The sequence below is a fragment of the Microcebus murinus genome, chromosome 12 (assembly GCF_040939455.1).
Source record: "Microcebus murinus isolate Inina chromosome 12, M.murinus_Inina_mat1.0, whole genome shotgun sequence".
Classification (NCBI taxonomy): Eukaryota; Metazoa; Chordata; class Mammalia; order Primates; family Cheirogaleidae; genus Microcebus; species Microcebus murinus.
Genome location: NC_134115.1, coordinates 60,642,471 through 60,929,196, shown reverse-complemented (window position 1 = coordinate 60,929,196; position 286,726 = coordinate 60,642,471). Strand labels below are relative to the sequence as shown.

The window sequence follows — 286,726 nt, the reverse complement described above, 5'->3', positions numbered from 1 at the left end:
TTATTGGGACCATGTTGCATCTACATATTAATTTGGGAAGAACTGAAAATACTGATTCTTCCGACTTTTTTTAGGCATTCTTTAATTTCTCTCAGCAATATATTATAGTTTCGGGGTAAGGGTCTTTCATAACTTTTCAATTCTATCCGTAAGTATTTTATACCTGTTGATGCTACCATGATTTTTTTTCATTTCAGTTTCCAATTCTTTGCTACTAGTATGTAGAATACATTGGATTTTTGCAGAGTGATCTTGTGTCCTGCAATTTTGCAAATCTTACTAGTTTTAGTAGCTTTTTTGTAGATTTTATTAGATTTTTTTAACATAGATGATCATACTGTGTGTAAACAACATTTACTTTCTACTTTCTAGTCTGGGTACCTCATTTCTTGCCCGATTCCACTGGCTAAGGCCTCCAGTATAATGCCAGACAGAAGTGACAAGAATAAGTATCCTCTGTCTTGTCCCTGATCTTAGTAGGAAAGCATTTGGTTTTTCAAAATTTAGTATGGTGCTAGCTGTAGAGATTTTGTGGATGTTCTTAATCAGATTAAGGAAGTCCTTCCCTTACTAGAATAGCTTTCTGAAAGTTTTTATCAGGAATGGATGTTGGATTTTGTTAATTTTTTTTTTTTTTTTGTATTTATTGAGGTGATCATATGTTTTCTCTTTTTTCAGTTTGTCAATATGGTGAATCACATTAACTGATTTTTGAACATTAAACCAACCCTGAATTTCTGGGGAAAACCCTACTTGATCATATGTATTATCCTTTCAATTTGTTCCTGGATTCAGTCCATGTTCATAAGGGATCATTGGACTACGTTCTCCTTTCTTGTGATGTCTTTGTCTGCTTTTGTTATCAGGGTGACACTGGCTTCATAGAATCAACTGGGAAGTATTCCCTCCCCATCCTTAAAACTTTTGGAAAACTTTGTGTTGAATTGGTTTTATGTATTTCTTAAATGTTTTGTAGAATTCATTTGTGTGAGAAGGTTTTTATAACTTGCAAATTCAATTTATTTAATAAAGGGTTATTCAGGTTAACAATTTCTCCTAGAGTAAGCTTCAGTAATTTGTGTCCTTCCAGGAATGTGTCAAATTTATCTAAGTTGTTGAATTGATTGGCATAAAGCTGTTGGTAATATGCCCTTATTATCCTTTTATTATCTGGAGGATTTGCAGTGATGTCACCTCTGTTATTCCTGATAGTGGAAATTTGTGTCTTCTCTCTCTGCTTCCTGACCAGTCTGACTAGAGGTTGATCATTCCTTCTGATCTTCTTAAAGAATCAGCTTTTGATTTCATTGATTCTCTGTTTTTCTCTATTCTGTTTTGTTGATTTTCATTTTGCTCTTTATTGTTTCCTTTCTCAGCATATTTGGGTTTCATTTGCTCTCCCCTTTCCAGTGTCTTAAGGTAGGGGCTGAGGTCACTGATTTGAGACCTTTGATTTTTTTTCTAAAATAGTCATTTAGTGCTCTAAGTTTCCCCTAAGTCCAGTGTTAGCAGCATCCCACAAATTCTAATGTATTTTTGTTTGATTTTGTTCAAAATGTCTTCTAGTTCCATTTTTCTTTATTTCTTTCTTTTTGATCCAGGGGTTACTTAGAAGTGTGTTATTTAGTTCTCACACACTTGAGGATTTTACAAAGATCTTTCTGTTATTGATTTATAACTTAATTCCTTTGCGATTTGAGAAGATATTTCATCTGAAATGAATTGTTTTAAATTTGCTGATATGTGTTTCATGGCTCAGAATATGGTCTATCTTGGTAAATGTGCCATGTACACTTGAAAAAATACATGTTTTGCTGTTGTTGGGAGGAGCAAAAGTTGGGTCAAGTTGCTTGATATTATTGTTCAAGTACTGTGCCTTCTCTCTGATTTTCTATCTTCCTATTGAGTTTTGAGACAGCGTTATTGAAATCTCCACAAACAATTGTGGATTTTTCTATTTCTCTTCTTAGTTTTTCAAAGTGCTTACTTTGTGTATTTTCAAGCTTTATTATTAGGTACATAAACATTTAGGATTATGTCATGTTGATTAATTGACCTCTTTATCATCATGAAATGGTCTTCTATATCTTTGATAATATTCTTTGCTCTCGAATATACTTTGTTGATATTAATATAACCACTCTGGCTTCCTTTGGACTAGTAGTTATCATGATACATTTTTTCCCATCCATTGACTTTTTAACCTATTTGTGTCTTTATAGTTAAAGTGTGTTTCTTAAATACAGCATACAGTGGGGACTGCAATCTGGAAATTCCTGCCTTTTAATTGGGCATTTAGAATCTTACATTTAATGTGTTTGATATGGTTAGGTTTAAATCCATCATCTATTTGTTTTCTATTTCATCCAGCTGTTGTTTGTTCTCCTTTTCCTTTTGGTGCCTTTTGATTAAATATTTTACGATTCCATTTATTAACTTTGTTGACTTATTAGCTACAATTTTTTGCTTTATTGTTTTGGTAGTTGATTTTGAGTTTCATTTCTCACACTCTACCTTCAAGTGATATCATACAACTTCATCACTGCATGTGTATGATAAGAACATTGTAATAGTATGCTTCCATTTCCCACTCATAACACTTACGCTATTATTATACATTTACTTATATATGTATTATAAATCCCACATTACATTGTAATTATTTTCATGTTAAAAGTAAATTATCAGGCCGGGCGCGGTGGCTCACGCCTGTAATCCTAGCTCTCTGGGAGGCCGAGGCGGGCGGATTGCTCGAGGTCAGGAGTTCAAAACCATCCTGAGCAAGAGCGAGACCCCGTCTCCACTATAAATAGAAAGAAATTAATTGGCCAACTAATATATATATACAAAAAATTAGCCGGGCATGGTGGCGAATGCCTGTAGTCCCAGCTACTTGGGAGGCTGAGGCAGGAGGATTGCTTGAGCCAGGAGTTTGAGGTTGCTGTGAGCTAGGCTGATGCCACGGCACTCACTCTAGCCTGGGCAACAAAGCGAGACTCTGTCTCAAAAAAAAAAAAAAAAAAAAGTAAATTATCTTTAAGATAATTTTAATTAATATGAAAAAACCTTATTTACCATGCAGTTACCATTTCTAGTGCTTTTTATTACTTTCTGTGGATTCATAATTCCATCTGATATCATTTTTCTTCTGTCTGATCATCAACTTCCTTTAGCATTGCTTTTAGTGTGGTGTGCCAATGACGAATTTCCTCAGTTGTTATGTTTATGAAAAAGTGTTTTGCCCTTGTTTTTGAGGGATATTTTTGCAGAAATATAAATCCTAGGTTGAGAGGCTTCTCTTTTAGAACTTTAGAGGTGTTATTCCACTGTCTTCTCACTTGTACTGTTTCTGATGAGAAATCTGCTGTTATCCTCATCTTTGTTCCTTTGTACATAATATTTCCCCCTTCTGCTGTTTTTTTAAGGTTTTCTTTATCAATAGTTTTGAGCACTGAGATTATGATATACCTTGATATCATTTTCTTCATGCTTCTTGTCCTTGGCACTTATTGAGCTTCTTAAATCTGTAGCTTTATATTCATCATTATATGTAGAACATACTATATAAGTTTTCAGTCTTTTAAAATGTATTGACACTTGTTTTATGGTCCAGAATATTGTCTATCCTGTTGAACATCCCATGGGCATTTGGAAAAAATAAGTGTTCTACACTTGTTGGTATCAAAATGCTTGATAATATTTCCAGATCTTTAATACCATACTATTTTTGTTCTAATAAATCTATCGATTGCCAAGCTCATAAAAACTCTGATTTTTTAGACTTATCTATTTCTCCATTTAGTCAGTTTTTGCTTCATGTATTTTGAAACTCTGTTATTACACATATTCACATTTATTGTTCTATGTAATAAAACAATTTCTCATTATTTTGTCATCCAGATAAATTGGACCTACTTTTTGTTATGAAGTGTGTTTCTTTCTGATAATGATATAGCCACTCCAGCTTTCTTATGATTAGTGCTTTTGCATAATATAGCTCTATCTTTTTACTTTCAACCTGTGTCCTTGTGTTTAAAGTATTCCTTAAAGACAGCAGGTAATTAGCTTTTGTTCTCTTTTTTTTTTTTTTTTTTTTTGAGACAGAGTCTCGCTTTGTTGCCCAGGCTACAGTGAGTGCCATGGCATCAGCCTAGCTCACAGCAACCTCAAACTCCAGGGCTCAGGCAATCCTCCTGCCTCAGCCTCCCAAGTAGCTGGGACTACAGGCATGCGCCACCATGCCTGGCTAATTTTTTCTATATATATTAGTTGGCCAATTAATTTCTTTCTATTTATATAGTAGAGACGGGATCTCGCTCTTGCTCAGGCTGGTTTCAAACTCCTGACCTTGAGCAATCCGCCCGCCTCGGCCTCCCAGAGTGCTAGGATTAAGCTTTTGTTCTCTTAATCAATCTGAGAATATCTGCCTTTTAACTAAATGTTTAGTTTATTTACATTGAATATTATTTTAATACGGCTGCCTTTAGGATGGTCATTTTTAATTTGCTTTCTATTTTTCTGTTTCCTTTTTCTCTGTTTCTCTCTTTGTCTTCTTGGGGGTTAATCTTTTTTTTTTAAGTATTCCATTTTAATTACTTTATTGGGTATTTCCTCTTTTTAACATTTTATTTTAAAAATTTTCAAACATACTAAGAAGCTGAAAAAGTTTTACAGTGAACCCCCATATACCCACCATTAGCATTTTCTATAGCTCCAGAAAAGGAAAGACCTCAGTTGGTCAACTTGTCTTCTTTATTGGGTGTCTCATCTCTGGATTTAAATAGGGCAGAGGCAAATGCATTAGAAGAGTTGCATTAATAGAAATGTACTTCCCAGAACATGGAAGTGCAAGACTCCTCTTTACATACTTATCAGGCCTTACTGTGAGAGGGAACAGGACCATCTGGACTGTGTCCAGAGGGAGTGACCAGGATGATGCTGTGTCCTTCTGAGCAAGGAACTAGCTGTGCTGTACCCAGCGAAGAACAGAGGAGGTTAGAAAGAGGCACTTCCAAGTCATAGCCTTACAGCCTCCTGGTAGCAGAGTGGTGGGTGGGGCAAGCTGTCTGTGGGATAGTCCAGGAGCTGGTGCTAAATGGATGCTCTAGGGAAACAAATGCAGCTTTAATAAAAGGAAGAACTAGGCTGGGCACGGTGGCTCACGCCTGTAATCCTAGCTCTCTGGGAGGCCAAGACGGGCGGATTGCTTGAGGTCAGGAGTTCGAAACCAGGCTGAGCAAGAGTGAGACCCTGTCTCTACTATAAATAGAAACAAATTAATTGGCCAACTAATATATATAGAAAAAATTAGCCAGGCATGGTGGCGCATGCCTGTAGTCCCAGCTACTTGGGAGGCTGAGGCAGGAGGATCGGTTGAGCCCAGGAGATTGAGGTTGCTGTGAGCTAGGCTGATGCCACGGCACTCACTCTAGCCTGGACAACAAAGTGAGACTCTGTCTCAGAAAAAAAAAAAAGGAAGAACTAACAGGAAAAGTTGCCCCACATGAGCAAGGCTTCCTCAGTAGATAGTGAACTTCCTATCACTAGAGGTATGCAAGCATCCATTCATTAACAAATATTTACTGAGCCTTTAAGGGCCAGACACTGGGCTAGGCACCGCAGATAGAGCAGTGAACAAAACAGATGGGGGTTCTCATCTTCATGGGAGAGGTTAATATTAAATAGTACCACAGGCAAATATGTAACTGTCCATTGTGATTTATGCAGAAGATTTTCTCTGGCGGGAACTGGAGAACAGAATTAGACATCTTCTAACTCTGAGACTAAACAATACAGAATCACAGGATGCTCTATATAAGTGATGGCTTTTATCATTATATTAATATTATTATTAACCTTATTATTATTTGTTCTATTATCCATTCATTTCACATTTCCTGGACACCAACCTTGGGCTGTGTAAGGAGACAAAGCTGCGTGAGATAGGACCTTTGTCCTTGGAGTAGAAGTGCCATCCAGTGAACAGACTATTCAGTGCAGTGTGGGAAGTGCTGTAATTAACAGGGAGCCGGGGAGGCACTGTCTGCCTAGGAAACTGTATGGGAAGTTCCGGGGGGTGGGGTCGGGGACAGAGACAGTGGGAGTGATGGGAAGCAGAAAAACTGTTAGTGTCTATTCCCCTCACACTGGCCTTCAGATCTCCAGGAAACTTGACAAATATGAGGCATCCCCTCCTTGCTCCAACCCCTTCCCCCTCTCCCTGCCCCACTGCTCCCCACTTGGAGAGGGTTCAGCTCAGCTGGGCCCCTTAGCCAATTAACACTCTTTGCATCTGAAAAGCTCAAATCAGCTCCTCAGAGGTGTTAGAGATCAGAGTAATTAAGGTCTCTTTCTAATGCAAATCCAAACCAGAAATTGGATGTTTGTCTCCTTGGGAAATTAGGGGTCCCCAGTTCTACTGGGAGCTAGGGAATCAGCATGGGGAGGCGATGGCTTCAGGAACTAGAAGCCAATTTGTTTGGATGCTCTCCAAAAATATTTGATTCAATTAAATCAAAATTGACTGCACATGGCAGCGGAAGTGATCTTCTTGAAAGGCACAGCAGACCTCAACTCTCTCTGGTCTGTCATGCGCTCAACATCCAGTCCAAACCCCTCACCCCGGTCTCAAGACCCGACCTACTCTGGCTCCTGCCTTTTCCCCAGCCGCATCCCAGGCCCCTTTATTAAGTGCTTGTCACACTTTGTGATTATTTTATTTACTGGCTGCCCTTGCCCACATCATTAAGTAAATACATCCCTGTTGCTGTTCACCCTGGAGCACAATATATAAAGTTGTCCAAGTGAAATACAGCTCACTTGCACACCAGCACTTGCAATTTGAGCCCTTCAGGATAGGGCTCCTGTTCAAAACTAACACCATCTTTCCCCTCCCTGCCCGGGTGTCCAGGGCTGGCACCACCGTCTCAGCCGCCACTGACCTCTAGTCGTTCCCAGGGTTCGCTCCTCTGGATCTCAACTGCTTGCCTCTTTGAGATGCTGCTTAGCTTTCTGAGTACTATTCCCAGATGGCTAATTTTTAAGTTCAGAATTAAACCATACCCTCTCAATGCAAAGAAAATTCCTCCAGACATGGAAACAAACAGACAGAGATGACATTTTATTTAACTAAGTTGTTTACTCTTCTTTCTCCTGTCTCCTTGGTGGGAATGCGTGCTTTTGCAAGGCAGAGACTTGTGTCTGTCTCGGTCACCACCCTATCTGAAACACCCTTAGCAATGTCCAACACTTGAAGGATGTTCTAGAAATTCATTTTGAATAGTGGATTTTCTGAAGCTGCCCATGCATAGGCATGGTGCTGGCACTACAGAGGAGGGCAAGCCCAGATCCAGCCTTCAAGTAGCTCGTAAGCTAGTGCCCTGAGAATTAGGCAGCACAACGCTTGTCCTCCCAGTGCTCCTGAAGAGGAAACTGAGGCCCAGAGAAAGGAGGGCCTGTTCAAGGTCTTCCCTAAATCCAAGTTTCACAGGCCAAGGACAGTGCCTTACCATTGCACCAGACTGCCCCACTAAGCTCCTAGCTCACCCCAACATCATTCCGATACTGGTCCAGTCTTTCTGGGCAACAATGCTAACAAAATGTTGCAAGAGTTTTTTTTTTTTTTATAATGTTTGTATGTTTTAATCCCCTTCTGGAAGGCTAGCCTAAGAAAATCATTTGAAAATCAGCAAAACCTGATGCAAAAGTATGCTTCCCCATCTGGATACTTATTCTGGGAGAATCGTGAATAATTGGACACAACATAGTCAACAATAGAGTACCTCCCCACGGAGGGAAATCAAGCAGCCACCAAAAATGGTATTTGTGAACAACTTTCATGACATGGCATGAAATATTATTAAGAAGTAAAGCTTCATTTGAAAGTAGAGAATACATATATATATATATAGAAAAAATGTGGAAGGATATCGCTGAAATACTAGCAGTTGTCCCTATAGTTGTCGAGGTAGGGGGTGAGTAGGTGAGTGTATCTTTTCTGAACTCTTCGCAAAGGTGTTTATGCAACAGTCACCTGTTAAGCGCCTCCCCAGTGCCCAGCCAGCACCCAGACTAGTGCCCAGCCCTGGGCATCCCCTGGTGAATTGCTGAGACAAATGCTCTGCCCAGGAAAGTAACTAGGCAATCGTAGACTCCAGGGACAAAAGCCAGGAAGTGGCCAGTACAGGGCAACATGGGGCCATGTAGCAAAACACTTACTGGTTTTGTAATTGAGGAGACTTAATGTGTAAAAGGCCAAGCCACCATAATGCAGATGTTCAAATATTTTTAAAGAGGCAGATGGTGAGGGAGACGCCCACACAGGGAGAGAGAGACCCTGGCAAACCTCTTCCCTCCTCTGTGCAGTGGGGACCAAAAAGGGAGGACGTGGCATCTGTGCTTCCGTCTCCCACTAGTATTTTTGCAAGTGTTCCTCGAGGGACAGGTTTCATCAGCCAGAAAGCAGTGGGATTTGCCTCCTAGGAGGGGCCAAGCTACACCAGGCAGCATCTGGGCTCACTTTCTACCACCCAAGAGTACAGAGACACCACGGAGACATGCCTCCAGTTAACCCCTCAGCTGCTGGACTGCTCAATACCTGTAACACTCTGAAAAGAGTGGGCCAGTGACAAGATGCCTGGGAGAGGCAGACACACCCAGCCGCAGGGCTCTGAGGGACCAGGAGGCCTTCGTCCCACCCGATCACATCATCAGCCAGCCAGCCACAGATCACCTGGCTTTGGGGTGTCACATTGCCTTGCATCTCTTCCTGGTGGGCAAGTCTTCTGGAAAGATAACATTCATTTTACATTTGTTTGCGGAGTTTTTATTCCATATAACTATAGCTCTTGCTATTCTCTCTCAAAAAGTTAGGCCAAATGAAACAATGTCACTCCTGTTTTATAGCCCCTGTACCTTTATTCATGTCGTACACTCGCTCTGGAGCCCCTTTCCCCATCTGTGTGTGCCCAAACCCTACCTTTTGGTCAAGGCCCAATTCAGATATCCCCTCTTTCCAGATACTTGAGCCAGGGGGATCTTGATACTCATTTAATCAACCAATGTTGGAACCAGGCACTGGGATAGGCACTTAAAATACACTAAATTAAAGCTATCCTTGTCCTAAAGTGAATCAGTCTAATAGATGGCAAATGAGCAAAAACAAAATAAAAAGAGCCCACATCATAACACCATGTCATATATGGTTACAATATGCATTTACACATATCTCATGGGACTCTCATGGGACTGATTTACTTCCCACTTTAATGACTTACTTTACTCAGGGAGTAGAGAGTACAGTGAGACAATGCCTGAGCATTGTTTTGACATACGTGTAAGGGTTTTCTAGGCAAAGGGAGAGGAGAATGGCGTTCCAGGCAGAGGGGACAGGGACAGCAGGTGCAAAGGCATAGAAATGTGAACCAGCATTTTGCACTACAAGTCACTTGGGGTCACTGCTAAGGTATAAAGTGAAAAGGGAGGTGTGGAGGCTCAAGAGAATAGTAACAGGGCCCAGGTGCCAGGAGGACTTTATGCCTCAAGCTACAGGAGCCCAGCGCTGGGGTTCGAGCAGAAGAATGAGGAATCAGCTTTTGCCATGTAAAAAGCCACTCCAGTCTCAGTGGCTTAAAACAACCATCAGCATTTATGGTTTACACATCCAGGGTTGGCTGGGGGTTGGCTGATTGGGGCTGTGCTGTGCTGCGGTGACTCGTCCTCGTGTGTCTCTTATCTTCCCCCAGACCACGGGCCAGCCTGGGCGTGTCTTGCTCATGGCAATGGCAGAGGCACAGGAGTGCAAAGGGAAATACGCAAGGTGTGTTGAGCCTGGGCTCAGAACTGGCATGTTGGCACTTCCAGCTCATTCTGTCCACCAAAGGAAGTCACGTGGCCTACTCCAGATTCTAGGACAGGGGGACTAACCAGGGCACCTGTGGAGTCACATGACAAAGGGCATGGCTAGAAGAAGGACTGGAGGGTTAGTTCCATCCACCCACTCCACCACAAGCAATGCAATTGAGTCTCTGCGTCAGGTCACTCAGTAGCAATGTGGACTGTGGATCAGAGGGGAGAAGGCAGCTTCAGAGGTTCAGGCACAGGAGCTACACGCGTGCCCCAGGCTTGCACAACCCGCTCTTTCCCTCTATTCCACTTACCGGGATTTAGCTAGATCAGGCGAAAGGAAGGCTTATCTTTAGCCCTTTGTTCAATTCTAAGAGCTCAGCCTGAGCACTTGGTGCTTGCAGCAGTGAATAAGGAGCCTTTGAAATAAGCAGATAAAGGCTAATATTCAATAAACTAGTGAACAAGAGTTTTCTTTAACTGTCTTGGAAAAGACATCTCTGAGACAAAAACAGACCTGAGCTGCAATATTGGATAAGCCCCAGTGATCACAAGAAAACCTAACATAGATAATTGACTATTGGCAAATGCAACAGACCCAAATAAAGCAAGTAATTAACAATTATTGTGTTTGAAGGTAATGGAACTACAAATCCAGGCTGCCTAGGCATTTGTCCTAGGCATTGATAAGAACAAAGTATTCGTTAGTAGGTGAGTAATCCAGGTGTAAAATTCATTTTATTAGACTAGATCTAAAAATAGGCTTGAACAAGAGAGTGAAGAGAACAGAATTCATCCCCACTTGCTCACTGGGGCACTCAGGGAATAAACTCGAGGTACTGTTTTTTGTTTACAAAGGGGGAAGTGTGGTAGACTGTTTGCAAAAATGACCATAGTTATTTCCTTCCTTATATCTATGCTGCTTTTCAGATGTGACTTTGCAGCTCTTCCTATCAAAAGTGAAGTCTATCTCCTCAGCTCTTGAGTCTTTGACTAGCTTTGGCCAGCAGAATGTGGCAGAGGTGACTCTATCCTAATTCCAAGCCCAAGCCTCCAGAGGCCTTGCACCCTGCCACTTGCTCTCTTGGGGCCCTTGTCTCTAACATATGAACAAGCCCAGGCTAAGCTGCCGGAGGATGAGAATTAATGAGTCAGCCCAGGTGTCTCTGCTGAGACCTTAAACATGGGCTAGAGCTCAGCCAGAATCAGCAAAACCATACTGCAGCTGACCCACCACTCACCACAAAAGCAAGAAGAATCCCAGCAGAGTCCAGAAAACCTGCCAGCTGAGCCCAACCTACAGAACACTGAATCTTGAAGTAAATAAATGGTTGTTCTTCTAAGCCACTACATTTTAGAGTGGTTTGTTACACATTAATAGTTAACTGACATAGCAGTATTCTGGGTCAAAACTTCCAGAAATACACCGGAACTTGGAAAAATAATAACTGCTACAAATTACTAGGCACCTACTATACACTGGGAACCTTGTGAATCTGAAATTTTGTTAGGGACTTCACATACATCACCTTATGTCATCTTTGAAACTCTGCAAAGTAGAGGTATTTTCACCATTTTACAGATGAGCAGATAAGGAAACAGAGGCTGGGGAGACAGTTTAACAACTTGCCCAAGGTCACATAGCTACTGCATAGGATTAGATACAAACATACTTGCAGGCAAATGGGGCCTCTCAGAGGCTGAGAAAAGCCTGGGGCACTTTCAATTTTTGAGGTGCCTGGTATACTACCAGTAAATAAAGATACTACAATAAATAAAGATATAAAGAAATAATTACCAAAATTGTGATATACGGGCACACATTGCTTAATGACAGGGAGTACTAATTCCACGTGCTTCTTGCAGTGGCTCATCCACCGTTCTCTCTGTAAAAGGCTTCAGCAGCCCCCCGTCTGCTAGCTCTTCCACAAGCTACTGCAGGCCAGGTGTCCCTGGAAACCTAAACCCTGCATTTCTCCATGAATCTGTGTCACTTACAAATCGACCTGGATACCTCCTTGCTTCTAGACAACTCTGAGGTTTGATATCTATTTAGAACAGAAAATGTAATGAGGTTTTAAAGTAAAAAAGTCACAGCTTTCCTCACAATTGTATAGGCTCAGGAGTAAAGAAGGACCAAGGAGGATGGTTTGAAGGTAGAGAATGACTGAGGTGACACAGAATCATGTCTTGCCACTTAGAGCCACCAGGGTTCTCTGAGACCACTTGGTCCAGGGATGGCCACTGACCTCCCGTCTGGTGCCCAGGGCAGACATTGCTAATCGATTGCCACATACTCTTCAGCTGAGCCTCTACCAGCTCAGGCAGAGTCAGCCCATAAGTGAAAGTCAGGTGGTCATCCCTGGTGATTCCCTTTACTCCCTTTTCACAGATGAGGAAATGGAGGCACAGACAGGTTAAGGGGCTTGCTCGAGCAGAGCTTTCCTGGAGAGCCTCGCCGTCATTTCCACAAGGCTTGTGTAGGACAAACACCTTAATTCCTCAACTGTAATCGGGGAATGGCTCTAGCACGTGGGACAGGGTTGTACAAGCAAAGCCATTTTCTTCCATTTCCAGTTCAGGTTGTTATCTGACCATGCTTTAAAAAGTATGTGTGTGTGTATATATATATAAATATATATATATATATATATATAATCATAAAAAGAACACATAAATGGTTAGTAAGTTATGCCCGCACACTTAATAAAACCCCAAGGAATTTGTTAATGCACCCGAGGGCCAGGCAGGGTGCTGGGCATTGAGTTAATGAGGAGGAGCCCAAGGACGTCTCAGGGACCCAGGGGGCCAAAATGCCCGACTCTGGTACCCTGCTTAGCTAGGGGAGGTGAGGGCTGGTCACATGGGCAGGCTCAGTTCGGCTTCCCCTTCCCAGGGCTGGCAGGGACCCAGAGGCTCCACACATGCCACCCCTCACCCCATCCTCTGCGCAATCCTCTCTAGAACCCCCAACAGGCTGCTGTCCACACACCTCCAGTGACGGGGAGATCACCACCTCCCAAGGCTGCCAACTGCATCTTCAGCTGGTTGTGCCCGCTACAAAGTCTTCCTTTTGCTGAAAGGGAATGAGCTTCCCCATGACATCCCCCAAACTGTCCTGCCTTTGTCCTGTGCAGAACGAGCTTTCTGGGAACCCAGCAGGGAACACTGGAGGGGAGGAGTGTCTGGGAGAGACAGACAAAGACGGGGGAAGGGAAGGCACTAAAACCATCCTTCCCGATTTATGGTGAGGCCAGACCATTTCCTATCCCTGCTCATAACTCTCACTCATGTCGTGGGGAACATCACCTGCCCTGGCCTACGCTGAGATCCTTGTAAATCCCAGCTCCTTCAGGAGACCCAAAATGCATCTTCTATGGGATCCTGTGCCAGACAGCTGGTTGCTATGGTAACAATTGGATGTAAATTTCCCAGAGCCCCCAACCAAACTATTAATCAGAAAGATGAGGGCCAGGGTGGTAAATAAAGCAGGTAAGAAGTCAGCTCCTGCGGTGAGGACGGAGTAGGCCACACGCGTGCGCACACACATGCGCACACACTCTGTGAGGCACCCGTTTATCCCTCCCTTGATCTTTGATACGGATGGAGGGGCAGCTGGAGCCGGAGGGGGACATCACCTCCGCCCTGTCTCCAACACCTTTGCTCCTGCTGCTTGTGGAGTCAGAGAGGCCGGCCAGTGGAACCAGCACCTGGCATCCCATCAGTGGGGAGTAAGAAGGCCCCCGGTTAGCAGGAACATCAAAGGTAAAAATGTTGGAGCCTGTAAAAAACTGGCTGGCTTGAAAGAAGCATTCTACTGAAGAGTGGTGATAAGAGCTGGATTAGATTCAATGCTGAGGGATAACAGAAGGATTAGAGTGGCAGGGGCCCAACTTTTAACAAGAAAGTTTGCAGGTTTGTTTGGGTTTCTTTCCAAGAACTTTATCTTCCTTGCTTTCATGTTTGTGTATGTCTGTCTTAATAGGGAGTGGCATGGAAAAGCCTGTTATACCTCTTCCAAAGGAACTAGACCCACCAGGAACCTGGCAGGTCTCACCCTGCAGCCCTCTGCTGCCGTGGGGGCTGGGGATGGCAGCTCGCTCTAATGACAGGGAGCACTCCTGGGAGGAAACACTTCCTGTGCACACAGGATCCAAGAACAAAGCGCATGCCTAAGGACTCCAGGGGGCTCATTCCAGTGGGGCGTGGTGGGCTTCACTGCAGCTGTGTCCCTGCTGGCCAGGCCGTGGGGAGGCAGGAGGCTCCTGGCTTGGGCAGGTGGGCTAAGATGAGGCGAGAGGGCAGAGGAGCAAGCTCACTGGAGAAGAGCTGCCCTGGCTTCACTGCAAACTCACCACAAGATCTTGGGCACAGCCCTTCCTGTGTCTGGGCCTCGGTCTCCCAAACTGTACAAGGAAGAGCCCGGGTCAACTGAGGTCAAAGTCACCATGTAACTGGGAGTGGTGGGCCTCCACGCAAAGTCTAGCATGGGACCCTCTGCCCCACCCCCTGTTTCTCCTTCTAGGGGCAAGGGGACTTAATCAAAGCTGGCATCCTTGGGCAAGGGAAGTGGAAAGCAAGGGAGAGGGACCCCCACTGGGAAAGCAACCCTGGGGGAGATCACACTGAAGAAGAACAGGGAGGGAGCAACAGAGGACAGCTCAGAAGGCCCCTTTGTACTCTCTGGCTCTAAAATCTAAGTTTCTCAAGTGGGAAAAGAGGAGAGGATAGAAGGGGGCTTCTCACCCTGCAGGCAGGAGGCAGAGGTGGAGAGGTTGAATTAAAGCCACAAAGAGAATGCAGGGCAGCACCCACCTCTCTCCCCAACCACGCACACAAAGAGCGCTGCTCGTGGGGCAAGTGCTTGTGAAAAGCCACCTTGCTTACTATCTCTTGTTAAGGAAGCATCCTCAGAGAACTGTTTTCAGTTGCCAGAGTGGGGAGAGCCTTGAAGGGTCCCAGAGGTGGGAATGGACTGACCCCACATCTCACATCGAGCATGTGGGTAAAGAAGGACTCACACACACCCGGGTCTCCTGCCCCCAGACCCCTGGAGTTTCCACTGCCCCATGGCCCAGTAGCCTTGCACTGTCTTCCTCGGCCCTTTCCTACAATCCCTGCGCATGCTGCAGTGAGAATGGCAGAGGGGGATCCTGCAGGGATTGGTAATTTTTCACCATGGGTGGCTCTGAAGCTTCCCTGCTCCCTGGAGGAGGGAAATGAAGAGTTGATTAAGTGCTCGCAACATCCCTGCCTGTGGGCCGTTTAATAAGCGTCTAGTCCATCTCTCAGGTATTAGAGCAGACGTTTGGTTTGCTAATCCAATTTGGCAAGGCTGTCCCAGGCTATGGCCGCTAACTGCTGGGCGCCATTTCGTTTGATGTGTTAGGAATCAATAGGAGCTCCCCGCACTTCCGCTCACTGCTGCTGCATGAATTACTAACGAGAGAGCTCTCCCTGGCTGACATTCCAGCACCACAGCTCCCCCTCCCCCCACCCCCCATGGTCCAAGCAGCTTTGAGGACCTGATAATGACCCTGTCATTCCCCTGATTCTCTTAAGGTAATTCCTGGATCTGAATAAATCAGCAAAAGCAGGTGTGGGACTGCAAAATCTTTGCTCCCAGAACTGTGATCCATGCTATGCTCCGCTTAGCAGGAGGAAGTCTATAAGAAGGAGGAGCCACGGGAAAACATTCCAGCATCTTTCATCGAAACAAACAACAATGACATCATCATTTTGTTATGTGAGGTTCCTTATTTGGGTACAGAATTAGTGCTCGATGCATCTGTTTCTTTCAACCAATAAGAGCTCTGTGAATTATTGGGTTTCCCTTTGCCTTGGCCACCAGGAAGCTCAGATCTAAATGCAGGCCCATGAAGCGGGATGAAGGATTGAGTAAACAAATGGTCCTTGTATTAGTTTCTTATTGTCGCTGTAATACATTACCACAGAGTAACTCAAAACAACATAAACTTTCTATCTTACAGCCCTGGTCATGATACGGAAAATGTCAGGCGCTGGGATGCGGCCGCTTGCCGCCTCCCGCTTGCTGCCTCCCAGTGGCTCCACATCTCTGGGGCAAGCGCTGCGCGTGGCCAGTTGGAGGGCGCCCTAATGGGGTGCCCCAGCGGCAGAGAGCTGCCTGGGGCCCCGCTTGCCAGAATGCCCCCAGGCCCGCATGCCTCTGCGTGTTTCCGGCCATGCTGCTTACGTGGTCCTGATTGGGTAATTTTTGAATCCCACTGTTTTTGATTGGATGTTAAAGCTTGTAGTTGATTGGATGCTTTTTGAGCCCTACCAAGGGTATAAAAGCAGGAGGAGAACAAGGAAGGGGGGCAGACAGGGTCAGAAGATTGGAAGACGTGAAGAGAGCTGTAACACTAGGTGTGTTGAGCCTGCTGTGGAAGAATAAAGGCTGTTCTACGACTCTTCGTGTGCCGCTCGCTCGGTTCTTTCCCGGGTCAAGAGCTGTAACACTAGCTGTACACATTACCAGAACAGTCAGACATCCAAAGTGGATCTCACTGGGCTAAAATCAAGGTGTCAGTAGGGCTGAGTCTTTTTCTGGAGCCTGTAGGGGAAAATTCATTTTCATGCCTTATCCGGCTTATAGAGGCTGCCCATACTCCTTGGCTCATGGTTCCCTTCCATCTTCAAAGCCAGCAATGGCCTGGTGAGTCTTTCTCGTGTGGCATCACCCTGACACTCCTCTGTTACTTACAAGGACCCTGGTGATGGCCCCGGGCCCACCCAGGTAATCCAGGGTACTCTCCCCATCTCAAGGCCAGCTGATTAGCAACCTTCATTCTCCTTTGTCATGTGCCATAGCATATTCACAGGTTCCGGGGATAGGATGTGGGGAGCCATTATTCTGCTTCTCACAGTCCTTAATCATTGGGGACTTGGAACATCTGAGAAAAATCAGGGCTTCAGTTCTAGAAAAATACACATGCAAAATTTTGGCACATAATCTCAGGGAATTCCCAGGCATCCACGCAAGGACCCCAGTTACAAATTCTTGAACTAAAAGGATAATGTGGGTCCTCTACCCTTTATGACAGTTGACATAGATGTATTGCTTGTGCACACCCACGTGCACATGCTTGTACTCATGTGCCCATAAACACACACATGTGTACACATGCATGCACACTTACATGGGTACACACACACATAGACATACACATGCCACACAATTTTCATACAGAAAAAGCAAGACTTTCTTTGGCTTCTCTGTGTGAGAAGCAGCCAGGAAGGCACGTGAAAAGGAGAGTCTTCCCTTCTTCTGCCTCTCCACCCAGCCTGTTTCTCCCATACCCTGGCCCCTGGAGTCTGTGGCCACTCTGGGCTTGTCACCCTGCCTGACTGTTCTGCACCAGTGGCCCCTGGTGGATCTGACCTTGGAGAGTGAGGACAGCCCCCGGCTGGCACATACCCTGTTGCTTGTTTCTCTGCAGCATGTTCAGCTTGCAAAGCAGCTTGGGCTGCTACTCTGCACTTTCATTTTCTGAGTGGTATCCTTTCAGGGCCCCTGGCTCTCACGTCTGTGAGCCAGAGACGCAGCCTACAGAGGCTGGTCGCAAGAAGATAAGCAGGTCAGCTGCATCATGCACCCAGACGTACAAGAACACTCACTCTTGGGTATGCCATGAGCACACGTTTACGCACACATTTACACACACACAGATCTATGTCTGACAAACCTGCCTATCAAGACACCCAAGGAACCCACCCCCCTACCCCCCAACACACACACATGCGTCTCTAGAATGGTGGGTCCCAAAACAGAGGAAGTCACAAAGGGAAATAGTGTGTATTTTCCTTTCTTGGCAAGAAACATACACACCATGGCCCCAGCCAACCTCCCGCACATTCTCCCCCTCACCCCCACGGTTCCAGGCCACCCTGAGCCCCACTTCTTCCCCCAGAGCCCCGGCCTCCAGATAGGCTGTCAGTCACCATTCACTTTGATCGAGTCCCACTGCTTGATAGGGCGGTGGATACGCCAAGTCCCAAAGGTAGAGAGGAACAGGATGAGACCACTGTGTCGTAGCTTCAGGTGAAGTATCCAAAAATCTGTTGTGCTTCTGAGCCTACAAAAGGCAAGTTCTTACTGACATATCTCTAATAGCTGATTATGTAAGGAGAGTATTTCTCTCCTTCCCAGCTTTGGGTCCTGTGGCAAAAAAAAATCTCCTTCTCTCTATTATAGTAACTTGGAGGCCAGGCACAGTAGCTCATACCTGTAATCCCAGCAGTTGGGAGGCCAAGGTGGGAGGATGGCTTGAGGCCAGGAGTTCAAGACTAGCCTGGGCAACATAACAAGACCCTGTCTCCACGAAAGAAAAAAGAAAAACAGAGAAAGTGGCAGGGGGAGGGGAGCCCCCAGAGCTAGATCCACGTGGTTAGTGCAGGTTCTGGTGGGGCTTCACCTTCCCAGAGAAAAACGGCGCTCTCTGATCAATGAGGAATGCACCAAATCCTCCTGGCAGCTCTTCAGAGGACAATGGTCTATAACCAGTTGGCGCCAAGGCCCCTCCACACCTAGGCAGAGAAGTAGCAGGGAGGCAGGTGGCACCTGGCCTTCCTCCCGTCGGCACTGCACTGCTCGTGCCAGTTAGCCGTGACAACCATCGGGCCGAGCATGAGGACATGCTCCTGGCGGCGTGGCTTGGGGAGCATTGAGGAGCAGCCCAGGACTTCCCACTTTCAGTCTCTTCGTCCAGGGCACAGCACCTCTGGCTGGGGGTGACAGAGAGGGCAACGGAGGTTGTCAGCTCAAGGAGGAGGAGGCATGGCAGGGAGGACCTGGATGTGGGGGAAGGGCGAGGAGGCTGAGAGAAGGTCAAGGACAGAGCCAGAGAGTGGGAGGCAAGGGGCAGCGTGGCAGAGACTACTCATAGCCAACTGGATCATTATTGCCCTGCTTCCTGGTTCTCTAGGAGTCAACAGTGTGCCCAGGCTCCACTGCAGCCAGCAGCAGCCCGGGACACAGTCAGGGCCAATGAGATGTGAGCAGAAGTCACTTGAGGGGGTTTCCAGAAAGTCTTTGTAGTATTGTCTATCCTTAGACTCTGCTCTGGGCTTCCTGCTTTAGAGGGCCTCAAATATCACACACACACACACACACACACACACACACACACACACATGCACACACACACACTGCTATGGTCTCAACATGTCCCCCAAAGTTCATGTGCTGGAAACTTAATCCCCAGTGTAACAGTGTTGAGAGGTTGGATGTTTAAGAGGAGATTCAGTCCCATGGGCTCTGCCTTCCTGAATGGACACGTGCTGTCATGGTGGGAGCCGGTTAGTTACTGAGGGAGTGAGTTCCTGATAAGAGGCTGAGTTGGCCCCCTTCCCTGCCTTGCTCACACTCTCGCCATGTGCCTTCCACCACGTTACCAGATGCGCCCCCTCCATCTTGGATTTACCAGCCTCCAAAACTGTAAGAAATAAATTCCTTTCGTTTATAAATTAACTAGTCTCAAGTACTTTGTTATAACAGCACACAATGGAACTAAGACACACACACACACACACACACACAAATATCCCATAACAACACAAAGGTGGTCTCTGCCGTTGGGGATCAGGTCCTCACCACCGACGCAGTGCAATCCTACCCTCAACACCCGTGCTTCTTACTAACGCCTTTCGGGCCCCAGGAATATCCACTTCCACGGTTCTTGCCCTTTCCTGTGTCCTTGAAATGCACCGAGTCTAGACATTTTGGGTCCTTGCCCCTGATGACGTTGGAGATGAATGCTGCTCAGAGAGGAGAAAAGATTAGAGTGGCGCAAGAGCTTAGGGAATAGAAAAACATAAGCCGCCTTGTTATTTCCTTCCCGGCAGATACCACGAGTCCGGTATTCCTACACAACAAAGCAGCCTTTCCCAGTAGTGCCAAACCCATGTTCTTGCTTCTCTTCAAGTTCCAACTCAATATTCTGGAAGTCTTCACCGACACCAGGGCATTCACGGCATCGCACATGGCGCCGAAGAACACATGGCCGTATTCGACAATTCATATTCCCCTCAGAACGTGCACAGAGCATGATGTGACACCTTTACATTGGCAATGACATAGATGTTGACTCGTAGAATGTCAAGTTTTATTTTCATAGAAATGTTTACCAAGATTTAACTAAATTTTTACAAATTAAATAAAACGTAGCTTTATTTAACTAATGTTGATATACACGAATATAATTAGTATTTTTCTTTTTAATTTGTTAAATAATTATGACTTTCTAGGAGAAAACTAACTTCTCTAGGAAATGTATATGGGTAATAATTTTAATTATTTGATTCTATGTTCGCTTTAACTTATCGTTTTTGATGAAAATATTAAATATATTCAAATTCTGTATATTTTGGCCACCATTACATTTGGGTTTGAATCCTTTAGGTTGGGGGTTGGCAACTTTTTCTTAAAGGGCTGGAGAGTAAATGTTTTAGGCTTGTTGGCCATATAGTCTCTGTCACAACTACTCAACTCTGCAACTATAATAGGAAAACACCCAAGGAGATTATGTAAAAGAATGAGCATGGCTGTGTCCCAATAAAACTTTATTTACAAAAACAAGTGGCTGGACTGCATGCTATACGTTGCCAATCCCTGCTCTAGAGCGTTACTGTCAATAGAAGACAAATTATGAAAATCTTAATAATAACATAATTATTAAATTTTGCTGAGATGATAGAGAGAAAAATAAATTGTATGGAATAAATATATAATGACTTACGAATTATGTATACCTTGGTTTTATTACTCATTCAGACATTGCCAGCTCATCAACAGAATACCCAGATATATTCAGTCATAATTACATTCAATTGTCTTTGGTGCTTTGTTGATTTTCAATCATATAAAAATTATAGCTTGACGTGCATTTTTGCCTTTGTCATCTTGCGGGTGTATTTGACAAGGCAGAAAGATAAACATATGTTATTTAATAGTCTGTTGGTTTGAATCATAACTTTTAAATACATAAACATATGGTGGCTGGGCCTCCCTTTGTTCCTTTATCCCAGGCTCTGCAAATGCCAGGGGCAGCCCGAGCCCTTTCGGAGACACAGGCTTGGCCGACTGCCCCTTTCACCTTTTTGACTTTCCTGCTTCCTCCTTCCTCCTCCCTGGAACATGGATGTGACAGTCAGAGTTTGGCTACCATCCTGTGACCAGGAGGAAGGGCCATGTGGATGCCAGAAACTTAGGCCTGACCTACCCTACTCCCCGCACCAATCTACCAAACCCAATTGAGAAACCACCCACCCCCAGCCCCTCACCATGTGAGGATCATGAATCAATATTTGGTTAAGTTACCATTATTTGGATTTTCTGTTACCAGCAGTGCTGATGAACACAAATTCCTAGGCATGGATTCCAACAGGGCAGTGGGGGTGCAGCTCTCAGGCCACAGCTTTTCTGATGCATCCGTCCCAGCTCCCATCACACTCCTGCGTCCGCTTGTTTATTCATTCACTCATCCAATAAACACTCACAAGTGCCTATTCTGTTCCAGGGCTCAGGGTAGTGCTGGGCCTGCCGTGAGGGACCAGAGAGAACATGGGGAGGGATTGTCATAAGGACACAGCCTCGTGACGGAGACAAATACGGGAACAATGACGGTGGGTCCTTGCCTCACCTACAGTATTAGTCAGCCACAAGTCCAGACGCATCAAAGGAAACCCAGACCACCGGTGGCCTAAACAAAAGAGAGGTTAATGCTTCCCACGTGGGAAAGGCTCGGCTGCTATGGTGGTTCTGGCTGTGAAGTTGTCAGGGCCCAGTCTTCTTTCTTGTAGCTCTGCCACACCGGGCTTCCTTTGCCCACCTGGTCTAAGACGCCTCACCACGCGTCCACATTCCAGCCAGCGGGAAGAGGCAGAGGAGAACACGACCCTTCCCTTTGGGGGCACGACCTCCAGCTGCATGCATCTCATCCCCACATTCCATCGGGCAGACCTTAACTGTGCAACCACAAGCAGCTCCAGAGACATGTGGGAAATGTAGTCTGTCCCTTGGGCAGTCATGTGCTCAGAAGAATACTCAAGCTTCCATGACTACAGAAGAAAGAAATCCAACCATGTCTACCACCCTTTCTAAAATATTCCTGAGTCACCAAAGCCATGAACCCAGATGTGTGGGTTCCCGACTTCTGGAATCACATTCCTAACAAGACACTGGCATTTCCTGCACTCGCCCCCACCCCCATACAAGATAACTGAGGATTTCATTAAAGTTTGATCTCTGTTTATTACACACATGTGCACATACACATGAAAGAAACAAAAATAAAGATTTATCACTCAGTAGAGTCATCCCTAGGGGGTGTGAATTGAGATTAACAAACTTGGGTGGGAATTGGATGCTGGGCAGTCTGCTAGGTTCACTCACTAGTTCCGAATCTTGGTTCAGCAAGCTGAACTCACAGCTCAGGATTCCAATCCATGGCCTTTAGGGTCTTCAGAAGGAGCTAAAAGTGTGTTTATAATGCCTGGAAGCACCACAGATCCTTTGAACTGGGGTGAGGGTTATGACGGCGTCTGAGTGAAGCAGACCATTTCGATGTGGCCATTTTCATTCAAAGGACATGTCAACGTGGTACTTTTCACCCGGGTCACTTTGGGCTGTATCAAAATGTAAAAACTGTTTTCTGTGCAAGCCACCCTGAATCCAACCCTGCTTCTCAGCCTCAATCCACCGCGTGCTCTAGTCTCTCCTCACGTTGCCATTCAACCGCAAAATTTACAGCCGTAGTAAATTGCCTGCAATAAACGGGTCCTGGTAAAATATCCGTAAATCCACTGTTCTTCTCCCAAGAGAGATTTAATAAAAATGAACTCAGATAAAAACACTCATTAAGAATTGAAACAAAGATTGATAGGCAATGTTTAATTTATAATTAATACATGTGGAAGTTATGGTCTCTTTCTCTAGGATATTTGAAAATATTTTAGTCTCATAATTTTTGACCAGTATCAAAATTGTTCCACCAATTCTTACATTTTAATAATGCATGTGGTGGCTCTTTTCTTTGAACAAAGAGATCACATTTGAGGTTTCTTTTGGGTTGATCCCTGCGCAGGCAAATTTCCAAAGGGCTTTGACTGGGTTGAAATTCTTAGTGATTACCTTTCATTTTCCTTTCACTAACTGACCCAACATGGGTGGAAATAATGAGGCTTGGTGGGCTTTATTTTTGACAACTTTGGTGGCTTTAAATAAGTGTCTTTGACCCAATTTTAAAATGGTTGCAGATTCTAAGGTATATTATCTACTAAAGCATCAAATGTAAACTCTGGGTCATCAGTTGCCACAAAAAGAATCATCTGAGCTGCAAGGAAACAATTCAAACCACTTTTATAGTTTTTTTTTTCTTCATTAAATGGATAAATGGTTTAATACTCAAGAAGACTGAAGAGTTGGCATCTAATGTGTCCTGCTCCAAATCCATCAACACAGGTGGCTCAGTTTCCTCATCTGTAAAAGGGAATAATAATGGCCCCTAACTCACAGGGCTTCAGGTTTCAGCTAAGATATGTACAGTGCTTAGCATGTACCTGGCACATAATAAACACTCATTAAATGATGGCTACTGTTATGTTGTTGTTATTCTATAGGGCAAAGTTAAATCATAAATGTTTTACTCCGTCAAAAAGGCACCAATAAATATTGCCATGGTCTCAGAGCATGTCCTTACATGTGACCAAGGGGAAAATGGTGACTATACAGTAGAGAACGTTGGCGGACAACAACTCAACCAGGTGAATAAAATAAATCAACAGCAGTGTGACAGGCTGACATCGTGCCCTTCCTGATACAGTGCATGGAAAGGGCCTGGCATCATTTTTGTGCAATTCCTGCCAAGAAAGCATGGCTTGAGTCTGGACATGAGGAAACATCCAAAAGACCCAGATTGAGGAGCCTGCCCCAGAAAGAAAAGCCTATCCCCTTTAACACTGCAAAGGACATGAAAGAGCAGGAAAGCCTGGGGAACTGCTCCAAATTGAAGGAGACTAGAGACATGCTTAGTAATGCAATGCATCATCCTGGACAGAATCCCGGACCAGACAGAAAACAGAGACCTTGCTGGGACACCTGGCAACAGCAGGAACTCTTTGTACTGCTGGTCTTGTAACTTTTCACTAAATTTGAGATTATTTCAAAATGCATTATTATTAGAAGATGTCTGTATATTTCTCCATGCCTTGAGGGAGGCAAGGTATTCCAAACTGGAGCCACAATCATTCCATTTTAGCTGAAACTGTATACCTGCCTTAAGAGGGTGGACAGCAGCCTGAAAGTACCTAAGTGCTTTCGTCTGGGGCCCCAGGTAGCATGAGGTCATCAGGCAAATAGCAAAACATGAGTGAGAGCACTTCCACTCCTGCCCAGGAAGGATTAACTGCTGAAGAAAGTGCCCTCCCAACACAAACAACTGCAAACCAAACCAAATGTGTAAAACAATCTCTTACAGATGTTGGACACAGGAGATATACAGGTCTGAGATTCCAGGAAAAAAACACAAGAGAGGGCTACAGCTGTCCCAGCTGGCTGTCTGGAGGGAGTCTCCAGGCCACAGCACAGAGAGGAGAACCCAAACGGAGCCCAGCCGACCTACGGAGTTGAGGGCCAGGTCAGAGTTCAGGAAGGGGGGGCAGCTAGAATTTGCAGGGTAGAGTGCCGGGGATGGAGACATGCACAGAGCTCCAGAGACCCACAGAAGGCACAGCTGGAAAGCAGACCAGTGGCTGCCCATGACAGAGGCTGTGCGAAGGGGATTGGCTATAAATAGATACAAGGAAATTTTGGGGAGGGATGGAAAAGTGTTATATCTTGATTTTGGTGGTGATTACAGAACTGAAAACATATGTCAAAACCAATTGAATTGTATACTTAAAATCTTCGCCTTTTGTTATGTATAAATTATATCTTAATAGGACTGTTTTTAAAAAATAGAGACTGGGCACAGTGGCTCACACCATTAACCCCAGCACTTTGGGATGCTGAGGCAGGAGGATCACTTGAGCCCAAGAGTTCAAGACCAGCCTGGGCAACACAGTGAGACTCTGTCTCTACAAAAACATTTTCTTAAAATGAGCCAGGTGTGGTGGTGCATATCTGTAATCCTGGCTACTCAGGAGGATCGCTTGAGCCTGGGATTTGGAGGTTGCAGTGAGCTGTGGTGATGCCACTGCACTCTAGTCTGGGTGACAAAGTGAGACCCTGTCTTATACACACACACATACACACACTCACACAACATATATATATATATATATATATATATATATATGGCCAAGTGTGGCCTTATATATGTTGTGTGTGTGTGTGTGTGTGTGTGTGTGTGTGTGTGTGTGTGTGTATGTGACCAAGACCCTTCTCAAAGAATCAAGCAACAAAATCACCTGTGGTCTTGAGAGGTTTAGAAGCCACACCCATGTTTGCCCTGATGCCCTGTGACTCTCTGGCTTGGCCTTCACTGGACTACAACTTTTGACGCTCCAGTGTTCAGCAGTCTTCTTTTCCCCTTTCCTGGTCTTTGAAGCCCCTTGATAAGCCCCACTGGGAGTTACAGATGGAGCCCAAAGAGGTTCAAATATGAGTCTTGTCCATTGAACTTCGGACTCTCTTGCCACACTCGAGAAATCGTTCACCCATGGCTGAACTTCCTCTGCTGCCACAGAATGACGCAGTGTGGCTTGTTAGTCACATGAAGCATTTTTGTCACCACCCCAAAATCAAATGACTTTTTTAAGGATCAGTCTATAGATAGCCATCCCAAACAAACATGCCCTTTGTCCTATTGGTTTCTGTGCGGCACCTGTGCTAGGGGAACAAAAATGTCTTGTGTGAACAGGTTCCCAAACTACCACTGAACCTTTCCTTTTGACCTGTTGCTGCGATAAATTACATTAATGCACTTACTCATACTGAGCCAGCTTTACATTCCTGGAATGAGGCTGACTTGGTCATAATGTATTATTCTTTTAACATACCGCTGGATTGAATGCTATTTCATTTGAGATTTCTGCCTCTATGTTCGTAAATGTGTAACCAGTTTATTGAATAGCCTGAAGTCAGCAGAACGTAAATATAAAAAGGTCTGGGGGGTTTTTTGGTCCAATCATTTACTTTCAAATTCTGTAGGATCTCTCCTTCCTGCCCCATAATGACATTTGAACAGATCACATGGATTTCTGGGCACTTTCAATTATTAAAAAGTTCACGCCAACCTGTTACCGGTTTAAAACTTCAGTTACGGCATTGGCGTCAGTGTCCAAGTCCCAGCATGTCAAAAACACTTCCCTACCCAAAACTGCCAAGAAAAGTTTAGAGCTTAGACAGAGCCCCCGTGGAAGAGCTTCAGAAATGGGCAGACACCTATACGAGCCTTCAAATCCTCTCCATGGCCCACACGAGTTACAGCTGAAGGAAAAACACGATGACCGTGTCCTTGAGCAGAAGCATGTCTGTCGGGGGTGCGGAGACAATGTGCACCAGGCTGGCAAGCGCTTAAGGGGAGAAGTTGGTCTCTAGTTCACCAAGCACCTAAGGAAGAAGCGAATGAAATTCTCTGAAATGAACCATGTAACCGCTGGACACAAAGCAACCTTCATTATGAACCTGGACTTCGGGGTGTCTGGAGATACTCCCCTACTCTGGGGAGCCACACTTGGCCTGCTCACACCCTTAAGAGAAGCGTGGAAGGAAGGAACTACTGATACACGCTACAACACGGATGATCCTTGAACACACTATGCAAAGTAGAAGAAGCCAGTTACAAAAGACCACACATACGTGATTCCATCCACGTGGAAGTCCAGGATGGGGAAATCTATAGCACAGAAAGTAGATTACTGGTTACCTAGGGCTGGGGTCGGGGATGGAGGATAGGGGAGTGATAGCTAAAGGGTACAAGGTGTCTTTTTTTTTTGAGGTGATAAAAACGTTCTAAAATTAACTATGGTGATCGTTGCATATATCTGCGAATATACTAAAAATTGTTGAACTGTACATACTTCTAAATGGGTGAGGTATTCGGTATGCAAATCATAGCTCAATAAAGCTATTTTTTAAGAGAGAGAGAGAGGGAAAGAGACGTGGAGACTCTGCCAACCAATTCCAGAGTGTGCAAGAAAGGCAAAGCTTGAAGGCGTGGCAGGCCGGTGTCCTGCAGCTCGCTATTCCCGAGACGTCTGAACTCAAAAGGACCATCGGACACAGGCAGCCGGCGCGGTCGGCAAGGCTTGAATCAATGGGAGACGAGGCAGAAAGCCCACGCACATCCTCAGAAGGGAGAGGAAGGGAATGGTGAATGCTGGGGCACTGGGGCCTGAGGGCACCCCCAACTTAGGCCACAGGACTCCTCTGCCTGCCCTCCCTTCTCTGGGAAGCACGTATGTATTTGCTTCTGGTCTAGGGACAAGGAAAGGAGACAGAAAAGGACTGCCTGTTTCTACAAAAAATGCAAAACCTGGCCTGCAGTTTGCTGTGGGTAGCAAAGGGGGCTTTACTTAGAAAAGGACTCTTTGAAGTTGTTCTTTCCTCTGGATTTTTAATATTCAGAGCTGCTCTCCAGCTCTGGCTGCTGCTACAGGCTCCTAGACCCGAGCAGCTTCCCAGCCCCGGGCTTGAGGACCAGAAACCACCGGAGCTGAGATTTCTTTCTTTTCTCTGCCCCTGGTTGGAATGGGGACTTGCCGGGGGACAGGAGCTCCCTGGCCACCCTCGCCCTTGCCCCCTCCCACCCCAACTGGCAGAGACCTGAGTGCTGGTTGGGCATTAGCCTGAGGACGGTGACGGAAGAGAGGAGACTTTAGCCCAGGCCGGAGGGAGCCACTGCTGGCTGCAGTGTGAGGCCGGTTCGTGACATCTGAATAGCCAACGGGGATCTGGGAGGTTTAGGCCTCCCCTTGGGGGTGACTCAAAGGGAGGTTTTTGCCTAAATTGCTCCATACATACGGTAGACAGGGGTGAGAAAAAAGATCCTATGATGCAAGTCACATTCAGCAAAGGGATAGCCACAGCTGACCCCTGGGGGGAGGCCAGGCTGGCATTCAGGATGGGGGACCCCCAGGGCAGGCGCAGTACCCTGGGGTCTCCCACCAGCCCCTTGCTCTGCTTCTCCCCACCAGGTCCCCAGGAAGGACAGGTCCCCCAGGTCTCTCAGATGGGGCTACCGGGTCAAGCGCCTGCTTTATCCAGGGAGGAAATGCCAGAGGGGAGCTCGGTCACCGTCTCCGTCTCAACGTCTGTGTCTACAGGGTTACACCCTCTCACCCTTGAGTTGGCAGGGGTGGCATCCCTAAAAATTAGGCAGTGCCAGCGCTACCTGGCCAGGATGAGGAAGGGAGAGGCAGCCAAGGGAGGGAGGGAGGCTTTGCCAACTTGAGCCGTGACGGCGAAGGGGAAGCAGACGGGTTATGCATGAATAACCAGGTCAAAGACCCTGCAACAGCAGGATCAGCCGTCCTTCCTCAGAAACCGAGAATTCTGTTCAAGCGGCTCCACGCTGGACCTGCCCAAGATGACCACGTGCCCTCGGACCCCTGTGAGGATTGAGGCCAGATTTCATTATCTAGAAACCTCTATTACACTGTGAGCAGTGAAGTCTCTCTCTCTCTCTCTCTCTCTCTCTCTCTCACACACACACACACACACACACACTCACACACCCCTGCTGGTCCCCTACGCTGCCAAGACTTAGAGCACTTGGTTGGTTTGGTTAGGCCCCATCTTGTCCAGAACTAAGTTAAGGAGTTCCGGATATTGGGAGCTACATGGATGGGGCAAGGCTGGGAGCCGTCCTTGTGCTGCGCTGTGCTGTCACACAGGGCTGAGTTGGGAGCCCAGTCCCGGCACGCGGCCGGGGTGGAGACGCTGGCCCCGCGGAGCCCTGAGCTCCCCTCTTTGTAGAGTGGTTATAGGAATGGGACACCATGGAAAGCACCTGGCAATGAGCAGGAGGCATTTTTGTTTTAAGGAAATGCTTGAGCCACATTTCCCAATGGGAAGTCCTCCCACCTTGCCACTCCCCAGCTCACGTCCCTTGGCCTTTGGAGCAGTGAGGGGGGAGGCTTTTTCTGCCCCTGAGAAAATCCCCTCCTTGTCCCCCTTCATTTCCAAGGCTCAAACCCCTAGTTCCAACATCACTTTACACACCCGACACTTCTTGGGAGTGAGGGGCCCAGCTCTCGCTTTGGCTCCGTCCGGTTCTGTCTGCAGCTCATGGCTCCACCGATTGGCATCTGCAGTGAGTCCAAGGTACTGGTTTCCTTGGCACAGTGGTGATTGGTGTCCACCCCCAGCCTCCTCTGTCCCAAGACCCCTGTCAGGGGAAGGCCATTCATCCCCCCCAAGCTGAGTGGGGCACCGGCTTTCCTGGCCTGACCACCTGGGCATCTCCAGCGGCAGCCCTCCTGCTCTCCACCTATTCCTCCACAGACATGGAGGAGGCCTTCTGCACACCCCAGGGCCGAGGGGACCTGGGCGGGCAGCCCTCTACCCGCGTCTTCCAGACACACCCCTTCAGCACGGCAACTGGGCCATCTCCGGCCTTCAGGACCCCGCGGATAAAGCAGGAGCTGTTCTTTCGGTTCACAACCGCCGTGGGCTGCATTGTGTCCCCCCCAAATTCATATGTTGCAGTCCTGACCCCTAGCGCCTCTGAAAGTGACTGTGAGCTCATTGGAGTGGATCTAATCCCGTCTGACTGGCGTCCTCGTAAGAAGAGGAGGTCAGGACATGGAGCAGCAAAGTTCAGACCACGTGAACGCAGAGACAGCAGGTGGCCACCGACAAGCCAGGGAGAGAGGGCTCAGAAGAAACCAATCCCATCGTGACCTTCATCTCCGACTTCTAACCTTCGGAACTGTGAGAAAATAAGATTTTGTTGTTTAAGCCACCTTGTCTGTGGCACTGCATTATGGCAGCCCCAGGAAACTAACAGGACAACCATCCCACATCCCGCCGCAAACTCCTGGGGACACCTGCCAGGCTGTCCAAGGACTCTCCCACCACACTGCCATTGTCTCTGACCCCCTCTTCTTGGGGCCAGGTTCCAGATTTCACAGCTCAGCCAATATCCAACCAGGAAGGGGATCTAATCCTTCGTCCCGAAGCTCCCCAAGTCTCCAGGAAGGATTGGCCTGGGGGTAGCACACCCTGTCCTAAGTCCCTGATCAGAATTCTGCCAAGTACCTTCTGCCTCCCAGGCCTCTGGCTGGGAGTAGGGGACTGCTAGAATGAGCAGGAATGGGAGTTGTCTGTGCAGCCAGCTCTTTATAAATCCAGAAGCAGCTGCCTGGGCCTCTAATTATTTTTTGCTTCCTTTTCAGGGTGGCTGTGATGGTTAATTTTATGTATCAAATTGGCTGGGCTACAGTGCCTAGATATTTAGCCAAACATTATTCTGGATGTTTCTGTGAAGGTGTTTTTGGGATGAAATTAACATTTAACTCAATGGACAAGTAAAAGTAAATTACTCTCCATAATGTGCGTAGGCCTCATCCAATCCATTGAAGACCAGAATAGAATAAAGACTGACCTCCCTGGGCAAGATGGAATTTCGCCAGCAGACGGCCTTTGGACTTGACCTGCGACTCTTCCCTGAGTGTCGGCCTGCCAGCCTCACCTTGCATTTTGGATTTGCAAGCCTTCACAATCCCATGAGCCAATTCCTTAAAATAACTCTCTCTCTGTATATGTGGGTGTATATGTATACACCCACACATACACAAACATCCTGTCAGTTCTGCTTCTCTGGAGAACACTGACTGATCTAGTGGCTTTCTTTAGATCTACTCCTTTGGGTCCCAATTACTCACTCTGAGGCAATTGGAAAAGTCCCGCTCACTTCCTGTCACAAGTGAAATTGGATTATAGTTTTCTGGGATGTCAATCTCATTTTTGGTGTCTTTACACTTATGCTACTTTCAAAAAATACATTCATAAGCATTTCCCAGAAATTTATCTATTTCCTAAAGATTTAAAATAACCCACCCATAAAACCTAATTCCTTTTCTGAATGCAATTCTTTAATAACTTCCTTGGTTTCTTCAGATCTACAATGTTTGGTGTACATTTTACCAATTTATATTTCCTTATATTATTCATTTTAACCATCTTTTCTATTTTTAATGTATTCTTTTCTCATTAAAAAAATGTATGTGTCTTTATGCTCATTTCCCCTTTTGTATTCCCTATGTTGAATTTTTTATTTCTCTCTCTTTTTGTGATTAAACTTGTCAGAGCTCTTCCTCTTCCTCTTCCTCTTCCCTTCTTTCCTCCAATGCCATTAGCTGTGGCCAAGCAAGGTCAGTGTCTGTAGGCTGGGGGAGAGCCTTGGCAGCCCAGAGCAGGATGTTGGGGGCAGGTAGAGTACAAAGGGCATCATCCATGCAGGGGTGTTGCCAGGCATGGGGCCAGAGCCTGAGTGGGGTGAAGAGTATTGGTGCAGGGGTGGATCATGCAACCAGTGTGGGGCATCAGAGAATAAGAGGAGGTCATTCAGGGAGGGATGTCCAAGGTTGGGTGTTAGAATCACCCAGGATGAGGCAGGCATCCAGGGAACAGGGGCAGACTGGTGCACAGTGTCAAAGCTCAGGTGCGGTGATGAAGGCATCTGCACAAGGAAGCAGGTGTGGTTGGAGGTTGGTTAGGTAAAGAGGATTGATCAAATAAGCAAATATACAGCCGGCCCTCTGTATCTACAGGTTCTGCATCCATGAATTCAACCAGCTGAGGATAGAAAAATATTTGGGAAAAATTTAAATGACAGTACAATAAAAAATAATACAGATCTTAAAACAATACAGTATAATAACTATTTACATAGCATTTACACTGTATTAGGAAGTATAAGTAATCTAGAGATGATTTAAAGCTGCAGTCCCCAACTCCCAGGCTGCGGACAGGTACTGGTCCATGGCCTGTTAGGAATCAGGCTGCCCAGTAGGAAGTGAGCGGCGAGCAAGCAAGCAAAGCTTCATCTGTATTTACAGCCACTCTCCGTCACTCGCATCATCACCTGAGCTCCGCCATCTGTCAGATCAATGGCGGCATTAGATTCTCATAGGAGCGTGAACCCTACTGTAAACTGCACATGCGAGGGGTCTAGGTCGTGCACTCCTTATGAGAATCTAATGCCTGATGATCTGAGGTGGAGCTGAGGCAGTGATATTAGCACTGAGGAGCAGCTGCAAATACAGATGATCATTAGCAGAAGGTTTGACTGCACAGAGACCATAATAAATCAATTACTTGCAGGCTCATATCAAAACTCTATCAGTGGGTGACAAGTGACAATGTAATAATAATAGAAATAAAGTGCACAATAAATGTAATACTCTTGAATCATCCTGAAACCATCTTCCCCCAAACCCCATCCATGGAAAAATTGTCTTCCCTGGTGCCAATATGTTTGGGGATCACTGATTTAAAGTATATAAGAGGATGTACATAGATTACATGCAAATGCTACACTGTTTTATACAAGTGACTTGCACATCCTTAAGGGGTTCTAGAACCAACCCCCATAGAAACTGAGGGACAACTGTATTAAGGATAATGGAGACCATGTTTCTCACTTACAGGGAAGAGAGATACAGATATGGAAAATAAGAAAACTATAATGAATCCAGTGGTATTGGGCTAAAATTGGGGCTATTGGTATGAATGCATTGATTTCAAAATAGAGAAATAGATATAGAAATATAGTTCTACATGTACATATATATTAGTGAATATATATATATTAGGGAATATATGTATACGTGTGTCTATGTGTGTTCACTGAAAGAACCCGGGAGCAGTAATATCCCAATAGCAATAAGCATGTCTAGTGCCCAGATCTGGGCTTCTAAATACCATTCTCCACTCAAAGGACAAGAGCTCCTTGGAGAAATGGCTGACTTCAGCCTGGGCTATACTGTCATGCTAGAAAGCAAGGTAAGTTCAAAGAATGATGTAGATGTGTCAAAAGAAACCTGCTTAAAAAGCCTACCAAACATCAAATTGGATACAATTTAGGCACCAAAATCAATAGTGATGGTAATAAACCATAACTCATTGAATAAAACAGGAAACCATGAGACTATCTGGGATAAATTAATAAACTGAAAGTTTAATGAGGAATAGGACATTTGTATAGTTTCAAAATATCTCCCTACAAAATATTAACTAAAAAAAGGAAAAGAGTAAAACTACAATGTCGAAGTCTGACAAGCACCACCTTAATCAAGTTATCAACACGAACATTATGAATAACAGGACAAATCAGTGTCTCGACTGCCACGAGACAGTCACAGACGCATCACTTCTGCAATAGTCCTGCCTAAGATGCATAACCTGTATCCGATTGCATGGAAACATCAGACACGCCCACGTGAGACTTCAAACACTATATGTACCTTGGTTGCGTGTCAAATTATTGGAGCACAATCTTTTTCTCTATTCTGAAAACTCTGTAGGTGCTCTTCATCAGAATTGAGGGCAACAGGAGTGTGAAGCCAGTCGGATTTCTCTTCCTTTGTAGATTTCCTCTTTATTCTGCATATATTCTTGCAGGATTTAAGAAATCCTGATTCTTCAGACATTTTTTGTGAGGTGTCTAGGTATGGGTCCATTGTCAGCGACGTTGGCCCGGCACACGTCGATCTCCTGTGAGCTGCACACGCCGGACGTGTGTGGTCCTGTCTCACCTCTTGGGTGACTGCTTCTGTCTGGTCTCACCCCTCAGACACGCCGAGGGTCTGCTCGGTGCATCTTTGTTCTCTAGTCTCCGTGTCTACAGCTTTCCTCCTTCCTTTTTAATTTCTTTATCTTTTCCTCTGCATTTTTTATGAGATTTCTCAACCTTGACCTCTACAGCACTGATTTAATATTTTACAGCACCAATTCTGTTCTTTAATCTTACCAAGGGATTAGTGGTGGGTTTTATTTCTGTGATTACATTTTTAGTTCCTCTTACAGTGTTGCCTTTTCTTATCAATTCTCTATTCATATAATCTTTTTTTAAAAAATATCATTCTGTGCCTTTTTAAAGAATGCCTGTCCTTCTTCTCCTATGGCTTTCAGCCTTTATTTCATAGGGGCCGTGTCTTCTGACATATGGAACAGGATGCGGAGTAGGATTTTCCCTGCGGACCCAGAGTTCATGCAAAGACCCAAAATGAGCACAGAGGGTTAGGTGCTCAAGTTCTAGTTCAAGGGGTGCAGCCCACACAGACCCCATGGCTTGACCCTGTGAAGCCAACTCCTTGGGTGCCTTAGGCCACTCTTGGGGCTCCTGAGCAGGTAGCGGGGCCTGCGTTTCTGAGAATGCTCCCACAGAGGGATGGCAAGGCACCGATTCCCAGCTTTCTCCCTTCCCTTGAAGCCGGCAAGGGCAGGCTTTCCACAGCCCAGAAGGCTTCTTTCACAGCAAAAAACCTCTAGGGCTTAACCTAGTCAACATTGTCCCTTGAGGGGAACCGAACCTTTTCACCAGCTTCAAACTACAGCCAAGGCTTCCTTCAGTTTCCTCCCCAGACTTCCTCCTTGCTGCCTCAGCCTGGGAACAAAGACTTTGAACAAATCCACAGGATCATGCTAATTGGCAAATAACTCAGGCTCTGCTGCCCTGAGGGGGTTAGAGGCCTGTCGGGCACTGCCAAGGGAAGAGGGAAAATGAACACCTTTGCAACAGCAACTGCTCCGCACTGTAATGTATTCAAATATGTCCCCTCAAGGAGTTTGCAGGCCCTCGGGGGTACAGGAAGGTCTGAGCTGAAACAATTTCTCCTAATTGCTGAACCAGACACCCAAATAGAACCCTGGGTTTAAGATTCCCATATGGAGATGGGCTCATTCTAGTTATAGGGTCAGCTAAGACCCCACCCTACATCAAGGTCTCGCTATGTGGCTTGCTCAAAACACTATTTGCATAAAATGTTAATAGGTATTTCCAAAAATAGGATTTCAGTTAAAATAAATGTAAGATATGCACAGTAGACAGAGTGGCAGCTTTCTTTCCTGCAGGACTTCTTGGCATCTTGCATACTCCTTGCCTATTATTCAGTCAATCACTCTGCATACACTGAGCATCTATTGGGTGCCAAGCATTGTGGAAACAGGAGAGATTTCCACATGGACTATGTCTGCAAGAAGCTCACAGTCGAGTTTTCTAACACCTTAGTTCTCAGTAGCTGCAATGTCAATTGAACAGTGGCTGCAACTGAAAACCTGTTAGCAGTGGAGACGTTCCAGCCCTGCCTCCAGACCTACTGAATCAGAATCTGCATTTTAACACACTCCAAACATGATTTAGTGTGTACTAAAAGCCCTGGAAGGCTGGGTGTGGTGGCTCACACCTGTAATCCTAGAACTCTAGGAGGCTGAGGTGGGAGAATTACTTGAACTCAGGAGTTCAAGACCAGCCTGAATAAGAGCAAGACCCCATCTCTACTAAAAATAGAAAAATCAGCCAGGTATTGTGGCGTGCACCTGTAGTCCCAGCTACTTGGAAGTCTGAGGCAGGAGGATCACTTGAGCCCAGGAGTGCAGTGGTTGCAGTGAGCTATGATGATGCCACTGCACTCTAGCCCTGGCAACAGAGATAGACTCTGTCTCAAAAAAAACCAAAGGCCTGGAACAGAGATTTTAAAAAAATAAGTGAACAAATGACAAGTGGCAAAATGAATATTAATGAGAAACAGAATAAAATTGCAAGTTCAACTACTTTTCCATGAACACGTGGTTGTCACTGCATTTTGCACACAGAGAATAGAGACATTTTTCCTGTATGTAAAGCATGATGGACTTAGAGCTGTTGAGATTTCCTGGTGAACTACAAAGGGTACAGTGATGTCCAGACACTCTGTCCCTAAATGCAGTGGAGGTCCACTGCCCTAGGAAAAGGCCAAAGGCAGGCCCTGAAACTTGGGAGGCTGAATCAAATGACCCCACCGCCCTCCATGGCCCCAGCCAGAAACCTGGGCTCATGTCAGAGTTGCCCTGCGCCTTATCCCTCAGAGTAGCAAGCTCTGCTCAGGCCTCCCAAACCCTTCCCTCCCTCTTCACCGATTGCACTTTGAGAGAAAAGCATATGGTTAAGGGTGTGGACTCTGGATCTGTACTGCCTGGTACAAATCTCATCCTGACTTCGTAGCTGTGTGACCTCAGTCAAGTCCCCTAACTGCTCTTTGCCTCAGTTTCCCCATCCCTAAAATGGCAATGATAATAATAGCACTTATTGCAGAGGCCTGTGAGTCAATGGACCTGAAGCATATGAGCCATATGAGTGTCAGCTCCTGTTACTGTCACCACAGTTACCGCCACTAGTGTTCTCCTCAGGGCCATGTCACAAACTGTCAGCTAGCAAGTGCCCAAAGTCCTAAACCCTCCACTCACCCATCCAGAAACGTCCAGTGAGTCCTTGTGAGCTACAGAGCTGGGTAGAAACTTCAAATCATCCCATTCAATGTTCTTCATGATATGGAGTTCAACAGATGTTTAAGGAGGGAAGAAGGAAGAGGATAGAATGAAAGAATGCCGGAAAGGAAGGAAAAGATTAACCAGGGAGTTTCATCATTGTTTCTGCTCATTGGCCACTGTCCTAAATAAGTGGTCTAGTTGTAAACCATGGTTTGGTGACACTGGTCATCAGGAGAATCTGTTCCTATGCATTTCAAAACCTAGACTATCATTTGGGTTAATGTCAAAAGTAAGTTACCACTCTAAAGTAGGCATTTGGGGATTGTGTCTGTAACTGGCCAGGAGGACACAGCTCTGTCGATCCCCCAGGTGTTCAAGGCCCCAGACTGGTCACACCATGGCTGAACAAGGTCCATCTACTAGGGCCTGGGGAAGACTGAGACATCCACAGAATTCACCTGCAGTTGCTCTTCTAGGCAAATCAGAGGCACACAAAGCAAAGGGGACCAGCTGCCCAGTTTGCTCAGGACCGTCCCCAGAGCTTGTGGGAAGCCAGCTACTCCTGCTCCACTAGGACCTTCAGGGTTGACTGACGCTGGGGCGAGTGTGTTCAGTCTGGAGCAAGTTCTCAGCCCTGGCTGTTCATTATAATCACCTGGGCAGCTTCGGCCTCCACCCACTGCACTGTCCCCACCCCTGCCCAGGCCTCTCCCCAGACCACTTACAGCAGGATCGCATGGGAGGCCCCAGAAACAATGTTATAAAATCTCACCAGGTGATTCCAATGCACAGCCAAGTTTGAGAGCCAGTGATCTAGAGCAAGAGTCAGCAAATTTTCTCTGTAAAGGGCCAAAGAATGAATATTTTTGGCTTCGTGAGCCATGTGGTCTCTGTCCCAACCACCCCAAATCTGCCGTCATGTAGCAAAGGCAGCCACAGACAGTACACAGACACATGGCCATGGCTGTGTCCCAGTCAGGGCCAGCCTCACAGGTGTTCCACCTGCACAGTTGCACGGGGCCCACTCTTCAAAGGGCTCCTGTGCTTAGCTTCATGCTCTGCCATTGCCATCCTAACATTCTTGAAGTTCTTAATTTTTGCCCAAAGGGTCCCATATTTCCCTGCTTCACTGGGCTCTACAAATTCTGTAGCCGGTCTTGGTCCCGATAAAACTCTGTTTACAAAAACACACTGGTTCAGATTTGCCCTGTAGGCCATAGCTTGCCAACCAACTGCTCAGCTAGAGTCTAGCTCCCAAAGCGCAGCCTGCTCGGAGTCGGTGTGGAAGCCAGCATCGATAGCATTGCCTGGGGGCTTGTTAGAAATACAAGATGCCAGGTCTCCCCCCCACCTGCTGAATCAGAGTCTGCAGTTTAGTAAGATCCCCAGGTGATTCCTATGCACGTTAAAGTTTGAGAAGCACTGTCCAAGGAAAGAGGATTAAAAATGGGGTTGACCACAGGAATGGGGTGGGATGCGTCAGGCAGCCATATTTATTAAAGCTGTCGCTTTGAAGCTGTGTGTGTGTGTGTGTGTATGAGTGTGTGTGCATGCGTCTGCACACACCTCTGCACAGATACATGGACATAAACAAAGACACCCCAAGTGTTAGTTTGCTTGAAACAGAGCCAAGCTAAACAAAAATGCTTTGTCCTCAACATATATATATATATATTCACTTTCACATTCATTCATTCATTTACACGCCACATACGTTCTCACACGCATGCAGTGCATACATTCTCATGCAGGCACACGTTCACAGGCACGCGTGCTCACTCACCTGCATGTACACACTCATGCACCCTCACAAATGGATGCACACCTGTTCAACACACACGTCTATCCAGGCCTGAGGGCAGCCACCCTGGGATCCCACGTGCAGTCTCCTCCTCCCCTGGATGACAGCGATGGCACCATGTCAACAGCACTCAGATATGGAGGGGTTCCAGGTGTTGCTACCCTGGCCAGGACCTGATAGTCTCCAGATCCTTCCATCCAGATGGCTGGGATTGTGGGGAACCTCACCCCCCTCTGCGGCAGTGCACTACCACAGGCTCCAGAGGGGTAAGTCACCGCAGCACTTGCCACCCAGGCACACAGTGGTTCTTGACTCTACCCCGTCTCCCAGGAAGTGAGTCACAGGACCTTCTTTTTTAGTTGGAAGGTGTCTCAGATCATGTTTTCCAACCTCCCCAGTGTACAGAAGGAGAAACTGATACCCAGAGAGAGACGAGGATTTGCCCCAGGCCACTCAACGAGTCAGAGGCACAGCTGAACTTGAACCCTAACTCTAGGGCCAGGGGTCCTTCTGGCCCCCAAAAGAATCCCCCTTCCCCACTGGAACCCTAATCCTACCACCTTCCTGGCAAAGCTAGTGTAGGGACTGCACATTACAGTGGCTTCCAGGGGCCATGAGTCCCCACTGACACGGTGGCAGTAAAGAGGGGCCAGGGTGCTGCTGTCCAGCCTGGGAGACGCCCACACATCCCAGCTCCCCCCACTGCCCCAGTTCCCCAAGGCAGGCACCTACTTCCCAGAGCTCTGCTCACGGAAGGCCCCTCAGAGGAGTGAGCACTCCCAGGTGCCCTGGAGCTCGGGCAGATGGGAGGAGGCAGCAGAGGGGCAGACAGGGAGGGAGTCCGAGCAGTAGCACCTCCTTTTTTGTAAAAATAAAATGTGGCTCAGTCATTCCACAAATCATCTCCGTAGCTCCCCGTCCCTGCTCTGCCTCCTGCCAGGCCAGCCGCTCTCTTAGCCTGGCACCCAGATCTGCGACAGGCACAAAGGTGCCAAGCAGAACCAGAGCTGGGTTACCACCCACAACCCCCGCAAAGCCCACCATTGCTGCCAGATGCGGGAAGGGTAGACGGAACTTGGTGAGGGGTGGCAGGGCCAGCCCTGTAGATCGGGGAGACGCGCCCCAGGAGGGAGCACAGGCACACAGGCCTGGAGTGGCGAGCGCTCTGATCAGTCATTTAGCATGGGGGGGGGGCAGAAATGCAGGGGCAGGGGGAGGGGAGGGTGCAGTCAGAAGAAGAGGCCCAAGAGACCATTGAGGCTAAAGGAGGGCAGAGCCCAGCAAGACAGCTCGGGGCACCAATAGCACGCAGGTGTCCTCAGGGCTGAACTTGGCCCCAAGGCAGCCATTTCACAGGCTGTCAGAAACTAACAGTCTAAGGAACAGCAAGGTCTGGCCTCTCTTAAGATCAAAGGGGAAACTGAGGCCCAGGGAGAAGCAAACACTCTCCACGGTCACGTTGCTGGCAGACCCCTAACTAAAGAGCTGGTTATCAGGTCGAGTCCTGCCTCATTGCCTGCAAGTTGTCCCATCCTATCTGGGGTATCAAAACAGTCCCCTGGTGACAAATGTTAAGGACACTGGGAGGGGGGCTGTTCTCTGCAGAAAATAGTCTGCTGAGAGCAGAGATGGAGTGCTGGAGGGACCCCTGTCTGTAGCTCCAGTAGGACGCCCCTCTAGCCTGCTTCCCTTTGCACACTGAGGGAGCAACAGAGAAATGACACTGACCCTCCAGTCCCTGCAGTCCCTCTGCCCACGGAAGACTCTGGAACAAGCAGTTTTGATCCCGTCTGTTGCTGAATGTGTATTTGGTCAGGAGAGATAGCTCCGGAGAGAGGAAGCAATTATATTTAGTATTTACTGCTCCATACATGATTCAGTTGAGTAAGAATGTCACCTGTGCTGCAAAAATCAATTTTAATAAGGGAAATGCTTCCATATTATACTTAACAAAATTCTCAGCCTCAGGACACAGGAGCATAATTAATAATGCTACTCTGTGTTTTCCACCACCCCACCCCCAATTCAACAGGAGGCCGCAGGGTCAAAGCATCGCCATGCTGGCAGGGACATGCCCTTGGGGAGGGAGCCCAGTACTCTGAAAACAGACACCTCCTAACCTTCTGGGTCGCACTGGCCAAGGCACAGACCTGCTGGGAGCAGGTTATTGCAAAACGCAGGTAGAGGGGACTGCGCCAACAGCTAGCCAAAGTCCTCAGCTGCCTGGTTCAGCACAGGTGTCAGCAAAGGGACCCAGCATGTAGCTTCCGCCCTTGGGAACACAGTGTCGTCACCTGCGTGGTAATGAGGGAGTTGGCCCTTCCAGCTGTGATGTTCAGTGACTCCAGAGTCTAGACCAGGGATGGAAAACTGTAGCCTACAGACCAAATTAGACCCTTAACTGCTTTTGCATGGCTCCTTAACTAAGAATTGCTTTTATATTTTTAAAAGGCTGTTAAAAAAAAAAAAAAAAAGGAAAGAAAAAAAAAAGAAAACCACCAGGAAGGCTATGTGACAGTCTGCATGTGGCCTGCAAGGCCTAAAATACTACCTAGCCCCTCATAGAAAAAGTTTGCCAGCTTCTGCTCTAGACAGTGTTGGATTTGTGCTCCTGCCCCATTAGAGTTCATAGAACGCTCTGGAACTATTGGAGATAAGTAGGATTTCTTGGTAGCTTTGAGGTAGTTGATGAATTCTCCCGCCTCAGCTGTCCTGTAAGCTAACCAGTACCCTCCTAGACCCTAGCAAGCAATAGCTCTATTTGCGGAACAAATGAATGAAGGAAGTCGGTGCTCCTTGCATCCTTGTAGCCTGCGTGCAGCACCGCCCAGGCTGGACACTCACTTCTGCATCACACAGACTGTAACCATGTGCTTATTTTAGCCAATTAACCATCACTGAGCACTTTACTAGAACAAGGCTCCATGCTAGGCTGGTGCCCAGGCGTCACTCTGCCCACCAGGAGCTCACAGTTCAATAAAAAAGATCAGACACTGACACAAATAACCACAATACAAGATAGGCCACTATCCATGCCCCATAAGGAAGGTAGAGAAAGTGCACCACACACACAAAGGAAGGGGCAATTACATCTGAATAGGATTAACAGTCCACTAAATAAATGGGCAACGCCAAGAAAAGACAGTTCACAAAAGGGAATGTGCTCTAATAAAGCAAATATATGGGCAAGTCTTCAGCCTTACTAGTAACCAGGAAAATGCTAATAAAAATTATGAGATATCTTTTTACGATTATTAAAATAGTAAAAAAGTCTATTTCAAGCCATAATGCCCAGTGCGCTCAATGGTGCGATGAAGTGGGGCTCTCACACGCTGCTGTTGGGTTGGAGGGAGGTTGAATAACTCTTTGAAATCAATTTGGCAATAACATCAAGCATCACAAAAATGTACAAACTTTATGATCCAGTCACCCTGCTTCTAAGAATTGGTCCAAAGAAAATAACTCAAGGTTTATATGCTAATACATGGGACTGCTACAGCAGCAGCTATTTTGAAGCAATATAAAATCTTACTGTGGAACTTTCTGTACGAGCTACCTGGGTCTTTAAAGATCACCTGTTAGTAAAATCTGACCCTGCCCTCAAGCTCCACAAGAGGAGCCTGCTCCTGAGAAAGAGGGCCAGTATCTGTTGGGGTGGCTGTATTGTCACATGTAAAGCCTGGCGCGGTCAGTGGGTGTTTTCTGCCACATGGGCAGGAGAAGCAGAGGAAGCCAGTCTGCCAGGGGAGAGAGGAAAGAATGAGGCCAACTCAGGCGCAGGGCCACCCACCTCACCCATCAGTTGCAGGCCCGAGGCCCACTCCACAGCTCGTGGGGTGCAAGGACCATCATGTGCTTTCTGCAATAAAGCCAGTTTGCCCACCCCCGTCCGTGGTCCACAAGCAATCCCTCCAGCTCCCTCAGATGGTACAGACCCCCAGGCTTGCACAGCACAGCCCTCAGGGCCACCGACCCTTGTGGTCATGGCTGCCCATGCTTCTTGCTCAGGCTCCTGGGGGCCACCCAAAGGCGGGTCACTCTACTCCTCCTACAGCAAGCAAGACCATGGGGGTCCCTCCTGGGGCCCCTGGGCCCCCTCCTATAGATCCTCCACCCGTGTAGGAACCTGCCATGCTACCACCTTCCTGGGGTAGAGGGTGGGGAAGGGGAACAGGACGGGCAATTGTACCCCGAGGGTGGGCACTCCCTCCTTCAAGCCCAGAGCACAGAGCCTCTGTCGGCCCCTCACACCACCCAGTGTAATCTCCTCTGCTCAAAACGCCTCCACCTGGGGTGATCTCAGCTCGCCTCTAACTGGCAAATCCTCCACTCCCGCCCTAAGACAGCAGAAAGCCCTCTTCCTTTCCCCAGTGAAGGTTAAAAACAGAATTAAAAATCCAGCCTTTAGAAACACAGGCAGGTTCCTCCCTGAGAAGGGAGATCCGCAGGCTACAGTGAAGCCTGCAGAGAAAGCGCTGCTGTTCTTCCTGGAGATCCCACAAGAGTCCGTAAAACAGAACACCAATTAATTTCTCGGTATTTCTGTTGGTTACAGATCCAGTGTTAGTCAGAATGCAGCCTAGCCTGCTTTAAAAGAATAGTTCTTATCTACCCTGTCCCACAAAATACAGGCTAGAGAGAAGGCTGTATACAGCAGGCAGGTAATGATCTTCAGAGTGACAGAAAAGCGTCTGTCTCGTCAGCGAAAAAGCCTTTGAAATGTATCAGCTTTCCCTTTGACCCCGCGGCCCACTGAAGAATGACCGCAAATATATCTGCGCCCTAATCCTGGAACCCGGAACGTCGCCTTGTAGGGTAAAAGGGTCTCGGAAGACGTGATTAAATTAAGGGTCTTGAGATGCAGGGAGACTGCGCTGCGTTATCTGGGTTGTCCCTGAAAGTAATCACAGGTGTCACTGTAGGAGGAGGCCGAGGGAGACTCGGCGCAGGAGAGGAAGGCCGCGTGACTGCGGAAGCTGAGGCAGGAGCCACGCAGCCACCGCGCTGGAGGAGGCGGGCAGTGGATTCTCCTCTGGAGCATCCCCGGGGAATGTGATCCCGCCTTGTGAGCCTCGGTTTGGATTTCTGGCTTCCCAAACTGTGAGAGAATAAGAAGTTTCTGCTGCCTCGAGCCACTACATGTGAGGTGCTTTGTCAGAGCAGCCGCAAGAAACAAACATGAGCCCCGACTGAGGCACCGGCCACGTCAACGCGGCGCCTTCCTGGCCTGGGCAGTGTGGCTACTTGGGCTCCTGCTGCTTCATGTGCTGGGTGTGGCTCGTGTCTAGGGAGACGGAGGGAAGGGACCCAACAGGTACAGTGAGGCCGGACCATGAAAGACCTTAGACGACAAACTAAGGACTTTGGCCCTTACCCTGCAGATCTGGGAAGCCATCGAAGGACTGAGGAGGGAAAGGGCACGACCAGATTTCTTTCTGACATATGCCAGCTCCATAGAGAAAGAACGGGAGGTGGCTCGAAAACCGTACTCCAGGACCCAGGGAAGGGGCCCTCGCAATGATGCAGGAAGGAACGAGGACGGTGGGAACTGCCGGGCAGGTGAAGGGACACCCACAGAGGCCTCTAGGTGCCGGCAGAGAACAGAGGAGCATGGCTTTTGCAAGAAGGGAATGGAAGCAGAGAAGGTGATTTTCAAAAACTGTAATTCAGGTTCCTTTCGGTTTGGGTGAATTCTGTCATAAGAAAAGGAAGGCATCTTGATCATGCCTCCCTGGACATATTTTCAAATGGCAAAAGCCAACCAAATTATTCACTTAAAAAAAGAAACTCTTCTCGAATTTCCAAGAAGGTGAGCACAACTCTGGCTAGTACAATGATGGCTGTAAGTCAGCTCGCACACGGCCTTTGGGTCATATTTTGCAAAGCATCCGGCTGCATTTCACGTGGGGCTTTGTGTGATTAATTCAAGTGGCACACAGACATGGGAGGTGTACAAGGGAGGTGGCCTGGTAAAGAGAAAGGTGCTTTAGGCTGGAAGGCAAGAGCTACTGGGTTCATTCCCTGTTTGCCCCTGGCTGCGTGGCCTCAGACAAGCACTTGTCCCTCTCTGGACCTCAATCTGACCCTAGATCAGTGTTCAAATACGTGACAGAGCTCTTGTATTCTGAAGAGGTGCCCAAGGTCCATACTGGCGCCGGTGTGGGAGGGATCCCTCTCCTGCTTCCTGCAGGAGGCCTGTTCAAATGTCAAAGTTGTTAGTTTTCTTCCTTTAGCTGACATTTATTGATTACTCACTCTCTGCCAAGCACTATTCAAAGATCCCTGCTTATATAATATTACCTGTTTTACAAATGAGAAAACTGAGGCACAAAGAGACGAAATGGTTTGTTCGAGGTTGCATAGCTAATAAATGACAGGGATGGGACTGAAACACACACAACCTGGCTCTAGGGCCTGCAGTTTCAGAAGCTAGCTTCATGTCCCCATTTATTCCCTCCCTCCTCTGTGTTCCACAGCCCCCCAGTGTGTCCCCTGTTGCACCTGTAGCATGCTGCTATGAATGTTTGTGTCTCCCCCACACTCGTGTGTTGGAATCCTAACCCCCAAAGTGATGGTATTACGAGATGGGGCCTTTAGGAGGTAATTAGGTCATGGGGGTAGAGCCCTCATGAATGGGATTACTGAACTTATAAAAGAGACCCCACCAAGATGAGCTTGAGAAAAGTGAGACCCCATCTCTACAAAATACAGAAAAATTATCCAGGCACAGTGATGTCCACCTGTAGTCCCAGCTACCTCCGTGGCTAAGGCAGGAGGATCACTTGAGCCCAGGAGTTTGAGGGTTGCCATGAGCTGGGATTGTGCCACTGCACTCTAGCTGGGGCAACGGAGCAAGACCCTGTCAAAAAAAAAAAAAAAATAGAGACCACAGAGAGGTCCTTTGTGCTTTCCACCATGTTAGGACACAGTAAGACGGTGCCATCCATGAACCAGGAAACAAGTCTGCCCCAGATGGAATCTCCCAGCACCTTGATCTTGGACTTCCCAGCCCCCAGAATTGTAAGAAATAAAGTTCTGTTGTTTATAAGTCACACAGTATGGTATTTTTATTATAGCAGCTCAAACAGACTAAGACACACACCAGCCACTATAACTCTAGGTTGACCTGCCAGACTCTGCCAGGCTACACTGGGAGCACCTAGAGGATTGGGACTGAGTCAGTTTTATCTCTGTCCCTCCACGGCAAGCCTGGCACCAGTCACTTTGGCTCTCAGTGACCATCACTAAGGGATGGTCTGAAGGGAGGCTTAAAGGGGGGATGGAGTGAAGCCCAGCCGTGAAGTGCCTCCTCTGCCCACTAACTGGACACCAACTCTGTGCCAGACCCTGCACTGGGCACCACGGACACAGAGAGGAATCCAACTGGGCCCCTGACCTCTGGAAGCCCAGCCTGGCCAAGCAGATCTGATCCGGAAGCTGATAACAGAAGGCCAGTATGCCGTTGTCTAGCATCACCCAGGCAGGCCCCACTTCACACTGCGGGATAATAAAGTGAACACAGGAAACCCTGACAGCGAGCTCCCCCTCCCAGACTCGGAGCCTGGTGGGTCCTGGGGGAGGGCAGGCAAATGGTGACCCTGGCTACCCATCCTCCACCCACAGGGCTCTTCATTCTGGCATCCAGTCAGACGCTCGCTGAGCAGCACCGGGGCTGGCTCTGGAGGGCACAGATGAGATGAATTAGATATGGCCCCTGCCCTCGGGGCATCACAGACCGGTGGGCAGGGTGAGCCACAGACACGCAGCTGTCCCCATAACATGCAGGACTCTCTGAGACACAGGCAGAGCACCACCAGGTGTCAGGTGAGGGGAGACGGATTCGCAGATTATAGCTTCTAGACATGCCTTGCACCAAATCTTGACTTTACAGGTACAGAAACTGACCGCCAAGGTGGGAGAGATCCCGCCCACGGTCACACAGCAGTCGGTGGCAGAACCAGGAGAGGAGCCCAGGCATCCTCCCTCTCTCTCCATACCCCACCCTTCACCCCAGTTTGGAAGGTAGAAACATTATAGACTTAAATTGTCCCTGCTCTCCCTGGCAGCTGCTGAGATTTTGGTAACAACAGACAAAAGAACTGGATGTTCCCATTCCTGAGGCCCACGGGGCCACAGTCCTGATGCAGCCCCTCTCTCACACCCAGCGCAGCTGCAGGCCTGCTAGATTCCACACAGAGACACAGGGGCTGGATCTCTCAGCCCCAGCCCACACCATCGGCCAGACTGGGCAGGTCAGAGTCATGGCTGCCCCCAGACGGAGCCAGCATCCCCCAGAGCCCGTGTGCAGCCCCTTCACTGTGCAGGCGGGTGCTGTGATGTGCAGGCAGAGGGCTGGGCACACGGGAGGGTCCAAACCAGTGACAGAAGAGCCCTCTACATCCCCTGCCCAGTAGAAATCCTGAGTCTTGCCAGCATTGGGGCTCCCAGAGGCAGGTGGGCCGGGAGCAGGAGCACAGGACTGGAGCCCTACCTAGGTGAGGTGCTCAGCACCCCCGAGCCCCAGTTTCCTCATCTGTAAAATGGGGATATAGAGAGAAGCCTTGACTGGCTGTAAGGACTGGGTGGGATAGTGCATGTAAAGCCCTAAGCATGGTGCCAGCATGCAGGCAGAGCCCAGGGGATGGCAGCAGCTGGGAGCAGGAACAGCAGCACAAGTTGTATAGACAGTGTTATCAGAGCTGCAGGGTCACTAGAATGGGCAGAAGCCACAGGTTTCAAACTGGCCCTGCAGGGCCTTGCGGCTCTGAGGAGCGACTTCTGGGCTCAGGGGCCACAGGCAGGGTGGAATCACACAGGGCTGGCCCTGGGAGAGAGCAGAGCCCAGGGAGTTTCAACTAAGGCAGAGGTCACCCTCCCAAGTATAGATACCATGAATGTCACTCGGACAAAGTCAGTGCTGGATGGTGTCAACCTTAGTGTTCTGACAGCAGCACCCCCACCTCCCCAAGCAGAGGGCCTTGGGTTCCTGGGCTTGGGGAGGTGCCAGATATTCCTGCTCATACTCTATCCCAGTGCCTAGCACAGAGCTGGCCACATGGTAGACCCCCAGTAATTTTTGTCGGATGGAAGTACAGTCAGGCAAGATTCCTACCCCAGTCCAAGGAGCTCCTCTCATTTCTGTTTTACATAATGAGCTTCTCTATAGATTTTCCTTTGGACTGAAAGTATTTTCAAAAAATAAAATTGAAACCAAATGACCATGCTCTTCCTTTTACAAAAGGGGAAACTGAGGCATGGAAAGGCAGAAGCCCTTGCCCAAAGCCATAGAGCCTGGCAATTCCAGTCAGGCTTTCTCCCCTACCCTGCCAAGACATCTTCTAGGAGTGGAGGCTGCGGGGCCAAGAGCAGGGCTGGCCACTGCTGGATCTGCGGCCGCGGGTGCCTGGTGCCGGAAGGGCAGGAGGGTGCAAATTCTTTGACAGCCCGCCACACAGTGGAAACACCATCAGAGGTGGCACCCAAGATTTATGCACCAGGACACTTATCATCGTGTTATTTATAATATCGAAAAACTGGAAATGACCTAGAAACAAGTTAATAAATCATGCCACTACTTTCTAGTGAAATACAAAGCATCTACCTAAATTCATCTTTTTGGAGACTGTTAACCAGTAAGTTAGAATCAAGGCAAATTAAGACCGACACCAATTAAAAAAAAATACATGTACGCAAAAAATGTTAAGAATAGTTATTTCCAGGCTGGTCACAGTGACTCATGTCTGTAATCCTAGCACTCTGGGAGGCTGAGGTGGGAGGATCTCTTGAGGTCAGGAGTTTGAGACCAGCCTGAGCAAGAGCAAGGCCTGTCTCTACTAAATATAGAAAAAATTAGCTGAGCATGCTAGTGCACGCTTACAGTCCCAGCTACTTGGGAGGCTGAGGCAGGAGGATTGCTTGAGCCCAGGAGTTTGAGATTACAGTGAACTACGGTGATGCCACTGCACTCCAACCCGGACAACAGAGCAAGACCCTGTCTCAAAAAAAAAAAAAAATTAAAAACTAAAATTAAATTAAATTAAAAAATTAAAAAAATAAGAATAGTTATTTCTAGGAAGATTGGAGGGAGTGGTTAATGAATTTTTTTATTCTACATATTTATCTTTTTTCCAGTTTTCTACAATAAATATGTATTGCCTTTAGAATCAGAAAAGAAAAAAAAATTAACATTCCCTGACCAGAGCCAGGTAGGCCCCTCTGACTCTCTGAGAGAGCCTCACTCATCCTGTGGTTCAGCAAACATCCACTCAACACCTTGTTTCAGGCCCCTGCATTACCAGACGCTGAAAATGTCTCAGTCACATGGATGCCATTTTTAATCCATTTCATGAGTCAGTCACCCTCTTAATTGCTGAACCAACCACTAAAGATTCTGAAAGTGTCATAATACATATTTTGCTTTTAGTAAAGCATGTTTTTATTTCAGACAGAGTAAGACTCTGTCCCCCAGCCTAGAGTGCAGTAGCATCATCATCACTCACAGCAACCTCCAACTCCTGGGCTCAAGTGATCCTCCTGCCTCAGCCTACCAGGTAGCTGAGACTACAGGTGCACACCATGTTGCCTGGCTAATCTTTGCATTAGTGAGACAGGGTCTCACTCTTGCTCAGGCTGGTCTCAATCTCCTGGTCTCAAGCGATCCTCCCACCTTGGCTTCCTAAAATGCTAGGATTACAGACACTAGAAAAGCAATTTAAATATTCAAGCTTTAAAACCCCAAAAGATACTATTTGTGTCTTTTGTGCCCTGTAGATTGCCCTTCCCATTCTAAAAAGGAATCACACCAGTTCTCCCTGCGTAGACTTTAGCAGTTACTTTTTTTTTTCCAGCTGAACTTATCACTGGTGCTAATGGTCCCTGGTATACTGTGTGACTTTGAACAAGTCACTTGACCTCTCTGGGCTTCAGCTTCTCCCTCTGTAAGGGCCTTTCCAGCTTGAGGTCCTCAGCGTCCCTCAGTTCCTTCATGGTAGCCTCAAGATGGACAGTTTTCGGCCTCTGGCCCCCTTGGCTGGGCCCTTATGTTGTGTCCCTCAAAGGGGTCGGTTGATTTCTGCATCCAGACTTCTGATCGTTTCAGAGAAGAAGTGGCATCCTTCAGGGGCGGTGCTAAGATAGATTTGGCCTCCTAAATGGGCAAATCATTCCAATCTAAATCTTTATGGGCTCCCAGAGCCTCATTAAACATCCAAGCCCCTAAGGCTCTGAATCACAGCTCCTCTTCCCTTGCAGCCCTCCGGGAGGAGCTCTGATTACCCCATAAATTACGTGTTGTCGGAGGGTATCTGCAGGCCCTTCATCTTGCAATCCAGCCGCCAATGTTTTTATGGGATATGGATCCTGCCAGGCTCCCACTCCTCCATCCCCATGGTCACCACGGAGGGCCCAGCAGAATGTCCTCCTTGGAGCACTAGCTCAGTCTCTGCTGATGTTCCTCCCTTCCCAGGAATGCATTAAATCCTCCCGAATGGAGAAGAGTTTGTTCTCAGCTCTCTCAGTGCACACCTTAGACTGAAAATCTCCGTCTTTCAGCTCACAGGTGCCTGCCTTCAGTTGTGGGCCTGGAACACCTCCACCTCACCCCTTGGCCATTTAGGTCCATTGTCTACACTCTTGGTTTGGGTCCCCCAGATGTTCACCCTAAGACAAGGATTCAGGTATAAGTGTCTATTTGGGAGGTGACCCCAGGAAAGGCCTGTTGGAGAGAGGGATGTGAGGTGGGGACGGAAAGGCAGCCAGTGAAGGGTACGATGTCCAGCTTCAACCCTCTGGGGAACTCTGCAGGCCAGAGTCAGGTATGTGCCTCCAAGTGCTCCTGCCCCCACCTCCCGGGGACAAGGAGCTGGGCTAGGTACACACCAACCTGGGCCAGCCACTGGTTGGAGATTTCTGGGAGGACACTTTCAGTTCTCCAGGACTCGTGGCCTGCCATAGGCAAAGTCCCTGGGCAAAGAGATGCAAATGCTGACACTTGGAAGTCAGGCATTCATCACAAGGATGCGGGTGAAGGATGTCTGCTACACCTATTTGGACACTTGGCAGGCAGCTTACGCCCTTTGGGAAGCTGTTCTGGCTGCAACATCCTGTGCAGAGTTAGACCTGCTTTATCTTCCTCCCTTTTAGAGGAGGCAGGAAATGTGTGGACACTGGGACCCAGGGCCGGGAAGTGAGCTGCCCATGCAGCTGGTGGTTGCAGAGACCACTGATGATGCTCTCACCAGGTCTGCACCGTGATGCCCCTCCATCCCCAGTGCTCAGGCGATGCACTTGCTCCACGGGGGAGGCTTGGACACCCCTGCAGCGCATGTTCTGCGCGGGTTCCCAGGGCTCCCCAGTGAGAGCAAACGCCAGTCACCCACGATGGTCACTTGCTTGGTAGCAATCCCTTTACTGGCTACCTTCCCTGCCCAGCCTCACTTCCTCACTCTCCTGCATGTGTTTCCTGGGATCCCCTTGCAGATAGACTACTTGCACTCAAACCTTTGTCTGAGGTCTACCTCTGAGGAACCCAACTATGATAGTGTGCAACAAGCAGAAATAGAGAGGTGACATGGAGACATTTTTTGGGAGAAATTTAGATAGCAAGACTGAATAATACAAAAATGTCAGTTCATCCCAGATTAACTTCTCTGCTTAATACAATTCCAATCAAAACCCAGGTGGAACAACATTTAGAACTTTGTTTTTTAAAAGAATTTTTAAGTCAGTGTGTTAGTTCCCTATTGATACTAAAACAAATTACCAGAAACTTAGTGGCTTAAAACAACATAAATTTATTCTCCTACAGTTCTGGGGGCTCAGAAGTCTGAGATGAGTCTTAAGGAGCTAACATCATAGTGTTGATAGGGATGATTTCTTCTGGAGGCTCCAGGTGATAATTTGTTCTTTGCCTCTTCTGACTTCCAGAGACTGCCTGTATTCCTTGGCTTGTGGCACCATTACTCCAGTCTCTGTTTCTATTGCTTCCCCTCTCTGTTACTCCTGCTTCTGTCTTACAAGAACACTTGCAATTACATAGGGCCCCCCAGATAATTCAGGATAATCTTCCCATCTCAAGATTCTTAAATTAATCACATCTGCAAAGTCCCTTTTGCCATGTAAGGTCACATGTTCATAGGTTCCAGAGATTAGGACTTGGACATGTTTGAGGGATCACTATTCAGCCTACCAAAATTAGATTAGACAAAGAGAAGAGAAGAGAAGAGAAGAGAAGAGAAGAGAAGAGAATTGCTAAAAATTTTTGAAGAAATAAAGAGTAATGAAGGTAGACTTGCTTGCTTGATAAACTACAAAACTCTGATAATTGAAACCATACACTATTGATAAAAAAAAATCAATGATAACAGCTGCATAGAAATAAATCCAATTATATGGTAAAAGTTGGTTTGAAATCAATGTGGTAGATCAAATAGGCGAGGAAAAGAAGTAATTAGGTTAACTTTATGAGGACAATTGAAAACAAAATATAGATAAAGAGTGTAATGTTAAAGAGTTTAACCAATAAAGTACTAGAAGGAAATATATAAGTAAACGTATTTACTAGTTTTTTATATTAAGGAGGATTTCTCAGTATAGAAGCAATAGAATTTGTAACAGAAAAGATTAATAATTAATTAATTAATTCAACTACATAAAATTTTAAATCTCTATGTCAAATATACGATAATATTATGGTATATTTGGCCAGTAGGCACATGAAAAAGTGTTAGATATTCCAAGTCATCAGGGAAATGAAAGTTATTATTACAATGAGATAGCACTACAGCTCACTAGATTGATTAAAATTTTAAAAATTTACAGCACCATATGCTGATAAGATATGGGGAAACTGGAACCTCAAACACTGCTGGTGGGAGTATAAAACAGTATGATCGCTTTAGGAAACAGTATGGCAATTCCAAAAAAAGTTAAACATACAGTTGCCATATAATCCAGCAATCTTATTCTTAGATATTTATTCAAGAAAAATAAAAACATATGTCCACAAAAAGACTTGTACAAGAGCATTCACTGGAGTATTATCCATAATGGCTAAATACTAGAAACAACTCAATGTCAGTCGACAGGAAAATGAATGAACAAACTCTGCCATGCTCATACAATGGAATATCACTAACCAATAAAAAGGAACAGTATCAACAGTAACAACATGGGGAAATCTCAAACACATTATGCTGAGTGAAACAAACCAGACACAGAAAAGTCTAAATGATGCAGAAAATGTTGGGCGCCAGGACGTGGCGGAGTGCCACCTCCCCATAGCTCCACATCTCCAGGGGCCAGTGGTGCACGTGGCCAGTTAGAGGCACACTGCTGGGGCCGGGCCAGGGCACACAGCCGCCCTGGACACCCGCATGCCGCTGGGACCCCACGGTGCCTCCGGGACCCAGCGTGCTGGAATGCCCCAGGCCCACGTGCCACTGCTTGTTTCCAGCCACACTGTTTGTGTGATCCTGATTGGGTAATTTTTGAATCCCACTGTTTTTGATTGGATGTTAAAGCTTGTTGCTGATTGGACACTTCTTGAGCCCTACCAAGAGTATAAAAGCAGGGGCAGAGAGGGCAGGAAGGGAGAGAAGATCGGAAGACACAAAGAGAACTGTAACACTAGGTGTGTTGAGCCTGCTATAGAAGAATAAAGGCTGTTCTCCGACTATTCGTGTGCCACTCGGCTCTTTCCCCTGTCAAATGAATAAGAGCTGTAACAAGGGCTGTAACGCTAGCTGTACACACTGCCACAACATATACTTTATAATTCCACTTGCATGAAATGCTAGAACCAGCAAGACTGATCTATGGTGGGAGAAATCAGAGCAGTGGTTGCCTCTGGCAGAGCAAGGGACACAGGGAACCTTTCTAAGGTAATAGAAATATTTTAAATTTTGATAGAAATGTGGGTTACATAGGTATATGCACTTTTGAAAACTCATCAAACTTACTCTTAAGCTCTATGCATTTCAATAACAAAAAGTGGAAAAATAAAAATAAAGGTAAATGACAAATCAGAAATAATGTTTGTGAAAAATATAAGTCATAACTTTAATATATAAAGAGTCTTTAGAAATCAATAAAAAAACAGCAATCAAAAGAGAAAAGTGAATATGAATAGTCAATTCCCTCCAGAATAGGTGAATACACACACACATCCTCAGGCATCAAAAGTAATAATAAAATAGTATGATATATACTTATACATGTATACATACATATGCCAATATATAAAGTAATCAAAGAAATCTATATATGAAAATTAAAATAAATACAAATTAAAACACCTATAAATCTAGCTATCAAATCAATTAACAGAAATTGCTTAACAACAATGACACTAAATGACTATCTGGATAAAGAAGGAGACAGTGCTCAATAACTGGTTACGTAGGGCTAGACAAAAAATCCTCCCTCACCCCAACCTTTTTCCAGCTCTGCAGCACTGGCCTCTGAAGAAGGCCTCACCTTGCAGAAATGACAACACTCAGATCAGTATTCTGAAATACAGCCCTGGTCACACTGGCCACCAGAGTTCCATTTGGAAGCTCAGAGATGGAGGACTCTTGAGCACAGCATGTTTCCTATGCTGCCCATGAATTTTCATCCCGACTCGTAAATTCTCTCCCGCTCCCTCCCACCTCTCTCATCTCTGTTACCTACCATCATTACCTAGAGTCTTATTCATTCAGCCCTCCCATCTGTCTTCACTCCATAACACCTAAGTCTTTTCAGTCACTCTCTCCCTCCCCCGTGTTCTCATGCAAGAGATTGACTTTGATAATCTGATATCTGTCAATAATTTCCCAGCAGGTCACAGGGCCTTAGGAAATAGAAGTTTCCCCGATAAGATATCATCCTGTTTCTTTTGTGTAAGAATGTGCTATCAGTTAAACAAGCAAAAAAATTAACAGGCCATTGAGAGGGACAAAAACACAGTTAATAAACAAACATTAAAATATTCAATATCATTAATAATTTTTAAAAAATATAAATGAAACTAAGGCCGCATCTTTACCTATAAAATTGGCAAAAAAATTAATTTTTATTAACAATACCTGAAGCTGATAAGAGAATAATAAAATTGGGGGTACTGTATATTATACTGTCCCTTGAGAAAGCAATTTGACAACATGTATTGAGTCATAAAAATGTCCACACTGTTGACCCAGCAATTCATCTTCTGGAATGGTCCATTAAAAAAAAAAATCTAAAAGGAGAATAGAAAAAAAGCTTCACATACAAAGACTTTCACAGTTGTTCAGAAACCATGGGAATAACCCACAAGAAGATAGTTAAGTAAATTAAGGCACATGTATAAAGTGAAATATTCTGTAGGCATTAAAGAAGTACGACTTTTTAGAAATGTAAAAAGCAATTTACTGAAAAAAGGATCAGCTACCCTCATAATTAAATGCAATTAAAGCAATAAGGATATACCATTTTCCACCTTTCAGGTGAATAAAAATTAAAAATTTTGTTAATGTCCTGTTGCCAAAACGGGGACATGCTTATTTACTACTTATAGGAGTGCAAATATTGTGACTTCTTATTCATGTGGGTGAACTATCCCAACATACAAAAAAATGGGCAATATAATAAACAACTATGTATCTCCTACCCAAGTTCCGCAATATTAACATTTATGTGACTTCTTTGAAGAGCAATTTGGCATTATCCATCACACTTTGAAATATATATACTCTTTAACTCCAATAATTCCTAAGAATTTAATGTACGAAAATAGTCCTACTGATGCACAAAAATAAATGTATTAAAAGGTACATAGAAGTATTACTTTTAATGGCAATAGATTGGAAACAACAGAAAATCCAGGTAGTAGAGAATGGGTTGAAGAAGCCCTGCTCCATCCCCACAATAGAACAGCATCCTAAGCCAGGCATGGTGGCGCATGCCTGTAGTCCCAGCTACTTGGGAGGCTGAGGCAGAAGGATTGCTTGAGGCCAGGAGTTTGAGGTTGCTGTGAGCAAGGCTGACGCCATGGCACTCACTCTAGCCTGGGTGACAAAGTGAAACTCTGTCTCAAAAAAAAAAAAAAAAAAAAGAACAGCATCCTGCTCTTGGAAGGGTATGAGCTCTCTCTATATGCTAATCAGGAAGCATCTCCAGGATACAGCATTGAGTGGAAACAGCAAGGTACAGAGCAGTATGCACAGTAGGATCCCACTTGTCTATTTTAAAATATAGGCACATATACGCTTGTATATGCATTAAAAATTTTGGGAAGAATTCCCAAGAAAACGATGAAAACCGTTCCCTCCAGGAAGGCAGGCTGGGGGAAGATGGAGAAGACTTTCACTTTTCATCTTTTATTCCTTTCTGAATTGTTTGCATTTTATATTACCATATGTGTGTGTTACTTTTGTGATTTAAAAACTAATTTTAAAAGTATGAATACTACATTGCAAATGGGAAGCAAATATGCTATAAATGACCAAAACAAAAAGCCAAGGCGGACTGTGCACCCTGCATGCCATGGAGCTGTGTGCAGCAGGGCCTCCTGGAGCCAAAGGTAATCCTGCTGCCTCTGTCCTTAACTCCAGCCCTGCCATCTGCTCCAGAATCTCCTCCCACTCCCCAAACGCCAACCTCTCCCTTAAGCATTAACTCATCAGGTGTCTCCTCATTAAGGCAAAAGCAAAAACAAAAGCTCAGCAACCTTTCTGGCTCCTACGCTCTGCTCTCTGCTCTCTCGCTCTCTCTTTCCTTTCATAGCCCCTCCAAGCTGGCTTCCATCCACCCCTCCCTGGCTTTTGTCAAGCTCTCCAACGACTTAATTGCTAAACCACGGGCTCTGTTCCATTGCCATATCACCGGAGCTCTCTGCAGCACATCACACCCTCATCGTCTCCCTGACTCTCCCAGCTCCTGGAAGACTTTCTGGCCGGTTCTATGCCTGTAGCCCTGCCCTGAACTTGGGTCCTAGCCCTCTTCTCTCATCTCTCTATACTATTTCCCTAGGTGATCTCATCTACTCCTCAAGTTGCAGAATCCACATGTGTGCAGGGAAGACACCCTGACGTGGCCTGTGGACACTGTACGGTTTCTTGACCCAGCATGCATTCCCAGGAATGACACCCCACTTCTCTGGGGAGCTGCTCTTTCCCTATTACACAGGGTCACAGGGAAACTGCCAGTCACAATGGCCACCCTCCCTGGCCTCAGGGCTAGGGTCTTATTAATTCCCATTCCAAGCCAATTAGATCTTACTGCTGGCAGAAATTAGCCTCTTTCCCCTGTCTGGTGGATGGAGAGAGCCTATATGCAGAATGAAGCCAGAGACCAGGAGAACTGAGATATAGAGAGACAGGCAAACAGACTCTCTCTGACATCGCTGAACATCCTGGAACCCCCAGATCCAGCCATGCCTAATGTCAGGACCAACCAACCCTTGGACTTTCCCCTCACATGAGCCGATAAATTGTCTTTTTGACTAGAGCCAGTTACAGTTGGGATTATGTCCCTTACAGCTAGAAGAACACTGGACAATATACTCCTCCATCTGACACTTCAAATGTATAAACACAACAGTCCTCTTGATATCTCCCCTTTGTAAGCCACCATGAACCTCAGCCTCGGCACGCCCAGAACTGAACCCTGTGTCTTCCCCTCGCCCAGACGGCCTGCTCCTCCATCTCTGTCTTTGGCAGCCTCCCCACCCGCACACACACAGGCTAAAACGGAGCCAACGGGAAGCTTGAAATAATAGCTTCTTTTACTTTGTTTGAGATTTTCCGATTGAATTTTTAAAACATCAAATACTGTGTTCAGTTGTACGAGCCCCAGGAAACTGGGTTAAAATGGCATCTTGAGAAAGATAGAGCATCCGCTAAGCAGGAGCTGTGCATCAATGCCTCAAGCAACGGCTTTCCGAAAGGTTAGACTTCCTCCCCCTTCTCCAGCCCAGAAATCATTGCTGATGAGTCCACGCAGATCGGATTTCACTTTGTCCAAACCTAATACTTTTAGCTAATGGCAGTCCAACACTGCCATTAGAAAAGACTTGCCTATCACTGCACATCTCCAATCCCCATCACTCAAGAATTTTCTGTGGCTCCCCATCACCCAAAAGCTCCATATGCCATTCCCTGGATATACTGCACACATTCCTGCCCCTGGGACTCCACTCACTCTCTTCTCTAGCCATTCTCTTTTCACCTCATCTCTGCTTCCATCCTGCCAAGGCATGGATCAAACTGTTCTATCCAGGAAGTCTTGGTGCCACCTGCATTCCCAAGCAGGAGAAAATGCCTTCTTCTTCCAATACCTAAAGCACTTGCTTGTATCTCTGATGCCACTGAGAATGTATTGCCTTTGGGTTGTTTCTGTGTGTGGCTTCACAGAGCTCGTCTGTCCAACTAGGTTGTCATGTCTACTTGAAGCCTCGCCTTGGAGCTGGATTGATGTCTTCCTCCTCTGAGCTCCCATAGCAACGGGGTGCATCCCCCACGCTGCCTTCCACAGTGACTATACCTGCCTCTTCCCAAATCTGGCTCTGCTCTTTTCGTGCAGGGGCCAGGCACACTCACCTCTGTCTCCACCACAAGACCAGGTACAAGAAGAACCCCTGACCCCTTTGCCTGATGCCATCAAGTACTGTCCCCTTAACCGGATGCCAGGGTGCCTTTGGGAGCTTGAATCAATTCAGCTCAACCAGAAAGGAGCAGTTGCCACTTTATCTAGGGCAAGGGACGTGAGATGGCAGAGTGGGACTTCTCTAGGGGCGCCAGTAATTGAGGCTGCATTTGCAGGGCTTGTCAGCCCTTCAGCTGCTGACAGCTCCTTCCCTGGGATCCTGGTAGCAGATTTGCACAAGGACAGCACATGCAGAAAGCTGCCAAGGCCTCTCCCTTGGACACACTTCAGGAGCTGGAAGAAGAATGGGAGAAGACAAGGGGGAGCAGCCTGAGAAGAGGAGAAAAATCAAAAGAGGCAGGTGTCAAGGAAGCATGAGAAGTATTTCAAGGAAAAGGGAGTGATCTGTAGGGCTGGAGAAGGAGCCAGAAGACACTGGCTTCCCTGGCCTAGAGGAAGGCTCAACTTGGCTGGCGGGAGTAGGGAGGGCGGGGGTAAGCGCTGAGCCCTCTGGAATCCCTCGCACCTGCTGAGTGGCTAACAGGGGAAAATAATCCTCCCCTCTAGAAATAGCTCATTCAAGCAAACCTCCCCACCTCCTGGCCTTTGCTCAGGGATAGCCTTCTTCTCTTCTAAGGCCATTTCCTTCCACCTGCAAAGTCCTGGATACCTTCACTGCCCAGCTTGAAATCACCCCCTCCATGAAGCTGCTTTCTGGATGCCCCTGGTGGGAGGGATGCCTCCTCCTCTGAGCTTAAGGCTCTGACTCTTGGTAAAAGGGATTTCATTCTGCTGCATGTCACCATCTGTGGCCTATCCTGCCCTGGAGACTGTGAGAGCAAGATAGAAGGAAGCAGAGGACAAGGAGGAGGAGGAGGAGGAAGAGAGACTCCTGCAGACCTGCTGTGTGCTGCGCCAGGCTTGGATGCTCTCCCCTTCTTCTCTCAAAGCCCTGACGCTCTGAGGATGAGGTTCAAACCAGCCATCAGAGCTGAGATGTTTCTTTTTCTTTTAACAGTGTATACTCAAAAATAAATTTTTTAAAGACGTATACCCAGGCTGGGTGCAGTGGCTCATGCCTGTAATCTTAGCATTTTTGAGAGGCCGAAGTGGGAAGATCATTTGAGGTACGAGCTTGAGAACAACACAGTGAGACCCCGTCTCTACAGAAAATTAAAAAATTAGCCAGGCATGGTGGCACGAGCCTGTAGTCCCAGGGTCTCAGGAAGTTGAGGCAGGAGGATCACTTGAGCCCAGAAGTTAGAGATTACAGTGAGCTATGATGATGCCACAGTACCCCAGCCTAGGCGACAGAGTGAGACTTTGTCTCAAAAAAAAGATGTATACCCAAAACCTCACGCCCATTAGAATGAAACAAACAAACAAAACAAAACATAAAAACAGAAAATGAGAAGTGTTGGTAGGGATGTGGAGAAATTGGAACCCTTGTGCACTATTGAGGGGAATGTAAAATGGTATAGCCACTAGGGAAAACAGTCCAGCAGTTCCTCAAAAAATTAAACATAGAATTACTACATGATCCAGCAATTCAACCTCTGGGTATATATATCCTCCAAAGAATTGAAAGCTGGGTCTCAAAGAGGTATTTGTACACCCATGTTCCTAGCAGCACTATTCACAAGAGCCAAAAGGAGAAAGAACTCAGGTGTTCATTGAAGGATGAATGCATTAGCAAAATGTGGTTTGTACATACAATGGAAAATTATTCTGACTTAAAAAGGCAGGAAATCCTGACCCATGCTACAGTGTGGATGAATCTTGAGGACATTATGCTAAATGAAATAAGCCAGCCCAGAAAAGACAAGTATTGTATGATTCCACTTATATGAGGCACCCAAAGTAGTAAAACTCACAGAGACAGACTATAGAATGGTGGTTGCCAAGGGCTGGGTTAGGGGAAACGACCCATTGTTCAGCGGGCACAGAGAGTCAGTTTTGCAAGATACAAAGAGTTCTGGAGGTGGATGGTAGTGACATTTGCACAACAACATGAATATACTCAGAACTACTCGACTGTATACTTAAAAATGGTTAAGATGGTAAGTTTGATGTTATGTATATTTTACTATAATTTTTTAAATGTATGCAACCCTTGGATTCTACTCCATAATATATCCATCTGATTTTAATATAAAAATGACACATGATTTTTTTTTCTTCCAAAATCTTTGATGACAACTGATGCTCCAGGAAGATGCCCTATGTTTATCTTACCGCAGGGAGAGAAGCCCAACACCCAGGGCCCCTGTGAGGGAGGCCAAGGCTGGCACTTCTTGCCCTGCTCCCCCAGGGCCTCCAGTACTCTCCTGCCAGCCAGAGCTTCCCCCTCACCTCCGTGGCCGGCCAGAGCATCAAAGGCAGAACCTAGTCTGCATGTTTCGGTGGGGCTGATGGTGGGAACAGCCTGCCCTGGAGGACTGGGAACATTTGAAGACCAGGGCAAAGGAGGAAAGCAAAGTGCTCAATTATAATAATGTTATAACTAAGCCAGTAGCAATTTCTTGAGAGGATGAATTCAGCAATCCTTTTGCCCCTTCCTTGGAGTAGTGGCTGTCTCCTGGCTCCACAACAGCACAAAACAAAGGAGCTCAACAATGCTAACAATAGCTCTCACATAATTGTGCATTGGCGTGCTGAGGCTGCCCAAGGATAAGCCTGTGGCTTCATCTCCACACACTCCCCTGCCTCCAGTCTCAGCCCCCCTCTGCACGCATCACTGAAACGGAGTTCCTGCAACAGGCCGCTTAGCAACCCTATGCCAGACGCAGCGCAGGGCTCTATGGGGCGGAAGTGGACGAGTCTGACCCCATCACCTCCCTGCCTTCTGTGCATCCCCGTTGCCTCCAGGTCAACTCCAAATCTCTGAGCCTGCCCAACTCACTAGAAGTTCACAGTTTCATCCAAGCTTTTGCACATCCTGCTCTCTCCACCTGATTCTGAACCCACTTTCATCCCAGGGTGCCATATCTGTCTCCCTTTGAGGGCAGAAGAACTTCCTGCCTTGTGTCTTCTCCTTGGAGGCTGCTCACAGCCCAGCCCTGACTGGGCATGGCATGCAGGGGATGTGAACAAGCACTCAGAAAAAACCACCGAGAGCAGGCCCCTGGAAGGAAGTCCCTGGCTCACTGGGAGTTTCTGTTCTCTGGAGACACTTCCCAACACCCCATGGTTCAGGCTATGGGAGGGCAGCTGACCCAACCCAAGCCAGCTCAAGCCCTTCCAGGGATTTCCCCAAACAGACCCAAGAAAAAAGGAACCATCTGTGTCTCCGTGCAAAGCTCTGAGCTGTGGGACACTGGAGAATGGCTGGCGTTCTGTCCCTTAAGGTGGAAGAAACCGTTAGAGCTGAAGTTGCCACAAGGATAAGCAGAGATGGAAGATGGAAGCAGGGTCTTGGCTGCATTTGGACACAGGGACATGATTATTTGTTGACATGGGAAAGGCCTTTCCATGATTTAGTGACATGGGGAAGCCCAGTGTCTTTCCAATAACTCCCCTCACTCCTTGGCCTAAGCTTGTTCAAGTTGGGTTTCTGTGACAACAAAAAGCATGCTAACCATAAACAAATGAGTAAACCAAGTGTGCTCTGAGTTTTGCCTCTGCTGTAGAATTATAGGGTCAAGCTTGGTAGACTCCCTGTAGGAAGAGGCCCAAACATGCCCTCTCATCCACCTGGGGCAACAAGAGCACTCATTTATTACCTCTGCTCCTTCCTCCCTGGCTCCAATCTCAGGTGCTTGCCCCTGCCCCCTGCCTTCTATTCTAGAGAACCCCATGAAATCCCAAAGGACCTGTCCTGACAGGCAGCTGCCTGTCCGTCCTTGGTTCCAGCAGCCCAAGCCCAGCAGCGCTTCCTCCCCACACAGACAGGAGTGTGCTCACTATGACTCAGGTCTCCCCACAGACAGCTGGGCCAGCAAGGAGAGGTGACTGGGATGGAGACCTGGGAAGGTGTCCGCTCCTGGGCTCGTGTAAGGGGCGGGAGCAGGGAAGGTGTCATTTCTCAGATGACACGCTGTGCAGCCGAGATGTTCCAAGTCGATGTGAAGATCCCATCTCAGGGCTCTCTCTCTAGCCCTCATCCTTAATGAGCGGAGGCGAGATGAGACAAGATAAGCACACGGGCAGGAGACAGCCAGCAGTGCCAGAGAGCCCCCGGGTGGCAGAAGCCTCAGGCTTAGTCCCAGCTCTGCCCTGACTGGCCCAGCCATGCACAAGCCCCGTCTCCTCTCTGGGCCTCTCTCTCCAGCTGCAAAGTGATGGGGCTGGAGGCTCTGAGGGCCCTGCCAGCTCTGATCGAGGACTTCCCTGTTCCGTGGAAAGGGAGAGGGGACGGGGAGGGGGAGAGAGTGCAGCACACCCCAGGGAGAGGCAGTGGGAGCCTGGGACCCCACTCCAGTCCCGCGCACAGCCAGAGACCAGTGCTTGCCCCCTGCCCAGGTCTTTCATTTCAGACATGGGGGCCATCCCCAGGGACAAGGACCTCACGGCTAAGGTCTCCGGCTCCAGCCCCCAGAATGGAGGTCCCTGCAGCCTAAGATGGCACCTCTCTCTTGGCATCCATCCCACCAACCCTCTCCTCCCTCCCATCTTGGCCCCCTTGAGGGTAGGGGAAGGGCAGCAAGGACTCAGGGGACAAGCCCAAAGAACAAGCAGGCTTCAGGAGTTGGGGGACCCATGGCTGGGAGGCAGGAGACCATGGTTCAGGGCTCAGCTCTGCCACTGTCCTTCCTGTACCCCCAGGGCCTGGGCCCAGGTCTGTCCTCTGCACAGTAGGGGCTGGGGCCATCCTACCACTGAGGACCCTCCATCTCCGACATTCTGCCTTCTGGGAGCCACTGTCCTGGGAATGATTTTAGAGCCTCTTTCTCCGAGGGCTGGGGCAGCGCAATAATCTCATAGTCTCATTTACCCGAGCATTTGGTGGTTTCCTGAGAGGGGAAAGACAGTCCTGTTCACACAAATTACAATCTTCAGCTGCCATGGGCAGTCAGACACCCTCACAGGTGAGAGCTATGCCACCTCCCAGTGCCAGGCCTGCCACCATTGCCCTCCTCAGGGGATAGGCCACATCCTTCAAGTGGCCTGGAAAAGCAGGGTGAGAGGGCTTTGGGCTGCAATGCCCCCATGCTGTGCGCTGCTTCAGGCCAGGCCCAGGAAGGGGGAGTAGGTGGGGCCAGGACGGGGCCACCAACAAGGGGAAGGAGAACCCCCACTTCGCTGCACCCGGGGGCCTCGGAGCCACCTGGCCGATCCCCTGTGAATTCCCTGGGTAAGCACTCCCACATTTAAACATGGGCCCCAACGTGGCCCGGGGAAAGGCAGAAGTGACTTGTGGATTATTTCATGTGCACCTTCACTGTGCACAGATAGAGGAAGACTTGGCTCCGTCCCCACTAGACCACGTCCTCTAAGGCCAACACTCTGTCCTGCGAACTTCCTGCAAACTGCTGAGATTTTAGGACTGTTGGTCATGCAGTTAGTCACCCTGTCTAATGCACTATCCAAAGTAAATACCTGGGGGTTGTTTTTCCCTAACCACTGGGTGCCTCAGTTTCTCCCTGGTAGTTTGCAGACCTGCAGGAAGCACTCCCATTCCCCCGGGAGCCTCTTTCACCCGGCTCTGTAAGTCCACCCAGCTCAATCCTCCTCACCCCCAGCACCGCATGGTCATCCCTAGGCCTCCGCCCGCCCCACAACTCTGCACCCCACCTGCCCCCGTGGACCTTCATTTCCCTAAGAACCATTAACCACAGCCACACACAGCACTGAAGGTCGGAGGTTAACAGCAGGGGATCACTTTACAGAATCAGAACAGCATTTAAAATGAAACATCAGGCATCTCTCTTGCTTACAGCTCATCCACCAAACTTACCACGGGGAGTCTCTTATTGCTGTGTCTTCTGATGAGACTCAGCCACTTTATGCTTATTTATTCATTCAACAATTATTGATTGTGCACCTGCTGTGCTCCAGGCACCCCTTGTAAGCACTGAGATATTGCAGCTGACAAAGCCAGGTCCCTGTGATCATGAAGCTTACTTTCTATTAGGGACAAAAGATAATAAACAAACAAACATGTAATACCGTGTCAGAGTTAAGAAAAATTATTCAAAACATGAATATGAGGCCCTTTCCATGACAGCATTGTCTAACAAGCTGCCTAATTGTCATGTAACATTCTAAGGCTGGGCTATCCAATATGGTATAGTCACTAGCCAGACTGGCCATTTAAATTTAATTTATTAATTTTATATAAATTAAATGAATTAAATATATTTAATATAATCAATTATGTATTTCATATAATTATATGTATATAATATTAGATTATTTATATTACTATAGTAAATTACATGTTATATTAATATGTAAATTAATATAATAGCTATTGATACAGAATTAAATTTATTTTATTCCCTTTTTATTTGTAGGAATTTGTGGGGTGCATATCCATTTGTTACATGCATAGGTTGCACAGTGGTCAAGTTAGGGCTTTTAGGGTATCCATTACCCAAATAATGTACATTGTGCCCATTAACCAATTTCTCATCATCCTCTCCCCAACCCCTTCACCCTTCCGAGTCTCCATTTTCTATCATTCCATGCTCTACATTCACGTGAACACATTTTTAGCACCCATTTATGAGTGAGACCGTGTGATATTTGTCTTTCTGTGCCTGGCTTTTTTCACTTAGGATAACGAGCTCCAGTTCCATTCATGTTGCTGCAAAAGACATGATTTCACTCTGAATGGTATTCCATTATGTATGTGTACCACATTTTCTTTATCCATTTCTCCTCTGATGGACACTTAGGTTGTTCCACATCTTTGCTATTGTGAATAGTGCTATGATTAATATATGCATGCAGGCATTTTTTGATATATTATTTTCCTTTGCTCACTTTTTTATGGGATTATTTGGGGGGTTTTGTTGAGTTGTTTGAGTTCCTTGTACATTCTGGATATTAATCCCCTATTGGGTAAATAGTTTGTGAATATTTTCTCCCATTCAATATTGTCTCTTCACTCTGATGATTATTTCTTTTGCTATACAGAAGCTTTTTAGTTCAATTAAGTCCCATTTGTCTATTTTTATTTTTTAATTTGTTTATTAAATTTTAATTTAAATAATTAAAATAATGTTAAATAATTAAAACTCTGTTTCACAGTCACACCAACACATCAAAAGCTGAACAGCCACTGGGAGCTAGGGGATATCATATTGGATGGCACAGATATAGAAAGGTTCCCTCATCAGAGAAAGTCCTTTTGGATAGCACTGTTCTAGGATGGTAACTTTTGTTTGACTTACTATTTACTATTGATTAGGGCCCATACTCTAAGAAGTTAAATGTTACCTTAAAGAAGATTAATAAGCTGCATATGACTTTTGTCCATCAGAGATGCAAATGGTTTCTATCTGGAAGAAAAGATAACCCCAAAGGTTACAGTTTTATTGTCCTATAGGACATTAACCAATTTAGTATCTAACTTTGCAATCTTATTCCAGCACTCTCTTTCCATTGATTACATATAGCAAGTTCTCATAACCTCTTTTGAACGAGCTCTGTCATCTTGCTGATTCCCTCACTAATGAGTTAAATAAATCATTGACACATCCCCCTAGATGCTTATATGAAAGTCATGTTTTTGACTCTTTGGAAATTATACTTTGACATCAGGTAATGATCAGTGCTATGAAGAAAATTTAAGCACAGTGAGGAGACAGCGAGTGACTGTGTGCAATTTCAGCCAGATAGGTCAGGGTGGCCTTTCTGGGGAGGTGACCTTTGAGCAGAGACTGAATGAAATGAAGGAGCAGGCCCTTTGGGTGTCCAGGGGGTGCGTGTCCTAGCAGGAGAGGTGCAGGAGCAGGCAGGGTATTAATGCTGGATTGTGTATTAAGGCAGGGTATTAAGCCTGGTGTTTGAGGAGAGCTAGGAATCAGTGTGATCTTGGTAGGCGAAGATGTGTGGGACAGGCAAGGGACGGATTGCATAGGGCCTTGTATTCCAAAGTAAGGACACTGGCGTGCATTTCCCAGGCACATGAAGTCTCTAAGGGAGGAGCATAACTACTCCCTCTCAGACCCCAGGGGGAGCACTGTGAAACATCCCTGTGATCAGCCCTGATGAGGTTCTCATTGGCGGCCAGGGGATGGGAGGGAGGGACACCCTTCACAACACGCTGAGCACAGAGGCTGTGTTCACACAGGGTGTGGATGAGGCCCCCAGAGGTGTGGTGCCTGGGAGTAGCCTCCCCTGACTACCTTCTTCTCTCCTGCCATCCTATCCAGAGCTATCCTGGCCCCAGCCCACACCATGTGCCTCCCCTAAAGGCTCTCAAAGGAGCTTCTCTAAACAGAAGGAGCTATTTTCTACAGAAGACGACTTTTGCAGACCTTCCAGAAGGTTCCAAAGCAGCCAGCTTTCAAATGAGCAGTTTTGCTTCTCATTCCAGATAGGTGAACAGAGGGTTTCCAAGACGCGGTAGCAGCTCTGGGGCTTCAGGGAGCTGCTGAGGTTAGAAGCACGAGTCTAAGGATTGGGGCTGGTAATGATAGGAGGGCTGAGGGACTGGGCGAAAATGGGGGAAAGGTACAAGAAGGACTAGAAGTCTCTACGTCTAGTGCAGAGGGACACTGTGGCCAGGGAGTGGGCTGTGGCAGCTGAAGTTTCGGGGATGGGGAAGCTCCAGGAGGTGTGGTTCTGCCACAATGGTGCCTGCGCCAAATCCCAGCTCTGCTACTCCAGACCTGCACGACCTTGGGCAAATCACAGACCCACTCCGGATGCAGCTTCCCCTGTGTGGGGTGGGTGGAATGACACTGCTCACCCCACAGCTGTGGGGAGCATCAAGCGAGATGACACGTGTGGGGAACTTAGAACAGTGCCCGGCACGGGACAGCACTCCATCCATGTTAGCTGCTACAACCGGGCCAAAAGGCAATCCTGGGACTGCAGGACTGAAGTGGAACATAAATCCAGGGGACACTGAGGCCACCTAGGACAGCCATGGGATGGGGGTAGAGAGGAAGTCAAATTGAATGCTGCCTGCCAGTTGTCAGAATGACAAGCTGCCTGCCTGGGCACCTCCCAGGGCCATCTTCCAGGCTCCACCCCGGCCCTTCCGCTCAAACAGAGCCCAGGGTGAACCCCAAGCCGCTAGGAAGCCCTCACTGCCTCCCAGCATTGTGCAGTCCCAAGAGTTTTGCGTGTATCATCCCCTTTGGTCCTCCTAACAGCCCTGAACGACAAGCATTGCCATCCTATTTTATGCCTGGTCCAAGGCCCAGTGGTGAGTTGACCAGCCAGGTGCCAGGTGCCAGGTGCTTCTTCCTTTACTTCGCTCAGAGCCGTCTCCTTTTTATGGGTGTCCATACCGGACTATCACTGAAAATGTTGCTTGAAGGATGTCACAGCTTTAAGGATAAACAAGGAAAGAAAGACTAAAAAGACCTAGGCTCAACCACCTTAAGGGGCCCTTAAATTTTCTTGGCCCCCAAACTGCATAGAAAACTTCCAGGTATCCTTTGGTGTCAGTGGGACCCAAAGAAGTCTTTCCCTCACAAGGTCATTTGTCAAGGACGCCCATTAGTCTCACACGGATCCACAAACAGGCAGCAATGCCAGGATTCTAGGAAGGCCCAGCTCGGAGGCAGAGGCAGGGTGGGGTGGCACCAGAGGGAGAAGAAAGAAAGAACATGATCTTGTCCCTGTCCAGGTCCCTCTTGCTCATTGAGATTCCACAGCAGTGTGCACCGATACACTTGGATGCTCTCCCGGAGTGACAAACAGAACACAATGAGCCTCAAAGCCTATCTGCTCACCCAGGCAGGTCACCAGACACAGGGCGGGTGGGGGGTGGCGCTCTGCCCACCCCACTTCACCTGTGCTCTGGGAACACCTCTGGGAGCAGGGTGTCACTTTCACCAACCACGTGCATGCCACTGTCCTTCTTCACAGCACAGGGAACAGCCTCCACCCTGGGAACCCCAATCTCTGCTTCCAAGTGCAGAAATGACCTCCGTCCCCCAACTTTATGTTGGTTCATTTAAAATTTTTCTTCTTCATGCTTTTCTGTGTTGCTTGACTCTGTTTGGCAAGTATTAAAAATATCAAGCGACAAAGCTATTAATTTTATGGAGATTTCTCTTTTTGTTTAGTGTGTGTGTGTGTGTGTGTGTGTGTGTGTGTGTGTGTGTGTGTGTGTGGCTACCTATCCTTCAGGTTCCAGAAAGAGCTTCCTAAGCACCTGCCAGCAAGGACGGCTACCTCTTCCACACCCTCAGAGCTTTTCTTTTCTTTTTTTTTTTTTTATTTCCCCAGAGCTTCTCATTTTCCCTCTTCCATGTCCTGAGCACCATGTGTCTGCACACAGGGGTGCTATGTCCGGGTTATTCCCACTTCCTGACCAGACTGTGAGTGCTTTGAGGACCAAACTAGGTGATTTGTCTCCACTGCCCAACTCCCTGCCTCCAGTACGCCCATCACCACCACCCTCCTTCCCCCTTCAACTGCACTACAACTGTCACCACCCGTCAGCACCCACCGACATCAGTGCCACCACCTCTGCCCCCAGCCCCACAACCAGTACACTCGCCACCACCTACAGCACAACCACCCAGTCACCACCACCGTTACCCCTACGGTGGGCCCCCAAAGATGTCCACACCCTCATCCCTGGAACCTGCAGACACGTTACCTTACTTGGCAAAACGGACTTTATAGATGCGATTAAGGATACAGACCTTGAGATAGGGAGATTATTTTGGGTTATATGGGTGGGTCCAATCTAACCCCAGGAGTCTGTAAAAGCAGAAAGCCTTTCCAGGCTGCAGTCGGAGAGCGACAGTGACAGTGGGAGAAGGGTCCAAGGGATGCGGCATCGCTGGCTTTGAGAATGGAAGGAGGAGGCCAGGAGCCCAGGAAGGTGCGTGGCCTCTAAAAGCTGGAAGAGGAAAAGAAACAGATTCTTCCTTAGAGTCTCTGGAGGGGAACGAAGCCTGCTGACACCTTGGTTTTAGCCCAGTGGGCCCTCTTTCAGATTTCTTGCCTACAAAACTGTCAGATAGATTTGCAACACCTTGTTGCAGCAGCAACAGAACACTAATATGACCTCCATCAACAATACACCACAACCACTTACCCCTCCAAAACAACGATCACCACTCTGGCTATTTCCACTTTGATCACCACCACTACTGTCCACATCAGCATGACCACTGTTACTCCCAACAACACCACAATTGCCACTACCCATCAATACCACCCAACAGCAAAAACACCCGCCTACCACCACCGCCCATCATCATCAATACCACCACCTACTTCACCCACATCAGTATCACCAACCCCCATCCAGTACCACCCGCTACCAAGGACAGTACCCCACCATCAACACCAACACAACACTCCTACCACTACCATCGCCACCACCAACACACCCACCTCCACCTCCACCATCACCACCCCTGACACGTGCACCATGAATGATCGGTTGGCTGCTTGGCTGCCCCAGGAAATCTGATTGACCCCACCACTTTTCCCGAAGTCTCACTTCATACTCACAGAGCTGCTGCAGCCCCCACACTGCCTGCAAAGCTGAAGCCCCAGGCCCCAGTAAGGAAGTCTTGGGGCAATGGGCTCTGGGGCATGTCATTCTAAGGGCCTCAGAAAACCCGAAGAGGGAGCAGCTGCACTCACCTCTGAAGGGTTTCCCAGTGGCCTGGTGGAGGAAGGAGGCAGGCAGTTGTGACAAGGCTGTTAATGTAGTCTTCCTCCATCTCTGTTTCCTGTCTCTCGCGCACACTGTTTGTCTCTGTCTGATTTTCTCTTGGTCTCTTTGCCTGTTGGGCTTTAATCACTTTTCATCCGTAATTCTTTCTGTTCTTCTGTCTCTGTCTCATTCTGTCTTTGTTTCTCTCTGTCTCCATCTTCTTTTCTTTTTCCCCTCCCTCTCTTCCTCCTCCTCTCGCTCCCCTTCCCCCTCCCTTTCTTTCCATCAGTGATTTTGCTCTTGGAATTTCAAGGATAAGTGCCAATTTCAAGGTCGTATTAATTCAGCCCTGGGAAAACCCCTACTCATGAAATAAAACATCCAGGAATGACAACAATTGAGCAGATGGAAGAGCACAGGCCTGAGAGTGAGAGCTCTGGGTTTCTTGCCCTCTCCTGCCCTGATTTGCTGAGTGATCACGGAAAGTCTTCTTGGACCTTCAGCTTCTGCATCTATAAAATGAGGGGGTTGGGACACATTGATCCTGTGCACCTGCTCCAGCTCTCTAGGATTGGAAGGATCCAGATGCTCTGGTTTCCCAGCTCAACCAGCAAGAATCCTACCTGTGCACACCACAGACCATTTGCCTTTGTGAGCACTCACTGGGAATTTCACCAAAGCTCCCTGTGCCAGCAGGTGTCTGTGTGCTTAATGATTAGGATCTTGCACTAATATTTGCTTCTTCCTGCTCCTTTGTTTAAATGTGGAACATACGTTGGGCTTGGCCACAGATGAACCCAGCTGCCGTTCAGGAAGACCTACCTACAGTGGGTAGATTAGAAGAGGCCTCTCAAAGTAGCTCTGTTTGGGAGGGAGGCAGAAGCCAGGAACACAAAGAGAAATCGTTCCCCTAGTCAACAAATGCTTACTCTTCTTCCCTGCTGAATGAAGAACATTCTGTGGAATGCAGGAGCAACAACATTTTTCTCTGAAGGAGGAGATCAAGGAAAGCTTCCCAAGAAAGTAATAGTTGATCTGAGGCCCTGTGGGCCAGTAGAATTTCACTGCACAGGGAAGTGAGGGGAAAGGGACAGAAGAAACTAAACAAGAGAGGATCTGTCCCTCCAGGAGCAGCTGAGCAGGGCACTTGGGTTGAGACCAGACCGCGGAGGGGTTTGGGGTCCTTGAAAAGGAGGCTAAGGAGACCACTTTATCTTGGGGCCCTGGAGAGCCATTGGAGGTTTTTCAGCAGGGGAATGACAAGCTCAGATTTGTGTTTAGAAAGATCCCCCTGTTGTCAGTGTAGGGCTGGGGTGGCACAGGAGAAACAGACCAAGCCTCTCTGCAAAGACCAAGAGAACACAGAGCAGAGGCTATGCCAACGATCAGAGTACACGTGTAGGTCAACGCACACAGCCTGGGCTACAGGGTAAGGGAAGAAGCCAAGCAAGTGAGTCAGAGACAGGAAATGAGATCTGGGTAGGACTTGGCAAAGGAGGAACTCACCTTACAAGACAAGTCTGTCAAGGTAGGGAGAGCGGGAAGGAAGAACAGAAGCCCCATGAATGAGCTTTGCGTTTGGAAGAGACCATGAGTGATAAATCATCATATATCAGAGCCAGCAGGGGCCTTCAAGACGGTTAAATTCTTCATCCCCTGCATGCATGGGGAGCTCAACATCCAACGAGCATGAAGGGCTTGCCTGGGTCCCCTGGCAAGCCCAAGGCAGGGACTAGTCTAGAATCAAGAGCTCCGGCCTCCCGATCCCACAGTGTACTCCCTGCCCCGCATTTTGCCAGGTTGGTGTGTGGCTCTGCCTTGCCAGGGAAAAACCTAGAGCCACAGGGACCACGGGAAGATGCCTGGACTCCTGGACCCCATGAGCTCCAAGTCTGAAGGCCAGGGATCAGAGGTGGGCAGGCTGCCGTGGTACCAAGGGCTGTCCTTCCACTCACAGCCCAGTGAGTGCAGAGCTAAGACAGGGGCCGTGAAGTGGAAAGTAAAGGGGAGAAAGGGAAATTTTGAAAGAAAAGTTGGCAGAATTAGTGAATGATGCTCTAAGATGCAAGAATCTGGGCATGAGAAAGCTCTGGAGATATTGGACCTACGTGGGATTGTCACTAGTGAACAAGGCCTGGTTGGAAGTGACCCCCAAAGTAAGGGCACTGGGGGAGGCTAATGGTGGCAGAAGACAGAAAGACCTGGTTCGGAGTGAGATTACGAACGTGGCTTGGGCAGGTTGAGTTTGAAATGATGGCAGGACCCCAGCAGCTAATATTTTTGAGCACTTCCTGTACCATAGGCACAGGGTATCTGTGGTATCTCACTTACTCTCACAAGAACTCCTTGGGAAGACACTGCTATTATCCTTATTGGACAGATGAGAAAACTGAGGAACAGAGCTATAAATTTCTCCAAGTTCCTCCAGCCTATAAATGTCCAAGCAGGGCTGGGCACAGTGGCTCATGCCTGTAATCCTAGCACTTTGGGAGGCCAAGACAGGAGGATCACTTGAGGCAAGGAGTTCAAGGCCAGCCCAAGCAAGAGCGAGACCCAATCTATTTTCTATTTTTTTAAAAATAGAAAAATTAGCCAGGCAAAGTGGCGCACACCTGTAGTCTCTCAGATATTCAGGAGGCTGAGGCAGAGGATCGCTTGAGCCCAGGAGTTTGAGATTACAGTAAACTATGTTGACACCACTGCACTCTAGCCTAGGTGACATAGTGAGACTTTGTCTCCTCCACAAAAAAGTCCAAGCCAGATTTGAAACCCAGGTTTGCCTCACTCCAAAGTCCACTCTTGCATTCCATTGCTAAGGAGCCAAAGACAGGAGATAGTTGAAGAAATAAAAGCAGGGGAACATTGAAAGCAGAGAGGAGAGAGAGAAAAGTGAGAGGACAGAAAACCCTGAGCAAAATGATGTGCCCAGTAAGGAGTCAGAGAGGAGCAACAGAGGCAGTGGGAGAACAAATAGTCTTTGTCACAGAAGCCAAAGTTGGAGAAAGTTTCAAGCCAATGTCAAGGAGAGTTCTTGAAGTCAATCCAAAGTGTCTTGTGTAGTGAAGATGTACTGATCACAACAAACACAGATGAACCTTGGGTAACAAGAAATCCCAGTGTTTGCAGGTGCCCAGGCTGCCCGGAAGGCTTAGAAGGGACAGAGTGTAGATGAGAGCTCTGGTTGGGGTGGGACTAGAACAATCGAGCCGAAGAAGGCATCAGGAAATATGCCCTGACACAAAAGAAAAGTAGACAAATTGGGCTTCATCAAACTTAAAAATGTTTGTGCTTCAAAGGACACTATCAAGAAGGTAAAAAGACAAGCCATGGAATGGGACAATATTTTTGCAAATCTTATACAAGTCTATTGTTCAGAATATTTAAGCAACTTTTAAAACTCTGCAATAAAAATGCAAATATCCCAGTTACAAAGTGGGTAAAGGATTTGAAGAAAAGGATATTTCTTCAAAGAAGATATATGAATTGCCAATAAGTACATGAACAGCTATTCAACCTTATTCGTCACTAGAGAAATGCAAACCAAAACCACAATGAAATATTACCTCACACCCACTAGGATGGTTATAATCAAAAAGAAAGACAATAATAAGTGTTGAGGATGTGGAGAAAGTGGAACTCTTATACACTGCTGGTAGGAATGTAAAATGGTGTGGCTACTTTGGAATACGGTTTTGCAATTTGCCAAAAAGTTAAATAAAGAGTTACCATATGACCCAGATAGTTCACTCCTAGGTATATACCCAAGAAAATGCAATGCAAATGCTCAAATAAAACCTTTTACACGAATGTTCATAGCAACAGTATTCATAGTAGCCGTGAAGTAGAAACAATCCAAATGGCCATCAATTGACACATGGATAAACAAAGTGCAGTATGTCTATACAATGCAATATTATTTGGCCATAAAAAGGACTGAAGTGCTGGCACATGCTGCAACACAGGTGAACCTGGAAAACATTATGCCAAATGACAGAAGCCAGACACAGAAGGCATAGTATTATGTGATTCCATTTATGTGAAATGTCCAAAAGAGGCAAATCCGTATAGACAGAAACTAAACTAGCAGATGCCAGGGGCTGGGGGGAAAACAAAACAGGGAGTGACTGCTCTGAAAGTATGGGCTTTCCTTTGGGGGTGATGGAATGTTCTGGAATTAGATAATGGTGATAGTTGCATAACCTTGTAAGTATACTAAAAACCACTGAATTGCTCACTTTAAATGCTGAATTTTATGGTATGCCAATTATATCTCAATAAAACAGAGAAAGAGAACAGGTAAAACTTTTCTCAGCAAATACTGAGAAATCTGTTTAATCCCTCAGGGAACGTCAGAAAGCCCACTTAGGTGATCTAAAAGGAAAAAAAAACAGATTTTACTCAACTGTTAAATTCTTTTGAACTTATTACTCTGAGGGCTAGCTTATGTTGCATTTTTTACTGCCTTCTTATAAAGTTATCTATTAATGATAGCTGGATTTATAGAGAAATGTCTGAAAGGTGGTTATCTGAAATGTTAACAGTGGCTGCCTCCGGGAGATAGTATCTTGTGTGATTTTAAATTTATTCTTTATGCTTTTATGTATCGCTTACATTTTCCTTAGGCATATTTATCAACTTTATCATCAGTAAAATCCATAAAGCTCTTTTGTTTTGGGAAAACATATATCTAATTAGATATGTTGAGAAAATGTTGATAGATAATTTTTTTTAATTCTTTCTACTTACATGAAACCAATGTCATTTTGCTAGTTGCTCCCAAAGGGGGAAAAACTGTCCAATTAGACGAGTGATCACAATTCAGTTATTTTCTGAACACAGAACAAGGCCCTGCGTGAGCCGGGCTGTGCGAGAGAGAAGGACGTTTAGGGCATGGTTCCTGCATTCAAGGGGCTTTTGATGTAGCAAAGGATCTCAGATGTGTAAATAAATAACTGAAAGCAAGGCAGAACATGAAAGTCCAGAGTAAGAGGCACCTGTAAGACGCCGTAGAATCCCCGAGGAAGTTGTGACTCACCACTGACGGATTCAAAAGGACAGGACAGCTTTAGAGCTTGGCCTTGGGGCTGAGTGGGATTTCATTATGCGAAGGGCAGGAGAGCAGGGCCAGAGCCCCAGCAAGCCCTGCCCACCCTCCCCGCCCTCTCTGTGCACAGACCTGCAGCCTCACACCTTCGTGCTGCTGCTCACCTGAAATGCCTGTCCCTGCCTCCTCACCTAACTCACTCCTGCTATTCCCTCCAAGACGTGGATTCTTGTCACTCTTCCAGGAACAGGTTGAGTAAAGGCCTCCCGCCTGGGCTCTGACAGCATGCCGAGCCCGTCTCCATTGTCGTACTCTACCCCCTGCATTGGAATGATCTGTCTGGGTATTTGTTTCCCCCACCAGATTGCAAGCTCAGTTGAAGAAAGGCTGGGAGCCTGGCACAGAGTTGGTGCTCAGTAAGTGCTTAACTGAGTGGAACAGACGCTGTGGCCAGGATGCGCAGAGCAGGGAGGGCAGCCGCGGCTCCGTCTGCCCGGCACGCTCCCCTCCTCCCTTCTTCTAAGAGCCTGCCCTGCCCTCCTGACCGCAGAGCTGGGCCAGTGATGCCGGCTGGGTCAGTTATAGCTCCCCATCCTGCAGTCATGGCCATTGGTCTAGGGCTGCATGTGACCAAAGCCAGGCCTGTCACTGTCCTTCCCTAGTGCAGTGGGGGAGGAAGCACACTCTCCCCCATGAGGAGTCAAGCTAACAATGGCCACATGCCTCACCAAATAGAGAAAACCTGTCCGTAGCAGAGAATGAAGCATCATACAAGACAAGCAGAAATGGCATGATGGCAGCTGCTAAAGGTTTTGGAGACCCAAGACCCAGCCTTTGAGATCACCAGAGCTGAGCTTACTCAGGCAGGCCTTTCTTCAATTCTATGTCCTATGCGGGCACCTGTCAGTAAATATCTCCGTGGGTGTAAGCTAGTTAGCTTGGGTTTCCATCACATATAACAAGAATATCCCTGTCCAGTGCTGGAGTCCTCAGTAGGTCACACGTCTGGAAAGCAGCTGGGCAGACTGGTGAGGATTCTAAGTGCCATAGTAGGGGGGTAGACCCTGTATTGGAGGTGCAGTGACGGGTTATCAGAGCCTCATGAGAGAGTCCCAGCAACATGGAAGTTTTGAATTAGAGGGAGAGGCCAGACTGGAAGCCAGTTGGAAATGCAAAATAAAACCACCTCCATATATCACAGAGGTCAAGGAGAAAGAAGATTGAATAAAACCCTGATGTTGTTATGTAGGAAAGAGCAGCGAGGCTTGTGATGAATGGAGAGTAAAGGAGAAAGGTGGTCATGTCGAATAAATAGTCATTTCTGAAGCGCAGCAAGCAGCTCTGTGTGCAAACATTAGTCACTGATACAAATGGGATCTCAGGGGTTTTATAAACAAGCAAGCTGTTGCCAACACCCACATCTGGCAGATGATACATCCATCATGTGTAAATACTTCACGTAGCATCGATTACCCTGATCAATTTTAGGCATCTATCATTTTCCAGGCTTGCAACCCCGCACAGGGAAATTACAAAGAAATAGAATGTTCTGATCGTTCCATGGCCACGGCTCATAGGAAAACAGTGAATAAATCTATGGCAAAACTCAGGTGGTTTTCAAGGCATAAAGAAAAAAATTACTGTTTTGTTTTTCCTTAGAATCATTCCTTAACTAGATCAAGATATTATTCTTTTCAAAATTCACTATGAAAACCAGCCTCATCTTGGGAGGCAGAAGGATCGATAATGATACACAAGAAATATGGACAAGAGATGCCTGACGCTGGGAGCTGCAGTCATCGGGGCTGCTGCCGCAGCGTGACATCTGCTTAAGGGACAAGGAGGTAAGCCCGGGACGACGGTGGAAGGCGGGAAGGAATTTAGGTTTTATCTTGTAGGTGAAGGGGAGTCACAAGAGGCTTTTTAAGCAGGAAACTGACACGGTGACAATAGGATTCAGAAAGAGCATTTCTAGGCTGGTGTGGAAGACAGTATTGGTCTCTGCATGCGCAGAGAAAGTCAGCCGGCTTGTCGCTCAGTCAAGACCGCTGATGGGGATTTGGAGTGGGAGGTGAGTGAGGAGGACCGAGGTGGGGGCCGAGGCAGGAGAGGCAGAGGGAACCCAAGATGACTGAGCCCTAATACGGGGGACAGGCGCCACCCTGAGCGCTTTCCACACTTGATCTCATTTGGTCCCTCAAAACAATCCTGTTGGGTATGTGGGTATTCCCATATTTACAAACGACAGAAAAGAGGCTCAGAGAAGTTAGGTAGCTTGCCTGAGGCCACACAGGTCTTTTGGACACAAAAGCCTGCGTCCTTTTCAATGTGAGACATTACTCCTTTCAACTTCACCAGGTAGCAGCTGAGGCTCAGGGAGTTTTAAAAGCCCCAACACTTCCCCAGCTGGTGAGAGCCCAAGTCTAGAGGTGAACCCAGGCCTGAATGGCTCTCATTCCCGCCTCGCCTCCCGAACCAGCTGATTCTGCTAAATGAACCCTTGCTCCATCACGGTACAGCTCCCGTCAGATTCATTGTTAAGCTGGGTAGTCTTATCGGGTACATTTCAAAAGGGACCCTAGGACAGGCCTGGGGGAGGAAGTGGGGGGGGGGCATGGCTATTCAGAGCCCAGACTATGTTCTCCCTCTGGTCCAGGGGGAGCCTCAGCACCTTTGAAAATAATTCCTCCGAAGTCTCCTAAACCTCAATTTTCTATCCAGCAGCCCCAGCCTGTCGCAGTAATTTCCAAAGCCACTGCCTTGAAGGCTCACAAATCCTCCGTTCATGCTCAGACATATAAATTGCATTAGCAGAGAGAAGAACTATGCATCTGATGGCGTGATCTCTGAAGAAGAGAAGGCGCTGAGCTCAAGTGCACACACGCGGGCACACACGAGCCCACACGGGGCTTGGCCCCTCTCCAGGAGAGCCCAGATGGAAAGGATGGGCCTCTCCAGGCCTCTCCGGGCTGGGATGAAAGCAGCCTGTTTCCCTATTAAGGGTGTCCTAGGTGCGGGGGAGGTGGATCTCTTAACGAGCAGGCACACGCAGGCACATCCCAGGTCACTGTCGCTGGAATTAAGTTCACTCAAGAGGCTTGGCCTAGAGGGCCTGCCAGAGTATATGGGGCAAATATTTTTAGTATGTTTTCCTACAGACTGCCCAAAGACTCTTGGCTTCATTTCCTTTGGTGCTTCCGGCTAGTAGCTTATTAGTATTCCAATAAACAAAATATTTTTCAATCCATCCATATTTATCTTGAATCCCTGCTTTGTTTTGGGTCCTGAGCTAGGTTCTGACACTTCTAATTCCAGGCATGAGCTAGAAATAGTCCCTGATCTCAAGTTCTCAGATGAGAGGGGAAGGCAGGTGGTGAACAGGATCAAGGGCTTAAGCACAGGGATCTGGGCAGGTTAGGAGGCAGATGGACCCGGGTTCGAATCTTGGTCCCATGTTTGCTAGTTTTGTGGCCTTGGGCAAGTCATTTGAATAAATGAGCCTCTATTTCTTCAACTGTAAGTTAAAAATCTATCCGGCAGAGTTGGCGTATGGGGGCAGGGAGGGAGGCAGAGAGAAAGAGAGAGAGAGAGAGAGCTTCCTAATGGGATAAATGGGCAGGTTTGACATATAAAAGCCAGGAAAAGTCATTGCAAGGGAGGATTTGGGGAGGGGTTGGGGGAAGGGATAAATAGGTAGAGCACAGGGGATTTTTTAGGGCACTGAAAGTACTCTGTATGATATAGCAGTGGTGGAATGGCAGATACATGTCATTACACATTTGTCAAAACCTACAGAATATTTAGCACAAACAGTGAGCCTTAATGCAAACTATGGACTTAATAATAATGTGCTGGCTGGGTGCCGTGGATCACGCCTGTAATCCTAGCACTCTGGGAGGCCAAGGCGGGAGGATCACTTGAGGTCAGGAGTTCAAGACCATCCTAAACAAGAGGGAGACCCTGTCTCTACTAAAAATAGAAAAATTAGCCTGGAACAACTAAAAATAGAAAAAATTAGCTGGATGTGGTGGTATTCACTGGTAGTCCCAGCTACTTTGGAGGCTGAGGCAGGAGAATGGCTTGAGCCCAGGAGTTTGAGGTTGTGGTGAGCTAGGCTGATGCCACGACATTCTATCCTGGGTGGCAGAACAAGACTGCTTGTCTCAAATAATAATAATAATGTGTATACAATCAAGGTGTCAGCTGGGAATAGTAAATAAAAATAAATAAATAAATAAATAAATAATGTGCCGACATTGGTTCATAGTTGTAACAAACATAAGACATTAGTTAATACAAGATGCATATAATAAGAAAACTGGGGTATGGGGGACATACATGGGAACTCTCTCTACTTTCCAATCAATTTTTCTGTAAATTTAAAACTTCTCTAAAAAAAAAAAAAACCAAGCCAAGAAAGAGAACTTTAGAGAGAAAGACCAGCAAAAACCAAGGCAGGGCAGTAGTGACGTGGCTGGAGCCTGGAGCACCCAGAGAATAGTGAGCTCAGGTTGAGCATCATGTTAAGGTGTCTACGCTTGATCCTGAGACTATGGAAACATGGCAAATAATTCAACAAGGGCTCACAAAGTCACGTGCATTTCAATCACTACTGGACAGACCTCAAGCTATAACAGAGGCCAGGAGAAGCAATGATGAAGATCTGAGTAAAGACAGTAGCAATGGATGTAGAAAAGGGGCCAGATGCCAGAGACACCCTGAGGTTGTCTTGGATGGGACCTGGTGATTGATGATTGATCCATTGCCGTGGGTGGGAGAGCGGGAAGAGTCTAGGAGAATGCCCACATTTCTGGCTTCCCAGGTCGGTGGGTGGCTGAGCCATTCTTTTAGAGATCTGGAATGAAGGAGGGGCAGATCTGAGACACAATGACCTGGCCAGCTCCAACATGTTTTTGAAAGAACAACATTGTGGGTGTTATGCAAACCACTTTCTGGAATTCTCCCAACCTGGCCCTTTAGGACTGACTGGGGGGAATCACTACCTGCAGACATGGGCCCAAGGTTGCATGCTTGGACACTAAGCCTGTCATAGAGGTCTTTTCTTTTCTTTTTTCTTTTCTTTTCTTTTCTTTTCTTTTCTTTTCTTTTCTTTTCTTTTCTTTCAGGGATGGGGGAAATGGGCAGAGGTCATTGAGCTTGGAGCTATTTGTCTGTAGCTTCCCCCACTTGACCTGACCCTGCCCTGGAGGGCCTCATACACCTGCATTCTCAGCCCCAGGACAACCCTTTAGAGATCTGCAGATGGTGCCTATGTCCCATGAGTCTGTCATCCTTCAGCTGGACAGCCCAGCCCTTCCCTTGTTCTAACACAATACAGTTTCCAGGCTGCCCTCCCCACCCACACATACTCCAGGACACAAAACCTTGTGAGTGTCTGGTGCAGCACAGAGTGAGTGGAACACTCACCTTCCTCCTTCTACTCTTATGCCATCTGAGATCATCTTAGTCCCCAAGGGTGGCCCTTCATACTTCCTCCCTACCTCCTTCAGTTCAGCCACCTGAGCCCTACTCTTATTTACTTTTTCTGTTGAGCCAGAATTCGCTAATTGGCTCTTTAGCTCCAAGAGTAGGATCTGACATTGATCCTAGATAAACTCCATCCTGTTGTCAGTCAGTTCTACAGGACAAACCAGATAGAGATTGGAACATAAGGAGCTCCTGCCAAGGCTCTGCAAGAACTTAGAGGTAGGTGAGGGAGAGCTGAAATAGTCTCAGCAACTCCATCTTCCGTGGAGCATGAAAAACATCTGCTTTCTGCCAACCCAGGAAAAGTCAATGGTCATACCCCATCCCCTACGAGCAACAGACTGAGGGGGCAGTTTATATATCCCCTGCCCCTGAATAACACCATTGCCAATCTATTGGAACAGAGAATCCCACAGGGGCTGTGACGAGCAACAGTACACACCAGCCAGTTCCCCATCACAGGAGCACCCAGCACAGAGCACCCTGTTGGCTGCTGGAGCCCCGTGGCCATGATGCATTACAAAGCTGGGGATTGGAGGCCAGGAAGAAGGTCTCGCTGCCAGTCAGGGCTCCAAGCCAGCCTCCTCCCACCAGCCCAGGGCTCTTAACACCTCACAATCCCACTCCAGCAGCTTGCCCTGTGTGGACCCTGCCATCTCTCCAAGAAACACAATCACACGGCTCCGTACAATGAAGCCCTGTCCAGAGGCTGATTAAAGTCTGGTTTGCTTAGTTGGCCCCTATTTCACCCAGTATTTGGCCTATTGAAAGAGTTGGGAAGCATTTATTAAAGAAAGCACATGTCCATTAAAAAATGCATAAATGAATGTTCATAATAGCCCAAAAGTGGAAACAACTCAAACAACTGATGAAAGGATAAATAAAATGTGGCAAATCCATCCACAGGAATATTATTCAGCCATAAAAACTAATGAAGTACCGACACATGCTACAAGGGTGAATCTTGCAAAAATGCTACGTAAAAAAAGTCACACACAAAAGATCACATATAGTATGACTTCATTTGTATAAAATATCTAAAATAGGCAAATCCATAGGGACAAAAATGCATTAGTGGTTGCTAGGGGCTGCGGGAAGGGGAAATAGAGAGTGATGCAAATGGGTATAAAGTTTCTTTTTTGGGTGATGAAAACGTTCTGGACATAGATAATGGTGATGACTGCATGACCTTGTGAATGTCATAAAAAATGACTGAATTGTACACTTTAAAAGGGTGAATCTTATGGCATATTAATTATATCTCATTTTTAAAAAACACCCAGTAAACTAAAATTACAAACAAAACTAAAACTAAAAAGTAACAACAGCAAAAAACATAGACCATCTATGTTCCTCTCCTGTTGGAAACTCTTCAGTAATCCCCAGTTGCTCTTAGAATGAATAAGACACTTCGTGACCTAGTTCCTGCCCACCTCTCCCCCTTGGTCTACGGCTGCCTCCCTGTTATGCCCTGAAGCTACACTGGGCCCTGTCCTGTCCCAGTACTTGCTCCCTGTGCCTCAGGCGCCCTGCCCTGCACACCTGGTTCATTCTCAGACATCGGGTCTCAGCTCACAGTCCCCACCACCACGGAGGGACCTTCCCCAACCTCCCTTCCCAGTGCGCCTCCCTCAGTCCCTCTGCCTCGCCAGCCTGTTCCTCCGCACCACAGCACTCCATGCCCACCATTTAGTATTTGCTTCCTTGTTTGTTACCTTTCTTCCCACCCTAGAAGATACACTCCATGAAGACAAGGACTTGCCTGTCTTGCTCACCATTAGCACAGGATTAGCACTCAATACATGCTTTTTGAATAATGAGTAAGTGCAATGTCCTCTCAAAGCTTCTCGTCATTTGGAATTTAATATTTTCTAATATTTTTTTCTATTCTTTGCAATATGTCGATTTCTGAGGGAGACATTTACTCTGATTGGCCCTCTGATTAGGAATTTTTGAATCACATAAAAGATATACGATGATGTTTTTCTGTGTATGCATCATTAGAGGTTGTGAGCAGCATACTTGCCTGATAATGGGATAGTCTGACCCCCTACTGGAATGTTTCTAGCCAAGATGGAATAACTACTGTCCTCTTGGCCGCAGTAGCAGCTGGAGGAGCACCAGGAGAGACTGGGGCCTCACCCTCCTGCCCGAACAACTCATTTTAGCTATTTGTGAATGCAGATTGAAGTGGGCTGCTGTCCGTGTGCCCGCCTGCGGTAGGCTCAAGCCATGCTTTGCTTTGCAAGCTGTCGATGCCAAATGCGGGCTGGGAGGAAGGGCTCCGCTTGGATGTCAGGCAGGGGATCCTTCTGGATATTTTCCAGACAGCTTTTTCTTAGCTGCCATTGGCCCTTTCCTCAATCCAGACTTCCACCCAATTTCTCACGCAGATGTCTCCATTTCTCAGGCACACAGACGTTACTCACTGAGATTATTTCCATTTTTTTCACTAACACCAATAATACTTCCTTCATACACTTCCCTGCGCACACAGGTGGCGTGAGCCACCTCGCCCGGCCTAAAAGTAAAATTATTGAGTTAAAGAGTATTCACATTTTACAGTTGGGGACATATTACCACGCTGCCTCCAAAAAGGGTGGATTTATGCACCAATTTATGCTCTCTTCAGTAGTATATAAAGACCTGTTTTTGAAGGCATTTTCCAAAAAGGTTTTTGCATTCTTATCTGTTTATTTCCTTGAATACATTCTTAAAAGTAAAATTATTATTATTATTATTTTGAGACAAAATCTCGCTTTGTTGCCCAGGCTAGAGTGAGTGCCATGGCGTCAGCCTAGCTCACAGCAACCTCAAACTCCTGGGCTCAAGCAATCCTACTGCCTCAGCCTCCCAAGTGTCTGGGACTACAGGCATGCACCACCATGCCCAGCTAATTTTTCCTATATATATTAGTTGACCAATTAATTTCTTTCTATTTATAGTAGAGACAGGGTCTCGCTCTCGCTCAGGCTAGTTTCGAACTCCTGACCTAAAGCAATCCTCCCGCCTCAGCCTCCCAAAGTGCTAGGATTACAGGCGTGAGCCACCTCGCCCGGCCTAAAAGTAAAATTATTGAGTTAAAGAGTATTCACATTTTACAGTTGGGGACATATTACCACGCTGCCTCCAAAAAGGGTGGATTTATGCACCAATTTATGCTCTCTTCAGTAGTATATAAAGACCTGTTTTTGAAGGCATTTTCCAAAAAGGTTTTATTCCCAATCCCACTTCACTATATTTCACTTTTCACAGAGATGAGGAATGTAGACTTCCTCTGTCACTGGAGAAATTTGGCTGAGTGAGGATCCATCCTTTAGGACAACAGTCCTGGTGGTGACTGAGAAGGGTCCTTGCCTCCCGAGTTCACGCTGGGACAAACAGAGCCGGGAATCAGGCAGCTGCTGTCCTTCCAGATGGAAGTGTCCTGAGCCGGCCGCTCCCAGCGCCCAAGACAGCAGAGGAGACATTACCGGTGACTTGAGGCAGCCTGTGTGCTATTCCCTAAACATTCCAGAAACTTCCACAGAGCTGCCTGGGGAAGGACTGCACTAGCCTTTCCTCAGACTGTTCTCTCTGTGCCCTTCCCCACCTCCCCATTCCCTCACCTCCGCTGGTTACATTCAGACTCATCGTCAGTCAACGAAAGGCTTGCTTAGGCGGCAAGACGGCATGTTCTCCTCAGTCAAAATGGAGAAGATTTTAAAAAGAAAACAGTGTTGGCAAGTGTACGGTGAGAAAGAAGAGCTCCTACGCTGCTAGTAGGCATGTGATCAGCCAACACATACCCAAAGCCATAGAAATGTTCACACCATTTGACCCAGCAATTCCACTCCTTAGAATCCGCCCTAAGGGAACACGCAGCCGCCATCACAGGTTTTGTGTGCAAAGATGCTCATGCCAGCATTATTCATAGTAGCGACCAATTTGGAAACTACCAAAATATCCAATGATAGTGAAGTAGTCACACAAATCCAAAGAACAGAATGTTGAACAGCAATTAAATATCCTATTTTTAAAGACCATTTAATGACACGGGAAAAGACTTTTGACTTGTGAAATGAAAGATGAGAGTGGCGCCAAACTGTACATATACAACGATTTCAATGTTGTTCAACAAGAAGCCTGCAGGCTACACACTAAAATGTGTACGGTGGTTTCTCCAGAGTAACTGTAGTTGTAATTATCTCCTTTTTCCTTTTATGTCTTTCTCAAATTTTCTTTTAGGGATATAAATTATTTTTAACTTGGAAAAAAACACATTAAAATAAAAAAACTCCTATCACTTCTCAAGACTCAGCTTAAACTATACTTTTCCCTGGAAAGCCTCCTACGTGGGTATGACAAGCATTACAAAGATGTGGCCATCAGCGTGACAAGTTCCTCCAACTGTCGGACGGTCATTGAGCCTTGGCCCTTGCGCTTCCTTTGTGGCTAAGAATCTCAGCCTGTCTTGCTTGAGTTCCTTAATAAAGTGTCTGCTCCACCCGCTGCCTTCTCACCAGCCTGTCCTCCAGACAAGGAACAAAGGGGCAGGGACAATGTCTTTTTTTGCCTCCTTGTTTTCTTGGTCTAACTACAGTGAATGTATATGGAATTTGGTCTCCAGAAATTAAGAAATTCTAATTATATGCTGAAGATCTAGGTTAGTCGGCTGGGCACCCTGGCTCACGCCTGTAATCCTAGCACTCCGGGAGGCCGAGGTGGGCAGATTGTTTGAGCTCAGGAGTTCGAGACCAGCCTGAGCAAGAGTGAGACCCCATCTCTACCAAAAATAGTAAGAAGTCAATTGGACAGCTAAAAATATATAGAAAAAATTAGCCGGGCATGGTGGTGCATGCCTGTAGTCCCAGCTACTCAGGAGGCTGAGGCAGCAGGTAATCACTTGAGCCCAAGAGTTTGAGGTTGCTGTGAGCTAGGCTGATGCCACGGCACTCACTCTAGCCTGGGCAACAAAGCAAGACTTTGTCTCAAAAAAAAAAAAAAAAGATCTAGGTTAGTGGAGCTCACATTCTAAGATAAAAGGGTGCCAAGATTAAGATCAAGACATCTGCTCTGACCACAGCCTACAGGTGGCCTCAGCCAGCGCTTGGCACCAGTGCCAGCAACAGTTCATCCTTGCTCACACCCCATGCACACACTTGCTTTCTCACTTGGTCTCTGGGTCATGCCAATCTCCTTCCAGCCGTAGGGCCTTCACACCTGTTCCTTTAGCATGGAAGCTTTGTCCCCTTCTAGTTGGGCATCTCCCGATTATCCATTGCGTTCCAACTCCATAATGGGCCAGTAAAGTCTCTCCTCATAGCTCTTTATTCTTTTCCTTTACCTGTCACCACAACTGTCATTCTGCATTTGTGTGAACATCTGTTTTATGCCTGTCTTTCCTGCCTTGCTGTAGTTCCCAGAAAGCCAGGCCTGCCTTGTTTATGGATGGTCCCTAGCACCTGGCACGGAGCTTGGCACGATCATGGGCTGGATGAACGAAATGATCAATGACATGGAAAGGACCTGATACTCAGTAGGCATTTTCCCCCTCTTCCCTCCTGCCCCAGATGTCAGAGCTGATCCAGCTCCTGCATTCAAGCAGATGATGTGGCATCAGAATTTTAGCACTGGCCAGTGCCCAGAGAGGCTAAATGGTGGCAAGTAGCTCAGCCTCCTTTGCCGGGGCTGTTTATGGAGGGAGAGCACAGGATCTCTTTTGCCTTTAAGTAGAGTCAGGATGGGAGCAAAAGGGCTAGGAAAGGAACATTGAGCCAAGAGGTCCAGACCCCGTGCCATGGGGTGATGGAACAGGGCCTGCCCACACCAGAAGTCCTGGGCGTCCACACCAACAGTCAGGCTTGCTTGCTGCAACCCAGCTGGGGCACACAGCTTGTTGCAGTAGAGCAGGGCCCACAGCCCAGGCTCCTGCCTCCTGGCCTGGTGTTCAGGAGAGCCAACACATGCTGCTGGAAGCCACCCCAGACTGGGCTCTGTTTTCCCACTGCCCAGATCCCTTCCAGGGAACAAGTCTTGATACAGCAGAAGGGAGCAGATAAGGTTTTGCATGCTACCCTTTATCACCAGGGCAGGGGACACAGAGCTACTGCCTGCTTGGCTCCAGCTCAGCACAGCGACAATAATTCCTTGCATCTTTTCACTGCTTTGTCGTTTCCAAAGCACTTTCACTTTTGTTCTCTTTTTTTAGCCTCACAGAAATCCTAGGAGGATAGACAAGCAGCTGCTTAACCCCACATCACGCATGAGAAAACAGAGGCCTGGAGGGGTGTCCGCTCGCCCCTGCATTCACAGCTGGTGGAGGAGCCAAGCCTGGACGACTGCCCGTCTGGAGCCCTTGCAGTATTTCTGCCATACAGCCATGACACTCAAATCTGCCTTGTTTCTCATAGCACTTCTTAGTCGGTGGTGTCTCAGCATTGTTAGGCATTCAACAAATGGCAGCAGAGGAACCTGTGGGTAATGACTGTGTAGCCCCCCCATGGCTTTGGCCATGGCCAGGCCCAGGTATCTGTCACCCTAGTCATGTGGTCTAGACCACCTGGCTCAGCTGTCCTTTTCTAGACCCTCCTGTCTGACCCTGACTCTGATTCAAGGCGGAGCAGATACTGTGCTCGCCCCAGCAAAGAAGGTGAGAGAGGGATGAGGGAGCCTAGGGAGCATTTCTTTTTTTTAAGTTATAGTTAATTTTCTTTTTTTAATATTTTGAAACAGAGTCTCACTCTGTCACCCGGGTAGAGTGCAGTGACGTCACCATAGCTCACTGCAACCTCAAACTCCTGGGCTCATGCGACCCTTCTGCCTCAGCCTCCTGAGTAGCTGGGACTACAGGCGCACACCATGGTGCCCAACTAATTTTTCTATTTTTAATAGAGACAGGGTTTCACACTTGCTCAGGCTGGTCTCGAACTCCTGAGCTCAAGCAATCCTCCTGCCCTGGCCTCCCAGAGTGCTAGGATTACAGGTGTGAGCCACTGCACCCAGTCCACCTAAATGAAATTCAATGATAACTGAAGCTTTTGCTTGGCCAAAATGTTTAAAACTATAATTATTTCAGATATAAATGAATAACTGTAATCATTTTGAATGTAAACTTTTATAAAACACACTATAAAATTTCTTGCGTCTTTAAACAATGTCTATTAATTATATTTTGCCTTCTCTCCTGACTCAGGCTCAACAGGAATGGTGGCCCATGAGAGCAGGGTTCTGTCTGATGCACTGCTGCATGTCCAGGGGGCAGAAGAGGGCCTGGCGAGAAGTGAGTGCTCTGTACATTTTTGCTTAGGGAATGAAGGAATGGTCACAGGCATTAATCTCTGCGGAGCTTTATAGTGACAATGCTCTTGGAGGTTCACAAAGGACATTGAGCACTTGTCTCTTCACTGAAGGACCCAGATATTAGTGCCTGACTTTTAAAGTTTCCTCAACTCCGTCCTTACTCTCCAGTTACCACTCATCACTGTGCTTGTCCTCCGAGATCCTGCTTTTGAAACTCTCGACCTGACTAGAGCAAGTCCCTTGGGGACCACCAAGACACCCTGGGGTGCTGTGGTGCATGTGCACAGAAGCCAGTTCATCATGACAGCTGCCCTTATTGACTGCTTATCCTGTCACACACATTGTCACTTCGAACTTGCACGCAAACACGTGAGATTGGAATTTTACACATTAAAACGAAAAAAAAAGCAAAATCACAGCTTAATGTGGTTAAGTAACTTGCATGCCACCAGTAAGTAGAAAAGCTTAATACTAAAATCAGGGCTGGAATAGCATGTTCAAAACCTGGTCACCAATTGAAGTGGCCAGGTATGGGGACAAAATGCTGGGCAATGGCAGGATAGATAAAAATTGAGAAAATGAAAGATAAGGAGTCCCAGGAGAAGGCCCAGAGCAATTCCAGAGACAGGGCGTGGGCACAAATAGCACTCTGTATGGGATAGCCTATGGGGGCTGAGTTGGGATCATTTGAAGGGGCTGGAATGAAAGACTTGCCTCTAAAAGGTTCTGTCTCCCTTCTGATCCACAGCTGTCTAGTGAACTGGCAGCCAGATGTGTTAGGATTGTATGTAAACAAAGATTAACAGGCTAGGCAGAGTCTATTTTTTAAGTGCAGTGCCTGTACTCTGACACCACTTTGAAAGGCTCACAGAACTTCCTGATTTAATTCTTGGTCCTCAACTTTGTTTTGTTAGGAGAGTTTATATAAGTAGACAGTTGTTTTTATTTTTTAAAAGTGCATGACGGCAATACATAATTACCTGTTGCTTTGATGAAAGCAATTCAGGCTCTCCAGTACCCAGTGAGCTAAGGATTTTGAACACAGAGAGACGCAGATCGTGGGATTACATGTGAATGTATTCAGTCCATGAAGGGCGATCACGGAGTGAAGGGATTGGACATGTTCTCTGTGTCGAAGAGAGCACAGCTGAGATTATCAGAGACGACTACAGGAAGGGTTTTTTTTCTCAATAAAGAACTTCCAAAAAACTGCCGGGGCGAGATGGGTCATGCCTATAATCCTAGCACTTTCGGAGGCTGAGGCAGGAAGGTCGCCTGAGACCAGGAGTTCAAGACCAACCTGAGCAACTTAGTGAGATCCTACCTCTACAAAAATAGAAAAATTACCTGGGCATTGTGGTGCATGCCTATAGTTCCAGCTACTCGGGAGGCTGATGTAGGAGGATTGCCTGAGCCCAGGAGTTTGAGGCTGCAGTGAGCTTGATGATGCCACTGCACTTCAGCCCAGGCTCTGTCTCAAAAAAAGAAAAATTTAAAAAAAATTGAGCAGCCTAAGACCAAAGGGTTTGTCTTGAGCAGAAATAAATGAGCTCCCTGTCAAAGAAGGCAAGCAAGTGGAGATCTGATGAGCATTTGGCAGGGAGGTTTAACAGAGGGGCTGAGGCTTGGGGTTGGATGTAGTGACCTATAAGCTGAGTTCTCTCCCATCCTCAAGGGTCCTGTCTGCTCTTAAGGAACATGACAGAGGAAATACTTCCATAGATCCACAGAAAATGGAGGGTTTATGCCTTCTCGGGCTTTAGAGTCAGACAGACAATCCTGGTCAAAATGCTTAGTTAAGTGACCTAATTTTTCTAGCAAATTTGGTTTTTTTCTTACATGCTTAGCATGGTGTCTAATATACAGTAGGAGCTTAATAAATATTAGTTGGCTCTTCCTCCTCCTTGAGCCTTCCCCATATTGCATGCTCTGACACACACACACACACACACACACACACACACACACACGGCCCTGGAATGTGACCGTTCCCCCCACACCACACTGCCAAGAGACGACCCAGACGCCCACTCCCTCCACTGCCCCCGATGACAGCAATTGTGTGAACAGTTACTGAGCACTCCCCCTGTGCCACGGGCTGCGCTAATAAACGCCTTTCTTGCATCATTCTCCCAGCCCAGGAGCCAGGTCAGGCCATTCCCAGGGGTCCCAGCCAGGCCCGTGCTATAAAGGCGAGAACTTCTAGTCCCAAAGCTAGCCCTGAAGATTTCTAAGCACGGTTTCCCGAGTCCCGACATTCCTGAAAGGGCGCCTTTGCCTCCAGTGCTCTCCCACATGCCACCTTTTCTAAATCTTCACATTATCATTTCAATTTTTTTTTCCTGAACTAATACAGCAATGATCTTTAAAAAAAAAAAAAAATTAAATGACATTTACCAAAGTCAATCTTTTGTTACGTTTTTTGCTGCTCTATCAACTTTGCTTTTCAGTTGGGATTTACTGATTTTGACAAATTGGAGCTACAATAATAGCTTTCTAGTCCTTTCATAAATATATAGATCCCCAACTCTGAAACTTGAAAGGAAAGGAAATTATCCATTTAAATAGACTTCAGTTACTCTGCCCAGCAACTCTTTCCTTTCCTTCCTCTCTCCCTATGCAGATTAACATAACTTCATGAGACGTCTCCAAGCAGCCTTCCCACTGTAATTAATTGCTTTCACTCAAAGTGACATATCTAAGAAGCGAACTTGCACAGAGAAAGATATATTTAAGAAATTGAGAGCTCAGTTAACTTTGTTAATGATTGCTGTGAAAATGAATAGCTCTTCTTTAGAAAAATAGGAACTCTATTAAAGATGAAAGAAGTTTGCCTTACTTAGGAAAAAAAAGGACTACAAGAAACACAGTAAAATGTCATCAGTGGTTGCCTCTGGGTGATCGAATGGGGGAAAGATATTTCCTTGCTTCTAATGCTTTTCTGGGCTTTCTAATTTTTAGAAAATAGGCATGAGTTATTTTTATAGCAAAAAAAAAAAAGTAGGGTGGTGGCTGCTGAGATTAAGACCCGTATCTAACAAGTTATCTCCCGTTTCTCACTTCCTCTTTTTTCCTGGCAGAAACATCAGGGCACAGGAGGGAGGAGGTTGTGTTATCAAGAAGGTCTTGTCCTTCTCAAGTGAGCAGATGGGAACTCAGAGATTGCACAACTTGCCCAGAGTCACAAAGTCATTGGCAAAATGATGATCGCTCTCTGTGGCTCTGGGTTATCTGCCCACAGAACGCTGCTATACTTTCCCCAGGGCTCCGTTCTGACAGACAATTAAAAATCACTCTAAGCCAGTTCAAACATACAACCTCCTAATAAAGAATAGTTCCAAGGCACCCTCACCTCCATTAGGATGGCTATTATCAAAAAAAGAGAAAATAGTAAGTGTTGGTGAAGATGTGGAGAAGTTGGAGGGAATGTATTATACAAAATGGGATAGCCACTTTGGAAAACAGTATGGTAGCTCCTCAAAAAATTAAAACTAGAACTACCATAGGATCCAGCAATCTATCTTCAGGATATATTTCTAAAAGAAATGAAAGCCGGGTCTCAAGAGATATTTGCACACTCATGTTCATAGTAGCATTATTCATAAGCCAAAAGGTAGAAACAACTCAAATGTCCATCAACAAAGGGATGAATAAAGACAATGTGATATATACATACAATGGAATATTGTTCAGGCTTAAACAGGAATGAAATTCTGACACTTGCTACAGTGTCCGAACTTTGAGGACATTATGCTAAGAGAAATAAGCCAGTTACACAAATACCAGTACCGCATGACTCCACTTGAGCGAGGTATCTAAAGTAGTCAAATTCATAAAAGCAGAATGTAGAGTGGTGGTTACCAGGGGCTGGAGGGAGGAGGGGAGAGGATTTATGGTTTAATGGGTATAGAGTTTCAATTTTGCAAGATAAAAAATTCTGGAGTACTGTTTCACAACAATGTGAATACATTTAACACTCCTAAACTGTGCACTTAAAAATGGTTAGGATGGTAAATTTTATGTTATGTGGTTTTCTACCACAATTTTAAAAAAAGAATAGGTTGGCTCGGCCTCCCAGAGTGCTAGGATGACAGGCGTGAGCCACCGCTCCCGGCCGATAAACAGGCTTTATCTCGTATGCCAGCTCTGGGAACAGCTGTTTGCAGTGCTGTGTCGAGGAGGGTTCTGAAGCTCCGTCCAGGCGTGCTATGTGGGAAAGATCACTACTTCCTGCCAGGGGCCCAGGGTTAAGCTGAGAAGAGGAATGGAGGCACCTAGACTGTATGTTCCCACGTGCCGGGCCGACGCGATCTATCTTGCAGTATTGCTCACCACTGTCATCTGGTTCACGAATTAAAGTGGAAAAGAGGCCGGGCGCGGTGGCTCACGTCTGTCATCCCAGCACTCTGGGAGGCCGAGGTGGGAGGATCGCTCCAGGTCAGGAGTTCGAAACCAGTCTGAGCAAGAGCTAGACCCCCGTCTCTACTAAAAATAGAAAGAAATTAATTGGCCAACTAATACATATAGAAAAAAATGAGCCGGGCATGGTGGTGCATGCCTGTAGTCCCAGCTACTTGGGAGGAGGCTGAGGCAGGAGGATCTCTTGAGCCCAGGAGTTGGAGGTTGCTGTGAGTGAGGCTGATGCCACGGAACTCACTCTAGCCCGGGCAACAAAGCGAGACTCTGTCTCAAAAAAATAAAATAAGATAAAAAAAAAAAAAAAAAAAGAATAAGTTGAAGGCCTGAGCAGGCCACTGCCTGTTTCCATAGGCTTGCAGAGAAAGGGGTTATTAAGTTTCTATAATAATCTTTTTGGTGCTCTGGTTGGCAGGCAGTCCATGGTCACCTTCCCCGGATCACATCAGTTCTTTCACGTCACACCCACGGCAAGAACCAGGCAGAGGTCCGCTAGACAGGGAGGGCCCGGGAGCCAAGCTGACTTGTGTGGAGGCCCTTTGACTCCTAGCTGAGCTCCCCCAGGGAAAGGCTGGGTTGGCCTCAGAGCTCAGCAGGTCTGAGCCTCTTAAGAGAAGGCAGTGTGGAGTGAGCTCTGGGGAGAGGAGGGCGGAGGGGAAGAAAGCCAGGAAGAGTTAGAGTCAGGCTGCTGCAGAGATGCAGGTGAGTTGGGACCCAGGGACTGGTTTCCAAAGCAGAAAGAGGAACAAGAGATGCGCTGCTTCCTGCTGCTGGGCTACCTTTCACGTTCAAGTCCCCTGCTTCTCCCAGGGGCATCCCTCAGCTTGTCCTCTTGGTGTCTCCCTGACGCCTCCTGCCTGTCATCTCCTGTTACCCTCCTCGGCTCCCATTGCTTGTGTCTTCCAGATCTTAAGACCATCTGCCACCTCTGCTCATGCATTTCTTCGTCTATTCTTCCGCTCCCTCTTCTGTTCACTGATTCATTCATTGACTCTATCACAGAGGTTAAGAGCACAGACCCTGGAGCCACAGTGCCTGGGCTCAAATCCTTGGGCAAGTTATTAGTTTCTCTGTGCCTCCATTTCTCCATCTCTAAAATGGAAATTTGGAAGACCCTTACCTCAAAGGGTTACTAAAACATTCAAGGACCTAAATCCATGGAGAGTACTTAGAACCATGCTTGGCATGTAGTCAGCACTCAGTGTGTCAGCTTTGATTATTCATTTATTCAATCAACAAACATCCACAAAGTACCTACTATACCTCAGGCACAGATGAGGATAGCCTGGGGGCGATGGAGGAAAAGAATTTAGATAAAGCCCTCGCCCTTGAGTTGCTTTCAGTGTAGCAGGGAAAAACAGACTTAGAAGCAACTAATCGTAAACCAACATAGAAAAAATAAGCAAGTGGGGCAAGAAGGAAGAGAGGAGAGAAGAACTGATTTATGGGGGAAACATTGTCACAACAATGCGGCCTTTAAGACAGTGTAGGATTCAAGAAGCTGAGATTGGAAGGAGCCTCTTCCTGGTGGAGCTTGAGCTGGGAGAAGTGCTGCAGCCCTGGGTTAGGGTTGCCAGAGAAAATACAGGCTGCCCAGTTAAGTTTGAATTTCACATAAACGACAAATAAACTGGTAGTACAAATAGGTCCCAAATATACTAAAAAATTATTCATTGCTTACCTGAACCTCAACTGTATCTGGGCATCCTACATTTTTATTTGCTTACTCTGGCAACCCTGCCCTGCGGTGAGAATAAACCTGTTTTGAAACCTGTGACTTGGGTGGCAGTTCTGGGTCCCTCACCCCCCACCCCCACCCCAGTTTCTGGTTCGCCACTTTCATGCATCATTTGGCATTCTTGACTCTGGGCTTTACAGGGACCCTGATGAACTGTCAGCAAATCATTTGGTGTCACTTTGTTATTAACAATGACCCTTCCCATCTCCCAGGCAGAGACGAATGGAAAAATCTCACATCTTGTTGAAGGTTATCGTGTCTCCCGTTTTTACGTTGGCTTCTTTATTTTTCTGAAATCGCATCTCTTTTTTGTATTCCTTTGAGATTCATTAACACCATGATAGGAAGGAATTCATTCCCTTCATAGCTGTAATGGAGTGGGGGGCGGGGGCCGGGGGACACCAGCACAATGAAGTGCCTGCAGACAGCAGCACGGGCTGTGACACTCGCTGTGACACGCGCTGAGGGGACCCAGAGCTGCTGCAGGCTGGCGGTGCTTTGTGTCAATTTTCTGGACACCTCTACCTTCCACCCAGGCTGGTGGAAGCTTCAAAGCTTCAGGTTAGCAGCAGTGCGCAAAGTGGCTGCCAAATCTTCACCTACAGAAAAAGGAACCTGGGCAGTCTGCAGGCAAGTCACAGGCTGGGGAAATAAAAGGCGGTCCTTGGGCCCCTCCCCTCATCCATAAAACATGCCATGCAAAGTCATTTCACGCCCCAACATCTGCCCACTCTTCCAGAAAGGTACACCTATTCATCGCTCTCAAAAATGTTTATGGAGAGAAATTATCAGCAGGAGAAAACAAATTCTCAGGCGAGATTAGTGCCTTTTGTGGGCTATCTTATTTCTGTGAATACCCACCATGGAGACAGTGTCTGGTTTGAATACAGCATGCCTGAGAGCCGTGGGGAGAGAGAAGTCTTCAGAAAAATCCCAGCGCGGGGAGACTCTGCCACCTTGATGCCTGCCTATATGACGGCTCAGCTGGAAGACAGGTGATGGAGCGAAGCTTCTGAGATTAAAGGGAAGTGGGAAGGTGTTCTTTCCTGTTGATGTGCTCAAAGCTTGCTAAGGCTCTCAGGCCAGGAAACCTGAGACAAAACGTAATAACTGGAAAAAAAAATGGCTGGGCACAGTGGCTCATGCCTGTAATCCTAGCACTCTTGGGAGGCTGAGGTGGGAGGATCACTTGAGGTCAGGAGTTTGAGACCAGCCTCAGCAAGAGCAAGACCTCGGCTCTACAAAAAAATTAAAATTGAGCCCAGGAGTCTGAGGTTACAGTGTGCTAGGCTGACACCACAGCACTCTAGCCTGGGCAACAGAGTAAGACTCTGTCTCAAAAAAAAAAAAAAAAAAAAGATGAGACTCCAAGACTCTGGCCACCCAAACTTTGCCCTGGCCACCATACTATGCCTGGACTTCCTGCTTCCTTCGCCAGGGCACTGAAATATCCCCACATCCCTCACAGAATAAACACATCTCTTAAAGTTTACCTATTGCTTTGATTTGGGAGAGTTAAGCTTCTATTCTTACATGCCTGTCGATGTTCATCATGCATCTGTTCATCCTTTGGCTTCCCCAACCTTGGTCCAGGCACCCTGCATCCTAGGCCTTCTGTTTGGAGCCCCACCTTACCCTGTGCAAGTCACCTGGACAAAGATCTCCTTTCAACCAGGGCTCAACTCGCTGACCAGCCAGTCGGCCGATCCAGTGGCCACAACATTTTGGCACCTGGACCATGCCCTCTGCCGCCCCCTTGTGGCCCCTGGGAGAAGTGCCTGGCCCGGGACTTCGGGTCCATCCATGTGTGCCAAGTGCGTTTGAGCCAGCTTGATTGTTCTTTCTGGAAAGGCTTCCTTATTCCTAGATGACTGTTAATGGATAGCATTCCTCTCCTCCATGCCTACTCTTCCATTTAATTGCCCACGGCAACTTCAGCCTCCCCATTGAGCTGTCGGTCCACCAACTTCCAAATATGAGTTGAGCACCAAGCAACAATGATAAACCTGGGATGAGGACACAGGGAAGATGTAGTCCACGGCAAGATGTTCACAGCCAACAGGGGGAGTCCAAGCACTCACAAAAATGTTTCAAATAATTTGAGGTTCAAGTGTTCTGTGCCAAGATCTGTAAGTATTAAGAAATGGGGTGAAGACATTGGGGAGGCCCCTGGTAAGAGCAGATTTGAACTGGTCTTTGGAAGACAGGAAGAATTTTGAAAACCAGAAGGAAAGGAAGAAGAGCATTCTAGAAGTGAACAAAGGCCATGAGAAGTAATTGAGACAAATATGATCACGTAACATTTCCAAAATAAAAGATAAAATGGAGCTAAACTCCTTTCTCGTCTTCTCCTCTGGGTGCTCAGACCCCTTGGTTAGTCCTCTTTGCAGAGCACGTGCCACACTCGGACTCTGTAATGTTTACTTGGTCTCCCTTCTCCTATTTGTTGGGACCCATTTGGCTGCAAGTAACAGAAATCCAACTTAAATTATCTAGGGCAAAAAGGAATTTATGAATTGCTCATTCTTTCCTACCACAGCAGGGCTTCCTCGAAGAGTCAGGGAAGACGACCCCCAAGGTAGCCAGCTTCATGCCCTTCCAAGCTGTGACCCCAGAAGCAACAGCAAGTCTCGCCCACTAGTCCCATCAGTAGAGTCCCAAGGAAAGCCTTTCATTGGCCCAGCCTCCCTTCCGTGCTCTCCCCTGGATCTCAGGGGCTGGAAGCCTGGGAACTGCATGTCCCAGACTCCCATTCTACAGAGTCCCACATTAGAAAACATCAACGAGAAGCACTTACCAAGATTGGAAGAAAATCAGAAACCAGATATTTGCTCCTCTGGCCAAAGTGTCAAACTTTGGGCTTAAGCAACTATGACATTTTTTAGTGGCTTCTAGGTACTTTCCTGAAACGGCTTCAGAATTGGAGGCAGCTGCAATCATTCTGAGTGGTTTTCGGAATTCTTTCAAACTCATGTCTATGAAAGTTAATGACAAAACCAGTGACCGTCCATGACCTTTGCTTCTCCAGACTTTCCCTTGACCTTTGTTTGTCCAGATTTTGCAAGTACCTAATTACTCTCATTAAATCCCTTCCCATTTGAAATACCTGGAGTGGTTTCTGTTTGTACCATACCCTAACTCTGTGGTCCCCAACCTCCAGGCCATGGACTGGTACCAGTCCATGGCCTGTTAGGAACCGGGCCGCACAGCAGGAGGTGAGCAATGTATTTACAGCCGCTCCCCATTACTTGCATCACCGCCTGAGCTCTGCCTCCTGTCAGATCAGTCACTGTCTCCCATCACCCCCAGATGGGACCATCTAGATGCAGGAAAACAAGCTCAGAGCTCCCACTGATTCTGCATAATGGTGAGTTGTATGATTATTCCATTATATATTACAATGTAGCAATAATAAAAATAAAGTGCACAATAAATGTAATACACTTGAATCATCCCAATACCATCCCCGTAGCCCCTGATCCATGGAAAAACTGCCTTCCATGAAACTGGTCCCTGGTGTCAGATAGGTTGGGGATGGCTGCCCTAACTGACACATGCATACACCACTGCCGGGGTTGGGGAAGAGGGTCTGTCACTCTAATGAGAGAAGTGGAGAAGAACATGCTGGAAGCCAAATCAAGAGCAACCGCTCTTCCCCACGGGAAACAGTGGGAGGTATGTTCAGGCAGGTGGGATGAGGTGAGAGGTAGGAGGGCTCTGAGTGCCAGGCAGTCATACTTGATGTGCTGGGGAAGAAGGAAGCCAGGTGAACATGATGCCGAGGGCCACATTTAGGGCAACCCGTGGTGGTGTGTATGGGGACAGAGTGGGATGTGGGCAACAGAAGGGAGGCAGTGGCAACAGAAGTGCCCTAGAAAGGGAGAAATCTGAAAGCACAGACCAGGGTGCATCTGTGAGATGTGTTAGGAGAAGAAAGAGGATATGTTGGTACATCGTATTTAAGGACTTAATAATGGCTGCCATTTGTGACATTATGATTAATTATACATTAGGTGACCTGCTAGGTTCTTTATTCATATCAGTTATAATCTGCAAGGCCAAAATCATCTACATTTACAAAGGAGAAGACAGGTTTTAGGAATGTTAATTGACATGCTCAAGGTCAATCAGCCAGAGACCAGAGCCAAGACTTGAACTCTCTTCTGTTGCCCTTGACAGCTTCATTCATCCCACCAAGCTGTGCTGCTTTCCTTCCCACCCCTGGTCCATTTAATAGTATAAAGGGTCAAACTTGATCTCAACTTGGTAAGAGGCAGTGGCATCAGACAAATAAATCCAAATTGGGGGATGTTCTGCAAAACAACTGGCCCAGCCTCTTTAAAAAAATGTCAAAGTTATTTTTAAAAAAAGAAAGAGAGAGAGAGAAACACTAGAATACTCTTCAAGATGAAAAGAGACTTGACAAGTAAATGCACTAAGTGATCCTGGATTGGATCCTAAATAAAAAAAATAAAAACACTATAAAGGACATTTTGTAAATAATGGGGAAAATTAACCAGATATCAGTCAAATAGTAATGTATTAATGTTAAACTTCCCAAGTGGAAGAATGCCCTTGTTCTTTGGAGATAAGCTAAAATATTTACAAGTAAATCAACACAATGTTTCCAAGTAATTCTCAAATAGATTAGCAAAAGTAGGTAGGTGGGTAAGGTAGGTAGAGAAAGAGTGTACGTGTGGCAAGACACTAACAATTAAAGAGTCAGTGGGGTTCACTGTACTATTCTTACAATTATTCTGTAGTTTGACATTTTTCAAAATAAACATTTCACTCTGGGAGGCCGAGGCAGGAGGATCGTTTGAGCTCAGGAGTTCAAGACCAGCCTGAGCAAAAGCGAGACCCCGTCTCTACTAAAAAATAGAAAGAAATTAGCTAGACAACTAAAAAAAATTATATATATATATATATATATAAGTTAGCTGGGCGTGGTAGTGCATGCCTGTAGTCCCAGCTACTTGGGAGGCCGAGGCAGGAGGATCGCTCAAGGTCAGGAGTTCGAAACCAGCCTGAGCAAGAATGGAGACCCTATCTCTACTAAAAATAGAAACAAATTAATTGGCCAACTAAAAATATATAGAAAAAATTAGCCAGGCATGGTGGCACATGACTGTAGTCCCAGCTACTCGGGAGGCTGAGACAGGAGGATCGCTTGAGCCCAGGAGTTTGAGGTTGCTGTGAACTAGGCTGATACCACAACACTCTAGCCTGGGCAACAGAGTGAGACTCTGTCTCAAAAAAAGAGAAATATTTGAGGGAAAAAAATTGAAATGCCTCCATTCCCTCTCCCCCCAAAAAGGAAAGAAAAGAGGAAGGCCTTTAAATTGAACATATCTAAGTCTACCAAAAATGGCCTACCACTTCCTGGCCACGTGACCCTGAGCTTTCCTTTCCTCAGCTGGAAGAGGCACCTTAGCACCTCTGCATGAGCGTCTCAGTGGGCTGATGTTGGAGACCGACCGTGTGAAGCCTACAGCTCAGCGCTGGGCAGGGCGTCCTCAGCATTCACGTTCGTTCTCTTTCCTTTCTCCTTCCGAACCCCACTGCATCTGCAGACTCCATTAAACTGGGCACTGAGGGAGATTAGCTCAGGACAAATAAGAGCAGTGATGGACACCGTGGGGCACACCGCTGAGGTGACAGGACGCCCTGCGGGGACCCTTGCTGCAGCCGGCCTGCCTACCTGTGATGCAGGCCCGCCCACCCTCTCAACACAGGACCATGGAGATGTCGCCCAGAGGTCAGCAATGCCTCTATCCCAGATTCCATCTCCCATGACCTGCCGGCTCATGCCATGGGTCAGAGCTCAGATACTAACTAACCAGTTCTCAAAGTGGGGTTCTTGGCCTATCTGCAGCAGAATCCGCTATGGTTCGTGCAGAAATGTAGATTCCTGAGTCCCCCCCCCCCAGCTCTGTTGAGTCAGCTTCTCCGGAGTGGTCTTGGGAGTGCACACCCTAGCACCGTTCTCTAGGCGACCCTGAGGCACACTCAAGTTCCAGTGCCCTTGACCTATACCGTGGCTGGTGTAGATGTGCTGTTTTATAGCAAAATTGGTCCATCAGAGAATGAATTCCTGTGGTTGGCGCCTAATGATAACATAAAAAGGCTATACACACCGCAAAAATGTCCACGAATGGGAGCAAACGGAAAATATGAATCAAGTTGTACATAAAAATAAAACAGAACACTTAGGAAGAAAACAGTGCTTCTCTCCGGGCTGTGCTGGCTCTAGACTTGAAGCGAGTGAATAAAACGCCACCCCAGCCTTGGCAGTGAGGAGGCCCCTAGCCTGGAGCCCCCAGATCCATCACTGCCTGCACCTTAGGACAAAGGGATCTGAGTGGGCTCTACGGCCTGCAGAAGGAGCCCCTCCACCCACTATGACTCTGGAAAGCTGCAAAAACCAACAGACAGTTCTGTCCTCTGGGCATCTGCAACACGCAGTGATTCTACAGCATCTTGGAAACTCCAAGAGCACCAGAAAATTCTAATGATGGAGATGCATACTTAGATTCTGCTCTGCATCTGCTAGTGCCTCTGAGGCCTATGCCAACAGCCTTACGGGACTCTCTTTGGGGATGGGTGCTCTGTCAGATGCTGCCTGGGTGAAGGAAGATGACAGGCACTCACCTGGTTTCCCTGTAGACCCTGCAAGGGATCGTTACTGAAACTTTGGTTTAGAAGGTTGCTGAGTTCTTCTCTCTTGCAGCTCACAAGATCAGACCAGTTGGCCAGAAAAGTTCCCTTCTAATCCCGGGAATCCTCTAGTCCAAACCAGCTCCTCCTTGAGGCAGGCCCCTACTCACAGAGTCTGAGTTATTTTAGGAGACTTGACATCCTGCACTCAGCCCTAGGGAGGGGAGGGGAAGGACACACAATTGGGGTGTCTCCACTCCACCCCCAAACTGAAACAGACAACAGAGCACCGTTTGCAACTTTAACTCTTTCTTGGCTCTGGCAAAAACCAATGACCCCATTTAGTGAAGCCTCAGATGGAAGCATGGTAACCATTTTAAGTCAACAACAACAACAACAACAAAAAACTCAAAACAAAGTATAGTGAGAGAAAATTATTCATGGAAAGTGACTTTTAAAAATTGTCTTTAAATATTACAACCAAAGTGAGAGGATGGGAATTGCATCAGAAGAACATTTTCTAGTGTGGTTTAACATTGAAGAAATAAATCACTTTCCCACCTGTAGGGCTTTGAGGAGTACGTCACCTTTTCAGGAACACCAAAGTTTATTTTGGAAATAAGGCGAATTAGATTAAATTACAGATTTAAGGCATTTTCCTAGCACCCTAGCACATGAAGTTATTCACAAGTAAACCCAGGTAGGTTTAATGTCAGTGTTGGATGCCTCCTTCCTGTTTTCTATTTCAATTGTTCCCAACAGCATGTGAGGCCTGTGGCCGGGGGAGTCTAACATCTGGACCACTCTGCACAGAGAGGATGCTCAGCAGGACGTGGGAGACAGCAAGGAGGAGGAGAGTCTGCAATGATTCCACACAGAGGAAAGTGCCCTTTTCCATGTGGAATGTCTGTGGCTTCTCAGTGGTGTGGTTTATGGAGGCCGGAGGTGATAACTCAGATTTAGGAAGTGCGACTTGGTGGCTCTCTACTGGATTCGTTCCCACACAGTCACTGGGGGCTGAGCAGTTGGCAGGCACTGAGCAAATCCTGACGTGGACAGAAATGAACAATGCTGGGCCCTGCTGCCTGCCCTCCAGACAGTCTCTCAAGGACAGGAGGATCACACGTCCTGGGCACCTGGTATTATCTCCAAAACTAATCAATCTGTGACTGCAAGACTCCCACAGAGGAAAACCCAATGGTGCCGGTGGGCTCATATTTAACTCGTTCTCGACTGCAGAAAAATGCTATGTTCTCGATCACTTTCCTCTTAATGCAAAACAAAGCCTTCCCTCTGCACTAGGACACCCGCCTCCTCCTGCTGGCCTCACTTCTGGCCCGGCCTGAAGCAGACCTCCTCAAAGAAGCAATGCCCGAGCCTGCCCAACCAGCCCTGGAGATGTCCCTGAGGCCCTGACTCTCTCTGGTGCCACCTCCTCAGAACCTGGGTTGACCCGCTGTGCCTCTGACTGGGACCGGTTCCTTTCTTCCACACTTCACTTCTTCCTTGCCCTCCGGCTCTATAGCCCTTTCTGCTGGGCCTTCAGGCTTCCTGACCCAGACTTCTGTGCCCCTAGATCCCTCTGGCATACTTCTGGTTCTTCCTGGCCTAACAATAAGCTCCAGGTGCCAACTGTGGCCTTCAAGACTGCCAACAGACTGACGGTTTGGACTAAAAAAGCCACTGCACTCAGTGGATTTAAATACGACCTCCATAATTTATGCTACACTTGCCAGATGGCAGGCAGTTTGACCATTAAAGTGCATCGCTGCAAAGCAATTCAACTCATTTGCTTTCCCCGCACCAACCTGTAGATCAGCCCTAAGTACACAGTGCCATTGTCATCAAAGGAACCTTCAAACTATTTCAGTACACTGGCTGTCAAACTTTAGCTTCATCAGAATCACCTGGAGGGCCACAGCCCTCAATTTCTGAGTCTGAGGATCTGAAAGTCTAATGGAGAATTTGCATTTCTAACAGGGTCTCAGGTGAGGCCCACGCTTTGGTCTACATGACTCTCCTTGAGAACCACTACTCTAATATCTACTGAGGTTCAAACTTAGCTGCACATAGGACTCACCTGGGGAGTTTTAAAAAACACGTGAACCTACCCATGGAAATTGTGATTGAATCAGCCTGGGATATACTGGGCATTTTATAAGCTCTGCAGGTGATTCTGATGTTCAGCCAGGCTGAGAACCTCCGCTCTTGTCCATTTCATCAGCAGAGGCTGGGCCGGGGGTGGGCAGCCTGGCTGAACATTACTGTCATCTTTATCACCCATAAAGACCCTTGAGTAGGGTACCAGGGAAAACATAGAACACCCAGTTTAATGTGAATTTCAGAGAAACAACAAATATTTAACTGTAAGTATGCCCCCAACTATTGCACAGACGTCCTATTGTTGTTGTTTTGTCTTTTCTAAACATGGCAGTCCTATCCTGAGACACCTCTATAACCCTGAATGAAAAGCAATAATCTGTCAGCTCCCATTTTACAAATAGGGCAACTGAGGCCCCAGAGGTCACAGAGAAAGTCAGGGTAAGAGCCAGGATAAGATCTCAGGAGTCACAGTCTGGATCTCTCTGCTTCCATTACAGGAGCTGTGATAAAGGCACAACCTCGTCTTGCCAGAGGGCTACTGTCAGTTGCCTGGAGGTGACTTTAAAGGGGTCAGTACGATTTATGACGTCTCTGCTCCACCTCAGTCTTTACCTCCTCCTCCCTCCCTTCTATTGCTGCAGGTATCACAGAGGCTACCCTGGGTTACAGCCATTCTCAGGAAGGAAGTGGGCTGGAAGTGGCCAGAGACAGCTGTGTGTGAGAGCCCGTAATTGGGTAACAGGAGGACAAGTGGGATTTGGAATAGGCAAACAACAGGCAAAGCATGTTGGGAGAGGCCCACTTAATTCAGAGAGACACTTGGAATTAGCTGTAAATTCTCTGGGAAGAGATCAAGGCAGCGGCATAACAGCTCAATTAAATTGTCGGCTCAATGCTCAATGCAAGATAATGGTCAAAACACAGTCTTTAATCTAGATATAGAGGATTATTTTTCGACCCATAATGAGATTCCTAAGATTAGTTGCACCTAATGTGGAGAGAACAACAGCTGGCTTGGCAACGCTGGGGACAGGCTTGCATGTCAGCATGACTGGGACTCCTGTGGAAGGGGCTACCTGAATGCCACAACGTTCCTTGAGGCCCCTCCGGGTGCTTGGAAGACAGGGATGAATCATGTTCTGCTTCCTCCATTTAAGAGACAGAGTCTGGGAACAGAACCCCAGAACATATCCACTTCAAAAGTACAAGTCAAAACAGTATGGTACTGGCATAAAGACAGACACATAGATCAATGGAATGGAACAGAGAGCCCAGAAATAAACCCAAGCATATATACAGTCCACCAATTTTCAGCAAAGGCACCAAGAACACACAATGGGGAAAGGACAATCTCTTCAATAAATAGCATTGGAAAAACTGGATTTCCACATGGAAAGGAATGAAATTGGACCCTTATCTTACACGTACACAAAAATCAACTCAAAATGAATTAAAGACCTAAATGTAAGACCTGAAACCGGAAAACTCCTAGAAGAAAACATAGAAGAAAAGCTCCTTGATATTGGCATTGCCAATGATTTTTTGGCTATCACACCAAAAGCAAAAATAAACAAATGGAACTACATCACACTAAAAAGCTTCTACACAGCCAAGGAAACAATTAACAAAATGAAAGAGCAGCCTACAGATAGGGAGAAAATATTTTCTAACCACGTATCTGATAAGGTGTTAATACTCTAAATATATAAGGAACTCACACAATTCAATAGCCAAAATTTCTTTAAAATTTTTAAATAACCTGATTTTTAAAAAATGGGCCAAGGACCTATATAGACTTTCTCCAAGAAAGATATAAAAATGGCCAACACTATAGAAAAAGGTGCTCAACATCACTTATCAACAGAGAAATGCAAATTAACCACAATGAGATATCACCTCACACCGGTTAGGAGGGCTCTTATCAAAGAGACAAGAGATAACAAGTGTTGCTGAGGGTGTGGAGAAAAGGGGACCCCTATACATTGTTGATGGGAATGGAAATTAGTGCAGCCATTATGGAAAACAGTATGGAAGTTCCTAAAAAAAACAAAATTAAAAATAGAACTATCATATGACCTAGTAACCCCTCTTCTGGGTATATACCCAAAGGAAATGAAATCAGCACCTCAGAGAGATATTTGAACTTCCACATTCATTGCAGCATTATTCATAATAGCCAAGATATGGAAACAAACTAAGAATCTGTAGATGAATGGATGGATAGAAAAACTGTGGTATCCCTTGGAGTAAAATTGTGGTAAAACAATGGGATATGTTTCACCTTTTAAAAAGGAGATCTGAGGCCGGGCGCTGTGGCTCACGCCTGTAATCCTAGCTCTTGGGAGGCCGAGGCGGGCGGATTGCTCAAGGTCAGGAGTTCAAAACCAGCCTGAGTAAGAGTGAGACCCCCGTCTCTACTATAAATAGAAAGAAATTAATTGGCCAACTGATATATATATAAAAAATTAGCCGGGCATGGTGGCGCATGCCTGTAGTCCCAGCTACTCGGGAGGCTGAGGCAGAAGGATCACTCGAGCCCAGGAGTTTGAGGTTGCTGTGAGCTAGGCTGACGCCATGGCACTCACTCTAGCCTGGACAACAAAGCGAGACTCTGTCTCTCTGTCTCAAAAAAAAAAAAAAAAAAAAAAGGAGATCTGAGGCCAGGCGTGGTGGCTCACGCACTCTGGGAGGCCGAGGCGGGTGGATCGCTCAAAGTCAGGAGTTCAAAACCAGCCTGAGCAAGAGCGAGACCCTGTCTCTACTATAAATAGAAAGACATTAATTGGCCAACTAACATATATAGAAAAAAATTAGCCGGGCATGGTGGCTCATGCCTGTAGTCCCAGCTACTCAGGAAGCTGAGGCAGGAGGATCGCTCGAGCCCAGGAGTTTGAGGCTGCTGTGAGCTAAGCTGACGCCATGGCACTCACTCTAGCCTGAGCAACAAAGTAAGACTCTGTCTCAAAAAAAAAATAAAATAAAAGGAGATCCTACACTATTTTGGTCATGGGCACACCCATAGCCATGACTCCAGTATTACAAAAGTGATCCATGTAACCAAAAACATTTGTACCCCCTTAATATTTTGAAATAAAAGAAATATAAAAAGGAGATCCTGCCATTTTCGACAACATGGATTAACCTGGAGGATGTTATACTAAGTGAAATAAGTCATATATAGAAAAATACTGTATGATCTCACTTATATGTGGAATCTAAAAAAAAAAAAAGTCAAATACATAGAAATAGAGAATAGAATGGTGGTTACCAGGGACAGTGGAGTTGGGGAGGATGGGGTGGGAAGTAGGGAGATGTAGCTCAAAGGGTAGTTATTTAGGATGAATAAGTCTATAGAGATCTAATGTATAGTGTGAGGACTATAGTCAATAACATTGTATTGCATACTAGAAATTTGCTAAGAAAGTAGATTTTAGGTGCTCTTACCACCAAAAAAGGTAACTGTGTGATATGATATGTTAATTTGCTTGACTTGACTGTAGAAATTGTTTTACTTTGTATATGTATATCCAAACATCATGTCGTACACCTGAAATATATGTTAAAAACATACAGTTATGTTAAAAACATACAAGTCTCCCACCTTCAGGCAAGGATAATAGCCACTGGCATCAGGCCTGAGCAGACAGCTGTAGCCCTCTGCTCTTCCACTCTCCTGGGTCTCAACCACTCCCATCCACTCACTCACCCCACAAATACTAGGCACGTAGTGCGTGCTGTGTGCCCGGCACTGTTCCGGACCCTGGAGATAGGCAGTGAACAAAAAGCGCAAAGATTCTTTCCCACTGCGGGAAAAGAGAAGAATAAACATGAAAAATAAGTAAAATACACAGTGGATGAAATGAGTAACATTCAGAAAAATAAAACAGGGAAGAAGGGTGGCAAGTGTTGGGTAGGGACTGCAATTCTAAATACTGTGACCGGGAGGCCTCACCGAGCATGTGACATTTAAATAAAGAGCTGAAGGAAGTGCAGGGGGAGCCATGGCATTGCTGGGGGAAAACATTCCAGGCAGAGGAGACTGCAGTGCAGAGGCCCCAAGGCAAGAGTGTGCCTGGAGGGTTAAAGGAACAGCAAAGACGAAGCAGGCTGGCTGCAGCAGGAGAGAGGGGACAGTCTCAGTAAGGGCAGGAATGTAAGGGAACTGGGTCTTATAAGGCCCATGGGCCACCGGAAGGATTTTGGCCTTGACTGTTAAGGAAATGAGGGTTCCATGGGGAATTTGAGCACAGAAGGACATAATCATGCTCATTTTAATAGGATCACTGGCTGCTGTGTTGAGGTGGAAGCAGAAAGAATGGGTAAGAAAGTCTGCAACAATCCAGGCAAGAGATGGAGGAGTCTTGTTGCAGGTGGCAGCAGTGGAGCGGGTGAGAAGTGATCAGATTCTGCACATACTTTGCTGATGGACAGGACAAAGTCGGAATGAAAGGAGGGGGTCAAGGATAACTGAAGGATTTGCTTCAGATCCTCACTGAGCTCTAATGACTCTCAAATCTTTGCCTCCAGCCCTGTCTGCTGCCCTGAACTTCACAACTATTAATAAAAGTGGCCAATGCCAGGTCAACAATCTTCTCCCCCAAGTAACCCTCTCTCTTTCCCCCAATATTACCTTTCACTGGGAAGTGGCCAGTCACCATTCACTGAGTGGCCCAAAGCCAGAGATCTGGGAGTCATACAGAGTTCCTCCTCTAAAATGACTCATCACTCTTCCACTACTTCAACATTATTTATTCATTCAACAAATAGGTATTGAGTACCTTCTGTGCACGAGGTACTATTGTAGACACCATTTTCTGGTCCTGTAACATTCTCATAACTGCTCTGCCTCCTTTCTATTTCTCTCCATGAAATGCATCTTCCATACTGCTTCCCAAATGATCTTTATAATACACAGAAAAAATTAGGTAATTTCCTTGCTCAAAGACCTTCAATGGCTCTTGTTGCCTATAAGATGAAGTTCCCTTTTCCTTGGTTTGATATTCAAAACTCTTCCTGATGGGGCACATCCTATCTTTCTACCTTTCCCCACCATTTCCTGCACTCACAGACTCTCAGCTATTCCTACTGCACTCAAACCAGACCACTTACTATGGCTTAAGTGGTTTCCCACATGTTCCTGCTTCTATGCCTTTCCTTATGTTGTTCCCTCTGCATGGAATTGCCTTGTCTACTTTTCCTGTTTTCCAATACTACTCATTCTTCACGGCCCAGCCCAAGTATCACCTTTACTAAGAACTCTCCATGATCTACCCCCTGTCATAATTAAACTCCCATCCCCATGGTCCCATAGTTCTTTGTCCCTTGTTCTGTCCTGCACTTCTCTTGCCTTGCCTTGTACAATTATGGGTGAGAAACAATATTGCTGTCTGAATTACCTCTGCATACCAGGGGCCTGGCACAGAGACATTAACATTCAATGACTAAACTGAATGATGTTACCTAAAAGAAGTAGATGAGTCTGTTGGGTTGGTGGCCCCATTTTTCTGGGCCTGTACAAATGGCATAGCCTTTCTCCAGAGAACAGAAAGAGGTGCGAAGGAAGGAGATGCCATATCCCTGCCTTTGGAGAGCTAGCTCTTGTTCTAAAGTGAAAAGTTGAGAGAGAATAGAAAAAGAATCAGGGCCAGACTCAACCCTATCAATAGTACAAGTGGAGTGGGGAGGGAATAGGACATGAGAAGCAGAAATGCCAAGAATGGTGGGCATGTTTATAGCATCCTGTAGTGTTGGGTTTGTGATGTCAAGAGACTGGGTACCAATTCTAGCTATGCCTCTTGAGTCAATCTCTTCCCTTCACTGGTCACAGTGTTCCCTCTGTAAAATGGAGTGGCTGGATCTCTGAAAAGAGTCTCTTTAGCTCATACCCCCTATAGTGCTCTGATCCCAGTCCCTGTCTTCCCCAACCATTTGACACAATTGCTTCCCCAACATCTTCCTTAGGAAGCCTTTTCTATTTCCTTTCAGAATATTTTTTTCTGACTATGAATCTTGGAGGGTATGTCTCCACAAGTTCCCAAAGGAAAACACTCATGTGGGTTTTTGCTTGCTTGAGGTAAATACCACCTTAGGCCAGCTACCCCATCTATAAACTGGGCATGACACCAGATTGCAGGGATGTTGAGGAAGGTTAATTACATACAGAGTGTTTAAGGGTTGAGCAAATACACAAGTGCTCTGGAAGTTCTTGGCGTAATACTATAGCATTACAATAATTCTGGCTTGCAAATTATACGCCAGCAAAGGCATCACATGGAAGAGCAGGTCTGACCTTATGGCCTGCTGAAATGAAGTAGAAAAAATAAGTTGTGAAATATAATTTCTCTTCCCTAAACCTTTGAAAAAGGCAGAGATAACTCTTCCATGTGCAAGCCACATGCAGGGAGTAAGCTTCCAGATTCTGGAAAGGACTTTCTTGTCCCATGTGGCTTGGCCTATTGCCAGGATCTGGCCTCCTTCCTAAGCCTAGAAGAAATGGAAGGAAGGGAGCTGGAAAGGATTTGTGGTTGGGTGAAAGGTGGGACTCAGGACAAGGATGTCCTTGCCTTTCAGGTTTTCTACTGGGGCCTCCCTATATGCAAGATAATTAAGTGCTCATGCAGCAGAGGAGCAATTTAAAGGGTAATGTGAGAAAGTTTAGGGACAAACATCTTAGCCAGGTCAAGCTCTGGGTCCCTTCCCCATACCCTAGACTCATCAAACACACACACTCTCTTTCTCTCCCTCTCTCTCTCTCCTTAGATTCTTTCCCATGAGATGCTAAATAAATAGATCTCAGGCAATGAACGGGCTGTGTAGTTGGTGACAGAATATCTGTAACTGGGGGGGGGGGGCGGCAGTCACATAGTGGGCTTGGAAAATTCAGCTGGTCATAGAGGATGACCGTCCTGTTTTGACTGAAGAAGGAAAGGGCAAATAGCTTGGTCCTGAAGGAACCATTTGCAGTCAACAACCTGCAACACTGTGTGTGGCTGAGCAGACAGAGCTGAGGCTTCACAGTAAGACCCAAGTTGGAGTCCTGCTTCTGCCACTTTGGCACTGTGGCCTCAGGCGTGAGTCTGGGTGGGTTACAGAGGAAGCAGTACCAGCCCTCCGGCTCTACCTTTCCCAGAGGCTCAGACTGAGAGTTTGACCTCTACCTCCAGCGTGGTCTGGACCATGACCTGACCAAAAGAGCACCTGGCCTTGCTGCCTTCCCTAACAGGGTTCACTATTCCTACAGGCTACAGAAAAATAGATTCCCCCCAAACCTATCCACAGTATACAGACAGCAAATGGGGGTCGTTGATTTGGGTTATTGTTTTAGTAAATTAACAATCTTAGAGAATTTCTCAGCTCTCAGCCACACTTTATGGTTAAGCCATATTCTGGGGCTTGCCCAGCTGAATTCAAAGCAGCAACAGGCCCTGGGGGCAGCTGCTTCATTTTCAGGCAGCATTTCGGGGAGTATGCCACCTCCCCTGGGTGCAGACCCCAGGAAAAGCAACACTGAGCAAACTGTGCCCCTCCTTCGGCCTCCGTTTCCTCATTTTTGGCTATTAATCAAGGGATGATTTGAAGTTGCAGAGACCAATGGAAATGACATCACTATGGCGCCACCAGACTTGGGGACTGGTGTCCAAGCCCACCTGTGTGACCTCAGTTTCTCCATCCGTAAAATGAGGTCCTGGATTGAATGGAGCCTTGTCAGCTCCTACAACCTTAGGCATGAAACCTTCCCACAGCTACCTGTCAGGTTGGCAGTGAACAAGGTTAAAGCCTCGATTTCCTCAGAGGCCAAAAGGTAGCAAACATTCCGACCTCCCCTAGGCTTGCTCTTGATTGGTGCCCTGCCAGTCCCCATCGCCCATCCCGTTCGCACCCGCCATCTAGATTGCTAATATTCTAATTAGCATAAAGATTTCACCGAAGACCCGGCGCATGGGGACTGAACCGGAGTCTCTGTCCCTTTAAGGAGAAGGGGGACAGTCACTGTGTCCCTAGGGCACTAGGCACTGCATTTCCTCCGCACACGCCACGATGTAGACTAGTTCTGAGTTAATCTACTCCCGCCCAACCCCGACGGCGACGACCCTTGGGGTGCACAACAGCGGGTCGCGGGGGACTGCGGACGCGTTTGGCCTCTGCGCGTCGCAGGCTCAGCCAGGCAACTTCTCGCCCGAGGCGGCAGCGGCCTGCCAGTGAGGCGAGGCGGAGCCGGCCGCCCCGCGGGACCTCGGCGCCCTGGGGCACGACCCTGGGGCTGGCGCCGAGGCGGCCGCGGGAGGTGGCGCGTGCAGAAGGGGATTGGGACGCCCGCCGAGGACCCGGGCGCGAAGAGGGCGGGGCTTGGGCCGAGGCCCGGCGGGCAGGCGCGCGGGGTGGGCGGGGCCGGCTGCGGGGGCGGGCTGGGGGCGGGGCGCGCGCAGGCCGAGGGGGGCGGGGCCGCGGCGCGGGGCGGGCTCTGGCGGCCTGAGTGTCACACACGCGGCGGCGCGGGAGGCGGCGGCAGCAGCGGCAGCGGCAGGCGCCGCCGGGACGGGCACGGGCGCGCGGGCGCCGGCTGCCTCCGTCCGTCGCTCGCTGGCTGTCTCGCCCTCTCGTGCGCATTCTCTCCAGCTGCGGGGTCTGACTCGCCCCAGCGCTCTCCGGAAGGGAGAGGAGAAGCAGAGGACGCCGACAAGTTCCCGCAGCAGCCGCGATCCCGGCCGAGGCGGAGGCTGCGGTTCCGACGGGGCAGGCGAGTGCTCCACGGCGGGGCGCACGGCTAGGGCGTCCGCGCCGAGGGTCGCTCGGACCTCCGGCTCTCCGCGGGGCCGTGGGCCAGGACCCCATGAGACGCGCCCACGAGGGCCCCGAGATCCGAAGCCCGGGCGGCGCGCAGCGGAGGCGGAGGGCGGTGCTGCAGCTGCAGGATCCGGAGAGCGGCCGGCAGGAGGCGGCGGCGAGAACTTGAACTTGGCGTCTGGAGCAGGCGCCCCGGACGCCCCCGCCGGGGCCGGGGCGCCGAGGGACCTGGGTGGCAGCTCTGCCCCCCGAATGGCCGCGGCGGCGGACCGGGATCCCGCGCCGCGGCCCTAGGCGGCCTCTCGCAATGGCCAAGTGGCTGAACAAGTACTTCAGTTTGGGCAACAGCAAGACCAAGAGCCCCCCGCAGCCGCCGCGGCCCGACTACCGCGAGCAGCGGCGCCGAGGCGAGCGGCCCTCGCAACCCCCGCAGGCCGTGCCGCAGGCCGCTTCTGCAGCCTCGGCGTCCTGCGGTCCAGCCGCCGCCTCCTGCTTCTCGGGCTCTTCGGGCTCGCTGCCCGACGACAGTGGCAGCACAAGCGACCTCATCCGCGCCTACCGCGCGCAGAAGGAGCGCGACTTCGAGGACCCCTACAACGGCCCGGGCTCGTCGCTGCGCAAACTGCGCGCCATGTGCCGCCTGGACTACTGCGGCGGCGGCGGGGAGCCGGGCGGGGGCCAGCGCGCCTTCTCGGCCTCGTCCGCGTCGGGCGCCGCCGGCTGCTGCTGTGCCTCCTCGGGCGCGGGCGCCGCTGCGTCCTCGTCCTCGTCCTCTGGCTCCCCGCACCTCTACCGCAGCAGCAGCGAGCGGCGGCCCGCCACGCCGGCCGAGGTGCGCTACATCTCCCCCAAGCATCGCCTTATCAAAGTGGAGAGCGCCGTTGGCGGCGGTGCTGGGGACCCCCAGGGGGGCGCCTGCTCCGGCGGCCGCACCTGGAGCCCCACGGCCTGCGGAGGCAAGAAACTGCTCAACAAGTGCTCAACCTCGGCCGCAGAGGAGAGCGGTGCTAGCAAAAAGGACAAGGTAAGCTGCTCCTTGGCCTTACCCGGAGTTTAGAGAGCCACTGCGCGCACGGGGAAACCGAGGCAGCGCTCTGGTTTTGGGTCCCTACATCTACTTGGCCTAGGACCCTGGGGTCAGGCCTCGCCGGCTCCATCCCTGTTCTGCTTCCTCCCACGCGCTTTCCCCTGGAGTTCAGGGCGGTCGGCCTCTTGACACCATCTCTTTCGCTGCTGCTCCCAGAATGTGTCCCCTCAGCCCACAGCCCAGGCGAGAGCTGCCCGCCCAGCCTTGCCCAAGGAAGACAGACCCAGCCAGCCCTTCCGGCTCCCGAGGAGTAAAGTCGGAGTCAGAGCTGTCAAGGACTTAAAAGAGTTTTTACGCTTGTTTTCCCCTACCCCACCTTCCACACTCCAGACACACTCTAGTTGGGAAACTGAGGTCCAAAGCTGGGAAGGGACTTGCCCGAGATTACACAGCATTCCTGGTGGCAGATCCGGACGGGCTGTTTCTAAACGTGTGTATGTAAATCCCTCCCGGCCGCCGGGCCCGGCCCTGCCTCGCTCCACCCCCCGCGCCAGGTTTCCAAATCCGGGCTGTCTTTTGTACTGGAGCTGCTCCGGGAACCCCCACGCGCGCCTTTCCGGTTGAAATGCGCTGCTCCACGCCGAGCCGGACAGTTCTCCCGCCGCGCGCCGGAGGGGTCCGCCTGTCGGGCCAGGCTGGAAGGGGACACACCTCTCCGATCCTCACCTTCCTTCCTGACCCCACCCCCACCCCATACCGTCTCAGGGACTTGGGGGAACGTTGTGACAACCTCCTTCCTAACATACCAGGTCATTTTGATCCCCCCTCCGTTTTGAAGCAGGCGAGTTAATTACAGCCAGACTCGGCCCCCTTCTCTTCCTTCACACTCGTGATGCCCTCCCTTCCCCCATACATAATACTTGTTCTGTCTACTTCTGGTGGAAGGCGGTGTTTTGATTAAATCTGAGGCCCGGTGGGAGAGCTAGTTCCTTCTCAGTGCCCTTCGTGGCGGCTCTTCTCCCCACCTTCTCCCAAAGGTAAACTTTTACCCAGGCCTAGACTGGAGGAGACTGATAAAGAGTCTGAATTCCTTTTAGGAGTGGATGTCCAGACAGGAGGGAGACAGGCTCCTACCTGCCAGCTGGTGCTTGGAGAGGGATCTATTTTGTTTTCCATGAGGGAGGAGGGAGGGAATATCCCTCCTTTAATTTTTCTGCCTAGCCTTCTCTCCCTGAGGCCCGGGCATGCCCCCTCCCCTGCTTGGGCTGCCGAGAGCAGCATGGGCAGTCTATAGAGGATCCCACCTCTCCCTGGAGCCAGTTCGGGGACACACCTCAGAAGCTTGGACTTGGGCTTCCTAAGCACCCAGGGTGCCACACCTAAATGACAGGGAGCTGGGAGCCAGGTGGCCACCCAGGAGCTGCCTTGGTGGCGGGGGCAGATTTCTTGGGCTTGTGGTTGATCAGTGAGGGGAACACCAAAGAGGCTTCCTGCAGTCTCATGTCCGCCCAAGCTTGGCTTGCTGGGGAGACTGGGAAAACCTGTAGTTCTCTGAAGGCCTGAGAAAGGTTCACAGCCAACTGTGCTGGACTCCGAATGTATCCGTCGTTACGCTCCATCCATGCCCCAGGTGGGCAGATCTTTCTCTCCCACTGCCCCTGGTTCAAACTTTAATAAGCATTTTCCCCCAATTACAATTAAGACTGTTTCAAACACTGAGGAATGATTTGTTTTATGGGCAGAATGTCAGGCTAAGACTTGGCTTCATTCTGTCACCAGATATTTCTTAGGTGTCTTCTGTGTGCCCCACCTTGCTGGGTGCTGGTGCAGGGCCCCTCTGCAGTGAATGCGATGACAGGCCACAGTGGTGTGGTGAGTGCTACGGTGAGGCCTTGTTTACAGGAGGGGGCTCCAGGCACCTGGAGGCAGGGAGGCAGGGCTCTTATGTGGGGGAGGGGTGGTGGCCATAGTGGCTGGAAGAGAGCCTGATTCTTTAGGGAACTGCAGGTGAAGTCCCTTGTGGCTGGAATTGAGAGGTCAGAGTTGGGTAGAGCCCTGGTCAGGGAGGACCTTGTAAGCTAAGCCCAGTAGGGGACAGTGAAGGGGGTTAGCTGCTAAAAGTGTTGTGATCAGGTATGGGTTTTTAGAAAAGATCTCTCTGGACTGCTTTTCACCTACTAGGTTGTGACTTTGAGCCCTTTGATCTTTTGAGAAGTTGTCCAGATGTTCTGTCAGAGGAGAAAGGGAGGCAGGCCAGGGAGGGTCAGCAGGACGTTCTAGCACAGTGGTCCTCAAACTTTAGTGCTCCTGGAGGGCTGGTTAAAATGGATTGCTGGGACCCATCCTGCAGTGTCTGATTCGACGAGCTGGGAATGTTTACATTCGTATAATTTCCCAGGTGATCTTTGGCTGCTGATCCTGGGACCACATGTTGAGAACCACTAATGCAACAATGGCTGCTGCTTCACCCTCCCTCTGAATCTTCTGGTCAGTGCAGCTTTGGGATGCAGAGACTCTGGATGACCTCACCTCTTCCCCTCGTGTGTGGCCACCTCCTGATTCTGGGCGAACAGCCCCCTACTCCACCCCCAGCCCGTTAGGCAGTTGGGAGACAGTCTGGTTTTCACATTATTTCCAGCCAGACAGCTTTTGGAAGGCCAGGCATACCGCAGATCCAGTCTTCCTTCTGCCTTTCACTTGTGGATCCAGGAAAACCCACTTCTAGCACCCCATTTAGTCTTTATCAGTTGTTAGGGAATAGGATGAGACTCTTAAGTCCGTTGGATGCCCTTGTGTTTGTTCTTAACATCAGGCCTTAGTCAAGAGTTACCATGGTGTGGAGCAAGAGCTGTTAGTCAACAGACCCTTCTTCCAATGCTGCCCCCACCATGATGTGTATTTGGGGGCCCATATCCTGCCTCCCTCTGTCACACACTTAGGCACCCATGTGTTCTCTCAGGTGAGTCCTGGAGCACACACACCTGGCCACATCCCCGTAGCCCCAATGTCAGCATCCAGTCTTGTGCATTTTCCCTTTTAGAATCATTTGGAAGAGAGACTAGGCTTACTCTGCCAGTTTCTCTCCTAACATAACTTAGCCAGCTGTTACCAGCACTGTGTCCTCAGAGATGTCTTAGTACAAGTGTGAGCAAGGAGGGAAGGGAATGAACGATGCAGAAGACTTGTCAGTAATCTCTCTGGCCTGAGCCCCTGGAGGAGCTTGACACGTATTTCATCATTTTTTGTGTTTTTGTTTTGGAGAATTTGAGGCGGTCTTTATCTAATAGGTAGCTTTGAGCTGCATCTGGAGCTGGAAATGGAATTTCAGTATAGGGGAGGAGGTGACTGAAGGCTGCAGGAGTGCTTATGTGTCAGGCTAAGAGTATGTATGAGAATGTATGTAAGGATATTCACATATGTGTGCAAACATATATTTAAAACCTCAGTGTGTGATGTGTTCTTGGAAATCAACCCTTTCATGCAGCAAGCCTTGCCCAGGGAATGAGAGATGACAGCGTGAGAGAGGTGAATATTGTTGAGCCAGGGAAGGGGGGTGTACTCTGAGCCACGGTGGAGGAGCATCCCAGGCTATAAATAGCTGCCAAAATCTGGGGACAATGAGGTTGGAGTTAGGGGACAATGCGGTATGGTTCAGGTGAGAGACTGAGGGCCTGAGCTCCTGGAAAAAGAAAACGAAACTGCAGTAGGTAGAAATATTATTCCTTCAGTTGCACTTTATAAAAAAATAATGACAAAAGAGGCCAGTTACTTTGGTAGGTCTCCTTTTGTGCAGCCAAACAGGTCTCATCCAATTATGTTTTCTGCTGAAGTCTTGTTTCTTTCATCATAATTAAGTAAATGTTTCCACAACTGAGAAAGTCAAGATGCATCATGACATCAGTTTTTCTGGGTTTTAAATACATGCTAATGTGTACCAACGCTTTATATTTTGTCAGCATCCACAGAGTTGAGTTAAATAACATGTTTTCCATAGTTACGGAATAAATAATATCATGTTTAACTTTTTTTTTTTTTTTTTAAACAAGCAAACAGTTTCTGAGCTGCCTGCTGGGCAGGGGAAATTCAAACAGAAATAAGTAGTGGCCAACTTTCCAAGAAGGAAGCTTCTTCAAGAATACCAGCTTCTCCAAGAATACTAGCTGGGGAGACAGATAAAACCAAAAAGACTGTCACAACCTGAAGAATGCCAAAGCCAAAGTGTGTGTAGAGGTCTGGGAAGTCAAAAGAAGGCTTTCAGGAGAAGGTGACATTTGAACTGACAGAGTTGGGAAGGATGAGTGGGTGGTTTCCCGGCAGGGAGGTGGGGGAAAGGGCTCTCTATGCAGCAGGATAGAGCAGCTTGTGCCCAGAGAGAATGGTTGGTGGCTCAGCAGGGCAGGTGTGGCAGGAGATTGCAGAGGCAGGTTGCAGCCCTCAAAGGGAAGAAAGTGTTTCTCCTGCCTTGCTGAGGAGCGGTGAGTTGTCTGTTGGTCCTTTTCACATAAAATCAGCGATATAGGGCTTGATTGAAGCCAGAGTGTCAGTCATTCCCATTTGATTAGTGGCCACGTTTCCTAGTTCTTAAAATGTCATGGATGGAAAAGGTAAGGGCTAAACTTGGGAGCTGTGGTTTGGGTTGGGATGCTTTCTCCTTTGAAGTCCCATCCCTTGAAAGTAGTGTGAGAGAACTCTGCACATCAAATCCAGTTTCTCCCATTGATTCCCCAGAAAGGAAATATAGTCTCCAGGCTTCATACTAACAACCTCATTGGTCATTTAATCCTCACAGTCACACTGGAAAGGGTTTAGGTACTGTATCAGCTGTTGCTGCAGAACAAGTCACCCCAAACTCAGTGGTTTTAAACCAGGGGTCAGCAGGCTTTTCTTCAAGAGCCAGATAGTAAATATTCTTAGGCTTACGGGCCATGCGGTGTCCATCACAACTCTTCAGCTCTGCCATGGTAGCTTGAAAGCAGCCATAGAAATATATAAATTAATGAGGATAGCTGTGTTCCAATAAAACTTTATTTATAAAAGCAGGAACTGGTCTGTGGGCTGTAGTTTCTAACCTCTGCTTTATTTTATTTTATTTTTTTTAATAATATATCTTTAATTCTGTGGTGCACAACAAGTCAGTTTCTTTTTCTTTTTTTTTATTTTAATGTATTATAGGGGTACAAGTGTTAAGGTTACATATATTACCCATGCTCCCTTTCCCCCTCGAGTAAGAGCTTCAAGCCTGTCCATCCCCCAAATGTTGCACATCTAATTGTGGTTATATATACTCATCCCCTCCTCCCCCCAACCTCTGCTTTAAATGATGAGCTTTTATTATAGCCATGAGCCTGCACATCTGAGTAGTTTGGTCCCAGCTGGGCACATTCATGCCTCTGCAGTCAGTGTGGGTGGGTGTGCAGCCTGCTGATCTTGGCTGGGCTTTCTTATGTGTTTGGTGGGCTGGTTTAGGGGTGGCCTTAGGCTGCAACAATTCAGCTTTTTTCCTTGTGGTCTCTCATCTTCCAGCACATGTTCATATGATGGTGGCAGGGTTCCAGGAAAGAGCAGAAGTCCATGAGGTTTCTTGAGGTTGGAAACTGGCGCACACTGTTGCTTCTGCTGCATTCCGTGGATCAAAGCATGTCACAAGGCTGGTCAGGATTCAGGGAGAGAGAAGGAGCTGCAGAATCCCGTGGCAAAGGGCAGGGTATAGGCAAGCCATTAATTAGAGCCTTCAACACCATCCATCTACCTCAGGTAGTATGACCCCTATTTTACAGATAAACTTGAGGTTTAGAGAGGTTAATGACTTGCCAGATGTCACATAGCTAGCAAGTGATGGAGCAAGGATCATACCAGTGCCGTCTTGAGTTCAAAATCTATGTGCTTTTTACTGATTTGCTCCACTGTTTTCCATGGTTTAAATGGAGATATAGTAGGAAGGCTCTGATAGTTACAGAAAGGTGTGTTACATGTCTCCTTCTCCCTTTCGCCTAATGTTCTTCTTGCATCCCTCTGCCATCATTTCCACCTTTTAGCCTGGGCTTTGGCATTCCTAGAAGCAGCTCCAGAGCTGGCTTTTCTGTCTCTCTCTCCGCTGTCTGCCTCAGAGTTCCATAAATGAGGTGTTAATGCAGCACTTGAGTTATTTTATAGAGAAATTCTGCACACGGAGTTGGCACATCCCAAGGGACAGCTGCACAAAATGTGAGTCTTGTAACTGTCAAGTCTTTTCATTTTAACACCAAGCGTTCCTTCCTTCCAAGGACTGGCGAGGCAGTATGTGCTCTGTTTGAAGAAAAAAGAAAACTGGTGGTACCTTGGACTTTATCAACAAGGAACTTAAGTTTCCTTAAAGGAGATCGGGTGACTGTCCCTGCTAATCTGACAATCTCAGAACATGACTGATCACCCAAGGGCTTAACCCCTATGACTTGACCCTGACTTCTCCCTGCCCTTAAAACATTTCTGACCTTATAAAATTGGCTTTAAAAGGCAAATGTGAAACAGGTGTGTCTTCCTCTGGTTCAACAAAGCCGAACTTGCCTGTGGCCAAGCTGTCCCCTGTTTAGCTTGTGCTAGGGGAGCAAAGAGGCAGTCCTCTATGGGGAGGGGATCAGTCGGGCTTGGCCCTAGAAAATAAACCAGGACTTGTGGCTTTGCTGCAGAGGGCTGGGATGCTGGCTGGCTGATGGCAGCACACCCTGCTGACTTTCTGAGGTTGGGTGATGGTGGTGGTGGTGCATTTTCTTTAGCAGAACAGAGGCAGCGATGGTCTCTGACTTCGAGACTTTTGTTTGGCCTGTGCTGACTGAGAAATTGCTGTATGCACCCCACTGTCAGGAGCTGTGTGGGTACAGGGATGAGCCTGCTGGGTAGTGCCTGCCCATAAGGACCTTATCTTCTGGTTGAGGACACAGGAGCCAAGGTTGGAACACAGATCTGTATGGCAGAATTTACCTATAGACAGAATGGGTGTGGGTGCGCTGAAAGCCAACCTGGCACACAGGCTATTCTTGGCAGGGCCTTGATTCCGTGGAGCCAAAGGAGAAGCAGGGAGAGCAGGACACATTTGTGTAAAGAAAGTACAGTTATAATACTTGAATTAAGGGAGCTTTCCACAATAGTAATATTAGCTAATGCTTTTATTGCATGCGTTCTGAGCCAGGTGCTGTTCTATATACTTCACGTGTAACTCTTTTACTCCTCACCATGGTCCTTTGAGGTAGGTGCTACTAATCTCATTTTTACATATGAGAAAACTAAGGCACAGAGAGGTTAAGTAACTTGTCTGAGGTCACACAGCTAGTAAGTAGTAGAGATGAGATTTGAAGCCAGATCCAGCACCTGTAGGGTTTTTTTGTTTGTTTTTGTTTTTGAGACTGAGTCTCGCTTTGTTGCCCAGGCTAGAGTGAGTGCCGTGGCATCAGCCTAGTTCACAGCAGCCTCAAACTCCTGGGCTCAAGCAATCCTTCTGCCTCAGCCTCCCGAGTAGCTGGAACTACAGGCATGCGCCACCATGCCCGGCTAATTTTTTCTCTATATATTAGTTGGCCAATTAATTTCTTTCTATTTATAGTAGAGACGGGGTCTCAAATCTTGCTCAGGCTGGTTTTGAACTCCTGACCTCGAGCAGTCCACCTGCCTCGGCCTCCCAGAGTGCTAGCAGCATCTGTGTTTTTAACCACTGTGCTAACCACCTCAAGCTGCACAGTCTTGGGCCTGAGTTTTCTCTGCCTTATTCGTGGCTAGACTTACTCTTTATAAAAAAATCATCTATTTTGGCTTTGAGGAGTGACGGAGCCCAACATTTATGTAATATGTAAGTGTTCTATAGCTTCCCATTCCCAGTATTCCCATTTTGCAGACGGAGAAACTTAAGTTCCCGGAGGAGCGGAGTCTGCCCTGCCAGCAGGTCCTGGCAGAAGGCAGCCAGGCTGTGGACCCTGTGTTGAGTACAGTGTCCTTTGTGCCGGGGTGGCGTAGAGGGGCTGGCCAAAGCTGGAGTCTGCAGGAAGGGTGACAACCTGATTGATTTCCGTTTCTTTCCGTGTTTTGATTCTGAAACACTTTGCTGAGACCATTAAGGAGCCATGGACAGAGGACCTTGCTTCCACAATGGAATTTTCCTCCTCTTCCTGTTTGGTATTTTCCAGTAATATTTCTATTAATGTTTCACTTTCAGAGGCATTAACTTCCTGAGAGTTTGGGCTTCCTCAACTGCTGAAGCAGGAAGAACTCGCTTTTCCTCTAAATCATTCAGTTCCTTTCCATTTTCTCCAAGGGGAGCTCTCCCTGGATTTCCCATTACACTGCAAAGGAAGGACCTTGGAGGTGGGTCCAGGGATGGAGAGAGAGTTAGTCAGGGCCCTGGGGAATGACTCAGGCCCAGTGTTTTCCAAGCAGCACTTAACAGTAACCGTCAGAACGGGGCTCCCCAAGGCCGAGGAGCGGGGAAGGGACTTGACAGGTGGGTGGGTTTGGGGGATACAGATCCCTCTGGGCCTTGACATACAGGCTGGACCCAGAGCTCTCAGCTGGGCCATGAGAGCCCGAGCCAAGTCCTTTCTCCTCATTCATTCATTTATTTATTCAATGTGTATTTTTTTTTTTTTTTTTTTTTTGAGATAGAGTCTCACTTTGTTGCCCAGGCTAGAGTGAGTGCCGTGGCGTCAGCCTGGCTCACAGCAACCTCAATCTCCTGGGCTCAGCGATCCTCCTGCCTCAGCCTCCCGAGTAGCTGGGACTACAGGCATGCGCCACCATGCCTGGCTAATTTTTTGTATATATGTATTTTATTTGGTCAATTAATTTCTTTCTATTTTTGGTAGAGACGGGGTCTTACTCAGGCTGGTTTTGAATTCCTGACCTTGAGCAATCCACCGCCTCAGCCTCCCAGAGTGCTAGGATTACAGGCGTGAGCCACCGCGCCCGGCTCAATGTGTATTGTTGAGAGCCTGCTATGTGCTGGGGATTGTTCCATTTGGGCGCTGGGAATAGAGCAGTGAACAAAACAGATAAGAAACCGTGCTGTCCTGAGCGCACTCTCTCACGAGGAGTTGAGCAAATACTGTGTGTCGGGTAGGGACTGTGGGAAGACAATGAGGTAGGATGAAGAGGCCAGGCGGGCCTGAGTTTGGAGTGGGGTGTTGTCTTGTGAGGGACGTGATGGCTCTCCAAGAGAAGGGAGCACTGGGAGCACGCCTGGGTGGCTCTCGGACAACATGGGGGTCCCAGTGACTGAGCAGAGTAGGTGAGGAGGAGGTGGGGCGGATGAGGGCCGAGCAGTGGGGGGCAGAGTATGTGGGGCCCTGTAGGCATTGGAAAGGCCTTCCACGTTAACTCCCACTGAGAATGGGAAGCCATGTGATCTGGCTCAGGCTTTAAGAGGATCCCTTGGAGATTGTGCCTAGTGGAGAGGACCAGTGGGGACCGGCGTTAGCATCGGGTGAGAAGAGGTCGGGTTTGGGCATGTGGTGAAGGCAGGGTTGCAGGACTTCCTGACAGATGAGATGTGAGAGAAGAGGAGCCAGCGTGAGAGCAAGATTTTGGGCCCAGCAATCACAAGGCTGGGTGGCCATGAGCTCTGATGGGGAAGGCTCCTAGGGGCAGTCTCAATTCAGTTGACAGGATTAATTAAGCACCTGAGTCCTAGGGACACAAAGCAGTGGATGCACTCCTCAGGGCCGTGAGGTTCCCAAGGTCCCAGGGAAGACTGATGGCCTCTGGGTTTGGGGGAGGAAATCGGGAAAACCACCAGGAAGAGGAGGCCACATAGGAGGTGGGTCTGGAGGAAGGATGTCTAGGACAGAGAGGATCCCATCCACAGCGACTGAGATCAGGAGGGGAGCCCTGCTGTGTGCACTCCTGGTGCCTGCCCTGGCGTGACTGCAGGGCATAGAGGAAGGCTGCAGGGGGAGGGGCCTGCCTGCCCCTGGCCTGGAATTGCCCCAATGCAAAAGAGGCCACCCGCTGTGCTGCAGGGCTGAGCGGGGCACCATGGGAGAGTGGAGACAGTGCCCTGGTTCAGTCTTGGGGGCAGGGCTGGAGGAAGTAGGGCTGGAGTCGCTGCTGTTTTGCTAAGCAGAGCATTTCATCGCTGACCACTTCATATTGCTGTGAAGTTCTCCCTTGTATGGGGTCCACAGGTACCTGCTACGGGGAGGAGGAAAACAGAACTAGGAGGAATGGAACTTTGCAAGCCATGGCTAAATTCTGAAAATGAAAATGACCAGGAAGTTCTTGAAATGAAACTTTACCGTTTTGTTGGATGTGCACTCCCAAAAAGCCAGACAGCCCTGTAATCCCTCTGGTGCATTCCAAAGCTGCACATGTGATTTCCCGGAATGGTGCAGCCCCTACCTGCCCCTTATGGGGCCCTTGGGAGGTGGCTGTGCTCTGAGCCAGTTCCTCAGGAAGGGGCTAGCTTGAGGTTTATTTACATGTTTATCTCTGAGGTAACTTTTCCCCCCTTTATAACAAAATTAAGACAAATTTGGTACAGAAAATATAGATAAGCAAAACTAAAATAGAACCAACCCTAATTCTGTAATTCCAAGAAACTATTAACATTTTACTGTTATCCATTTAACCATTTTTCAATGCATATGTATCCATTTTTCCCTCCACAAAAATAAGTGATATTGTGTATATTGTTTTCTTTTTGCTTAAAGACACAGAAAGGTGTCTACATTATCCTTTTTTTTTTTTTTTTTGAGACAGAGTCTCACTGTGTTGCCCGGACTAGAGTGCCGTGGCATCAGCAACCTCAAACTCCTGGGCTCATGTGATCCTCAGCCTCCCAAGTAGCTGGGACTACAAGTATGTGCCACCATGCCTGGCTGATTTTTCTTTTTTTGGTAGAGATGGGGTCTCACTCTTGCTAAGACTGGTCTCGAACTCCTGAGCTCAAGCAGTCCTCCTGTCTTGGCCTCCCCAGAGTGCTAGGATTACAGGCGTGAGCCACCATGCCTGGCCAGTGTCTACATTGTCTTAAACATTCACGGACTGTAACTTAATGACTGCATTGTATTCTGTTTGTATATTTAGGCTCTCCCTGGTTTTCACTATTTAACAGTGCTGTATGAACACCTTTTAGCTTAATTCTTTGCACAGGTCTGTGATTATTTCCTTGGGGTTGATTCTGAGAAGAATTGTTGGGTGAGACAGTTAAGAAGTTTGATGTGTGCTTTCAAATTGCGTTCTAGACGTCACAAGTTTAGGCCTGTTTTACTTTTCTCTCATGATGCTGGGAATGCTAATGCAATTTTGTTGAATTTGCAACTTGTTGGATTCCTGGTGCATATGGGCCTTGACAATTTGTGTTGCTTTTCTGCAATTGCTTACTTACATCTTCTCCCATTCATGTACTAACTGGGCCCAACCCTGCTTAGCTTCCGAGATCAGATGAGATCAGGCGCATTGAGGGTGGTATGGCTATAGACTACTTACTTATGTCTTCTGACCATCCTTTTCTACTGCAGGGTTTATCTTTTTATTCATTTGTAAGAGCTCTTTGTGGATTGAGGATGGCAGCCCCTTGCCTGCCATTTGGGTTGCAGGATATCTTTTAAAATTTGTGACTTGTCTTTTGGTTCTGTGTCTGGTGACTGTTGTTGCTTACGATGAATTGTTTTCTGCGAAGTCAGTCTTGATGTTTCTCATGACCTCTAGAGTATGCTGCTTGGAAAAGTCTTCCCTACTCCAGTGTTTCCTCGTGTTTTCTTCTAATACTTTGATGGTTTCTTTCTTTTTGCATTGCCATTTTAATCTGTTTGGAGTTTGATCTCATGGTATGAGGTAGGGTTGTAATTTTATTTTTCTGAGTGGCTAGTATGTTTCTGGACATCCTCTCCTCTTTGATTGCGCATGGTGTGTCTGTTTCTTCAGGTGCCTTTTAGACTTAAATATTTTGACTCTGTCTCGCCTTGACTGTGTCTAGATCTCATCGGTGATTATGATAATGGTGATGAAGGCTTGTCTTTATCTAAAATGACACCTTTCTTCTGCAGATATCCACGTGCTTATTACACATTCAACTCCTGACATCTAAGGGAAGTAACTAGGTATTAGCGCTCGTCTTTGGATGCCAGGCCTGCTGTGGTGGGTGGGACGTCGCCAGGAAAGCTCTGCCCTACCTCTGGTGGCGTCGGTGTCCCCCTCCAGGACCGTGGGCCTGGGCTGTCTGCGTGTATTTGGGGTGATCACCTATTGTGGTCTTCCCTGCCCGTGTGCCTTGAACTGAGTGAGTGTTTCAGCTTTCACAGTGACTTCTCTGGAAGAGGGTGTAGCATTCAGATACTGACCATGTTCTAGCACTGGGCTGAGTCCGGCAGGATGGTCAGATGAGTCAGCCTGGGTGTTCCAACTCGGAGCCCAGGAGTGGGTATTGGAGAGCAGCTCTAAAGCGAGGCAGAGGGAGTTCAGTCCCAGCCTAGACAGGCAGGTAGATGACTCTCCAAGTACCGAAGGGAAGCAGTTGAGCCGGGGTGGGTGTGGCCAGTAGGAGAGTTCAAACTTGAAGGATGGGTAGGACTTGAAGGTCTGGCATGTGGGGACCACATGATTTTGCTTGCCTACATTTTTTTTTAACACCCACACAAAGTACAATTCAAGTGCTAATAATTCACCCCGTTCTTCCCCCCCCCAGCCTTTTCTGCCCCCTCCCCCCCCCCAACCGAGGTGTCTTCCATCTTTAGTCGGTGAGAGAGCCTTTCCAGACTGCTCTTGCCTGTTTCTCTTTCTCGGGCCAGTGTCAGGATAATCCATCCTGCAGTGTTTGCTGTGGGGTTTATGACATTAACAAATTGGCAGTAGGGAGCACGTTAAGTCCAGGAGTGTTCACGGGGCATAAATCCAGGGGAAAAAATGCAGATTTTTGAACACCGGTGAACATCTCTGTGGTTCTGAGAGGCCAAGGGTATCTACCTAACTTGCTACACTAAGTGTTTACATCATGTCACCAAACCTGAGACCAGCGCCGGCAGCACGTTTGAATCACCCAGAGAGCATTTTTTAAAATTTCAGTTCCCTGGGCTCTCATCCCAGATTTATTAAGCCGTGATTTCTGGGGGTGAGCCAGGCCGCCAGTATTTTTCAAAGCTCCCCAGATGATTGTGGTCTGGAGCCAAGGTTGAAAGCCACTGTCCTGGACCTTTGGGGTTGCAGAGAGCCAGGGTTCACACCATCCAGCCCTCTTCCATCCATGTAGGAAAACTTCCGGTAATAAAGACATTTGTCACCTCTCAGGGCAGCCACCTTTGCACAGCTGGGGTTGAAGGTATTTTTCTGATGTTCAGTCCAATTTGTTGAGTGCCTAGTGTTCACAGGAGCTGTTGGCTGAACTCTCTTTCTTTGTAGATTCTACTACTGTCTTGGTTTGACTCTTTGAGGCCAAGTAGAACCAGTCTAACCTTACTTCTCTCACATGACGACCCCTCAGTTGTGTGATTGTATTTTCAAAGGCAGAGAGAAGCTGCAGGCCGCAACATCGCCCTGCAGAGCTGGATTCCCAGCCAAGACAACAGCTGCTAAGGACAGGGACCCTTTACTATCACAAGTGTGGGGGCCTGAGTGGAACCCAAGTCCAGGAGCTTCCTGTGGGCAGGAAGTGACGGACGGGAGCGGGTTCCGAGCGGATGGGCTAAGGTTGGCACTGAGGAGTTAGCTGTTCAGGCGGGTGACTACACAGGGAGCAAGGTCGGATGTCGTGGTGGATTTGGGGAGTCTCAGCAAAGGAGTATCTGAGCAGTAAGGAGTAGATTGCAGAGGAACAGGCAGGATCTTGCCATTCAGGACCTCGGCCCTGTGTAGGTAGCAAGTGGAGCAGAGGTTGCCTGGCTGAGGGTGTAGGTGGCATGGTGTCAGGAGCCGGGCGTTTTCTGTCCTGGATTTTTGCCCCTTGTGGGGGCAAGCAGGGCCACATGCCACAGGTGCCCAGAGCTGGTGATGCAGACACAGTAGGACCCATTGGTATTCCACTGTGGTGGCATAACACAAACGCCAGCTTTAGGGTCAGAAGTCTGGAGCTCGAATCCTAGCCCTGGTACTTGGAAGCTTAGTCACTTGGGACAGGTGATTAACTTCTCTGGGCCTGGAATACCCCATCTGTTATGTGGGTATAACAATACTAGATGGTGTCTCTTGGCAACTTGCTCTGTGTGCCTTGCGCCATATGCAACACTTTGCACGCTTGGTCCTCATGGTGCGTCTTGGAGGTGGTGCTTTGAAAGTCCCCATTTTGCAGATGGAAAAACGTGGGAGATGAGATGTTCACGGGAAGTACATTGGGTCATTGTGAGGATTAAATAAAATCATTTGTTTAAATGGCTGAGCACAATGCCTGGCTTGTGGGAAGAGCTTCATGAATGGTTTTATATTATTTTGGCCACAATCTGTCCTGGGCCTCAGTCCAGCTTGAAGATCTGGGCTTTCGATAGCCACAGTAAAGCCAGTGGGGTCACCCTTTCTGGGCCAATGATGTCATCCTCAAAAAGTAACCCTCTCCTTATCGTGATGGGTCAGTTTGTGGTTGATGCACACTTCTGCACAGCTGAAGGGCAGAAGTAAAAGCTCTACCTGGGATGACCACCCTGTTCTAAGAGATTTCTGTGTATTCACCCGCTGATCCCCTCAGCTCTCCTTGGGAGGCAGGTTCTATTCAGAGTCCCATTTTACAGATGGAGAAACTGAGGCAAATAGGTTTGTACTTTGTCATAGGTGACACAGCAAGTAATGGGCAGAGCTAGGGGGCTGGCCCAGGCAGTCATTCTGGCTCCTGTGTGTGCCCTTAATCACTGTGCCACACAGATGCAGAAGACAGTGTCAGTTCTGTGTCACCTGGTGGTCCCTGAAGCATGAGGCCAGAGCCATGTGGAAACCATAGCTCTCTACTGTTGAAAAGTATGCAGTTTGGGGCAGGTTCTCTCCACATGCGTTTTCAGGATAATGCTGTCAAAGGGACATCAGGGCAGACTTCATGGAAGAGATGACGTGGGAGCTGGGCCTTCATGGGTAGGTAGGATTTGAATATTTAAGGATTGGTGGATTTGAGAAGGACATCCTGGGAGGGGTCCCTGTGAGTGGTCCCCAGTGGCTGAAGGAGGTGCTAGAATGGAGATGAAGCCAGGTGTGGGAAGGCCTTGGGGCTGGGCAACGGAGTTTGGTCTTTATTCTGTGGGTAACGAAAGGTGCAGGGAGTGGCAGCTTCAGATCAGTGCTTTAGAATGTGTAATGTCTGCCACTTAAGAGGATGGGTTAGAGAGGGTGGGGACCCCAGTTAGGGGGACATCAGGTGCTTTGGGCAGAGGCAGCAAGGGCCTGACCCCAGTCTGCATCGTTAAGCCGTGAAATACTGCAAGTGACGGCTCAGGCAGCTCTCAGATGACGCTGGTCAGTTGAGGGAAATTGACCGATGGCTTGTCAAGAGAATGGATTTTTCTGGGTGGTTGTCAATAGCTGAGATGCTTTTGGTGGGAGTCTGTAAGTTACTCAGTCCACCAGAGCATTCGTCTGCGTTCTGTCGGAGCCAGACAGAACATGCGCCGGGGTCACGGAGTCTGGGCTGGGAATGGCAGTGTGTCAGCACCTCGAGGTCCTGCTGGCTGCAGAGTGGGGTCGAGCAGGCCTTGTGCAGATCGGACTGCTTGCTTCTGCAGGAACACGCAGCAGGCACGGGCACGGCCGTGAACAGCCCACGGTGAGGGAAGACGTGGGGGGCTAAGGAGACAGGGCAGTGGGCCATGTGTGTTTTGGGGGTTGACAGCCAGTCACCTGACCTTGAGACGGAGGCTCTGCTCTCCTGTCTCCTGGTTACATTTCAGGAGTTAGAGGCATTCTGGGCTGTGCGGACAAATGATGGCAGTTAGAGGGAATCTGTGGTAAAGCTGCCAGCGTCATAGTTGCAGTCTTCAGCAGAGGGGAGAGGGAGAACCAGGGCCCTGAGCCAGTGCAGACGCTGACCGTCCTCCCAGGGGAGGAGCTGTTTGAGAGATAGTAAGTGCTCCGTATCCTTCGGGTTCCAGAAGGAAAGAAACATTAGCCTTGATGAGGATGTTTGCTGGGCTCAATCGAAGAGCCCCCTGAGGATCCCTGGCCAGTTCCTTCAGCATTCGCTGCTCAATCAGAGGGCCACTCTGGCCGGCAGAGCTTGCTCTACAAGTCCAGAAGAAATGCTTTGTGATGATAGTGTTGCTGTCAGTCAGCTCTCTGGATCTGTCTGAAAGCCATCTGTGGTGTGACTGTGAAGTGACGAGGCGGGGGGAGTCAGTGTCATCACTTCCTAGTCACCCACAGGACAGCTGAGAACACTGTCACAGCCTGGATTACACCCCCAGGCCTGGGGCCTGAAGGCTGTCAAGGTGCAGGCGCCAAACCCAGGCGTGCCCTGGGGTCTTGCCTGCCTCTCCCTTGTTCTGCCACCTTGAATTCCGTGTGCACCCCTCATCCAGAGGCTTGAGCACCTGCAGACGAGGGTAGAAGGAGGCCTAGTGTTGCCTGGTTTCTTCATCCAGGCAAACTGTTGGTTTTTGAGGAGTCCTTAGCATATTAGACAGGAAGCCTCCAGTGGAAGCAGAGGTTGTGACAGCTCACAGAGGGATGCTGATTGTGCAGTTTGGTAGTGAGTTGTAGTCAGTGAACGGGGGTGAAGCCACATTCTGTTGTACTGTTTCTCACTCTCACTCACTCTTTCTCAGTTAGAAGTGTCTCTCTTCTTTTTTTTTTTTTTTTTTTGTGCTTGCCTAGCCCTTTGGGAAGTAGTTATCCCAGAAAATACCTTCTTACCGCTTTACATTAGATGGTTTCACCTGTTTTTCTACCAACTAGCAAACACTTAAGAGTATTGGATCCCTAAAAGTTCAGCAGCTTGTAGTTCCATATGTACTCAAGTATTTCTTACACCGAAAGTCAATTTCAGTTGTGTACATTCACTCATTTAGAGAGCCATTTTATACTTGGGCATTTCTGATGGCCACCTTAATAGTTACGGGAAAGGGACTTTAGATTTATGAAGGGTACGGAAACAAAACATACAGTTTGTGCGTCTATTCTTGTGACTTCATGGACCGACTTTTCTTTAACAATCCAAAACAGGGAAATCTGGGCTTTACTTGTGGGAGGAGGCCTGGCTTCCTTAGAAGATTCGTATATTTGAATTTCAAAGGCTTGCTTCAATGTGAAATGGAAGGTAACCTTGCAGTCACAGTCTAAAAATATGAGATAAATGGGTTAGATTATCATTGTTAAATCTATTCCTTAGACTTAACTGGGTGTGGCATTTTCTGCTCCTTAGTTGTTTAGTGGTAAAGGGAACCTTCCCCATTGCTGAGTAAAAGACCATTTGAGCCCTTTTGCTGAAGGACTGGGACATTTCCCTGCATTGGTTCTGGGGTTGGATGGCCCAGACTTTGGCATTGGCGGATGGACCCAAAATCACAGGGTGAGACTTGGAGATTGGAGCAAGCTGTGTGTATTGCAGGTCGTCAGCCACTCGATTTTAAAGTGCCCCCCACGGTACCTGCTCCGTCCTGGCCTGGGCTCCTGCGAGGGAGGCAGTGTGGCCAGTGGAGGAGCTCTGCTCAGGGTTAGTCTGGGTTCAAGGTGAGTGTCCATGACCTTGGCAAGTCATTGCATCTCTGTGAGACTGCTTTCCCATCTTTAAGGCTGTTCATCCCTATCTTGAAGTCGGCCAATAAGGCAGCTGTCGAGGGACTTAATAAATCCAAGTTGCTCTAAAAATGTTGTGGGCTTGGTTTCAGGTCAGAAAGAGTGACCGGAAATGAGGAACAACGTGCACGGAGAAGCTTAGAAGTTGCTACTCTGGGACCTAGCGGTTCCCTCCTAGGCGTTTATCCTAAGGAGAGAGTCCTAATGATTTAGTTGGTTATATTTTTTTATTTATTTATTTATTTATTTTTTTTGAGACAGAGTCTCGCTTTGTTGCCTAGGCTAGAGTGAGTGCCGTGGCGTCAGCCTAGCTCACAGCAACCTCAAACTCCTGGGCTCAAGCGATCCTTCTGTCTCAGCCTCCCATGTAGCTGGGACTACAGGCATGAGCCACCATGCCCGGCTAATTTTTTCTATATATATTAGTTGGCCAATTAGTTTCTTTCTATTTATAGTAGAGACGGGGTCTCGCTCTTGCTCAGGCTGGTTTCGAACTCCCGACCTCGAGCAATCCGCCCGCCTCGGCCTCCCAGAGAGCTAGGATTACAGGCGTGAGCCACCTCGCCCGGCCGATTTAGTTGGTTATAAATCACCTAAAGCATTTGGAAAAACAACAAGCTGGAAAATACCTAAATATCCAGGCATGGGGACTGGCTAATGCATGGCCTATATATAGTGAGAAGGAACGTAGCCAACAGAAGTGGAGTTCGTGACTCCACTGCAGAATCGTCAAGAGAGAAAAGGCCCATGTGTAAATTCTTTTAAAAAGAGGATATAAAAAACTATGAATATTCGTATTCATTTCCACCTCCCTCATTCCCAGCTACATAAGTAGAAAAAAGGCTGGAAGGAACTAGACCAAAATGCAAACAGTGCTTATCACCACAAGGTTGGAATATTTTGCTGTTTTAAACAACAAATGTGAATTATTCATTTGCCAATATAAATTTAAAAAAAATGGATATCGCAAAAGCGCAACGTTGGGGGCATGAGAAGGTAAGGCAAGGAAGTGCAGGCTCTCCACCTCCCAGCTGAGTGTTTTTGCTGGGGCCATCTGAATGGGTTGTTGAACTTCAAAGCCAGGCTGAGAGTGTCTCATTGTGTTGGAATGCTGGCGATGAGGATCACAGGAAGTGGTGACAAGCCCTTTGTTATATAAGCTCACCAGGCTTGCTCATCGGTGCCAGCGCTGGCCCTTGGTGCTCGCTCAGGACGTTATCTGTCTGTGTCCGAGGCCACACCCGTAGCTTGGGTAAGGACCTGTACAGGAACTGCTCAGTCAGGCACAGGAAGCTGCAGCTCACACCTTCTCCAGGTTAACACCCACCAGCACACTGGGCTGTTCCGTGAGAGGAGAAAGGCCGGCATGGCGGGTTTACTGGCTTTACTCCTGAGCTGCGAAGGTGTGGGGATTTTCCCTTCTCCCCTTTGGAAGAAGTCTAGGCTGGCTGCCTCCAACCTGCTTTTTGATCTGTTTCTGTTGCTCAGTTCGAGTTTATCCTGCGTTTACAACTGTGGGACAGTTGTAAACTGCAGAAGGCATTAGCCAGGAGCGGTGGAAATGTTGCCGCTCCAGAGGCAGATTGCAGTTTTCCCCTCTGTTAACTTCCCCGTAGGAGGCAGGCAGGACCAGGACTTGCACGTGACAGGTGCCTGGTGAAGCCTTGCAGCCTCCAAGAGTTTCCTGTGCTGAAGGGTGTGTGTGTGTGTGTGTGTGTGTGTGTGTGTGTGTATACACACTTTGTGGGTAAGAAGATCAGGCTGTTGCAACTAGAAAATAGCTCAGCCTTGTGCCTGAGATTATTAGCTGCTCTCTGTTGAGGATGCACTGTATGCTGTACTCTGTGGGTGCCTTAGATGCAGCTCATTGTAATTCTCACAGGAACTCTATGAGGAAGGTGGTCTCCATTTTTCATAGAAATAAATAGACTCGGAGAGGTCAGGGACCGTGCCCAGGGCCTGCCACACTTCTCCGTTTTTATTGACATTCCTGTGTTATCTGGATACCAGGGACTGGGCTCCTTGAGAACTTGAACTCATTTTTTACTTACCGTCTCTCCCCCCTCATACACACACAGCTGGCATAGAACCTGGAACACTGTAGCCACTCTGGATGAGTTGACCCTTGAGGTTCCTTGGCTGGGTGACTTTGGGCAAGTCCCCTCCCCTCTCTGAGCCACAGTGTCTGCATTTGTAAAATGCCCAGTGTTCTTCCCTTTTAAGCAGGCCCTGACTTTTCCAAAAACTTCCCAGGACAGTCCCTAACAGCTGTCTCCCAGCCAACCGACCAACCTCAGGTTCCTGTGGAATGCGGTTTGTCTTGTAGGAGGTAAGTCACAAGCCACAAGAGACTGAGGGTTTTTTTACTGTTAGGCTGAGGCCCAAACATCAGATCACTGTTGTCCCCAATTAATGAGACACATGAAAACAAAGTTGCTCAACTTTACAACAAAACCACATTTCTCACTGCGATTTTGATTTTAATTCTTCCAGCATTGAGGGCACTCGGGTCCTGCCCCTGGCAAGCTTGCAGGTTTCATTCCTTGGTGATCACCCACCTTCTCACCTGAATTGGTTTAGAAAAGCCTTGGGCAGTTTCCAGAAATTAAGGCCACTCCAGAGGTTGGAAGATTGACCACCCCAAGATGTTCAAAGAAATGTGGGGCCTCCTGAGGGCCCTGCTCAGAGAAGCAAGACCCAGAGTGGTGTTGGGCAAGTATGTTGCCCACAAGATGCCCTTGTTCTTGTTTGCGTGTGTTAAGGTTCTCATGCGTCTAACACAGGGGTCAGCAAATTTCCTGTAAAGGGCCAAGTAGTAAGTATTTTAGGCTTTGCAGCAACACGCTTTCTGTTGCCGCAATTCACTTTTGCCCTTGTAGCTCGAAAGGGCCACAGACAGTACATAGGTGAACAGGTGTGGCTGCGTTCCAGCAATGCTTTATTTGCATAGGTAAAGCTTTGCCCATCCCTGGTGGAAAACACTGCCACCTCTCTTCATAATCATGGCCCATGTTGACTTGTTCTCTCTGTTTTATATGTACCCCTTTTGACCTCCTGATTGTATGACAAACCCTACCCCACCTTCTCTTGGTTTCTTGCAGGCTGTCTCTGGCCTAGACACACTAGAAGATCTTTGATCAATCCTTAGTTGCACAAAAGGTATCCACATTTGCATGTCAGAAAGCGTATGTCTTCTTAAAATGTGTCATTTTTTCCCTGCAACTGTGTTGTCCTGTGTAGTATCTCTTGTCTAGTCTGGTACATGATAAAGAGTTAGGAAAAAAATTGGTTATTGTTATGGCTTTTTCAAATACTGTCAGAAAAAAAGCCCCAAAGTTGGTTTCCCATATTGCTTAAGAACCCTTCTGATCCATTCTTCAACTTCTTTCTTCAAAAGTGACTTTGGATGTGTCATTACTTTTAAATATTCCGCATGGCTTCTGTTCACATCCAGACTCAGCTTGAGTTTCCAGTGACGCTTACCTCTTGGAAGGGCTCTCGTTACTCCGTCCCTTCCATGCCAGCCAGCTGGGAACTGTTAGCCTTTCACCAGGATGCAGGGCTCCCCTGCATGCCTCTTGTCTTCACATGTGTGTATCACACCTTTATCCTCCTCGTCCTCCCAAGTCCAGCTCAGCTGTCCTACCATTCCAGATGCTTCCTACCCTCACGCCCTCCCCTTCTCCATGTACGTACGTCCATGCTTCTGTGGCAGGTCACACCATGTCATGGCTGCTGTGTCTGTTGTCCCTGCTGGGCTCCTGTAGGGCTACAGTGGGAGCCCCACACCTTGCACAGGGTCTGACCCCCAGAGTGGACCCAGGAGTGCTTGTCAGATGAGTGACATCAGGGAGGTTGGCGGGGGCTCATTGTGCCCCGCAACCCTGATCACCCCCAGATTTCCAGTAACTCCAGCATAGAAAGCCCAAACCCCAGTGCCCTCCAGAGCAGCTGAGACACTCTGCATCATAAGGCATCTAGCAGCCTCTGATAGGCCAAGTGGCCTGTGCTGCCTGCCTTTCTGGTGTGGTGGTGGTGGGCATTCGGAAGAGCAGCCTTTGGTGGCAGGTGGGAGTGACAGTAGTAACAGTTACCAAGTATTGAGTGTCCCTCTATGCAAAGCTTTAGGCTGGGACTTTTGTGAGATCTGCCCGTGGGACTTAGAGGTCCTTCAGCTCCTTTAGCACTGTGCCCAGCACAGGGTGGGTGCTCAGTAACTATTTTATGGATGGATAAATAAATTGGAATTTTTCTGGAAAGATTTGTTGTGGCCAGATTGAAGGGCTGCAAACACATACTAAGGAGTTAATTGAGCCTTGGCCCCATCGGCAGTGGGACTCGAGGACAGGTTTGTGCAGGGAGGGACGTCTGCGCAACATGTGTCGCGCTCACCCCATTATTTGCCCTTTCCGGTGTGACTGAGATGCCAGATAATGAGGTGTTGGGCTGCACAAAGCGCTTCCTTGTGCCGCAGAGAGGCAGGGCCGGCCTTGCAGCCTGTTGGCCACCAGCCTCCTCCCTGTAATTTATGTGCAGTGGCGGGTTGCAGTGGGCTGCCAGGCAGAGCCAGGGCTTGCCCGCCTCTCTAGGTCACCGCCTCGGCTTGCTGGCTCCAGCACAGGGGCTGTGGCCCTGACACAAGGCCTGCCCCTCACCCACCGAGCTTTCTCTGTGGCTAATGCGTTCTGGGAGGATTAAAGGTGGCCAGCCAGCTCTTCTGTGACTTGCTGATGCAGTTAATGGTTTCTATGGCAGGGAAGTGGAGAGAGCCACTGACCCTTGATCGCCCCCACCCCCACTCCAGCTCCACGTCCCTAGGCTCAGTCATGTTGGGCTTCTCCCATCTGAAGACAGCTGGCTTCCACGGCTGTGCCCCCAGAGATCACCTTTTCAGCAAGGGTGCAACTCACTGCTCTCAGATGGAGAAATGCACAGTCGAGATGTCAGTCCCCAGAATCTAAGGACGTGGTGGAGCAGTTAGCCTATTCAAAGCGGGGTGTCTTTGAGGTTCAGTTCCCCGTTCGTTTACTAGGTGAGCCCCCTGGCATGGGCATGGTGAAGAATGCAGGAGGAGAGAAGCTGGGGGCCCTGCAGCAGACACAGCCTTCCACTGTAAGGCAGGGCGAGGGGGTTGTAGGGATGTCGGATGGATGGATTCTGGGAGGGGAATCTGGGAAGGCTCCCTGGAGAAGGTAGGAGTGGGTTCTGGCTTGGTCCTGAGAAGTGGCTATGGGAAGAATGAAATGTCCTCCAGGCAGAGGCCACAGCTTGGCCAAAAGTCATGGAAGTTGGCAAGGGCAGTTTGGGTCTGGGGGAAAAGGGGTCTGGAAGGCTGGAGCTCAAGGTGGGAACAGGTGAGGCTAAGGACAGTCTGGCAGAGGGGGGCAGTTTAAATAGCTCCCAGGCCCTAGCCAGAGACTTGGCTGTGTGCTAATGGATATGAGGGGCCCCTATATAATAGGCCTCTGTCCCTGCAGGGGCCTTGGGAAAACTCTGGCCTGGTACATGGCCAGCATTTGGCGGCTATGGTGGGAATTAATAGGAATTCATCTTCTAGGTTGGGTCAGGTCGCCCCAGGAAAGCCCAGGCTTGGCCAGGCTGGTATCGGGCCCCTGCTGTTCTGGCTACAGCGGCTGCTTTCTTGGCCCAGCCTTCCAAGAGCCTGTCACAAGTGATTTCCGAGGGAAGCCAGCAGATGAGCAAAATGCAAACACTTCTCCCTGCAGGCAGATCCCTTCTTAAACTCCCAGCTGAAGGTGGAGGCAGGGGAGCACGGACCCCTTCATGGCACGCCACAGTTTGCCCTGAGCTCTCACATCAGTGTTGTCTTCAGCTGCCCCAGGAGGCAGAGAGAGTGGTAATTTCCCGTTCCCGTGTGAGGGATAGGGATGTGAATTGTTTGATGTCACCCCAAAGTCAGGGAGCCCCTGAGCAGGGCCGGGGCCTCCCCATTCCCAGCCCAGCGTGTCACTCACAACACTGTCCCTCAGTAATCAAAGGGTGTATGTGCAGTTTGGAGGTGAGGGTAGTAATTAAGTCACAAGATGACGGGTGACTTCTGGATTTACTAACACATATCCTGCTCCTTCTGTATGCCAGGCACTGTGCTAAGCTTTTCTTTACCTCATTGCAACAGCCCTATGGGTGGGTACTCTCGTTATCCCCAGTGAGGGGACCAGGGCGCAGAGGATTCGAGTAGCAGACTCGGGGACCCCGCATGGGACAGACGTGGCACCCGGTCCCGTCAGTCCCACCCTGGGGCCTGCTCTGGGAAGCCAGACGTCGGCACGTTTCCCGCGTCTGCCCCGGCGCTCCTAGCACGCTGTATAATTAGAACAGACTGCAGCTCCAGCTAATGACTTCCTCATGAGATTAATATTCAGAAACTCAGGAGAAAATTGAAGAACAAGAAAGGAAATAGGTAGAGAATGAGGTTGTTTCCACTAAGGCCCAAAGCACTATTTAAAAACTGCGTTTGAAAGCCGACTTTGACTGGCTAGGTTTTGGCAATGGGAAGGCTGCCCCATAAGTAACTCTTTCTCCTCTGCTTGTGCGCTGTGTGTTCGGTACCAGCCCCAGCCACGACCTCTTTTTGGAGGGCAGCTGGCATCACCTCCCTCCAATAAAAGCACAACTCTGAACTGGTCACTCTGGTCACTCGGCTTCTCAAGACCTCCTGGGGCTTCCCACTGCTTTTTTGAAATGTCATTGAGTTGCTTTAACCTGGCATTCAAGGCCCCACCCTGCCCCCAACAAGGGAGTCTCTGTCTCCTTTGCCTGCTACGCCAGGGAACATCCTTCCCTGAACTCACTGGATGTCCACACCTCTGCACCCTGCCTGGGCCCGTTTCTGAAGCGGGCATGCTCTTCCTCCTGCCATCCCAGCCAGCAAATGCTGACACAGGATCCTTCCCGCCCCTCACCCGTGGGTCACGCCTCTGCACCTTGCTTGGGACTGACTGCCTGGCCGTTCTTGTCTCATAGTTGTGCGGTTTTATGTCCATGTCCTTCCCCTTCCTTGCTGGGGGAGTCACCAGTACATGTGCCTGGTTATGGAAAGGCAGCAGGAACCGAACCTTTACTGGGCAAAAGTGAAAGGAAGGTTCTTGATTAGAGAAGAGGGCTTGTTTCAGTTTGTGTACAAAGAGAAACAAAGTCACCTGGTGATAACTGCATTTTCTGACCCTCTATCCCTGCTGGAAGAAGCTAGGCTGTGGCTTTTCAGCCCAGAGAAGAGAGGATTCAGGTAAGGACAAACGTCCTCAGGCTGCCTCTGCTGTGGTCCCACCAGGTTCCAGGTCCTCTGAGTGTTAACTTCCTTCTCAGCATCCCTGGGGCGGTGTCCTCTACCCCTACCCTACACCTCCCTGGCTCTCACCTTCCGGAACCCACTCACCCCTCTGTTCCAACACTTTGACGCTTCCTCTGTTTAGAGTAAAGCCCCAAAGAGTTTAGCATCTAGAGCCCTTGAAATCCATCCCCAGACTCCATTTCTGTTGTGCTGTACACCTCCCCACAAACTCTGCAGCATCGGGACTGGTCTCTTTACCGCCCCTCCCTCACTTGCAGGACACCCCCCCCCCCATATGCCTTATTGCTGACACTTGCGCCGAGTCCCTGGGGAGACCTCCACCTCCTCCAGGAAGGCATCCTGACCACTCCAGCACTGCCCGCCGCTCTCACCGGTGTGTGCTGCTCTCACTGGTGTGGGGCGCACAGTGGCCGGGGGCGGTGGGGGGAAGGTTCTGCACCCCTTTAGCAGAGTGGCAGAGCTGTGGGCTGGTCCTGTGCCCTCTCGGCTGGGATCCCCCTGGACCTCGGTGCATGGGTGCTGATGGAGTCTGAAGAGTCTCCCTTCAGGAGCCCTGGCTTTAGGGATAACGGCCAGCCTCTGTGTGGTGGCTTCGCACACACGGTCTCCTTCCCTCCTCCCCCCGGCCCTCGGCAGACATGTCTCTGTCTTACCATGAGGCAGCTGAGACTTGCCCGGGGCAGACACGGTGCGGGCTGGCCCTGCAGCCTGGCCGGGCCCCATGTAGCCGTGCACCCTCTCTGAACCCGGACGTTGCGGCGGCAGTCGCCTTCTGCAGACGGTGGCCCTGAGCACTGCAGCCAGTGTCTCTGGAGAGAGAGCTTCGGGGTGGGGTGCGAATTTCTGGGGAGGAAGAATGCCAAGGCCTGTCTTCTGTGAACAGTCACACCACAAGAATCAGGCAGCTGTACACACTCCTGCCTGGAGTGCGCCTCTAGAACGTGACCCTCAGAACCCGAATCGTCAATTCTGGCTCAAAATAAAACTGTGGCTCAGGGATTTGCGGAGAGCCGGGCATGAGCTGCCAGACTCCTGTGAAGAGCCGGAATTCCGCCTTCTCTCCCCTCACCCTCTAGCTGCGAGCTAGCGGGACAGGCCTTGTCGCCGGCTGGAGTGTGCTGGGCTGCTGCAGCGGGGCGGGGCTGGCAGGCCTGGGCCGGCGGCGGTGGCCTGGACTCCGGGAGCTGATTTCTCAGAGCTGTTTCTGGACGACCCACTTGCTACATTTTTAAACTGCGGCTGTGTGGTCAGGTTAAAGAGGTTGTTCAGAAAGCCTGACCGGGCAGCAACAGGAAGTAGGATTACAAGGGGACCCTGTGGCGGCTCACGACCTCTGCTCTGTGGATGGTGGGCCTGGCCGGTGGGGAGGGGCCGAGGGCAGTAAAATCTAAGAATCAGGGACTCCATTCTTCATGCTCCTCTGCCACACAATGGGATGGGAGTCCTTGGCCCCAGGGCCACGCCCCGTTTCTTTGGATCTCGAGTCTTCAAATCTGCAGCAGCACAAACAGGCTAATGACAGAGTCATTCCCACACTGCAATAAAGTCTAGCACTCGGCTTCTCTTGGGCTTTAAATTCAAAATGCACTTTCTTGTAAAAGAGCCCATTTTGTCAGTTTTCTTCTGATTTAGATGTAATTACAAATCAGAAAAGTGCTGGTTTTGGGTTTTCTTTTCCCCCTAAGACTCCAGTTGCCTGGTTTGGGGATGACATGGGAGACTTAAAGGCTGACAGCATTTGGGAGAGTACTTTATCTTTCGAATGCTTTTCATCATTCTAACAACGTGGTGTCAATTTGTCGAGGGAAGAAAACGGTCTGTGGCACCCGCTTTCCTGAGCCGCATTGTCCTGGGCCCTTGTGCTCGCCAGCCCGGTCTGATAAGCGCCAGGAGTTCAGAAACGTGTTCCTCTTCACAGCTGACAGTCTGTCTCAGAAAACTTCCATCGCCTCACTTCCTCGGGCGGGATCCGCCGTCTCCGTCCCTGCCTTTGTTCTCTCCTTGGCACACGCTCCCTCTGCCTTTCCCTGCTCCCGCTTTCCCCCTGCAGTCACCACCTCCCTGGGGAGAGCGCCTGCCCACTGCCACTCCCCAGCGCCCAGGGATCCTGGGTGCTCAGGCAGTTCGTAGGGTGGCCAGGCAGCCGGGCCGGCTGGTGCTGGGTGGGCAGCAGAGTGGGCGGTGAGTGTCGCTGTGTCTGAGGGGAGAGTCAGCCAGACCTGCCGCTCTCCTCTGCTGCGTGACCATGAGCACGTTTTTTTCATGGACCGAGCATCTTACTGTATGCCAAGCTCCACGTGAGCTGTAGGGACCAGAAAGTTGCGTGGACATAGAGCCTGCCCCAGAGCCCCAGTTTAGGAGGTCTCAGTCACGGTGAGATGACTTCATGGGTGTGGAAGTGACACTCGGACATGGAAGTGTTTTAGAACCTGTAAAGTGCAGTGCACACAAGAAGAGTGTTGGTTCCTGGGGCTCCTGGGTCCATCACTGTCGTGATAGAACAAGGCCTGTCTTGTGACACCCTTAAGTCCCTTCAAGCCTGGTGCCCGTGCGCTCGCCCTGACGTGTGGCTGCCGAGTTCTGGTGTGCATGGAACACTGGGGTGGGGTGCACATGCATCGGGCGTGGAGTGGGGCGGGCAGGAGCCAGGCAGCCAGTCCCCATAAAGAAAGGGTGGGAGAAGATTCTCGGAGCTTTTGGGAGTTCTCCAAATGTAGTTTGATCTGACTTTTAAAAATGCCTATTCAACTTGTCAGGAGTGAGTGAAACTTTTAGTGAGTGGGAAGAGAGCCAGACTTCTAAAAAGTCTTGTTAGAGTATGGCAGAATGTGAAATGTCACTTTTAGCCCCTTTACTAGCCCAGCCACCTTGTGATGTGGCTATTTATGAGCCTGTGGCTGTCCCCCTGACTAGCCAGTGCACTCCTCCAGGACAGTCATGTCTCGCTCTGCTCTGGGTTCTCACTTCCAGCTGGGGTGGGGGGCTCAGAGGCGGTACAGGGTGGCGGCATCAGTGGTGATAATGATAGTCCAGTGAGCTCCTGCTGTTGCCAAGCACTGAAGTGGGCGCTGCTACCACCCCACTTGACAGATGAAGAAACTGAGGCCCAGAGAGGCTGAGCAGGCTCCCCAAGGTGACCGTCAGGATTTGAATCCAGCTCTCCCTCCAGAGCTTTTTGGAGACTAGGTGGGATTTGGATGTGCGGTGATTAGAGAAGGGAGGAGCCCGGGAGGGCACAGCATGGGTACAGACCCACAAAGGAAGCTGGGGCTGGTGGTCTTGAGCAAGTGGAGGTGTCGTGGGGGGTGAGACTGGAAACAGGCACACAGCCCTCTCGACCACGGACCCAGATGGAGGTGAGACGGGACGTTTCCAAGTGACATGGGGTGCCCCAGCAGTTGGTGCTTCGTGCAGACTGGCAGATGCGAGCCTGTGAGCGGACGCTTTCTCCAGCTGTCACGCTTGTGCCCGTAGTTATGTGTCGTAAGGAGGCAGCAGGATCCTTCTCCGTGAAAGGAGGGTTGTGTGAGCTGGCAGGGCTGAAAGCTGGGGTCTCCACAGGTGGTACATGGAACTGGCTCTACCCCAGCCCCGTGCTGAATGGTCCCACACTGGCCCCTTGCTCTCTGGGTGTTTTGCCATCTCTGCGGGAGGAGTTTCACAGTAGAGTCACTTCTGAAGTCCTTTGAGCACAGTGCTAAGAGCCGGACCTGGGACAGCACCTGAGTTTGAGTCCTGGCTCTGCAGTTTAACTGCCTTGGTGACCTTGGGCAAATTACCCAACCACCCTGTGCCTCAGTTTTTTCATCTGTAGAATGGGGACAATAGAATCTATAGGGTGGTTGTGAGGATCAAAGGAACGAACATAGCCCCTGGTAGCTGGTTGTGTTTATTGTATTATCATTGTGCTGGTCCTGTCCTTGCTCTCTCGAGCTCCTGCCTGTCCTTGTGGCTCAGTGGATGGAAAAGAGGGTCTGGGGTTCAGAGGCTCGCTAGCAGTGGCCACCAGCAGGGCTCCTGCAAGGCAGGGATGTCTGGGTTTGCCCCGTCTGCCGGAGCTCGTTTGCTCTGTAGACGTTGAGATCATCGCCGCCAGTGGCTGCCCAGCCTCAGCCAAGCTCTTGCAACATTCTCGAGGGCTCCTTGTTCCTCTGGGGTTCCTTGTGCCCGAGTCCTGCGTGGGCAGCACTCCGGGCAGGCGGCACGTTTTGGCAGGTCTTTAGGGTGGTGTCATTGGTGAAGAGTTTCCTGTGGCTGTGCTTGTTAGGACTGAAGATACACAGTTTTTATAGCCCTCTTTTGTTCCTGCAGATGCTAATAAACTATTTAAAATTTGGTAAAAATGCTGTTTCTCAAAAGAAAGAAGGCTGTTTGGAGGATTCTGTTCCCCTGTTAGTTGTAGGTCATCGTGCTTTGGTCTGGGGAGAGTGCATTAGAGTGGGTTGGGACCAGTGTGGCAGGGACTTCTGTGGGATCTTCACCTTCCTGGGGTAGTAGGGGGTGAGCAAGAACACCCTTGTACCCCAAGGAAGGCCTTTGTACCTCTGGAAGAGGCAAGGCGTTCAGGCCCATCTGTCTGCCAAGTGCAGGGGAAAGATCTTGAGCCCAGATTCCCTGCCTCTTGACTCACCGTGACCTTGAGCAAGTCACTTCCCCTCACTGGGTTTGTGAAATCATGTGGGATTATAGTGAGGTGTTTGCACGTGTCTGTTTCTGCCAAAGACCAGTGATTCTTAATCTTGGATGCATCGTATCCAAGCTTCTGAGGGAGATTTTAGAAAACACTGATTCTGGGCCCCACCTTGGACCACTTGAATCAGAATTTCTGGGGGTGGAGCTCCAGGCATGGGTGGCTTGAGAAAGCTCCCCAGGTGGTTCTAATGTGCAGCTGGTTGAGAACCATTGGGCTAGACCAGGGTCACTGCAGCTCCTTGGGCCATATTCAGCTCCTGTCTGTTTTTGTAAATAATGACTTTTGTGTATGGCTGCTTTCACGTTGCAAGGGCAGTTGAGTAGTTGCAGCAGGCACTGTGTGACCCTCAGGAACCTAAAATATTTACTGTTTGGTTCCTTGCAGAAGAGATTTGCTGACTTTTCCTGAGACTGTCCACTTTTTTGTGGGCAGATACTGAGCTATCCTTGTCCTTCTGTCCCCAGGACCTGGCCCACCATGGACATTGCTGAATTCCAGGACAGAGGTGGTTTGGACATGATTCTGTGCTTCTCCCACAGCACACAACCTTTCAGGTGCTGTCGGGGAACAAGGCTGAGACCCTCCCCGCTGAGCAGCCCGGGTCCCCCCTGGAGCCACACCCACCTTCTCCATCTCATCTCTACCTTGGTGGTGATGCCACCTCCCTGAGAGGGCAGGGGCATGTCCAGCCTCTCGCCCTCACATGCTTTTGGGAAATGAGCCGGTTATACCACAGAGAAGCACCCTTTGGTCCCTAAAGCCAGTAAGGCCTGGAAGCTTCTCGTGACAGTGAGAGAGAGGGTTGCACTTCTATAAGGTCGGACCAACCCCCTTAACGCCGGCTCCCCTGCCCCTAGTCCCATGCTTTGGGGTACCATGAACATCTCAGGAGGAGCATATAGTTTGCAATGGTGAGGGATCTTAGCTCAACCGGTCTGTGCTTGGAGATCTCCTGTGACAGGGAGCTCACTACCTCCCAAAATATCTTGTTCTATTTTGAATGGCTGTCTGATCAAACATTCTTCCTAAAATTGAATTGAAACCTTTTCTGTAACCTCTACGGTTACAGATGGGTCCTCATTCTGTCCTCTGACCTTATCTGCATTCTGCCCTGGGGGTTAACCACTCATTTTGCACCCCCACCCCCTGGATCTTCTCTAGAACTTGGTCCCTCCAATTATGCCCATGAGACATGGAGTCCAGATTTTTTTTATCAAAGTGCAGGGCCCAAAGCTGAACAGGTTTCTCGAGTGGTCCTCTGGTTTGTGCAGAGAGGCGAGAGAGTCACCTCCCTGGCCTTGGGTCATAAAGTCCCACCACTGTCAATGCAGCTTGTGGTCAGGTTGGCTTTGGGAAGCTGTGTGAGACCACGTAAGCGCTGCATCGCTTTAATGAAGGTCCCAGGCAGCTGTGGCCCCTGGGTTCTTGCATACGCATGGCAAGTTGACACTCTTTCTCCTTCCCATCCACCTGCACTTAGTTTTATGAGGCATCTGTGGACTTGCCAAAGGGCCTATGCCTTCCTGGCTTGGCCCTGGGTTGAGAGGTGCACACTCAATCCCCTCACCTGGCGGATGGGAAGTGAGGTCGTGAGAGAGCTTCATGGGCCCTGAGTTTATGACATCACTGGGCCGGAATGAGGTTAATATTTTTAATGGGAAAGGGTGAGCCCCATTATTATCCGAGCTCATTCATCAATGGCAGAACCTGTTTTACCTGTTACGTGTCCTCCGTGTGGGGAGTTCATGAATGGGAATCCAATTTTCTTTCTAAAACCCAAGCCACCTCTCCCCTTCTTAAATCCAGGAGGCGGTGCTGGGGAGGGTGTCAGGATTTGACATCGGATTTTTCCTAGGTGGAAAAGGCTGTGGACAGCTTCAAGGGCCCTTCCTGCCTTTACTCACCAAGCAGCCCTGCCCAAGCCAGTCCCTGAGGCCAAGAGGTTGGGCTGTGACAGCTCGTTAGGGACCCCAGGACGGGTCCATGTGTTGAGTCTTGTTGCCCACTGATCAGAGGGTGGGCATGACAGAAATGTGGGGGGAAGGGAGTGTAACCAGACCACTCAGGTGGACCTGTCTGAGCCCTTCAAAATGGTCATCTCCAGGGGTACATTTTTCTGAGATCTGTGGGTTGGAAGGGCCCCCTCTTGCCAATCAGGTGGCCCAAATTACTGGCGTTATCCCCAAGAAGTGGGTGTGGTGGGGTTCTCATTTTATCTTAGGTGAGCACTCAGCCGCCACCACCACCTCTGAGCCTGAGCCTGCAGTGCCTTCAGGCTGACCACGCTGACCCCGGGGCCCACCTCCTCTTCCCAGATCCTCCAATCCTCACTGCCTGGTGGACGCCTAGTGGTTTGAATTCAGCTAGGCGCACCGTAACCACATGAAAAATGAACCAACTCTACCATAAAATTCCTTCTCTTGCCAGTTCTAATGAGAAAAGTCTGAGTTTCTTTACAGTCATCCTTGTAAAATAACAACAGCCGGCAGGTTTTGAGTGCTCAGTACCTGCTGGGCGCTGCGTGAGGATTCACTCCTGTTAAGAAAGCAGCTTTACCTTCTGGCTCATTCCCTCCGGTGGCAAGGGAGTTCTCAGGGCCTCTCCGTGGGGTGCTGTGAGCAACTTCAAAACAACACTGGTGTTACTTCCTTGTAATTTAAGGACGAGGACTGTGCCACGCTGCACTGCTTCTAGTGGTGGTGGGGAGGTGGGATCCCCCTGGCAGGAAGGATGAGGCCGGTAGGGGTAGAGGGAGGAGAGAGCCAGAAACCAGGCCTCGTGCAGGCTGCAGGTGGAAGCACTGCTTCCCCAGGTGTGGCTGGGCAGGGTGCAGGTGTGTTGGAGTCACAGGGCGGCTGAGGAAGAGGAAGGGAGACTTCCAGTGCCCGGCTGACTGAAGGAGTGTCAGGGGTGGCGCTTGCTCAGGGTTGGCACATCTGAGCCCAACTGGCAGAGCTTCCTCTTCTTCCTGTCAAACCTCCCTTGAGAGATCTGTTTCTGCCGGGAAGGAGCCCGGCTTATCAGAAACTCTTGCAGCGGCCGTGGGAGGCACAGAAGAGCCAGAGGTTCGGGTGACGCCTGCCTGGGTTCAAACCTGCACCACCTTTTGTGCTGCCTTGAGGAAGTTTCTCCGTGTCTCTGAGCTTTGGTTTTCTCATCTGAAAATGGGGTGACACAAGGGGACAGATGTGCAGGCACACCTCTGAGAGCCTGGCACATGGTGGGCCCCTTTCTCCTCGGTCGTCAGCATCGTCCCTGAGCTCTGGCCAGCTCTGATCCTCTAGGACCCTCCAGCTCCTGCAGGGCGCGGTCTGAGAGTCTGGAGTCCTGGCACTAGAGGATCCCAGCCTCCAGGACTGGGTCCCTGAGTCCTGCCAGGCGTGGGTCTCAGCAGGGAGGTGCGTGAGGAGAGGGAGCTGGGTTGGGTGGTGGCTCAGGATGTCCTGTGACAGCAGCTTATCAGTGAGGAGCCTGCCTCCCCATGGCTTGAATTACTCAGCAGCGGATTAGAGTTTACTCCTTTGAAACGGCTAAGTCTGGGATTCAGTTCGAGGTCCCATTGCCTCCCTTTCAGGAGGGGGTGTTTGCAGTGGCAGGTGATTTATGACCTTCTATTGGAAAGGGGACTTTACAACGTGCATTAGTAACTAAGGGCCGTTCGGGGCCTGACTCATGAAGCTGCTGTCAGGTGCTGTGTTCTTCGTAGAGAGCGGCCCCAGTGGTGATCTAGGAAGTGCCCTTAGTGTGGGAGGGACACAGGGCCGGGAGGGGGCAGGAAAAGCCAGCACCCTTCAGCTGTAACACGTACACCAGACCCTTGGAACCCAAAGGAGGGCTTGTTTTTAAAATATTGTTGAAAGGGCAGAAACACCTAATGTTTCCCCAAGAAGCATGGTGATCTCCAGTGAAATTAGAAAAATGAAAAGTTAGGGAGGGTTTTATGAAGCGAAATCTATTCACTTTAAAGGACTGTCTTTTATTCTCAATTTCCTTGTTACTGTTGATTGTTATTGTTCTTCCCTTTGTCAAATGTGGGTGAGGGCAGGTAGTAGTTGGGTTTCTTTTAGTGTTAGTGATCCTGTGTCTCGCCCTTCCTCTTTCTTGTATAATTTATAATGGCCCATGAAATTCAGAATTCTGGCCCCGAGGACTCACTCTACCCTTCCAGTCCTACAGATGGGGAAACTGAGGTACTAACAGAGTATGACTTAGCTAATGGTGCCCTGCCATTGGGGGAGGTGCTGCAGTTTGAGTCTCAAGCTCCCCATGGAAATGTCTGGATGTGGGGAGCCGTGAGGATCAACTATATAAATTGCAGGGCCCACCCCCATGCAAGTAAGAATGTGGGGCCCCTCATTAAAAAATTATTAAGAATTTCCAGGTGGTGACGGCTGGGCATCAAGCCAAGTGCAGAACCCTTTGTGACTGCACAGGCCACATGCCTATGAAGCCGGCCCTGGGAACCATAAATGTCAAAGTCCCTGATGTACTGGCATTTTTAAAATGAGAGCCTATAGTACTTAACCCGGGAAATCAAGTGCATTGGGCTGGACCTTTTAGACTCCTAAATACTGCCCACTCAGAGCGTTTCTCCTGCTTTCCACAGCCCTCTGTGAGGAAGGAAAAGCAGCTGGGGGGAATTGTGGGGGTGAGGCCTCTTGTGGGAGGAAGGAGGCTGGCAAGTGGGGGTTATCTGGGCTTGTTTTGCTGTCTCATCTGCAGTGTTTGCTCTGGGGGCTCCACATCCCTGGGGAGGAAAGTTGTGTGTCATCCAGGACCAGGGTGTCTGGGGGCCTCTGTCACAGGTGCTCTCCGACCGGGAACAGCAGCTGGCGTGGAAGAGCCCGGCCAGACAAGTAGCTGGGTCCATTGGCCACAGCTGTCTGTCATGCCCTTGCTGTACTTCACTCACCGGGCTTCTTGGTGTAGGGCTGACTGCAACCCTTCTCCCTCTCCCCACGAGCTGAGGGGGAGCTCACACATCCAACCTCACAACACACATGCAGAAAACAAATTGTGGTGCATGCCTGCCCATGTACATGTGTGCATGTTTAGGTATGGTGCACATGCCATGCAAAAATGTACATATTTACTTACCAAACACTTAAAATGGTGCTTACCATGTTCTGTGTACACTCTTCTAAGCTTTTGACAAATATTAAGTCATTTAAATCTCATAGCAACCTCATGAGGCAGGCCTTAGTATTATTCGCATTTTACAAATAAGGAAATTGAGGCACAGGTCAAGTATGTCATGTAAGTTGCTTTAGGGTCATGCAGCCAGGAAGGGGCAAGTACTTGAGTGACAACTCGCTTGTCTATACTGTGGTAAGCATGAGTTGCCCCTCCCTGGCAAGGACGTCTGGATTCCCCCATAGGGCAGTGGCTCTGCCAACCCTCTGTCGGTTCATTCCGTCACTTCGTGCCAGGCTGGCGCTGGGCACGGCCAACTGGACCATGCTGGTGTTGAAAGCTTTGGGGCCACAGGTGTTTTCAAGATATAGGTATGGTGACCTAGAATGGTTTACGTGTCTGCAAGCTAGGCATCTGGGTTGGGTGCAGCCAGGGCTCCGGAGCTGTGGGGAGGAGGCTCCAGGAGTAGAGAGGGTTCCCTGAGCCTGGGAAGCAAGTGGTCCTGTGTCCACCAGAGCAGCCCTGCCCCATGGAACGGCAGGTGGTGGGGAGGGAGGGAGCGTGCGTCTGTGCGTGCTATATTTTACTTCATTTCCTTCAGTCCTTTTTCTGTCATATAAACACATGTCTTTGATGTTATATTTTAGAAAAGTGGAATCCTACTATAACTACTATTTTGAGACCTGATTTTGTCAGTTACTGAGATGCCAAGAATTTTGTTTTAATCAACAAGTAGACTCCTTAACTTCTTTTGTTCGCTGCACGGTGTGTCTTCTCAGTTAACTCACCCTGCCCTGGAGCTGGCATTGCCGGGTCGAAGGTGCCATAGGAGCTCTTGGTTGGAGCTCTCTCCTCTCTACGCTTGTGGTTGTGACCTGAGCTGTATTTGTTGACACGAAGGAGGAGATTGGTTTTTAGATGACGTCAGGAAAGTCGTTGCTGAAGGGGGTTTGCTTCTGTGTGTGTTTATGAGGTCATGAGTAAGCCTGGGTTTCAGCACCCCCAGCTGCAAGGTTAGTGGCATGGGACCTGGCAGTGCTGGTACACCCGCCACCAGCCAGTTGTGAGGGGCTGCAGCCTGGTCCACACACAGACTCACCCTAGCGTGGTCTGTGTTCCCCTGAGACCTCTACAGCACTCACATGCGTGTGCAAGCCCACCCATCGGCACAACAGCCCTGGGCTCTCCCTGAAGCTTCCAGGCTGATGTTGCAGGCCTCTGCAGGGACTAAAGAGACCCATCAGTGTCCCCATTTGGTGTGGTCTATGGGCTTCCTCAGGGAGGCAACTGCTTGGTCCCTGGGACAGTGACCCCAACCCAGGAGAAAATGATACGTGGGCTTTGCAGGAAGAGGCAGCCTGCACTAGGGCGGGTGGCTTCTGGGGACTCTGTGATTTTGTTCAGTCTCCGTTGCATTTGCAAAGCCATTATCTACTTGAAAGAAACTCGGGAAAGGAGATGGGACATGGAGACCCAGGTAGGGGCCAAGCAGAAGGGAGCCCTGGGCAGTCTCCTGCCACCTACACTGTTGCTGCTGCTGCTGCTGCTGCCTCAGCTGGGACAAAGGCACCAAAAGGGACCTCTTTGCTCACGTCCGCTCCCTGGGGCAGCAGATGCTGTCAGGGCCCCACCCTGTCCCTCCTACCTCACTAGTCTGGCGTTCTCCAGCTGGCTGGGATCTGCACCTCCGTGCCTGCGGCCTTTTTCCAGAACCTAGGAATGGGGGACGCTCTGCCACACGCTTGGAGGTCAGGATGGAGCAGCCTCTACCGGGGGTGGGGGTCTGACCACCCCCCAGCTCCCTCACCTTTAGGGAGGTTGTTCTGAGGGGTGGCTCGTGCACAGTTTCCCAGAGTTTCTCTGTCAGACTAAGCTCCAGTTGCCCTCCTCGGTAGCTGGCTTGATCCCGCTTTCCCAGCCACCTTTCCTTCTCGTGCCTGTTCTCCCACCCCTCATACCTGTCTCCTGTCACATCAACCGCTTGCCCTCGAGTCCCTGCTTCAGCATCTGTGTCTGGGCATGACTAGGCACCTGGCCTGTGCCTTCTGGGGTAGCGGTTCCCAACTTTTTTGGCACCAGGGACTGGTTTCATGGAGGACAATTTTTCCATGGGTTAGGTGAGGGGTGTGGAAGGCAGGTGGTGATGTGTGGCCCGTTTCCTAATGGGTTGGGGACCGCAGCTCTAGGGTGAGAACAGTGTCCTTTCTGTTGTTCGCCAGTGTCCTTGTGCCCTCGCCCATGTCTGCACGTGCCAGGCATTATGTTGTCCCTTGGTTCATTGCCTCAGTCTCCTCCATACGGCAGGAAGAAGATTCCTGGTGAGCATGGAAACCTCACCTTGGAGAAGGTAGAGCCCCAGAGCTGGTGAGAAAGCTGAAAGCCCTGCAGCTCAGGGCTCAGAACCCAACACCGCCCTGCAATCACCTGCCCTGCCCCTGGCTCCTGCCCAGCACACCTTGCTGGGGCCCTGCTGTGCAGGTGCCATGCTGTAATATATTAAGAAGGAACACACTCCAGAACCTGCCTTCCCGGAGGGGCGGGCGGTGGAAGCAGGCAGGCCTTGCAGATAGCTGTGATTCAGGCAGGGTGTGAAAGGACCGTCACCCATGCATCTACTCCCGCTGCCTGGCACTTGCTGGCCCTCCCTGGGGAGGTGAACTGACTCATGCCTGTGTTCTGTAGGGCCTGGAAGCTCCACAAGAGCAGGGGGAACAGGCCTACCTCTCCTCTCCTCAGTATCCCCAGCACAGAGCGCCTTGCCCGGCACAGGTAGGCACACGGTGAACAAGACTGACAGTTTCCTAGCCTAGACAGGGACAGTTTCCTAGCCTAGATAATGGCACATACAGAGTTCATTGAGGCTTGGTTGCTGGAAGACAACAAAAGACAGCATAATTTTAAAAAGTGAATAAGCATTTATTGAGCATCCCCTGTTAAGCTGAATATAATCAGAAGCCCTCACATTTGGTGGTGGTGAATGCAGCCACTGCTGCCTGTCTGTGGCCGTGGGGCGAGCAGCCATTCAGTGCTGCTGTGGCTTAGAGGTGCCTGGCCTGCCTTTCAGCTCCCTGTGGGAAAGTGCATGAATCATCCTAATGGGCCTCTTCGCTTAGCATGGATTCCTGCGCCGCCGCTGCTGAACACAGCGCTGTGCTGGCCTGCGTTACGCATGCTGCACCAGGCCCGAGCTGTCCTCCCCTTTAACCTCGGCTCTGCAAAAGCGCAGAAAGCACGCGCTGGAGGGAGAGGCTACGCTCGGGGACTTGTGCTTGCTCCCAGCTCCTGGATGGGGCACAGATCCCTGGCTTTGAAAGGTACCATATTGCACAGGAAAGGCCTTTGGCTTCTGGGCTCCGCTGTTTTGCTTTACATACTTTTCCTGTGAGCACACTGTGCAGGCCCGTGTTACCGTGAGAAAGCCTCACGGGCATTCCTGAACCCTTCTTGGGAAGGGAGCGGCAGACAAACAGGCTGTGCCTATCAGGAACAGAAAAATGCCTCGAATTAAGCTGTCTGAGACCAGTTTTGGAAGCAGGCAGGCTATACATACGTAGGTCAACAAATGACTTAAGTTCTCTCGTGGTCGGGATTTGGCAGGAGTCCAGTTTTGTCACCCTGCTGATAAGCATTCTGCAATGTCACCTGCCTACTCGGAAGCGTGGTGGGAGATCTAACGCCCAGATGACCTTAGCAAGACCCTCCTGCTCTCTAGGCCTTGGTTTCCTCCCCCGTGAGATGAGGCAGTCTGCCGGACTGGACGATGACAGTCATACCTGATCCTCATCGAGCCTCGTGGTGTGCCAGGCCCCCTCTAAGTAAGCCACATGTACTCGCCCTCTCGTTTTCTAGGTGAAGAAGCTGAGGACAGAGGTGTAAATGACTTGTGATCAAGTCATTTACTTACAAGATCATCCAGCAGCCATGATCTTGCTCTTGGCTGGTACATTCCCCTTAGCCTTCTAGCCCTTAGCTCTGCAGGAGAAAGAAGAAAATCCCACTCTTATTCTTCACAACCAGGGCTGGTGCAAGAGCATTTTCTAGGCAGTGGCCCCAAACCCTTAGAAGGAACATTTGTACCCCCTTGAGCAGGAAGCCCAAGAGGAGGGGCTGTCTGGGAACGTGGACCGGGGTTAAAGGGGTTTGCAGGGCAGGAGAGCCTAGTGGAGTCAGAGCTCAGGGAGAATGAAGGTAGGCTGAGTTGATGACCCCACATGGACCCAGCCTGGCCTGGGCCCACCTCCCACAAAGAACTATCTGCGGTGATAGGTGGTGGCCCTTATAAGAGGAGCAAGGTAATCTTCCTGGAGGGTAGTTGTGATAGGTATGCCCTGTAAATTTTAAGGATTACTTTAAGAGAAAAATTAGATAGCTGTATAGGTATTATAGAAACAGTGTGGACCTGAGAGTTAGTAAACATGGGTTTGGTTACCTGTGTTTAGCACTGACCTTGCTAAGTTTACCACCCCAGGGCCTCCTGTCCCTAGTGGATTCACGGATTGCAGACCGTGGGTGGTGGCACTTTCTTCAGTGGTGCATGTTGGAAATCTTCATATAAGATTTCCTTTGCGCTAGTTAGACACACTAAAGAGTTTGAGACCCAGTGGACTGGACTATCTCCCGGAGGCCCTTTCAGTAGTGCCTGGGTATTTCTGTCCTCAGGAGGGATGCACTGAATTTTCTGTCTGTAGGTCCTGGCTGAAAGGGGGTGGGGTGCAGGTGCTGAGCAAGCAGGGCTGGAGAGGAGCTGACAGAGGCTGTAATTAGGAATGCATCTTCCCTGACAAGTCGGAGCCTGCAGGTGTCTAGGCAAGCAGCTGTGGCCATGGGAAGGGCAGGACTAGAAAGACCAGTGGTGACCACTTCAGATCCCCCCAAACCTCCTGACACATGGGGCAGGTAACCAGCAGGTCTATAAAGGAACATTTACAACGGAACATCTTAGGTCAGTGCAGAGAAACAGCTGGGAGCTGCTGGGAGGCAGATTTCAGCGCTGCATTAAGGAAGACTCCTTTAGTAGTGATGACTGTCCCAAAGGACTGTGTTGCCAAGTCGTGAGTTCCCTGCCGCTAGAGGGTTGTGGGCAGAGAGCTTGGCGGGGGCCTTCGTGCATGCAAGAGGGGGCTTAGAACTTTGAGGTGACTCTGCATGACTGGACCTTAGGGCTCATTCCCTTTCTTCCTTCTAAGTCAGGGTGGAAAAGTGCCCTCCCCACCGTCTGATTTCCAGGAGTTGTGGCTGAGTGCGTTCAACGTAGCTAATTAATCTTCCCCAAATTAATTTCCTAACCATGTCAGAAATGATTTATTTGCGCACCTGTAAGGAGAGTTCGTCCATGATGGTCAAAGCTGAGGACAGGGAAAACTGAGTGGGGGTGCTTTCTTGTGTGCCAGCACAGGATGTCCCATAGCCCAGTTCTGTGGTCCCATTGGAGCCCTGGACACTGGGTGTAGAGAAGAATACTGCTGTCTCCAGCACAGGTGGTCAGGCCGCGACCAGGAGGTGCATCTTACTCAAGGCATAAGGGGAAAAAAGGATCATTCACAAACATTTTCCTGTTCGTGGCTGAGAAATATGACAGCTGTTGTCTTGCTTAATTGCAGCCATTTTCCCTGGTTATGACCTGGGCCGTGGCTGGGGGTTTCTTCTCACTAGAGCTGCAGCTTTGCTTGTGCAGAGACCATGCCTTAAGGTGCTTTTTGCACCTCACAGCACTTACCTCTATCCTGGGCACCCAGGAAGTGCTGCCTGCTTTGTACCAAGGACATAGCCTTTTCTTTGTAAATTACTAACACTTCCATGAATCATCTCATTATTTGCTCCTTACAACATTGACGTGAAGCTGAGAAGGCAGACCATTCTGCCCCATTTCACAGGTGAACTGCTGGAGCTCAAAGAGATAAAGCAGGTTACCTGGAGTTACTCAGCAAGTGTGTAGCAGAGCCGGTTCCAGAGCTCCGCTTGCCTGGACTGTCCTTTCTGCAGTGCCACCTGCCTTTCTGTGTATTTGCACAGCCCCAGGAGGCTGCTGCAGACCAGCTGCCACCGGTCAGCCTTGGGGCTTTGGAAGTGCTGCCTGCCTTGGCCATGGTGGCAGGTCTGGAAACAGCCACCCACCTGGGCAGTCCTTAAAGCTGAGGTTCTGCTATGGGGTGGCTCCGATCTCTATGCCTACGTTGAGTGTGGGCTCTGTACTGAGCCTGTGCTAAAAAAATACTGAGAGTGGTGTCCAGTTAGCTGAGCTTCCACTCAAAACAAAAGCTATCTCATAGCTTCTGTTTGAACACTCAAAAAGTGGCAGGAGCTCCCTGTCCCAGGCAAGCTGACCCTTTATTGGCTGTCAGTTGTCCTTCTTGAACCACCCAGCTTACCTCTGTGCCACTTCTGTGCCTGTGCACAACATCTGTCCTCTGCTTCTTCCCCAAGCATCTTCCTGGTTATTTGAAGCCCTGTTCGTACTCCTGAATCCCTGTTTCTTTAATGCCATCTCTCTGTTGGCATGGCAACAGAGCCTCCATCTTCCGGGCCTCAGGACTTTGAGGGCCTGTGTCACGATGGGTCCCAGAGGACAGCCAGGACTCCAGGCCTGTCTAGCCCTCCAATGGGGACAGAGAGGTACTCTGACTGCTGCTGCCCCTGAACACTGTTTGCTCACCTCCAAGGAGCCCTTCTGACCCCCAGAGTGCGGGAGAGGGCCAGGGTCACTGAGTTTCAAGCTGGCAGGTGGAGACAAAGAGCCCCAGGCCATCATTCTCTCTCAGTGACCCCCACACAGCCAAATGGCAGGCCTGTCACACACCACACTGTATTTTTAGCCAGGTGAATAATGACTGTGAATTGTGATGGAATAAGTACCACGTGGTCTTGCACCTGCCACCTTGCTAAGGCGGAGAGTGTGTCTGTCTCCACTGGTACAGTGTCTCTGAGGCGGGTCTCAAGACTCGCCTCTTGGTCTTACCCTGGGGTTCATGACCTTCCTCTAATGTGCTTAAGACATTATATATAAACGTGATTGTGGCAGCCACAACTTCGTCGGTTATCGGGCTCCCAAACAGATTCATGGCCCCAATACTGTTAAGGAAACTAATGTACAGTCTTAATGGTGAATCAATAAGAAAACAGTCTGGCTGGGACCATTGAGAGCGTTCTCGAGTGTGTTCGCGTGTGGTTTGCTTTGGAGTAGGGCAGAAAGAAGTCAGGGCCTGGCAAGAATCCGGGGCCTCGTGGGGTGCTGCCCCCCCACTTTGTGGAGAGAGGAGAGCAGTACGGAGACTCCTTGTCCAGCAAGCCTGTGGCTGCCCATTTGCACAGACAACAGGGCACATGGAGGTGACCATGTGGTGGTGGGGACAGTGTGGGCCAGCCACTCCTGGAAGATGGTGCTGCGCCATCTCTCTCATCCCTCCTTTTCATCAGGTTTGAGCGATGTGGGCAGAGAGATGTCAGCAGAGACTCCTGGTGCATTTCTGCAGTGGCTCCTCTTGGCAGTGCCTTCGGCCCGTGATCTTTCTGGAACAAGTTTGCTGCTAGCAAGATGGACTTGGCCTAAAGCTGCTGTGGTTTAGGGCAGAGAGCCTTCCAGGTCCTCAGGGCCAGGACCCCTGTTGGGCTGCTGCTTGCAGGGCGGTGGGGGCAGGGCAGGCATCCTGAGTCCGCAGCCCTGAGCACGGCTGAGTTGCTCAATCTAGAGCCTCCTGCAGGATCGCACAGAGGGTGCTGATACCTCCATGTCTCAGATTCTGGGCCGGACCAGGCATGTTGGGTCATCTCCTCCAGCCGACCCCCAGGGAGGACAGCCAGAGAGCTGCAGTTAACACAGACTTCTTGCTTCACTTTAATGAACAGGGCCGAGAAATACCTGGGGAACGTGGAATTCCAGAGTAATATCTGGAGGCTTGCCTTTAGACCGGCAGGGCAGGGGCTGGCTCTAGCTTATGGTTTCCCAAACTTTCCTGATAAGAATCACCTGGGTTGCTTGTTAAATATACAGAGTACTGGGGCTAGGAATCTGTTTTCTTAACAAGAGTTCCAGGCCATTCCTGTCTTCAGGCAAGTTTGGGAAACAGTCTGTCTACCATACCAAAAATAGCCTGTGGAAGAGGAGTGCTTTTAAACAAGCTCCCTTCTGCATATAGTACACGAATAGGTTCTCCTTGTTTGAAAATGTTTTAACATTACAGAGAAATAAGTCTCCGACTCCCCTTCACCATCCCAATCTCTCCCTCCTTCCAGAAGAGGGGTCAGGTTGGGGTGTCCATCTCCACAGGCCTTTTCTTTAAATTAATAAAGATACAGGTTTCTGTTTTGTTTCTTGTAAGTAGGTAAGATGATGTATTTATCATTCTACAACTTGGCTTGCTTTCCATTCAGAGCTACATCTTGGAGAACTATGTTCATATAGAGCGGCTGCTTTTTTGTTTGTTTGTACTTGCTGCATAATATTACATAGTATAGAGCTAGCACAGTTAATTTAGCAATTCCCTTTTCAGTGGATGTAGTGGTTGCTTGCAGCTTCTCATTATTATTTCATTGAACATCCTTGCCCATATCCCTTTGTGCACATTTGGGAATAAATACTGAGAAGTAAAATTGCTGGGACAAACTATGTGCATTTGGGAATTTTAATGGATTCCGCCGAAAGTCACCCTTTAGAGTGGCCCCACCAAGGTACATTTCCACTGAGGGCATGAGGAGAGGACCCAGTTGTCCACACAAGTGCAGCTGTCTCACAAAAGCAACTACAGCTCTCACTGGTGCATATGGAAGTGTGGCCAAGTGGCAACACCCACCCTCCTCCAGTCCTTCCCTTTTGGCATGAACAGCTGCAGACTGCTTCCTACCACAAAACCAAGTCCCTAAGATAGAAGCACCAGGGCCTCAGACTGTTGGAAGGGATTGAGTTCTATCCAGCAGTATATGTGTTCCAGAAAGGAGGCGTGTACAACCACCTCCCTGGTTGTTACCAGCTCAGAGAGCCTGAGGGGGGGTGTGTGTGGTGGAATTCTAGAACCCCAGCTTGGGGGTCCAGAGGTGAGAGCAGGCCCCTGAGGCCCTTGCTGTCTTGCCAGGTGAGTGTGACAAGGCCCTGCCCTAAGGGGAGGCTGGAGCAGGTCTCAGGACAAGCCTGGCTACTTTGTGAACCTGTGGAAGTCCTTTAGGGGCTTGGGGCTGACCTAGGGTCTGTAGTTTTGTTTGAAAGCAGGAAAGGTACTCACCTAGGACTTAGCGCCCATCCCAGGAAGCCAAGCATCCTGACAGCCTCTCTTTCTGCTGTTGGTCAGCTCCTTATGGAGTGGTAGGATTAATGGCCAAGGTTCCCATCTCTGCTCTACGTCTGTCCTGTGTGGGCCCAGGTGGCTTGGTCTACGGAGAAGTCCTGGCTGGCTCTCTTTTGGTTGAATTTTTAGATATACAGGATTTGTTCACTAACTGGGGCATTTTAAAGCAAAGCAAAACCAATCCCACCAAAGAATGCAAGCCCACATCTGAGGACAACTCATTCCCTTTCTTTTCACTTAGAAGAGCAGCAGCCTTCACACAAACCTCCTGCCTGGCCATCTTGACTTACACTGAGCCCTGGGCTTGGACAGTGGTCACACTGCCCAGCCCTGGTGGCTGGGGCCTGTGGCACTTCACATGGTGCTCGGGTTGACTACCTGCTCAACTCTCCTAACACCTGGTTAAATTTTTATTCCCAAAACTAGGACGTGATTTTGCATAAGGTCAGACAGTTCAGTGTAGTGTTTGCCGAGTTTTGGGTTGCTCAAACTTCAAATTCCCTTTCCTCCACCAACCTCACTTTGAAGTTCGAAAGCAAATTGATTAAATATACATTTTTAGGAACCTTCTGATTTGCTTCTTAAACTAACAGAATTCTAAACTTTTTTCCCCCTTTTAAATGAAAGGATTTTCAACTGTCAGCAGGTATAACTGGAACCATATGTCAGCAGAGACCAGAGGCTTTTCCTGGTTTTAGGATTTGTAAATTCTTATTGGAACGGAAGTAAGCAGTGCAGGCAGCTGGGGCCCCGTGACAGCCTGAGCTCAGATCTCATTTTAATTAGAAAATACAGATAGCGCCTGCTGAATCTCAGGCCTCCCAGAGCTCCCGTCCCAGGGTGAACAAAGATTTGGTTTTATGCTGCAAGCCTCCGTGTTCACAAATTACAGAGCACTTCCGAGAAGAGCTGGAATGCTGATTTCTAGATTACTATGGAGACTGCAGCCTAACTCCCCTCTCCCAGCCCTCTGTGCCCCCCAGCGAGTCCCCAGACATGATGTTGTTTTCTTGGAGAAATATTTGTTCCCTTCCTCATTGCAAAATCGATGGAGGATGTTCATGTTGCAAAGAGACAGTGAGGAAGTCTGGGATGGGAGGAATGAGATTAGATGTCATATACAGCAGCCACATCATTTTTCTCCATTTGGACAGCTGGTCCCTTGAACTCTGAGACATAGAACCCTGCACCTGACCAGCATCTGAACTGTTCTGTTTGACAGTGGTTCATGTATGTAATTTTTTCCCTAATGTGTTCTGCAAATGGTAGAGTAGAAATATCAAATGAGAGACGTTGCTCTCTCCCACCCCCTTCTTTCCCTGGCCTGGTGTCATTTAAGCTCAGTGAGTCTCAAGAAAGGCTGCCATTATCTGGAGGCAGCCCCCACGGGACACAGAGCCTGACCCACAGCTGCAGGTAGTGGCTGCTGGGTGCTCCAGGCTCGGGTCTTTTACAGATAAGCTGCTCTTGTTTGGGGAGCAGTGGTGGCCCTGTGCTGTGCCTTCCACTGGGCCCCAGCCTTGCGTGGGGACAGAGCTGCCTCCCCGCTGCCTCTCTGCAGGCAACCCATTCCAGGCAGCTGGCGGTCACTCACTCACCCTGCCAGGGTGGCTGCAATTTACCAGGCAGACAAAGGGTATTTCCCTTTCCCCTGGGGTTTGCAGGCCCCTCAAATGCCTTGCATTCCAGGAGCTGGGAGGGAGCAGGCAGGCTCCTGTGGTTTCTAATTAAACCCACAATTTAAATAACAATTCATGCAACCCCAAGAGTGGAGAGTAATGCTCACCTCCCCCCTCCCATGAGAGGCAGCTGGGTGGCCCTGGTTGGGGGCTGAGGAATTGACCTTTGCCAGACATTTGACCAAAGAGGGCTAGGGAGACGTCACCTGGCGAGTTTGTAGTGAAGCCGGGGGTTTGTGGTAGGGGCATGGGCTTGGTGGGTTCTTGTCCTTTCCCTCTGGAAAGTGTGACCCTTATAGGGGTTAGGAAGTAAGAGGTGGGAGGAACAGTTTGTTCCTTGTTTGCTCATAGCCTCCAACCGAGGATTTTTACCCTTCTCCAGGGAAAATGTGGAACTTTGTCTCTAAAATGTTAGAATCCCAGAGACTCTCATGGGATTTCTCCACCCCCAAGTGACTCAGTCTTTCTCAGTCGTGGAACTTCTCTCTGGGGAGAGAAGGTGGGGGCTGGGCTCTGGAATACCGACAAGTGAGGAGACCTGGAGGTGGAGGATCCAGTGGAGCCTCTGCCCCTGTATACTTCAGTTTCCCAATGTGTTGTAGGAAGGTCTTCAGGTTTGTTGTTTCCAAAGTCCTTCCAGGCCCAGGCCCCGGCAGTCTGTCTGTCCATCCCTGAGCTGCCTTTGTGTTCTCATTTGGCCTATCAGGGCCATAGTCATCCTTACGGTGCGTTGATCTCACCAAATTGTTTTCTGATTACCCAAGGCGTGGTTGTGTTCCAGGTTTGGGGAAATAGAGTGCCAAGCTAATCGTCTCTAGACAAGCTCTTCCGTGCCTCAGCCAGCACGGGGGCATGTCAGCATTTCTAGGGTTTCTGCGATCCATCGATCTCATTTCCAACTTTCCTCCACTTCCATCCCATTAACTGAGCAGTCCACATTCCCCGAAGATGCCCTCCGGGTCCTTGCCGCTGTGCTTAGAACAGAGTGTGTTGCCTCCACCCCTGTGCCCTTCTGTTCCCACCTCACTGCCTGGAGCGGGCAGGCTGCATTCACGGGGTCAGAGGGTGCAGCCCCGCCAGTATGTGGGTCCCTGAGGACGGGCTGCACCTCTGTTCCTGCCTCCTCTCCCCTCTTGCTCACCTAGCTGAGGCTTTCCCCAAAGCCCTGCTGGGAAACAAAAAAGCCACAGGTGGTCTCACTTACCCTGCCCTCTTCCTCCCTGCAGGTGACCATAGCTGATGACTACTCAGACCCCTTTGATGCCAAGAATGACCTCAAGAGCAAAACGGGAAAGGGGGAGAGCGCTGGCTACATGGAGCCCTACGAGGCCCAGAGGATCATGGCAGGTAAGCAGAGCTGCGGTGCAGGGGCTCACAACCCAGCGGCAGGGTGGTGGGGAGCAGGACACTCCTGGGAGGTCCTCAGCCAGCCTCAGCCGGGGATGGCTTGTGCTTTCTGGGTGGCGGTTGGGGAGCAGTTCCATATTAAGTCTTCCCTGGTTTTACACACATCAGGAAAAAATGGACTGGGCACAGCGACAGTGTAGATACAGGGTGCTACGTAAGGTTAACCAGAGATGGGGGCCAAGAAGGAAATGGGGAGAAGAGGAGGGAAAAGTCCTGAATGAAAAAGATATAGCATTTGAGACATAAGGCTTGGAGCTTCCTAGCAGCTAGAGCAAAAAGGTAAGCATGCCGGGTCACCTTGGTTTCGTTGCCTAGTAGAATGGGGCAGAGCAGTAAAATTATCCCTGGCCACATACCCAGAAATCTTTGTTTTGGGTCTGCAAGCAGGTTTACAGGAAACACGGAGACTTTCCCCCTGTGGCTGTTATCGTTTTTTTGGCCTTTGATGACAAAACCTTGTCAGAGCAATTGTGGGAGGCCCAGAAGAATGTGGCCGGGTATGCAACATCCTGGGAGCCTGTTTCAGCCAGGATAATAAGGAGTGAACAGTTATCAGACATCAGCCATCTTGAACAGCCGCGGGCAGGGTGGTAGAAAGGTCACGAGCAGAAAGAAACCTCTTGCATGGGTTCTCTTGGCCGGAGATTATGGTGAGGAGACAGCAGAGCAGCTGTGCGGTTGGCCCCTCGGACCCTGTACAGGTGGGGACACAGCAGGGGCACAGTGAGCTGCACCAGGCATGAGGGTGGCCAGGAGCAGGTTGGGAGCTGCCCAGACTTTGAGGCCTGTTGAATTGGTGCCCTGTATGTCTGGGGATCTGGGGTATAGATGCCTCTTTTTGTGACCCTCTTATTATTTGTTTGTTTGGTGTTCATGTCTTGAAGTGCTTTCTCTTGATTCCTTTTGAATTAGGAGGAGGAAGGGAGAGGAAGTGGCATTTACTGAGTGTGTCGTATGTACTGGGCCTGTGCTGAACCTTAGCTTGTGGGGCTGCCGAGACCGTGTAGGTCACTTGTTGAAGGATCTGGGTGTGAGCCCAGGCCCTGCCTCGTGCTCCTGCTCACTGAAAGCAGCTCTCTGGCCAGCAGTGTGGCCTCCAGGACACTTGGCCACTCTGCAAAGGGCAAGACAGGTAGCAGTTGACCAGAGGAGCTTAGGCCACACTTCTGAAGGCCACCGCTTGCACTGACTCATCCTCCTGATCTCACCTGGCAGAGCAGCCTCCGTGGGTAGCAGGAGCAAAGAGCTGAGCAAGTGTTTAGGGCTGGGGTCCCCGGGGGAGCAATGCATCCCGCTGTCCTGCAGTGACACAGGGAAGCAGGCTGGCCGGTGGAGTCTTCAGCACAGATGTGTGTCCAGGCTCTGCAGCAACCCCAGCTGCCATCATCCTATTACCTCCACCGGGCTTGGCGACACACCCACTTTGTGGGAGCACCAGGCCTAGCTGCAGCCCCCGAGCTGGCAGTGGGAGCTACTTGCGTCTCGGCCAGTCTTGCATTCAGTAAGTATTGGCCCGGGCTTAAAGGAGTGGTGGCAGGAGTGGCTTTGGGACACGATCAGGATGTCAGAGCAGTAAGGGATCTTTGAAGTCATCCAAGTCATCTTGTTTTACAGATTTGGAAACTGAGGCTAGAGAGGGAGAGAGACTCACCTATGGACACAACAGTGAGTTGGTGGCAGATGCCAGGTGTTGCCTGTGAAGCACAGGGCAGGTTTTGGGTGGGGTACGGAAGTGTGGCTTTTGTGTGGATGCTGGGGCATCCCAGATAGGAGGCAATGGCAGCACCCACAGCTGGAGCCCCTGCCAGGGTGCAGGCTCCGTGCTGGGCACTTTGATGTATGCACTCATTAACCCTCTCGATGTCACTTCAGAGACGTCCCATTTTACAGGTGAGGGAAACTCGGGGGATAAATCTCTTTCCTGGAGTCCCACAGTAGAAGTGAGTGGCTCAGTGTGAGTGCAGGATGGGGCAGGGGCTGGAGGTCCTGCCCAGCCACAGGCAGGATATTGTTGCAGGGGTCCAGACTCAGGAACAGAAGGTGGGTGGAGAGGGGACATCTGCTGGGAGCCCAGACATGGTGGAGGGTCTGCCCCTGCCTGGCACCTTTGGGGTGGAGCCAGAGCTCCTACTGGGTGCTGTCTTGGACATCAAAGTTGAGTAGCTGTTTCACTGGGTAGAATTGTCCTGAGGGACTTTGGCTTCTTTTTTTTTTTTTTTTTGAGACAGAGTCTCACTTGTTGCCCAGGCTAGAGTGAGTGCCGTGGCATCAGCCTGGCTCACAGCAACCTCAAACTCCTGGGCTCAGCGATCCTACTGCCTCAGCCTCCCGAGTAGCTGGGACTACAGGCATGCGCCACCATGCCCGGCTAATTTTTTTTTTTTTTTTGAGACAGAGTCTCACTTTGTTGTCCAGGCTAGAGTGAGTGCCGTGGCGTCAGCCTAGCTCACAGCAACCTCAAACTCCTGGGCTCCAGTGATCCTTCTGCCTCAGCCTCCCGAGTAGCTGGGACTACAGGCATGCGCCACTATGCCCGGCTAATTTTTTTTATATATATATATATATATCAGTTGGCCAATTAATTTCTTTCTGTTTATAGTAGAGACGGGGTCTCGCTCTTGCTCAGGCTGGTTTTGAACTCCTGACCTTGAGCAATCCGCCCGCCTCGGCCTCCCAAGAGCTAGGATTACAGGCGTGAGCCACAGCGCCCGGCCCCAGCTAATTTTTTGTATATATTTTTTTAGTTGGTCAATTAATTTCTTTCTATTTTTGGTAGAGACGGGGTCTCGCTCAGGCTGGTTTCGAACTCCTGACCTTGAGCAATCCACCCGCCTCAGCCTCCCAAAGTGCTAGGATTACAGGCGTGAGCCACCGCGCCCGGCTGGGACTTTGGCTTCTTAATGAGGGCACACTCCACGGGGGCCAGGTCCAAGGCAGGGTAGTGTGATGTAACCAGCAGCTTGTTTACACTTTTCGCTTTCTCTCTCCAAAGAAGCATTCGTGTAGTATTTGCTGGTCTCTGTTTCCGTCCCAGCTCGGAGGCTATGCCCAAATTTACCCACGTATTTTGTTTTTAAGAATGTAGGTGAAGGCCGGACATGGTGGCTCATGCCTGTAATCTTAGCACTCTGGGAGGCCAAGGCTCAACGACAGCTCAAGGTCAGGAGTTCAAGACCAGCCTGAGCAAGAGCAAGATCCTGTCTCTACTAAAAATAAAAAGAAATTAGCTGGACAACTAAAAGTATATATAGAAAAAATTAGCTGGGCATGGTAGCCCATGACTCCGTCCCAGCTACTCAGGAGGCTGAGGCAGGAGGATTGCTTGAGCCCAGGAGTTTGAGGTTGCTGTGAGCTAGGCTAATTCAGCACTTTAGCCCAGGCAACAGTGAGACTCTGTCTCAGAAAAACCAAAACAAACAAACAAAAGAATGTCGGTGATTAAAGGGGGCGTTTTCTGGTTGTAATGATCTTGCTGCAGCTCCCTGTGACTCCACATTCTTTGTGTGTCGGTGAGCACGTGTGTGTGGCATGTGATGGATGCAGGGACTGGACATGGGCAGCTCCCTTTAGGAGAGAAGGTAGGGGAAGAGAGGGTGGTGGTGATGACAACAGCGGAGTGGAGGTGGCATGGGAAAAGTTATGTTTAACCTTTCAGAATGACCCTTCTTGGAAGATGTTATATTTTATGTGTTTGTGTACACATAACTTCAAGTTCCGGGGCAGCGTCTTTGGCACGTAAGCACAAAGAGAGAAGGCCATGCCCGCTCTGTACCTGAGATGGCATTCCCGAGCGGGAGTCCAGGCTAGAGTCAAGCAGATCTGGGATGGCCACTTGCCACCTAAATGATCCCGGGCCTCAGTTTCCCCCTGTGAAGCAGTGGCCTCAGAGTAGGCAGTCACTAGTACTTCCAGCCGCTTTTGGCTGCTAACTGGGCGTTCCACCTTAGCAGGCACTCTGCCTGTTTCTACCTACGTGTGGAGTGGTGGGTCGGTGATGGTAACAGCAGCAAAGGCAGCTGGTAAGTTCTCTAGGACTACTTTACAGCACTCGCTGCGAGCTCTCGCTGCGTCCTCACCAACACCCTTTGAAGTGTAGCTGCCTCGTTGTACCAATGAAGAAACTGAGGCACAGAGAATTAGCCCCAGGCAACCCAGCGAGTTAGTTGTGGGGCTGGCTTCCCAGGCCTCGTTTTGAGCCACCATGAAGGGCATTCTCTGGGGCCTGCCAGCCCTGGTGCTCTGTGGCTTGAGTTCAGGCTCCCTGACACAGGCAACTCGGGTTGTGACTGATACGGTTTTGTCCTCTGTGTCCCTTATGCAGCAGGTGGCAGGGAGCTTTTGTGCACAGGGAACGTGGCCCAGCCCTGTGGGCTGTAGCGGGCATGGAGGGCATGGAAAGTGTGCCCGTTTCCCCTAGGGGCTCCTCTCACCTCCTTGCCCCGTCTGCCTCAACTTACCCTCTATGCAGACTCTGCTTTGTGTCACATCTCCGTTCACAGAGGAGAATACTGGGCCTCGGAAAGATTGCACAAGCAGTGAGGCCAGGATCAGGCAGCACTGCCTGGAGTCCTCGCGTGCAGCTAAACACTCCCCATCTGCCCTGTGCCCCCAGAGAGTCTGAAGAAATAACTAGGAAACTTAGGCCCCCCTTTTAGATGTGACTAACTCTTCCCCCAATATCCTTTATAAAATTGTTCAAAGTGTCATCTCACAGGATGAATCACTTAAGCATTAATTAAAAGCATTTTCACATAATTTTTAATACGTAAGCAATTACACATTAAAAAGTCCTTAGCATGTTTTTATTAAATCAACTTTATAGCATAATAAGAGGAAATTAAAAGAAAGTCATCTCACGTAGAGCCCCTCTGCCCTGACGTGGCTGTTTTCCTTGCGTACAACTTGCCCTCTGCCCTCTTTAACTCTGTGTGCTGGTCGGCGTGGTCCAGATAAAGCCAGTCATCACTTTCAAGGGCAAGAAGGATGTGCTTTTGTATTGTCTGGTCCTCTGGCCTAGCCTCTTGTAGTGGCAACATGTCATCTAAGACTGGTCCCCAGTCCCCAGGCTGTAGACCGGTACCCGGTGCCCATCTGTGGCCTGTCAGGAACCAGGCCACACAGCAGGAGGTGAGCGGCAGGTGAGCCAGCGAAGCTTCATCTGTATCTACAGCTGCTCCCCATCACTCGCATCCCTGCCTGAGCTCCGTCTCCTGTCGGATCAGCGGCGGCCTAGATTCTTATAGAAGCACGAACCCTGCTGTAAACTGCGCATGTGGGGAATCTAGGTTGTGCCCCTTATGAGAATCTAATGCCTGATGATCTGAGATGGAGCTGAGGCAGTGATGCTAGTGCTGGGAGCAGCTGCAAAATACAGATGATCATTAGCAGAGAGGTTTGTATAACTATTTTATTGCATATTACAAAGTTATAATAATGGAAGTAAAGTGCACAATAAATGTAATGTACTTGAATCATCCTGAAACATCTTCCCACCTCCACCCTTCAGTCCATGGAAAAATTGTCTTCCGTGAAACTGGTCCCTGGTGCCAAAAGGGCTGGGGACCACTGGTCTAAGAGAGGCGTCATATGTGTCATGTTAGAGACTGTGTTCCAATTGAGGACTCTCTGTTTCAGGAGAAAGGAGGCTGGAGATGTGGATTCTGGCCCTGGCTCTGCCTTGGCCTGCTGTGTGACCTTGGGCAGGTTGCTTCCCTTCTCTGGGCTTCAGTTCCCTCATCTGTAAAATCAGATTCTGCCTTCAGTACTGGGTGTGATGAGGGTCGAAAGAGGTAATAGATTTGGAGCGACTTTATGAGCCCTTAGGTTACCTGCCTCTGTCGCCACATTGGGCTTCTCCGCTGTCCTTGTCAGGATTGTCCCTGATGGTCCCTAGACGCCTTCTGGCCCCTACCCTCCCGCCTCCATGTGGCACCAGCCCAAATACATCTTGCCAGATTTGGGTGTCGGAGAGGCTGTCTCTGGCCACCTTATCTGAGATTTCCCCTTCCTTTTGTGGTCGCTGCCATCTCTGCCCCTGGTTCCAGGCAGCACGGTCCTCCTGGTGGCGGGAGAGCACAGGGCCTTTCTGTCTGGGCCCCCGAGTCCAGGCCCCTCCCAGCCCCAGCTCTGCGGTGCCTGTGGACTCTGCTCCCAGGATGTCCACACACTTGCCTCTCTTCCTCCATGGCCCACTCTGCGCAGCTCTGCTCTCCATAGTGTCCCTGCACCCTGAGCCCCTTCTCTACCCTCCGTCCTGGCTGCCTCTGGCCCTCTGCAGGCCCCAGGCTCCTCTCTGGCCTGCTCTCCCCGTAAGCTGCCTCAGGCTTCAGCCTGTCCAGTGGTCCTGTCTCTCGGCTGGAGGGTGGCAGGATGGAACTGTCAAGGCCCGGAGAGGAGCGCACATTGGCCAGGGTCGCACAGCAGCAAGCCGCTAGGTAAGTCTCCTGACTTCCCACCTGCGGCTCCTCGGCCTCGTTGTTGTCATCTCCTGCCTGGCAGAGAGAAAGCTTGGTCAAGGACTGTGCAGAGTCCCCCGCTGGTCTATCATTTACCAGAATGACTTACCTACCAGACAGGAAGGAGATAATCAAGTGTAAATAGATTTTGTATTAGTCACCTGATGACTTTCCTATTCTTGAGAAACTGCAGGGCTCACACGCCCAGCCTGCTGAGTGGCAGGGTGGGGAAGAGGGCCGGAAGCCTGGGTTTCCATGGTGACCAGTGGGCCCATTCAGGGAGTCACTTCCTATTCTATCACCCCACACTCCCCTCTCACCCTTCACACTGAGCACAGCCAGGTTTTCAGGAAAGTGGACAATTATTGACGGCACACCTGCTGTGGGCCAGCAGGGGTCCCTGCCCTCCGGGTGCCCCTGCCACAAAGGGGAGGTGGAAAAGGACCCAGAGAAGCACTCGATGTCTGTAGTATAAAACAGGCCAAGAAAGTAGACATTGGACAGAGACATCTGGTCTTGGGGTAACAGAGGGGAAAGGACAGTAATGCTCCTGAGCCAGAGGGGACTGCACAGGGTGGGTGGCATTTCAAGCAAAGTCACACTTGAGGCCTTGACTCAAAATGACCTTCCCCGCGAAACTTGCCCTGGCTACTTACCATACATTTCAACCCATGCCCCTGCTCTGTTTGATTTTGTTCCTTAACATTGTCATTATTTAGCATGCTACATATTTTATGTTTTATCTAATTTATTGTCTGTCTCACCACTGAGGTGTGGGCTTCACAGAAGCAGAGATGTTTTGTTCCCTGCAGGTACCTAGACTCATACCGGGCAGAAAGTAAGTGCTCAGGACATAGTGGTTGAATGAATCAGTGCATTAATTTACTTTCTGAGAGTGCTGGGTCCTCCTCAGGAGCCCAGAGACCTCCTGTCCTCCTAAAAGTGCCAGGTTTGGAAAATGAATTTAGTCACTTGCTAAGTGGGTGGGAGGTGGGGAAGGAGCTGGCTTTGGTCTCAGGGTAGGATTCCAGCAGACTTGGGTGCCTTCTGACTAGTTCTGTCTCGGCAGCTGGCAGACCACGTGGGGACCTCTGACTGTGCCTCTTTTCCCTCCCTCCCTGGGCTCCTTGCCAGAGGGGCCCCCCATTTTCATCTCTGCACTGGGCCCAGTAAATACTCACCAAGTGAGTGAACAAGTGCAAGAGTACACGTCCGTATGGAGGAGAAATGGAAGGAAAGGAAACAAACAGTAAACAAATACTCACTGTAAACAGCCTTTCCCACTTGGCAAGACCCACTTGCTTGAAGGCGCAGGGCAGGGCTCTGTCAGGGGAAATGCAAGATGCATTCATTCCCTGGGTGGATGTTTGCAAGTGCCTGCTGTGTGCTGGCAGTGCTCTATGCCCTGAGGTCTATCAGTGAACAAAACAAAGTCCCTGTTTTCTTAGAGCTTACAGTTGGCTGCAGGACCAGGGGGCAGTATTGCCTAGCTGCAATTCCCATGAAATCATTTCCCAGACACTGCCGCTCTGGGGGACTGAGGCCTGGGAGTCAGGGGCTTTCTCAAAGTCAGGAGCAGAGTGGAGACTTGTCCCCCAGGGCCATGTCCAGCTTCAGGAGGTAGGGTGGTCTTGGTGCTATCTTCTGGGGCTGAGGGGGACAGCTTTGGCCCAGGGGCTGGCATACGTGTTCCTTCGGCTCCATGCAAGGAACACAGGCGTGGAGGGTTGGCAGCCAGCCTCGTAGGTGTGAGGGCCCAGCATGCTGGCTGGAATCTTGCCGCTGCGTGCTTGGCTGCTAAGGGCCCAGACCCCTAGGAATGCAGCTCCTAACTCCTCCTCTTCCCTGGCAGCGGTGAGAGAAATAAACATTCTACCCAAGGTAGAATAAAGGAACAGGAGTGTGAGATAGAGGAGCTCACCTCCTCACCCCTGCCTCAGCCTTGCATTTCAGAATCCCAGTGAGAAATTTAAAGATCTAAAAGTGCAGAAACTGGTGTGAATACCTGTCCAAAGTAGGCTCAAGAGGACTTAGGTCTATCTGCAGCAAAGTTCCTGCGCCCTGGACCCACCCAGCAGCTCCCTGCCCACTGGGTGGGGCGTGGGGGTGGTGGGGAAACCCACACAGCAGGGGTGTGGCACAGTTCGGAAGTCGTTTAGGAAGTCGGGCCTGTCTAGGAGTGTAGCGTGGATTAGAGCAGAGCCTGGTGTGGCCGGGAGACTGGTTCTGTGGTTCTGAGGCTGCGACAGTCATCTAGGCCAGGGCAGGGGCTATGGGGTGCTACAGGTAAGGTGGGGCAGGTGCGTGCAGGGCATGAGGGAGAGGGGAAACTGGGCTGAAGCCACCAGTGGTGTCCTCAGGTAGTGAGAGGATGGAAATGCCAGGCACTCAGTGAGGACAATCCCCTCTGAGAAGGGGAAGGAAGTTCCTGGGAGGAATCGGTTCAGGTGTGGGCCCTTCTGAGGTTGGAGTGGCCAGCTGGGTGCTTGGGAGAGATTAAATGCACAGTGCATTAGAGAAGTTACTGGGGTCAGGTCAGAGGAGTGCCCAGGGGCCAGGAGGCCACCCCAGGAGGGGCTGGTGTGCAGGGGCTGACCAGGGAGACCACCAGCTCCAGTTCCTGCCCCTCCAAAGCCTAAAAAGTGAGATTCTATGGCTTGCCCCACACCTCATTATTTGACTAATTAAAGCAGGGCTTAGGCTGGCTTTCTGGAAGCTTATAGAGATGACAGAGGTCTGTGTTTAAAGGGTGCCTTTTATAGACAATGCCAGGAATCTCCTTAAGGCCCTAGGCGGAAGCAGGTGATTATTTTCATTTTGCAGATGAGGTGGTGGTTGATGGGAACTTTGCCCCCACAGGCCCCCTGTCCCCATGGGGGTGACTTAGCAGGTGCTCAGGTTCCGTCCTCCTCCTGGGGCATCCTGCCTTCCATCTCTCCTTCAGCCAGCTTGGCCCACGTGTGTTGCTGTGGCACGCAGCCTCCCGTCCGTGCTGAAACAGGCAGTGCGAGCACAGTAGAGAAAATGCCGCCTCTTCTCCCTCCCACCCAGTGCACAGGCTAGTGATTGTACCTGGCCACCCAAAAAGCGAGGCACTGAAAGAGGAATCACCTCCCGCAGCCTGAGCTTTAGTTGCTGGTCCTCTCTGCCCTCACTGCTGCTGGGGTCACTCCCCGCACCGTTGGTGCTGATGCAGCACTCACCATGTGGCATCCTAATTCATCTGCCAGACTGGGAGCCCCTGGGGACAGGATCACAGGGCAGGCGGGGCTGGGAACTCCTGCCCTCAGACGGTCAGTGCCCAGTGTTGGGGCTTTCCCATGAGTGTCCCCCAGGTCAAAACTTGCTGGTTTTGGTGGGGAGTTGTGCCAGTGATGAGTAAATTCTCCCCCAAAGATGAAAAGCTCTCAGCTCTTAGAGCCGGGTGTCATGGCCTGCCAGGCCGGATCACCTCTCTCCTCTGACCAGTGGCCCACATGTCCCTCTCCCTGATACTGGGCTTCTGCCTGCTGGCCTGTGGCTCTGCCAGTTCCCCCCAGTCTGCTAGGGCTTATGTCTCCATGTGGGGACAGGCACATACACTCCCGTCCCCACACGGCCTTTCATGAAGCTGCCCTCTCTACCACCCTGTCGTGAGATTGGGGCTTCTTTCAAGTCTTTGCACTGTCCTTGTTGGCCTTCCTTGGCCCGTGATGTCCCTACCTGCCCCACACCCTGCCCCTCCTGCTGGGTGTCTGAGCCATCATCTTCCTCATATGAACAGCCTTGACCATGCCTTCCTCCAGCACTAGCATCTTGCTGCCAAATTGGTGACAGCCTCTGGCCTGGCTCCACCTGACCTCTCCAGGTCCCTCCCCTGTATGCCAGCACAGTCTGGGCACAGGCTGAGTGGGGGAGCCCTGCCCTTCTGGTCCAGTGTGGCCTTAAGCTCTGCTCAGCTCTGTCCTTCCCTAGAAGCCCTTCCACCCCTCTCAGATGCCCGCTGTTCCTCAAGTCAGAACCCGACCAGTTCTGCTTAGGTGGCGTGTTTGTCAAGGAGCCCTGTGACCTCACACCCCTCCTAGCGTCCTTCCCCAGCCTTCCTAAGGCCAGAAGGCGGCAGCATGTGGATTGTTTCAATTTTGCCAGTGAGAAAACAGGAGCAGAGGCTTGAGCGACTGCCTGGACCATCAAGGAGGGCTTCTGGCAACCTGGGAGTTGCATTCCACAGCCCAGGCAGGAGCAGGTTCAGGTGGTCGGTGGGCCTGAGGATGGTGGGGACGGCAACAGACAGCCATGCAGGCAGGCTGGATGGGTCCATGGGCCAGCCCTTGCCCTCCGCAGCAACAACAGGGAGAGGCCTGGAGCCGCGACTGGCCACCCCAGCACCAGCCTCACAGCCCAGCAGAACTGGAAATCAGCTGGTGTGTGACAATGGCACCCTTCTTTCCGTGATTTCTAGGGTTTTCTTCCCGTTCCCTTCTGTAGAGTTGCTTCTGCTGAGAGAGTTCTGCTAAGGGAAGAGTTAATGCAGACCACTGACGGGCCTGCTCCGTGGGATTGCAGGGGGGGAGGATAGGGCTGTTGTGGGGTGGGTTGCTGTCAGAGCCAGGGAAGGTGGAGGAGGGGCAGCCAGGACCCAAGCTCCTGTGCTGCCCTCCAGGGTGAAGCTTGTGTTGGATCCCTGCTGTTCTGGGCACGGTCGCCAAGCACAGGGACCGGGAGGTGGAGCCCACCTGGGCCCTGCCCTCATGAAACTGGGGGCCACAGAGAGAGTGTGGCCCATTCCGCTTGGTTGGGGGTGGGTGTTTTAGGACCTCCTTCTCCCCTGGTGACTGGGTGGGAAGGATGGAAGGAGGGAGGCAGTGAGGGGCATGGCCCAGCCCTGAGCACTCAGGGCAGACTTGGACAGTATTGCGGGAGGGTCTGGCCAAGGAGGGGCCTGTGTTTGCTGAAGGGACCTCAGAGTGGTGAAAAGCACCCACCCAGGGCAGGCGCTTAGGCCATGGGCGCCCCCACCCCCACCCCAGCAGAGTTTTACCCGCAAACTGAGCCCTTGAGGAAACTAGGCGATGTTTTCCTCATTTCCATAATTTACATCTAGAAATGAGGAGGAGAAAGGGTTTGTTTGTTATTAATATCCTCAGCCTGTTCACCCTTAGACTTGAAACTCATTTTCATCTGGACTAAGATTTGTTGTAAATTCCAGAGGCTCTCCATGCTAATAAAAAGCTCTCGGCTGCCTTGGGGGCCCTAGCCCCACGCCCTGGGCTTGGCTCTAGCTCCCAAGTTCACGGAAGTGTCTGATCTCTTGGGGTGAAGTGGGGTGGATGGATCTTAAAACCCGTGGACCTCACGGTCTCTGCCCCAGGGGACTTGACACAGTCTCCTGGAGTCAGCGGGAACTAGTGCTATGGCCTGAACTGCATGTGATGATGTTGGAAAAGCTCGAACTTGGGTATTACAGCCTTTCCTTTCTCTGCAGTCTTGTTTCATAGAGTGACAATTTTAGAGCCAGGATGCACTGGGGGACTATCTGGTTGCCCCTTTGTTTTATGGGTGAAGAGACAGAATGCCCCGTGCATGGTGGCTGAGCTGAAGTCCCAGCCCAGGACCCCGTCCGGCCACCACGCAGCCTCCTAGTGTGGTGCAGTAGCACTCTTGCTTAGCAGGGTCTGCAGCCGGTGTCTCCTTGGAGAGCTCATTACGTGTAACGGCAGGTCACCTGTCTATGTCTCGCATCCCTCAGCCTTTGCAGTTGACACCCTTGGAGTTGTCACCTCTGTCTGGTCACGGGGAGGAAGTAGCAGGCCCTCCGCTGCCTGCCCTATAGGAGCCCCATCCAGGTCCCCCCAGTTGGTGGCTTTTACCTCTCTTATGTTTAAGAGTCTACAAGGAAAAATTGTTTGTTTCAGGAAATCTGTGAGTTTGCGGAAATTCCTAATTACTATTGTCAGATGGTCGGCCTTTCTCTAATTTCTTCCAGGATCTTGGCCTTCGGTTGTATGTGTGGGGTTGTTGCCATCCCCACTCACATTTATCCCTCCTTTTACTGGCTGCGAAGCACTTTCGTAGACGTTACCTCATTTCATCCTCAGAACAGCCCTGGAGGCAGCACTTGCTATTCTCGTTTTTAAGATAGAGAAACAAAACCAGAGGATCTAGGCGACCCACCCAGGGTCGTCCAGCTGCAGGGCCGGGCCTGGGCTGGGTCTCTTTTTGCCACATCCTGTCAGTCCCTGTCTCCTGCCCTTTTCTTCCACTGCAGAGAACGATCGGGGTAGATAAAAGTCAGTCCCTGCCACCCCCCTCCAAAACTCATAGACAGGCACGAATGGTCTTTTCTCTCCTCCTCTTCATCTCCTTTGACCCTTTATCTACTCGGCAGGTAAGTGCTGGTGAACTGCCAAGTGCTCGAGTCAGCGTTCTGACTCGATGTTGGACGCTGGGGAGAGAGTCTGTGCCAGCGAGCGTGCGTGTGGCCTCCACGGGAACCAGCTCCAGCCCTTGGGGCCAGCCTCCTTCCCACTCTCAAGGGCTGCCTGGGGACCCCAGAGTCCCCAGCACCTGGTCTCACCCTGCGGCGAGGCCGTCTGCAGAGGACTCAGTTCAGACAGTGTCCTGCCCAGGCCACCTGGATGAGGCTTCCAGGTCAAAGCGTCCAAAGGGCTTGTCCCGACAAGCCGTCCTGGGCTGAAGGACAGCACTGTCCAGGCTCCGCCCAGCCCAGAGAGAGCCGCGCGCTCACACTGCGGGTGAGGGAGGGCACAGCCGTGTCTGGAAAGAGCCCTGGGTTTGACACTGGCCGCGGAGCTATAATTATCATCTTTAATTACACGACAGTGCCTTTGCCAGGGAGACGTGCGCAGTGATTATCTCCTCTTCTGACAGGGGCGGTTCCATCTCCCTTCGTAAGTACTGACATAAACAGGCGCTCACTTGAGATTCCAGAATGACGAGAGGGCTGTTCAGAACTACCTACCAAGGACCCCTGCCTTTCTGGGAGAAAAGCGAAAGCCAGGGACGAGCCATGCAAGTGCTTTCTCGACTGCTGCTGAAAAAGAATGGCCGTTTACCTTGGAGTTGACTGGGTCTCTGAAACAGAAGGGGGGAAAAAAAGAACCTTTTCCTGATGCTTGGGGGGAAAAAAGGAAATGCATAAAACCACGTGATAGTAATCCTGTGTTTACATACTGAGCACATTCATGCTGACTTGATTCTCAAACCACTCCAGGGCAGTAGAAAGGGCATGCAGTGCCAGTCCCATTATGTAGAAGGGGAGGTGAAGGCTCAGAGAAGGTAAGGCATTGAACATAAGTCACACAGGAAACCAGGACCGGAGCCGGGTGCCCTGACTGCAAGCCAGGCAGATGCACCTGCGGGGCAGTGTTCATCGTTCGTTTTGCCAGCTCCCTCAGCCCCACGCTTCTGAGGACCAAGTCCTGCCATGGGGCCAGCTCTGTGGTCAGGACCGTGCTGGGGCCCTGGCTCCAGTGCTTCCCGCCATCCTCCCTCCGAGCTGCCTGCTGCTGGCCACTGCCTGGCACTGAGAGCTCAGAGTGATAGCAATGCTGTAAATCCCCATCGTGTCCCCCTTTACAAGGAGGCAGGTGAGCCAGGTGTCATTTTACAAGGGAAAGACTTTAGAGGCCAAATCATGCCACTGTCCCCAGATGGACTGTGCAAGTTAGCCCAGCGTTGCAGACAGACTGAGCCTGCCCAGCCTGGGAATGGTCCCTCCAGGCGTGTCTGTACGCGGTGCAGAGGTTGCGGAGCCTCTGGAATTGTCCCGAGGCTCTGCCCACTAGGTCAGGGCGAAGGGCTAGCTGCCCTGAAGACCCATGAGGACAGGACCTTCCAGGGTCCGTTTGTACTATAGTCACTGGGTAGGGGAAGAAGTGAGGGCAAGGTGGGTGGGCAGTGATGAGAATGCAGATTCCTAGGCCCCGCCCTTTAGAGACTGTCTTTGGAGCCCAGGAATCTGCATTTTAATACATGGCTCTGTGATTCTGGGACTGATGGTCCTACAGTTAGAGAGGCCCTGCTTTGGCAAAGGGCTCAAGCCTGGGGTTTCTGTAAAGTCCTGATATTCTGGTCTGGTCTGCTGGCAGCATCATGCTCCCTGACTTCCTCCCTGTTTTTTCTCTACACTGCATTTCTCTGATGTTCCCCATGCAGGTCCTGAGGACCTGGCCCTGCGGCTTTGGAAGTACGGAAAGGCATGGAAACCGCCCACTCTGGTGTGGTGGCCCCAGTAGGGCCCAGCCTCATGGGCCTTCTCAGAGCTGTGGTTCCTACAACGACAGTCTTGTCGTAAATCTTGGACAGGGCTGGGGAGTGGTGGAGGGGCTGATGTGGTCAGGTGGAGAGTCACAAACTAAAGGACTTGGGAGCTAATCCCCACTCCTGGCTCCTAGTTTGAGCTTGGACAAGGCATCATAACTCCTGGGGGCCTCAGTTTCTCCATCTCTAAAATCAAGGCTTCGGCCGAGCGCGGTGGCTCACGCCTGTAATCCTAGCTCTCTGGGAGGCCGAGGCGGGCAGATTGCTCAAGGTCAGGAGTTCGAAACCAGCCTGAGCAAGAGTGAGACCCCGTCTCTACTATAAATAGAAAGAAATTAATTGGCCAACTAATATATATAGAAAAAACTAGCTGGGCATGGTGGTGCATGCCTGTAGTCCCAGCTACTTGGGAGGCTGAGGCAGGAGGATTGCTTGAGCCCAGGAGATTGAGGTTGCTGTGAGCTAGGCTAACGCCACGGCACTCACTCTAGCCTAGGCAACAAAGTGAGACTCTGTCTCAAAAAAAAATAAAAAAATAAAATCAAGGCTTCGACCTGAGCCGAGGTGAGCTCATTACTAACCTGCCCTGGTGGTAGCTGTAGTAGCCATGAGACACAGCGGACACACAGACCCTGCTGGGCCCTTGGACACAATCTCCCCAAACACAAAAGCCTCTGGCTGCCGTCTCGGGTGCCTTTGTTCGTTTGTCCCCAGTCTTGATCAGACCCCCACACAGTGTGTGACACTTGGTGTCAGCAGCTTCCACTTAGTGCTCCGGGAAGTCACACGAGCCTCCCTGGGGGATGTCTTCCCACAGAAGCCTGCTTCCAAATGGGGCCTAATTTCACCGTGCCTACTTGAAAAATAATTTTGTAATGTATTTTAAGGCGCTGTCAGAGTGAAGAGAAGCAGCCATTTGAGCTCCTGGGCACCCCACGTCTGCAGCAGGCTGTCTTGCACCCGTGCAGGGGACAGTCCTCAGGGAGGAGGCGGGAGAGTAGGTTTGTACTGAGCAAGCAGGGCCCTCCCACACCCCTCCTCTCACTGTGCCCTGATGAGTTTCCCAGGCCTGGCCGGATCATGTTATTCTCCTGCTCAGAGACCTTCACTGGGTCCCACAGACTTTCCCAGCCTTCCCCACGTCACGCCTCCCTGGGCTTCCCCCTCAGGACTCCAGGCAGCACCCCAGCACCCCCTTCCCTATGCGTGCTCTCACTGTCCTCTGCACCAAGGAGTTCCCCGGGCCACCCCTCCCCTTGTTCCGCCTTGCCTCCGGGTTCCCCCTGCGGCCTGGGCCTTTGAACTCAGTTTCCTGGCTGCAAAGGTAGTAACGACTTGGACTATTGAATCTCCTGTTTGTCCCTGAAAAATGAGCATTCAAAAATAGGATTTTGAGACTGTCAGAGCACGTGCTCTCCTGGATTTGAAAACAGGCGATGCGGAGACCATGTGTCTGGCTCTTGGGGTGGCGGGGGAGGTTGTGAGTCTCTGGGGCGTCTGTGGTTCTGGGAAGTTTACACTTTGTGGAGCCCTGTGGTCGGGACGCCCGGGCCAGCAGGAGAGGGGTCTGACTGAGGACCGAGCTGGGGCCCTGGCCCCCGTGCTTCCCTTCCTCCTCCCTCCACGATGCCCACTGCCGGCCACTGCCTCGCAGTCGTAACTCTGCGAGCTCAGAGCAACAGGAATGCTGTAAATCCCCGTCATGTTCCCGTTTATAAGGAGGCAGGGGAGCGGGGTGTCCCTTTACGGGGAAAGCAGCTCTGCCATAACTGAATGCAGCGAGCGCCTGTCACGTGGGCTGTTGTGCTCCTGCCTCTGCTTGCAGTAGGGGCCACGAGTCAGGGGAGAAACGTGGCTCCTGTTCCTCCCCACCCCCGTCTCAGGGCCCTCGGTCCCTCAGGGGCTCCTCCTGGGCCCTCGTCTCACAGTGAGAAGCTTCTGGCCCCCGACACCTGTTGTCCAACAGACTGGCCATCTGGCTGTGGATGAAGGGGCAGGGTGCCTCAGCCTCCATTTCTCTCTGTGACCCAAGGGGCAGCAGGCCTTGGTGGGCTGAAGAGAGTGGAGCTGGGCAGTCCAGGTCAACCACAAGACTTGGGGGTGGCAGTCCTTTCGGAGAGCTTTGCCTGTTAGCAGTCATTTTGCACCCCTTGTGCCTGCTCCTATGCTGGGTGCCCAGGGACAGATGTAAACGAGCCCCAGGCCCCAGTGGGAGGTAGACTTGGACCCAGGTTGGGCACTGACATGTCTTGAACTTCACGTGATAAGGACCCTCACCGAGATGTTGCAATCACTCAGGTTCCAAGGGAAGAGGAGGCAGGAAAGGCTTCCAAGGAGTCAGAGCTTGGCCTAAGTCCTAAAAGATTTGAAAGCAGGCCAGGAGGGAAGGGGCCTTCGAGGCGCCTGCCTGAGCTAAAGCCTGAAGAAGGGGACTAGGTGGAGGCCCCGGGACCACTGGTAGTTTCTTACGTGCTGAGCTGGATCCCGAGGCTGACTCAGTGGGTGCCACATGGGGAAGGGGGAAGGATGGCTTTGCAGGTAGAGGCCTGTGCCACGCCAGAGGTGAAGAGAGTGGCCCCGAGTGGCCAGCGTGGCTGCAGCTTTGGGGACCTGCAGAGGGCATGTGGAGAGACGTGTCTGCAGAGGTGCCCAGTGGCCAGTCATGAAGGGCTTTCTGAGATCTAAAAGTGGCTTAGGCTTTACCTCTGGGACTGTCCGGAATTATTGAGCCTTAACCTGCCCCTACCCGTCAGTCTGCCTTTTACCCGGATCAACGGTTGCGCTGGATAAGACCCTGCTGAGACCACGCCAGCACATATATTTATCCCTTAGAGCTTCTACTCTCAAAAACCTGGGTCCAGCTGGAAAATTAGTCCAGGGTAAGAATCTGAATATGTGGAATCACGTGACAGTTAAAGGCAGCACTAGAAATGTCTTAAGGCCTTGAGTGACTAATCGGCATATGAATCAGGCAGATAATCAGTGCTAGAGTGAGGTGGCAAAGGGACATAATTCCTCCCAGGGCAGTTGGGGACAGCCCTTGAAAGAGGTGAGGTGTAAGCCCGACCTTGAAGGCCTTTGGGTGTTGAAAAGAGGAGCTGAAAGGAAGGTCATTGCCGGGGATGAGGGGGTGAGAGGCTCTGACCTGGGCCCAGGGCCAGCGCGTCAGTGGACACCCTGGTGTCTGTGACTCTGCACCTGTCTAGCTTTCAGGGGATGGGGAGCCAGCCGGTGTTACAGAGGTAAGGGTTTTAGGCTCTCGCCTAAGTGTTAGTTGACTTGCCAAATATTTGTAAAGAACTGCTTTATTTTAATAAAGTATTAATTATTAATACTCTATTATTAATAAAGTATTATTTTAATAAAGTATTTAAAAATCCTTCCCTCAGCATTACTTAAGGCAGGTCTGTGCAGCGCAGGCTCCTGTGTGCACAGACTTGTGTGCGTGTGCAGGCCTTGGGCCTGAGTTAAAGACGCTCCATCCGGGGGCTGTTCAGGCCGCGTGGCTGTCCCCACCACAGGCTGTTCTCCCTCCTGAGCAGGCTTTGACCTCAGCGAGCCCCAACTAAGCTCAAATGTGATCCCGGTGAGAACCTGGACAGCTCGTCTTGGGTGTGACGGCAGAGACGGGGCTCAGATCCTCCTGAAAACTGAGCTGCTCAGTCAGGTCTGTGGCCAGATGGCCCAGCGGCTTCCTCGGGAGGCTGCCCTGGGAGCACAGGATGGCTGCAGTCGTTTCAGCCTGGACGTTTTTCAAAACAGGTTGTCCGCCACGTAGAAAAACCTCCATAAAACACCTCAGTACATTTAATTTTAAACAGTGGGAGCTTCCTGGTGAACCCTGTAAGAGGAATTAGTTGCAGATGAAACCCCCAGGAAACAAAATGATTTGACCTGTCATATGGAATTCCTGGGCATGAGCCAATTGGATGTTGAAAGACAACTGCCCAAGACCGTGACTTGGGTCTCAGAGTGGTTGATCATAAACCATTCCTTCTGGCAGATGTAAAGAGTGCAGCTGGGGTCCTAAGGACAGTGACCTTCTCTTCCTAGTGGAAGGGAATGATGAGAATTAGCCGGCATCGTCTGGGTGTGGACTGAGAGCCCCTGTAGGCTGGGGGTGTTCTGGATATGTTTGTTCTCCCTTTTCATGTTGAGCACCCTCTTCTCTCTGCTCCCCGGCCCCCAGTATCCCTCCACTATTCATGTACTTGACACTGTCAGTGAGGAGGAGAACAAGCCAGGCAGGAGGCTCCCCTCCCCAGGGGGAGGAGGAGTGAGATTGGATTGGACTTTGTGGCGATGAGACACTCCCCAGCCGGCCCTCTGAGGTCCCGTGCTCCCCCAGGCTTGGAGCACGCCAGGACCACTGCCTGCAGGGGGGCATTTTTACAGACTGGCAGTCAGCGGCAGCCCGTCTGCTGGAGTTGGGAAAAGCGGAGCTTCCTGCCGGTCAGCGGCGGGCAGGTGGTCAGAGTGTCAGGGCCAGCAGGTGTCCAGCAGAGGAGAGTTTAAAGGCTCCTCGGGAGAGTGAGTGGGACTTACTTCTCCAGGGAGGTGCCTGGCCTCTTTGTCTCACCAGGACGAGGATGAGCAGGAGCCTGGGTGGTCATGTGGCCTGTGGCTGGTGCCTCCTTCCGTCAGGGGACGTGAGTGAAATCTGAAGTGCGTGTCTGCGTGGCGGCAGCTGAACCGTGACAGCTGCCGCCTGCCCTTCCTGATTCTTCCCGGCCGCCTCCCCCCACCCGCTCCTCAGTGCGGAAGCTTATCTGGCAGCCCCAACTCAGCTGTCAGCCCACATCAGTTTGCGGAGGTTCCCAGCGAGGAGTGGGAGAGTGCCCAGCGCGAGCAGATGATACACTTAATCAAACTCTCAGGAAGAACGCTTGGGTTCCAGATATTAGGGGTTATGTGTCATGTTTCTGAGCCCTGGCATCAGATAATGCCTTCTCAACTCAGCCTTGTCACAGAGCACAGGGTCCTTCCTTTTGGGGATGAATATTGAAAATGTTGCATAGTGAGGGAGAAGTTTATTCTGTTGAAAGGCACTATACATGACCGATATTAAAACAGAAAAATGAAATGAGACATCTTCTCCTTGTGGACATAAACCACTTGACAGGTTAGTCATTTATACCAGATGTCAGTTAGAAAGAAGGTCGGGTATCTGTGCACATGGATGTATATTCCTCTCTAATATGTAACATCTGCATGGGGTTTTATGGTTTATAAGGCTCTTTTTTACATCCTTTGTCTGGTTTTATTTTACAACAGCCCCATGAAGTTGATATTAATATTCTCCCCACTCCACAACAGAGGCTGCCGTGGCTGTACTGGGTGGGGCAAGTGGCTCCCTAGAGGACATTAGCTGGTAAATGGCAGGGCCAGAGTTTGAATCTAAGTCTCCTGAGTCCGGTTCCAAAATGTGCTTACAGGCATATGCAATTGCCAACATATTCCATACGTGGAATCGAAGGGAAAGTAATTAATCATTTGTGTTATATTTGCATTTATTCTAACCTGATCAAGTTTGAAGGAGGAATGAGGCAGAAGAGGATAATTTACATGCACAGTGTTCTTCTGGTCACTCAGTGAGGTCTAGTGACATCATTTGGCTGTCAAGGAGCTGGAACCCCAGAAAGGTTGGAGGACTTGCCAGGGTCACCCAGCTAGGAGGTGGCCAGCTGAGAGTCCAGTCCAGATCTTATGGACAGTTTATACTCTCATGTTACAGTGTTGCTGTAACCACATATAAATGCAAAATATAAAAATGAAGGGATAATTATGAAAAAGGGTGATTCAGTAAATAAATCAACAACTGAGGTCAATTGGCCACCTAGAGTTTAGTCACTTTACAGATGAGGAAGCTGCAAGGGAGAGGGGGTGCTGTGCAGAGTCTGGGATCCATTGCCCCCCCGCCACCCTCGCCACCCTGGCTCTGGGCTTCAGACAAGCCTTTGCATTCTGAGTTTCCTTTTGAGCCAACAGACAGGAATGCTCTTGGGGTTGATCAGTTCTGTATCACCAGATTCCTATTTGGAAGAGAACCTTAAATTCCAGAGTGCAGGCAGCCCCTCCCTGCCAAGTGAGACTGCAATGTCAGGCTCGTGTCAGAAATTCCATATCTCTCCACCATGAGTCCACATTCTTACTCCCAGTTATTTTTAGGTGGGAACTTTATATTTTCTGTTTTGTCCCACTTTGGCTTCCCTGCCTAGCTGGGGTTTTATTTTCTGTCTAGCAAGTGTTGGAGCTGCCTTATTTTTAGCTTGGTTCATGTTTCTTCCTGTGATTTCCTTTTTCTTCTAACTTAACACGCACACTCTCTCACTCTCTCAAATAGGCATCCTTTTCCCATCGCACCCTCCCCACCAGCTCTCAGTCACTAGGTCACAAGACTTAATCCAAAAAGGCAAGTGTTAAGCCTCATCCTGTTCCAGGAAAAAGGAAGAGGAATAGCCGTCAGCAAATCTGAGGATCTGCTTGTAACATGGGCTGCAGCTTGTCATTTTATTAAAATCTCTTCACCTGTCACTCACCTCCTCTGCCGCCGACTCCTGGCTGAGATGCTCTCCTGCACACACCTGATAAGGGATGCTTCCGCCTTCCTTGCAGAGAAGGCCTGCTGACCAGGGTGGGGGCGGTGCTCTGAGGGGCTCGGGTGTCGGGCTGCTAGGGGGCCTGGAGCCCGAGAGTGCTTGTGCATAGTGTGCGTGCACAGACACACACAGGCGCTCCCCAGACCCTGTCTCTGTCTCTTGATTCTGGCTACAGGCACCTCCTAGAGAACACCTGTCCTTGGACCCATGGTTGATGGAACCGCATTGGTGCCATTTAGCGCATTCACACCACCCAGTGTGTGGTGGCAGGGCAGCAGGGAGAATCCAGTCTAAAATTTGAGGAAACAGGCCAGAGGGAACATGACTTGCCCAGCCCCCAACATGGGGTACAGTGTCAGGGGATAGACCCAAGGCCCCTCCTCATCCCCTGTCCTCTGGAGCCTTCAGTGGCTCCCTGTTGTCTCTTCAGTAAAACACGAGCCTCTTTAGCCTTGTAGTCCTGGATCACATGACACATTTAACTAGCCCCAAAGAAGACTGCATTTTTAGGCTGTGAGCATCTCTGGGGCAAGACCAGCTTTGATCAGTGTTTTCCCATAAACCAACAACACAGCTGCTCGGCAGGGTGAGGGAGTGAAAGGGTTAGCTAGTGGGGTGACTTGTCCTTTCTGGATGTCCACACCCCTTCCAGCCACGTGGATTCCCGGAGTCAGGATTCTTGGTCCATCTGAACAAAGCACATTTCTTGTGTGGGAGTCTAGAATCCCATCAGTCCCTGAATCAAGGCTCATCGTGCTGCCCAAAATCCGTTCTGATCCCTGGAGGAGGGGGCGGCCTCTCCTGTATGGGCGGCCTCCTCCCTCCCTGAGCACGGCCTTCCCCGCAGGCAGCCTGCCTGTTACCCTCCATCTCCAGTTGGTTTTTGGCCCAGGGCTTGCTGATCAAAGCTGGGTGATGGGGATTACTTTGACCTGTGACTCAGAAGAAAGGGTGTCAAGCCCCCAGGAGGGCGGGGCCCTTTACAGTGAAACCCTGGGTCCCAAAGAGTGATCAGACTTTTCCTCGAGACCATGTTTTTAAGGAAAGCTGTCTTCATTTGCAGCACTGAGACTGTAACTACAGCTCTTTAATGTGTCTATAAAGATAGAGTTCCTCCGTGGATGGCCAGGGTCATATTTTGGGGCATGTTATAATGAAAATGTACATCTTGGAGTTAAAAACCGAAATGTGATTTGCTCCGAACTTCATTTCCTGAACTTCGAATGTGTAAACATCGCATGAAATGGAAATGGCTTAGAAACAGTCGTAAAAGCAGAAGCCCGTTCCACCGAAATGTTAAATAGAAATGAGGGAATTCCGTGGTGCGCTGCTTCCCGAGAGCAACGTGGAGCGGTGAGGAGAGTGAGCACAGGCTGGGACTGGGAAGCAGACGTGGTAAATCCCAGCTCTGCTGCACCAGCCCAGGTATCTGCTCTTCTGGTCCCAGCCTCGGTTTCCCCATCTGTCCTGGCGTTAATGTAAAACTCCTGGCATGGTGCCTAGTTCAGCATAGATACTCAACAAGTGCTATCACGAATAGGAATAATATTAAAGAGAATAGTCTTCATGTGCCACATTCGCAACTTTCTTTTAAAAAATTTATTCTAATTATCACATTAAAAAATGTGCTCTGGGTAAGAAAAGTCAGCATACAGACACACAGGAAGTAAGAAGTGAAATCTCTCTTCAGAGACAAGGATCGTTGATGATTTGTCGTATATTCTTTTAACTCTTTCCCATTTGCTTATAAAAATACCCACCTGTACGTATCCACACACACATTTTTTCAACATCATTGCTATCCTACTAAACATTGTTCCTTGTCACTGATCTTGTCTGAGGTCATTGGTTCTTATAATGTGACTGTAGCACTGTGTACTTAGTCATTCTATCCCTAGGCTTTTAGGTTCCTGGTTTTTCATTCTTTCATTCTATAGCAGACACTCGCATGCATTTATTTCTGTAAGTGGGTCTGGATATTTCTGTAGGATAGATTTTTAGAAGTGTAACTTCAGGCCATAAAGTATTCAATTTTTGTCAGATCTGCCAATTTTACCTCTGGAAAGGCCATTTTCAGTTCATACTCCCTCCAATGGTCTATGAGTATGGTTCCCTTAGAGTAGATGAATGTTTTTTAAAATATTTTCCCTATGCTAAATTCCAAATTTGCAAAAGGCTGTTTGTGTTGTTCCTGCACCAGTATTTACCGAGCGTCTGTGGAGCCAATTTCTGTGCCGGGAAGCCAGGGGATGTGTGCAGGTCCCCTAGTCTTGACCTCAGCAGTTGGGTGGGGGCAGGAACAGCATGCAGAAGGCTGGAAAGTGACAGAAGCCTCAGGATTTCCAGGCTGGGGAAAAGATGCCAGAAAGGTGCTGCGTTCATCTTTGAGCCCCACGCTGCCTTCAGCACACTTGGGGGGGGGTCCCAACTAGACAGAGCTGGGACATGAAGCTGGGGGCAGCAGTGTGTCAGCCTGACACACCTGGAGGAGAGCCGATTGGAAGAGGCCACCTGCAGAAAAAAGTCCACCTCTACTCAGAATCACACAGTACTAAGCCTCTTCAGGGCACCTTTTAGGGCCCTGCAGAGGAGTTATTCTAGTTCTTTTAACAAAAACATTCATTTTCCAGATGTTTCCTTCCACATAATTCTTGGGATGGTTGTGTGGATGGTGTCATCTGTTAATGCTTAGGTTATTAAGTATGGAATGTCCTATTTCCTTAAGTACTAAGTTTGGCAGTTGGTATCTCTGACATTTCACTTTGACACTTCTTTTTTTTTTTTTTTTTTGAGACAGAGTCTTGCTTTGTTGCCCAGGCTAGAGTGAGTGCCGTGGCGTCAGCCTAGCCCACAGCAACCTCAATCTCCTGGGCTCAAGCAATCCTGCTGCCTCAGCCTCCCAAGTAGCTGGGACTACAGGCATGCGCCACCATGCCCGGCTAATTTTTTTCTATATATATTAGTTGGCCAATTAACTTCTTTCTATTTATAGTAGAGACACGGTCTTGCTCTTGCTCAGGCTGGTTTCGAACTCCTGACCTCAAGCAATCTGCCCGCCTTAGCCTCCCAGAGTGCTAGGATTACAGGCGTGAGTCACTCACCGCGCCTGGCCTTGACACTTCTTATTTTACTTTTATTGTGAAGGTACATCTTTAAGTCTTTCAACAAATGTTTTGGCTTATGATTATCTTTCAAATTGTTTTTTAAGAGCAATTTTTGTGAAACCATGGATAAGTCAAAGATTTGCGTTATTTTTTAATATAAGTTCCATGATGGAACCAGTGCAGCACAGACAGCTCAAAATATCAACAAAGTGTTTGGGAAGGATGTGGCTAATGAACGCACAGCACATCAGTGGTTTGAGAAATTCTGTTCTGGTGACTTTAATCTTGAAAATGAATCATGTGCCTTACCTGAGACCAAGGTGGATGATGAGCCACAAACTATAGGGGAAGCGAATCCATCTCAGCCTACGTGTGAATTAGCAGCAAGGTTTGACATTACTATTGCAACAGTGCTGGACCATTTGAAACAAATTGGCAAGGTAAAGAAGCTGGATAGATGATTTCTGTGTGAATTAAACAAGCATCAGAAGAGAAATCATCTCGAAGCTTGCCTTTCTTTGCTGTCATGACATAAGGGAGAACCATTTCTACACCATATTGTTACGTATGATGAAAAATGGGTTCCTTTTGGCAATCACAAACGTTCGGCACAATGGTCGGATAAAGATGAAGTGCCTAAACATAGTCCAAAACCGAATATTCATCAAAAAAGCTAATGGTGTCTGTTTGATGGTCCAGCGCTGGTATTATCCACTATGGCTTTGTGAAACCTGGTCGGCCAATTACAGCGGATGGCTACTGCAACCAATTGGATGAAATGATGAGGATGCTTGTGATTAAGCAGCTGGCATTGGTCAGTAGAGACAGGCCAATTCTCTTGCAAGACAACAGTTGACCACATGTCGCATAAACAACGCTGCTCAAGCTACACAGGCTGGACTTGGAAACTCTGTCATCCACCATATTCGCCAGACCTTGCACCAACTGACTAGCACTTCTTGCAAGGAAAAATATTGAGTCTCAGCAAGCTGTGGAAACCTCCTTTTGCAATTTCATCACCACACATTTTCCAGGCTGCTTCATTGCTGGCATAAACAAATTACTGTTAAGATGGCAACACTGTGTTGATAGCTTAGGTGCATACTTTGGCTAATTATACTGCTTCTAGCCTGAGATATTGTAAACTGTGCTTCTGATTTGAAATCGGATATTTCATATTTAATGACCTAATAGCTATTGATAAAAAAGAGCCACTTGACAGTAATTTTGAACAGTGGCAGTTTTCCAGTTCCTGCGTGTGTCACCCCACAAGCTTTCCCCTCGCCCACTCTTTAAAACAAAAGACATTTCATGGTGTTTTTTGTGCTGTGACACCTAGAAGTACAAAATGTGATGGTAGAGTTGGAAAGGCCAGCAGGGCAGGAACTGTAAGACTTCTTACTCAGGACCTGTGCTGATGTCTCAGTCTGTGACCGTGGTAAGGCCCTCCAGCCTCCCGTTTCCCCTCTTAAATGGGGATGCCGGCTCTGTCTGTAGTCGGGTGGTTATCAGAACCAAATAATGCAAAGGGTTTTGTGGACCGTGAAGTGCTATAGGGAAGGAGGGAGTCTTGCTGTTAGTCTTTTTTTGTTAAATTTGGGTTGGCCCTTGGCAGGTGACCACTCCTGGGCCAGATGGGGATGCCCACTGAGATCCTGAGGCTCAGGGTGGCTTTGCTACTGTTTGGTCTCCTCAAGGTAGTATTGCAGGTCTTGTTAGAGAACTGCTTGTTGGGCTGCATGCCACGTTCTTTGAGGTCAGGAAAAGTGGCAGATAGATCCCCCCTGCACTGTGATAAAGAGATTTCCTTCTAGACGTGACTCAGAGTTGGTCCAGTCTTTGCAGGAACTCCGCTTCTTGAGAAGGGAAACAGACGAGCCACCAGCCCAGGGACCACATGCAGGGTGTGTTTGGAAGGACCCTTCGTGGAGGCGTGAGTTAGGGTTCTCCAGAGAAACAGAACCAGTAGGGGTGTGTGTAAAGAGACTTACTGTAAGGAATTGGCTCACACAATTATGGAAACTGGCAAGTCCCAAGATTTGCCAGTTGGCAATGGGAGATCCTGGAGAGCCAATCATTTAGTGCTAGTCCAAGGCTGAAGGCCTCAGAACCAGGAGAGTCAGTGGTGTAGTTCACGTCTGAAGGCAGGAAAAAAGCCAGTGTCCCAGTTCAAAGGCAGTTAGGCAGGAGAATTTGTTCTTACTCAGGGGAGGGGGTTGGCCTTTTTGTTCTGTCCAGGCCATCGGCTGATTGGACAAGGCCCACCCACAATGGGGGGTTGCAATCTGCTTTACTCAGTCTACCTGTTTAAATATTGATGTCATACAGAAACAAAATAATGTTTGATCAAATATCTGGGCACCCCATAGGCCAGCCAAGTTGACACATAAAATGAACCATCCCAAAAGGAAAGCACAACTTTGTATTGGAGTAGAGCTTCTCACAGGGCAGAGTTCTTATACATTGTGGGTGAATTTTGGAGGCATTTGCTGGAAAGTGGTTAAGATACTGGGGTTGACGACCCACCACATTGGTAGGATGGGTGCTGTCTGTTGTACACGTCCTTTTTTCCCTTGACATGCCACAGCACTGGAACAAGAAGCATGTGTGAATACCATGCTTCCCCCAAAATAAGACAGGGTCTTATATTTATTTTTCCTCAAGAAGACACCCTAGGGCTTATTTTCAGGGGATGTGCTGTTTTCCCCTCAAAGCCTCAGTTTGCAGCACGCACAGGATGGCCAGGACCTGACAGGGAGAGCCGACCTTGTTGGTGGGGCTGCCCGCACCTTTCCGGTCACCTCTGGGATAGTAGCTGTCATGATGGGGCAGATGAGCAGGGCTGCTCATCTTCTTTACTGCTCCGAGACACGAAATGCATAGGTTGTGCAGATACGCTGCGTAACCAAACCCATCACTAGGTCTTATTTTTGGGGTAGGGCTTATATTGCGCAAATGCTTAGAAATCCTGCTAGGGCTTATTTTATGGGTAGGTCTTATTTTCTGGAAAACATGGTATCTGCTCCTTATAGAAGCAGACTGAGGGCCTCTGGAATCAGAAAGGCCTCTGGTTATCTGGTTCTACCCCTCACCTCACCTGTGAGGGAGGAACGTGAGCCCCGATGGATCGGAAAGCTGGCCAGGGTCACAGAGCCGGTGAGCGGAGAGCCAGGCTGGTCCCAGGCCGGCAGCTTCGTCGGCGCTATCCAGAAGGCAGAGGTTGTCTCTCTGTCTCTGGGGGGATTAGTTCCTGTCTTGAAGCAGTTCCAACGTGAGGAAGGCTGGGCAGGGCGCTCGCCAGACTGCAGCAAGTCGCTTCCGCTTGGGCAGCTGCGCTGGGCATGGGGCACAATGCCAGCAACACCCTCAGCTCGAGGCAGTGCCCCGTGCCTAGCCCCAAGTGTGCAGGTGGGGTTTGGCTGGGAGGCCTGGCATGTGGCGAGGGGTCCTGCGGTAAAGGACGAGAGCCATCAGGTGTAGGAGAGGGGAGGGTCGTGCCCAGAAGAGGGCCCTGGCTCTGCCCTGGGAGGCTGGCACCCTCACCACTGCCAGTCTGTAACGACTAAGCGCCAGACAGACAGGACCAGCAGCATGAGGTGGCCGCTCCTTTAACGCACTAGAGTGTGCTGAGTGTCTCCTCCGTAGGCAGCCCTCTTCCTCAAGATACCATCTTTGCTCTCCTCCCAGACTGACGTAATGAATCCTGTGGGCACCTGCGTTGGTCAGATAAACCTCAAGGCTGGGAGGGGGCCCTGAGATGACCCCCGTTGCCCTGACTGAAGAGCAGCTGACAGCAGAGGGAAGAAGTGACTTGCCAGGCATCTCAGCCTGACGGGGCAGGGACCGAGCTGGAGCCAGGCTGGGCTCTTCCCTTCCAACCCACCCGTGTTGTGTCCTTTTGTGCCTGGTGGAATGGAGGGAGCTCCGGCTTGGGTTGGGAGGGCAGGGCAGATAGCTGCGCGTGGAGAACGTGGGAGTCTTAGGTGGGGAGGGTCCCGGGTGTGGTCACAGACCCCCCCAAGAGGCGCTCTGTGTGGTTCCGTGAGAAGGGCAGGTGGAGCTGCTTGGTAAGTGGTGAGGCCCCCACCGAGCAAGGGCTGTAGCCGGGACTGGCCTGGCACGAAAGCCTGTCCCCCGTGGCTTCGCCTCATTAGAGTGTGGCCCCAGGCTTCCCTGGAAGCTGAGACCTCGCCATGCCCAGCAGACTGGAAGATCGCGTCAGTGGGGCGCTGGTCCTCCCTGCAGCACAGTCCGTTGATACTCAGAAGACACAAGGCAGGACACACATCTGGCTCCTGTTCGCCAAGGCCCAGGGAAGTCCCTGCTGGGCCCTGGCCTCTGTCTGCAGCATGGGGGGGGGGTTGTCTGGGAACACCCACCCCTCAGGGTTGGCCTGAGGATACTGGTGCCACCGTGCTAGCCTGGCTAGCCTGATCTCTGCCCGTCCTCCTGGTGGAAACGCCAGCGCACCCATGTTTGGCGGCTATTCACAGGAGTGTTTTTCTTTCTGGAGTTCTGGACATCCTCTGTCCATAGGGCGGAGCCCTGATCGTAGGGCCCAACCTTCAGATTATCAGCAACTGATGACCACACCCTGGTGCTTCCTGCCAACTTCGAAAAGGAATTTTGTGTATGTGAAGCAAAAACCTGATTAAGGCTCCTGGTCCATGTTTCCCAATTTCCTGCCCTTTGGAGCCTACACCCCTCGTCCTGGCGTTCCAGGCCCTCTGTAGCTTGGCCTCACCTTCTTTTGGGGGCCGCTCCTGTTTCTGTCTCCCTCATGATACAGCAACAGGAACTATTTGATTTTACCCAGAATCCCCCCAGACTTTGTTCATGCCTGCCCTGCTGCTGTTTCTGCTGGTGACCGCATCTTCTCCTCTGTAGTCTTCCTCCTTCTCCTTGAATGCATTCTATTCCTGGGGCCACACTTGGCTGTTTGTGACACCAGGTGGGTCCTTCGGCTTCCCTGACCCTCACAGGGTCTCCTTGCACAAGGACTGGAGATTCTGTGAAGTCCCACCTCCTGCCTGAAGTTTTGCTAAACCCTGGGTCTGTCTCCACGGAGCAGCCGAGGCACATACCACTTCAGAGCACTTGGAGCCAGCTTAGCCTCTGCACCGGTCGGAACCTCAGTTTCTGCATCGTAAAATGCAGTCTAACTCCTCGCTCTGTGTCTCAGAGATGAGGAATAATTTGTTCCCGGCTCCAGGGACGGTGCCTGGCACAGGCAGGCACTCTGTAACGTGTAAGTCTTGTTAACTCACAGGGTGGTGGCGTCCTGGTTCTTCTGCTAAGCTGTGTGTTCTCCGAGAGGGAGAAGCCTGGTCTGATGTCGTGGAAGTGCTCAGTACCTGGCCTAGGGTCCCACGTGGCTCATGGCAGGCACTTGGTGGTGGTTGAAGAAGAAAAGCAGGCAGCCTGCCCCCTTGCCTATGAACGACATGGAATCAAAAACCTGTCTCCTAAGAAAGTGAGGCCCGTTCACCCCCAGCCTTGTGCCCTCGGAGCAGCAAGGAGCTCGCCTCAGTGAGTCTCCACGGGGGATGGCGCCAGAACTCGGGCCTGCAGCGGCTCGGAGGCCTCCGCACGCAAAGGCAGTCACCGGAAGATGCAGAGTGACGGGCGGGGCTGAAGGACTCCTGGTAATTGCAGAGCGCCCGCAAGCTCTGCGGCGGGACCCGTGTGGCCTTTTAAATCGTGATGAAGTGAAAGCACATTTGTTGTCACCAGGTGTACGGGCCGTCTCCTCGCTGGTACTTCAGGCCAAAGGGGTTCCCGAGGAGACCCAGTCACTGCACAGACGACCAACGAAGGCAGCAAGCCCAGGCTTCCTGACTCCAGAGCTGGGCCTTCGCCTCGCCCTTGGGCTGAGCATAAAAGATCAAGCTGCACAGTTCTGGGTGGCGACAGGCTCTGCGCTGCGTCCAATAGGACCATTGTTCTTGTCTCACAGCCCTGCTTCCACGGAGCTCACCCGCTGCTGCTTGGGTGTTTCTGTGCACTCCTGGAAAAGAGATGGCAAAAGAACTCCAATTAGTCACTGCTGGCTTCTAGACAGCTCCGGAAACTAGACCAGATAGGGGAGGAGGAGGTGGGGCCTCCTGCTTGTGTGACGGTTGGGATGTCTCCAGGCTCTGTCCCTGCCCTGCTCTGCCCTTGCAGGTCTGAGCGTCTACCCCAAAGGACTCCTGCAGTCCCAAGCCACCCACCATTAGCCTCTATGGAACCCCTGAATGCAGACACCCTTGAAGCACCCCGGTTAGGAGGAGGATCCTTCTCCGGCAGATGTTTGAACAGTTCAGATGGGGAGAAACTCCTGTCTCCCCTTTGATGTGGTACCCTTGAACTTGGCTGGGTTTTCACTGCGTGTCTAATTAGGAACAGCCGCCTGCCACTCCTGCGGAGCTCAGCGCTCAGTCTGCGATGCCAGGTGTGCTTTTAACACCGCAGAGACCTGACCGAAATAGATGCCCTGCCTCCGGGAGATTAAAAACAAGACAAACTGATAAGAGATGTCAGAAAACTTCTGGGCAAGGCAGGAAGAGCCCTGGTCCTAGAATTAGGGGTCCTGGGGCCTGGTCCCTCTTACTCTCTTCTGTTCCCCAGGCCTCAGTTTCCCCATCTGTAAAACAGTGGGAATAGACATACCCAAGACCTCCCCTGTATGTTTCATCTTATGTACAAGAGCTGACCCAGAGCATGTCTCCCATGTGGGGGCATCTCATTGCCAAAGCAGCAGTGACATAGGAAGTTGTGGACCCAGAAATGGAAACAGGCTCAGAGGTTGGTGTTGAAACCCGCCCCCCCCCCATTTCCAACACAGGGTTGGCCTGTGAGGTTCCAGTAAGCAGCCTTCTGTGGCTTGGGGATCAAAGGACATCTCAGAGGAAGAAGAGTCTCGGATGGGGCTCTAAGGAAGCCCCCAGTAGTGGTAATTGAAATAGTAACAATCATAGAGTACTTTCTGTGTACCAGGCACCGTTCTGAACACCTGACCCATGTGGATTCATTTAATCCCCATGGCATCCCTCCAAGATAGGTACTGTTGTTTCTCCTCTAGAGATGAGGAAACTGAGGCAACTTGCCCCAGGTCACCTGCTGGAGCCGGGATTCAGGCCAAGCAGTCTGGTGGGATCAGCGTTGCACCCACCACACAGGGCTGTTGTACCTGTCGGTTCACCTGGACCCAGGGCTCTGCCTCCCTCCAGGAGGTTGGTCTGCAGCAGCCCCCGTCAGTGGCAGGTTCGTGGTTCCAGTAACGCAGCCCTTCCTGACACTAGCAGGGGCTCTGAGTCCAGACTCCCCACAATCCTGGCATCTCAGGCATGGATCCCCAGTGGCTGCAAAGCCATGTGAGAGATGGCTAGGGGGTGCTGGTGGCAGGGCCTGGGAGTAGAGGGCCACACGTCCCTATTGAGTTCTGCTACCCTATGATTTGGGAGTGGTGTGAATTCCCAGGCAAGCCCAGCTGAGAAAATTAGAGGTCAGGGGCCCGCAGGCTGGCGTCTGTCATTTCCAGTGCGGCTTCTGCACACCTGTGCCAGCCTCTCCCCGCCCAGCTCCACCCTGCCCAGAGGTTCCAGGGTACCTCTCCTTAGACACCCTTGGGGGTACTGTCCTGCGGCATTTAAGGCCATCTGAAAACCCACTTCCACCTGCATGCAGTTTTTCCTCCCACTGGGCACCTGTAAGCTCACTAGCCCCCTGAACAACCCCATGCACACCTTAGACTTTTGAGCCCCCAGGCCTCTGCCTCAGTTCTTCCCCCATCCAGTGTCCATTTTCTCTGCCATGCGCTGTGCCATGACCTGTATCTGGATTCTTTAAGGCCCTCCCAGGTTCCCACAAAGGAAAGCCATGTCTTAGTTCAGAGGTTGTCATATCAAGGTGCTCCGTTAAGGAGCTGAGCTGTCCATGTCGGGGGCTCTGGCCCTCTCGCCGAGGGCTCCCTGGAGGCCAGGACCGCGTCTCATTGCTCTCTGTCTCTCACTCTGGACATTTGGTAGACACTTGGCTGGGTGCGAGGACAGAGGGTTGCTGGTGCTGCTGGGGAAGAGGGGGTGAGGGGGGCAGAGATGCGTACTGATGTCCTTGGCCTCAGTTTCCCAGAGAGTGAAGCCAAGCCCTCTTTTTCTGTTCTTGAAGAGTAGGTCAGGAGGTAAGAGGTTTCTTTTCTTCTAGTCTTCTGGCTGATAAAAGATATTTGCCATAAAGCGTGTTATATATTATTTCTTTAGATACATGTCCATCTGCTTTCAAAATATGAATTTGAGGCTTTCCGCAATAGGAAGAAATTTACAGGCATACCTCATTTTATTATGCTTTGCAGATGTTGCATTTTTTACAAAGTATAGTTCTGTGGCAATCTGAGATGAGCAAGTCTATCAGTGCCATTTTTCCAACGGCATGTGTTCATTTTGTGTCACATTTTGGTAATTTGCCCAATATTCCAAACTTCTTCATTATTATTTGTTGTGCTAATCTGTCATCAGTGATCTTTGATATTACTATTGGAATTGCTTTGGGGCTCTATAAACCGCACCCATTTAAGACAGAGAACTTAAATCACAAATGTTCTACGTGTCTTTTTATTATTATTATTATTATTATTATTATTATTATTATTTTTTGAGACAGAGTCTCACTCTGTTGCCTGGGCTAGAGTGCTGTGGTGTCAGCCTAACTCACAGCAACCTCAAACTCCTGGGCTCAAGCAATCCTCCTGCCTCAGCCTCCCGAGTAGCTGGGACTACAGGTGTGCACCACCATGCCTGGCTAATTTTTTCTATGTATTTTTAGTTGTCCAGCTAATTTCTTTTTCTATTTTTAGTAGTGTCGGGGTCTCGCTCTTGCTCAGGCTGGTCTCAAACTCCTGAGCTTGAGCGATCCTCCTGCCTCAGCCTCCCAGAGTGCTAGGATTACAAGCATGAGCCACCACGCCCGGCCTCTACATGTTCTGACTACTGACTGGCCATTCCCCAGTCTGTGTCCCCCTCCTCTCTTCTCCATATTCTCTGAGATTCAACAATATTGAAATTAGGCAATTAACCCTGTGGTGGGCTCTTTTTAAAAAGTGTTCAAGTGAAAGGAAGAATCACACATCTCTTACTTTAAATTATTTAAATTAAAAGCTAGAAATGATTAAGCTTAGCGAGGAAGGCATGTTGAAAGCTGAGATAGGCCAAAAGCTAGGTCTCTTGCACCAAAAAATTAGCCAAGTTGTGAATGCAAAGGAAACGTTCTTGAAGGAAATTAAAAGTGCTACTCCAGTGAACACACCAATGGCAAGAAAGTGGAACAGCCTTATTGCTGATATGGAGACAGTTGAGTTGTCTGGATAGATCGAACCAGCCGCAGCATTCCCTTGAGGCAAACCTAATCCAGAGCAAGGCCCTCACTCTCTTCAATTTTGCGAAGGCAGAGAAAGGTGAGGAAGCTACAGAAGAAAAGTTGGAAGCTAGCAGAGATTAATTCATAACATTTTAAGGAAAGAAGCTGTCTCTAACAGAAAAGTACAAGGTGAAGCAGCAAGTTGTCCTGAAGATCTAGCTAAGAGCGTTGATGAAGATGGCTACACTGAACAACAGATTTTCAGTGTAGACAAAACAGCCTTCTATTCTGGAGAAGATGCCATCTAGGAGTTTCATAGCTAAAGAGGAGAAGTCAATGTCTGTCTTCAGAGGTTTGAATGACAGACTCATTGTTAGGGGCTAATGCAACTGGTAACTTTAAGTTGAAGCCATTGCTCATTTACCATCCTGCAAATCCTAGGGCCCTTAAGAATTGTGCTAAATCTACTCTGCCTGTGCTCTATCAACGGAACAACAAAGCCTGGATGACAGCGTATCTGCTTACAGTGTGATTTACTGAATAGTTAAGCTCACTGTTGAGACTTACTGCTCAGAAAAAAAGATTCACTTCAAAATATTGACAATGCACCTGGTCACCAAGAACTCTGATAGAGAGTACAAGGAGATTGATGTTGTCTTCATGCCTGCTACCACAAGATCCATTCTGCAGCCCATAGATCAAGAAGTTGTTTCAACTTCCAAGTCTTGTTATTTAAGAAATAGATCTTGTAAGGCTAGAGCTGCCTTAGACGGAGATTCCCCTGATGGATCTGGGCAAAGTACATTGAAAACCTCCTGGAGAGGATTCACCGTTCTAGATGCCATTAAAAACATTCCTGATTCATGAGAGGAGGTCAAAATATCAACATTAACAGGAGTTTGGAAGACTTTGAGGATCCCTCATAGATGACTTTGAAGGATCCAAGACCTCAGTGGAGGAAGGAACTACAGATGTTGCAAAAGCTGCAAGAGAACTAGAATTAGAAATAGAGCTTGAAGCTGTGACTGAATTGCTTGCTACAAACTCATGATCAAAAATGAATAAGAAGTTGCTTCTCATGGGCGAGCAAAGAAAGCGGTTACTTGAGATGGAATGTATTCCTGGTGAGGATGCTGTGAACATTGTTGAAATGATGACAAAGGATTTAGAATAGTATATAAAATCAATTGATAAAGCAGCAGCAGAGTTTGAGAGGATTGACTCCAATTTTGAAAGAAGTTCTGTGGGTAGAATACTATCAAATAGCATCGCACACTACAGAGAAATCTTTCATGAAAGGAAGAGTCAACTGATGCACAGACTTCATTGTTGTCTTATTTTAAGAGATTGTCACAGCCACCCCAACCTGCAACACCACCACCATGAGCAGTCAGCAACCATCAACATCTTGCAAGACCCTCCACCAGCCAAAAGATTATGACTCAGATGATCCTTAGCATTTTTAAGACAGTGCTTATTCTCATTTAATACACTACAGTATAGTACATACATAACTTTTATATGCACTGGGAAACCAAAAATTTGTGTGACTCTATTGTGATATTCACTTTATTATAGTGGTCTGGAACTGAACTCGCAGTATCTCCAAGGTATGCCTGTATATAACAAGGCTGTTATAATGGAAGTCAAAATGTATGTACAAGAAAGGGCGAGTGACTCTACCTATTATGTAAGCTACGATAGATCCTGAGGTTAAGGATCAAAGTTAACACTGAGCTCCCTGGCAGCCAAAGTGAAAAAAGGGGGTCACACAACAGGAACTCTCATTCATTGCTGGTAGGAATGCAAAATGGTACAACCACTTTGGAATACAGTTTGGAAGTTTCTTTAAAAAACTAAACATACTCTTATCATATGATCTAGCAATCACACTGCCTGATGTTTTACTCAAAGGAGTTGAAAACTTATGTTCACACAGAATTCCACACAGTTATCTATAGCAGCTTTTATTCATAATTTCTAATACTTGGAAATAACCCAGTTGTCCTTTAATAGGTGAATGAATAAACTGTGGTACATGTAGACAATGGAATAATATTATCGAGCATTAAAAAGAAATGAGCTGTCAAGCCATGAAAAGATACGGAGGAAACTGACATGCATATTGCTAAGAGAAAGAAGCCAGTCTGAAAAGGCAACATACTGTCTGATTCCAGCTACATGACATTCTGGAAAAGGCATAGTAAGAAGATCCATTGTTGCTAGGGAGTGGAGGGAAGGGGTGAATAGGCCCATTTGTCCAAACGCATAGAATGTACAACACCAAGAGTGAGCACTGATGTAAACTGTGGACTTTGGGTGGTGACGTGTCATGTATGCTCATCAGCTATAACAAATGTGGCACTCTGACAGGGGATGTGGTTAGTGGGGGAGGTTATGCACATGTGGGGGCTGGGAATAGATGGGATATCTCTATACTTTCCACTCAAAATTGCTCTAAAATATAAAGCCTGTTTTTTTTAAAGGGGGGCACATAGTGGCGAAGACTGGAGCACAGTGTAGCTTGTTGCTTGTGGACTGGGGACCTCCAAACCCCCATCAGGTCCACTCAGGGTTGTCGCCTGCTCTCTTCCACACCCTTGCCTTCTCCACGTTCCTGTGGGCAGCACGCCTGCCCAGCCTCCTGGTGATCGTGCCCGGACTGACTCTTAAGATCCCTTCCAGTTCCAACATTCTCTGACTCTAAAGAAAGTGCTTTGTTTTTCTGTTCTTTCTCCATATGTAGTTCCACTTGCAAGCCTTTCTACTCCAGAGGTCAGCAGAAATCCCCACCCTGTTAATGTAATGTTCCTGCTCTCTGCCTAAGAGGCATGAAATTACAGCCTGCCACCCAATATTGAAGGTCGTTTTCCATGAATGTATAGATGGTCAACCCAGATAATTGGTGACTTAAAACATATGGATCCTGGCTCCCCTGTTAGATCAGTCTCTGGGCCCACATGGATTGCCCTGGCTAATAAGGAGGACAGGCCTGGTCTGTAGGCAGGAGACAGTGCTGTCTGGCAGACTGGCTGGCACAGTGGTCCTCAGCTTTCTGGGCTCTGGGTGAACTTCTGGGGGAGGAGATATGCTCCCTAAATGGGCACTTTCTCAGGGAAAGGCAGCTGCTTCCTACACACACAGCTCCTGGCATCCCAACCTGCTTAAAATCTTATTTACTTTCATGTGTTCCTCATCTTAATTACATTTTTTCTTTACTAGTGTCTTTATTCATTATTTAAAGCAACTTTCAAAAATAATTATGCAGTAATGTCTTCTCCACACAGTAGCTATTTCCCTTCCTGCACTGGGTTTTCAGCTCTTTGTTCGTGTGTGTCTGTACTTACAACATCGCTGTCATCAGCGTGTGGATATTACAGGCCAAATGTGCGATGCCAGTATTTAGCAATCCCCAAGCAAGGAGCAGAATTTCCTTTGGGGCCTTGTTCACATTGCCCAGGACTTGTTTAGAAAACTGGCATTATACGCTTTGCCCTCACCAAATAAACAATCTTGTATTTTACTTTTTAATTTAGCATAATTTCATGCATGCCTTTCCATGTAGCTACATAATCTTCAGATTTATCATTTTAATGGCTGCTTAATATTCCATCCAGTTAACATGCCATAATTTACTTAACTGCTCCCTATTGTTGGGGCCTTAATGAAAATTTGAATTCACTGTGTAATACAGGAGGCTTGTTTTAATGGTTACCATTATAACTTCCCCTGCCCTAACTGCAAGCCATTACTAACCCAGCCTTGGTAAGGTGCAGATGCTTTCGGAACAGTAAATCCTGTGTGAGAGGTATACGCACAAGTCCCTCTGATTTAATAGCTAATCTGTTCACTGCACATGTTTTCCTTTTAGGCTGGCATTTATGTAGAATATGTGTCTCTTCTGAATATTGTATAATATTAAACTGTATGCATTTGGCATATTGTTCCAGATACTTTATCACTGCTGTCAGGGACTTTCATAAATTAGCTGGAATTGGGGGTAAATAGTGGTTCCTGGCTGTCAGTTCTCATTCATTTATCCTGCCCACATTCACTGAGCAAAGTAATTCTGATTATTGGGGACTGATGGACAGGACATCTGTGGATTGCTTTGTGGTATCTTTAGATTCAGTGGCAAATCACATGAAAAGTGCTTTGTAAACTGTGGTGTACACAGTAACAGTTGCTGGGCCTGCTTTTCGGAAGTGGGGTGAAGAGAAGGGTGGTTTCCCCAGGTCAGTGCCTTATCAGCTACAAGTCCTCAGCCCTGAGCATTCCCCAGACAGGAGGCTGGAACTCCACTCCTCAAAACCCCAGGGGAAGAGCTGGGCACGGTGGCTCACGCCTATAATTCCAGCTACTTGGATCACTTGAGCTCAGGAGTTTGAGACCAGCCTAGGCAACATAGCAAGACCCCATCTCAATAAAAATTAATAATAATAATAATAAAAAGAACCAGGGGGAGAGTTGTACAGATGATGAGGACTCTGCAAAGCAAAGTAGCAGATCAAATAGTTCGGTAGGTAGATTTAGTGATTTGCAAAGTCATGCACAGAACTTTACAGTTGGTCTTCACCTTAAAGTGACCAAGTCCTACCGTTCTATAGCTCCCCTTCTCTTTTCCTATTTCTCCTTCTGTAAAAAGGGAAACATCATCCTCAAGCCTAGTTAAAAGATTCCAGTTTACTCATGGGACCCAACACAAACCATGTTTTGCCAAAGTATGGCACAGTGTCTCCATATGAGGTATGATTTTAGATGTCCCAAGAAGCATGTAGTGAGAAGGTTTTTTATTCTCTTCTTTTCTAGAGAGAGAAAATTACTGTTATTTGCCATGGAAGTATTGTTTGCTACTTGCATCCCCATGTGCTCTCCTACACTTGCGAACCTGCCTTTTAGGCAGAGAGAAAGCAAGCCCAACCAAACCTACCTAGCTGGTTTGGTTCTCATTCATTCTATGTTTAGCATCTGTTTTTGGCAAAGGATAATGGCTTATGGGATGGAGATGTAAAATTCCCTTTTTAAATGAATTTATTTAATCTGAAAAGTGAGGCGACATAAATAAAACTGGTAAATGGTTAACAACCCAGGTGATAATCAAAAACAGCCAAAGTCATGAAGTTGGTCTGTGACTAAACGAAGTTTGGGAAGTACTAGCACAAAGTTAATGTAAACATGAACGACCACCAGTGCGCTGTCCTTGGCTTTTGTTTTATCAGGGTGTGTGTGCAGATTACGGTTTTTGTCACCCCATCACTGGATCACAAAGCCTGGCCTGACAGCCATGCTCTAGCCTGGGAGGGCTGGCGTCATCCGCAACTGCTTCATCAGCTGCCCTACGAGGCACGTAACTTCCGTGGGCTTCCGCCCCTTCTTTATGGCATCAGAACTCTGACTGGGGGAGGCCTCAAGGGCACATTTAAACAGCTCCCTCTGCATCAGGTCTCAGGTCTCACCTCCGCGGACCAACCTAGTGCTCCAGGCAAAATAGACAGTGAAACTACATACAGTGAATAAAAACCACACAACTTGTGGAACACATTCCCTGCCCAGTGTGCACGCATCTAAAATGAAATATTACTCAGCCTTTCACACAAATGAAATTCTTGATACATGCTACACTGTGGAAGAACCTTGAAAACACAATGCTAAGTGAGATAAGCCAGTCACACAGAAGGACAAACACCAGATGATTCCACTTGCAGGATGTGCCTAGAGCCATCAGAGTCATGGTGACATCAAGGAGAATGGTGGCTGCGTGGGTGGGAGGGGGGGAGGAATGGGGCGTTAGTTTTTCATGGGCACAAAGTGCCAGTTCGGGAAGATGAAAATGTTCTAGAGGTGGATGGTGGCAGTGTGGAAGTATGGAATGCCACTGAATGCCTCTGAATCTACACTCTACAGTGGCTAAAATGGTGAATGTTATTATGTGTATTTTATCACAATAAAAATATAAAGTAGGTATCTAGCACAATCTTTCCAGCCACATTGCCTTGGCTTGCCCTGGTCCTACCACAGGGAATGCCATTCCTCTCCTGTCTCCACTTGGTATGGCTGCTGGTTCAAATGCCACCTCTCTTCCCTCCTGCCCTGCCCCTCCCAGGCTGTGCACTGAGCCCCCTTGTCCCCTAAGCGTTATGGTGATTTAGGCATGTGTCGTGGTCTCTTGGTAACGGTAGGCCTCCCGACAGCAGTCCCCGCAGCGAGCCTGGCTCAGGCCTTGCACACAAGGCTCCATGATGGAACAGCATGTCAGGCTTCCCTGTTTGACCAGGAAGTACCTGGTTTTAGCCTCCTAGTATCTCTCTTTCCAGCCACCACTGGCCTCCCTGGAATGAGCAGCAGCTGAAATGAACATGTCCTGTGTGGGGACCTCATCTAGACAGCGGGTGGGTCACCCCTTGGCCCACACCAGAGCCAGGCCTTGGCGTTCTCCTCAGAAGATTTAGGGCTCTCCTTCTTTATTCAGTAGTGAAACTCCCAAATGCCTAGGTGTTCCGCCTGGTAGAAGACAGGCAGGCTCTGGGGGAGGCAGACATGACCCAAAGGGATCACCCAGGCTTCGTAGTGGGGAACTTCCCTAGCCGGGAGGACCGCCACTCTCCTGGAAGGTGAGAGGCAGGAGCTCTGTATTTTCTGGGCAGGTGTCAGGACACACCTGGGACGTCGTGTTCATGCCTGGGCCCTGCTCTGCTCTTTAAGACTGAGATTCACAAGTGGATGGAGTTGGGAACCTTCTGGCACTGGTGTTAGGTGCAGGAGCTCGAGGTCTCTGAGAGAATGCCTTGCCGGGGGAGGGGGGGCAGGGGCAGGGACGCCGCCTTCGGGGGAGGCAGGCGGTAAAGCACAGAAAGGGGCCTGTCTCTGTGTCATCCTCACCTCCTGGCCGGCAGCTCTGAGTTCAAGGGTGTTCCCTGGCGGGAGCCAGGGGAGGAAGCACCGGCCAAGCATCCATTACATCTTTGCTTCCTTCCTTTTTGTCTGCAGAATTTCAAAGGCAGGAGAGCATCCGGTCCCAGCATAAAGGCATCCAGCTATACGACACCCCATACGAACCCGAAGGCCAGAGTGTTGACTCGGACTCGGAGACCACGGTCAGCCCCCGGCTGCGGGAGAGCAAGCTGCCCCAGGACGACGACAGGCCCGCTGATGAGTACGACCAGCCGTGGGAGTGGAACCGGGTCACCATCCCAGCCCTGGCAGGTAAGGAGCCCACGGCCCTGCAGTCCCCTTGGATGTACAGCAATCCCAGCCCGCGCTCGGCGCAAACTTCGAGGCGTTGGTAGACGATCCAACAGCCCCCCACCCCAGGATGATTTGGGCCCAGAGGAGAGGGAGATGCGAGGGAAAGGAGGCCGAGCCAAGGGGAGACCCTGGATGTGGCTTCCAGTGTCCCCAGTTGTCAGAGACAGCAAGATGCGCTCCTTGTCTCTCTGTCTTGGTCTTGCTGATGATCCCCCAGCTCACTGAAGCCAAGATTCCAGGTTTCAGAAGGAATTTTCTTAGAGACTAAGAGAAGGCCAATCTGCAGGGCAGCTCCCATGGGACCTGGCAGAGCCCAGCAGTCTCACCAGGCTGTGGGCTGAGCTAGACCCGCATGGCTGTCAGGGCACAGGCAAAGGGCACATCCCGACTGCTCAGCCCCCCCACAGGAACCCTCCACCCCCAGGCCCAGAGCTCTGAGTGACCTGGGTGCCCCCCTCCTCTCCACCCAAGACTGTTTTTCTAGAATATGGGTATTCATTGCTGAACCAAAACTCCTCCCCAGCAGCCCTTTCGGAGAGCAGTCTGGCCACGTGTCACAAGTCACAAACAGGTGCTCACACCCTGTGGTTCTAATCCCGCTCCAGAGAATCTGTGCCGAAGCTATGATCAGAAATTCAGAAAAGGCATTGTTTATAATCAGGAAAAACTGCAAACAACTTGAATGTCCGGTAGCAGGGATCGGTGAAATGGGTTTTTGTGTGTCCATGTGGTGGAACGTTGTGCAGCCACTAAAAGGTGATGTGTCGAGTTTATAACAATCCAGGGGAATGCTTCTGTTTAATGTTGAGAGGTGAAAAGCCAGATGCCAACAAATGTGTACGCATCTAAGAGTTGAAGCATGTGAAAAGGGAGACATCGAGTGATTTCTTACCACAGTGAAGTTCATAAAGGGAGAGGGTTTATTTTTAATTTGTTGAACATTCATTTTGCCTTAAATCTCCTTTTTCATACTCAATTAGAACCTTCCTCCTTTCTAGCCCCGAACAGGGAGGCCTCTGCCTCAATTGCTGTCCTAGCTGTTCCAGCACAAACTTCTCACCTTCCCTGGACGTAGCATGCCTTGTGAAAAATCCCATTTTTCTACCTAAAATGCTCTTCCCTGCCTTATCTTATTCCAGCACATACTTCTCATGTTCCCTGGTCATAGCATGCCTTGTGAAAAAATCCCATTTTTCTACCTAAAATGATCTGCCTTATCTGGAAAAATCTGTGTCTCCCTTGTGGCCCAGCTCAGTCGTTGCCATCCCTGCAAGCCCTTCCTGGTACATGGCTGTGCGTCTCCCGGTCTTCCTTGCTGCCTCTCTGGGCCTGTTGAGTTTCCTGTCACTGGTGGAACATTCTCCCACCACATCAGAGTAGTTCTGGAGGTATTGGTCTCGCCTGCCGGGCTGTGAGCTCCACAAGGACAGCCTGTCTCATCACCTTTCTGTATCCCTGGCACCTGGTGGCTGTGGGCCACACACAAGAGTGGTCCTCCAAAGACAAGAGCCTTCTTGTGGCTAGAGGCCCTGGGTGTCCCCAGGTCTCCGCTGTGTGTTTTACAGCCTCCTCCCTTCATCCAGGGAAATCCAAGAACTGTCCCGGGAGCATTCTGATCAGTTGTGGGAGGACCTAGTGCCATCCAAGATCTTGTCCTTTGCAAACACCAGTTTGATTAAAGGGCTGAAGGGACTCACCTGGGAACTTTCCCAGTCAGCAGGGCCGTGGCCTAACATAGCACCCCAGGCAGTTGTGGGGCCTCCCCCTTCCCTGGTCTGACCACCTGCAGGTCACTCAAGGGCTGATGTTACCTTCGATGCTCTGGTCTAGTCTGGCATCTTGCTGTTCAAAGTGTGGTCCCTGGACCAGCAGTGTGGCTTCACCTGGGAGCTGCTTGGACATGCAGGATCTTGGGTCTCTTCCGAGGCCTACAGAGTCAGAATCTGTTTTGACAACATCCCAGGTGATTGGTGTCTGTATGAAAGTGAGAAGCACTTACCCTGCAGGACGTCATCTTTTCAGAGGACTCTCAGGCCAGAACTTGCCCACTTCTGCCCAAAGGTGGTTTTAGAATTTCTGTAAGTTTAGTTGCTCACAAAGGATCCTAAGGTCTCAGACAGAGCTATCTCAGAATAAATATCTGAGCCCACAGGTATCCATTTGGCCTTGGTTGTGTGTCGCTGAGTTGCTGTCACAGGTGTCATTATCCGTCTGACTTAGGCTGTTGATAGAAGATAGATGCAAAATCATGTCCATGTCTGTGTCTCATCCAGTCACTCACCTTTGTGTGTCTTGCTGCAGAGCAGACACTGGTTGTGCTTTTCCCAAGCAGTTCTTGGCTCAGTTCTGGTTCCTGGGGCAGAGGAGGAGGAGGAGGCTGTCTCACTTAGGGGCTGGAGCGATGTGGGCAGAGCCTGACAGGTGCAGCATTGGTAGATGAGAAGCACCCTTGCTGTTTCCTACCCTTGAGTGAAAGTGGAGTGAGAACAATTGCAAAAATGTGGAAACAACCCAATTGCCCATCAGTACATGAGTGGATTAATAAAAGGTGGTATGTGTATACCATGGAGTACTTACTAATTCAGCCACAAAAAACAATGGTGATATAGCACCTCTTATATATCCTGGATAGAGCTGGAGCCCATTCTACTAAGTGAAGTATCCCAAGAATGAAAAAATAAGCACCACATGTACTCACCAGCAAATTGGTATTAACTCATCAATACTTAGTGTACATATGGCAGTAACATTCATCAGGTGTTGGGCAGGTGGGAGGGGGAGGAAGGGATGGGTATATTCACACCTAATGGGTGCAATGTGCGCTGTCTGGGGGATAGACACACTTGAAGCTAAACAGTTGTACCCTTGTAATATGCTGAAAGAAAAAGGAAAAAGAAAAAAAGTGGAGTGAGAGGTGGGTGGGCCACTTTTCAGGTATTGAGGAATAATCAAAGCAGCTTGAATGAATTGCTGAAGTGTCGTCATGGCCCTGTTTGTAAACCTGGAAGTGTGGCTACTCAGGAATGAAGGGGAGGATTGCCACCTGAGTCCGTGCGGTGTGTGCACGTGTGAGCACACATTCTCGTGCACGCGTGCGGGTGAGTGCGAGTGTACACGCCCGGGCTTTAGCAAGTCACTGGTGTGGTCAGAGAGTAGGGCAGGGCCTGGCTGGGCCTCATGCTTGTCACAATACCCATTGGAAATGCCTCATGCAGTTTTTCTCAGCTCTTGGGAGCTCTGTTGGGGGGCTCCCGGGAGCCTGGGGTACAGGACTCACCGCTGGGGAGGAGCTGTGTGGGATGAAGTTGGCTGGGCAAAACCGTTACCTTCTTTTTTCACCTCTCATATTTGCTGCGTCTGCAGGTTTAGCCTGGATGAAGCAACCTGGGCTAGGAATCGGGTCAGCGCTTTCAAATTTCCCAAGGGTGTAGAGTGTGGGGGACCTCCCGAGGGCAGAGCTGGGCTGGCCAACAAGGGAGTTCAGGGGTGCAGGACCCAGGTGAGTGGAAAGAATTTCAGTTAGACCTGACTGTGTGTAGTAATGAGCTTCCCGCACTGGGGGTGTGCAAGCAAAAGGGTCAGGGAGGCAGGACTGATGACAGAGGGCGTGTCCTGGGTTGTTGGTCTGTGGTCAGCTCCAGGCTGCGTCCATGCTTCTGAAGCCCAGCGTGCTGGGCAGAGACGGGGAGAGGGAGGCCAGTGGACTAGCTCGCTGCGTGCGTGAAGCAGCGCGCTGCCCTGCCTTGCGCTCGTGGAGAGAGGCACTTCTTTGGCACCTTCCATAGGAGTCGCCCTTCTCTGCCAGTGTTGTAGAAGTCGGTCCCTTCCCATCTGGGGACTGCAGGCTGCACCCGCAGGAAGGCTTGCTTCTCACTTCCCAGTTGCCGTGAAAATAGCTATGGCAGGGCACGAGTGGCAGCTTCTTGGGAATGAAAAGTCTTCCTTTCACTTAGAATTCTGTGGCCAGCATTTAATCCAAGATTCGGAGTTGGTGGTGAGAAACGTCAGAAGCTGCTCAAAGAGCCCAGGATATCCACTGCCTGCGCTCCCTCCAGGAAGCCGATTGTGGGCTCAGCCAGACCCCCGCCCACTGGCCGGACCCCAGCCCCCAGGACAGGTGCACGGTCAGGTTTCACCACTGGCCGCGTGAAGCGGGCTGCAGCCCCTCTGTCCACAGAGAGGTGGGGTGGCTGCCACCAAGCTGTCTGCCCACTTCCCACCTGGGAGAGACACCGTCTTCTAGAGCTGGCTGTACTCTGCCCCCAGCCTGCCTTGAATCACCCCTCGGGGTCTTCACTGCCACAAATTCTGAGGCCAGCAGGTGGGCCTAGAAATGGCCTTTCTGCCCTGTCCCCTCCCAACTCCCCAGATGCTGCTTTGGGCCCAGATGAGGCCTGTGTGGCATTCCCTGCTCAGTGTGGGGAAGGGGACAAGGAGCCTCAGATGGTGTCACACTGTCTTGGGGGGGTGCAGGTTGGTGTGGCAAATCTGGCCAGCCCCTGGGCTTTGTGGCACAGATTGTAACTTGGACAAATGGAGCTTGCACGGAAAGCGGGCTCGTGGGGAGGGCCAAGGTGCTAGGGTGTGGACAGCCTGTAGGAACAGACCTGGGTGGGGGTGGCACAGATCTGGTATCTTCACATCCCGGAAGGGCCAGTGCAAAGATTGGAATTGGACTTGTCCTGCAAGACTCGGTTTCCTCACCTGAGAAGTGAGACCAGTAGTCCCCACCACGGAGGCTTATTGAGTATCACATCAGCACAGTGCTGGCATCATCGTTAGCGTTTACTGAGCACTTCCAGAGGGCATTGTCTCTCATCCTCGTCACCGCCCTCTGGGAGGTAGTTTCCTCCTTTCACAGCTAAGGAAACTGAGGTCCAAAGAGAAGAAGGGCCAGGGTCAGCAGCGGAGCCAGGCTGCCAACCTGCCAGGTCCTACTCCAGAGCCCCTGCCCCGATCCAGGTAGTGTCTGGCCGCCAAGACGCTGCAGGAAGTATGGTTGGAGTTCCCACCCTTCCACATCGCCAGGCAGGGCACCTTTCACTCCCTCGCACCAGTTCCTCCCACATCTGCCGCTGGTACGGTACTCGGCTGTGGGCTCCTACTTGGAGTCGTTCCAGCCGGGGGTTCTGTAGGGGACCAGGTTCCGGCAGTTCCTCGTGGATGACGGGCCAGCACCTTCCCACGGGTCGGTCGTGCTCTGCTGCCACTCAGCACGGGGCAGGGGGAACATGCCATAGGGGCCCGATCCCCCTTGTCCTTCTGGGGAAACTGAGACCCAGAGAGGGGAGGGAAACTACTGGAGAACCTCATGGCAGAGCCAGTCAGGCCACATGTTGGAGGAGACATCAGCGTTTTTCTTTTTAATCCAGTGACTAGAGTTAACAGTTGTGTCTTCGGTAATTTGCACTGTGGCTGAGAAGAAAGTAATCGGAGCGCTTATTTGAGGAACCAGACCTCTGGGGAGGATGTGATAAAGGCACCCTCCAGACCTTCTTGAGAAACAAAGTCATTTTGTTTTCGACTCGCTGTCTGAAGATTGAAGTTACTTTTCAGGCAGTGCCCTGGGCTCAGCCAGCGACAGGTCTGCGTCCTGGCAAAGATGGCAGATAGACGTGTGACTCAAACAGTGCTCATCATAGTCGCTTTGGGTAATCGTCTGTCTTCCCCACTAGCTCCTTGGTGGGTTCTCAGCCCTAGAAAATTTAGGAAATTTCTTGCATGGCAGGACCCAATGGGGCAGGAGTCAGACCGTCCCAAGTTCACACACAACATCCACCATTCATCAGCTTTGGGACCTCAGGCAGGCTGTTCAGTCTCCCTGAGCCTTAGTTTACCCATCTATAAAATGGGATCATCACACCTCTTGTTATAGTGGATCTCTGTGATGACTAATTAAAGGTAAAGATCTGGATTAAAAGATATTATAAGCCCTAAAGGGTCATGCATATAATAATTATTATTGGTGTTCAGGGAGGGCTCGCTATATTCAATGAAATTTAATTTAATATAAAATCAGTACTGCATAAAAAGGTACTTAGTGGCCCCCAGAGGACCCATTTACAAAGCTCTTTCCCAGCTATGCCTGGCAATGAGAAGCGGGGGTGGTGCAGGAAACCCTACACCTCCATTCCAGCGGCAGCTCTGACCACGAGCCACCCGTTTTTCCATTCTTTATTCAGTCCTTGAGGATTGAGCCACGGGTCCCCACTGCCTCTCCGCCCGCTGCCCCCTCCCTGTTCTGGGTCTGACAGGCTTGTGGAGGGGTCTGTGTGCCTAGAGCAGTCTCAAACTTGTGCGTGCAGAGGAGTCATGTGGGAGAAGTGTGAAACAGGTTGCCGGGCCCACCCGGAGTGCCTAGTGCAGTAGGTCCAGGCGTGAGGCATGAAAATGTGCGTTTCTAACAAGTTCCCAGCTGTTGCTGCTGGTCTGGGGACCTCACTTTGAGAACCTAGAGCCTACTGGGTGTGTGCTATGTGTTAGGTGTGGGGTGAGGGTGGAGATGTCACCTCCTCCAGGAAGCCTTCCCTGACACTACCAATCCCTTCTCCACTCTCATCCCAGGTAGGGTTGGGACCCCTCCCCTGTGTGCCTGCTGCACCCTTTACATGGTTTATTCTGGAGCAACCAGATACCTACTGTCACTGTCAGCTTGTGGGGCGCTAATGCTACAGTGTTCACCCATTAGCCAGCCTCCCTCTTGAGTTTTGATACCTTTAAGGCCTCATCAAGTGAGGCTGAAGGGCAGAGAAAGGGAAAGGTCCCAAGTATGTCTGTTTCCTAAACGACTGTGAATCATGTCTCAGCCAGCTCAATTGGCTAATTTAAGATAATCCTATGGGGGAGAGGGGTAGACAGGAAATTAACATTTATTGAGCAATAATTATGAGCCTGACATGGGTTAACCCCGTGAAGCCCTGCAAAGTGAGAGTTGCTTCGTTGTCATCACATAGATGACGATTCTGAGACTCAGAGAGGGTGAGCAGCTTGCATGCCGTCACACAGCAGTGAACTCAGGTCAGTCTGTCTGCAAAGCTCTTGTCGCTACTGCATTGATATCTTGAGTATGGACAGGGTCGGTTGGAACATTCCCTTCCCCTTGTACTGATGGCAGTTGCACCTGCTCCATGTTGTCCTCATAATTTGTCACTGTCCCGGTGGCATGCAGGCGCTCTGAAGCTGGTAAGGCCGCGCCATGTGCGTGGACATTGCTCCACACTCGCTATTCCCGCCGAGCCGTGACTCATCCTCGTACGCTTAGAATAAACAGGCCCGGCCTCTGCAGAGCCTTCCTCGGAGAATCTTAGACCTGGCCGCCATCTGTCTGACCCAGCCGAATGCCGCCTCCTCACAACTGGTGCCCTGGGGCTCCCATGATGCTTCCTGTCCCCTGCATAGCTTCCCAGAATGCCTTGGGCCTGCGAGGAAAGTAACAGTCATGTTTGTACCGAAAGCTTTTTGCTATGTAATGAGTAACAGTTGTAATTAATGTTTAACACGTGTGAACAGCAGGTCTGCCCAGAAAGGGGGGGGTTTCAGTGAGAACTGGGATCACTTGCTTCCTTTGGCTAATATGTGACTGAGGGACAGGTTTTTCCAGTTGGTTTTTCTATTTGACATATGAATGAATTCATTTAGTAACTTAAAAAAAAAAAAAGAAAAGAAAAACATCCGTGTCTAATAGGTTTGGTTCATGTGCCAATTATATTGATAGACATGTTCCTGTGTGTGCCTTGGTCTCCTGTGTGAAAAAAACCCAAAGATTTGGTAGAATATCTTTGCCCTTGTCTTTGGCAGGTCAGAGATCTTCATGTGGATGGAGATGTTTAAGCTCCAGGAAGTCAGAGACCCTGCCTGTCTTGCTCCCACCTGGGTCTTGCTCCTTCTAGATCTGTGCCTGGCACATCACGAGCACTCAGATGTTTGCTAACTTATTGAGTAAATCAGGTCTCAGGAAAACCAACCCCAAGTTATCTTAGGGGCGCTAGAAGACACAGATAATCGTGTGGCTTGCTTGCATGGGGATGGTTTGTTTTCATGTCACTCTTGTATGCCGCCCACCTGTCTCCTCTTCACATGAGGCTGAGGAGACCTCCAGGGAGGGCATTTCTGAGCGGCTGTTGACCGCTGTGGCTGCCACCTCTGGTTTGCACTCCCAGTGCAAACAGCATGTGTCCCTGCCTGTCTGAAGGTTGGCCATGAATCCTGATGCCGGGTTGGGGGTGGGATGACTGGTGTGCCAGTGTGTGGCAGGAGCACCATGTGAGCTGTGTTTGCGGCCAGCACCTGGCTTGTCCCCTCCTGTCTCCTTACCTCCCCGCTGCCATCTGCAGTGAGCTGTAGCAGAGACATACACAGCTGGGCTGGGGCTTTGGGTCTCATGGGCGGGGAGGCTCGTTTCCATAACTGCCCAGCCTGCTCCACACAGGCCCTCAGGATGGGGGGAAGTCCCTTTCCCAGGCCTTAGGATTCTAAATAAGTTCTGTGGGTAAAAGTGTCAGGAGACATACTGCATTGGTCGTGAATAGGCCCCAGGTATGTCTGACCTAGGACTCAGATGCTGGGCCAGGGGAGTCTGGATTTAAAGCCTTGTGCTGCCACTTGTTGGCAGGGTGATCGGGCAAGTGTCCGTTTCCTCATTTGTAAGGTGGGGGTGGTATTAGGCTCTGGGAGTCGGGGCACGGCGAGTGCTCAGTAGATGCATCACTGTTGTTACTTCTGTTGTTGTGAGCATGCATCACACTGTAGACAGGATTTATGCTGAACTTGTTAGGGGCCTCCAGGATTCAAGTCCAAGTTCAAGTCTAGTTTTAGACTTTGGGCGAATCAGTCCCTTTTGCAGCTCTCCATTTCTTACCTATGAAGTGAGTTATGACCGTAAGGATGGCTGGCTTTGGCAGCCATATTATTATTCGGTTGTTTCATCGTTTTAGTCAGGCTTCATTTTTGGATTTCCTATAGCCAAGCAGCAGCCCTTGGGGGAGGGGGTCTTTACACCCAGGAGTTATGTCCGTGTTTCCTCCGGGGAGTCACAAATTGGAGGACCAAGGCGGTGGCACCCTCTTCTGCCAGGCCTGCCTTCCCCACCCATCCCAGGCTTGGACATGTATGCACGGTGTTCCTGGAACCCAGGCAGCATCCCAGCACCTGCCGTGCAGCCTTCCCGACCGCCCGATTTGTGGGGATCGCTGGCCGCCTCCCTGCACAATGAGGACCTCTGTTCCCAGGCACCTCCCACGCTGGGTGTCAGCACAGTGCCCCGAGGCCTGCGTGTGTCTGCGAGGTGAACACAGAGGCCTCTTGTTGGCGTTCCTGGAAACCCAAACCAAACATTTGCTGAGCCACCCGTTGTCTTACAGCTTCCCTGGAAGGAGAGCCAACACTCACCAGGCAGGCAGGGTAGGGGGTGAGTAAGGCCTGCTCATGAACCGGAAGGAAGAAGGGGCCTCGCCTTCTCCATCTGTAAAATGGGAATTCTAATAACTGGTCTGTCTGTGTGTTGATGGGGGTCAGGTGACATGACGTAGTGCATTGTTCTCATGAGAAGAGTGTTTCAGTCATCTATAAGTGTTTGTGCATTGCTGTAAAAGTTTATGGCGTTTTCATAGGGGGTCATGTAGTCTACCCCACCTCCCAAACCAAGGCACAGTCTGCCCTCCTTGCCCCGTCCTGGGGTTTCCCAACTGCCCAGGCAGCAGCCCTCTGTGCCCCTCCACCCCACCCTCACCCACCTTTCCCCACACAGACACCCCCAGCCTGGCAGTTGGCAGTGCGCAGGAACCCTGCCAAGGACTGCGTGGAGGGCCTTGGGTGCCTTGACGCTGCCTGTGCACCCTTGTTTCTCAGGGTAATGGGACATCCGTGAACAAACACCAGGCCCGGAACAGTCTCCAGGCCCCTCCTGTCAGCCCCCTGTGGTTTATAAACACAGCTCATGTTCATTTCCGGCTCATCCACTGAGAGGCTCCAGAAGCCTCTGGCAGCCGAGAGCTCCTTGAAGTCGGTCTGTGCACAGTGTCTTGTTGTTGATGGTTCTAAGCCACACTGCCTCTGCAGCTCCCGTCCGTACTGGACAACCGGGAGGGTCGCAGACTTCAGGCCAGAAACAAGCAGCCAAACAGCCTGAACTTGGAGAACAGTGCAGGTCTCACCTGGGGCCCAAGGCCTCACTCAGGGCCACCACTCACAGCCTGGTCAGTGGCGAGGACAAGAGGGGGTCTGGCGGACTGTTGGCTCTTCTCTCCCTGCGCCTCCCCAGGGAAAGGCACGCCCAGGGCTGGAATCCTCAAGCGCAAGGCTCAGGGCTGAGGCTGGCTGCCTACCGTCAGTTCTGAGAAGACACCTGCATACCTCACTGTTACAGAGGCCAGTGCTGGGACAGTGATGTACACAAGGGACTTTGGAGCTCAGAGGGGGAGAAGAGAATTCCACCTAGGGGGTCTAGGGCAAATCTTACCCCAGGAGGTAGCTTTGGAGCTGAGCTGTGAAGAAGAGCTGGGATTTTTGCAGACAGAAATAGTGAAGAAAGGAATCCTAGAGGGTAGACATGGCCACAGTAAAGGCAGAAAGGCAGATGATGGATTTGGGGACCTCCCGTCCTTTGGGACTAGACCCTATGGGTGGGTGTGGAACCCAGAGGGGTCCTGTAGGGGAAGATGGATCTGAAAGGTCATGTTGGAGCCACTGAGGACCTTGAACATCAGAGTGAGTTTGCCTTTTGTCCAGGGGCACTGGGGAGCCAGCGAGGGTTTGAGAGCCCAGGAGAGCTGTGCTTTACAAGTCTGTTGGCTTTTTGGAGGTTGCTCTCTGAACAGTGGACAGGGAGGAGATGGACCCTGAAGGAAAACATTTACTTCATGTAAGCAAACATTTTCTAAGCACCTGCTCCATGCAAGGTGTTGTGAGTTTAGGGACAGACAACAGACTGGAGAAGACAAAGAGAAGTAAATCCTGGGGGCTGTAAGCCGCCAAGAAGAAGTTGGTTCTCTACAGTTAGGATCAGGGGAAGCTTTGTGGAGGGGATGGCATTTGTGCCTGATCTTGGAGGCTTCTAGACGTCATCCAGTTGGAGCAGGAGGGCGGTCATTGCAGGCCTAGAGTGGAAAGTGCACCGCAGAGAGGGGAGATGAGTGAGGCGCAGCCCCTGCCAGCCTAGCCCTCGGGTGTCCTGGCAGGGAAGGAAGCCCTTCGGACCCACAGTCCTGGGCTCGAATCTCGCCCTGCTACTTGGCTTTGGACCCTGGAGGAGGTCTTCCTCACCCTTCCTCCATTCCTCTGGACTCCATTCCCTGCCCACCACCCTCATGGCAGGGTTATTAGGACTAGCGCTAACATGGGGCCTTGGATGCCATTGTCTGTCATTGGCAGTGACCAAGCTTCAGGACTGATTGGCATAAAATGTGTAATAAAGCAGAGAGGGGACCACCAGATGCCAAGGCCAGTCCAGATGGGAGCACCAGGACGGCTTCCCTGAAGACAGGGACACTTCAGCTTGGTCCCCAAGGATGAGTCCTGTCACTGGACCAGAACTTTGGGGAAGTCATTGGGGTGATCCAGAAGGTGGCTGGCTGAGCTCTGGAGGACACTAACTGGGCCACCTCTCCCAGCACCACCAGGACTCTGGGAAGTATCATCAGAACCAGTCTGAAGGGCTCCCAGGGCTTCATCCTGCCCGGCTCTGAGTCTCTCCCGCTCCTGCAGGACTCTCACTCCCACTTTTAATTGCCTATAGGTGGAATTAATTAGGTTCTGTCGTTCTAATGGCTCACAGGGGTAGCATTCTTTTTTTCTCTAAATGCAGATACTCTTTTGAGGGATTGTGTCTTTATCTTTTGCGGAAAAATCACTAAATTAAAAGAATTGCCATGTTAAATTGTAGATTAAAGAGAAACTTAATTAGAAGGAATGAAAGCAGTTGTGTTTTAGAGCTTTTTGTTCTTAAAATTTTTTCTTTTGCTGCCGAAGCACAGCACTCGGAGTTCGTATATTTGTATTTTAGGTGCAATGATTTGCCTAATTAAGCTTGTCATTCATCACCACCTGTTCTCTCTAAAATATGTGGCTATATTATTAAGCTTGCCAGCAAATGTATAAATTAATTCATTGGGGAATTACAGTGTTGACTAGGACGCTATTAGGTTTTATCCAATTTATCTGGCATGAAAACCGATATTTTTCCCAGTAAAGCAAAACAGCAGCTCATTAAGTTTCTTCCTTTAATCACTCGCTGAGCACCTGTTACATTGCAGCTACTGTAGTAGGTTTGAGGGATGTGCACATAGGGCACAGCCCTGCCCTCGGGGGGGGGGGGGGGGGGGGGCAGGGAGCCCGACAAGGAAACTGGTGATGCAGGTGCCATGGGCTAGGATCCAGGCGAGTCCTGGGAGGCTGCCTGGAAGGATAACCCTGGAGAGTAATAAGTAAGTAGAATTGCTCAGGTGCAGAGGTTGGTGAGGCCAGAGGCTAGACAGGCAGCCAGGTCTGGGAGAGCCTTGGAGGTTGTGTTAAGGAGCTTGTGTTGGGTTCCTTCCTCAGTCTTTGTCCATGCCACTCTTTTTTTAGAGTCCAGGTGTGCAGCCCAGGCTGGAGTGCTCTGGCTAGTCACAGGCGTGATCATAGTGCACTGCAGCCTAGAACTCCTGGGCTCAAGCAGTCCTCCCACCCCAGCCTCCTGAGTGTCCAAGACTGCAGATGCGGTGGCCCACAGTGGGCCGTGCCTCTCTGCTAACCTTCTGTGTGGCAGGAGGTCTATTATGGGATTTTATCTTGGCAGAGATCTCCAAATCCTGATTTTAGCCAGAGGAGCCCTAGGATATCAGGTTAAAAGTGACTTAACAATTCACAGGTCCCTCCTGAGCCTGTGGCAGAACTAAGTCTGGAACCTCCCCTCCACTCTGCTGCCCCTCAGTGTACTGTTAGCTTCGAGGGCCAGCACGCTGCTGCTGCCTCCTCCCTCTTCCTGACAGGCAGGAGGTTCGCAGCGGGGAGGCGTGTGAGAAGTGCACGTGGGTCCCACGCTCCCTGACCCCGTCTCCTCTGTGCCTATTTCAACTGGGCTTCACCTTCCCCAAGCCAGGAATCTGGGCATCACACAGACTTCCCTGACTCACCCCCACAAGTGGTCCAGTGCTGTGGGACTCGATCTCCTGCATTCCTCCATCACCTTCCCCTAACTGGTGTCCCCATCTCTGGGGTTGCCCCCAAACCAGCCCTCCATCAGCAGTCAGGTCTCTGATCATCCCCATCCATAGGACCAAGTCCAAGGTCTTTAGAAAGGGGCCACCCCGAGACCTGGTCCTCACCTGTCCCTCCAGCCCCAGGGCTCACCCCTGCCCAAAGTCACCCACTGAGGGCTGTTCGGGGTAGGTGCTCAGGGCAGCACCTGCTCTTTCTCGCCTTCCTCCAAGCCCCACTCAAGAACAGGGACCCCGTGGCTGACTGAGGACTGCCATCCTTCCTCAGAAGCCCCAGGGGGAGGTCCAGGCTGCTGGGTGGCCAGGGAGAGGCGGGCGCTTATGGTGACGTGTGTGCCAGGGCCCCAGCTCTGGGCTTTACCTGCCCCACTGCCATGAAAGCCCCAACAGCCAAGGGAAAGGGCTTTCTCTCACTCCAGCCCCAGGGCCTGTCCCCTGGGAGGGCCTTGAGGTCATTGCTCTCTCTGTGTTGTTGGACACAGGACAGAGCTGTGGCCAGAGAGGACGGCCGGGGCCCGCAACAAGTCTGCCCGCACCATGCAGCCAGCCTGGCTTAGGTGGGGGTTTGGCCTCCGTCCTTCTCACAAAGCTTAATTAGTCTTTGGTGAGTCTTCCTGTTCTGGAAATGCCAGCCTCATCCTTCCACTGCTCCGGCCAAAAGCCTGTGGTCACCCTGGATCCTCTTGTAGGATCCGTCGTGCTTCATTTGCAATATGTGGGCGAGTCCCGCACCGCTGACCGTCACTTCCTGCTCTCCTGTGTGCATGCACTCTCGCGCTCTCCTTCTCTCTTTTAATTACTAAACTTTATTGTTTTAGAGCAGTTTTAAGTTCCTAGCAAAGTTGAGCGGAACGTCCAGTGTGTTCGCAAGTGCCCCTTGCCTGCGTCTCTCTTCAGCACTGCAGTCCCGTTAAAGAGCAGAGCGCTGGGCAGACCTTCTCCACCAAACGGCAGAGCAACCGTCCAGGTCTCAGATGAAGCCAGAGTCCTTCCCGAGGCCAGGGATGTTGGATGACCTGGCCCTGCCTCCTCCCCGACCCCGCCTGCTCCAGTTGCTCCGACTGTTCTGTGATGCTCTGCGCACCGTCTACCTGGGGCCCCCAAGCTTGCTCTTCCTTCTGCCTAGAATGTCCCTCACTTCCTTCAGCTTTTGATCGGATGGCCCTTTCGCGAGGCCCATCCTGCTGTGCTCTCTCCACAGCACTTGTCACTAGCTGTTGATACACTGACCAATTCATTGCCTCTCCTCCCTGGGACTCTGGGCTCCTCAAGGCGGGGACTTTTGTCTGCATGCTCACCGCTATTTCCCTGGCCTTGAACTGTGCCTGGCGCATTGAAAGAGTGGTTAGGGATGTCACAGGTGGACAGACCACCTGTCAGACCTCACCACTGGGCGGACGGGCTGGCCGTGTGCTCCGCACAGTCGTGGGAGCGGGTGAGTCTCACGTGGCTAGGGCCTCCTGTTGAGGGGAGCCTCCCCTCCTGCTGTTTTCTGTAGTGGCTGATGGAGAGTGTCTTGGAGGGACAGCAGTGCCCCACAGTTCCTGGTGGAGGAGAGTGCTCAGTGGCCGAGACATAGAACGGGTTCACCCACGAGGGCTGGCTGCTGTGTGTCTGGTCGGGACCGTCTGGCCAGGGTTGGGGGACAGCTCGCCACGTCCGTGCTTGCTGGTTAGAGCAGACATTCCTTCCGACGTGTGGCTCAGCCAAGGATGTGTGCCCGTGGGCCTGCAGCTGCACTCAGCTTCAGGACCCTGCTCTCCAGGCCCTGGCTGGGTTTGCTTGACATGCCCTGCGTGCTGGGTCCTTGGGTGTATCCTCTCAGCTGATTGTCACATCCTGGCCAGGTAGGAAACAGACTCAGAGAGGTTGAGTAACTTAGCCAAGCCACCCAGCAGACTTGTCCCTGGCAGACTCAGGAGAGGAACTCAGGTCACGTGAGTTTGGTAGCTTAGGTGACGTGCCCAGTGCCGTGTCTGCATTAAGCAGATGTGATAATAATAAAAGTAAATATTTATAACATAGGGCACAAACTCCATGCCCAACACTCTGCTAAGATCTCTATGTGTACCACCTGCTTGAATCCCCATGAGGTGGGTGCTGTCGTTATCCCTGTTTTTTAGAGGAAACTGAGGTTCAGAGAGGTGACTTGCAAGTTGGAACACCTGGTCTCCAGGAACTGTTTGGCAACTCCAATTTCAGTTCATTATTTTCTGTTCTTGATGGGGTGTCTCCAGGGTCCTGCTCTCAAGGGGCATCCTCCCCAAGTGTGGGGGGCTGAAAGATGCTCCCACAGGCCTGGCCTGTGCTGTGCGTGGCTCCAGCCTCGCTGGGTGGGGGAGGGGGAGTAGTGAGTCAGGTCAGGGCAGGCCGTGCCTGGGCCAGGCAGGGGATCTGCATGAGGAGGAGCAGACTTAGGGGATGCAGCATGGCCCCCAAGTGGAGGTCTGTAGGGGTGTCCCAGCAGGGAGGGGCAGGTGTGGCCAGTGTGGCCTTAGGTGAGATGGGAGGAGGACAGAACCACTTGGAGGCAAGTTTCTGACACAGTATGAGGAACAACTTTCTTGCTTGAGAACTGTGCAGAGGACAGAACCCCCCAAGGGAGTGCCATGCCCCCCTTGCTGGAGGTTGCAGAAGAGACTCCTGCAGAGATAAGGCTGAGCTCAGCGGCCTCTGGAGACTCAACCAGCCCTTCAGATGTACCATCTGGCTCGGACTGTACCTGAATGTCCTGTCTTAGGAAGCCAGAATCTCTTGAGCCATGTTTTTGCATTGCCTGAAACTGTTCCTCCTGCAGATTTTGCAGCACTAACCAGAATGGCTAAATGTTACCCCTGCCAGGTGTCACCAGTGACCGCTGTACTGAGCCCTGGGTAACCGAGCTCTTTCTCTCTCTCTCCCCTCACAGCCCAGTTTAACGGCACCGAGAAGCGGCAGTCATCCCCTTCGCCTTCTCGGGACCGGCGGCGCCAGCTTCGTGCTCCTGGAGGTGGCTTCAAGCCCATCAAACATGGGAGCCCTGAGTTCTGTGGGATCCTGGGGGAGAGAGTGGACCCTGCCGTTCCCCTGGAGAAGCAAATGTAAGTTCTGGCCTGATGAACTCCCAGGTCCCCCAGCCATTGCTTTATCTTCTTTTAAACATTCAGACGGGGAGCATGTTAACGCTCCTGAGGCCCTTTAGTCTGACCCTGCCTCCGGACGGGCAGGCTAAGCACGTGGGAGGCCAAAGCCGCCATCGGGTCAAAGGATACCTGGGTTAGAACGTGCATCTTGACACCAGCCCCGAGCTTGTCCTCTGCAGGCTGTGCTGCCATGCTCACCTTCGATGGCCAGGAGGAGGGACTGCAGAAGCATCTGTGTGGTCCAGCCCTCACTTCTACATCCTAGTTTCTCATTTCACCGTGCAGCAGATGAGTTCTTAGAAAAGTGGAGCATAAACGAAATCCTTTCCATTATGTGTAAAACAAAGTGTAAATTAGACTAATTTTCTAGCTCCGGTGATGTTCTTGCTCCACATCTGCTTGGTATGAGGTGGGCACGGCCTTTCTACTCTGGATGTGGGTTTTCTCAGGCCTTTGGCCAGGACTTCCCACCGCCAGTCAGTGGTCAGGTCCCGTCTGTTCTGTGCCCTCTCCTGGCTGCTCCCAGCACGTGCTGTGCTCTTTCCTGCCCGTCCCCTCTACCACGGTTCCCATCCCCCTGCTCTGCCAGGGCCTCGCTATGCACAGGTCCCTGCTCTGCTATGAAGCTGTCAGTGGCTTCCTTTTGCCTCCAGGATAAAGTCCCCTCTCCCAGTCCACCGCTCATTCCGTGGATTGCCCCCAAACTGCTTTTCGGTTTCTAGCCATGCCACATCCCTGGATCAGAGTGAGCTGCTTCAGGGACTTGCTAAAGCAGGTATGGAACCTGGTGCTGGTGCCTCAGGTGTAACATCTGCTTAACAAGCGGATGCAGTAAGCGTGGCTGTCATCCCCATTGCTTAGACAGGAAAATCGGGGCCCAGAGACGTGCAGAGTCTTCACAGCTCAGAGTGCACCCCACCTGAGTGCCCCCGGCAACCCAGACCCTGCCCTCTCCCCCACCTCCCCTCCTCTTCCTCTTCCCTCATCCCCACCCTTAGCACGCGCCTGGCACAGAGTAGGCGCTTCGTAAGGCCGAGAGAGTCGCCAACACCAGACGAGGTTTGCAAGCCCTTCTCGTGCACGCCGTGTGCTGTGTTAGTCCAGGCCCGGGGAGTCTGGCCCTGGCACCACAGTCAATGCTTGCTCGGCGCAGGATGCAGGGTTTTCCGAATGATGTCATGTGCTGTCATCTCGGGAGGCCACAGCCTCCGTTGTGACGCCCGCTCCTGCCACACGGAGCACATCGGGGCGGCGCTCCCACCCGTATTGTTAATCCTCACAGCCAGGCTGGTTAGGGGGCAGGTTTGGCTTATTTATGATCAAACTGTACATTTTTATTCAAAGTATGACCCAGAAATGCCTGGGCGCTGCTCAGCAAGCATCCTGACCCGCAGCGGCCTGGTCCGCCTGGGCTCAGCCGGGGCCCAGCCCACCCGCCCTCAGCCACCCCCGACTGAGCCTCATTCCCATCCCCACCCGCCAGGGGCCCCAGCCAAGTCCACAGTCATGACTGGCTTTTCCTCCCCAGTCGTCTCATCTCCCCAGGATTATCCTGGCCTTCCAGAGCCCTGACTCATCGCCTGAGAGGTAAATTCTCACTTCGAGTGGAGCCCAGTGACCCAGGTGGAGAGGTTCACTTAATCCCCCACCTGGCCTGATGCTGCTTCAAAGTTCAGGAGGCACCTTCGAGTCTGCGCTCTCCTCTGCCTGGCCCCGGCGGGGAGGAAGGCAGAAGGCGGAGACTGAGGACCGAGGCACTGTGGGGTGTGCCCCAGCTTGCACAGGGTGGCCGAGGGTCGGCAGGCACATGTCTGCCTGGGTACCCCTTACCACCTGCCTTCCCTCCTGGCATGGTGGAAAGGGCGCTCCAGTGCTCAGGGAGTCGTGTCCCCCTCACCCCCACCCCCCGCCTCCTGGAGGCAGCCCAGCACCCCCTCCTTCCCACATCATTACCATCAGCGAACACGCATGTTCCAGTCATGAGCTTTCCTTAAGTAAGTAAATAAAATACCCTTGAACTGACATCCCTCTCCAGGTACTGCTCCTCTTGGGGAGCAGAAGCTTCATGATGGACAGGGACTTGTGTAGGTCACCACTGCCTCCCCTGTGCCCAGAACAGTGCCTGGCATGTAAGAGGAGCCCAGTCAACAGATGAAGGAACAAAGTCTCCCAAGAGCTGTGGGTACTTCTCCCCTCTCCGTCACCTCCCTTTCTCTCACACCCACCACAGCTAGCTCCCCTCTTTTGCCCGGTCCCCGGATGTCCCCTTTGTCCTCCATGCAGCACAGTTGACCGTGCCCTCCTTCTGGGACTCTGCTTCTGGTTTTCCTCCTGCCTCCCTGGCCACTCCTGCTGCCTCCTCCGCTGGCTTCTCACCTCGGCTTGACCCGAAGGCCACACTTCCCAGGGTGTTTGCAAGTGCACGCTCTCCCTGGTCGCCTCTCCCGGCACCCTGGCGGTGACTCACAGGTGTGCAGCCCCGGCCCACACTTCTCCCAGGACTGCTGCTTCCACCGTCCGCTGCCCTCCTGCAGCCCCACTTGGCTGACGAATAGGCATATCGGGCATAACATGTTCGGAACCCGGCTCCTGATCTCCTAGAGATCCTTGCCCAGCTTCTCATCTCCATAAACGACATCCCGTCTAGCTAGTTACGGCTCACAAGTCCTGCCAGCTCTCTCCAAAACACCACCAGAATCCAGCCATTCCTTATCTCCACGGCCACCTCCCAGCTGAACCCATGCGCAGCCTCCTACCTTGTCTTCCGCTGCCTCTCAGGGCAGCCTGGCTGGTCTTCTGTAGGATCTTCCACAGCATGTAATATCTCTCTTTTTTTTTTTTTTGAGACAGAGTCTCGCTTTGTTGCCCAGGCTAGAGTGAGTGCCATGGCATCAGCCTAGCTCACAGCAACCTCAAACTCCTGGGCTCAAGCAATCCTGCTGCCTCAGCCTCCCGAGTAGTTGGGACTACAGGCATGCGCCACCATGCCTGGCTAATTTTTTTTCTATATATATTAGTTGGCCAATTAATTTCTTTTTTTTATAGTAGAGACGGGGTCTCGCTCTTGCTCAGGCTGGTTTCGAACTCCTGACCTCAAGCAATCCGCCCGCCTCGGCCTCCCAGAGTGCTAGGATTACAGGCGTGAGCCACTGCGCCAAGCCTCTCTTAAGACTCTTACTCCTGTCCAGTTCACTCAGGATAAAATCAGACTGTTTCCCTTGGCCACAAGGCCTCAGATAACTGGCCCCTGCTCCTGTCCCACCCTCATCCTATACCACACCCCCGGTCACCGTGCTCAGGCCATTCTTACCGCCTTTCTGCTGTGCAGACGCCCCAAGCACTTTCCTACCTCAGGACCTTTGCACTTACTGTTCCCCCTGCAGAGATGTTTTCTCTGTCTCTCCACATGATTGGCTCCATCTCATGATACGGGGTCTCAGGTCAAATGTCATCTCTTCGGGGCCTCCCCTGACTATTCATTCCTGAGTCGGTCGGCATCTTCCCCCGCCCCAGTCACTGCCTTAGTGCAGCCCCAGTGTTCCTACATGGCACCTGTCTCCATCCGAAATCCTTTCCCGTGTCTGTGTGTTGACTCTCCCTCTCCCCACATCAGCCCCGTGAGATCAGGATGCTGTGAGTGGCCAGTAAATACTAGATGCGCTGATGAGTGTTGGCTGGGATGACCGGCCATGGTCAAGCCTCCCTGACCCCCTGGTCCTGACCTGACCACCAGCTCCACAAGGTCCAGCGTGGCCCCAAGAAGGCCCCTGCCTGGCTCCTCTTTTCAGTCCAGGCAAGGCCTGCTCAGGCCCAGCAATTGGCCCCAGCCCCCGCAGGACCACCCAAGCCCAGCCTGGCTGCTGGTGGACAGCCTCCTGCCGCCGGGCTGGCCAGTGCCGGCGCCCCTGGTCCGGCGCCCTTGCCTTTCTCACCTTTGATCCTCGACCCGGGGTCGCCTGCCTTTCTCTCTGCGAGGAGCAGCTGGGGAAGCTTCTCCTGTTTACCACCAGGGATTATCCCTAACGACCCAGACCCAGCGGCCCCTGAAGCCGGTCTGCCCTGCCTCTGCAAGCGGGCTTGCTCCTGCGCTCAGGGAGGGGTAGGCAGCGGGCAGCGCCTCCCCGGAGACCACTTCCAGGCCTGTCCCCAAGGACAGCTCAGCTTCAAGTGGCTGGAACTTGTTTTCCTAATAAAACGTTTTTGTCAGCTCGCTGGGGGTGTGTTACACAGTGAAATCTCCCAGAGGACGATCTCACCAAATCTGTTAACTCTTATTTCTAAAATCAGCTCTGTCTCTGTGTCTGCCAGTCACAGCCATGGATCCTTTCTAAAGCGTAATGTGGCCTTCCCTGTCTCTGGAAATGTTCCAGCTGTGGCAGCCCGTGCACCCCCCAACTCCACGTCCCTGTTTGTGGATTTCTCTCTAACTTGAGAAGGGACGGCTGCCCCCAGGCGGCGCACTCCCCACCGCCTCCCTCGGCGGGTCTCCCCTCCAGTGGCTGGCTCCGTGCCTGCTTTCTGGACGTACTCAGTCACGTTCCCATCGGTTAGGGACACTCCTGTCTTCTCTCCAGTCCTTGACTTTCTAATGTTGGTTTTTTTAGGGCTGTAATTTTGTCGTGGCCACTGCTGCTGTCTGTCAAGAGCACTACCTCGTGCATGGCAGGAAAGGCACAGGGCAGGCAGTGTGGGCCCCCCCCCCCCCCAGCAGGATGTCAGTTGCAGGGCCCTCCCAGGCAGGCGCCAGGAGGCAGCATCCCCACTCGCACCTAGAAATTTACAGGGCAGCCTCTGGCCAGGCAGGAGCCTGCAGTCATTACAGACAGGATGTCACCCGCTGTGGCTCATAAGGGCAGTCTCTTTCTGCCGACACTCCCAGCTGCCACATGCTGGGATCTGCCCCACCCTGGGCCCTGCGTAAGCCCTGGCTGCGGGTCCTCTTGTTCCAGCCTCACGACCCCAGGAGGGGCTGGTGTGACCCTCACTTTGGGGACAGCCGAGGCGCAGCCAGGTCAGCAGCTTGCCCTGGTTCCGACCCGCAGCTGTGCCTCTGTGGACGATGCGCTCTCCGGCCACCGCGTTGCCCTGCGCCTCTGCCTCTCCTCCAGGCCCCAGGTGTGTCCCCCACTGCCCCGTCCCTCGGAGACCACCCGTAGACAGAGTGCGCTTTGAGTATGTCCACTCACTGGCAGTGAGGCTCTTTACTCTTCTGCTGAAATTTTACCTTCAGCTTTTCCATTCATGAAAATCGGGTTCCCATGTCCTCCTGTGGTCGGGGGCCTTAGTCGTGCCCTCGGCACCACACCCTCCCTTCGGATTCTGCCGCTCCCCCCAGGTGTGCGTGGTGTCCAAGAGCGGCCACGTCGGGTGCCCAAGCAGGCCGGGGCCACCGCCTCCCGAGGAGCGTGGAGTGGCCGCCTGCCCGCCTCACTTCCCTGCACGTGTTGGAGTCAGCGTGGCCTCCCGCCCCCACCCTCTGATGGCTTCCATGTGGCTCAAAGGCCCGGCCCAGCCCACCTCTCCCACTTGCTGCCTCACTCCTAGTTCTAGAACACTCCGGCAGCCTCCTGTCCCCGGCCATGGCCTTTGCCACTCTCCTCCTGCCAGGGAAGCTCTCGTCCAGTTTTCTCCCCTCGTGGCTTCCTCCCTGGCCTGCTGTGGTCTGTACCGAAGTGTCACTCTGCCCACAGGCTTCCCTGGCTGACATAGCAGTCCCCCCCAGCCCCCGCAGTGTGGCCTGTGCCATTTCTTGTCCGTGGCACCTGTCGCCACACCATGCGACACACAGTGTGACCACAGAGCGTCTGTGGCCCGTCTCCCTGCACTGGAACGTGAGCTTCCCGAGGAGGGAGATGGGGCTCTGTCCTCCATTCTCTGGCAGGATCTGGCAGTCGGCAGGTGCCCACTGAATGAACGCAGGGACGCACGGCTGCCGGTCACGGGGGCCCTCGCAGGGCCGGGCGGCAGGGCTGTGGGAAGCCCCGTCCGAGCCGGGCTCTGACCGCTCTGTGCTCTGTCCCCAGATGGTATCACGGAGCCATCAGCAGGGGGGACGCCGAGAACCTGCTGCGACTCTGCAAGGAGTGCAGCTACCTCGTCCGGAACAGCCAGACCAGCAAGCACGACTACTCCCTCTCCCTGAAGTGAGTACCGCCCCCGGCCCCCGCGGCCGCTGTGTCTGTGGCGGGGAGACCCGCCAGTGTCCCCCGGGAGACTTGCCAGCACGAGTTATTTCAAGCCTCGGTCTTTCAATTCGATCTCGCTCTCCTGGGACACAGAGGAGTTTCTGTGTTTGCCGTCGCTGCCCTCCCAGAAGAGGAGGGGCCTTCCCAGGCCCTGCGTTAGCTAACAAGGAATATGTGCCACATGTGCCACGAGCACTTAGCATGGTCCCTCTCGGTGCCCTTGCGTGGGGAAACCGAGGCTCACGGCGGGATATGACTGGCTGAAGTGGCGGGGCCAGGACCCGTGACCGGCCGTTTGACTCTCCACGGGCCACACTGCCGCTGCCAGAGCAACCCTTTCCTTACGCTCTAGGTCGCTGTTTGGGCAGGTCTGGTTTCTGTGTGTCTCATGGGGTTGGGGAGGAACAGCAGGAAGAACCTGCGGGTGGTGTCACCTGCGGCTGCTTTGTAAACTGTCCGGTCTTTCCCACCCACGAGGCATTGCTGTCAAGTTGGGCAGGCCCAGAAATAGGAAAAGGGTTTTTTGGTTGGTTGGCTCATTATTCAGTGCTATGGCTGGATGGGACCCAAGAGGTTGTGTAAGCCCATTTTACAGCTAGGAAAACCGAGGCCAGAGAAAGGAGAGATTTCCCAAGGACACATAGAGAGTTAGTGACATAATTGGGGTATAAACTCAGGCACTTCAGCCAGCACAGAGCCCCAGGAGCAGTGAAGCCCTCTGCCTGGCTTCACCTCTATCCCACTCAATATTATTAGAGGTCACGTGACAGAGAGCAGGCCTGCTGGGTCACGGCTGTCCAGGGACCCCTGGGACATGCTGGCCATGTTAGACTGCGGTATCCGTGCAGCCAAGAAGGGTGAGATGGGCCTGTGCTCTCTGCTCAGGACTGACCCCACCCAGCCTGCTGGGCTCTGCCCTGGGTGGGGGATGGTGACACCCTGTGGAGTCCAGAGGGCGGCAGGCCCAGGGCAGAGGCTCTGGGAGTCCACCAGGGAAGGGAGGGTGTGCAGAGTCCATGGCAGGGACCACACATCTCTCCAGGACTCTCCGAGATGTGGATGGACTTCCACCGGGCCAGGGAGGATGGGAGGGCGCTCAGGACAGACAAAATGCAGGCTGCTGGCGTCTCGTGCTTCATCATCGGTGTCAGACCTGATGGCTTAAAGAATCAGGTCTGTTATGGCAGCGAGGAAAATTCAATAAGCTAAACATTGGCTGGGCTGAGGCGCCAAGGCTGGGGGCTGTAATTGGATTAGGGAGAGGGCGCAGCCAGGGGGAGGCTGCACAGGGCGGGGCGTGCTGACGGGGCCGTAGCCCTGCCTCCCACTGAACCCCAGCCCCCACCCATCACTGCCCAGCAATAACCTCGCAACCCAGTCCCTATGAGCGGTGCTGCCTGATCTCCACCCCGCTGGCGTCAAGGTGAATGGTGCTCTGTGAGAGGTAAAGGAAGCAGGTGGCATCAGCAATGGGACTCGCATGTCACCGGCCCCAGGCTTTCTTGGTGCTCTGGGACCTTGGTAGTGCTGGGTTGTCACTCTGCCACCCTCCCTGTCAGTGTCTGAGTTCCACAGTGAATCTCGTTCCTCCTGGAGTCCCCGTGATTGTGGGCTTGGCCCAAAGGGACCTCCATGAAAGGACTGATAGGATCACAGAGGAGGAAGGGACAGAACACCCGTACCAGGCCTGGCTGTTCCTGAGCGAGGGCCTTGCTTCCAGAGCAGCCCCCATTCCCGATTAGTAGTACAGCTGCTGGCCAGGGAGCAACTCCCTGGCACTGAGTGTCCTGGCCGCTTGGGCAAGCACCAGCTTTGCCAGCCCAAGTGAGGTGCTGATCCCTCTGGTACTCAGGGCCTGCCTGGTGGGGGCAGGGTGGGGAAGGCATTTCTGACACAGTCAGGAGCTGGTGCAGATTGACGTGGGAATTCCAGCTATGCAGGTTCTCTGCCTCTGGCCATTCTCATGCAAGCCTCGGGTTTTGCCATGAGGGTGTTCTAGGATGGAGAAAGGATCTGGGGGAGTCTAGCTTCAGAGGACAGGGCCCTCTGCCCCCTCTGTCCTTCCCTCAGCAGAATACTTGCCAGAGACCCCTGTAGCATGCACTGGGCACCAGAGAAACCACCAAGGGGAGCACAGCCAGGCCAGGCTGCAGGGGCTCACAGTCTGGCCAGTTCAGCCTGTGCCCATCCCCTCGCAAGCAGCTCTGCACGGAGGGTCGGGGGAGCTGCGGCGAGAAGGCTGCACTGGAGCTCTTCTAGAAGGTGGGTGTTCCCCGGGCAGGTGCAGAAGCACCTCGGCAGGTCTCAGGCTCCTTCCAGAAGAGTTGAGAGGCAGTGCCCGGTATTGGGGCTGCTGACGTGCTAGTTCCAATCACAGAAGTCCTGCTCTCAGGCAGAGAGTGCCATCCTCTTCCTCATCTTAGAGCAGAGGAAGCTGAATGACCTGCCAAGGCATATAGACTGGAGTGGGGGCCGTCAGACTTCCCACCCCTTCCCAAGCTCACACAGTCAGAAGGTCCATCTGGTGCAATCTCCCTGCTTTATGGGTGGGGAAACTGAGACCCCCCACCCCAAGGGGATTCGCAATTAATCTAAGGCTGCTCAGCTAGCATTTGACCACACTGACCATAGAGATGGCAACTGCTTCGCACTGTGGGGATCAGACAGATGCCTGGACTGGTCGAAGCTGCCACCCATCTGTCCCTCCCCCAGGCTTCCTGCACACCCCACCTCTGCATCTCAAAGCCTCCTCCATGGCAGAGGCCCCCACCCGGCTTCAGTGATCCTGCCTAATTGCCTCTGAACACTTCTCTTCCCTCTCCCGCCTGCAGAACCCCCCTTCCCCATCTCCATCCCCCTTGCCAGGGCAGCACATCCTCAGGCTCCCCCTTGGCTGCTGCCCCACTGGCCCCAGAGCACACTCACTCCAGCCTTGGGAAGCAGAGGGTTGAGCCTTAGAAAGTCACAAGAAAATATCAAACTCTTAACACAGTTTCCTGTCTCTGGAAAGGCAGGCAGTGGAGGAAAGGGATGAAAAGTCTTGAAAAATCTCATTAAAAGGGTTCTTCAGGCACTTTGGACTGTGAATGACCCTCATGAGTTCTGGTTTTGTGAGTTTTTGCACAGGACTCTGGACAAGATGAAGGAAACAGGACTTCAAAGACAAGGGTTTGCAGCTAGGGGTGGCAAGATGGGTGCTGGGGTCTCTGGTCCTGTAGGGCAGGTTCTGCCTGCAGGAGGCCCATGTTTATTCTAGAACCTTAGTGACCCAGGGAGCACCATGAGTATTGTCAAGGAGGGGACACAGCTTCCACCTCCCTCTGTCCCCAGGAGCCCCCTGTACCCCCACATGTGCCTCCTGAGCCGGCCAGGGCCTTGCGGAGGAGGCTGGGAGGAGGGCAGCATGTGAGTGGGCATCCGGGGAGACCAGGGCAGCACTTTGCAAGGGCTGGAAAAAAGGCACGGGCCCTGCAGCCGGGTAGCTGGATCCAAGCCCTGGCTCCAGCTCTTACCACCACGTGATGCTGGCCAAGGCCCTTGGCCTCCCGGAGAGTCCCCTGCAAAGCAGGGTGCGAAGGCAGGAGGTAAGGCTTGGCAGGGAACCGCTGGTGCACAGCAGGTGCACAGCGTGTGCCGATCTCTGCTCTGCCTGGCTTCTCCAGAGCCTTTAGCAGTTGCCGTGGAAGCAGCAGGCGAACAGAGTGCTGTGAGTGAGTCCAGGCTGTCTCTGCTACGCCAGGTGACTTGGCCAAGTGTCTTCTCCACTTGCATCTGTAAAATGAGGGTCTGGTGTCTGATATGGAAACTTGCTTCCAGTTTAAGGGCTCATGATTACACCACTTTCCTCTCGGTCCAGGCAGGGAGAGAAGGCCCCATCTCCTCCAGGGAGGGCGGGACAGTTATCAAGAATGAGCCTCCTGTCCTTCAGATTGCATAATGGCATCGCTTTGTATCCTGCCTGGAGTGGCCAGGTTTGCGCTGACCGCTGGGTACTCGGTCTTCACCCTGAAGTGCCTCCCGGGCTCCAGTGGAGGCTGGGTGGGTGTATGGGGCCAGGAAGAGCTGGGGGTGCATTGCAGTTAGGGTTGTTTTTCTTTTGTCTCTCCCCTCATTGATTAATATAGGGAAAAAGAGAGTTTTCAAACAGTAGGCACGTCTGGGTCTAGGCAGGCAAGTGATTAATCTTAGTTTGTTGCTGCTGACAGCCAGGAGCAAGAAATAATAAAGGTTTGCAGGTGGGGAGGGGCGGGGGGTGAGGGAAGGCTGTGTGCCCTTCGTCTGTCAGCAGGGAGCGCAGACTTCACTTCCCTCTGCCGCCTGAGCAGCCCCTGTAGGATCAACAGCCAAGGCTGCAGACACTTAGCTCCTTGGTTGCTGCCTGCTCCCATGCGTGACCACCAGGGCAGTCCCTGCAAGGCTGCAGCGAGAATGCCCGGCTTTCAGTCGTCAGTCGCCCTGTTCCCCTGCCCAGCCCCCAAGGGGATGCCAAAACCTCCCAGGGGCAAAACTTCAGGGAGGGCAGTGTGTGCAGCTCGGGGCATAGCTGATGCTTGCCTCGGGCCCCCACACTGCCAGCTGGGACCACAGGAGCCCTGGGGTCCTGGCCTCTCCCGGCTGCCAGGTGGGTTTGAGGGGGAGGAATGCAGAAGAGAGAGGTGGGGTCATGTGGCCTGGCCATGGGGCAGCAAGGAGCCGTCCACCCAGGGGCAGCAGCTCAGGTGGGGAGAAAGCTTCCTACTTTCTAGTCCACCATTTCTAGTACACCCCATCATCAACATCCTGCCCTCCTCTTTACCTGCCAGCCCCCCAGGATAGAGGGAGCTCTAACAGCAGGGAGGATGCCGGCTTTGGATCAGTCTGTCTGGGGCTCTTGAAACCCGGCTCTGCCACATGCTAGGAAGGGTGGTCTTGAGCAAAGGGATTTAGCATCTTTGAGCCTCAATTTCCTCCTCCATAAAATGAGTTTCATGTGGGTATTAATGAATTGACAATATGCGAGCTGCTTAGCATGCGTCCAGATATAGTTATTGCCCAGTCGGTGGCAGCTCAACTATCTTCAATAGAGACTGTGGAGAGCCACAGGTTGTTGAGCTTGATGTGGCCCAGAGCATTATAGGTAGTCTGGGTTGAACTTAGAAATCTCTGTCTACGCCCTTGTCCACCCCCCTTTATGGTGTTGGGGTTTTAGAGTTCATGTGGCTGCAACTAGAGAAAATCCGAGAGAATCCCACAGAGCTACAGTCAGAACCTGGCAGTGTGACCTTGGACAGGTTACTTAGCTTCTCTGATCTCCCAACTCCATCAGTAGCTGGAGATGATGACCATCTCAACAGGCATCCTTTTGTCCTCCTCACCATCCTGCCATCCTTCCAGCTCTCTTGCGAAGTCGTCAGACATTATAAATCAAGTATTCCTTTCCACCAGAGCTCAGTCTGTTCTCCCGTCATCTCATGGGGAGCATGTCTGCAGCAAGCCAGGGCAGTAGCTTCGAGAGTACACTGAGCAGAAATCTTGGGATTTAGGAGGTAGAAAGAGACCTTTTAGACCTTCTGCTCCAATACCCGGCACAAGTGGGGAAACTGAGGCCCAGGGAGAGGAAGAAGTTCGCCTGCTTTCCAGCTTTCCCAGAAGTCCCTGTTTCCAAGCAGCATTTGAGTCGGCCTGAGACAGAGAGGCGCGTGTGGGCAGGGAGGGGTGATGTGTCTGCCGCTTTGCTCCCACCACACGGAGCCTTGCATGTCTTCTCCAGGCTGATGGAGGAAAAATGAACTTTCTGCTCAATTAGTGTGCCTCACACTTTCTCCTTCTGAAAGGTTTAAAGGAATCGCCACAATTAGGAGCTGCTGCTGTAGGCAAAACAGACTCCTCAGATGCTCTTTGCAGGGGACTAAACGAGAACAGTGAACTTTAGAACGTGCAGATGCCTCGCAGGATGAAAGGACGCACCGTTGAGAGGACACTGTGAGGAATATTAGATGACATTTCCCTTTATTCAAAATTGCTGAGAAAATGTGCCCTGCTGGTGGTAAAATATTTCCAGGGACGCCGCCCTCATCATTAAAACGGCACCTCCTTGAGTCCACGCGTGGCGCTTTGGCTATTCTGAAGCCGTAGGGAGCATAGAAAAAGCCCTGGGCTCGTGCCCAGGAGACCGAGTTCAAATCCTGGCTCCACCTCCAACTAACCGTGGGCCCCAGACCAGTCACCCTGATACACACCCTCCTTTCTGGGGGCCCAGGCAAACCCCGGTTTGAGTTCTGCTGTTCTCTGAGCCTGTGGTTTCGTCTCCAGCGAAACAGGTGTGACCCTGCCCCGAGACGTGTGAGGTGATGCGTGTCCAGGCTCCCAGCATGGGAACGGGCGTTTAGGAACATCCAGCTTCCCCCCGTAATAGCACATAGTGAGGACGGGAATTGTCACCTTCATTTTTACAGATACAGAAACGCATTCACATTACGTCAGAGCGAGTGAGTGAAGAGCTGGGATTTTAACACAGCCCAGTGCTGCCTTCCTGCCCTGTGGGGTCTCTGAGCAGAAATACCCACCTTCCTCTCCAGCGGCGTCTGAGAAGCCCAGCCAGGGTCCAGGCGGTCTCTGGACAGTGCAGCCCAAGACCTACGCTGGGTTTTCTGAGCGGGACCTGGGGCCACGAGCCCCTTGCCAGGCCTTTCTCTGGCACCTTTCCACAGGCAGTGGTGACACGAGGCCCGGCGACCCAAGCCCCGCCTTCCCCCAGCTGTGGGAGCCCGAGAACAGAGGGGTTGATCGTGGCTGGCTCTAGTGCTGTCAGCTCGTGGGACCCAGCTGGGGGAGTCTGGTTCCTTCTCTGGGTTCAGCTGGTGAAGACGCACAACTCCTTGCTGTCACTTCACAGAGGAGGAAGCCGAGGCGCATAGAACTTTAGAAGCCTGTGAGTGGCTGTGTTGCCGAGGAGGGACGAGGCGGGATATGCCAGACTCCCAGGCCACTGTTCTTTCTCGGACCCTCTTGGCCATTTGCCGCGGCTAACCTAGGAAGTTCTCCATTTCTCCCCGTCCCCCATCCCCCCAGCACCTGGTGGCCGAGAGCGGGAGGCTAGCTCAGAAGGGCCAGCGGTGGCCTCCGTAGCTGGCGAGAAAGGTTTTCGTGGGCCCCCGTCTGGCCTGGTGTGCTGGATCAGGAGTAAGGACCGGGCGGTGGGTAGGAAAGGAGAAGCCTGTCGTGGGGGACTTGACAGAGGGGAAGGAAGAGTGAGAATTCAAGGGCCACATCCAGATTTCTGAGCAGCTGGGTGGGTGGTGGTTCTGCGGCAGCAACATGGACCTGGAAAAGACCCAGGAAAACACACGGCCTCTAATTCAGCTTCCCTCGTCCCACTGCTGCCCAAAACCCCAAGGCAAGAGGGGCCCATGCGTGCTCTTTCTGCCTCTGCCGTCTGTGGTCCACGGTCCACAGCACCCACCCGGCCTGGCAGTGCCAGACAGTCCCATCGACAGGCTGGGTTCCCTCCAGGATCTGCTCCGTCTCCCCTCGGAGCCAGGCACGCAGCATTGCCCTCGTTCCCCGAGAGCTCCCGGGTCCTCGCCAGCATCTGAGTGTCCCGATTACATTTCCAGCCAGTTTTTAATTGTCTCATATCAGCACTCATAAATCGGCCTGCGCGGCGGGGCTGCCGCGGAGGCATTCCAACTGCCCGTGCGTCTCCAGGAAACCTCTCGTGCCCCGGACAGCTGCCTGTGGAGGCACTGGGTGGTCTCTCCAAATGAGAAAAACACTGCTTTCCGATCACATTTCTAACATCTTGTTAATGTGATTTATTTACCGATATTTTTGCGAAAGCCATCTGGGAATGGGTTGTTGGGGACTTGGAGGAAGGCACGTGGGACGATGCAGGGACAGGCAGCGAGGACAGCCACAGGCCTTGCATCTGCCGTCAGTGGAAGGGACACGGTGCGCAGTGGGAGCTGGGGACCCGAGCCTGAACCCCACCACTTCCTCCAGCCGGAAGGTCAGCAGCAAGTCACTTCCCGTCCCTGATCCTCTCAGCCCCGAGGCTGGGGACGCGGTGGAAGTGCTCATAAGCTCTGAGGGCTGTACAGATGCAGCGGGGTCCTTTGCAGAGACGCTGTCCCGACTGCAGGAAACAGTGTGATGCGGGGTTTTATTTTGCCTTCAGCTGGGCCAGATCATTCGGGCCCCAGAGAAAATATGAGTGACCCCCACCTAGGTAGAGGCATCTGGCAGGGCCTGAGGCAACCACCTTCACACAGTGAGATCCGAAGGTCAAGTGCAGGGTTTGGCGGTTCCCCAGACCTCTGGGCAGTTAGAGCCAGAAGGGACTTGCATCACCCAGGCCAATACCCTAGCTTTTTCAGATGAGGGAAACTGAGGAACGGGACAGGAAAAAGACCTTCCTGAGGTCTCTCAGCCAGTTGCTGGCAGAGTCCCACAGATGTCCCAGCTGCCATTTCAGGGTTCCTACCCTTCTGGGCCCCATAAGCACTGTATTTTCTTCCCCTATTTTCTCTGCAAACGTTCCCAGTATTTGAGGCAGATCTATAAAATCAGATGTCAGTTTCATAGCCCTCGTCTCCACTCCCACAGGTGAAATGCGAAAGCCGTGAAGCCATGTTCTGCTGCGTGTGGCACACTCGCTGCTCCCTGGCCCGCTGCAGGAGCCGGGGCCGCCCGGTGCCCAGGCCGCGGTGTCTCGCGCCGGCCCACTATCCTCCTTCCAGCCTGGGGTGTTCTCTGCCACTTTTAATAACGCTCTGCTTTCCTTTGTCTCTTTTTTAAGATCATTTCACCCAGGAGGAATATCAGAAACAATGGGGTTTGGCAAAGCCCACTTATTAGAAATGCTTTAATTAGAACTATTTTTTTATTTTATTTTTTGTTATTTCCTTTTTAAAATCGACATGCTGCTTATAGTCCCAGGCAGCTTTGGGATCAGCCTGCCACATTGTCAGCACAAACACTCAGGGCAGGGCTCGCAGACAAGTCAGCAGCGTGGCTGGCACTGCTGGATTCCTGCCATGCACCGGGGCTTTCGATGACGGGGGGAGACAAAGACACATCAGACCATAAGCTCACAGTCTAGACAAGGAGATGAGGTGGTAGGCGAGCACTGTGATGAACAGCAGTATGGCAGAGAATTGAGTGAGTGAGGAAGGAAATAGATCTGGGAGCATCTTGGAAGGCTTCCTGGAGGAGGTGGCTGTTGAGCAGGCCCTCGCAGGATAATTAAGATTTTGGAGAGGAGAAAACCGGGGAAGTAATTTACTGAAGAAGGAACGGCAAGGTACAAGGATGTTTAGGTTTGGGATTGGAGGATAGGCCCCAGCAGTGTCCCTCTCCCTGTCTTCCCACCTTGGCTCGGGTGGCTGAGCTGTTCGTTTTTCCCTTGGAGGTGATGAGACCCCTCTCTATGTTGTAAAATGTCACCCAGTTTTAGTTTCCACATTAAAACTAGGGTGCATAACCCCAGGAACCCTGCTTCCTAAATCTGCCCTCTGACAGCGAAGGCCGCTGACCTTGACCCTCGGGGTCATGGTCTGACATGATTTGGCATCTGCTTGGTAGCTTGTGGCTGAGAGCTCCTTTGGGAATGTGTCTTTCCATCTCAGCACCACCAGAACGCCTGGCATATAATAGGTTCTCAGGGAGCATTTGGAGATGATCATCAGGAGGAAAATAATCACAGCGTTCAAAATGAGCCCATGGTTGTAATGAAGTCAGGTTATAAAACCAGCCCAGTCTGTAATCGTCCATCACACACACAAATGCTCGTGTCGGGGAAACACAGGAAGGCCCTGTGCCAGATTGTGATTAACAGTATGTGGGTGGTGAAAGGGCAAGTGGTTTTTGTCGTCTTTTTGATTATTTGTGTTTTCTAGATTTTCAACAATGAATCTTTTTTTATATAAAAATCCCTTTTTTGTTTGTTTTGTTGTTTTTAATGAGGCAGAGCAAGAAGCTCATTGGCTATAGAGTTAGGAAACCTGGTTCTGGTCTCACCTGTCTTGCGCTTTTATTCGGGTACTTTAACTGGATCGGTAGAGAGAGACCATACAGCGCCATGGCTGAGAAGGTGCACCGCCTAGAGCCAGAACCCCTCCCTGGTTCAGATCTTGATTCTTTTTTTTTTTTTTTTTTTTTTTGAGACAGAGTCTCACTTTGTTGCCCAGGCTAGAGTGAGTGCCGTGGCGTCAGCCTGGCTCACAGCAACCTCAATCTCCGGGGCTCAGCGATCCTACTGCCTCAGCCTCCCGAGTAGCTGGGACTACAGGCATGCGCCACCATGCCCGGCTAATTTTTTGTATATATATTTTTAGTTGGTCAATTAATTTATTTCTATTTTTGGTAGAGACGGGGTCTCGCTCAGGCTGGTTTCGAACTCCTGACCTTGAGCAATCCGCCCGCCTCGGCCTCCCAAAGTGCTAGGATTACAGGTGTGAGCCACCGCGCCCGGCCAGATCTTGATTCTTATTATCTGTGTGACCTCAGTTTCTGCACCTGTACAGTAGGGACAGTAATGGTCCCTATATCCCAGGATTGTGGTGAAGCATAAATGAGATTGTGGTCAGGGACGTGCTTTGTAAACTCTGAAGGTCCCGGTCAGCTCTCTCCAGCTCCCCACAGTAACCTCACTTACCTCTCCAGGAAAAGGGCTCAGAGACGTGAGGGGCTTCCCTGTGGCCACACCAGCACTTTGCTTTCCCAGCCCTGTGTCCTTTCCTCAATTCCCTACCACCTCCCATCTTACCAAAGAGCAAGCAGTGTGCCCAGCATTTGCTCCTGGCACTAAAGTGTGTGCCCCACAGACGCTGAACGTAGCCTCCCCGAGCAAAACCCATTTACCCGGTGCCAGGCAGGCTTTTTGCAGTCTCTGGTATAGGAATTGATTTGAGCAGGCTTCTGCAGAGTGTCCTCAGCGCAGGAAAAATGCCAATAGTAATGATTAAAATCTTGGACCAGTACATGATTTAGACCCGGCACTGGTAAAACCAGAGGCAGCAAATGCATGAGGTGGTGTGATCTGGGCCCTGAAATTAGACTCAGGGTCTCCAAATATCAGCACAACCCCACACTGAGTTCAGATTTTCAGGCTAGGAAAATATATTTTCTTGTCCTGAATTCTTCAGTCTTAACCAAAAACAACATCTGTGAAAGGCCTGGGGTTGACTATTTTATTTTTGCGAGAGCTACGGTTTTAAAAAGCAATCAGTTCTGATAGTAACTTTTTGGAACTCAATTACTTGCAGCCATGCTGGGGAAAAAAAACTGTAATTAATGTGGTCAAACCCTGGCCAAATAATAAAATGAAAGCTTTGTTGTGTATCAAGGCAGAAGTCAATTTCATTAGGGAGCAAAGAGCTGGAGATTTAATTTTGAGAAAATTCTCCACCCTGTGGAAAGAGATTGTCAAGAAGCTGCCAGAATGAATGTCTAACGCGGGAGGATTTGCCCTCCGGAGCCCAGACTACTAAGAGCTGACAGTGACCTTTGAAAATTACATTTCTAAATCTTCCAAGTGTGGCCAAAGCCAATGGGCCTTGCTGCTTAATGTTCTTGGACCCATGCCCCTTTGGGTTTGGTCGCAAGGCGAGTGTTGTCTGTACCTGCTGACAGTTGCATGTCAATAGCTCCTGTCCTTTGGGGCTCGGGAGGTCAGCAGACCCCAACAAGGAGTTCGGCGTAGGCACAGGGGTGTCCACATTAACAGCACAGTTGTGTCCAGACAGCAGGGCGGATGGCCAAGCTGGACAGACGCACCAGGGACACTTGTTCAGTCGCACCCACCATGTGGGCAGCTCAGGTTTGCTCCTGCCTGTGAGGGGCCTTCCCTGGGCAGGAGGAGCAGGCTTGGCTTGCAGGAACCAGAGCTCAGAGCTGGGGCAGCCGTTAGTGAGCTGTAGTTAGTCATTTTTCAGCTCAGGGTGTGGAAGAACTTTCTTGTGGGCAGAGCCCTCTAAGTTTGAAAGGGGTTGTCTTGGTGGGAAGTGAGCTCCCTGCTGCTGGTAGTAAGCAACAAAGCTGGACACTCAATGTTATGACTATTACAAAGGGGTTTCCATCATCAGATGGAACTAGAATGGTGGTTCTCAAACTTGAACATGTGTCCGAATCTCAGCATGTTTAAAGCAGGTTTTGGTTCAAGAGAGGCCCAGGGAACTGCAGGCCAGCAAGTCTCTGGTACTTGTGCACATTCTGGGGCACATTGGAAGAAACTATTTTTGAGAAACCTGCACTCTTCTGGCTCAGGGGTTCTAGAGGAGCCTGTGGTGAAGGTGAGTCCTTTCATTTAATGTCTGAACAGTCCTTCCCTCCTCATGAGGTTGAGCATCCCCTGTGTGCCAGGCTGCAAAGGTTTAGAGGACCAGGCGTGGTGGCTCATGCCTGTAATCCTAGCACTCTGGGAGGCTGAGGTGGAAGGATCGCTTGAGGTCAAGAGTTTGAGACCAGCCTGAGCAAGAGCGAGACCCCGTCTCTACTAAAAAAAAGAAAGAAATTAGCTGGACAACTAAAATTATATAGAAAAAATTAACCGGGCATGGTGGCGCATGCCTGTACTCCCAGCTACTCGGGAGGCTGAGGCAGGAGGATCTCTTGAGCCCCCAGGAGTTGGAGGTTGCTGTGAGCTAAGCTGACGCTGTAGCACTCTAGCCCAGGCAACAGACTCTGTCTCAAAAACAAAACAAAACAAAACAAAGGTTTAGAGGTGGGTGGGACCTCAGGGATCATCTAGTCCTGTCTCTTCATTGTACAAATGGGGAAACCAAGGCCTGAAAGGGCAGAAGCCGTGCAGAGGTCTTCTCTCTTGGTCTCAGTGGCCTTTAGGGAACACTGCACACTCTTCCCCACTTCACAGATGACAAGAGTGAGGCCCACACTCCCAAGGAGTGGGGTTTTTCCACAGGGACCCACTATCTTTCACATGATTTGCAAAGGGCCAGGCAGTCAGGATGGCTCACAGGTGAACTTCAGGGGAGGAAAAACCACCCTCGGTTTAGATGCAGAGCCGCCGAGCAGATGGATCTGCTTTAACTTGCAGTTTTAAAGGTCCCTCTGGATTTTCTTCTTTTTTCAAATAAATGTTATTGTGTATAATTAAGGTATAAAATGTGATATTATAGGATACATACAGATAGTAAAAATTTTACTATAGTGAATCAAATGAACATATCCATCGTCTCACGTGGTTCTCCGTTTTTTTGGCAAGAGCAGCTAAAATCTACTCATTTAACACGAATCCCAAATGCAGTCGAATTTTATTACGTGCAGCCCTCGCGTTGTACAACTGGATCTCTAGACTTGCTCGCCTACCTATCTGCTGCTGTGTGTCTCTGACCCACATCTGGCCAGCGATTGTTATTCGGCTTTTTGATCATAGCCATCCTAGAGGGTGTGAGGAGATGGCTCACAGGGGTAATGACGTAGAGCACCTTTTCATCACCTGTTGGGTGTCTCCGTGTCTTTGGAGAAATGTCTATTGAGGTTTTATGCCCAATTTTTAAATCAGATTATTTGTTTTTCTGCTGTTGAGTTGTATGAGTTCTTCATACATTTTAGATATTAACCTCTTATAAGATACATCGTTTGCAAATTTTTTTTTCCCCAATCTGTTTTGTTTGTTAATTGTTTCATTTGCTGTGAAGAAGCTTGGGTAAGTCCCATTTATTTATTGTTTGTTTTTATGGACTGAGCTTTTGGTGTGACATCCAGTTAATCATTGCCATGGCCAGTGTCCAGGAACTTTCCTCTGTGTTCTCTTCTAGGGGTTTTGTAGTTTCTATTCTTATATTTAGGTCTTTTATCCATTTTGAGTTGATTTTTGTGTAACATAGAAGATACGAGTTCAATTTCATTTTTTTGTGTCTGGAAATCCAGTTTTCTCAGCACCACTTATTGAAGAGACTGTCCCTTCCCCTTTCCCCATTTTTGGTGCCCTTGTCAAAAGTTAGTTGACCATCTATGTTTGGATTTGTTTCTGGGCTCTCTGTTCTGTCCCATTGGTCTATGTGTGTTTTATGCCAGTACCATGCTGTTTTGATTATTATAGCTTTGTAATATAATTTTTAAGGAGGAAGTATGATGCCTTCAACTTTTTGGCTACTCAGGGGTCTTTTTTTTTTTGAGACCAAGTTTTGCTCTGTCACCCTGGCCAGAGTGCAGTGGTGTCATCTTGGCTCACTGCAACCTCAAACTCCTAGGCTCAAGTAATCCTCCTGCCTCAGCCTCCTGAGTAGCCAGGGCTACAGACATGTGCCTCCACGCTTGGTTAATTTTTCTATTTTTTGTAGACACAGGTTCTCGCTCTTACTCAAGCTGGGCTTGAACTCCTGGCCTCATGCAGTCCTCCCACTTTGGCCTCCCAAAGTGCTAGGATTATAGGCAGGAGCCATCAAGCCAGAAGAAAGGCTCAGGGGTCTTTTTATGGCTCTATACAAATTTTAGAGTTTTTTTCTCCTATTTCTATGAAGAATGACATTGGGATTTTGATAGGAATTGTTGGATTTTCCTTTTCTTTCTGAAAATATTGGTTCAAATGCAAGCCTGGAGCTTTAGAGTCAAGCCATTTGGCAGATTCCGTGTGTGTGTGAAGGCCTTCACCCTGGGCCACCAACTTAGAGCTTGAGAAATGCCTGGGCGTCTCAGGAAGGCTAATAACTGCTGATGCATTTTTGAAAGTCTAATTATTTGGTTGTAAATCAAGTCGCTTGGCTCGGCAGCGTTAGCATTTAGAGGTTCGTTCACGATAGCTTGGCGTGTGTGTGTGTGGCCTGTCACTGTGAAGGCTGCTGTGGAAAGTGGTGGCAGGAGGCAGGTGGTGGCTCATAAGCCCGTGACCCAGCTCCCTAGACTCCTAGAACATTCGGCTGAAGGGGCCTCTGTGCCCCTGCCCCATGCCTGACACAGCAGGAGGACCTTGTCACCCAGAGAGAGGGACTCACGCCCTGGTTCTGTGGCTCGGGAAGCCCTGCTGTGCTCCAGCCGTGACAGGGCGAGTTGCTTCTCCCTCCGCCCTTGGTCTTCTGTGTGTGCAGCGGGTGTTTTGCACACAGTGCCGGCTCTCCCAGCTGCTTTGTGAAGCCTCAGGTTGGCCCAGTCATGGACCAAAAGAGCATTTAAGGTCCTCCTGGCCACACCAGAGGCCAAGCAGGCTGTGTGGGTAGGGTCTGCCTGGGTTCTGGTGAGTAATGGGACTGCAGAGGTGCACCATTTAAATGTTCACTTTGAAGTGACATGTCTCACAGCGTTGGGGAGGTGTGTGTGGAGAGGCAGCCCAGGTCCGGGACATGGCTGTGCTGCCCGTGCGTTTGGGATTCTTTGCTTTCCCTAGGACCTTAGGGCCTCACTCCCTGCGGGGTGCTGTGCTGTAACCTCGGCCTAGCTACCTCCTCAGGGGGGCCCATGTCCACCTCGCTTTGTCCCGCGGTGTGTTGAGGGGAAATGGAGTAGGATGCTTGCATGCGGCAGGCCGTCAGCTCCTCAGGCCCTGTCGTGAGTTCAGGGGACCTGTGTTCAGTCTCACCTCTGCCCTCGGTGGCTGCATAGCCCCAGGCAGTCAGTCGCACCCTCTGACTCCGTCCCCCACCTGTAAACTGGAGACCATCTCTCGGGTGGCTGTGAGGCTGTACGTGAAGCTCCCGGCAGCAGGGTTGCACGGAGGGTAGGACTGGTGGTGACGCTGCGCCTCATGCCGCCTGGCGGAGCTCGCGCCCCTGCGGGCACTCCCTGTCGCTGTGGAGTGGCTGCACCCAGGGTGGGGTGGGGGGTTCTGTAGAGACAGACCCAGCAAATTGTCCCACCTCCCTGGAGGTCGAAGAGAATGCAGGAGGGAGCAGAGGTTCCCACTCAGGCAGCCGTTGCTCTCGAGACACCTCACTGCCACCCTGGGAGTGGGTTATGGCAGGAACTACCTGTTTGGCAGGCCTGAGGAGGTGCCTCGCCATGGTCACCCTGCAGGCTGGCTTGCTCGCCCATGGCCACAGCAGGTGAGCATTACATCCGGGCCTGGCTCCCCACTGATTCAGCACAAACTCCCGTGTCTGCCTCACCCCAACTGCAACAAGTGCACACCCGTGGGGTGGAGCTCCCCATGCCAAGGACAAGTCTGTGCTTCCGGAACCCAGAGCATGAGCACCCTGCTCATGGAGGGTGGGGACCTGTGATGGCCCCCTCCCTGTAACATGTTGTTGAGTGCACTTTAAATTCACAAGCTCCTTCTTTCTCTCCTTCCACTGATTTGGCCTGGGAATCTTTGCAGAAGTAAGAAGAAAAGACGCAGTCCCTTAGGGCCCCAGAGTGGGGAGCGGCTCAGCCAGGAGAATGTGGTTTTGGTTGTCTGACGTTTGTGTTTTGTTTAGGCCTAGGCAGAGGGCTCTAGGCGGCTCAGTGGCCCCAGGAATGATTTCTTTTGAAATCCTAAGGAAAGACGGGGTCTGAGCCATTCTTCCCTGTGGCCTCCCTTGGGTGAAACTTCCTGATTGGAAAGGCATGTGCCTTTGGACCCTCCTTGCAGGAATGACCTTCTCGAAGTGCCTGTGTGCTGCCCCTCGCTGATCCCACGCTGCCAGTCCTTGCTGACTCAGGGCAGGGGGGACAGGGTGGGGTAGCAAAAGCCTGCCCTGAGGAGCTTACAGTCTGGAGGGGAGGGCGCATTTCCCTGGCTCTGGGCTGACCCTGACTCAGTGACTGACGGGTGGATGGGGACTGCGTGGCAGAGGGCCCCAGCTGTGTGTGCCAGACACGTGCAGTGGATCCAGAGGGTCAGGGTTCCTGAGCTCAGGATCTCACCAGGTTGCATGGGAGCCACATCTTGAGCAGAAAGAGTCCAAAGACCCACCTGGACACCTGGGTCCATAGGCTTGAGTAGCCGAGCAGAGCAAGACCAGTCTGCAGGGGTAGCTTGGGGACCCTGAATGCCAGGCTAAGAAAAGAGTGCAGGCTTCAGAGTCCAGCCAACCAACATAGGCTCAGATCTTTGCCCACCATGTCCCATGAGACAAGGCACACAACCCTCCCATGCCTCAGTTTCCCCATCTGTAAACAATGACAGTGAGACCAATTTAGCAAAGTTGCAGGTCAGTTTAAATGAGATAATATGAGACAACAGCTCAGCTCTGTGCCTGGTGCCCAGCAGGGGCTTGCAAAGGACTGGGTGTTGTCACGTGTGTATTGGCAGTGGGGGGCCAGGGACAGGTCTGAGCTGAGGAACCGTGTTCTGGAGATATCTGGCTCAAGAGAGCAGCTCCCCAAATACTTGTCAGGCTAAGGTGAGCCCCAAATCCCCTGTGTCTGGATCCTATAACTGGGTCCTATATGTCGGTCCCAAAGGGCAATTTCCTTCCTTCTCCCTCATAAATATTATATGCAAGTATTTTTAAGTCATTTCATCATGAAAAGAAGCGATTTAACATAACTATTACTCAGGATTCTTCATGAAATATGCATCAAGCAATTAGGTCTAAAAGCAAGAGGTGAGGCCTCGCACCCTGCTCCGCGGCCGGCAGCTGCGGGCTGAGTAATGTTTTATTAAAGCCTGTGATTACGAGGCGAGGTGGGGCCTGTTATTAGGCCCAGCGCGCCAGGCACGTTTGATAATCCCGATGATGAGGAGGTGCTTTTTGTGATGATAATGAGCGATCTGAGTGCCCGTGACAGCTCCGGCACCCCCGGCTCCGCCAGCCCTACAAGACTCATTAGACAGGTCACCCACCAGAGACACCCCTAATTGTGACTTTGCTCTCACACGATGTCCTATCAAAGGAGATGGAGCTGATGTGGAAGCGGGGCGGGAGTGGGGCCACCGCTGTCGTGGGCTGCAGCCTGTTGGAGCTCGCCGGGGCGACGCCTCCCGGCACACGGATGGAGCCAGTGCCGCAGCAGCCACTGCTGCCTCGAGGAGGGGGACAGGAGGAATGGCCCTGAGCTGAGCTGGGCTTGCCTGGTTCTGGATGCAAGGCCTCTGGCTGCACCTGCAGCCTGCCTTGCTGTGTGCCTTGTCCAGGGTGGTGTGCCCTCTGGCCTCAGTTTCCCCCGGGGTACCTACCCCAAGGGAATAGAGGAGAGCTCTGCAGACATCCTGTGTGGAGCAGCCGTGGCACCCGTGCATACTCCTTGTCTAATGACCCCTCTGTCCTCCAGGGGTTTCATTTTTCCCCTCCTCATGCTGCCATCTCCTTTCACATGGAGGTGGGAGTCGTTGAAGCCACCTGGCAGTCATTTTTAAATCTTCAGCTGTTGTTAGGTGGCATCTCACTCATGGGGACCTTGTGGCCAATCAGGATAAACTATCACACACATCTCCAGGAGTGTGTGCACAAGGTGTCGCCTGACCTTTGCTCTGGTTGAGGATTGGCAGGTAGTCGTGGGCCCATTGTGGTGAGGTCACCACCCTGCCTCCGAGGCTGGGGTTCCCCCGGACAGATTATACCAATCCCGGTCCTGGGAGGGCCCCTTGTGCGTGGGCTGCATGTGGCCTTCAACTCCCAGCCCCTCCGCTGTCTCTGACCTGCCATGAGCCCTGTGTAGTGGGCGCTGTGTCTTGGAGACAGAGGCTCAGCGTGGGGGGACACATTTGCTCAGGGTCTGATGCCCCTCGCCCGCCACCCTGCTTGGCCTCACGTGGAACACTGAGGGTTAAGTGGGGCCCTCTCCGGGGTCTGGGGAGTGCTGAGGTCAGGAGCACCAGCTCTAGGCACCTGCTGTTGCTGGTTGCTGTGTGACCTTGGGCCAGTTACGTCCCTTGTCTGCACCTCAGTGCTCAAGGACACAGGGCCTGGCACATAAAGGCAGTCCTGGCTGATGCCCCAGTGAGACAGGACTTGGGGTTGGGGCAGCAGTAGAGGGATGATGTGAAGCTGTCTCCAGACCCCTTCCTGCAGGAAGCCCTCTGGGCTAGGCAGCAGATTATGATTGTACATGAGGAGTCCAGGATCCAGGGCTGGAAGCCATCAGAAGCCATCTAGTTAGCCTCCCTGGGATCTAGTGGGGGTGGGGACAGAGTCCAGCAAGGTACAAGGATGGCTTGGGGCCAGGGAACCACAGTGCTTGAGCCTCAGTGAGCTTGAAGCTCAGTGTGTGAGCCTTTCTGTGTCTGCCTAGGAGTGGTCAGGCCACATGCTGGGCATTCATGGGGCCCTAGCTCTGGTCCCAGCTCTGCCTTGGTCTCTGAGCTTTGTGACCTGCCTGCCCAGGCAGCACAGCCTGGCTCAGGGAGATAAACTAATGAGTGCTTGGATGGGTGAAACAGGAGTGTGTCGTAGGAATAAATGGCAGGCTTGGAGAGTTAGAGGGCTGTAAGGAGGTGGCTGACAGCTGCTGCACCTTGCTGTCCATAATTTTTAATACCTGGTGGCCATTCCGAGCCCACGGCCTGGGAACAGCAGGGCTTAGCCTTTACCTCTGGCTCTGTCAGAACATTGCCACCATCACTGCCCACTTCCCCTACTGGATGGGTGGTATGAGAACAAACCAGTGTGAAAGTGGAACCGCCTGGCCGGTGCGTCATGCCTGCACGCCCTCAGCACTGTGGCAGCCAGACGCAGCCCCGCGGCAGCTGTGACCCGTCTTACACCTCCTCCGCTTTGCTCCCCAGCTGCAGATCTGTGCGAATCACAGAGCCCGATGGTCTGGCACCCCAAAACATCACCCTGCTTGGCACATGCACAGGGAAATGACGTGGCCTTGGTCACACCCTCCTCCCTGCCTGGGCGTCACTGGCACCTGCAGCCCTGACTTCTCTCGCCTATGCACACCCCTTCTCCAGGCAGCGTTGAGCTTTTAAACTCTTCCTGCTGCTGCTTGGCCGTGCAGCTCGGCACTGCATTTAGGCAGGCAGTCCCCTCCAAGCTGCCAGAGTCATGGTCTTTTCAACGTGGTGGGTAGGTGAGTCTTAGCCCAAACGGGGTCGTGCATTTTTCATTTAATGCACACCGTTTTCTTTCTAACAGCCTGAGCAAGTGTGCCTCTTCCTTAGACGCGTTGAGGCAATCCTCCAATGAAATGACCCTTCACTGAGGAGCAGAACTTGCCACAGGCTCTGTAATTAGAACATTTCCAGCCTTTGAAAATCTTGATTTAAATTTCAATTCTTTACAGGAATTATTCTCTCTTGAAATGTAATTGCTCTCCCAGCAATTTCCGTTAAGCCGAGGGTGACATCTCTAAATACATTATTCCGAGCAGATGTATTGCTCAGAGCCCGCACTTCATTAAGCATTTGTTCTGTCCCTTTGAAAACGGTCCAGGGGCCCAAATGAAGGTATTGATAGAGTGGGTGCTGGTGGGCTTGGGGAGCCCAGTCCTGGCTGGAAGAGATGTGTCCAAGCCCTCTGGTGCCCTCAGGGGCAGCAGAAGCCAGAAGAGGAGCTTGAGCAGAAAGGTCACCAACCTTGTGTGTCCACTCGGAGCTTGGATGGGGCTGGGGAGGGATCTCCTGGAGGGTGGCCCTGGAGGTGGTGGCAAGAGGTCGGTCAGAAACTCCAGCTTTCTAGCTCTGCGGCAGACCTTGAGTACGTTGTGCTGTGCTTTGGAAACTAAGGCATGCGCACGTGTGGCGGCGGAATCACAGTTTGATCACAGAAGGCCAGTCTCGGAGCGGAGTGGGCAGGGGAGGCGGCCGGGACAGAGGCAGGCGGTGGGGGTGAGTGATCCAGTGTGGCTGGAGCCCTGGGCAAGAGCTAGGAGAGGTCCGCTGGGGCCAAGCAAGTGCTGGCGGGAGGACCATGGCGTTCACTGTCCACAGCTGATGCAGGGCAGGCTGCAAGGAGCGGGGGGCACACGGGCTCTGCTCTGATCTCCGAGGAGCCCGAGCCAGGCATGGTGGGCAGAGACTGGGCCCTGCTCCGTGGCGCTCTCAGGAACCGAGAGGGTAGCTAAGTAATTACAGTTCAGGAAGGCACGAGTGTCCTTGGCGTGGTCCGGGGAAGGAGGGAGCTCTGCCTGTGGGAGCCTGGAAGACTGCCAGGCAGAGGAAACACAGGCTGGGCCTTGGGGGTGTGGGTGCCTACCTGGGGCAGGCTGGGAAAGAGCACACGTCTGCCCACATCCATTGGCTAAAACTGGTCACATGGCTAACTGGGTGCAGGGGAGGCTGGGAGATGTGGTTCCTTGCTGGGTGGCCCCTTCCCAGTGGGTTTCCTAGTCTTGAAGACCAGCTCACCTGCCACCCTGTTTCCTCATCTTAAACTGGGGGTGATGACCCCTTGCCTTGCGCATTTGCCTTGCTTGGCACGGGGGACATGATGCATTCTGCACCTGCCAGACAAGGCTTAAACAGGTATCTGCATCCGTCACAGGAACAGAGGTCGAGTTTTGTTTTCCCAAAGAAGCCCCAGGAAGCTCTCTGTCAGAAGCCTCTCCTGTGGCAGTAGCTACTGCTGGTTCCTGGGCGGATGGATGCTGGAATTGGGAGTGCTCTTGGGAGCAGCAACATCTCAGCTGGTCCTGAGCCTCGGGTCTTGGCCTAGGGAGGTGCAGCTCACGGCTACTTTGTGGCTGGGGTCCCTTCTGTCCCAGCAGCTGGGGAGCCCTTGCACCCTGGCAGGAATTGGGCCTTGGCCCTGCCCACTGCCAGAGGAGCAGTTCTCCAGAGAATGAGTATGAATGCAGGACAGACTCTGCCCTCAGCCCCAGCAACATGCAGCCTTGGCCTTCACCATTCCAAAGATCCTAATGACCTCTGTTTTGTTCACAGGAGCAACCAGGGTTTTATGCACATGAAACTGGCCAAAACCAAAGAGAAATACGTTCTGGGTCAAAACAGCCCCCCGTTCGACAGCGTCCCGGAAGTCATCCACTACTACACCACCAGAAAGCTGCCCATCAAGGGAGCGGAGCACTTGTCCCTCCTCTACCCTGTGGCTGTGCGGACCCTGTGAGTGGCCAGCCCCACCCTGCCCTGTGGCAGAGCCCAAGGAATCGGAGGCCCCTGCCAACCAGCCCAGCCGCCGGTGCAGGCCATGTCCAGTTCGTGTCGTGTGTATGGTACTAGCACACCACTGCATGTCTCGAGAATGCTGTCACCACGTACGGGGGCTGGAGGAAGCCTGGACAAAGACAGAGGGACAGCCAGCACACCGCCCCAGCCCCCACCCCACCCCACCCTCCTTGAGTTTCTGTGAATTAAAATATTTGCCAATCCAAAGAGATGCCTCCCAGGACGACCAGAGGCAGAGCAGCTCCGAGGGGTGGGCGAGGGGTGGGCGGTGGGAGCTCCCTGGGTCGCATCTCTTTGTTCTCCAGCTGTCACGAATTCACACCTGGTTTGGGGCATGGTTTTCCCACGGGCCCCAGTGGTGCTGGGAGCCAAATGTTGGCTCTTTGAGAGCCCAGGAGGCCCCAGGGGTCCACCCCGCTGGTGTGTGTGTGTGTGTGTATATGTGTGTGTGTGAGGGTGTGTGTGAAAACATGGTCACACACGCTGATCTACTTTTAGTCATTCAGTGTAATCATTAGATCTTCGAGGAATCGTGCAGTCAAAAAGAGGATTTAATTATTTATGAATAGGGTGTGTAAATAAAACAGTCATTTAATATATAGTCTTGGCCCCTTTTTTGTGTACTGCAGAGGGTCTCCGAGGGGCTTGCCTGCTGGTTTCACCCCCAGAGCAAGGTATGTCTCCTGGACTCGCGACTGTGCTAGGCCCAGAGGCGGGGAGGGGATAGAGGCCCCAGCTCGGGCCTTTGGCGTCTTCTGGACAGCAGGGCCGTCCGCTCCGGAGCTGGGCTGAGACAGTCATGGCCACACGGAGCTGGAGGAGCACTGCTCGGCCAGAGGGGTTTTCTCTGCCCCGGGGAGTCACCCTGCAGGAAAGTGCAGCCAGAGCACTCTCAGCTCCAGCCGGGGATGCAGTCAGGAGCATCCAGGTTATAACTAGGCTTTCCCTCCTGCCTGGCAAGTCCTCTGTTTAACACGGGAAAGGGAGGCCGAGAGAGGGAAAGCAATGCCCAAGGTCACACAGCTCAGGCCACTGACCAGGCCCCATAGCCAATGCTCTTTATAGGGCCTGTGTGGCCTCACTGTCACCCTGCTCTTGGAGAAGGCAGAATCCCGACCTGTCAGTCATCCACGCTGCTTCCACACAGATAAACACCTGCACGCACACCCCCAACCTCCAACTCGCCCCTGCGCTCGACCGGGGCGGGGACTGTGGCTGTCACACATTCAGGGCAGACCGGAATAAGGCTGAGTCACAGTTCTGCCCTTCCCACCCACCTGGCAGCATGACAGATGTGGCTGCCACCTACCAAAGGAGGTGCAGGGAGCCTCCGCTGAGCACTCGGCATCCGGTCTGCCCAGCTGGTCGGAATGGACTGGAAGGTTGGGGACCATCGTCCCCAGTGCTGGTGGCAGGCCATGCGGGACTGAGCTGGGCATCACCAGCAGGTCCCGACACTCAGCTCTGCTGTGTCTTTAAACATGGTTCAAGCTCCCTGTTCAGATGTCGAGCCAGGCCCCAAAGAAAGAAGAGGAGTTGCCAAGGCCACGTGTCAGGAGGGGGCAGAGCAGAACTAAAAGGTCCTGTAGGTGACCTACGTGGATTTCAGCGTTTGTGGCCACAGCCATGTCCCTAGCAACCATCTGTAATGCCTGGTCCGCCTCTTGGGTTGTCCTGCCGAGCCTTGCCTGTCAGTCCAGAAGGCCCCAGCCCCCTTGTGTCACCACATTGACTGTGGCCTGCTTCTAGTCTCCGAAGAAGCCAATCCCGCCCCTTTGCCTGTTTGCATTTTCCCAAACATGCTTCCAGGCAAGGGAGTGAGGAGCGAGTCCCTGGGTGATTCATGCTGTCCTTATTTCGGAGGGGGTGGAAGTGAATGGGAAGATGAGTGAGGAGCTGGCACTTGTCCAGTGTACCACAGGAACCTGGGTCCCAAGCAGGCCTGTTAGAGGTTGGGGACGTGGGGGCAGCCCCGGGGTTAGGAAGGAGGGGAGGCTTCACACTAGCAAGTTCAGATTTGGCCCACGGGGCGCAGCCAGGTTGGGCAGGACTGGAGCCGCACAGCCCTTTCCTGAGAGGATCTTCCAGAGCAAAGCTCTCCTAGGAAAAGGTCTGTGCCTGTGGTCTGAGTGCAAGGGGGGCTGCTATGTGCTCTGGCCTGGCCTTTGCTCTTGTAAGAAATTCCTGGGACCCTCCCTCCTGCCCCTGCCTTCATGTTCCTGAAGTTTCCCTGGAGGTTCAACCTCTAACTCCCCACAGGGTTCGAGGCTGGCAGAGGAGCCAGCTACAGGATGGGAGCTGCTAGAAAGAATTTTTTTCCTTAATTTTATGAACCTCTCCCTCTTCTTCCTCTAATTGTGACCATTTCCTCTGTCAGCGTGTATTCATGTTTTCTTGGACATCTAACAATTGAAACAGCTTTTCCCTTTCAGAAACACTCGCATTCAGGTTACTGGTGTTGGGTTTTGTTTTGTTTTCATGTGCTGCCAATTAATGGGGGGAAAAAATTGAGCTGGATTTCTTTGAGGGGGAAAAAAAAAGCTCCCTGCCACACAATATCTCACCCTCAGTGTTTTGTCTCAGGACACAGCCCCAGCCTCTCACGGCCTCGTTGCTCCGAGCCACGGGGCTGTGTTCTTTCTTCCTTTGCCGTCTCTGCTGGCTTCATTGTTGGCTGTAATGCCCTGGCCACTTGAGCAGCTCTGTCTTTGAGCACTGAGGGGTCAAGGGCCCCCTTGGCAGACTCCAAAAACATGATGGCGCCCCAGGAAGAAAAGAGGCTTTGTAGGGACAAGAGCCCACCTGCCTGTCAGTCCCAACGTCCCAAGTCAGAACTGCCTAGGCTGCCATCCTGTCCTGGAGAGAGGCTTGCAGAGCAGCCCTTCTTGGGAAAGTGGTGAACAGGCTCTCAGTCTTTGGGAAGGCTGGGCTCACGGTGGACTAGAGCCCCTCGGGGTGTGGCCGGAGTGTGAGCAGGAGGTGTCCTTCCAGCTTCCTGCCAGGGCCTGTGTCAACCAGTGGAGCCCCAGCAGGGGCTCTGCTTCTGCAGCAGGCCTGGGACCCGAGACTCCCTTTTACAAAGATTTTAAACACTAAGTTCTAGCCACTCATCAAGACTCAAAAGGGGTGATGTCACTGACCAAGGGCCTGGCAAGGACAAGTGACCAGGGGTATATTTGCCCTTGCAGGCCCTGGGGACAATGCATGTGACATTTGGCGTTGGCCCGTGGATGCCCATGAAGAGTCCTGGCTGCTGTCCAGCAAACTGTCCCATCGCCCTTCCAGAATCGGTTACCAGCAAAGACCAAATTGGGCAAATTGTCCAGAGGGAGCCGCAGGATCCACAATCTTACATGTAGGACCTGTTCACAGGCCCCCTTGGGACACAGGTGGCCCTCAGCCTCTCTGCCACCCTCCTTGGAGCTATTTGTATTATTGCCAGAAACTTCGTACCAGCCACCTACTGCTGAAAAGGTGTCCTGTAAATTTCCAGTTCCATACACACTGTATGATGATGTATATTTAATGTGAAGTTTTTAATACACAAGTGTCTTGTTTAAATGCACCTCTTTGAGCATGCCTGTTTTATTTCTTCTAAATGCAACTGTGTGCCCCAGGAAGCTAGTTGGATTGCCTTCTGCTCACGAAGGCTGAGCTTCTGCCATCATCTCCCAAAGGAAGACTGTTACAGGAAAAAAGGAACCTTCCTGCTTCCTAATTATGGGGAAGATAGAGCCCTAATGAGCTCGTTAAATGGAAACAAATTAATTTGTTCAGCAGATATCGAGTGCCTACTGTTCCCCTCAGGTCTGTGGATACAGAGGTGAATGGGACGTGGCCTCTACTCTCAGGAAGTTTCCAGAGTGGAAAAACAAACACATTATTACATATAGTAGAGGCGAGCCCAGATGAGAGGGAACTGAATCTACTACAACGGTCAAGAAGAGCTGGGCCTTGGAAGATGAGTAGGAGTTCACCAGGGAGCCTGGAGGGATGGATGTGCTGGGCAGAGGTAACAGGTGGTGGCATGATCAGGAAGTCGCTTGGGTCCTGATATGGCCCAGCCTGTCTTGATAGGAGATGGCAAGGCTCCCGGGGCTCCCAAGGGCTTCACTTTATTTTTTTTTTTTTTTTTTTTTGAGACAGAGTCTCACTTTGTTGCCCAGGCTAGAGTGAGTGCCGTGGTGTCAGCCTGGCTCACAGCAACCTCAATCTCCTGGGCTCAGCGATCCTACTGCCTCAGCCTTCCGAGTAGCTGGGACTACAGGCATGCGCCACCATGCCCGGCTAATTTTTTGTATATATATTTTTAGTTGGTCAATTAATTTATTTCTATTTTTGGTAGAGACGGGGTCTCGCTCAGGCTGGTTTCGAACTCCTGACCTTGAGCAATCCACCCGCCTCGGCCTCCCAAAGTGCTAGGATTACAGGCGTGAGCCACCGCGCCCGGCCCCAAGGGCTTCACTTTATAGAAGCAAAGGAATAAAGCAGGGCAAGGGGAGGGGCGTTCATCCCCTCACGCTGGGAAGTAACTTTTTCTCCCTGAAGGCTGGGAGACGCTGGCCTCCTGCTTTCCAGGGGAGGCGACTCCTTACGGAGAAGAGGGTAGGGCATGACTCTTGGCACTGGAGCTCCCATTGTTTGCCCTGACACCATCATCATGATGACATCTATGCAGCTTGGGCCTGAGGCAGGGAGGTCTGCAGCCCAAGCACCTCCCTCATACAGGTGGAAACCCGAGAGGGCACAGGGTCCCCCAGCCTGCTCTGGAGTGGTTCTCTGGCCTCACCTCCCCCCAGGAACTCACCTGCCTCTCCTCCATCCCTCCCAAGGAGGTGGGCCTCTGTCCCCAGCAGGCCTGTGCCCTCCCCCAGGACCCCAGGGCTTTGGTCCACCTCTCCCGCCTCCCTCCCACATCCCAGCGGCCCAGAACCCACACCTCCTGCTCGCAGGCCCCTCAGAGCATCAGCAACCCTTCCTCCCCCAACCCCACATGCCGAGGGAAGGCCTGCGTTCACAGGGGGCCAAGCCCTGGCGTGGCCTGGTGACAAAACGTTCTGAGCTTGGTTGGGACCCAGGGGCCGAGGGCAATGCCAGTGCTCTGCCGAGGGAAGGAGAGAAGGTCACCTCTAGACTGGGTTTTATGTCTGGGGGAGTTTTGTATTTCTGTTTCAGTTCAATTTAACAAACTGAGCACGAAACAGACAGGTGAGCTGGTGACAGGGGGAAGCTGAGCACAGGAAACCCCTCCGCAGTCGACAGGGAGTGGTGGATGCCAGATGCCTTCCTCTCTGCACAGACACCCAGCAGGGAGAGGCTTGCTCAAGGCCACACAAGTCCACGTGCTTGGGGTGCTTTAGGATGGCCAACACAGCTCTGGGACGACTAGGGTAGGGCTGGGAGGGTTCATCTTAGTTTATGAGCCCATTTTTTTCTCACTGGCTCCCTCCTAAGGGGGAGCATCCTAGTCCTGCAGTGACCAGTGTTGTCTCTTGCTTTAGGGGACAGTTTCCAAAGGAGCCACAGTCCGACCCGGCAGCAGGAAGTCACCAGTGTGGCTCTGGTGCCCTCCTATGGTTTCCTTGAGAATTACAGTCAGTCCCCGAGACAGGAAAAAACGGCCTCCAAGTTGCCAGGCCAAAACTGAGGTGCAGAGAAGGAAGAGGCAGGCAATGGGAAGTGGTGGATGATGTGCTCTAGCACAAGGGACAGAAGAAGTGGCATGTGAGGCAGGCCTCATGCAGGGAGGAGGGGCACCCTAGCGTAGGCAAGAGTCCAGAGGTCCCCTCTGACTTCCAACCCAGTGCTCTTTCCACGACATTGTGCTCTAAAGGCCCGTTCATTCATTCATGCCCACTGACAGGGAAGGTCAGGCTGAATTAAAGTTTGCAAAATTTTGTTTTAAAGTTACTGACTTCCTGATCATCAAATTAGTATGTACTTTTTACATATTAATTTGTATTTGTATTAGAGACATTTGTGTTTCAGAAAAATATAAAGAAAATAAAAATGTGCCTAATGTCAAAAAACAGTCCTGTTAACATTCTGAAGTATCTCCTCAGTCTTTTCTCTATGCATATATACAATTATTTTAAACAAAATTGAGCTCAAGCTGTGTTTATATAGTTTTATACCCTCCATTTTCCACTTAATATAGTGTCATGTCCTTTTTCCTTCATGTTACTAAATCTCCTATGATATGATCTTTTTTCATAGCTGTATGATATTTTCTACCTTAATTTAGTTAGCTTATTCAAGATTTTTTTGTAAACATCTCTGCAGGGAATATCTTTGTTCAGAAATCTTTACTCATATTTCTTAGAGAAATATGGAGAAATTCATAGAAGGCGCACTACTGTGTCAAAGGCTAGATATGATGACTTCTTGTCTTCCAGAGAGACATCAGTTTATCTTCCATGGCTGAGTCTGGCAGTGTCCCCAAAGGAAAGCTGTCTGGGTACATTAAAGGACTGTTAGCAACTTGGATTTGGTCTAAAAGGCCAGGCATACACTAAGCAATTCTCTTCCATCAACAACAGTTTGAGTTTAGGCTTCCCATGGGGGTAGGACAGGAGGCTGTCTGGTTTCTGCTTGTGGGGTGACCAACTGTCCCTACTTGAGACACTTTCCAGGATGCAGAATTCTCAGAGCTAAATAGGGATGGTCCCGGACACACCAGAACAGTTGGTTGTGTCACCCTAGCAGCATGCCCTTACCTCCCATCAGCAGAAGCTCCCTCTGCCCCTGTGAGAATGCGGTTCTGGGCAGGTGGGGGGAGACCCACAGAAGCTAAGAAGGAGCCCTGCCCTCCTGGGGTGCTGGAGACAGGTGAGCAGAGGAACACTGATCAGGGTTGGGCAGTACCATGCGGCTCAGGTTCACAGGCTAACTCCATCCCTTTCCAGCTGTGTGATGTGGGTGAGCTGCAAAAGTTTCCTCCACTGCAAAGAGGTGCAAAAGCAGCAGTCTCGCAGGGCTATTGCAAAGATTACACGCAGTGTTGGGCGAGTGCCCTTAACACTCTAGCACGGTCAGCCTGCAGATAAGGTTGGTCAGCATGAGAACAAAGTGTAATCAGTAAGCCAGTGCAGTCAGTAGTCACAGGATTTCAAAGGAACGAGGGTCTGGGATGCTAGGCAGGCTTCCTGTAGGAGGTGAAAGGGGAGTCCATTTTACAAACAATAAATGCTCCAGCGCCACTGAGCATCCACTGAAGTAAGATTCAGAGCTTACGGCCCTCTTTCTCTCCAGATGGAAGTCCAAGCGGTACTTGGCATTGCTCTCCACACCCCCACCCCGGCATCCTCTAATATCCCATCTTTGTTATTTAAATTAATTCTAACATGCTACAGTTATTATCTAAGTAATAAGCATCTGTTGTATTTACTATTTAAATAATTACATTTATTTATTTCAATATGAAGCCTATTTGTTGTTTTTATTGTTTAGATGTTAAATCTGTGCATCTTTATTGTTTAAATATTAAACATGTATTGTGTTCATTATTGTCTGTCTTCACCCACTAGAACATAACTAGCATGTAGACTCTGCACAAGCAGGGATCCAGGAGAGCTCCTGGCACATAGTAGGTGCTCACTAAGTACTTGTTAGGTGATGCAATGACGAAAGGTCCTATTTGTGGCAGACTTACTCTGTGTGTGCTTCACATTACACATGCTTTCATCTCCTATGATGACAGCTCCCTGTGCAGATGAGAAACTGACTCTTGGAAGTGACCCAAGAAAAGCAGAATTTGAATTTAGTGGTGGGGCCTCAGAGGAAGATCAAAGCCCAGAGGTGAGTGGGACCTAGAAGGAATTATGTGGTCCCTTCTGCCCCAAGAGCAAGATACAAGGGTGACATTCTGAGTCCCTGAGCTCTGTTGCCCCCTCCACACCTGGAGAATGAGCTTCCATCATGCTTGGAGGCCATGCTTGGGGGCCTCCCTCAGGGTCTGAGGACATGAACACCAAGAAGGACCCTCATTCTGCAGATGGGGATATTGAGGCTTTACTGCAGCTACATCACCAGGAAGTAGTGGATCTAGGACTCCAACCCAAGTATCCTAACCTTACGGCATCCCCAGCTTACCTGACCACAAGGATTACACATGGCTCTTATAAAAATACAGATTCCTAGTCCTTTCCCCTGGGAGATTTTGATTCAGGAGGTCTTAGGTGAGAAGCAAGAGCCTATATGTTTCACAAACTCCCCAGGGGTGTCTTGTGACCAAGGGTTCAGGAGATACTCCTCCAGGAGGAAGGGCTGGGCTGCCCACTGCCTGCAGCTCACCATCCACCTGGGCACAGTGCCAGGAAAGAGGAAGGCAGCGACGACCCAGCTGTGATTGTCTAGTTCTGTTCACCAAAACAATAGGGATGTGGAGTCCCAGCTCAGGTAGGTCATAGGACTTCTCTGAGCATACAAATTATGCGAAAATCAGAGGCAATAACTATCACGTAACTGCTTGGGAAACCCACACCCGATTGTGCAAATGTTTCTTGTTTTATTGATTCGGCCCTTGCTTGATAAAAATGTGTTTGTATTTCACAAGTGTGTCACTCAGACACCAAGTAAGGTGTCCTCAGTCCTATCCAGAGGTCAGCAGCTTCTCTGAACCCGGAGAGTTACGAGGGGACACAGGCTTTGCTCGTAGGTAGGCCTGGGAGAAAGGCGAAACTGGGGGACAGAAATGAGGTTAGGGAGAACAAGCCACCTGGTGTCTCTTTCCATCCTGTGCTTTTTCTGGAACCCCCATTGTTTAAATCCTAGTCACCTCTTCCAGGTAGCCTTCCCTGGTCGCAGCTGGACAACTTCCCTCTCTTATCAACACTCAGAACACTTGCTACATGCCTATCTCAAGCGATGTTGATCATTTCCCCTCTGGGCTGCAGGCTCACTCACTCACACATTCCTGGGCCCCGCAGGACCCTGTGTTTCAAACTCTAGGCCACTATTATGGGTCTGGATGCCAGTTTAAAGCTATTAGTTCCCAAAATTACCTGAGAAGAATCATCTAGGGCTGATGTTAAATACATACAGGCCAACTGGCCTCTCCCCTGGAAATTCTGATTTAGTCTGTTTGGAGACTGGTGATCTAGTTTTTAACCAAACTTCTAGGACGCACAATTTAGGTCAATGTTTTTGACTCTGTCGTGTGCACACAGATCACCCGGTGAACCTGCACTTCTAACAAACTCCTGCGTGACGCGGAGCTGCAGATCTACGAACCACCACACATTGTTGGGCCAAATTCAGGAGATTCTTGTCTTCAGGCACATTGGGGAAGTGCTTTTGGTCTCAACCTCAGCACACCTGGGGACCTTTTAAAATATACTAAGGCCCATGTCCTACTGCAAACCAGTTAAATCAGACAGAGGGGCAGGTTTTGATTTTTAAAACTTCCCAGATGATTCTAATTAGAAACGGGGTTGCAAATCACTGATTTAGTAGGTCCCCACCAGCATTAAAATACATGAATGAGTAAATGGAAGAGAACAATCTCACAGGCTTGTGGGTAAAACCCTGGTCTCGGGCATATGTGTCATAGATACAGATGCATAGGAGTTGCTAGATTATAGCAGGAGAGAGGCAATAAGCAGGGAGACAGGCAGTTCACAGACCAGCCATGGGGACAGACAGACTGCACGGTTCAAGGTCATGGGGTGGGGCAGGGAAGGCGGGGCTGACAGCACTGGGGGGCTCTGTGGCATGAGGTGGTGAGGTCAGGTGGGGGCAGTAGCAACAAGAAGCCTCTGTGTGAACTGAACAATGAAGGATGAACAAGATATTGTCATAAAACAAGCAGAGCCTTCTAGACACAGAGGACAAAATGTACGCAAGTTGTGAAGGGGAGTGGCAGAGATAGACGCAGAAGATGATTGCAAGGGCCTGGGAAAAGTGAGCTGAAGAGAAAGGAAGGTCACTGACCCCTTGTTAGAGGATGGCCTCAGGTAACCTCCTCTGGGCAGTCACTCACAGTAGCTGAGACTCCACTGACAGATTGCATAAAGCTGTTTTTGTGGACCTAAGGGCCCATGGAGTCTGATGGTACCAGACAACTTTCTAGAAAGCATTTTTTTGGGGAGGGGGGAAATAGAGGGTGCTTAAGCAAGGATCCATCTGCAACATTCCCATGTCTCTTACCCAAGAACCCACACCCTCCCTTTTAATAGCTCTGTTCTCCACCAGCATCTCATTTTGGCAAACAACTAAGCACCCTTTTTGCCAAATACTGAGTTGGAGGACCAGGAAGACGGCTCTGCCCTCATGAGCTGGCAGTGGGAAAGAGTCACCTTCATGAGTGACTACAACTTGGGACAGTATGTCATAAGGACTCCAAACTCTGTGCCATCAGAAGGCAGAGGCAAGAGAAATCAGTTTTTCTGGGGTGATCAGGGACAGCTTCTAGAAGGGAAAAGGACCTTGAAGAGCTGACATGTTTGGTGAGGATTCAATTGTGAAAGGGGAAAACAGGCTTAATGTACACTGGGATTTGAAAAACACTGAGAGACTGCATGTGGCTGAAGCACAAAATGCATCTGGGGGTGGAGGTGGATAGATAGGGCAAAGGAGACAGGACACAGCCCTATACACAAAGTTAAGGGGTTTCGATTTATTGGAGAAGCAAGTGGGAACCATCGGAGGTTTTTAAGTGGAGGGACATGATCACACCTAGGTCAGAGGATATGAAGAACATTTTTAGGGGCTGAATAATGAATGAAAGAATGGGTGGAAGAGGACATAAATGAAGGGCTAACTTTATGACAGGTCCTGAATCCAAAAAGAAGGTTTTGATTTCAAACATTCATATGCTAAGAAGAGCCAATAAGGACCTGGGGGTTTCTGACAAGGAACCAAGAGCTGGAGAGGCAGAAGTCTATACTGCAGCATAAAAGAAACAGACTGGCTCCACGCCAGCCCTGAGTGGGATTTTCTCACTCTTTTGAGTCTGTTGGGCCCCAATTGTGTGTTTAATTTCAATCTTTTCCTTCTGTTCAGGTTTTACCACAGGAGAATACCCGTCTCCATTCTAATCTGAAATTAATTATTTATGCTTATGAACATGCTGGATGCCTGCCTGGTTTATTTATTTTTTGAATAATACATCTGAATAGGAATTCACGCAAGACAGGGCAAACATAATTTTGAGGTAAATGCCTTTTCCAACTGTTGCTCAATTAATTGTTCTAAACCATTGTGTAGCCTTGTCATCATCCTGTAGAGTCCAAAATCTATCCCTTGCACATTCATGAGATGCCAGGTGCCTGCAATTGACAGATTCGCACTATCAGGCCCCAGCACTTGACCTTTACAATCTTATCTCCTGCTACTTATGACTTTCTCCTTCAGTCCAAATTCCACCCATTCATCCTCCAAGGCCCAGTTCAAACGCCTCCTACCTTATGAAGCCACCGGGGGTTCTCCTTCAAGGGGAAAGTCCCCTCCCTCATGCTTCTGAGTTTCATTTTGATTTTATATCCCCTAGCTGGCACACTGCAGGTGCCGCAGCACAGCGTCTGCTGTTACAGGAAGTAGTGTGACCAAGACCCAGAGCAGCAGTTACACGCAGCAGCTGAGGCAGGGCTAGGCAGACCAGACACACTTTGGGAGTGTCTACAAAGAGCTCTTGGGAGAAGTGGGCAGGGACAGTCACCCACCAGGACCTTATCCCCCAATAACGCTGCACTCTAGTGGGGTTACCTGCTGGACTAACCCCAAGTAAAGAGCATACACTTCCCACATTTGACAAGCCTCCTAAAGCACCTCTCCTCTCCAGGCCGACCTTTGCTTCCTTCAACCCCTCACACCTGTTGTGTGCACTCCAGTTTACAGGTGAGGCTCAGAACCATTATTCCCCGTGATTCTCACAACAGCTGAGGGATGCACCGTACAAGGCAGGGGTAACATTTTTCAGACAGGGATTTGGGACTCGGGACCGGTGACTTGTCCAAGGACACTTCCAGGAAGTGTCAGAGCTCTGACTTTGACCCAGACCTCCTAACTCCCAGTGCAGTGCTCCTTCCAAGACCCCGCAAGTATTCTAAGCTTCAAAGGAAAAGGCGCTTAAAAGTGATTTGTACGTTTTAAAGCACGCACAAGGTGTTCTGTCAACTGCGGTCTGCGTAGCTGACAAAAAGCCACTCTGAAGGTTTTAGGTCACCTAACCAACACTACCCAGAGGAACCAGGAGGGCACTTTCGAATCTTCCGCGTACGTGCTCGCCACCTGCAACCGAGAATACCTGGACTCCTTCGGCAGGCATCGCGCTAAAAAACGCGTTGGCTGATTCTGGCACTGTGGGGCCACCGTACAGCATCAAGAGTACGGGCTCCAGTCTAGCGGTGCCCCAAAGCCTGACGGCAGCTGTGATGGCGTTACCCTCTACCTGCCCTGGTGCGGCAGTCGGCAGCCAGAAATAGGCGGGCGTCGCTTGGCGGTTCGCGGGTTTCAGGAGAGGAGGCGGGGCGGCGTCTTCCTCACGTGATCCGAGCGGCGCCGAGCGCCTCGCTTTACGCCCCGCCGCACCGGGGTCGGTCACGGTCTGCGCCTGCGCGGGCGCCGGCTTGCGGGCTCGCTTGCTCGCTCGCGGTCTTGCGGGACGCCTGGGGCGATGGGTGAGTGTGGGGGGGCGGGGGGCCGCTGGGCTCCTCTCCGGCTCTAGTTGGAGAGACGCGCAGCGTGAAGAAGGGTCCGCGGGGGCGGCCGGCAACCCTGGGGCTCACCCCTGTCCTGCGCGCGCCCCGCCGCTCAGCCGCGCGCCGGCTTCCCCGGCGGCGACTGCGAGCCCCACCCTGGCGGCGAGCGGGGAACCACTTCTGAGCCTTCTCCGTCCTCCTCCCTCTCCCTCCTGCCGCCGGTGTCTGTGTGGGCGAGCTTTCCCGGGAAGGAGGCTGTGCGTTCATTAGGGCGCAGGCACCTCCCCGGAGCTCACGAACAGCAGGGGCGGGGAGGGGTCGGGCTTTCCCTGCATTTGGGGAGAGCGGCGCTGGCACCGCGGAGGGGTCCTGCCCAGCGGGAGCCTGGGATTCTGGCCTGCTCACTCCGGGACCCCTGACTCTGGAGTATCAGAGACAAAAGGGGCCTTAGTGATCTTGTTGTCCACCCCGCACCCCTTTTAACAGGTTGGGGAAATGGACGCCTGGAGAACGGTAAGTTCGCTCACATAGTCTTGCAGTGCTGCTTCTGCGACACCATATTGCAGTGCATTATAGGAAACTCAGTTGTGCGAGGCTTTCCCGAGACAGGGTTGTTGTTAATTGTTAGTCCGTGTACCAGTTATTTGGTGTTACGGTTAGCTTGTTGGAGTATGTCAACGCTTCAGCTGTATTTACCCTCTATGCATAACCTTTATTTTGCCCCTTACCACCCTATACAGCTGGTCTTAATTACCACCTTCTGTTTCTCTACCTGTAATCTGTGAAACAGAAGCCCTTGAACAAAATGTATAGTCACCTTGCCAGTTTGGGTCGCCTCCGCCCTTGCTTTGAAAGGATTCTGTGGAATCAAAAATGCCTAGGACTCGTCATGTTCCATAGTGGTTCAGGGCACAGGTTAGGCACTTTGGAACAGGAATCACCTTTTGCACATCTCAGGGGAAAATAACAGTTTGTTATAGAAAACTCAGCTGTTCTTTATGGGGAAATAAGCTCCGAGAGGAGTTGACTCATCTGGTCTCTTGTATGGTAGATGAAAGTAAGCTCAGATTAGTGGATTTTTAAATTGTAGACATTGCTTTGTATTTATAGTGGTAAGATAGTGTCATAAGCCAGGACAAGACGCAGGTTGATCTTGTTCTGATTGCTGACTCAGACCTGCTGACTAGTGGAAATTCATATCCTCTGAGAATTACAGTTACCCTCTCCCCAGTTTCTGCACAAAGACCTTTGTGCTGGGATCATAACTGGATCCTGCTTATCCATGTAGGCAGCAAATTACACTGAGTATTTAGACTTTAGGCTCTTTTCTTACACCACAGAAGTTTGACACTTGTAGTTACTTGAAAGTCGGGATAACTTTGCTTCCTTAAGTTGAGACAGGTTGAGTGTTTTAGATAGCAAGCAAATGTAAAGTTATGGCAAATAAATTTTGCAATAAATTGCAAAGATTTGTCAGTGTTAAAGGATTTAAATATAGAGATTGATTTAGCAAAGAAATTTAGCCATGTTCAGAGTATAGGTAAACATGCAAAGTTCTAAACTCCATTCCACAGAATACTGTGCACACTATCCTTCTATTGCTAAATTAAGAACCTATTCCTGGGCTGGGCGCAGTGGCTCATGCCTGTAAATCATAGTACTTTAGGAGGCTGAGACAGGAGGATCGCTCAAGGTCAGGAGTTTGAGACCAGCTGAGCAAGAGCGAGACCCCGTCTCTACTAAAAATAGAAATTAATTGCCCAACTAAAAATACATAGAAAAAAATTAGCTGGGCATGGTGGTGCATGCCTGTAGTCCCAGCTACTTGGGAGGCTGAGGCAGGATCCCTTGAGCCCAGGAGTTTGAGGTTGCTGTGAGCTAGGTTGTCGCCACAGCACTCTCACTGGCGCAACAGAGTGAGACTCTGTCTCAAAAAAAGAACCTATTCCTGCCATTCTGGTGTGTAGGATGAAACTAGAGGAAAAGCTTTATGAAGTCTGGGAGGGTTTCATAAGATTTCTTTTTCCTATCTAGGCCTGTTTTTTAATTCTGAGACTCTCAGTATATAGTAATGTCAGTGAATAAATGACTGGCTAGTAATAGTCTCCATTATTACAGACAGTCATGACAAACTAAATGAGGTGGCCTTAATTTGGAAAATTTTTTAAAGTAATACAAGTACCACTCCAGTAAAAATTAAAAATAAACAGTTTTTATTGTTCAAATGCACAAATAACTTGATTTGTATAGTCAAAGAACATATATAAACAGCTTATAGGTGGTGACTTTAGAATTTAAAATGTATGTGTTTAGTGTGTAAAAATGTAATATTTTTTCATTGATCAGAAGAATGAAATGTTTTTGACACTTATAAATTATCACAATATTATGTAATTATGTGTACATTAATCTACATTTTTTTTTATTTTAACATTGTTTAATTCTGAAACTGAAGTGCAAAGCATTATGTAGGTATCAAGCATTTCTATATTGGTTAATCTTAGATTGATGGTAAGTGTAATACTAAGAAGAGCTTTTAACTTTTGGCTGAAACAGTAAAAAAAAAAAGTAGACTAAATGATAATTATCAAACTCAGTACCTTGACAAACTTCTCAAGCATCTGCAGAACATATTTTAAATTTGAGTATATTAAGTCCTGAAACCTCAGTACATTAAGGAAGGGAGGGGAGAGAAGGAATGGATAATGTTCTGAGACCTGTTTTTAAAATCCTATTTTTATTGTAAATAACAACACTAAACTGGCTAACTAAAGATTTTAGGATACTTATAAGCAACTAGAGTAAGATAAAATGCTTAAAAAGTAGGCCGCGAGATGGCTCACGCCTGTAATCCTAGCAGTCTGGGAGGCCGAGGCGGGCGGATTGCTCAAGGTCAGGAGTTCGAAACCAGCCTGAGCGAGACACCCCCCCACCCACCCCCATCTCTACTAAAATAGAAATTAGTTGACCAACTAAAAGTATATATACAAAAAATTTGCCGGGCATGGTGGCGCATGCCTGTAGTCCCAGCTACTCGGGAGGCTGAGGCAGTAGGATCGCTTGAGCCCAGGAGATTAAGGTTGCTGTGAGCTAGGCTGATGCCACAGCACTCACTCTAGCCTGGGCAACAAAGTGAGACTCTGTCTGAAAAACAAAAAGTAAATAAAATGCTTAAAAAGTAATGAGTTTTGCCCAAATGAAAGTGCCTTGAATACAAATTATGAAACAAAATAATTTTTTTAAGAATAAATTGAAATAACCATCTAACTTAGGAATTTTTAGAAAATAAGCCCAGACAAAGCAGGAAAGGAGATAAAGAGGAAAAACAAATTTAAAACATTTTAAACTGAGAAATAGCAAAACTGGTCATTCAAGAGCTGGTTCTTTGTTGGGAGTGGGAGAGTTATCAATTAGATAAACTGGTTACTCTGCTCAAGAAAGAAGGGAGCATAAATATACAAGGTTACAAATAATTTTAAAATAGCAAGTTTATAAATCAAACCAGGTTTATTTTTTATTTTTAAGGAAATCTAATTATCAATATTGACTCCAGAAGAGAGAACCTAACAGACCAATAACAATGGAAGAAATTGGGAAAGTTATCAAAAAGCTGTCATCCGGCAAAACACCAAGCCCAGATGGTATTACAGGTAATTTCTTTGAACTCTCAAGAAACAGATCATTTTGATAAGATTTAAATTATTTCACAGTATAAGGAAGGAAAAAAATCACAAATACTTTTGTTCTACAAAGCCAGTGGAACACTGACACTGAAACTTGATGTGAAGATAGTACTAAAATTGAAAACTTAGGCCGGGTGCGATGGCTCACCCCTGTAATCCTAGCACTCTGGGAGGCCGGGGTGGGAGGATTGCTTGAGGTCAGGAGTTTGAAACCAGCCTGAGCAAGAGCGAGACCCCCGTCTCTACTAAAAATAGAAAGAAATTAATTGGCCAACTAAAAATATATAGAAAAAATTAGCCGGGCATGGTGGCGCATGCCTGTAGTCCCAGCTACTTGGGAGGCTGAGGCAGAAGGATTGCTTGAGCCCAGGAGTTTGAGGTTGCTATGAGCTAGGCTGGGATGCCACAGCACTCTCGCCCGGGCAACAGAGTGAGACTCTGTCTCAAAAAAATAATAATAAAAATAAAAAAATAAAATTGAAAACTTGATCTGTTGTGAAAAGTAAAGTGAAATTTCAAAATGAAATATTAGTAAATGGAATTTAGCAGTATGTTAAAAGACTATTTCACTGTGGCCAATTAGGATTCATTCCCATGTTACCAGGGTAAGTAATTAAAGAAATAGGCTAACTTAATACACCAGATAAAGGCATCAGAAAAGAATAAAAACAGCTCACCCTTGTTGGGTACCTATATACTCCAGAGTGCTCTTTTAGGTGCCTTACATGTTATTAACTCAATTGAGTTAACTTAATTATTAACTCAATTGAGCCTGTGAGATAGGTAGCATCTCTAATTTATAAACAAGGAGATTAAGCCAGTGATCCCAACCTTTTTGTCAAGAGTGACTGGATTCATGGAAGACAATTTTTCCGTGGACAGGGTCGGGAAGGATGGTTTTGGGATGATTCAAGCGCATTACATTTATTGTGCACTTCTGTTATTACATTGTAACTTGCCACTCACTGATAGGGTTTTGATATGAGTTTGCAAGCAATTGATTTTATCATGGTTTCTATGCAGTCAAACCTCTCTGCTAATGATAATCTGTATTTGCAGACATTCCCCAGTGCTAGCATCACTGCCTCAGCGCCACCTTGCACAAACTAGATTCTTTGTGCGCTTACAGTAGGGTTTGCACTCCTATGAAAATCTAATGCCCCTGCTGATCTGACAGGAGGCAGAGCTCAGGTGGTGATGTGAGTAATGGGGAGCAGCTATAAATACAGATGGAGCTTTGCTTGGTTGCCAGCCACTCACCTCCTGCTGTGTAGCCTGGTTTCTAATAGGACACAGCCCAGGGCTTGGGGACCACAAGACTAAACCATGGAGACAGTGACTTATCAAAGGTTGCACAGTAGATGTGTGTTAGAGCTAGGATTTGAACCCCAGGCAATGAGCAGGTCCCAGAGGCTGTACTCTTAAATGTTACACTGGCTCTATTTCTAGTATCTGTATGGTTATCTCAGGAGCTCTCTAAAAGTATTTGAGGCCAGGCATGGTGGCTCACGCCTATAGACCCAGCATTTTGGGAGGCCTGAGTAGAAGGATCGCTTGAGGCCAGGAGATTAAGACCAGCCTGGACAATAGCAAGACCCTGTCTCTACAAACTGGGAAAATTAGCCGGGCGTGGTAGCCCACACTTGTAGTCACAGCTACGTGGGAGGCTGAGGCAGGAGGATCCCATGAGTATAGGAATTGGAGGCTGCAGTGAGCTGAGGTCATACCACTGCACTAGAGCCCAGGCAACAGAGCAAGACTCTTGTTTCCAAAAAAAAAATAAAATAAAAGCATTGACCTAAGTTCAAGGTAGATTCTTGAGTTAGTGGAGGTGGTTGAACTTCATTAAAACAAAAATAAATAATTTCCTTCACATTTAAAACTCTCTAAGATTATCAGTTGATCATTAGTACTGGAAAAATGGAATCCATTTTTAATGGGAAACACAATTGCATAGTAAATAGTAGGGGACAAGGGCTTAAGTTATAATTGTAGCTATACTAATTTTTAAAATGAATATGGAATGAAGTTGTGGGGGTTTTAGCATGATTTGTAAGATGAAATTATATGATAGTACTGGGAAAACATCCTTTATGTTTGCAAAACAGGGAGGGGTACTTGGGGGGAATAAATATTTTATGGGTCAGTTGATCAGTGAACATTTTTGTGTCATGATTTGATTCCCTATGTAAACTTGAAACTACTAGGACTTGAATTATGAACACTCCCTTTTCTCAAACCTAAAGCCAGCGTCATACTTAATGGTAATCCCTAGGAGAATTCCCACAAACATCAAGAAAAATATGAGGTTATCCACTATTATTATAATTTTGTTCAGGAAGTACCTGCCAGTCTACTAAAATAGAAAAAAGAAAGATGTATATTATAAAAAGAAGGCAAAATTATTTGTAAGTGATATTTTATATTGTGGAAACTAAAATTCACTAAAAAACTGAGAATTAGTGAGAGGATTCAATAAGTTAGTAGGTTCTTAACCTTAATACAGAATAATTGGTAGCTTTTTCATATACAGATAAAAGCCAGTTAGAAAATTAATAGAAAGAAGCAACCCATTCATAATAATGACCAAAAAGATAAAATACTTAGATATAAGAAATAGGATCTATGTAAAGAAAAAATGTTAATTAAATGCTATAAAGTTTGTAAAAAGATATAAGTACATAGGAAGTAAAATCATATCCTTGTAAAGTTAAGATTCAATTTTGAAAAGGTGACCAGTTTTTTTTTTTTTTTTTTTGAGACAGAGTCTCCGCTTTGTTGTCCAGGCTAGAGTGAGTGCCGTGGCGTCAGCCTAGCTCACAGCAACCTCAAACTCCTGGGCTCAAGCAATCCTCCTGCCTCAGCCTCCCGAGTAGCTGGGACTACAGGCATGTGCCACCATGCCCGGCTAATTTTTTATATATATATCAGTTGGCCAATTAATTTCTTTCTATTTTTTATAGTAGAGACGGGGTCTCGCTCTTGCTCAGGCTGGTTTTGAACTCCTGACCTTGAGCAATCCGCCCGCCTCGGCCTCCCAAGAGCTAGGATTACAGGCGTGAGCCACAGCGCCCGGCCTAGGTGACCAGTTTTTAAAATTTATATATAAAGACACTTCTACCATAAAATATTAGGATTTTGGAGAGGAATATGACAAAAATACACTGAAGTTTACCTGAATAAAGTGAGAGAACCAGGAAAACTATAATTCTGGTGAGAGTAGAGGGGGAAGCCCTACTAGATAATGAAATACATTCTGATGCTGCAATAGGTTAAAATAGGTCAGTACTAGAGAAGAAATATTAATACTAGACTATTGGTGGAAAAGAATAGAGTGCAGAAAGAAATGGAAATGCCCATGGGTGTTTAGATATGCAGACCACTGGTGAAAACAAAGTTCATGAACCAGTGATGCTGGCAGTCTCTCTCTTTTTTTTTTTTTTGTTTTTCTTCCACATGGTCACGTTTATTGAAGGCATGAGGGGCACAAGGGGGCCCTGGGCGTCTGGAGGAAGGCCTGGCATCAGCCTGAACAGCATCCCAGCAGGTGGGAAAGGGGGCTCCACAACCTGGGTTTACTTGGAAGTGTGACTCAGCTCCACCCCGCCCAAAGCCTTTGGGCCCAAACATGGCAGAGTAGCAAGGGTGGTTGCAATAGGGCTTGCCTTCATGCTTGGCGTGACCCCCAGAGGTGAGCGTCTTCCCACATTTCAGGCAGGGCCGATGCCAGTCCTTGCCCAGAGAGGTCCCCTGCTCAGCGAAGTACACCTCCTTGTCACACTTGGGGCACTTGGGCATGGCGGCACCAGGGCTGAGGCTGCAGCTGGGCAGGAGAGGCTGTTGGCAGGAGACTCTCTCTCTTTTTTTTTTTTTTTAAGAGACACAGTATCACTCTGTCGCCCAGGCTGGGGTACAGTGGCACAGTCAGCTCACTGCAGCCCAAACTTCTGGGCTCAAGTGATCCTCATGCCTCAGCCTTCCAAGGACCTGGGATTACATGTGTGTGCCATGCCATTGCACCTGGCAGCGTTAGCAATCTCTTATCTTTGCCTCACTCCTGATACTGAAATTCCAGTGAGATTATACTATAGATGATAAATGAAACCGCAGCAATTGTAGAAGGAAGCCGGGATGACTTGTTTATAATTTTGGGATAATGAAGACCTTCTAAGGAGGACATAAATTCTAGAAGTCAAGATTGATTTACTATCCAAATTAAGATCTTCAGTATCACAAAATGATGTAGACCAAGTGGGGAAAGTATTTGTCACAATTTTATTAATATAAGTAGGACTGATTTTCTTCAAATCCAAAGATATTTTACTTATCAATAAGAAAAACAAAGTGAAAAATGGTGAATACATGTGAAAACTTGTAGTAAAAGAAACTAAAATGGTCAATGAAAATGAACGATGCTGAATTTTATTTAAAAATTTTAGGTAGCAAAATAGTTCATCCAGGTATAGGTACAGGTTGCCTGTTTAAAAGCAAAAAAAACCCAGCAACCATAAATGGAAGACAGGATAAATTATATAGTGCTATCAGTGGAGTACTGTGCAGTAGAGTACTCTGAACACTGAGGTATCTCTGTTGATACTAGATTCCAAAATACATTATTGTACACCTCATTTTTTCACTCAGTAGTGTTCTTTTTGTCTTTAAAATGATGGATAGTATGGAAGAGGGTAGGTAATAGGGGGCAGGTAAGTGTGACCAGAGTCAGGTAGACTCTTCCAGGGGCCTTTGCACTAGTTTAGGTGAGAGACAAAGACCTGAGTAGGCCAGCAAGCCTGGAGGAGAGGCTGTCTGTGTATTTAATTGATTTATAGCTTTATTTTCCCACTAGTCACTTAAATACACATTTCTTTTGTGAATTTTTATTTAAATGATTTTTTTCCTTGTTACTGGATCTATAAATGGCCTAATTCCAAGGAATCTGGTATCTCTTCATTGAGCATACCAGGTGACTTCATCTACCTATATTAGTACCTACCAAAATTGGAAATCATTCCTCTTTGTTTAAATTGCAGTGGAACACATTTTCAAAACAGGTTTCTTCAAATGAACAAAATGTTTGAGGCCTCAGAGGTGGTGTGGCTCACCTGGTCAGAGGAGTAGGCAATGAAAGATTTAGGCCCTGCCATTGCTCAGCTCTCTGGGTACAACCAGGTGATTTCTTATGGGAAAAGAGTTTCCTGAGTCCTTTTATTACCTTCCTTGGGTTCACTTTGGGCCTGCAATGACCTGTAGCCATAATTCTTCTAAAATGAGGGCAAGTTTTTCTTTTCTAACAGAAGTGAGACAGCAAGTCAGTTCAAACACCAAACAAAGAGGCGTTAGGCCATAGACTGTAGAAATGTTTACATTTCTTAATAATCTATATATGTGGGAAAGGGACACACAGATCTTGGTGTAATATACTTAAGAAAAATTTATTTCCATTTGCTTCACATGAGAAAGAAAAAAAGGTTCAGTAGTGTCAGAGGGTCTTAGCATTTTCCTGAGGGTCCTAGCCCGCTTCTCCATCTTCATGAACTACTCATTCTTCTCCATCTGTGATGTGCTGCCACAGGACATGCACTAGTAATTCCTCAAAAATGCGATACTGCTGCTCCTTTAGCTAAAATAGGCTTCACCCTTATGTACATAGCAACACCTATTCAGTTTTCAAAGCCCCACGGTTGTATCCTGCCTGTGTTTCCCTCCAGGCAGCTAGTTAATGACTCCCTGCTCAATGGGGCCTTGATGCCGTGTACATGCTTCCATTATTGCATTTATCACCCTGCAGCCTGATTATGTGCATGTCTTATCTCCCCTGACATAGGTACCTGCCATACATTTTCACTCTAACCTTGAAGGAGGAATTATATTGTCCTACTTTATTAATGTGGAAACTGAGGCTCAGGGGTGAAGCAGTTTGCTTTAGGTCACTTTGGAACTTTCTCATCTGTCACTTTGGCCTTTGTTGTCCTGATTAGACCTTCATTATTGTCGTTATCTCTACCTTTATTTCCTAAAAATTTACAATTTTTTGTTATGTGGATAAATTGTATCATGCTGAAGTCAGGGCTTTCAGTATACTTGTCACTAAATAATGTACATTGTACTGAATGGGTAGACTTTTATCCCTCACCGTGTCTCACCTTCCCTCCTCCTTAGATTCCAGTGTTCATTACAGCCATTTATGACCATATATATCCTTTGTTTAGCTCTCACTTATAAGTGAGCACATGTGTTATCTGTTTCTCCATTCTTGAGATATTTCACTGACGATAATGGTCTCCAGTTACATCCAGGTTGGTGCAAAAGACATTTCATTTCTTTTTATGGCTGAGTAGTACTCCATAGTATATATATGCCACATTTTTTTAACCCATTATTAGTTAATGGGTACTCAGATTGATTCCATATCTTTGCAGTTGTGAACTGTGCTGTGATAACATTCTGGTGCAGGTATCTTTTTGGTAAAATGACTTCTTTTCCTTTGGGTACATACTCAGTAGTGGGATTGCTTAATCGAAGCATAGGTCCACTTTTAGTTTTTTGAGGAATCTCCATACTGCTTTCTGTAGTGGTTGTACAAGTTTACATTCCCACCAACAGTATATAAGCTTTCTCTTTTTACCACAACCTCACCAACATCTATTGTTTTTTGACTTGTTAATAATGGTGATTCTGACAAGGGTAAGGTGGTATCTCATTGTAGTTTTCATTTGCATTTCCCTGATAGTGATGTTGAGCATTTTTTTGTATGTTGGCCATTTGTTTACCTTCTTTTGAGAAGAGTCTGTTCATGTCTTTTGCCCACTTTTTGATGAGGATGTTTGGTTTTTTCCTGCTGATTTGTTTTTGTTCAATTAAGTCCCATTTATTTACTTCTGTTGTTGCTGTATTTACTTTTGGAGTCTCACTCATAAATTCTTTTCCTAGGCCAATGTCTAGAAGAGTTTTTCCTATATTTTCTTCTAGGATTTTTATGGTTTCAGGTCTTACATTTAAATCTTTAAGTCTTCTTGAGTTAACTTTTGTATAAGTCAAGAGCTAGGGATCCAGTTTCATTCTACACATGTGGCTGTCCAGTTTTTCCAGCACCATTTATTGAATAGGCTGTCCTTAGTGTATGTTTTTGTCTGCTTTGTCAAAAATTTGTTGTAGCTATGTGGTTTTATTTCTGGGTTCTCTCTCCTGTTCCATCAGTCTGCATGTCTACCTTTATACCAGTTACCATGCTATTTTGGTTATTATAGCCTTGTAGTATAATTTGAGGTCAAGTCATGTGATGATTCCAGATTTCTTCTTTTTGCTTAGAATTGCTTTGACTATTTGGGGTCTTTTGGTTCTATATGAAGTTTAGGATTATTTTTTCTAGATCTGTGAGAAATGACATTGGAATTTTGATGAGAATTGCCTTGAATCTGTAAATCACTTTGGGCAGTATAGACATTTTAACAATGTTGATTTTTCCAATCCATGAGCATGGGATTTTTAAAATTTGGTTGGGTCATCTGCAATTTCTTTCATCAGTGTTTTGCAGTTTCCTTGTAGAGAATTTTTGCCTCCTTAGTTAAGTATATCCTTAGGTATTTTATTTTCTTTGTAGCTACTGTAAATGGTATTGAGTTTTTTATTTGGCTCTCAGCTTGACTGTTACTAGTTTGTGGAAATGTTACTGATTTGCCTACATTAATTTTGTAACCTGAAACTTCACTGAATTTATTTATCAATTCTAAGAGTCTTTTGGTGGAATTTTTAGGGTTTTTTTAGTGTAAGATCATATTGTTGGCAGACAGGGATAGTTTGACCTCCTCTTTCTCCATTTGGATGCCTTTTATTTCTTTCTCTTGCCTAATTGCTCTGGTGTGGACTTCCAATACTGTGTTGAATAGAAGTGGTGACAGTGGGTATCCTTGTCTTGCTCCGGTTCTTAGGGGGAATGTTTTTAACTTTTCTCCATTCAGTATGATGTTAGCCGCAGGTTTGTTATATATATGGCTTTTACTATTTTAAGATGTGTTCTTTCTATGCCTATTTTGTTGAGGGTTTTTATAATGAAGAGGTGCTGGATTTTATCAACTGCTTTTTCTGTATTTGTTGAGATAATCATATGGTCTGTTTTATAATTGTTTATGTGGTGAATCAGATTTATTAATATGCATATATCGAACCATTCTGGCATACCTAGGATGAATCTCATTTGATCATGGTGGATTGTTTTGTTTTGGATGTGCTGTTGAATTTGGTTTCCTGGTATTTTGTTGAGGATTTTTGCATCTATGTTCAGAAGGGATATTGACTGTAGTTTTCTTTTTTTGTTGTGTCCTTTCCTGGCTTTGGTATCAGGTGACACTGGCTTCATAGAATGAGTTAGGGAGAAATCTTTGGCTTTTGAAAATAGTTGAATAAATTGAGACAGGTTTACTTGAAAAATATGAAAAAGGAGATTATAGCATTATAAAGTTAGAAAATTTAGATAAACCACTCACTGTAGCTTTTTTAATATGTATATATTTTGATAAAAATAGGATTGTGCCATAATACTGATCATACAAAAGTATTCTCCTTTTTTGTTTGCTTTTTTCTGTAATACTGTTTATTGATCAAATAAAAGACTCACTATTACCTACATTTCATAAACACTAAAAATTCAAAATTGATACCATACTGAACCTTAAATACTTTTTTTTTTGAGATGGAGAATTATCTTTTGAGACAGGGTCTCTGTTGCCCAAACTGAAGCACAGTGGTGTGATCATAGCTCACTGTAGCCTCACACTCATGGCCTCAAGTGATCCTACCGCCTTGGTCTCCCAGAGTGCTAGAAGTGTGAGCTCCCGCACCAGGCCTAATACTCCTTTATTTCTAATGACTGTATAATGTCTCATCATTTGGGTACATCCTCATTTATGCAGTGTGTCCCTTGTTGAGCATTTCATTTTTAATATTTGCCATTAAGAGTGTTGCTGGGACTATCTTATGGTTGAATTTTTATGTACATCTTGTGTAAATCATTTTCTTAAGCTGTATTCTTCGAAGGAAAATTATGGTTGTGTGTAATAAACTTGCATAAAACCCCAAGTTTTATGCTACCTATCTGTGGCTCCTGCAGGTATAAGCTCCTCAATCAAACACTGATGCTTTCTGGATTTTTTCTGTGTGTCTGTGTGTGAGTTATGTACTCTTAATTTACCTTGACAGTGATTATGTTTTTCTTTAATATCTTTTGTCCTTAATGTTTAGCAGTTTACAGCAACACATGTGTGATATGGGGAGGAAAAAACATAAGGAACTTTTAGTAGAGATGGGGGTCTCACTCTTGCTCAGGCTGGTTTCGAACTCCTGACCTTGTGCAATCCTCCCACCTCGGCCTTCCAGAGTGCTAGGATTATAGGCGTGAGCCATTGCGCCCAGCCAAAACCATGAGGAACTTGACAGTTTTTTGTCATCAAAGACGTAGATGGTTCCTATGACCTATTTTGGTATTTTATTTCCCCATTAAAACACTTAAATGTGGTTAGGGTTGCTTTTGCCTCTTGGCCATTGTGAATAGTGCTGCAGTGAACATGGGTATATGTTTTTATATATATATAGACTCTCCTTTCAATTATTTTGGATATATACTCAAAAGTGGGGTTGCTGGATCATATCTACTATTTTTAATTTTTTGAGGAACTACCATACTGTTTTCCATAGCGGTTATATCATTTTATGAACCCACTAGCAGTTCATAAGTGTTCCAACTTCTCCACATCCTCACCAACACTTGTCTTTTTCTGGGAGGGTTTTGATAGTGGCCATCCTAATAGGTGTGAGATGATAGCTCCCTGTGGTTTTGATTTGTATTTCTCTAATGATTAGTGATGTTGAGCATCTTTCCAGTTTGTGTATTATCTTTGAAGAAATGTTTGTTCAAGTCATTTGTCTATCTTTTAATCAGATTATTTGATATTTTGTTGAGTTGTAGTTAAACGTGGTCTCTTACATGTTGAGGAATTAAAGTCAATTTAAAGATACTAAGACTGATGCATCTAAAATAGAAAATTATCATGTCCCCAAATAAAGGTGATTTTCCAGGACCATCCCTGGAATGTAGGAATTGTTCTGGATGATTCAACTATTTGTTTGGTTTTCTTTTTTTTTGGTGGTGATGGGGGTCAGATTTAGATAACTGCCAAGGAAAGATTGCATTTTATGGAAGCAGATGTATTCTAAGGATAGGACTTTGTCTTAGTTCCACTCAGTAAGCTAAGCCTATCCATTTAGGCTTCAAACATTTTTTCAGCATTATCTGATATAACCACCTCTTATCCCAGTGCACCCTCCCAAAATCATTGCCATCTGTGGTTCACAGCAGAGATGTGAACCTTGGAGTCAGACTTCATTTCAAAATACCATTCCCACCAGTTACTAGCTATACCTTGGACAAAGGAGAATATTGGTTTTATTCATTTGTAAAACTGGGAAAAATAATACTTTATGGAGTTGTTTTGAGAATTAAATATATAAAAATATAGTGCATGATACATACCTGCAGGCCTTCCTCGAGCCCATTCTCCCACACCTCCACCTCCCCAGATCCGTGTCTGGTGTCCCTTACCAATGTACTCACAGCACATATTTATCATAGAAGTATCACAGTGTGGTATAATTGTTTACCTTGGCAGATTCTCCTGTTAGTTTATCAGTGCCTTGTCTTTGAATCTCTAGCACTTAGCAGAGGACTTAGTTCATGGTAGGTACTAAATAAGTATTAATAGAAAGAATGAGTGTGTGTCTTGCTATTTTATTTCTCATGGGAAGGACTTTGAGTCTATTTCAGTAGCACAATGGATATGTTATGTAGCATAGCCAATACTTATGAACTAGTTTAGTGGCTCTCAAAATTTTTTGGTCTTAGAACTCATTTATACTCTTAAATTATTGTGGGCTCCAAAGAGTTTTTGTTTATGTAAATTGGTATTCAAGGTCTTAGGAATTTAAAATAAAGATATTAATTTTAAGGTAATGATAAACACATTACATGTTAATATAACACATTTTTGTGAAAAATAACTTTTTCCCTCACAATTTTTTTTTTAATGAGAAGAATGTTTTACAGTTTTCCAAGCCTCTTTCATGTCTGACTTAAAAAGATAGGTGAAGGGGGGCGGGAGGGGCATGGGCAATATACATAACCTTAACATTTGTACCCCCATAATATGCTGAAATGAAAAAAAAATGGAAAAAAGATAGGTGAAGTCTCATGTCTCCTCCTGCATTCGGTCTGTTGTGATAAGTTGTTTTGGTTAGAGTATATGCCGACAATCCAGCCTCACATAGATGTCTAGCTGGAAAAGAGAGGACTCTCCTGGCCTCCCAGAAGGATCTGAGGGACCTTCAGGAGTCCTCTGAAAATGCTAAGACCACTGATCTAGTCTAAAAAGGAAAGAGTAGTACTGTCCAAAAATTAGAGGAGGGATTGGGGAGAATTCCATGTGTTTAGCTCTCTATAAAAAAGATTTAACCATATTTATTATTTGTAGGTTAAAAAAAATTCTTCATGAAGAATAAAAATCTTAAGCAACATGATGGATTCAGAAGCTCATGACAAGAGGCCACCAATTCTAAAATCTTCAAAACAAGATGTATCACCTCACATCACAAATTTTGGTGAAATGAAGCATTACTTGTGTGGCTGCTGTGCAGCTTTCAACAATGTAGCAATCACATTTCCTGTTCAGAAGGTCCTTTTTCGGCAACAACTATATGGCCTCAAAACCCGGGATGCGATACTTCAGTTGAGGAGGGATGGATTTCGAAACTTATATCGTGGAATGCTTCCCCCGTTAATGCAAAAAACAACCACACTGGCACTTATGTTTGGTCTGTATGAGGATTTATCCTGCCTTCTCCGCAAGCATGTCAGTGCTCCGGAGTTTGCAACCCGCAGCGTGGCAGCAGTACTGGCAGGGACAACAGAAGCAATTTTCACTCCATTAGAAAGAGTTCAGACATTGCTTCAAGACCACAAGCATCATGACAAATTTACAAACACTTACCAGGCTTTCAAGGCCCTAAAATACCACGGAATTAGAGAGTATTATCGAGGCTTGGTGCCCATTCTTTTCCGCAATGGAATCAGCAATGTCCTTTTTTTTGGCCTTCGAGGTCCCATTAAGGAGCATCTGCCTACCGCAACGTCTCACAGTGCTAATTTGGTCAACGATTTTATCTGTGGAGGTCTTTTGGGTGCCATGTTGGGATTCTTGTTTTTTCCAGTTAATGTTGTAAAAACTCGCATACAGTCTCAGATTGGTGGGGAATTTCAGTCTTTCCCCAAGGTTTTCAAAAAAATCTGGCTAGAACGGGACAGGAAAGTGACAAATCTTTTCAGGGGTGCCCATCTGAATTACCATCGGTCCCTCATCTCTTGGGGCATAATCAATGCGACTTATGAGTTCTTGTTAAAGATTATATGAAAAAAAATCATCAGTTAAGTGCCATTTATTAACTGAATGCCTAAGAAGAATGCAGTTTGGCCTCTTTCCTAATTGGCCAACTACAAGTTGGTGTCTTAAGTCCAGGCCACAGTGAGTTATGGGCAAAGCTGTTTTCCTTAAACAAAAACAGAATAAAAGGTTTCAGTGGGAAAGTTTAAGGTTTTTTGTTTTGCTTTTTAAAAATCATTATCCAAGAACTGTAGGCCAATTACCTGCTAAATAGCTGTCCATCTGATGGCCTTTGATAGGGAGCCTAATACCCAACATATGATTCCTTTTCTCAAAACAGTCTAAACCTTCTGTATTGGAACATAAATGGCCAGGACCAGCCAGGGAAAAGGCCCCTAAGCCCTGGGATTTCTCAAGCTTACTTTACTCCATGTCTTGCTTCTCTGCTCTCAGCAGTTACAATGGATAGTCTTCATAAAACCCAAGCATATGACAAAGGGGCAGAACTCAAGAGAAAAACAGCTTACGAGGTATAGACTTTTCATGATAAATTGCTTGTACTGGTTTTAAAACTAAGCACCTGTTGTATAGTCATTATCTATATCATTTCCATTTCAACATAGTAGAATCAAGCAGCTAATGAAAGTTCCCATTTTGCTTTCTTGGTTTGAAAGTTTTCTGTTTAATTCTGAATGTGACCTTCAACCTTCCAAAGTATACTTAGGTTAATTTCACTTATTTCATTTGCCAAAAGATGGATAGGTTATTTTTGTTACAGGTCTTTCATCCTTTTAAGAAGGTTCATGTTGCATGTAGAGATCAAACTCTAATTAGCTTGGTTTCATTGAATTATTGGTGCCAACTTAGCAAAGGGCTTTGGGATTTTTTTTTTTTCATTTAGTAGTATGTCCTAGTCAAGCATCTTGTTCTCTTGAAACTCTCCTTTTAAAAATAAACACTTCCATAAAATTTTATTTTAGAAGTTAATTAATGCAATCCTAGATTCCCCCCAGTTTCTAAATGTTAGGGAGGGGTAAAAGGCTCAGGATAGCTTTCACTCCACATTATTAGCTATCTTTTATTTTACTCTTGGAAATAAAGACTTCTTAGGATTTTGACATTTTTGGGAACCCAGTTTACCATTGTGTCATTTAAATAATAAGACAGTTTGAGAGCATATGCTCCACAGACATTTAAAGGGTTATTTTGTATTCTAGAAGTGATAATAGCCAGATCACATACTCATCCCATAGTTAACAAAAACTTAATTGTCAAAATCAGAAAATATTAAGATATCTTTTCAAGATAAGGCAAAGTGACTCATACACCAGTTTAATAACTAATGAAGTATAAGAAATAGCCTGGAAAAGTGGTTTATGAATCCTTTAATAGCCCCAATCTGTAAATACTGTGTAGTTAAGATTGTTTTCCAGCTTCTGACATGACAGTAGGTAGGTTTCTTACTAACTAGTTTTTCATCTTTCTGGGTAATTGCATGTGAATATGTGCTCTTACCAAAATAAACTCAGAGCCTCAACTGGTAGTTTACTCGAAATTTCTGGGCAAATAGTCCAAAAACACTGTTTACCTCTAAATGCAGTATGACTGGTTAAGTAAAGTGAAGATCCTTCTTCCAACCGTAAAGGATTAGGAGGCATATTAAGCATTAGCTTAGAGCTAGACAGTAAGGAAGCTAAATAGCAGCTCTGTTTGATAATGTTTTGCCGGATATAGTAGTTTATTTTAGATGATTTAAGGTGCAGATGTAAGGATTTCAGAAAAAAGAATTTGACACCAAATAAATGTGAGTAGCATCCTTTGGCCTATTACAGAGTTAGGATTTGAAGGGAATTGAGTTTCAGAAACGAAGAAGACACCTTGGTGCCTGACTCGCTACCCCCCTTCACATGTGTGCCCCTGAGCACTCACGGGCATGTCTAGCTCCTCAGGTGAACTAGCCTGGAGTGGACTCCATTGGGCCTTCTTTCTGCTGGGCTTGCTTCTGTCTTTACACTCCATGCAGGTGGTAGAAATCTAAGTTCTAAAGCACTTTTGTGAAATATAAGTGAAGTGAGAATTCTAAGGAAAAGGCTTTGGTTTCTGCTGTCTCAAATAAGTGGCATTTAGAAAACAATTATTAGTAAATATTTTTAATCGTTTTAACTCAGTATTTTTTTTATTTGTTACTTTTTACAGCTTTTGAAGACCAAACTGCAAATACATTACCAGAGATGGTTTTGTGTTGTCCTATAGACTTCTTAAATTTGACAAAACAATTGAACAGAACTTGTAACCAACAACTTTGAACTTTAAGTCAAAATTGTTAAGAAATTCTAACTATTGTTTTTACCTTCAGTGTGAACTACTGTGGTAATAATTTTGAAAAGGCAAACATGATTGAATAACTATCTGAAAAGCTTTAAAAGTGGCCTTTCTGTTACATATGTGGCACAAACAGCTCATGAGCGCAAGACACTTCTGTGTCATACTTTTTGTCTGATGCCACCAGAAATATTATAGATTCTGTATTTGACATGGTTAGAGTGGTATGAGCCTTCAGGACTGCACCACAGAATAAACACAACCTTTATATGGTGGCATATTTGTGTCTTTGTTTCATTTGTGCTTAGAGATGAAGTTGATATTTTTGTCTAAATAGTTGATTGATACACATCTTAATATGGTTGGCTCTGTAATCACCTGCTACATATTGTGAACTGTGCAATAAACACTATTGTGTATATATAGTTGCCTTTGGATACCTGAAGTTCCCCAGCTCAATTACAATGGTGATACTTGGTATAAGGCTGTGCAAACATGTAAGGGAATGATGGCAGTAGATGGGATATATGAAATGGGATCTATAGGGCTTACTTCAGTGAAGCCAATCATGTTGAACTAAGAAGTATGGTAGAGTGAGGGGTATGCAGTCATAAAATGAAGGGTGGACAGATTATGTGAAGAAAGGGTAAGCACTCAAATCTGGTTTCTTTTAAAATATTTGTTTTCTCATGTGCAAATAAATGCATATCAAAGACTTGAACAGGCATTCTCTCGAAATTTGAGAATTTTTAGTTTTTAGTGCTTTTTGCTTAATATTTGTTGCTTAATGGTTCCCAAATTATATGGGAGTGTCTACATGTTTCCTCTTAAAATTTCATTTTTAAAAGTAGTTAAGCACATAAAGCTATTTTTGTTTAATATTTTGAGTTTTGTGACTGAGTTAAGTGAAATCTGTTAAATGTTTCAGAGTTAACATACTTTTGGGTAATTGTTTGGAATAAAGTTTTTTAAACCCATCCTATTTGGTCTACTGTTGTGGTTGGGTAGTTTCTTATTACTAGCACTTTCCTTTCTGCAGTAGGTTAATCTATTAGTCTTTTATTGACAAACATTTAGCACACTACCTTGACTTCTAACAACTGATCTGAGGACTTTGCAGGTAAAACAATCCTTCATTTATCCGTCTTGTTTGGTCAAGAGGGGTTCCACATAAGTTTTATTTTCCAGATAGTTTAACTGCAAAGCATTTTGTTTTTTAAAGATTTTCCTCAAGTGTAATAAATTTTTCCTTACTGAGTATAAACTTTCTTGGTAAATTCAGGTTATCGGTAATTTTTGTTGTAATAGTGTCACTATTAGAGATTACCTCCAAGATAAATGGTTTGGATGTTTGTGCTTTTCAGTTTTTCAGGGGTTTTTTTTGTTTTTAAATATCTACTTTTGCCTTCATAGCTGCTCCTTTGTGTTATAGCTAATTGGTTAGAAGAGTGAAGTTACATTTGCTACACTGTTGGTGTGTATGTCAAATATTAGCTTGCTCCTTGTCTCTAGTGACAGTTGAGGTTGCCTGATAGGTGATGGCAAGATACGGGAGCAGTTGCCATATGTTGCTTCTAAAATTCCGGTTTGGGATAGAAGTCTATCATACAGATGTAAATCTTGAACTTTAAATGGGGCATTTAATCATATCTGAAGAAATGTCATTTTAACTTGCCCATTACAGAGGTCTAGACCTCTGCAGTGAGGCAGCAGGTGTGACCAGACAGGGCCCTGGGCTGCTCTGCCCAGCTGCAGTGTATTCCCAGTTTCCAAGAGCCTGGCTCCCATCTTAATCCATTTTCCAATGCGGGAACTTTTTTCCTTCCCCCCAGTGAACATAAATGATTCTGGTATAGAAATTGAGAGGTAAATAGGATCTATCTAGATTCTTGTTTCCCTTCAATCTATTCTTCATATTGCCAGTAATTTTTAAAAATGTCACTTTCTTCAATAAATGCCTTTACTTTCCTTTACCATAAAAACCAAACACCATGCCATGGCCTACAAGGTGCAGGATGATCCAGCCCTTGCCTCCCTTCCTCTAATCTGCTAAAACTGCCCTCTCAGTCTCTGTACTCCAGCCACCAGCATTTCGAATTACTTGGGGCATGCTATACTCACCTCTGCTCCTAGCCTCTACCCGTGCAGATTCTCCTGCCCTGAATGCTGCCCTTCCGTACTTCATTTATGAATTCCTACTGAGTCCTTCAGATCTCAATTCCAGTGCCACTTCTTCAGGGAAGCTGGCTCACGCCTTCAGAACTAAGTTGGTTCTCCATGTTACAGGCTCGTATCATGTTCCTATTTTTCATAACACTTACCTTTTTTTTTTTTTTTTGAGACAGAGTCTCGCTTTGTTGCCCAGGCTAGAGTGAGTGCCGTGGCGTCAGCCTAGCTCACAGCAACCTCAAACTCCTGGGCTTGAGTGATCCTTCTGCCTCAGCCTCCCGGGTAGCTGGGACTACAGGCATGCGCCACCATGCCCGGCTAATTTTTTATATATATATCAGTTGGCCAATTAATTTCTTTCTATTTATGGTAGAGACGGGGTCTCGCTCTTGCTCAGGCTGGTTTTGAACTCCTGACCTTGAGCAATCCGCCCGCCTCGGCCTCCCAAGAGCTAGGATTACAGGCGTGAGCCACAGCGCCCGGCCAGCACTTACCTTTTAATTATGTTGTGATTATTTGATACCCCTTTAGAATGCCAGTTCTATAAGGCAGGGACTTTGCTCTAGTTTCCACTGTTTCTAGCGCTTGACATCTGGTAGATGTCTGGTATTAAGAATGAATCAGAGGCCGGGCGCGGTGGCTCACGCCTGTAATCCTAGCACTCTGGGAGGCCGAGGCGGGCGGATTGCTCAAGGTCAAGAGTTTGAAACCAGCCTGAGCAAGAGCGAGACCCTGTCTCTACTATAAATAGAAATAAATTAATTGGCCAACTAATACGTATATAGAAAAAATTAGCCGAGCATGGTGGCACATGGCTGTAGTCCCAGCTACTTGGGAGGCTGAGGCAGGAGGATTGCTTGAGCCCAGGAGTTTGAGGTTGCTGTGAGCTAGGCTGACGCCATGGCACTCACTCTAGCCTGGGCAACAAAGTGAGACTCTGTCTCAAAAAAAAAAAAAAAAAAAAAGAATGAATCAGGCCGGGCGAGGTGGCTCATGCCTGTAATCCTAGCACTCTGGGAAGCCGAGGCGGGCGGATTGCTCAAGGTCAGGAGTTCGAAACCAGCCTGAGCAAGAGCGAGACCTTGTCTCTACTATAAATAAAAAAGAAATTAGTTGGCCAACTAATATACATAGAAAAAATTAGCCAGGCATGGTGGTGCATGCCTGTAGTCCCAGCTACTTGGGAGGCTGAGGCAGGAGGATCACTTGAGCCCAGGAGTTTGAGGTTGCTGTGAGCTAGGCTGACGCCACAGCACTCACTCTAGCCTGGGCAACAAAGTGAGACTCTGTCTCAAAAAAAAAAAGAATGAATCAAAGTGGGTCATGGTGGTATGCGTGTAGTCCCAGCTACCAGGCAGGCTGCAGTGTGAAGATCGCTTGAGCCTAGGAGTTCAAGTTAAGCCGGGGCAACATAGACTCTGCCCCCTCTGAAAAGGAATGTGGGGACCCGTGTTAGGTCTGGCGCCAAGAGGGAGACACACAAAGCCTCATGTGGAGCAAAATGCTGTTTATTTGAGCATCTGGGTGCAGATGGGTGGAGGCAGAAAAGAGCATCCAAGCTGAGGAGGGGAGAGGCTTGTGTTTTACAGAGGGTTTTTCCTCAGGAGGGCTAAGGAAATAAGTTCCCCTCTTGCATTCCATTCCTTTATCTCCTTAGGGGTCTGGCAAAGGCTACGTGCCTAACACACCCCTAGGAAGAGGAGAGTGGTAGTTTTTTGTTTTTGTTTTTGTTTTTTTTGAGTCAGAGTCTCGCTTTGTTGCCCAGGCTAGAATGAGTGCCATGGCATCAGCTTAGCTCACAGCAACCTCAAACTCCTGGGCTCAAGTGATCCTGCTGCCTCAGCCTCCCGAGTAGCTGGGACTACAGGCATGCAGCACCATGCTCAGCTGATTTTTTCTATAGATATTAGTTGGCCAATTAATTTCTATTTATAGTAGAGACGGGTCTCGCTCTTGCTCAGGCTGGTTTTGAACTCCTGACATTGAGTAATCCGCCCTCCTCGGCCTCCCAGAGTGCTAGGATTACAGGCGTGAGCCACTGTGCCCGGCCGAGAGTGGTGGTTTTTATAGGAAGTTTGCATGGCAATTTGGGGAAGGTGAATTATGTAAGCCTAACAACATGGATATTCAGGATCACAGCATTCTGGAATATCCCATCTGACCTTTCTTGTTGGATCATACAGGTTCTTTAAGGAAAAGGTAATTTTTACACTGATCTCAAGGTACTGAATGAACTGTCTTAGCTGAGGCTGCCATATCAACATACCATAGACTGGGTGGCTTAAACAACAGACACTTAGTTCTGACAGTTCTGGAGGCTGGGAAGTCTAAGATTAAGGAGCCAGCAGATTTGGCTCCTGGTGAGGGCCCTCTTCCTGGTTTGCAGAGGTCAGTCTTCTTGCTGTATCCTCACAGTAGAGAGAGCTCTAGTCTCTTCCTTTTATTTATAAGGTCACTAATCCCATCATAGGGCCCCCCCCTTCATGACCTCATCTAATCCTCATTATACCTCCCAATGGCCCCGCCTCCAAATACCAAAACATTGTAGGTTAGGGCTTCAACACATGAATTGTGGGAGGACACAAACATTTGGTCCACAATGTGAGCTACACGATTGATGAGAATGTTCTTTATTTTCTCCTTTAACTTCCAAACACTGTCAGCTATCCTTTACGCTGAGAAATGTCTAGCCAATTGGAGATAAAGTATGTGTGCATGAGTCAGGATTAGAATGTACAGGCACTCCATTTTTCTTAACCCTTTTGGTGCTGTTTCTGAATTGTGGACCTCAATTGAACAAAGTTGACTGAGAAGGGCAAGAAGAAAGTATTCTTTAAAATAGTCATTGACTGCTGCTTTGTGACTGTTAGAAGTGTCATGAAGGCAGTGACTTGTTTTAATTGTTTTAGGGCAAACCACCTCTATACCTGCTTTACCCGTCATCAGTGACAGAAATGAAACAAACTCAGTTCAGCTACTCTATTAAGCAGTTCCTTGCTCCTGATGTAGAGTACACTAACAAAAAAAAATGCATGTGGTTACGAGATGCTACCTATTTGTTTCAGATAATACTAGGAAAAAGAAACTATTTCTCTTTTAAGGGTCATCATATCTATAATAATAGGTGGTTTATAGTAAGTAGCTTTCTCCTTTCCCTTGAGCAAAAGAAACTTCAGAATTTTCCTAGCCCTTTCAGACTTTTCTGGAAAACAAAGTGACTAAATAAACTTCCAGGTTTCCTGGGTCTCTCCACATCTCACTTCCCACTGAATAACAGCAACACAGTTTTGAGAAAGACAGAGTAGGGAAAAGCAGGTACATATGGGAAACAAGGTTTGCTATGCCTTGAGAAAGCCAAGGTGAAGTCCAAGAATATTAAAAGTTTGCTGCTGCTATTTGGAGCTCTTGAAAGCTTCTATCGCTTGCAGTCCAAGAACAGGAAAGGATGTTTTTGTTTGGGAACTATACCAATATATTTGAGTTTACATCAACTCAAACTAGAGGAAAACAGAATCCCTAATAATTTCAATTAGTGCATTTTACAGTTTCTTCCTCATTTATTTTAACAGATTTGATTTATATCTGCTTAGTGTTGTAAAACTGCTCTTTTAGGACAAATCATTTTGAGTTATGAGGTTCTAGACTTACAGAAAATATAGAACACTGGCTGCCTGAGACAACTTCCAAAGTAAAAATTTGAATGTTTCTGGGTTCCCCCACTGCCTCCCAAGCTGGATTTTAGATCCCCTTCTTTGGAATGTGATGACCATCTCTTGCCTGGCTCTATCTCTGTGATATTTGTGCTGTATCCTCTGGGACAGTGTGATCTCCTTGAGGGCAGCGACTGTCTTACAGAGCTTTGTATCCACAGACTAGAGGTTCTCACGATAAAGATCTGTTCAATGACTGCATCGTAAGCTGATCCCTGACGTTGTCTTTATCATTATTGTTAGCCCTGCTTCTGAGGCGCTTTTCCTAGGAATTTCTTTTGAAAATTATTGGGGGAATACATAATGTATGATTCCATTTATGTTAAGTTCTAGAAGAGGCAAATCTGTAGCAGAGAAAACAAAAAACAGTGGTTGTCTCTGAGTGTGGAGCAGAGGTTGACTGGGAGGAGGCAGGAAGGAACTTGCCAGGTGATAGCAACACTCTGCATCTTGATGGGAGTTTGGGTTTTGTGTATACATTTGAATAAATTTAGCTAATATACAGTTAATGTATGTCTAGTTCATTGTAAGTAAATTTTACAACAAAATGAAAAATACTGAACTCTAGTTAATGATATGTATCTTGAGGAATTTTAGAAGGATGGGTACAGATGCCAGCAATTTATTCAAAATGCATCAAAAATTATGGATGGGTAGACTATTATTAGATAAGTGATAAAATAAGCACAGTAAAATGTTATCAGAATATTGGTAAATGATGTTCACTGTAAAAATTTCTTTAATTTTGCTATGTTTGAACATTTTCATAACAAAATGTTGGGAAAAGACAGTTTTCTTCTTTTAGAATGCTAGTTATTCTCAGATGGCTATGAAGTTATAGAACACTAATGAAATCCTTGCTAGACGGGAACACAGCTTGTGGCATAGGGATTTACTGATCTTCCCCACTAAGTATAAATGACACGGCAGTTCCCTGACCCCAGGCCCAGATTATCCCCTACAGATTGTGATAGGGCTGGTGGCTAAAACAGAAGCTAATCTTTCAACCTTACTCTTTCTTAAGATTGCCCCAGAGATGAGGAGTCTACCCACCTCCCAACTAGCAGGGACCCCACGGCAGGGATTATGATCCTTCTGCCATACACTACAACTTTCAATAAATGTCAGGAAATCCTTCTTTTAATTACATACATTTATTAAGTATGTAAGAGAAAACTATATAGGTAATAACTGCGTAAGAATAAATACAATGTATTCAGAACAGATTTGATAGTTTGTATTTAACTTTGAAAAAGTAATCCTTTCACAATGAAATTTGGATCCTTCATTTTACCCTGACAAAAACAAATCTTTTGTAGAGAAGGGCTTTTATAAGTAATGTCAACACAGCAGTCTAGTGTACCCATAATTTAAATGAATTTCAGGGAAATAATTTTTTAAAACAACTTTTAAAAAAGGTTAAAAAATGTTTTGAGTTGTGTATGCCCTGGTTAAGGTTTCATTTTCCTTTTCTGTATTTATTGTATGGGGGGTGGGGGTTTGGGGAGGGTTGCCTCACCAACAGATGTAGTAGATTTATTGTTAATATTAGCAACAGTTGCAGCTATTTATAGCTCACACCAGGGAGTATTTCTGTAGCAGCTCTCTTCTTTTTGGGCTAGAAGATGACCCACACAGCACTAGACCTGTTCCTGTCCCTGAGAAGGTAAGATGATCTTACCTTGATAATTCATATTAAATTAGGGCAACCTTAGCTCCAGATGAAGAAGTACAAATCTGATAATGTACTAAGAATGATGTAGCTGATGGAACACATTGTTGTCCACCCACAATATTAACCTCAAAAAGTCAAGATGTTCTTTAAATGGACTCCCATTATCTACACAGAGATCCATGGATCTGTCATCCTTGAAAAATCCAAACCCTAACTGCATTTTATATATCCATGGTTCTCAAACTGTGGTCTCTAGACCCATAGCATCAGCTGAGAACTGACTGAAAATGCAAAGCTGGGGCTCCCACCACAGACCTACAAAATCAGAAACTCTGGCTATGGACCCAGAAATCTGTAGTTTAATCAATCTTCCAGGTGCTTCTAATACATGCTAGAGTTTGAGCACCACTTTTCATGTCCTCTACTAGAAGGAAGGAGACTGGAGGGAAACTCAGTGGACAGGACCAGTGGTTGTTAGGAAAAGAAAACTCAGATTTTCCTAAAAGAGGGTGGAGTACAATAAGGCAAGGGATAGCATAAAGACTCTCCAAAGAATGAGAATTACACTCCACAACTAGGATAAAGTCAGAGCTAATGAATGTGGTATTATAGCAGGTGCTTCTAATACTTAGTGAGAGGACAATGGTTAAGCTGCTTCTGGCCCAAGAGTACTAGCCCATCATTTAGAGTGCCCCTATACTAGTGGGGGTAGGCAGGGAGGAGAAACTGATACCAAGGCCTAAGATGGCCCAGGATACAAATGCAAATGTCTAGTCTGTCTCTGCCCAAGAGACTCACTGGGAAGTACTGCCAGAGAGGGTTGATACACTTCTCATCCATCACACAAGATAACCATTGATAACTGATGACTTCTCTTAATACATCCACAGTTATCCCATCTGGGACCAGATAATCCTACGATTATCCCAGGATTGTGGAAAGAATATTTATGAGTATGAGTTTCCTAGGTGAAGCTAATCAGATCAAAATCAAAACCTAAGAATGTGGCTCTCTGGAAGTGCTAAACCTTAACAAGGTTTAAGCTTGCTTATCTTTGCCCTTTGATAATATCATGGATTTTTTTCAGTCCAGTATGTAGTTTTTGAGATGCAGCAACTAACTAACTGTACGTAATGTTCCATAAATGTACATATGTGTCATGATATTAATTCCTGTTTCAAACTGATATCCTTAATAGTTATTAGTTTTAAAAGTAGCATATAAGAACTATAAACCCAAATAGCTAACCCCTAGTAGAAAAAGATCTAGGGGAGAAAAGCACTTACGTGTTATAAGACAACTCTAAAAACATCACTGGCCCTAAACACATAAACAACACCTTTTCAACTTTGTCACATTGGTATTAGAAGAATTTTTACCTAATTATAGAGTAAAGCTGCAATACATTTCTCTTAGAGTATGACAATCTATAATCACAATGTTCTACGTTGTGTGCAGTTTGTATTCAGTGAACATTTTCTTACTGAATTACCAAAGCAGTATAGCAATTGAAGTTAGGCCATGAAGTCAGACAGAAATGGGCATGAGTCTAATTCTGAAACTTAGTAGGTTTATGAGTTTAAGTAAATTAATCTCTCCAAGCCTTAGTTTCTTCCTCTGTAAAATGGTAATAACAACAGTCCCCACCTCATAAGAATGCTTTAAGGATTAAATAATGCCTGTGAAGCACTAAGCCTAGTACCCAATGCTCTAAGCACTAAGCCTAGTACCCATAGTACTCAGCACACAGAAAGCAAGCAGAATAATAGCTTGCCCAAAGATGTCCATGTCATTAATACCCAGAACTTGTGACTATGTGATATTACAGGGCAAAGAGATAATTAAGGTTGTAAGTGTAATTAAGTTTGCTGATTAGTCAGCTCACTTTGAAATGGAGAGATTATCCTGGATTATGCAGTGGGCCTAATAATCACAAAGGTCATTGTAAATAAAAGAGGGAGGCAGGACAGTAAGTGTCAGAGTCAGAGAAAGAAAGAAGATGATATGCTGCTGGCTTTGAAGGAGGAAGGGGCAATGAGCCAAGGATACAGGCCGCCAGAAATATAGGCAGCGAGGATACAGATGCCAGAAAAGGTGGCAAGGAAATGGACTCTGCCCTTAAGCCCCCAGAGGAAACACAGCCCTGCTGACAGCCTGACTTTAGTCCAGTGAGACCCATTTTAGATCTCCAGAACTGTAACATAAATTTAATATACCATAAAGTTACAAGTTTATGGTAACTTATTATAGCAATAATAGAAAACTAATATACACTGTTAATTCCTTTATATTAATGCATGCCAAATAATCACTTCCTTTTCAATTAAAAAATATAGTTTTAAATAGCCCAAAATATGTCAGTAATAGAGATAACAGAAATAGTGGTAATTACTGCTACAGTTAGTTAAATCAGTTTATCTAAATGATTAATTTCATAAAATAACCTGAATTGAAAGGGATTCACTATTTTATCCCCAATGACTTAGCCCAAAAATGAGTGTCTCAAATATTATTATCCTTATTCTGGTAGATGAATATGGTCAAATGAACCATCAATCACACTGTTAAATAATCCATCAATCACACTGTTAAATAATACAACAAGAAAATGTTATTCTAGGGAACACTGTGAAAAAGCATGTTCTAAGTTTATCTATATAAGACCCAATCACTATACAGCTTGAAAACCAAAAGTAAAAATTTATCAAGTTGCTTCCTGTTGATATACATGCAATTTTTACTGAATAAAGAACTAAATTTTAAAACTCTACAAAACCTGGTTCATACCAAATTAACTTATAAGTGGCCAGACCATTGAATATTAGTGAACACATGTGAATGAATGTGATCTTAGTAAATGTGTTTTTAGTGTAAAATGCCAATTCTTTGTTTCAGATAGCGGCTTTCCCAAAATGAAATGTGTATAAACCAGCTGAAGCAAAGTTTATCCCTGGAAGTCCAGGAAGACACTTAACTTTAATTTTAAATATCTTATCTTTTTTTCCTTTTTCCTCTCTGTATGTTTTATAATGTACATAACAGATCACTGTAATAGTATCTCTATCATTTATAAATAATCAAATTTTGGAGTGCCTTCTTATATTTTTTCTGATAGGAGTTGCATGATTAAAAAAGTTTAGGGCATTCCACAGAGGTTGAACTAGTTAAAAATAAAAAAATTAAAAAAAAAAAAAAGTTTAGGGCAGAGAGCAGTGGCTCATGCCTGTAATCCTACCACTCTGGGAGGCTGAGGTAGGAGGATCACTCAAGGTCAGGAGTTTGAAACCAGCCTGAGCAAGAGTGAGACCCCATATCTAGTAAAAATAGAAAGAAATTAATTGCTCAACTAAAAATATACAGAAAAAATTAGCTGGGTATGGTGGCGCATGCCTGTAGTCCCAGCTACTCAGGAGGCTGAGGCAGAAGGATTGCTTGAGCCCAGGAGTTTGAGGTTGCTGTGAGCTAGGCTGATGCCATGGCACTCTAGCCCAGGCAACAAAGTGAAACTCTGTCTCAAAAAAAAAAAAAGTTTAGAATATCACTAACAAAACCCAGCAAACT

General features: G+C 49.1%; 2 protein-coding genes and 1 pseudogene across 4 annotated transcripts; 2 read left to right on the top strand and 1 right to left on the bottom strand.

The window, feature by feature from the left end:
- The first annotated feature begins 110,632 nt into the window (after nucleotides 1–110,632).
- Nucleotides 110,633–245,144, top strand: SHB (SH2 domain containing adaptor protein B). The gene is made up of 6 exons (XM_012769056.3): nucleotides 110,633–111,957; nucleotides 158,940–159,060; nucleotides 199,861–200,076; nucleotides 216,220–216,391; nucleotides 222,457–222,576; nucleotides 244,301–245,144. Exons 1-6 carry the CDS (start codon nucleotides 111,241–111,243, stop codon nucleotides 244,482–244,484), a joined length of 1,530 nt encoding a protein of 509 aa, XP_012624510.2. The 5' UTR covers nucleotides 110,633–111,240; the 3' UTR covers nucleotides 244,485–245,144.
- An 11,758-nt stretch (nucleotides 245,145–256,902) lies between these two features.
- Nucleotides 256,903–276,588, top strand: SLC25A51 (solute carrier family 25 member 51). 3 transcript variants are annotated; one of them, XR_012922115.1, is made up of 4 exons: nucleotides 256,903–257,160; nucleotides 260,707–260,831; nucleotides 272,384–273,819; nucleotides 275,486–276,588. XR_012922115.1 is itself a non-coding variant. In XM_012769057.3 (3 exons), exon 3 carries the CDS (start codon nucleotides 272,426–272,428, stop codon nucleotides 273,317–273,319), a length of 894 nt encoding a protein of 297 aa, XP_012624511.1. In that variant the 5' UTR covers nucleotides 256,903–257,160; nucleotides 260,707–260,831; nucleotides 272,384–272,425; the 3' UTR covers nucleotides 273,320–276,588. The 3 variants fall into 3 exon arrangements, 2 of the variants coding, with proteins under 2 accessions (XP_012624511.1, XP_012624513.1); XM_012769057.3 differs by having other exon boundaries at nucleotides 272,384–276,588; XM_012769059.3 differs by lacking the exon at nucleotides 256,903–257,160 and adding an exon at nucleotides 257,168–257,694 and having other exon boundaries at nucleotides 272,384–276,588.
- LOC109731201 (cysteine-rich protein 2 pseudogene) lies at nucleotides 264,231–264,685 on the bottom strand (annotated as a pseudogene).
- Nucleotides 276,589–286,726: the final 10,138 nt, after the last annotated feature.

Coding starts and splice junctions, on each gene's coding strand:
- SHB (XM_012769056.3), top strand. CDS start 111,241: ATGGCCAAGTGGCTGAACAAGTACTTCAGTTTGGGCAACAGCAAGACC. Junction 159,061..199,860: donor GGCCCAGAGGATCATGGCAG/GTAAGCAGAGCT, acceptor TTTTGTCTGCAG/AATTTCAAAGGCAGGAGAGC. Junction 200,077..216,219: donor CACCATCCCAGCCCTGGCAG/GTAAGGAGCCCA, acceptor CTCCCCTCACAG/CCCAGTTTAACGGCACCGAG.
- SLC25A51 (XM_012769057.3), top strand. CDS start 272,426: ATGATGGATTCAGAAGCTCATGACAAGAGGCCACCAATTCTAAAATCT.